Below are 271070 nucleotides of genomic sequence, written 5' to 3'. Positions count from 1 at the left end.
CTGTATAATATACAATTCTACATAAGTGGGCAATGGCCCTTTAGAAAGAATTGTAGACCACCGATATACAAAACTGCCAATGTCGTTGAACCTGCAATACGCATTGGCCTTAGTGCTGATGCACTGGATTGGGCTGCGGTGTCGGGGTTGAGTGCCGGAATGAGTGGTACACCCTGGGCATGTCAAGGTTGTGAATCCTGGAACTTGCGAGATGCTGGTGGCAGTGCCGTGCATCGAATTCTGTGGGCACCTGGGTTGTCCAGGTCAACAAAAAGATGGTTGGCAACACCAGCTCTCATCCCCGCTGCGGTATACTGTACTAGATTTGCTTTTGTCGACCAAGCTCACTCTTGCAAAGGCACCTTGTCACTTGAGTTATTCTCGCTTCCTAGGCGTTTATTGTTAAAGCACGTGCTCGCATCCGATTCACAGGTCTCTAGCAAGTTCAAGTTCAAGTTCATTTATTAGGTATAGCCCTGTGAGCCATTCAGCTCTTGAATCGGGTGCAACCGCAACAAACAAAAAACAAAAACATGAACAAAAAAACATCTTAAAGTGAATATGTGACTAAGTGCAAAGAGAAAATCCAAGAAAAGACAGCAAAAATATTGCAGAAAAAACACCGTACACCAACGCTGTGTGCAAAAATCCCAGTGGGATGCAAGTCAACAACAACAACCACAAGACAACTTAGATTAAGGCCATCAGTCTAACTGTACTACAACAACACAAACATGGCTAAACCAATACACTTTTCGAAATCACCAAAATAAAGCCATGAAGGCAATGAAAAAGCAATCATAGGAACTGACGGAATTTTAACAATAAATGGCATAAACAACATGTACTACCAAAACCCTGCAGCCATAGCTGGCTGCATGAGTCACTCCACAACAGCAGGAGCATCAATCGGAGTATTGTAATTTTTCAATGCACCTTTAAGATCAGCACACTAAATCAAAACACAGGTCATACTTTGTAGCGATCATCCGGAGCGAAACATTTTATTTTAGGTCACTGAATAGCACTGGCAGCTAGGGGTGTACAACTCCTCTAAAGCAGTTTTGAGTGAAGATCTCATAGGTAGTGACTCAAGTTTCAATTTATTTGCAACAGCATTCCAGACCCTGGGGGCATCAATAGCAAAGGCCCTTCCTCCAGTATATGTACGGCAATAGGGAATATTAAGCTGGTAAATGAGTGTAGACCTTAGGTCAAATTTGTTCTTTGAAACAGAGACGAGATCCAGCAGGTAATCTGCAGATTTTTTTGCAAGTACATCATGAATAAATAAGATCTGGTGCACAAGCCGTCGAACATTCAGAGATGTTAAGTTTGACCCAATGTAGAGATCACAGTGGTGAGTCCTATATGGGCAGTTCAATGCAAATCTTAAGGCCGAGTGATACATTGAGTCAAGCTTCTTCAGTACAGTACTTGGGGCTGATTTATACACAATGTCACAGTAATCAAGTAGAGGCAGTACGGTACCTTTAATCAATTCCAAACGGAACATAGGAGGGAAGCAGTGCTTGTGTCGATATAGAAAACCAATTTTAATTTTTGTCTTTTTCCCAATATAATCAATGTGATCTTCAAAATTCAGTTTTGAATCCAGGATGACCCCAAGATACTTATATATCTTGACTTGCTCTATTTGATCATTATTTAAGGTATGTAATTGGGGAAAAATAACTTCCCGCTTTAGTCCTGGTGAGAAACATAGCACCTTGGTTTTGGCAGGATTTAGGACTAGTTTAAGAGCAACTAGCTGATGTTGTAGTTTGTTGAAATCACTCTGGAGCTTAGCAATCACGTCATCCGGAGAGCGGCCAGCAGTAATTAGTACCGTGTCATCTGCAAAAAGATTTACCCTGGAATAATCCAGTTCAGTGCCCAAGTCATTTACATAAAGAGAAAACAAGAGGGGGCCGAGAATGGAACCCTGTGGAACCCCTTTTGTTATCTTAACACTGTTTGACCTCCAACCATCTGTGAATACAGTTTGGGTGCGAGAAAAGAGGTAATTTTTTAACCATTTTACTGTGTTTTCGGAAAAACCGAGGCAACTTATTTTACTAAGCAGGATGTTGTGGTCTACTGTATCAAAAGCTTTGGACAAGTCAAGAAAAAGACAGGCGCAGTACTGCTTATTATCAAGGCTACTGTAAATGTGATTCAGAGAGTCTAATGCAGCAGATGTGGTGCTGTATTTTTTTCGGAACCCAGATTGTTTTAGATGTAATAGATTGTTGGCGGACAGGAAACTGCTAATTTGGTAGGTCAATAATTTTTCAAAAATTTTCATCAACGGGGACAAAATTGAGATAGGTCGGTAGTTATTTGGATCATCTTTAGGGCCCCCTTTGTGAAGTGGACGAACATAGGAATGTTTCCATTCTAGAGGAACTGATGCTTCTTTGATGGACAGGTTGAAAATATGGGCTATAGGTTTGTATATTAGGTGACCAACAGTTAGTAGAGCAAAGACGGGAATACTATCTGCTCCGGTAGAGGAGGACCCTTTGAGGTAGGACAGTTGTTTCAGAACATTATTTTCGTGGATTGGCTGAAAACTAAATTCGCTTAATGTTTGGACAGGAGTGTAGGAATTTGCATGAGCAGGGGTGACTCCCAATACATTATCAAATAGGGTACCAGCTTCAGAAAAATGAAGGTTAAAATTGTCAACTATTTTTTGGGGATCTGAAAAATATTCCCCATTTCGGTTAAGCTGAACGGGCAGATGATCTGTTTTGGATGCCTTTTCGATACATTTGATTGTTTTCCAGAAAATCCTGGCATTTCCATGAGATTCAAGGAGAGTGGAAGAGAAGTAGTTATTTTTTGCATGCCGTATTTTTTTGACGCATCTATTCCTTAAAATCCTGTATTCTAGCCAGTCATTGACCAAATTACTTTTCTGAGCACATGCCCAAGCCTTGTCCCTAGTTTTCATGAGCTTTGTAATCACAGGATCAAACCATGGTGGACGGTTGCCTTTAGTTTTAAATTTAACCAACGGAGCATGTTTGTTAAGAATTTGGAGAAACGTGTACCTGAAGGTCTCCCAAGCCGTAGTCAGGTTTGGAATATCACAGACCTTGTCAATATCCGAGTGAAGCACATCATTAGTAAATGCCTGAGTGCTGAAGTGTCTCATGGAGTGCTTCTCAACCAATTTAGGGGGGGCTTTGGGTCTGGCTGATGATCTCACCCCAAAAATGAAGGAGTGATCACTAAGGTTATTACCTAGAACACCAGTCAGTGCGAAATTGTGAGGGGCATTTGTCAATAGGACGTCAAGCAGAGATGACTGTCCCGGATTTTTTAGGTTGGGTCTTGTGGGGACATTTATTAATTGAAACAGGTTAAATTCATCTGCAAAATTTGTGGCCACGGCCGGCGGGTTTAGCCAATTCCAATTTAGATCACCCACTAAAACTATTTCACCTTTAGGGAGGCCCCCAAGAAGCTCTCTCAGTGCAGATGCAGCTTCAACATCCTTCCCACTAGGCGGTCTATAGCAGCACACTACCAATATGTGTTGATTATTAGGGAGAGTTATTCTGAGAGCCAGACCTTCAAAGCAACATTTTTTAAACAAGGAGTGAGCTGGTGAACATGCAATAGTATTACGAACATAGATGGCAATTCCACCTCCTTTAGATCCTCGGTCAAGCCGAAAAAGATTGTAGTTGTCAATCGTAATCTGCAAGTCATTGACGGCAGGAGTGAGAAATGTTTCTGTTAGGCAAAATATGTCCGGGTCAAGATTTGCTACTTCTAGTTTTAGTTGACTTAATTTAATCAAAAGCCCTCTGATGTTGACATGTAGAACACCAACACCTTTTCTGCCAGAAAAATCTACAGAATTATATGAGTTCTTTACATTTGGTCCAGGATGAAGCTCAATACCACCCAGAAATAAGAAAAGTAGAATTAATAGTTTGCACAGGTATTTTCTGTGAAAGGATGAAGAGCGACGAACCTTGGACGAATAGCAGCAGCTCGCAGATGGTGTTATTTTTAAGAGCAGAATGAAGTTTGGAAGGAGTGCTGGTGAAGTAATGGGACAAAGATAGGGTTTAAAAGGATATAATGATGGAGTGTAGAAGTGTCTATAAGTTGTTTCATTAGCAGGTGTAGTTGCAAATTTAGCAATAAGTATTGACGCGAAGTAACGCGGGTAGCCATTTGTAGAGTTGAGTGTGGCACTAGATATGGCCGGGAGGGACAGTAGTAAGATACACAGCAGGTGAATTGACATCTTTAAAACACTAAATTTAAACACACACACAGCTCACTCACACGCAGCTCACCCTCACCCACTCTCACGCACAGCCCACACCCATGCAGCACAACGCACACGTGGCCGCACACGCCGCCGCCATCTTGCTGCTGTTGTTGCAGCTGCTGTTGTTGCAGCTGCTGTTGTTGCTGCAGCTGCTGCTGCTGTTGTTGTTGCAGCTGCTGCTGTTGCTGCTGCAGCTGCTGCTGTTGTTGCTGCAGCTGCTGTTGTTGCTGCAGCTGCTGCTGTTGTTGCTGCAGCTGCTGCTGTTGTTGCTGCAGCTGCTGCTGTTGTTGCTGCTGCTGTTGTTGCTGCTGCTGTTGCTGCAGCTGTTGCTGCTGTTGCTGCAGCTGCTGCTGTTGCTGCAGCTGCTGTTGTTGCTGCAGCTGCTGTTGTTGCTGCAGCTGCTGTTGTTGCTGCAGCTGCTGCTGTTGCTGCTGCAGCTGCTGCTGTTGTTGCTGCAGCTGCTGCTGTTGCTGCAGCTGCTGCTGTTGCTGTTGTTGCTGCAGCTGCTGCTGCAGCTGCTGCTGTTGCTGCTGCAGCTGCTGCTGTTGTTGCTGCAGCTGCTGTTGTTGCTGCAGCTGCTGTTGCTGCAGCTGCTGCTGTTGTTGCTGCAGCTGCTGTTGTTGCTGCAGCTGCTGCTGTTGCTGCAGCTGCTGCTGTTGCTGCTGCAGCTGCTGCTGTTGTTGCTGCAGCTGCTGCTGCAGCTGCTGCTGTTGTTGCTGCAGCTGCTGCTGTTGTTGCTGCAGCTGCTGCTGTTGCTGCAGCTGCTGCTGTTGCTGCAGCTGCTGCTGTTGTTGCTGCAGCTGCTGCTGTTGTTGCTGCAGCTGCTGCTGTTGTTGCTGCAGCTGCTGCTGTTGTTGCTGCAGCTGCTGCTGTTGTTGCTGCAGCTGCTGCTGCAGCTGCTGTTGCTGCTGCAGCTGCTGCTGTTGTTGCTGCAGCTGCTGTTGTTGCTGCAGCTGCTGCTGTTGTTGCTGCAGCTGCTGCTGTTGCTGCAGCTGCTGCTGCAGCAACAGCAGTGGCACAAAACATGGGCTGACGGAGGAGGTGCGGGCACCCACGTTGATTTTGTCATCGAAGTGGTGTCCTAAGCTTGAGACTTGGGTGCTGCTGCAGCCATGTCAATGAGGAATTTCGCCGTTGGGTACAGAGTTGATACCACTGGGTGAAAAGCAAGGGACTGCCACGCGTGCTCCTCGGTGCAAAGGAGGATGAAGATTTGTGATGGAGCTCCCGGTTGCTTCGGAGCGCCTCACGCGATGAGACGTAAATTAATTAAAGGCGTGATTCTACAACCGGGTCAGAGACGTGAGGTGGAATACAAAACAATCACCCGCCAATGTTTGCTATGCAATGCATCCTATTTGCTTTGGAGACATTACCAGAGGTGTCACTAGCGGAGATACTATGGGCGTCACTGTGTAGAGGCGCCGTTACGTCACGTGTGAGGTTCCCCGCCCCTCGTCCCCCTGCCCCCGTCTCCTCGCACACGTGACCGCGTCGTGTCCAATGGGAGCGCCTCACGTCACCGGCGAGGGAAGGCGGCGGCGCGGGGAGGAGAGCCGAGGGGAGAGGAGACGGAGACGGGAAGGAGGAGACGGCGGAGAGGAAGGAGAGGAGACAGGCGAGCTGTGAGTGCTGGGAAGGACGGGGTGTGGTGTCGGGTTCCGAGGAGCGCGTAGGCGCGCGCCTCAGCTGTGAGGGGATCCACAGTGACGCGTGAGACCACCAACCGCACCATCAACCCCACATCGGACCCTCGCTGTCACTACAAAGACAAATCACCACCACCATCGTCAAAGTGACACATCGCCGTCATCACCCTATCGACGTAGTATCACCACCACCATGATAACCGTGGGGGCGGCGTGCCTGCGGCGGCCCTGCCTGTGGGGAGTTCGCTCAGCGCCGCGCTGCGTTGACCCGCGAGGCGTTGAAGGCGCCACGTCTCATTTTTGTCACAAGGTTGGGTTAGGGGGGGGGGTTATCACCGTTATGGACGAGGCTGAATCGTGCCCTCTGAGGCGCGCTCACCTCTGAACAAATCAACTCGTCTCCGGGGACGCTCGACCACGACCCGCGATGAACCGAGCCGCGACAGCCCACCGCCCAGGTAGCCCCCCGTTCCACCGCCGAGGTAGCCCCCCTCCGCCCAGGTAGCCCCCCATCCACTGCCCAGGTAGCCCCCCCTCTACGCCCAGGTAGCCCCTCCTCCACCGCCCAGGTAGCTTCCCCCCACCGCCCAGGTAGTCCCCCCCCCACCGCCCAGGTCGCCCCCCCTCCTCCGCCCAGGTAGCCCCCCCCCCCCCACCCAGGTAGCCTCCCCCACCGCCCAGGTAGCCCCACCGTCCAGGTAGCTTCCCCCCACCATCCAGGTAGCCTCCCCCAGCGCTCAGGTTGACGTCAGAAATGTTTGCAAGGCTCTCCAATTCCGGGTTGTTTTCCCTAATTCCTCACCATTACAGGAGGCGGTGAATTATTGTAACGTGGATCATTGTATATGTGGGGGCCGGCGTCCACCCCACTGCTTTCGTCGGGCAGGTGGGGCGCGATGTCCACCCCCTCCACTCCCTCCACCACGTCGATCGGCCCCTGCCGGGTTCCTGCCAACCGGGTGTTCGGCCCCCCCGCGTTAGCGCCTCCTCTGAGGGAGATCGCTAAATTGCTGGCTCACCGCCGCACGGGGTTACTCCACACGCACCCGTGTACACCAACGTTAATACTACAGCAGCGGAGAGCACGCGCACGCCCCTGCCGGCGATCAGACTCTAATATGCGTCCGCACAAAGACTAGCATCAAACGGCTGCATGAATACGCGCTCCGGCGAGTGGGTATTCGCTACCCCGCACCCGCGCTAAGACTCGCTTTAAAGCGACTGCGCAAACACGCACACTTGAATCACAAACACTGTGCTGAAGCTCTGTGCTAATGTCTTTATTCGCGGGGCAAAAACTCTGCACTGCCCGGAGGAAATATTCTACGAGCAGAGCCTATCCTATCACTATCCAATTCCCCAGATACTCACGCGCCCTATTACATACCTCGCAGCCATTCTCATGGCGTCGCACGGACGCGGTGGAGGGACGGAGATGGGAGAGAACCTTGCCTATCGCTGTCTCGTGGCGGCACTCGCTGGCGTCTCATGGACGCTGCAAGCGGCTCGAAGAGGCAGGCTGGCAGGGAGTCGCTCCCCTTCTTATGCCCTGTGATTTAAAAAATCCAGGGTTACATTGTGTCATCCTGCGCAGCCAATCATGCGCCTACCTTTTGATTTTCAAACATTTCTCTGCCCTTACCTGGAGCATTACGCTTAGCTATTTTTCGGCCCATTATCTCTGCGCCCGTATTCATTAACCCCTGACTCAGCCGGTTTAATCTGGGAGGCCGCCCGGCTGGCGAATACACACCCGCGAGTGTGCCTTAGGATATCCCCTTGACCTCATCGTCTGCGCTGCTTGCTTAATATTTCACCCTGGCCCCTCCCCGGTGCTGTGAGTGACTGATTGTGGCTGGCCCGGTGAACTTTTGTGCGCCATACAATTTTAAGCCAATTTAGGGGGGGCCGCAATGTGATTTGTCCTGGGGGGGTCGGCCAATCTCCTGGCACCAAGAAACCGCCGGACTTCCCACCTAGGGGCCCTTCGGATGAAAACCCGTGGTGCCAGGCGGCGATCTCCCGCTGGGACACTACGTGTGTGTGTGCGGCGTGTGTGCGTTCAGGGCGGCGGTCTGGGGGGAATCGCGGCGCTTGCGGAGTGGCTCCGCGGTCGTGGCACTACATATTCCTGTGTTGTGTGGTTGACTGCTTCGTGTGTACAGGACTGAAGCACTCTATTTAGCTGGGTAGCTCTTGTCGTGTTGTTGCAGTGGATGAGGACCATCGATGAAGAGCATGGCGAATTCAGCAGCAGCTTCAAGGAGCTATTGGCTCTTCAGTGCCGCCTAGAGATTGGAACATAACTTAATACCATTATGTGCGTTAAGCTGAAATGTACAAACCGTGAACTACTAAGCAATCATATACATTTTTAACATTACTCTTTTAACGAACGGCCGAAGCGTGACATCTAATGCAGATAAACTCGTGCTAAGCGACAGGTGGCGTGTGCCATGGAATGTTTTTTACTCGTCGGCAAAACAGGAAAACGCCCGGTTAATAAGTGCAGGTGAGAACCCTCGATATATATGAAAGTACAAGCTGTTGAGTGATACCAGCTGTCAGTCGAGGAGGTGGCACACCGCCCAGATACTGAATGTCAAAGAGCACGCGCGCCTCCCAGCGTCTCTCTGCAGTGAAGAATTTCCGCCGAGTTTCTTCTACAAGAGCTGAAAGTCATGAAGCTCAAGCAGCGCGTGGCTTTGCTGGCCATCCTGCTGGTGGCCTTTATCCTCACGAAGCTCTTCATACTGGAGAGCTCCGATCCCTCTGCCGACTTCCCCTGGGCCAACCCTCAAGACCTGCAAAGCTTCCGCCGCTTCCTGCAGAGAGGGGCGGCTGTGGACATGCACGCCACCCTGCCCAGCCCGCTGCACTCGCCATGGGAGGTACGACTTTCCCGCGGGCCCGCCGAGTCACGTCCACGAGCGATGGATAAAATGTAACCCGGCTTACTCTTGCAATTGAGACTATATGCTGGCCTCTTTGAGTTCTCACTCGTGTCTGGGACGGCATCTGCCCATGTGTCGGTAGACGTTGGGGTTCTACTCGGTACGATTTGAAAGAGCGCGCTACAATTCTAGGAGCACGTTTACCCCCCACTCGGTCATTATTTGCAAGTGCGTTTTGTGAGAGCTCTTTAAAAATGAAGTTCATATTATTGTGCTCGCTGGAGACTGTTCTCTGAATATAAATATAATTCTCTTGTGCGTATCTGCATTCGAGGTGCATAGTTTCATATGTATAGAACTGTATATCCTGTGCTAGCATTTTGTACTCCGGCACTGCATTTGCCATGAAACTCTAACTTCAACGCTGATCTCCTGGCTGACAAATCTATTTAGATTTGAAGTTCGTCACTGCAGGGATCCATACTCTTTGGTTCTTTCGGTAAAGTCATGTAGGTATAATATAAAATATATTAAATCACGACGTTTCGGGCACAACACAAGCGTCCGTCATCAGGTGGGACAACCACAGCAAGAAACAATTTCTGAAGTGGGCAAAATGCTCCTGTAACAAGAGGCTATATAGGTAAGAGAGGGGGAGGAGCAATGGGGGAGAGATAGAGAGGGGGGGGGAGTGCTGCGAGAACGTTTAGAGGACGAGTAGACAAAATAGGAATTGATCTTGTTTAAAGCCAGCCTATCACTAATCTCAGAGAGAATAAGATTGTTCCGATTTGAACTTGATAATTTAGACAAGACTCTCTTACAATCACACTTAATATTAAGAGATAAAATGTCCACTTCTGATTGGGACCATTTAGATAGCATGACAGTCTCCTCTGCTAATTCAATGTCAACCAAATGTAGAGTTAACTTGATAGCTAAATTCAACCTGTCAAAATAGAAGCCAGATCCACATATTACAAAGTTAGATGTTAACAAGATTGTCATTAATCAGAGTAACATCCCAATTTCCGACAGCCTAAAATCGGTACTAGCTAAATGGTTTAATTTCACAGTCACCCCTAAACATCTCCCAGTGGATGATTTAATCTTCCAGGTCGACGTAGCCCTCAAAGACTTGGGACATCCCGACAGACGTTGCTAGATCTGAAATTGCCACCATCCTTAAAAATGCTAAGAAACCCATTAGTAACATCAGCAAAGACGAGCGCTCTGAACTCGCAAAATTGAAAAAGAGAGATGACAGTCATCCTCTCGGCCGACAAGGGCAGTGCTTCATCTTCTTGGTTCTTTCGGTAAAGTCACGTAGAAGGGAAGTAATAAAATAATAAAAAATAATAAAAATAAAACATAATAAAATTATTCTCACGACGTTTCGGCCACAACGCAAGCAGCCGTCCTCAGCAGCCGTCCTCAGGTGAAAACCAGGTCCGTCGAGGCGACTCTGTCGCCTCGACGGACCTGGTTGCTTGCGTTGTGGCCGAAACGTCGTGAGAATAATTTTATTATGTTTTATTTTTATTATTTTTTATTATTTTATTACTTCCCTTCTACGTGACTTTACCGAAAGAACCAAGAAGATTAATCCCTGCAGTCACGAAAGCTTTAAATCAAAATTTAAGGGCAGTGCTACTGTCATGGATAAAATCACATACAACAAAATCCAGGACCTTCTTAATGATGACAGTTACACCTAAATTAACAAAGATCCTACTAACAGCCTGACTACAAAAAACAACAATATCATTACCAGTTCGACTTATCTAATCGAACCAGTCAAACGACTCTCCCTAAAACCTTCTGCTACTAGACCACCCAAATGCTATGGTCTTCCATATAATCCATAAAGAAGGCACTCCACTTCGGCCCATCGTTTCCCCTATCAACTCACCTACCTACAAACTGGCCCGTTTTCTGTCTGATACCTTGCTTCCATTCAGTGGCAAGACTACCTCGGCAGTACATAACTCAGCTTACTTGGTCTCTCTAATCAAGGGCATTTTACTGTCCCTAGATTATTTTCTCGTCAGCTTTGATGTAGTTTCTCTGTTCACCAAGGTTCCTGTGCCTGACACCTTAGCAATAATTGAAGATTTAGTCCAACAGGGACTGAACCCTGACGTTCCTACTCTGGTTAGACACTGCCTTACCAACACTTACTTCACCTGGAATGGTACTTTCTACAAACAAAATGAAGGTACCCCCATGGGTTCCCCCTTATCACCAGTGATAGCGAATAATTTCATGGAGCAATTTGAAACGGATGCCATCCAGGCATCCACCCTACGTCCTCCCTTGTGGAAGAGATATGGAGATGACACTTTCGTCATTTGGCCACATGACCTGCCAGCATTGAACCAATTTCTACACCCATACATCAAATTCACCATGGAAGTGGAGAAGGATAGTACGCTACCATTCCTGGATGTTTTGTTTCAGAAGAGACCTGATGGCTTGTTGGGACACTGTCTACAGGAAAGCCACCCACACAGATTCCTATCTGAAACCTGGTTCCCACCACCATCCGGCACAGAAGAATTCCCTCATCAAAACACTACACCATAGGACCCACTGTATTTCTGACCAACACCAGCTAGCCAGTGAACTGGAACACGTACACCAGGCCCTCAAGATGAATGGGTACTCGGACCGCATTATTTGCAAAGCTGTTTCTCCAACCATGGAGAAACAACCCTCTGAGACGCCGATCAAAACCATCATGTTACCATACATAGCTGGCGTTCCCAAAAATATTTCCTAAATCTTAAACAAACACAAGATCCAGGTCCGATTTAGTACAGTACACAAAATCCGTGATCTAATCCCATCTGTGAAGGATGTCATTCCTGACATGCAATATCCTGGAGTCTACAAACTAAGTTGCACCTGTGGTGGGTGTTACATTGGGGAAACGAAATGACATATCTCGGACCGTGTTCGCGAGCACAAGTCAGATCTGAAACACGGCAGAACCAATACCTCCGCCGTGGCTGATCATGGCTATAACGCTGTGGGCTCTCATGATAGTGTTGATTTCCGAGACCAAGGTACTCTGCAAACCTTAGGGCTACTATCAAAGGTTTGTTCATGAAGCTATACAGATATATAAACATAGACATAACTTCAACCGAGAAGATGGATACAAAGTGAGCAATCATTGGAAGGATGTTATTAACCAGGTAAAACCTTAACTGCTTTATGGTGTTGCTTTCATTTCAGCATCTCCAGCTTCTTCAGCCTCCCAATCCCAGCCCCGCTCACTCCCCCCCGGGCATTTTGCCGTGCTCGCCCTTTAATCCCTCTTTTGTCTGCTCATCCTCTAAACGTTCTCGCAGCACTCCCCTCCCCCTACCCCACACCCCCCCTCTCTATCTCTCCCCCCTTGCTCCTCCCCCTCTCTTACCTATATAGCCTCTTGTTACAGCAGCCTTTTGCCCACTTCAATTGTTTCTTGCTGTTGTTGTCCCACCTGATGACGGACGCTTGTGTTGCGCCCGAAACGTCGTGATTTAATATATTTTATTTTATACCTACGTAACTTTACCGAAAGAACCAAAGAGTTTGACAAATCTATTCTTTAGTGTTTTTTTATCTAAGTGGCATTTTCTTGTCTTTTGGTACTGCATTTGTGCACTGTTGCATCTTTTGTGCTGTCATACTGTACTCTCTTGGCCTGTATCCTATTTGTCTTGCATCTATTTTTGTCTTTCGCTCGTCCACTCTGTATTAATTCCACATCAGCATCCGTTCTCCGTCCCATAATCCAGTAGTGGTGATGTGTCCTAGGTTTAACAACACACACGTTGTGCAGCATCGCATGTAAAAAAGCTGTCGGCCTTTTCCAGACCACCAGCTCAGAAGAACTGATTGTGTGGCCATGTCATTTAGGCCACCAACTCAAGGATTTGAGATTATGGCCAACCCACTAGGCAGCGGTGAAACAGAGACACAACTGTTAGACGAGGACTCATCAGTACAGCCCATCATTGGTTGCTGCTGCCATGCTCCTTTTGACCCTCATATAAAGGAGAGAACCTTTACCTTCACACTTTGGGCACCCCATTGACACTTTCCTGAAGGCAACACGAATTCTAAGTGTGTTGCAACGATAAGGTTTTTGTGTCACAACTTACAGATTCGAGTTGGTGGTGTGTCCTTGTGTTGCAGGTGGCCTCACAATGGGTGCTTCCCAGGGAAGTCTATCCAGAGCTGGTTCCAGAGCTGGGAGCCGTACTTCGTGCCATGTCGACGCAGCGCATCGTGAAAGCCGACATCGGATATCGGGGAACGCAGCTGAAGGCCTTGTTTTTGCTTGAGGGAGGGCAGAAGGTGGTCTTCAAACCCAAGAGGTAAGCCTGCTTACATGCTGGAAGTTTTAGACTTTTATCAGTCGTGTCAAGAACTTTGTATCGGCCGCTCTGGTTATTTCAGCGGTTGTTTTAACCGTACAAAACGCACCACAGTTGATGTTGAAGATCGTATGGCGCTACTTACAAGAGTAGGATCATTGTGTGCTGGTGTTATTGTCCAAATTTAACGAATTGCCCGTATATTACTCAATTTAGGATCATACATCACCACCTACTGCAAAAACTTGGCACGACCCTCCTGAAAAGGAGACTTGTTTAGGCTTTCCTGGGCAAACAGGCGGAGTGATGAAGCTGCTTTAGGTCATCTGAATTGTTACATTAAACACCTTCTTCCTCGCCACATTAAATGTCCCATGGACCAAAATATCAAGATGTTTTGTGGTGTCCGGCCCATCTACTCACCCACCTGCTCGCCCACTGACCCACTTGCACACATGTTCTTAGTTTCTGGCCCCTCTACTCACCTATCTACTTACTCATCCACCCGCTCACGTTCACGGTTTTCTAGCACATCTACGAAGAACCCACTGCCGGCCACTCTGCAATTAGTCTCGAACTGTAAAGATTACAAAGCGTAAGCAAAGCGCCTTCCGTCGCGAGAGCAATTACGCTATGAGAAGGACTTGAATAACGAATATAATGTTCTCTGTTTATTTTAGGTACAGCCGGAACTATATTGTGGAAGGAGAACCGTATGCAGGCTATGACCGGCACAACGCTGAAGTGGCAGCGTTTCACCTGGACAGGCAAGCACGTTACACATGAAGACACATCAGCACAAATACACATAATTACGCCTACAGTTTACAGACCGCAATCAGCGGTGAAAGTTCCACATTCCTTTGGTGGGCACGAGTCTAAAAATAGGACAACCACTCTTTACTTCCCCATAAAGTGGTGTTTATTTTATTAACCCCAGAGTGATGATGGGCTGAGTCAACTCCCAAACCAGGATTTGAACTCGCAACTTTTCGAATGCAAGCCGCTCGCTCTACCACTGAGCCGACCTGGTCAGTTCTGAGTTTGACCAGATTTTCTCGTAACACATTTTAACATCTTGTAGAGTTTCTGTGCGTACACGACAGAGGTTAAATGTATACACACATTTCGTCAGCGGAGTGGATGGTAAAAGGACACGGGACCCGAGCCAGGGTGAACGCGCCTGGAGGCCGTTGGCTTTGCTAATTTTTTTGCACGCACGCAGGATCCTAGGGTTCCGCCGTGCGCCGCTCGTCGTGGGCCGCCACGTGAACCTGCACTCCGAGCTGAGGGCCGTGGCCACCGAGCAGCTGCTCGCCACCTTCCTGGTGCAAGGTGACCCACGGACGAGCTGGGGGAGGGCCTGCATTCTCGTCGTGACGGGGGAATCGTTTGTGTCGATGATTTAACAGTAAAATAACCTGGGAACAAATAAAAACAAACCCGGTAGAGTTATATGGTATTGCTTGAGGGGCAGTGGTGGAAATGGGCCGGTAGAGGACGCATCTCCGGCATGGCATCTCTCCGGACACCGCACGTGGGCATGATCTGCCCGAGCCGACTTGGTGACAGGGAATTGAAAATTTAACGTTGATGAATCTTTTTTCTATTTCTCCTGTCGCTACGCAGTTGCTTTTGCGCTATTTCTGTTTGTTTCATTTTTGTACTTTATTTATTCCTTATTTTCGTTTTTTTCATGTCAGTGACCCAGGTCACTCTCGCAAACATGTCTATCCAAGTAACTCTTGAATTCCTACCTGGTTAAACAAATAAACTTGACTTGGTCCCTATCCGTATATTACGGTGTTTCCACACGAGGGACACAGCAGTGAACGTGAACTGCAGGGCGAATGGGTTTTTATAGCGGGAAAAGTCCCACATTCACATTGCAATCCAACCTGACCTGACCTGACCTATTCTAGAAGGATGACATTTATTCTCAAGTGCGGCTATCACACCTAAAATTAACATTCTGTCTCGTGCTGCCATTCCAGGAAACAACACGTGCTTTTACGGGAAGTGCTATTACTGCCGCGAGTCGGAGCCGGCGTGTGCCGATGGTGAGCTGATGGAAGGCTCCGTGACATTGTGGCTGCCCGAGTCCTGGCCCCTGCAGAAGCACCGCCACCCGTGGGGGCGCACCTACCGGGAGGGCAAACTGGCCAGGTGACGAAACAATAAGCTTTACCCCTTCTTCTCTTGTATGGCATCAGATAAAAGCCAGCGACCGGCACTACAATTGTATGTTCAATGTTTTAAGACATTTAGCTTTTTCCACCAGAACACACGTGTTGTTATTGGGCAGTCATTGTTTGATGCACGACTGATGGTTTGCACCTCGCCGCATTTGCAGCTGGGTGAATCCTTGATCGCTCAATTTATGCAGGAAATATCCCCACACGTCGTTCCTCTACATGGTGTTGTTGTTAGGATACGGTTGAGAGCGGTCCCCACTGCCGTCGGGAGAGCAGAGAGAGACCCAGGCTGTTCCTTCATTGGGTCTTAATGCGGGTTCTTGTTTGGGACGCCACTCCCCGTGCCCGGCGTTGCTTTGAGTATCGATGAGCCCCGCATGAGGGCTGCTGCCCTGGTGGTCGCTGCTGTCGAACGTTTAGGTGGGAGTACGACAACAACTACTGCGAGGCGGTGAAGAAGACGCCACCGTACGACACGGGCCCGCGGCTCCTGGATGTGGTGGACACCGCCATCTTCGACTTCCTCATGGGGAACGCGGACAGGCACCACTATGAGAGCTTCCAGGATGATGGCGGTGCCAGCATGGTCATCTTACTGGACAATGCCAAGAGGTAGGCTCACTGCACCGGCACACGCCACATGTTTGTTTCTTGTGTCCGCTAAGCATGTATAATTAATATCGCAAAAAACATTAGTTATGAGTAACACATGTTTCTAAATATGGAGGAAAAAACCGGAGGAACCAGAGAAAAATCCACGCGACGCCGGGGAGAGAACATCCAAACTCCAAATATAAAGCAGACATCAGGGTCAGGATTTAATCCACGACCTCCTGTATACCAGGAGAGGTAGTTAACATCTCGCCAATGTGGCGCCCAAGGAACTAAATAAATAAGCAGACATTAAGCCTTATGGAAAGGAAGCATATTGCCTCCACGTATATTGTCATGTGATCTCCACAATGACACTGATGATAATCTGGATTTGAAGCTTTCGTGACTGCAGGAATCTATACTCTTTGGTTATTTCGGTAAAGTCATGTAGGTAGAAAAAAATAATAGATCACGACGTTTCGATGGCAACACAAGCGACCGTCATCAGGTGAGACAATCACAGCCGGGAAACTGCTGAAACAGTTTCACAGCAGCTATCACAGCAAGTTTCCCTGCTGTGATTGTCTCACCTGATGGCGGTCGCTTGTGTTGCGATCGAAACGTCGTGATCTATAATTTTTTTCTACCTACGTGACTTTACCGAAAGAACCAAAGAGTATGGACACTGTTGATAATTTCGTGTTGTGTGTTATACAGTATCGCGTCGAATTAAGAACCATATCTAACAGTGGGTCCTTGCCAATAAACATATGGCAGTTCAACAGCATTGGTTTAAGCCAGCCTGACTACTGATGAGACACGGAATATCAAAACCTATCTGCTGCTGATGAGATGCACTCCGAGAAGGGGGCTGTGTGGAAACCGGCGTGGGAAGCAAGTGGTGTTGCCTGCTTATTCACTTTATTAATTCATATCAGCTCAGTGGATGGCAACTTGATTGTCCCAACATGTGTGTTGAGTACATTGCTGAAGGTATATTTGGCAATCGTTTTTTTTTAGATAACATTTGAACTGAAAATAAAAACTGTCAATTAAAACTTTAAACTGTGAACTAAAATGTCCTGCTTTCTGGTTTTCACATTTACAGTTTTGGAAACCCTGATCTTGATGAAAGAAGTATTCTTGCCCCGCTTTATCAATGTTGCATGTAAGTATGTATCATAATCTTCTTTGGGTCTTTCGGTAAAGCCACGAAGATAGAATAAATAATAAAATCAAAATCACTACGTTTCGATCGCAACACAAGCAATCGTCTTCAGGTCTTTTTGCTTGTGTTGTGATCGATACGTCGTGATCTTTATTTTATTATTTTTTCTATCTACGTGGCTTTACCGAAAGACCCAAAGAATATGAATTTCTGCAGTCACGAAAGCTTTAAGTCAAGATTTATGTATCATAAACTTAACAAAAACTGATATTTGTTTATTTTGTGCAGATATAACATCATTACTATAAGTAGTCCCTCGGTTAACATTGTTAATCCGTTCCACAAAAACTACTTTTAACCAAAATTACTGTTAATCGAATATAGGAATTACATTTCTGCCAAAACAGGAAGCATAATATGAACCTTATGGCGGTATCCCCAGGGTACCATAGTACCCCGGCTCTCACATAATGTCCGCGATGCAGTCATTTTTAGTCTGTTAATGGTCGGCGATGCGGCAATCGACTCATCTCGGCGATGCGTTTCGACATCGTGGAGTAGCACTGATTTCGGATTGATTGGTACCCCAGTCGCGGAGTTAAGTACACCCCTGGAAAAAATAGTATTGCTTGTGTTGCAATCGAAATGTCGTGATATTTTTATTATTTTTTTAATCTACGTGGCTTTACCGAAAGACAAGTTCAAGTTCATTTATGAGGCATAGCCCTGTTAGCCATTCGGCTCTTGAATCGGGTGCAACCGCAACAAACAAAAAACAAAAACATGAACAAGAAAACATCTTAAAGTGAATATGTGACTAAGTGCAAACAGAAAATCCAAGAAAATACAGAAAAATATTGCAGAAAAAACACCGTACACCAACGCTGTGTGCAAAAATCCCAGTGGGATGCAAGTCAAACAACAACAACCACAAGACAACTTAGATTAAGGCCATCGGTCTTACTCCGTACTACAACAAACAAACGTGGCCAAACCAGTAAACTTTTCGAAATCACCAAAATAAAGCAATGAAACAGTGATCATAGGAACTGTGACGGAATTTTCACAATAAACGACAAACAACATGTACTACCAAAACCCTGCAGCCATAGCTGGCTGCATGAGTCACTCCACAACAGTAGGAGCATTAATCGGAGTATGATAATTTTTCAATGCACCTTTAAGATCAGCACACTAAATAAAAACACAGGTCATACTTTGCAGCGATCATCCGGAGCGAAACATTTTATTTTAGGCCACTGAATAGCACTGGCAGCTAGGGGTGTACAACTCCTCTAGAGCAGTTTTGAATGAAGATCTCATAGGTAGTGACTCAAGTTCCAATTTATTGGCAATAGCATTCCAGACCCTGGGGGCATCAATAGCAAAGGCCCTTCCTCCAGTATATGTACGGCAATAGGGAATATGAAGCTGGTAAATGAGTGTAGACCTTAGGTCAAATTTGTTCTTTGAAACAGAGAGGAGATCCAGCAGGTAATCTGCGGATTTTTTTGTAAGTACATCATGAATAAATAAGATCTAGTGCACAAGCCGTCGAACATTCAGAGATGTTAAGTTTGATCCAATGTAGAGATCACAGTGGTGAGTCCTATATGGGCAGTTCAATGCAAATCTTAAGGCTGAGTGATACATTGAGTCAAGCTTCTTCAGTACAGTACTTGGGGCTGATTTATACACGATATCACAGTAATCAGGTAGAGGCAGTATGGTAGCTTCCAAACAGAACATAGGGGGCAAGCAGTGCTTGTGTCGATACAGAAAACCAATTTTAATTTTTGTCTTTTTCCCAATATAATCAATGTGATCTTCAAAATTCAGTTTTGAATCCAGGATGACCCCAAGATACTTATAGATCTTGACTTGCTCTATTTGATCATTATTTAAGGAATGTAATTGGGGGAAAATAACTTCCCGCTTTAGTCCTGGTGAGAAGCATAGCACCTTGGTTTTGGCAGGATTTAGGACTAGTTTAAGAGCATCTAGCTGATGTTGTAGTTTGTTGAAATCACTCTGGAGCTTAGCAATCACGTCATCTGGAGAGCGGCCAGCAGTAATCAGTACCGTGTCATCTGCAAAAAGATTTACCCTGGAATGATCCAGTTCAGTGCCCAAGTCATTTACATAAAGAGAGAACAAGAGGGGGCCGAGAATGGAACCCTGTGGAACCCCTTTTGTTATCTTAACACTGTTTGACCTCCAACCATCTGTGAATACAGTTTGGGTGCAAGAAAAGAGGTAATTTTTTAACCATTTTACTGTGTTTTTGGAAAAACCGAGGCAGCTTATTTTACTAAGCAGGGTGTTGTGGTCTACTGTATCAAAGCTTTGGACAAGTCAAGAAAAAGACAGGCGCAGTACTGCTTATTATCAAGACTACTGTAAATGTGATTCAGAGAGTCTAATGCAGCAGATGTGGTGCTGTATTTTTTTCGGAACCCAGATTGTTTTAGATGTAATAGATTGTTGGCGGACAGGAAACTGCTAATTTGGTAGTTCAATAATTTTTCAAAATTTTTCATTAACGGGGACAAAATTGAGATAGGTCGGTAGTTATTTGGATCATTTTTAGGGCCCCCTTTATGAAGTTGACGAACATAGGAATGTTTCCATTCTAGAGGGACTGATGCTTCTTTGATAGACAGGTTGAAAATATGGGCTATAGGTTTGTATATTAGGTGACCAACAGTTAGTAGAGCAAAGACGGGAATACTATCTGCTCCGGTAGAGGGAGGACCCTTTGAGGTAGGACAGTTGTTTCAGAACATTACTTTCGTGGATTGGCTGAAAACTAAATTCGTTTAATGTTTGGATAGGGGTGTAGGAATTTGCATGAGCAGGGGTGACTCTCAATACATTATCTAATAGGGTACCAGCTTCAGAAAAATGAAGTTTAAAATTGTCAACTATTTTTGGGGATCTGAAAAATATTCCCCATTTCGGTTAAGCTCAACGGGCAGATTATCTGTTTTGGATGCCTTTTCAATACATTTGATTGTTTTCCTAGAAAATCCTGGCATTTCCATGTGATTCCAGGAGAGTGGAAGAAAAGTAGTCATTTTTTGCATGCCGTATTTTTTTTACACAGCTATTCTTTAAAATCCTGTATTTTAGCCAGTCATTGAACAAATTACTTTTCTGAGAACACGCCCAAGCCTTGTCCCTAGTTTTCATGAGCTTTGTAATCAAAGGATCAAACCATGGTGGACAGTTGCCTTTAGTTTTAAATTTAACCAACGGAGCATGTTTGTTAAGAATTTGGAGAAACGTGTACCTGAAAGTCTCCCAAGCCGTAGTCAGGTTTGGGATATCACAGACCTTGTCAATATCCGAGTGAAGCACATCATTAGTAAATGCCTGAGTGCTGAAGTGTCTCATGGAGTGCTTCTCAAACAATTTAGGGGGGGCTTTGGGTCTGGCTGATGATCCCACCCCAAAAATGAAGGAGTGATCACTAAGGTTATTACCCAGAACACCAGTCAGTGCGAAATTGTGAGGGGCATTTGTCAATAGGATGTCAAGCAGAGATGACTGTCCCGGATTTTTTAGGTTGGGTCTTGGGACATTTATTAATTGAAAGAGGTTAAATTCATCTGCAAAATGTGTGGCCACGGCCGGCGGGTTTAGCTAATTCCAATTTAGATCACCCACTAAAACTATTTCACCTTTAGGGAGGCCCCCAAGATGCTCTCTCAGTGCAGATGCAGCTTCAACATCTTTCCCACTAGGCGGTCTATAGCAGCACACTACCACTATCTGTTGATTATTAGGGAGAGTTATTCTGAGAGCCAGACCTTCAAAGCAACATTTTTTTAGACAAGGAGTGAGCTGGAGAACATGCAATAGTATTACGAACATAGATGGCAATTCCACCTCCTTTAGATCCTCAGTCAAGCCGAAAAAGGTTGTAGTTAATCGTAATCTGCAAGTCATTGATGGCAGGAGTGAGAAACGTTTCTGTTAGGCAAAAAATGTCCGGGTCAAGATTTGCCACTTCTAGTTTTTGTTGACTTAATTTAATCACAAGCCCACTGATGTTGACATGTAGAACACCAACACCTTTTCTGCCAGAAAAATCTACAGAATTATACGAGTTCTTTACATTTGGGCCAGGATGAAGCTCAATACCACCCAGAAATAAGAAAAGTAGAATTAATAGTTTGGACAGGTATTTTCTGTGAAAGGATGAAGAGCGACGAACCTTGGACGAATAGCAGCAGCTCGCAGATGGTGTTATTTTTAAGAGCAGAATGAAGTTTGGAAGGAGTGCTGGTGAAGTAATGGGACAAAGATAGGGTTTAAAAGGATCCAATGATGGAGTGTAGAAGTGTCTATAAGCTGTTTCATTAGCAGGTGTAGTGGCAAATTGAGCAACAAATATGGACCCAAAGTAACAAGGGTAGCTGTTTGTAGAGTTGAGTGTGGCACTAGATATGGCCGGGAGGGACAGCAGTAGGATACACAGCGGGAGAATTGCCATCTTTAAAATATCCGGGGTACACACAGTTTAACACACAAGCGGGGAAAAAAAGCAGAAAAAAAAAGACATATACTTGTAGTCCGAGTGCGAGAAAAAAAGTCTTGCCGTACTCGTCACCACATGCATGGCTTCTCGCCCGTGTGCTAGGGTTGAACAGCCCCCCCCCCTCCAGACAGGGACAGCAGATTCTTGGCTGCTGTGGGCTCGGCTGTACCGCTTGCACCACCTCCTTTCCTCGCCGCAGGATGGTGCTCGAGCTAGCCCTCCTTGAGCTCAGCCCACTGGTGGCAAGTTGTTGCTTGGCCTCTCGTGACTCTGTTGCCCGACCAGACGGCCCCACTGAAGCCCACACAGGGGACTCTTCATTCACGACCCTTGGCTATCTTGACGATCTCCGTGAAGTTGTCCAGGATGGAGCGCACATCGTCCTTGAGCCGCTTGTTAAACGACTGCAGCAGCGCCTCCTTGCTCTGGTGCAGCGCCCACGACATCTCATGGCAGCAGCAGTTGAGAGTGCGCCGCTCTCTCCCAGGGCAGCAGTAGACGGAGCACGGTGTCCCCCAGTGGAGCAGCGGTCGGAGCACAACTTTGCCTCAGGGCAGCAGTGGAGAGAGTGCATCAGGCTCCCTCACGGCAGCAGTGGAGATAGCGCAGCTCTCCTTTAAGCCAGCAGTGGAGACTACGGTGCTCCCTCAGGGCAGCAGTGGACGGAGCACGGCTCTGCCCCAGGGCAGCAGCGGAGAGAGCGCGGCTCCCCTCAGGCCAGTAGTGGACAGAGCGCGACTCTGCCTCAGGGCAGTAGTGGAGAGAGCGCAGTTCTCCCCCAGGGCAGCAGTGGAGAGAGCGCGGCCCTGCCCCTGGGCAGCAGTGGACAGAGCACGGCTCCTCTCAGGCCAGCAGTGGAGAGAGCGCGGCTCTGCCTCAGAGCAGCAGTGGAGAGAGCGCAGCTCTCCCCCAGGGCAGCAGTGGACGGAGCACGGCACTCCCTCAAGGCAGCAGTGTACAGAGCACGGCTTTGCCTCAGGGCAGTAGTGGATAGAGCACGGCTTTGCCTCAGGGGCAGTAGTGGATAGAGCGCGGCTCTCCCCCAGGACAGCAGCGGACGGAGCACGGCTCTCCCTCAGGGCGCCATGTGCACGATCCACCAGGCCTCACTCAGGCTGCGCCAGGCGCACGACCAACCAGGCCCCACTCAGGCCCTTCCTCACCTTTCGTGTCCCTCCTCTTGTCACCCGCTGGGATGACAACAAACGCGCCCCCGGGACCTTTCGTGTCCACCCCCCCGCCCCCTTAACGGGGCGAGGTGGTACGTGTTATGAAGAAACGTCGCCTATTATATGAAATGCCGGCCGTACAGATATGGCCAGTACTGTTGAATAAAGAAAACAATAGCCAACAGTTCACGGCGGGTGACGCAGTATCGCTGCTCGGCCGGAGACAATACTCTACTACCATAAGCCACAACGCGCTCCACGCCACCCACAACTTGGGAAAGCACGCCCCCAATCCCCGTGTTGCTCGCGTCCGTGTCGAGCACGAAAGGTAGAGAAAAATGGGGTAACTCAACGGCGGGGCCCCCACCAGGGCGTCACGAAGAGAGTTAAAGGCGGCCTCCTCCTCCGGCCCCCAATGAAATTTCACCCCCTTGGCCATTAAGGCATGTAATGGCTTAGCGATGGAAGCGAACTCCGCGACAAACCGGCGGTAATCTGAAGCAAAACCGATGAAGCTTCTAACCTCCCCCACCGAGGTGGGAGTCGGCCAGGAGCTGACACAACGCGTTTTGGCGGGATCGGTTGAGATACCTGACCGGCCGACGATGTGACCCAAATATCCTACAGATTCGCGTAGCAAATGGCACTTTTGTGGTTTGAATTTCAAATTAGCTGCGCGCATTTTGAGAAAGACGGCCCGAAGCCTATCAAGATGTTCCTCGAACGTCTTACTGAATACGATAACGTCGTCTAGGTAAATCAAACACACCTCCCATTGCAAGCCAGCGAGAACCAATTCCATCAGGCGCTGGAACGTTGCGGGAGCGGAGTGGAGCCCCATAGGTAACCGATTGAATTGGAAGAGGCCGTGCGGCGTTCGGAAAGCCGTTTTGGGCTTCGATTCGTCGTCCAAGGGAAGTTGCCAAAACCCTGAGAGCAAATCCAAGGTGGAGAAGAATCGTGATCCTGCTAGGGCATCCAGAGATTCGTCCATTCGAAGAAGCGGGTAAGCATCGGCCACCGAGATCTTATTTAACCGCCGGAAATCAACGCAGAACCTTAGGGACCCATCGTGCTTTTTAACCAATACTATGGGTGCACCCCAAGGGCTGGTCGAGGGAGAAATAATGTCAGAAGCCAACATGTCATCTACAGCCGATTTGACATGATCCTTTTTGGCGGGACTTAACCGAAAAGGATTTTGGCGGATAGGAGCGTTGTCACCGGTGTCAATATGGTGGCGCAGCAAATTGGTAAATCCGATATCGTATTTGTGCTTACTAAAGACGTCGGAAAAATCTCGCAAAATGGTGCGCAATTTAGCACGTTGTGAGTCGGACAGGTCAGGTGACTCGGCACACAGCGCCTCCAGCCAACCCTCGTCAATGTCTGAGGGCAGTCGCGACTGAGAATCGGTGGCCACCTGGCCAATGATCGGCGTTTCCGCAGGTACCGGAATCGCATGTGCGAACACGGTTCCCTGTGAAACCACCGCCGTCCATGTCCCGACATTGAGGACCGCGATAAACGGGTCCTCATCCCCTTTAACAATAGTCTGGGCCTTCACCAAATCTGGCCCATTCACCCCGGCCCCAGCATAATGCCCCGGTCTGAGACCCCTTTAGCGAACGGTCGACGCAACCGCAGGGGCACAAGCATCTGTGCCCCTGGGGGTACGCGCACCGTTCGAGCAACGAGCGCCTGTACCGTTGCACAGGCAGTACGCAAGGCAGGGGTGGAAGGCAGGAATGTTATACGTCGGCCCGATGGAAGCTCGATGCATCCCTGGTCAATCAAAATTTTGATAGGCAATTTGGCCAAAAAGTCTGTCCCCAACAGGCACGGAATTGCCAGCGAGGAGGAGACCAACACCGGGCCAGATAGTTTAATGTCCCCGATAGAAATTTGCGCTCGAATTTGGCTGATGATACCTAACGAGCCCCCGTTTGCAGCGTAACATGGTATGTCGACGGGGAGCAGCGGGCGACTCTGAACGGGCAGGATATTATAAATCAAATCGGAAATGATAGTCGCCGAAGCTCCCGTGTCGATCAGTACCCGCACCTCCACCCCATCAATGTGCCCCGTGACAACGGACGACCCCGCCGACGCAGCCACAACCCGGTGAGCCAACTCGGACCATTGGCCCGGTTGGAGCGCCCTCCCCATCAAGCCGCGACCCGACGTACCAGCACCCGAACCCCGAGAATCGTGTGTCGGACCATGTGAGAGGGAAGTGGGTGTGCGTGCAGGCCGAACATGTGGGGTGCCACGACTTGCCGGAGGATGTTGTGGAGGCTTTTGAAGAGGGCCGTCCTCAGCCACAGTTCTTGCTCCGCGTTGTCGAGGAGCCCGGCATCCCGAAGCCACGTGGCCCCGGAGGCCACAGTTGTAGCACACGACGAGCGCTCCAGAAGACTTGGGCTGCTCTCGGTGGCTCGGTACGTCCCGAGCCGGTCGACCACCATCCCGCAGAACGGCCCGCAGCGAAGCCCCCCTCAGATTCGGAGGTGGTCGCCGCCACGGTGTGTCCCGCAGCTGCCTTGTTAGCCTTCCTCCGCTGGGAAATCAGATTGGCATGAATGTGCCTTGCAGCCCGTAATGACGACATGTCCGCATCATCCTGTGCCAGGATGACGAAGTTCAAGTCGTCGGCCAGCAGCAAAATTTTCTCGGCCACCATCGCATCGATCCCCTCCTCGTCCATGCGCGGGAAGGCCGCCTTCGCCAACGACAGCAGGGCCGTGCGGTACGCAAGTGGTGACTCCTTGTCGCCCTTCTGCCGCTCGTAGAAAAGCTGGCGACAATCGGAAGGCGGCCCATAAACCGTGGCCAGCACCTGCAGCGCCGACTGAAGCGTGGAGCGTGCCGACTTGGGTGCAGCGGTGAGGGTGCCAAGGGCATCGCCATCCAGCATCGCCGGAAGAGCACACAGCGCCTCGTTGTCCGTCCACCCAGCCATTTCTTGGTGGGCGATGAAACGGCGCTGGAACCCACCCCAATCGCCGCCGCTCGATACGAACACCTGCAGGGCCGGCAGGCGTTGCTGAAATGTCGTCTCCGTCTCCGATAATCTCCCAGCACTCGTACCGTGTCCATGGACAGTATGGGGAGCAATGGCGGACCGTAATGGAGGTCGCGCCGTCGGTGACGCGCTGGTTCCAGCTTGGTCGATGCTGTCGTCCGCTGGTGATGACCTGGCGACCGCTGATAGGCAGCCACTGCGACCCGCCCCCGCCGATGACGTGGCGCTCGCTGGTTGGGCCCCGCCGCCCGCGTGAGGAGCTGGGGCCCCTCCCTCGGCTCCTACTGTACCCGTGGCGGGAATTTCAAGCCTCCGGCCCATCGCAAAGGCGGGAGTTTCTGGCGGGCGCTGTCCGTCTTCCCGCCGCGCCGCTCCCCCCGGCCCCAGGCGAGTTATCTGCTCCAGCATGGCGGCCGCTGCATATAGGAGCTCCGCCAGTCGGGAGTGGGCCAACGCCAACTCATCAGCCGACGTCCCGACCCTCTCCAACTGTCCGCAGGTGTTGGAGCCGGCAGCGGTTGTGCAGGTACGTCGGCGGCGATGTCTTGCACCGCCTCTCCCTCGTCGTCGTCCCCTCTGGGGTCTTGGGCACGAGTCGTCCGTCTCGTATCCATGCTTTGGACCACTCCTGACGCCAGATGTAGTGAGTTGCAGGGAGACGGACGACGGAGTTGAGGCAAACTCTTTTTATTAACTCAGGGACAGACACAATAGTTGAAGGGGTAATGGCCCCTTCACCCGTACTAGCTGGGAAACCACCCTAGTACTAAGTCCCCTGTCCTGTTCCCCAGTCCTCCTCTAATAGGCTACGGGAGGCTGTCTGATCTGGCCCTGGTAAGCACAGATCCCGGCACCAGCTAAGCCGGCCTTGCCCTTACAAGGGCAGAGGTCCGGAAGCTCTTGGGCCACGCCGCTGGCTTACCCAGCTCGGCCCTGACAAGGGCAGCGAGACAGGGGAGTCCCAGGGCCTAGTCTGCCGGTCTTCAGACTTCACTGGTCAGCTTCTTGTAAAACTGGCCCCGAGCTCTCTGGCTCCCCGCCTTTTATAGAGATCCCCTCGGAGGGGCGGGGTTATGGGGGATCACAGAGCCCCCATGGCCCCCCAGTGGTTAACGGATGCGGACATTGGTGTAGACACCCGTGTGTGTGGGTGCAGACACCCCTGTGTTTCCCGTCCGCCTTTTCTCCCGTAATAACCCCTACATATGTCTCATTAAGGCCACTCACGCGCTGTTTTTAACGAGCCGTGCCTGTGCTATCACTGATAATGCAGTATCACCAAATCTGTTGTACAGCTGTAATCTTGCTGCTTGCTGCTGGCCGCCTGGCGTGATTGGCCTTTGGACCCTCTGCGCAACAACAGCGATCTAAAAAAAAATCACGTCTCCCTCTCACACACACGGCCCACTCTCACACACGGCCCACTCTCACACTCACACATGGCCCACTCTCACACTCACACATGGCCCACTCTCACATTCACACACGGCCCACTCTCACACTCACACACGGCCCTCTCTCACACACGGCCCACTCTCACACACGGCCCACTCTCACACACGGCCCACACTCACACACGGCCACTCTCACACACGGCCCACTCTCACACTCACTCACACACGGCCCACTCTCACACACGGCCCACTCTCACACACGGTCCACTCTCACACACACTCACACACGGCAAATTCTCACTCACATTCTCACACAGTTTACACTCATGCAGAGCAACTCACGCTGCCACACACACTGCCGCCATCTTGCCGAAGACCCAAAGAATATGAATTCCTGCAATCACAAAAGCTTTAAGTCAAGATTTAACCGCCTCTACAGGGACGGTTTTCACTCAACAATTAGATCTTTTAACAAACTTCGAGACAAGAAGGCTCATCTGATCGAGTTGCTCACTTTTCTGAAGAGATGCTGCGACACTAAGGTAACACCGATCGCCTTTACACTGACATCTGCTGCTGTCACTTCTCCTAATGCTAAACGGATCTTATTCAGGGCTGGCCTAGCCCTGATCTCAGGGAGAATAAGATTGTTCTGATTTGAACTAGACAATTTAAACAAGACTCTCTTGCAGTCACACCTAACATTGAATGAAAAAATGTCTACATCTGATTGGGAACATGTAGATAACATGACTGCCTCGTCAGCCGCCTCAATGTCAGCTAAATGCAAAGATAACCTGATTTCCAAGTTCAACCTCCTGTCCAAGAAGAAGCCAGATCCACACATTAAAAAGTTAGACGGTGACAATATTGTTATCAAGCGTAACAGCCCAATTTTCGACAGCCTAAAATCGGTTCCAGCTAAAGAATTTAATTTCGCAGTCACCCCTAAACACATCCCTGTTGATGATATCATTGCCCAGGTCAACGTAGACCTTAAGGGTTTGGGACACATTCCTGCAGACGTCGCAAGAAAGGAAATTGCTGCAATCCTCAAAAAGCTAAGACATCTATTAGCAACATCAGTAAGGGTGAGCGCTTTGAGCTTTCTTAACTAAAAAAGAGAGATCACATAGTCATCCTCTCAGCCGACAAGGGCAATGCCACGGTCATCATGGACAAAACCACATACAAAACAAAATTCAGGACCTACTTAATGATGGTAGCTTTCCCAAAATCAGTTAAGATCCCACCAACCGCCTGGTTATGAAAACCAACAATATCACAAATTCGACATCGTTTATCGAACCAACCAAGCAGCTTTCCTTAAAACCCTCTACTGCTAAACAACCCAGATTTTATGGCTTACCAAAAATCCATAAAGAAGGTACACCACTTTGGCCTATCATCTCCACCATTGACTCGCCCACCTACGAACTGGCCAGATTTCTGTCTGAGATCTTACAACCATTAACTGGTAAGACCACCTCAGCTGTACTTAACGCAGCTCACTTGGTATCGTTAATTAAGGACATCTCACTATCTCCAGGTGATTTTCCTGTCAGTTTCGATGTAGTATCTTTGTTCCTGTTCCTGACACCATTGCAATCATTGAAGATTTGGTCCAACAAGGACTGAATGCTGATGTACTGGCCCTTGTTAGACACTGTCTCACCAACACTTCACCTGGAATGGAACATTCTACAAACAAGTTGAAGGTACCCCAATGGGTTCTCCCTTATCTCCAGTTGTAGCCAATGTTTTCATGGGAAAAATTGAGACAGATGCCATCCAGGCATCCACCCTACGTCCTTTTGGAAGAGGTACGCAGATGACATGTTCGTCATCTGGCCACATGGCCTACCAGCTTTGGACCAATTCTTCAACCACATCAATTCCGTATACCCAGCCATCAAATTTACCACAGAGGTGGAAAAAGATGGCAAGTTACCATTCTTGGATGTTTTAATCGAAAAGAGACCAGATGGCTCTATGGGACACTATCTACAGGAAAGCCACCCATACGGATGCCTCCCTAAAACCTGACTCCCACCACCATCCATTCCAGAATAATTCCCTCATCAAAACTCTACACCATAGAGCTCGATGTATTTCTGACCATTACCACCTAGCCAGTGAATTGGAACACGTACACTAAACCCTCAAGATGAATGGATATTCAGACTCCACAATCCGTAAAGCTATCACCCCAACCGTTGGGAAATAACCATCTGAGGAACCAATCAAAACCATCACCTTGCCATACATAGCAGGGGTCACCAAAAATATTTCCAAAATAATGAGCAAACACAAGATCCAGGTTCGATTCAACACAGTCCATAAAATTTGTGATCTGATTCCATCTGTGAAGAATGTGATCCCTGACATGCAATACCCCGGCGTCTACAAACTAAGCTGTGTCTGCGGCAGTAGTTACATTGAGGAAACTAAGCGACATGTCTCTGTCCGTGTTCGTGAACATAAGGCAGATCTGAAACACGGTAGGCCCAATACCTCAGCCATGGCTGCTCATTGTTTTAATGCGGTGGGCACACACAATATATTTTTCCAAAACGAAGATATTCTGCAAACCCACTGGCTATCAGCAAAGATTCGTTCATGAAGCCATCCAGATATATAAACAGACACAATTTGAACCGAGAAGATGGGTACAAACTGAGAAATCATTGGAAGGATGTTATTAGCCAGGTTAAGTCATAACTGCCTGTGATGTTTAGTAGTTATTTTCGATCTCTGGTGTTACATTAACAGGTTAAATGTATAGTAATAGGTTTTTACCCTTTCAACTGGTACAAAAGCTGACATCTTTATACAAGGCATCATGTTTGCAATAACCACAACACAAGCAGTCAAAATGCAAACAAAAAGAAACAACTCTGATGATAATGATATGCACTGTCCTTGAAGTTGATTGGTCCACACCCGAGACAGCTTTTCTTAGAGCCTAGTCTCCATTGGTGTTGGACCAGATGACGCCAAAAGACGTACAACTCTAAGACAGCACACTATCAGAGTATTGAGAGCTCGGGGCAAGCATTTACACTATGAGACCTCCTTTACCAGTGGCAAAATATAGTAATAGGTTTTTACCCTTTCAACTGGTACAAAAACTGACACCTTTATACAAGGCATCATGTTTGCAATAACCACAACACAAGCAGTCAAAATTCAAACAAAAGGTTAAATGTATTTACATTAACAGGTTAAATGTCTCATTAACACAGCCATCGTTGCTTATTTTCCTTGATGTTGCGGTGGCTCTACGATCTTACATTGACATGCTCTCTCACAATATAATGGCCACCTCCGCAGCTTTATCGTCGTGGAGGTAGCTCAGCTCTGCGATCTTACATTTACTTGAAAATTTCATCACTAGCCCCGCCCACTTCGCTTATGACCCTTGGGCTACACCCATCTCAAACCTTTATAACATCCTGCCTCAGCAGCTCTCGCTATTTTTTCACCTGATGATGATTGCTTGTGTTGCGATCAAAACGTCGTGATATTTTTATTCTTTTTTCTATGTACGTGGCCTTACCGAAAGACCCAAAGAATATGAATTTAGAATGTTCCAAAATATATTATTTTAATCAGAACGATTTTAATTTAGACAGCACCTAAATACCATCAGCATCTGTAGGCGCTGTAGTTGGAGTAGTCCCAACATTACTGGTATTTTATTTTATTTGGCTCGGGGCATGTGGTAGTTTCATGCCTAAATTCTCATTGTTAACCCTTGACCATCCGACGTCGATGAGGTTCTGAGCGGTAAAGCCCCCTGCTGTGACTGGTGGCTACAGACGTCCCGTCACTGAACTCAACATCAACGCACCGCGATATTTTAATCGTTTCAACAGAAAAATACGAGAAAATCGTTTGTATTTTTCGTACACTTGATGGAGGAATATCCCCGTGATCTCCTTGGCCGGCAACACGGCCTGGCCATAGCGCATTCGCCGCTGGCTGTTGCACCGATATGCAGTTTGAATCCGGCAGGCCGCCCTGGTAAATAATGTGGGTGTATTAACCGTAAAATATGTGCCATCTGCTTCAAAGTGGACGTTTAAAGACTGTGCAACGTCATTCGAAAAATGTGCAAAGTTACTGACAAATCACTTGATTGGGATTCCACATCGAAATCGCCCCCGACAGTCTGAGGCATGTGCCGAGTGACTTTGTGTTGTACAGGACAACTGCCACCGGCGGTGATATACGGCACTTTGAGTTGCCGAGGCAGCTAAGCGAGGCTATGTAAGAGCCTATTTTTCTAATTATTCTGTTTGTTCGGCGCTCACTAGAGTGCGGCTGTCGACGTGGAACCGGCTGAACCTGCTGAGAAAGGGCCTGCTGGGAACCCTCATGGCGAAGGTGCTGGCCGAGGACCCCATTGCCCCCGTGCTGCACGAGGCCCACCTGCGCGCCATGGATCGCCGGCTGCTGCTGGTGCTGGAGACTGTGCAACAGTGCGTGGACTCGGGGAACTCCGATGCTGTGCTGCTGGAAGACCGCATGTTGTTCTCGCAGTAGCGCCCCACCGCCCGCCTGCTCGCTGCGACATGCATATGTGGTGCGACCACGATCCGGAAGTGACGGCAGACGAGTGATGCGGACTCGCATCTCAACTCGAGTGTAAGGTGTTGGGGCAAACGTCAAACTTGAACGCCACCAGCCAATATCAGGGGACGCTTGTTGAATGATCGCATGTGACAAGATACGTTTATTGATAATTGCGTGTGTTCCAGTGAAAAAAACACGCAGGTGGCTTTGTTGCATCTCCAATAGCTGCTGTAAAAGGGGAGTGGCATTATTGCAAACTCTGCTTTAAGGTTGAAGAGGACCATAGACTGTACTGACGACAATCTTTTTGTGTAACCATTCCCACAACGTTAATAAAATAACGTCGAGATTTATAGCAGAAGTGCATATGTAATGGAGCTATCTGACATCCACCAATTAAATATAAGTTATAGTTCACAAGGTCATAGAATGCTCAGATTTAAATCATGTTTTTAAAAAGTAGACACGAGGTAATAAAACGCAGATATTAATTCCACCTTCGAGGATGCAGGATAATAGCTCGCTGCCAGTATTAAAATCATCATGGGCTGCTCAAGGCAACTTGTCCCGCCCCATGAAAAGGATTACACACATGGGAGCTTTATGTTTAACCAGGAATAAAAATCTTGCAGATATTTAAACACGTCTTTATTTAACAAGAACTCCGTTATAAACTGTGCACGACTGATGTTCCCCCACTTTCGTACACACCCGCATTTAAAAACAGGAAGTAGTTAACCATTTCCTGGATACAAATTCGAATTTATCTGTATTGTGATGTGCCTTCTATGGTAAATACAGTAGCTAAAATTATCAATCGGAATGTGAACAAGTGTGACTATCACACACCACTTACGCCGAGGTATTTGTTCGTATGGCAAGATTGTATCTTGGCACCTTGGAAATATATGATTAACATTGCCCTTGTTTAAGGCTCAGGAAGTTTATTTTATGGCATATGGGAGGAAGCCAAATTACCTGGAGTAAACCCACACATACGAGGGGATAAAACTCAAAGCTTCACACAGATGGATTTAGTCTACTTGATGTACTGCTATCTCCTGGCCACCTCGCAGCCCAATAGCCTTGGCGAGCCTGGCAAATTTTGTGTGATCCACTCCTGCCTCCCCTCCAAAATGCCGGATTTCAAGCTCACACTATCGCATCCAGCTAGTTTGTAATTGATTGTGCTTGTAATAAGAGAGACAGCACCTGTTGCATTCTCTGGTTAAATAATTGAAACCACAAAATCATCACTCCAACGACAAGAAATTTGAGTTGGCCTGTAAAGGGAATGAAGTGCCCTGCTTAATTCCTGTTTGGTAGAAGCGTACATATAATGCTGTATGAATTATGGTTTATTTATAATGCTCTACATATGAAGTACATTAATTTCTCGCCAATTGCGGGGGTTAGGTTCCTAAAAACCACAATGGTTGGAAAAACCGTGGTTGACAAGACTAAAGGCTTATGAAAAATAGAGGGTTACGTTCCGCGGCCGCGGTTAACACTCATCGCAGCCTAACTATGCATCCAATGCATTCAGTCAACGTGAAAAATATATATTGTACTGTATGAACAAAAATAACTTGAATAATAGTGATCAAAAATACGTTTAATTACCTTTAATATTGATATTGTAGTGAAGTCCAGATAACAACGACACTGACGACGATGATGTTAATGGAGGAGGGGGTTATAGGGATGCGGGACTTCCCCTCCTCAGAACTTGTTTATATAAAGACAAACCACTTGCCTTGCCCTCTTCACATTACGCTTCACCTTCACCAGCTCGACACTTAGGGGCCATAATTAAGGGCAAAAATTAGTGGCATTAACAGTAATTATGGTAGACTTTCATGAAGCATAAATGACAGCACTGCTACGCTTGAAGATACTGCTGCACAACATTGAACGAGGCAGACAAGTACTGTACGCGGGCAAGAGTGGTGGGTACACGCGCGCTTTACGCGCCACTGGTGGTGGATTGCTTGAATACGGCTGGAGATTTGAAATTGTGGGTAGCGAAAACCAAACCGTGGTTAAGCAAAACTATACCGTGGTTGGCAAAACAGTATACGGAATATGTGTGGATCCTGGAAATCGCGGTTGGCAAAACCGTTGTCAAGGGATTGCTGTACCTATAACGCTGTACGGTCGTAATTTGTCCATCAAAACATGAGTAGTCTGAGTGCCACAGATTTTGTGCCATAGCTTGTAAATACATGGTGAGGACTTTTTAACAACGTACAAAGTCGACTACGTAATGCACTTTATGCTTTGAAGTGCAGAGTTTATTTTTGCCGATGCTGCAAAATGATTGCAGTGTCACATACAGTACTCGTGTACTTGTTGAAGTGTAGATATCTAGGGAATGCAAATGCATGTTTAAATTCTGTACATATTCCAGCTAGGTTTTGTGCCATTCAGAGTTTTACTCCTTTACAGTGTGGTTCGAGTAAATTTCAGATTTCCGTTGGAACTTTTTGTACGGGAAAACATTTCTCTGTTGATTGGGTATCTTTCAATTGTGCCGGTGGGCAGTGTATTTGGAGCGTTTTTTTCCATGGTGGTATTTTTTAATTGATGGCTGTATATTGCGTTAGACGATTGAAAGCACGTTGCTCGAACAAGGTCAAAACAGCGTATGTGAATATGCAAGAGCTCATGGGAATGCACTGTATTCACATGTAGATGTAAGAATGTATTGGTTTCTGAAACAAAGTTTTATCAATCTTGATTTGAAGCTTTCGTGACTGCAGGAAACCATACTCTTTGGTTGTTTCGGTGAAGTCACGTAGGTAGAAAAATAATAAATCACGACGTTTCGATCGCCACAAGCAACCGTCTTCAGGTGGGAGTGAGCAACAGGCTGCTGAAACAAGTCCTTATATATAGAGCCGGGAGGGGGGGGGTTGCCGCAACGGGCAAGAGGGTGGGGGCTGGAGCTTGTGCTGAGGAGGTGGTCATTGTATTGTGAGAGATTAGCATGTCAATGTGTATTGACGGTATATCACCCACTAGGGGCATAGAGCGCTGAACAGGGTGAAGGAAAGGCAGTGCTGAACAGGGTGAAGGAAAGGGGCGTAGATTGAGAGTCGAGTGTAATGACGGTATATCAGCCACTAGGGGGATAGAGTGCGCATCAGGAAACGCACAGAGACACACACAGAGACAGAGATACACAGGGATACACATAGAGAGAGACACCTAGAGAGACACAGACACTCGCAGAGACACGCAGACACAGAGGGACACACCGAGAGAGAGAGACAGAAAGACACACCCACACACGGAGAGAGACGCACTAAGTGACACACCAAGAGGGAGGCACACATACACACAGACACAAAGAGACACACGGGGAGAGAGACACACAAACCGAGAGACACAGAGAGAGAAACACAAAAACATTACAGCCAGTTATAGTCTGCTAAGAAACGAGAGCCACCGCCAGATCAAGCGAAAGGGGGCTTTGTTAGTGAGACATTTAGTCCGTTAAAGTAAAGAAATTTAACTTGGTAATGTAACTCAAGAGAGTCGGGAAAAACTGCTGACAATGGCAGGTAGGATGGAAACATCAACAAGCAGTTAAGGCTTTACCTGGTTAATAACGTCCTTCCAATGATTGCTCAATGTGTACCCATCTCGGTTGAAGCTATGTCTGTGTTTTTATCTGGATGGCTTCATGGACAAATCTTTGATGGTAGCCCGAAGGTTTGCAGAGTACCTTGGTCTTGGAAAAAACAATGTGTGAGCCCACCGCGTTCAAGCAATGATCAGCCACGGCAGAGGTATTGGTTCTGCCATGTTTCAAATCTGCCTTGTGTTTGCGAACACGGTCCAAGACATGTCGTTTCGTTTCCCCAATGTAACTGCTACCGCAGACACAACTTAGTTTGTAGATACCAGGATATTGCATGTCAGGAATCACATCTTTGACAGTTGGGATCAGGTCACAGATTGTGTACTGTGTAGAATCGAACCTGGATCTTGTGTTCAAGATTTTGGAAATCTTTTTGGTAACCATTGCTATGTATGGCAAGGTGATGGTTTTCATTGGGTCCTCAGATGGTTCTCTACCGCCGATTGGGTGATTGGACCTCCCGAGCTAGCACCCTCTCGGAGAGACATGACTAAAGCGCTGGCTCACTGCCGCATGGGTTTACTCCACACACGCCCACGTACAACACCATTAATGCGAAAGCGGCTGCGCAAACGCGCATGCCCCTACTGGCACTTGTATTCTAATACGCGCCCGCACCACGACTAGCACTATAGCGGCAGCGCGAACGCGAGCGCTTCTGTGGGCAGTTTATATACTAACCCACGCACACACTAACGCTATAGCGGCAGCGCGAACGTGCGCGCTTCTGCTGACGTTTATATTCTAACACGCGCACGTCCCACAGTTAACACTACAGCAGCAGCGCAAACGTGCTCACCTGCAAGCGATTATTTCAACGAGCGCTCGTGATGCAGCTCTGCCCTCACCCTCGCCGCACGTCCGCCCACGCAGCCGCTCCACATAAAGACGTGTTAAATGGCTGCGCGAATACGCGTGCCGGTGGGTGGTTATTCGCTACCCCTCACCTGCGCTAAGACTCACTCTAAATCGGCTGCGCGAACACGCGCACTCGAGTCACAAACACTGCGCCGAAGCTCTGTGCTATCGCCTTGCCTATTGCTGTCTCGTAGCGGCACTCGCTGGCATCTCATGGACGCTGCGAGCGGCTCGAAGAGGCAGGCTGGCTGGCAGGGAGTTGGTCTGGGTCACCAAGTGGCTGGAGATCAGTAGACCCTTCACCGTTTTTGGCTCCCCTTTTTATGCCGTGATTTCGAAAATCCAGGGTTACGTTACATCATCCGACACAGCCAATTGTGTGCCTCCATTTAGATTTTCAAACGTTTTGCTGCCGTTACCGTGAGCATTACGTTACGCTATTTTCCGGCCCATGGTTTCTGCGCCCGCATTCCTTACCCCTGACTCAGCCGGTTTAATCCACGGGTGTGCACTGGGATTTCCCTCTGACCTCATCGTCTGCGCTGTTCACTTAATATTTCACCCTGGCTCCTCCCCGGTGCTGTGACTCATTGTGGCTAGCCCGGTGAGCTTCTGTGCACCCATACAATTTTAAGCCAATTTAGGGGGGCCGCAATGTAATTTGCCCTGGGGGGTCGGCCAATCTGGCAGCGGGAAACCGTGGGACTTCCCACCTAGGGGCTCTTCGGATGAAAACCCGTGGGGTCAGGAGATCCCCCGCCAGGACACTACGTGTGTGTGCACGGCATGTGTGTGTTCAGGGTGGGGGTAGGGGGGGAGTCGCGGCGTTTGCGGAGTGGCTCTGTGGTCGTGGCACCACACAGCCCCCCAAAATAAAAATAAAAAAACATTCTCCGTTGTGGAGAAAAACTACATTTGGATTTGCACTAGTCATCTTTGTAATGGCGACGTTTTATATTTAACGTGTGTGCAAAGTCGGCCGAGGTCAACTTTTCTGTGGATAGACCCTTGAAGGATTTTTTAAAACATATTTCTCTCGTGTCGTTCCTCAGTGTGACGTTTGTTACTTTGTCATTAACCTGTAGGATAATTTGACATTGGTGAAAGAACAAGTCACGGCACAAAATGTTATACTGGACTTAAAATATATTGCAGTCTTGCAAAGGAGAGTGCTTGAACTTAACTTGGCCTGTAATGTGATGACTGAATACACAATTTCCATGTTTTATTTAATGGGTGTTTCAGCTGCCTGTTGAATCATTAATCACCACCGTGCTGCCTTAATTTGAAGTGCACCGAGTTGTTTGGTACATCCCATTATGAGGTTTGTTAAAAATAGTTTGACATCTCAAGGTCATCATGACCAATGCAGCAGGGTTGTGATGGTGCAGTTGTAGTGGTGTTATTTCACGCGGATAACCTTTTTCTCCTGTCACTTTTATTCCAACAGAACTCCTCGCGTTGAACACCACGTAACTCCGTCGCAACTCTCCCGCTTGCGCTGCTCACCTGCTTCACTCCGCTCGCTTCGCTCACTCAGCTTTCTCTCAGAGCCTCTCCGCTGCTAGCCTGCTTTCACTCTCCTAGCCTCTCCACTGCCAGCCTGGTCTCTCTCTCACTCTCCTAGTCTGCTCTCTCTCACTCGCCTAGCCTCTCCACTGCTAGCCTCCTCTCTCTCACTCTCCTAGCCTCTCCACTGCTAGCCTGCTTTCTCACTCTGCTATCCCGCTCTCTCACTCTGCTAGCCTCTCCACTGCTAGCCTGCTCTCTCACTCTGCTAGCTTGTCTGCCACGCTCCGCTCGCTCTTTCACTTCTAGCCTCTTCACTGCTAGCCTATCACTAAACACTCTGGTAGCTTCCCACCGCACACTCTGCTAGCTTCTCCACTATTCCTCTTTCACTATATACTCTGCTAGCTTGTCCACTGCTAGCCTCTCGCTATATACTCTGCTAGCTTAGGATTTCGCTAGCCTCTCTACTGCTAGCCTGTCTACCCTCGCCTCTACAACCTCGCCCTTGCCTCCAGTGGGGGGTCAGCCATCACTGCTGGAGAGGACGAGGTGTGGAGAGCGGGCTCTTGTGTTCACTCTTCTTTTCACTCCAACCAACTCGACCCCCTGCCTCACACGTTGCCGTGTCCTCCCGCACGTGGCTTCCGCTGCTATCGTCTCAATGTGCAGACTCCGAGGCACCTACACCTTATCTGCATTTGCAGCCAGCCAGTCACCGCTATGCATCTTAATTGGTCGTCTCTGGATTACTCTCTCACCGCACCTATTTGCCCTGACGTGACTTCACTGCCCGTGGCTCAAACGTGTGAAGTACCGGTGAGGACGCTTGACACCCAGGTTGAGGCACACGTGTATTTATTTTACAAGTCGTCACGACAGGACAGCACTAGAGGGGGTATCGGCCCCCTCACCCGTATAACTGGGGATACACCCCTAGCTATCCCTGACCTACCCCCGAGTCCTCCACTAACGGGCTAGGGGAGGCTGTCTGGCCCGACACTGGTGAGTCGGGCTACGGTACCCGGAGTCCCAGAGCGCTGACTCTGGTTCACGGGACCACGCCGCTGGCTCGGTCCTGCGCGGCCCTGACAAGGGCGGCGTCTCAGGGGAGTCCAGGGCTCTAGCTACCCGGGTCTTCAGTCTTCCCTTCTTCGTTCTAATACCGAGCCCCGAGCTCTCTCTGTCATCCCCTTTTATACCCCCTCCCGGATCACAACCGCCGGGCAGCCCGATGCGGACGTCGTTGCGGGCACCCCCCCCCCCCCGTTTACTCCCGGAGCTCCGCCCACTGTGTTTGTTCGCCATTTAATCCTATGTACAAACAGCCCTTCCATAACAGCCCTACACGTGCATACACACTATTTGCAAAACCCCGCGCCTGTTACTCCACTACACAGTGGTAACACTCTCGCCTCACAGCAACAATGGCCTGGGTTCACATCCCGACTTGGCGGGGGGGGGGGCTTTTCTGCGTGGGTTTACAGTTTCCTCCCATAGCTATAAAAAAACGTAACTCATATTGGCCAAATATTCCAATGCTGAAATTTTACCTGCACATCACTCAACTGGAATATGACGTGGCAACACCACCCTTCTACTACGAAAACTTGGCAGGATCCTTGAAAAGAGATTGTGAAGCAGCTTTCCTGGGTAACAATAATGATGCTGATGGGGCCTCCACTCCGCTTTATCCGCTAACAGGTATCGCACATTTTCATCCCCCCCCCCTCCTCGGCAACCTCCATCCACCTGGCTTCGTGGTATTTCATTCACCAGATGATAACTCAATATACTGGGGGATCATAGTCACATTTACTTACACGAGCGACCTGAATTATTACAAATAATAGGTTTTACCCTTTAGGGGCCGTCCATAAATGACATCACGCACCTAGGGGGGGGTCAGAAATTTGTGACGATGTGTGACGAGGGGGGGGGGGGGGTTGAGAAATGTGACGTCACATCAAAATGCGCAACTTTAAATAAATATAGACAATACGCACTACAATGACAATAGTTTAAAGCGATCTGAAGCATGTTTTATTTCTTTTGGGGGGGGCAGAGCTTTGTCACATCATATTTGGGGGGGGGGTCTGACTTTTTGTGATGGCGTGTGACGACGACGGGGGGGGGGGGGTGTCAAAAATCGTCCTAAATCGCGTGACGTCATTTATGGACGGCCCCTTATTGCAATTAAACAGTTAAGATATTCAAACACCAAATAGATACCTTTTGCAAGGCATCGAGTATGGATTAACCACACGTACTTGTGGCAAAAAAAAAACACGTAAACAAACATGCTCTTATAATAAAAATGTGTAAGGGATGTCAGGGGAATGATTCCCACCGAAAGGAGGGGGAGTGGGACGGTGACAGGGGAAGGAGGAGGAGCAAGCGAGGAGATATAAGAGAGAGAACGGGCGGGAAGAGGGGAGATTGAGACGGCTGCGGACAAGTGTGGATTGAATGAAGGAATAAAAGACAAACCCCATACAACCTTATGTCGGCTCTTCTTTACATCTGGTGGCATTGGTGGGATCGACAATGGCTACAAGGAAAAACCTCCGTGGAAGAGAACCAACAGAAGAGGAAGCAAAGGCCAGGGCAACAAGGAGGCCTGCTACCAGGAGCAGCAGCAGGGGGCCCGGACCCCATGGAGGACCGCATGGCCTTCGTGGAGAGAGCAATCCAGGAGCTACTGCGGCGGCTCCCTATGGGAGGGCCCGCCGGCATCGGGACCCCCTCTCCCATTGTACTATGGGAGGAGGCGCCACGGGACCCAGAGGCTGACCAGCCAGCCGAGCATGAGCCGCAACCAACCTCGTCATGCCAGCCGCCGCCGCCGCTCCCACCAAAACCGCCAGGGCTAAACACCCAACGGGGGGAGCTGGTGGGAGGACGGGTGCGCCGGCTGGGGCCCATCGAGAAATTCGTGGCTGAGGGAGGTGATTGGGAGGCATTCGTCCGCCGATTCGAGGCTGCCTTCCATGCTCTCGAGTGGTCGAAGAGGCACTACGAGTATTGCCATTCGTTCTAGACGACGATGTGCTCGCCTCTTACACCTCCCTTCCCACGCACAGCAAGACCACGCTACAGGCAGCCTACGAGGCTTTGGGGGAGATTTACTGCCCAGCTGAGGGCGCCTTTAGACGGTTCCAGGACCGCCAGCGGGGGGCTAGAGAGTCCCCTTTAACCTACAGAGGTGCGCTGCTCGCGAGGAGGGCCTTCCCTCACCTAGCTGACGAGGCGCTCGAAAACTTCGTGGTCGAGCACCTTATCGCAGAGGTCGTAATCGGGTACCCGATACCCGTACCCTACCCGATACCTGGTGGGTACGGGTAGGCCGTGAGTCACTGGTGAGTAACCGTTTGTTACTCATTTCCCAACGTCTTGTATCTTCCCACAATTCAAGTTCCTAGAATCAACCCACCCACGCCTGCAGCATGGCTTCATCCCAGAAGTCGCAATCGGGTACCCGATACCCGTACCCTACCCGATACCCGGCTACCCGTACCCGGCCGGGTATCGGGTACGGGTACCCGTTTGCGACCCTGGTGCGGCCGTGTACGGGTACGGGTAAGGAATCAAAACCCGTTTGCGACCTCTGTCTTATCGCCTATGCTTGTCGCACCGGCATTGTAATGCGGGTGGTGACGCCGGAGGAACGTACCTCGCTGTGGGCCACCCGGATCCTCCAAGTCCATGAACAGGTAATGGGCCGGGCGCTACCCATGGGCCAGGTGGCTGGCGTGGCGGGGGGGAGCAACCGGGACCAGCGACGCCAACTGCCGAACCTGCACCGTCGCCGTAGGCTGCCTACGTGGCAGCTGGGAACGGACCTTCAGTGTTTGAGCCGGAGCCATCGCTGCGGGAGGTCTAATTGGCGATCTGGGGGCTGGCGGAGCAGAGAGACCAGGGGCGCGACCAGCCGCCGCGCTGCTGGCAGCTGCCTCTACAACACCGCGCCGAGCCACCCTGATGAAACGCTCCGTGGGTCTGCCACCATTGTGGTCGAGAGGGGAATGTGGTGAAGGGGTGCCGCATGGAGCCGGAGGCAGCCAACTCCACCTGGAACCCGCCGGGACCAAACACCGACAGGAACCAGGCGAGTGACACCGTCCCGCCCGGCCCATCGGCCGGGCTGGAAATCCACACTCCCAACACCACGACCTCACCGGGGGCCTCCTCGGGGTGGGCGCCGTCGGTGTCGGGGCCCGGGCTCCACGGTCCTGGTCGAGGGAAGGGGATCGCGCCAGTGCCGAAGATCAAGCTGGGGCCGGAGACCGTGCCAGGGCCGGGGACCACGCCGGGGCCGGGGACCGCGCCAGGGCCGGGGACCACGCCGGGGCCGGGGACCGCACCTGGGCCGGGGACCGCGCCGGGGCTGGGGACCGCACCAGGGCCGGGGACCCTGCCGGGGATCGCACCGGGGCCGGGGACCGCACCAGGGCCGGGGACCCTGCCGGGGATCGCACCAGGTGTCCGGGGATTGCGCCAAGGCCGGGGATCGCGCCAGGGCCGGGGACCCTGCCGGGGAACGCACTGGTGGGGGCCGAAACTATTGTCCAGGGGAACCAGCATTTGTTCAATCAGGTGCTGAACACCTCGAACAGAGCAGCGATGGTGCCTTTCCGGATTTTGGCTTCCCCTTTTTCCTGGACACAGACGCCAACGATGTGGGCATCGGCAGCGTCTTGTCACAAATCCAGCAGGGTCGGGAGGTGGTTATTGCCTATGGTAGTCGCGTGCTTTCGTCAGCAGAGCAACGCTACTGCATCACACGTAGGGAATTCTTGGTGGTCGTTACCTGTATGGTCGCAAATTTAGGCTCCTCACTGACCACGCAAGGGGACCAGACACGCCAACGCGGACGCATTGTCCCGGCTGGCGCCCCAGGGCCCTTGTGCATGCACCACAGGCGCAGTACGCTGCAAGGAGGCGAGGCCAGAAGGAACGGTCATCGCTCTCATACACACGGCAGAGGGCGCACAGGGTGAGGTCCAGCTGACCGACCACGGCCTGGGGCTGACCTTGGACGATTGAAGATGTCTACAGCTGGAGGAGGCCCCCCTGCGAGCGCTATGTGCCTCAGTGGAGGCAGGGGGGGCAGGAGTACGTCATATGGGAGGATCTCCTCATGCGATGGGACCCGGCAGGACGCCAGCGATGCCTGGTGGTTCTGGAGTCGCTGCGTCGACAATTGGTCATGGACGTGCACTGCCATCAGCTGCTACACCTGACGTGCACCGATGGGTCTGCTACTTGCGTCGAATGCGCGTGGTGGAAGCCACCACCCGGGGTAACCCGGGCGCCCCTGCAGCCCATCATGGTGACCAGGGTCAGCGAATTTCTTGCATTGGACATCCTGGGACCACTGCCGGTCATGCCACGGGGAAATAAATACCTGTTAGTCGAAGTTGAGTACTGCACGAGGTGGCCGATGGCGTGGGTCCTCCCAGACCAAACGGCACAGACCATTGCCGATGCCTTGTTTTTGATAAGGGGGCACCGGAGCGGTTGCTCACGGATTAAGGCAGGAATTTCTCCCCAAAGCTATTGAATGACGTCTGCTCTATCCTGGGCACTAAAAAGGTCCGAACATTTCCGTATCATCCCCAGACCGATGGGATGGTGGAGCGGCTTAACCACACCATAGCGGCCATGCTGTCCCAAGTGGTGAATGAAAACCACTCCGACTGGGACCTCCACATCCCATCGGCGTACAGGGTGATGTACGGACGAGATCCCGTTCAACCTGACGGACATTTCCGTGAGAGCCGACGCGTGGCCAAAGGCACTAAAGGCTTCTCTCATTTATTTGAGGGAGGCCCGCCAAGCAGCTGAGGCCACATCGGCCACTAGCCAAGGGAGCAATGTACGGATACGGGAGAGGACAGTGACAGCCAAGCCCTTTAAAGTCGGGGACCAGGCATGGCTGCACTGTCCTCAGGTGCCGGTCGGCCTCTTACCGAAGCTGCACCGACCCTGGAAAGAACCGGTCAAGGTCGTTAAACCACTCCGACCACAGTGCGTCTAGGTCCAACTGGGTAAGCGACGATGGTTTGTGCACCCCACCCGCCTCAAGCCATACATCTCTCCACCAGCATCTCCACCATCATCACCGCCATCATCACTGCCATTGTCACCGCCATCGTCACTGCTATCGTCACCGCCATCGTCACCGCCATCATCATCACCCCTACCCGGGCCAAGGTCGCCTACCACCACTCGCCAACCGGCAGGGGGTTCGGTGCCCTGTGTTCCCTTGTCGCCTACAGTGCCCCATGTGAGGCCTGATGGAGAGGCAGCACAACCGGGGGTCGCGGGGGCTGGAGAGACAGCAGCACCAGACAAGGCGACACCGGCGCCACCGAACCGGGGACCGCGACGAGAGGGCCTCCGACGGAGGGGGCCTGCCGCAGTCATCTGCAGCCTGTGGATGTCCGGGCTGTTACGGGGCTCTGGCTGGATACCTGGGCAGACCGTTCCATTGATGTTGTTGTGTTTTATTAAATTGTATGGTTGCGGGGGGGTTAAGGGTGGTTGTTACTGTAAGTGGGGTGGGGGGGCTCATGGGGAGAGTTAAATGGTCCATGGGGTAGGCAGAATCGAGGACTTTTTTTTCCGGGGGGGGGGGGGGGGCTGATGTAAGGGATGTCAGGAGAAGGATTCCCACCAAAAGGAGGGGGAGTGGGACGGTGACTGGGGAAGGGGGAGGAGCAAGCGAGGAGATATAAGACAGAGAACGGGCGGGAAGAGGGGAGATCTTGGCAGGACGAGATTGAGATGGCTGGGGACAAGTGTGGACCGAAGGAAGAAATAAAAGACGAACCCCCTGCAACCTTGTGTCGGCTCTTCCGTTTCATATGCATTGTCTTCGAAATTTATTGGACTACACCAGAGGCAAGTCTTCTTTATGGCATTGTCTCTGCACCAACGTTAGACCAGAGAACGCCAAAAGGCGAACAGTGCAAAGACCTGTCTGCTCACCAAATAGCGGAGCATGTCAGCGCTGCAGACAATGTGCACACACACATGGATTGTTGAATCTGTGAACTCTTGAAAACCTTACGTGCATGGCATTCCTCTGGGTACTCAAGTTAATTGCACCCAGAGTAATTGTTTATCTGTAAAGTGAACAGTAATAAAGAGTGCTCGCTACTCAACACCGTCCGTGCCAGTAATTGATCCTCTCCTCGCTGATCCCCACCATGTCCCAGTTTGTCTATGAACGCTCAAGTCTCCTTAGTAATAAGCAACGCGAGCCAATGTATTTTCTTTATCTCCGCAACGTATATCTCAGTCTGCCGACAGACTGGCCTTGCAGACTGAGCTACCCATAAGCCACTGCAGGATACTACACCCCTCTCTCTGGCACTCAGATGCAGCCTTCCAATTCAAATCTGTAAAATGACGAGAACCCCCCCCCCCACCCCACACACACACATCACAACAGAAACGTTAGTACAGGCAGAAACAAATATTTAACAACACATGGCCCTTATCCAGCTGGCCAGCTCTAAAGAACGTAGGTTTGTGGTGCCACAGCCGCGAAGCAAGTCGGCAGCGCCGCGACTCCCCCCTGGCCCCCACGCTGAGCACACACCCTGAGCACCCACACACAGCGCTCACACATAGTGTCCTGGTGGGGGATTGCCTGGCACGACAGGTTTTAATCTGAAGGGTCCCTAGGAGGAAAGTCCCACGGTTTCCCGGTGCCAGGAGATTGGCTGACCCTCGCAGGACAGATGACATTGCGGTGCCCCTGAGTTGGCTTAAAATTGTATGGGCACAAAAAGGTTCACTGGGCCAGCCACAATGAGTCATTCACGATATTGGGAGAGGCTGAGGGTGGAATATTAGGCAAGAAGGGCAGACCAGGAGTTCAGAATTACTGAGCACGGGAGAACAATGGGTGGGTGGAGCAGCAGCACTCCCCGTGGCACAAGGTCCAAGTGAGCGATAACACTGTGGAACAAATTTTTATTTCTTTTTTGTTCCTGGATAGTAAGTGTTATTTCCTAATTGCTTATGCCTCAAAAGTACAGAAAATGGTTATTATTCCCCGCAAACTTAGCTTTTTTGACCAGGACAATGATATTTGGAAATTTACCTATTTTCCAGAACATTCCAGAAAGATTCAGTGCTGAGTAAACTTGGTGTAACTTCTAGAACATTCTAGAACTTTCCAGTAATATAAATAGTAGTAGTATAACTCATGGCTTGGCTTCGCGAACGAAGATCTAGGAAGGACATCCACGTCTTCTGCAGGCACGCCGGTGGCTGACGAGGCCTATGCGGGACAAGCAGGTCCTGCCACAGCTGTTGCAAGTATAGGTCTGATCTGGGATGGGTGCTGAGGAATCATGGTTCTTCCTCTTCCTCCTTTTGTCCTCCATACGGGCCCTGCGGGTATCTTTGAAGAAGGAGGTGGCTTGGTGGACTGTGTGCCGCCAGGAGTTGCGATCAGCTGCTTGTGTTGCCCACTGACGGTGATCGATGCAGCAAGCAGTGAGGGATTTCTTCAGGGAGTCTTTGTATCGCTTTCGTGGTGCCCCTATGTCGCGATAGCCAGAGGACAGTTCCCCATACAGCACAATCTTAGGTAAGCGGTGGTTCTCCATCCTGGCGATGTGCCCTGCTCAACGAAGCTGTGTCTTGAGGACCATGGCCTCGATGCTGATGACCTTCGCTGACTTGAGGACTTCAGTGTTGGCGACGAAGTCACTCCAGTGAATATTGAAGATTGTGCGGAGGCAGCGCTGATGGAAACGCTCGAGGAGACTCAGGTGACAACGGTACGTGACCCAGCACTCAGCGCCATACAGGAGAGTGGTCAGCACAACAGCTTTGTAGACGTTGACCTTTGTGGCTCTTTTAAGGTTGCTGTTGTTCTAGACACGTTTGTATAGTCTGCCAAATGCACTGTTTGCCTTGGCCAGCCTGTTGTCGACTTCGTTGTCGATCTTGGCGTCAGACGAGATCACGCACCCCAAGTAGCTGAACTGGTGGACAGCTTTCAGTTCTGTTTGTTCAATGAAGATGCTTGGTGGATGGTGCTCCTCATGGGGTGTGGACTGATGAAGAACTTCAGTCTTCCTCAGGCTGACTTCAAGGCCGAAGATCTGAGCTGTTTTCGCGAAACAGGACGTAATTCGCTGCATAGCTGCCTCTGTCTGAGCAAGGAGGGCGGCATCATCAGCAAAAAGCAGCTCCCTGATCAGTTGCTCCATGGTCTTTGTGTGGGCCTGCAAACGCCTCAGGTTGAACACGCTCCCGTCGAGACGAAAACGGATGTATACGCCATCAGCGTCGTCGAGGTCCTCTGTGGCCTGCTGGAGCATCATGCTGAACAAAATGGTGAACAGCGTGGGAGCAAGAACACAGCCCTGTTTCACGCCGTTTGCAACTACAGGGGCCTTAAGCCCACCAGTTCAGTTTAGTTCCAGCTGCCTAAGTGGATACATTTCTGTATTTTTCCGAGATCAAGAGGACGCATTTTGCTATGTCTGCAGCCAATTTATCAAGACAAGAGCAAAAAAGTGCTCTGTGGAAGCATCTGCGAAGATGTGTGAGGCCTACAATGCATATTTCGGCATGCCTGTCAGGGATCAAGACAAACCCTGGGCACCTCATTTCAACTGCGAGCAATGAAAAAAACCTCTGGAAGGTAAGATGGACAATTGTTGCTCGGAATTTTATGTTATACAATGTGTTAAAAAATATATATTGTAAAAGTTTAGAATTTAAAAATGCTGAAATAAATGTATTTTTGTAGGATGGTACAGAGGGGGAAAGAGAGCCATGAAGTTAGCTATCCCAAGAATTTGGTGGGAACCCACTGACCACTCAAGCAACTGCTACTTCTGCATGGTGGTTCCTTCCAAAAGTCGGACTGGCAAGAATGCACCTGTTATCAGGTTTCCAGACCTTCCTTCATCCATCGCCCCAATGCCACACTGCCATGAGCTCCTCATACCCACTGCTCCTGAGAGAGAGCAGCCGTCTTTAGAAGAGAGCAGCAAGTCAGAGAGCGAGGAAGACGTAGATCCAGGTGACAATTTCAGAGGTCGAGCTGAGGAGAGAAACCCATACTACTCCAACCAAAAAGACCTCAACGACTTGATCAGAGATCTTGGTCTCACCAAGTCCAATGCCGAGCTTTTGACGTCTAGGCTCAAGCAGTGGAACTTGTTGGATGCAAGTCGCAGATCAGGGGAAGTGTCACCAATCTTTTTGCAGCTCTGCTTCTGCCACAATGTGACCAGTCTGTTCGAGGCAATCGGAATCGCCTGTAACCAGAATGAGTGGCGGCTCTTCATTGACAGCTCATCCAGGAGCCTCAAAGCCGTGCTGCTCACTCGGTGCACCTCAAGACCTTGCTGGACGCCTTGAAGTATGGTGAGTATGGCAGGGAGGTCATCGAAGAGGTCATCGGATACTTCAAAATGGTGGCATTCCTGATGGGTCTCCAAGGCGGTTTTACCAAGTTTCCCTACTAGCTTTGCCTTTGGGACAGCAGGGACATCAAGGCGCACTACCACAGACGGGACTGGCCACAGCGGACCGAGTTCTCTGTGGGGAGGAACAACGTCAAGTGGGAGCCACTGGTGGATCCCCGGACGGTGCTGATGCCGTCACTGCACGTAAAATTGAGCCTTATTAAACAATTTGTCAGAGCTGTAGATAAGGAGTCGGCAGCCTTCAAGTACCTTCAAGACTTCTTTCCTAAGCTGTCTGGCAAAGGTCAAAGCCGGTGTCTTCGTTGGATCACAGATAAAGAAGATTCTAGAGTGCAATGAATTCTCCAAGAAGCTCAATAGTAAGGAGAAAGCGGTTTGGGACAGCATTGTCGCAGTGGTTCGTGGTTTCCTGGGCAATCACAAGGTCGAAAACTATGTGGAGCTGGTTAAGACTTTGGTGAAGAACTACGGCACAATGGGCTGTAGGATGTCCCTCAAAGTCCATATCCTTGATGCTCATCTTGATCAATTCAAGGAGAACATGGGAGCTTACTCGGAGGAACAAGGCGAGCGCTTACACCAGGATATACTGGACTTAGAATGTCACTACCAAGGACAGTATAACGAAAACATGATGGGAGACTACATTTGGGGGCTGATTCGTGAAAATTATTTACAGTATAATCGAAAATCTCGAAAAACGACTCACTTTTAAATATTTTGTAGTCATTTTGTATTACTTTAGTATAAATACATGTACATTTTTATTCATATGTTGTTTTTTTCTGATTTTATGTGAATGAAAAGGTACATTTCAAAATATCACTGTCCTGGTCATAAAAGCAAATTTTGTGGGGAATAATAGGCATTTTTTTATACTTTTGAGGCATAAGCAATTAGGAAATAGCCCTTACTACCCACGAACAAAAATTGTGTTATATAGTGATCAGAGGTAGGCGTGCGATTGGCCTGCGGCACTCCATCTAAGAGAAAATACTAGGGGGCGGTAATCACAGGTAGGCGCCCGATTGGCTGCGTGGTACGACGTCACCCCGGGCCTTTAAAGTTAGAGGAATAAAAAGGGGAGCCTGGGACGACTCTCGCTCTCTTATCTTCAACCTCTGGGCGGCCAAGGCCCACTCCCTGCCGTCCTGCCTCCTCGAACCGCTCGCAGCATCCATGTGATGCCAGCGCGTGCTGCTACGAGGCAGTGGTAGGTAAAGTTTTCTCTCATCCTTCTTCCTCCGACTCTCACAGTGTCCATGCGACACCGTGAGTACAGCTTCGAGCAGTACGAGTACGTCCCTCAGAGAGGGCGCTAGTGTAGGGGGCCCGATCACTCGGTCGGCGGGGGCCCCGTGGAAGTTGACCGATGTGGTGGAGGAGGGAGCGAAGTGGGCGGGCGTCGCGCCCCACCTGCCTGGCAAGGGCGGTGAGGTGGACGTCAGCCCCCACAAATCAATTTATAACATTTTTGACATGCGTTTTTCTGGATTTTGTTGTTGTTATTCTGTCTCTCACTGTTCAAATAACCCTATCATTAAAATCATATAGACTGATCATTTCTTTGTCAGTGGGCAAACGTACAAAATCAGCAGGGGATCAAATACTTTTTTCCCTCACTGTATGCCAAGGACGTGCACTTGCTAATGCAGAGCGCATGCCTGGGGTACGATGCCGAGACCATTGATGACCTCGCCACTGAGAAAATTCAGCAGTATCTGATTAGCAAGGCGTGGTGGCAGCCAGATGCGAACTGCCCATATCCCCCATTTAACACCCTTGTCGAGCGCGCGCGTGTGTGTGAGAGATTTGCTCATGAGCGCAGTGCAATTCCGAGGGATGGGACGGGAGCGCACCATCGCAAGCCTCCTTCCGGAGGAGGAGGATAAGGAGCTCGCCAGGACGGTGAGGAGGGGGAGGAACGAGCCCCTGAGACACAGTGAGGTCACCCTGGGATGGGTGGCAGGGATACAGACCGGCATACGAGATATCACAGGCAATATGACCCATTTACACGGGGAGGTGACCAAGCTGCAGTCCACAGTGGAGATAGTCTAGTCCAAGGTGGGAGGGCAATGCTCCACGGTAGGTGGGCTAACCGGGCGAGTGTCTCAATTAGAGGCAAAGCTCGAACAAATGCGCACTGGGAGGGGAAGGGGGAGGGAGCAAAGGGCCTCTTATGGAGCCACCGCCCTTCCCCGTGCGTGCTATCTATGCGACCAATGGGGGTATCTCATGAGAGACTGTCCCCAGATCGCCCGTGCCAGGGTTAAACACCAATGCGCCCCGAGAGAGGGGACCACCGAGGGGTGCAATCGATGCGGTCCTGCCACAAATAAACGGTAATGATAATCCTGAGCGAGTGACCCCCATGCAGATGCCGACAACACCCAAGAACGTCGCTGGTGGAAGGGCAGGTGAACTGGCAGCATACCCGGATTTTGCTGGACACGGGAGCGGTAGCCTCACTCGTGAGCGCAACACAATGCAGCGTGGATGGGGTTGACGTGGGCCACCTACAGGCCCCGGATCATGCGCTGCACCCTGCAAGTGGAGCTGGGATAGGACTGCTGGGACACCAGATGTGTAACCAGGAGTTCTATATGTCGAGCGTGTTATGCCACAAGTGTGTTGTAGGTACCGACCTCCTGGAAAATTTGTGGCTCAATGTGTGGATTTCCTTCTTGGGATAGGAGCCGGATCGCCGCCGCTTCGAGCCCATGGCCGCTATCTTGGCGTCGGCCGTCACCGTCGGCCCCCCCACCGACCCCTCTCACCGATCATTGGGTTAGGTTATGTTGACTCCTCACCTGGAGTTTGCGGCACGGTACGGGGTTGTAGGGTCGACCACGTTGATGGGGGCCGGCTGTTTCTGCAAGTTTTTAACCCCCACAGTACCCCAGGAACACTGCGACGGCGCACCCCAGTGGCCACCATGTACCTCCTGCAGGCGCGTCACTCTAGCAGCTCGGTGTTTGCCCTCTGGGCTGAGGATCCCTGCCGCCCCGAGGACAACCAAGACCTGGTGTAAGGAGTCGGCCCGACCCCCCGAGCTGAGGTCGTCCTGCTTGACGTGCTACGGGTACCCTGGGCAGATTTAACCGAGGTGGAGGCGGATCAGCTGTGGGGGTTACTACGGGAGTACGCCGACGTGTTTAGTGAGCACCAAATTGACATGGGTGCAGACTTCCCCCCATTGGCTATGGGCCAGGACCGGTAGAGCCAATCATCGTAACAAGGTGTGATCCATCAGCAACCCGGATATATCCTCACATTACATAGGAGAGTAGGTGCCAACGCGCAGAGGAATTAAAACATTAAAACAACCGACATACATTAGGGCGCCCTTGTAGCGCAGTAACACCAGGGCGACAGACCGCAAGGACAACAGTATTAGCGAAATGGGAGAGACTTCAACCGCGTACGCGACGCCGGACCCTCTCCTCCCCTCACGCGTGGTTGCCTCGCCAACTGTTCAGCAGGAGGTGGTTGCAGTGGAGAAGAAGAATAATTTTCGGTTTCCGTTGTGTCTGAGACAGGCCCCGTTGGAGGTGGAACGTCCGGGGTCTCGTCGTTCTTCATAACCTGTGCGTCAGCGGGGGGTAGAACACAGCCCCACTGGGGATCAATCGGCGAGGCAAGTGGCACATTCAGCATGCCAGACCCCGGCAGGTCAACAAGTGGGGATGAAGGGCCAGCACGCGGGTCAACATAGGGCTTGAGCCGTGACGAATTAACATACCAATGACGTTGGCCATACTGGATGCGAACACTCTGGGGATTCCAAATGTCCACCAGCCTCACAGGCCCCCGCCAAGGCATGTGCAGTTTAGGGGACGTACCCACTGGCACCTGAGGGCAATGGAGCCATGCCATATCGCCCACCGACCAAGGCATGTCAGTTCGCGATCGACGCGCACACCTCTCGTTCCTTGCCAGCGTACGGGCCGTCGCACATCTGGCGGTCTCTCGCGCCTCCGTAACCCGTTTAAGCGAGTCCCGCACGTGGTCAGGCAAGGAAGAGGATGGTTGTTTCCCCGCTGCACCAAGTTGCACATCAATCGGGGGTACATTCTCACGGCCATACATCAGGAAAAATGGCGAATATCCTGTGGACGCATGCGGAACCATGCGGTATGCCGCATGGTTCAATCGGTTTGTTTTTCACTCACCGTGTGACAAAGCATGGCCGAAAGGGTGCGGTTAAATCGTTCCACCATGCCATCCGTTTGTGGATGGTAAGGGGAAGTGCGGATTTTCTTTGTACCCAAGGCAGAGCACACGTCTTTGAGCAATTTAGAGGAGAAGTTACGTTCTTGATCCGTGAGCAGCCCTTCAGGTGCTCCCTTATCCATGACGTACCCATTCAAGAAAGCCTCGGTGATGGATGATGCCGTTTGGTCAGGTAGAGGCCAGGCCATAGGCCAGCGAGAAAAGTATTCGACCCCGATCAAAAGGTATTTATTTCCCCTAGCCGATGGAGGGAACAGGCCCAGGATATCCAGAGCAACCAGCTCATTAATACGGGACACCTCGATCGATCGTAGGGGCGGGACATGATTTTGACGTGGCGGTTTCCGCTTCGCACAATCATGGCATGACCGGATAAAGTGACATCCGCTGTCATGCCTGGCCAAAAGAAATCCTGCTGCATCACGGCCAATGTTTTCTGCACGCCAAGGTGCATCAGCTTGTCAGCGTGCAACGCGCGGATCAGATCGTGGCGAAGGGACGTCGGCACAACCAGGCGTCAACGATCCGACAACCCATCCGTACACATCAGTAATCCCGCCTGGCCCCGAAACAACTGCCATTTCCATCCTGCCAAATGAGATCTCGGTTTTCCGACCAATTCCCGCAGTGGAGCCAAAGAAGCATCAGCTTCTTGCTCGCGTAGCCACACCGAGTGCGGCAAATGCAGCGTGTTGTCGGCGCCAACGGGCACATCCTGGCCTTCATCCTTTGACATCGCCCCCATGACCGAACAGGGCGGGGTAGGCAGCGCCGCACAGCGGTGCGTACCCGTCAGACAGGCGCAGGGAGGAGTCGCGGGCAACCTAGAGAGAGCGTCCGCGTTGCCATGGCGAGTACCTTTGCGGTACGTGATATTGAAGGAAAACTCCTGCAGTGATTCTAACCACCGAGCCAATTGACCGGACGGTTGTTCCAATTTCAAAGAATATTGCAAGGCAGCATGGTCAGTGCGCACGAGGAATTTCCTTCCATACAGGTACGGCTGGTACTGGCGAACAAAATGGACGATTGCCAGCAATTCTCCGTCGCGTCACGCAATAGCGCGTCTCGGCAGGAGACAGAACCCTGCTGCCGTATGCCACCACTCGCTCGACCCCGTCTTTTCGTTCCAACAAAACGGCCCCTATGCCGATGTTGCTAGCATCCGTGTCAAGGATGAACGGCTGAGAAAAGTCTGGGTAGTCGAGTGTCGGAGCGGTGGACAGACGATCCCGGAGAGATTGAAAAGAGTGCTCCTCTTCCGGGCCCCATTTAAATCTCAAATTTTTCCCCGTCAGAACATGCAGCGGCTTAGCCAGCATCGCAAAATTCTTAACAAATCGGCGATAGTAGGATGCGAACCCTATAAACCGCCGTACGTCGCCCACTGAAGTGGGCATGGGCCACTCTCGGACACACGACGTTTTCTGAGGGTCCGTGGACACCGTCAGAGCTGACGATGTGTCCCAGGTAGCGGACAGATCTTTGCAAAAAGTGGCACTTCTTTGGTTTAAATTTAAGGTCAGCCAACCGCATCCTCTGAAAGACAGTCTCCAGTCGTTGGAGGTGTTCTTCGAAGGTGCGACTGAATACGATGATATCGTCCAAATATATGAGGCACGTTTCCCACTGCAGCCCCGCTAGCATCAGTTCCATCAGGCGTTGGAACGCTGCCGGTGCAGGAGTGCAAACATGGGTGCGAGTGGATGCATGATGTGTCAAGACCTGCCGGGTGTCCGATATGTGCCGACTTGCCCGAGGGTGCCGTGGATCCGCGTCCGGTGGAGGAGATGGAAGTCGGCCCGACGGGAGCTGAGGAGGTTGAAGTCGGCAGCGGCAATCCCGGGCGAAATGGCCGTCGCCACCCGGCGGTCAGCCACCCTGGTCCCCACTCGTGGACGTCCGGCCCCGTCACGCTAGTCGCGCAGCCAGCGTTTCGAGACCCAGCGAGGAATGGCTGCCATCACCTCGTCGTCGCTGGAGTCGTTGGAGCCGTGGACGACACGAAGTGGGGCCCATCCCAACGGTGGACCATCTATCTCAGGATCTCCCGTCCATGCAGCCATCTGGTCCCAGCGTTTGAGGTTGAACTTGGCGTCCAAACAGCGCGCCGCCCATCGAGATGTTAGCGGTTCGTGGCCGCACACCGGTAATGATATGTTAAGTTCCTGGGACAACTCAATAATTCTAGAAAGGATGAGAGGATCCAGGAGATCGGCTGACGAATCGGGGTAGGCAGCCATGGCAAGCGCCAACAGCGCCCCTCAGTAGGCCAAGGGCGATTCATCCGCTCCTCGACGCCGCTGCATGAATTTCCTGGTAGCCGCCATCGGCGGCTCGTAGAACTCCGCCATTTCCGCGAAAGCGTCACGCAGCATCTTTTTCTTACTCGCCAGGATGGAGTGGAAGACTGCCAAGGAGACATCGTCCAATAGCGTGGGCAGAGCCTCCAGCGCTTCTGCCTCCGTCCATCGCACAGACCGAAAGGCTGACTCGCCACGTGAACGCGCTCCAGTCTCCCCCGGCGACAAATTCTTTAATTTGAGGAAGGCGATGGCCGCGGTGAATATCTGAGGCCTCGGGCATGTCAGATCCTGCTCCCCGCGCAGCACGCGGCTCCATCAAGATGGCGTCCAGCAGCCGCGTGGCAGCAGCCCCGCCCAAGATGGCGTCCGGCGGCCCCGTAGCAGCAGCCCCGCCCAAAATGGAGGCCTCCCCCTCCGCGGCAGAAGTAATGGCGGATGGCGTTTCCCGCTAAAGATCTTGGTCATCGGCCCTTGGGTGAGTTCCACGCGGCCGACCGAGGGCCGCTGATGATGCGACCGCCGTTGCAAGATTTAGCAGGATCGCACGGAGCGACTCTATCTGCTCCGCCACCCGATGCCACCCCTCGTCTGCAGCCGGAGACGTCACCTCGCCGGCCTGTCGTCGATGCGCGGTGTCGGGGAGAGCGGCAGACGGCGATAGAGGACCCGTGGTTCCCAGCAGCTCGTCCTTGTCCGCCTCGACATCTTCATCCGATGGAGGATCCGGTGGGTTTCTTTTCTTGAGGTGCTTGGACATTTTCTAATAATTGTCCAAACGGTCTCAAGAAGCACTTCTGTCACCAATGTAATAAAGGTCGTGGAAGCGACTTCTGGAATCCGGTCTTTATTTGTCTTTCGTTCACAACACTCCTATCTTACTCCTTCACGCTGCTGACAGACAGCGTGAGAGGGAGAGAGAGAGAGAGAGACACGCGCGGCCACGTGGCAGCCTGGACCCCGCTCCAGCGTGGCCTCACCCTCCGTTCGTTCCAGATCTGACCACGTGTTGTCCGTCTCCACCCCTTTTAATACCCGGGTCACGTGGTACCTTTCCACCAATCCTGGTTAACCTCTATGGAATCTTCTAGACTCCATCATACGTTCCCAGGACCGTGCCCCTGACTCGTCCCCCCATTGGCTGTGGCTAAAGCCAGCAGATCCAATCCTCTACTTACAGATGTCACCTTCCCATTACGTCAGGGCCACGCCCCTAGACTTCCCCCCATTGGCTATGGGCCAGGACCGGTTAGAGACAATCATCGTAACGAGGTGTGATCCATCAGCAACACGGATATATCCTCACATTACACAAACAGTAATGAAGGAACCTGTTCCTAAAGCAAGAGTAGTTATCAATTAATTCATTGGAAAGATTATGCAATTAACGAAAACGAATGACTAAAATACTTCTAACAATCGTATTCATGTAACTCGACGGGCAGCAATGCTTTTCACGATCGTTGATATTTAACGCACCACCTTGGAATGGCAACCCTTCTTGAAACACAAAGATAACTCCTTGGAACAATCTTATTAGTCCCGATATGCGTGTTGACTTGGCGACTTACGCGGTATGGCGTTCCTTGTGCTGAAAATACCTCGGGTTCCCAGCAGGGCCATTGGGACGGCGTGTGTGTGTATTAAACACACGGCGCTCTTGCCTGCGCCAACATTCTTCCTCTTGGCGTTGCAGCTCTCTCCACTGCTGGTTGAGTTGGCGCGATGCTCGCCGTCGGCGGTGCGCAATGATTCCGTCATCAGATAGCGCGCGGCTCGTCCGCTGCGCGGGTTCCTCACTCTTCTCTTGGTTCCCAGCTGGTGCTGGTCGATGTGTGTGGGTCGAACCCACGGCGCTCTCGCCGGTGCTCTCCTCTTCCTCACGGGCGGCTGGCCAGGCTCTATCCACTGCTCCGTGCTCTCCCCTTGCTCTCTCCGTGCTCTCGCCCTTGGCGTGCAGCTGCCAGCTTCACAGGGCACCCGCTGGTGCCTCTCCCGCCCTCACTTCAGGGCTGCGCTGGCTCAGGCTCTTTCCACTGCTCCGTTCTCTCTCCTTGCTTTCTCCATGCTCTCTCCTTTATCGTGCAGCTGCCAGCTTCACACGGTCACCCGCTGGTGCCTCTCCCGCCCTCACTTCAGGGCTGCGCTGGCTCAGGCTCTTTCCACTGCTCTCCACCCTTACTTCAGAGCTTCGCCTTGTCGTTGCTCAACTTTCATGCTTATATTAGCACACCTCTTACACAACTCTGATAGTTTAGATTCCAAGAACACAGGATGAGATGTTACTATCCTTTGTGCAAGCACTTCCAAGAGTTCATGAACAGTGAGCCTGGTGAAATTTGGGGAGCGCATCATCAGTAGTGTACCTTTGGTTCCTAGGGTGTTTCGGCCTTTCACACTATACACCCTCCCCAAAGGCAGTCAGCGACAGGGTGATCAATCCTACGCTTGCGTCCCATGCCCAATTAGTCATAGGAGTTGCAATACAACTTTTCGCAATACTCGATTCTGCAAGCGACTCAAAACATCAGGATAAATGTAGAATACAACTTCAGCGATACTCTGTCGGTTCATGCCGAACTCAGCTCTTAACAACACATTGTCCCTTCTCTCTACGAGACACAACACCCATGGTTGATCTCGGCCAGTCTTGCACGGAGCAACTCCGCCGGCGCCGCCATCCCCTCACACCCCTCCACACGAACGCACGCACGCACACCCGCACTAAACACACGCACCCACGTAGGGTCTCGATGGGGGGGGGGGGGTGCTTGGCACCACAGGTTTTCATCCGAAGGGCCCCTAGTAGAGATGTCCCCCAGTTTCTCATTGCGAGGAGATTGGCCGGCCCCCTCCCCCAGGCCGGATTACATGGCGCCCCCCCTAAAAAAAGTCGTAGGGGTGCATAGAGCTTTACAGGCTGGCCGTGATGAAGCATACACAACACGAAACCTAGGGCCTTGAAGGAAAACACTCTACGGGCAGTGCAAACAGTGGGGTGGGGGAAAATCCCTGGGTGCCCTAGGATGAGGGATTTAAGAGAGAGACACAGGAAATTACCGGTGAATCAGAGATGAGGAATGCAGATACGGGGACAATGGAAAGGGGGAGAAGAGGGGCGGAGGATGTCGTGATGCCCCCCGTAACGGCCAGAGCGTTCAAAACTCAGCAGGATGACATCATGTCACCCGGGGGTTTAACGGGCTCTGAGAGGATAAGAGCGATAAGGGAGAGAGCGAATTTGAATCAGAGTTCTCCTCCGACCGTCGAGAATCTAAGCCGCTCGCAGCATCCGCGTGACGCCTGCCGGGTGTAGCTGCGAACCGTCTACCAGACAGAGTATTCGCTGTCCAGCGTCCTCCCCAACTCCCACCGTGCCCGTGTGACGCCGTGAGTGTGTCTGCGAGGTGAGTGATCGTTCAGTTGGTCGATTCAGTCCAGTTCGCTCGTTCGACTTAGCCTGAGATAGTCGCACATCATGAAGGGTGGGAAATAAGAGGCTAGGTGCTACCTGTAGGGTGTTCGCTAGGAGCCATAAACAGGGGTTCACTATTCGCGCCGAGAATAAAACCTTAGTACAGATTGATGGTTGACGCGTTGTACGTGTGTGTGTGAAGAGTGGTGGAACAGCGATTGGCGCACTGCGGTATGTGGGTGATACAAATCGGTGGGCGTGGGTGATATAAATTGGTGTGTGTGGGTGATATAAATCAGTGTGTGTATGATGTGCGCGCATATTAAAATATAAACGATCGCCCACGCCAGCGCGTGTACGTGCGAGAACCGCAGTATTAACGGAGAGACACGCGCGTGTATCGCGCAGAGAAAAATCAGTGGGTGGGTATCGCGTGAGTGCAGATTAATTAATTAATATCCGAACAGCGGCAGAGCCGAGCCTGTGGCTGCCAGCGGGTTAATCAGTCACCACCCGTGGGAGAGCTCGGATACACACACACACGTATATTGCGCAATCAGCGCGGGCAGGTGGAACGCCGCGAGTGCGGACGTGCGTGTTGTGGAGTGAAGAGTGCCCATAGGGGCGCACGCGTAATAATCCCAGGGCGGTGGTGAACCAGCCGTGAGACATGTCTCTCCAAGAGGTTGCTGGCGCGGGGGGGGGGGGGGCGTTCACCCGATCGGCGGTGGCCCGGCGAGAAGCTCTCGCGGGGAGGGGGGAGGGGGGAGGTGGGCGTCAGCCCCCACACCTGCTTAAATCATCGTAACTATCCATGGGCAGATTTCGTCATTTGTTTCCACTTTCCTCACTGTCTTGGAGTGACAATATCATATATGTCAACTCATACGGTTTACCAATGTTCTTGTACAGGGAAATTTAGTTTTCAGGTCCATACGGCATACAACCGTTTCAATACGGCAACATTTTTTGTCTATATGTGTTTCTCTCTTGTGATTGGACTTTGTAGGATGAACTTTGAGATTTATAAGGGAACCTGGTGAACAATAACGTCTGAATTGGTTTGTTCTAAGGAAGTCACTGATAAGGCGTTGACAGGTATGCAATATACTCAACTTTCAACGTAAACTCGTATTGGCCAAATATTGCTGATTGTATTCTCCACAACGACGTGGAACAATTATCTCTAGTTGCGTACTACAGATAGAGTGAGAAAGCTGGTGGTCTAAACAACATGGATGGCGCACGCATGTGTAATGCCGCCGCCGCGAAGCCGCTCGGCGGGCGCCCCATCTACGACCTCGCCACCACTAAGCGACGGGGTCGACCCCGCTTCCCCCTCACCACCCCCCACATAAACACACCCTCACACATTTCCCCTCCATAGAGCTCCGAGGGGAGGTCTGTGATGCCGCCGCCGCGAAGCCGCTCGGCGGGGGCCCCATCTACGACCTCGCCACCACCAAGCGACGGGGCCGACCCTGCTTTCCCCTCACCGCCACCCACATAAACACACCCTCACACATTTCCCCCCCATAGAGCTCCGAGGGGAGGTCACCTGGCCGACAGGTTTTCACCTGAAAGCCCTCATAGGGATAATCTTCACGGTTTCCTGCGGCCAGGGAATTGGGCGATCTCCCCCGATGCTAATTCGCACCGCGGCGCTGTGACCTGGGTTGAGATTACATGGTCACGGCGGGGGCTATCCAGCCACCACGGTTAAAATGCACCCCCACACACGAATCGGCAGGCAGGCAGGGGGACGCAGCCACGAACGAAGAGAGAAAGCAGGGTGGGCGGCTGATTAGCATAGCAAATGTGCTCGTGGACCGCCGCCCGCGCCGCAACCAGTGGCGGGCCCTTTGTTATGGAAACCGGGCGGCGGACGGCGATGTAGAGCGCGAGTAACGGCTGAGCAAGCACAGCGATCTGATTGGCCGAGAAGACCCTCAGCGGCAGCTTTCTTTGATGTGGGTTAGCCATAAAAGGGGGGCGCAGAAAGGTAGAAAGGGTCATGCTCCTGAGGTCAGCGCCCGGGACGGTCCCCAGTTCGGCCACTCGAACGTCCGTGCGACGCATCGAAGTGTGCAGAGAGGACGAGACCACCGGAGCGCCGTACGCATCGAAACTGTGAGTAAGAAAAAAGAGAGTATTAGGATTGAGGCTAGAGAAACCAAAACCGCTCAAAGCCTATACAGACCCTCGGGCGATAGTGTAGGCCTGTCTTGCCGATCCCTACTGACCCAACAGTGAATCACAGTCGGCCGGTAATAAATCATTAATAACTAATCGCAGCCTCGTGTGGTTTCGACGAGCGTGTGAAAGCGCGTGGTGCTGTGTGTACGTACGCTCGTAACGTGGGTGGTCGGTGTTTTCGCGGGTGCCCGCTCCGTTCTGTCGCTGTGGAGCCTCGTGCTGCGTGAGGGCTCACACCCACCGTAAACACCTGTTCCACGGTCTCTTTAAACGAGCGTTATCACCCGCTCACGGCAGCCGCGCGTGTGCGAGCAACGCCACTGCCCTCTGACCTCCGACTCCCAGCTGCCATGCCGTTTTTAGAGCGTGCACGGAGTTGAACAGTAGCGTGCGGGTAGTTATTACCAATGTTTGAGGGAAGGCATGCGGAGGGTGTTTGAATGAACAAGGTGACCAAGGTGCCAGCTGAGAGTTATGTCTCACAGAGAGGAATCGGGGGGCAGTAGCCCCCACACATGCACACAGACACTTTTAGTTCTGCTGAAGCTGGTGGTGTGGACAAGGCTGTCGGTTTACGCGGTTTGTGCTTGAGTCCTTCCCACTCGAATCGATTCCTGAGAGCCCCCGTTTAAGGCGAGTTTCGAAATTGATTCTCGTGTTGGCCTGAATCGAGCAGAATCCAGCCACGTCATTGATTCCAAACCTTGAATTATAAAAGAGAATCGTTTTTTTATTCATAAAGTAAACTCATTTTAATGAACGGTGATAGGTATGAATTGTGATTATTCATGGGTTGGAATTTATAAATTAGATTTTTATTGTGATTATTTATAGGTTATTTTCATATTTTTGCTGTTATTTTTTAGTATGCAGTACAGTATTTATATGTATCTGAATGGTTTAACATTCAGGTATTACGAAAGTATTCAGATCCGTCATTTACATGTTTATTCTTCTGTACATGGGTTCGTTTTCATCGCGTAGTCGTTCGTGCATTGTTCGTGCTGTATTAATACAACAATTAAAACGATAATAAAATATTCTACAATGCAGAAGTTAGTTTGTTTCGGTGGGGTAGATTGGGAATCTATTCCATAATTTCCTAGATGAGTAATCAATTCTGACTCCCCTCAATCATTGGAATCATCACGAGCAATCGTTGCGCGAGTGAATCGGGAATCGATTCTGGCGCTTCGAACCGGCCATCAGCTGTTTTCGACACGTGTGCCGGAGCGGTGACGTCACGGGTCAGGGGTCGCAGGGCCACGTCACCCGCAGGCCGTACTCTCTCCTCGCGTCTCTCCCCGCGAGAGTCCCGCCTGCGTCTCCTCCGCAGCCATGGTGGCGATGACGATGATAGCGCGGGTGGCGGACGGGCTTCCGCTGGCGGCCTCCATGCAGGAGAACCAGCAGAACGAGCAGGTGAGAACGGGAAGTGGCGCCACGCTAACAATTGTCACGCAGCGAGTCCGCGCTCCTTCACCAGCCCATGCTTCATCAACCCGCACTCATCCACCAGCCCACGCTCCACCACCAGCCCACGCTTCATCAAACCGCACTCATCCACCAGCCCACGCTCATCCACCAGCCCACGCTCCACCACCAGCCCGCGCTCCACCACCAGCCCGCGCTCCACCACCAGCCCGCGCTCCCATCAACCCGCGCTCCACCATCAGCCCACGCTCCACCATCAGCCCACGCTCCACCGCCAGCCCACGCTCCACCGCCAGCCCACGCTCCTGCCCGCCAGTCCTCCACGCCATCTGTACAGCGTGCCACTATGTATGTATGTGCACGCACACCAACAGCCGCGAATATCCACCAAGTGGTGGTGACGTCAGCACGGTGCTTGTGCCAGACTAGGTGTACCTTGAGGCCATGTGAAGTAAGGAAAGCTCACTGGCAGGAGGTCACGCGACAGACTCAGGTACTTTGGGTTGGTCGAGATGACTGGCAAATGCACCAGCTGTGCCCCGCACTGCGCCAACTTGCGCTTTAGCCACCCGGTGCTTCGTTTGTTGTTGTGAGCGTCCCTTTTCTGCCCTCCTTTATTGAAAGGCGACTTCCTAAAACTGCCCAGTAATGTCCTTAATGAGCCTCCACAGAAGCCGATCTTGACACCGCTGGTGTCAGTCATCGACAATTCAAATCAGCTGCACATTCTCGTGTACCACACCTGATCCATCTTTTCTCCAGCCCGTGCCGCGCACCCATTTAGCCACCCCCCCTATCCATCCAAACAGAAGCTGCTTGGGTATACGGTGGTTGGGTTATGCGCGTGGTCACTTTAAGATTTGCACATAGTCTCTTTAAGATGTTTTTTTGTTCATGTTTTTGTTTTTTGTTTGTTGCGGTTGCACCCGATTCAAGAGCCGAATGGCTCACAGGGCTATACCAAATACGATCTTACATTTGGAGCTTTCGTGACTGCAGGAATTACTCTTTGGTTCTTTCGGTAAAGTCACGTATAAAGATAAAATAATAAATTAAATAATTGCATACGACGTTTCGATTGCAACACAAGCAATCATCATCAGGTATAAATGAAATAGCAACAAAAATCTAACCAGAAAACTATAGACAGACATATAAGCAGACAGATATCACCAAGATACATAGAGAGAGAGTAACACATAGGCACAGAGAGGGAGATCGTCTCTGTGGCGAGGCCTTAAATAGACAGAGGGGGGCGGGGGCGGAGAGAGGGAGGGGTTAGAGAAAAAATTTACATGTCAATGAGTACGGCGACGCGTGGTCAAGTACGCAAGCTTGAACATTAGGAAAGAGGGAGAAAGAACACACTAAATTAAATAACCTAGCAAAATATCGAAATGTTATGTAATACATGATGATTGCGTGTGTTGCAATCGAAACGTTGTATGCTATTATTTAATTTATTATTTTATCTTTATACGTGACTTTACTGAAAGAACCAAAGAGTAATTCCTGCAGTCACGAAAGCTCCAAATTTAAGATCGAACCACTTCTACGGGGAAGTTTCAAGTTTATCTTTTTCTCTCTCTCTGGGTTTTTTGTTTTCTCTCTCTGCCTGTGTATTTAGTGTACTTTTTCTGTCTACACTCGTTTTTTGTCGTTCTTATGTTCTGCTCTGTCTGTCTCCGTTCCTCTTGTTTTATGTTTTGTCTCTCTTTGGAATTTTCACACTTAAATTCTAACTTAGCAATCTTTGAAATACGTAATCGACCAGGCTATGCGTTGTGTGTTGACCGACTCTCTGTGTTGTATTACATAACATTTCGATATTTTGCTAAGTTATTTAATTTAGTATGTTCTTTCTCCCTCTTTCCTAATGTTCAAGCTTGCGTACTTGACCACGCGTCGCCGTACTCATTGACATGTTAATTTTTTCTCTAACCCCTCCCTCTCTCCGCCCCCGCCCCCCTCTGTCTATTTAAGGCCTCGCCACAGAGACGATCTCCCTCTCTGTGCCTATGTGTTACTCTCTCTCTGTATCTTGGTGATATCTGTCTGCTTATATGTCTGTCTATAGTTTTCTGGTTAGATTTTTGTTGCTATTTCATTTATACCTGATGATAATTTATTATTTTATCTTTATACGTGACTTTACCAAAAGAACCAAAGAGCTATACCAAATACATGAAGCTGAAACTGAAGCAGGTTACCTGACCCAGCCAATGTAGCCTAGCCTGCCGGAGCAGTTTACTGATGGCACTGTCTCCAGATCTTTAAAGGATTTGTGAGCTCTTAACACAATCCAGCCTGGTTTAACCCAGGATGGATCGTAGGCACGGCCAGCCTGAATGTTAAATACCGGCACAGATATTATTTCGAGTATAGAGAAGGGAAAATATAATTGTGGCTGAGAAGACCCAAAGCTTGGTATGGAGTGATATGCCAGGTAGCTTTCATACAGCATTACGCAGTCGATGAAAAGATAATACCGCTCAGGTATGCTGGGCAAGTAGGGTGCGATGTCCGCCCCCTCCACTCCTCCGCTTCCTCCTCCACCGCGTCGATCGGCCCCCGCCGGGCCCCCGCCGGGCCCCCGCCGACCGGGTGCTAGGCCCCCCCGTGTTAGCGCCCCCTCTGAGGGACATCGCTAAATTGCTGGCTCGCCGCCACACGGGGTTACTCCGCACACACACACACCGACGCTAATGCTACAGCACCTGCGAATGCTCGCGCTCCTGCGGGCAATTATACTGCAACGCACACACGCCCCCACAGCTAACACTACAGCGACTGCGCGAACACGCGCGCGTTGGCAGGAGGTTGTGCGCTGCCCCGCACCCGCACTAAGACGCGCTCTAAAACGGCTGCGCGAACACGCGCGCGTCGGCTGACGTTTGTATTCTAACACACGCACACCCCACGGTTAGCACTACAGCAGCGGCAAAAACACGCGCGCACCTGCAGGCGATTAATTTAACGAGCGCTCGTGCTGCAGGTCTTCCCTCGCTGCTCGTCCGCCCACGCAGCTGTTCCACACACACAAATCACACTGCACCGATACTCTGTGGCGATGGGCAAGCAAGCGGAGTCTGAGATTGAAAGGAATTCCACCCCCGGACGCAAGCACGTCAGTTGTGTTAATGGGGGAGATTAGGGGGAGAGGGATTAGGGATGGAGATTAGCATGAATGAGCTTCCGTTGCCGCATCACAGTATCATGCCCGCATGTGCGCACAACAGCATTGTTAATGAGAGATTAGCACCATGAGAGTGCAATCCAAAGGACGTGAACTTGAGAGTGCAATCCAAAGGGCATGTGAGCATGAGAGGTGCAATCCAAAGGACATGTGAGCATGAGAGTGCAATCCAAAGGACACGTGAGCATGATAGTGCAATCCAAAGGGCATGTGAGCATGAGAGTGCAATCCAAAGGACATGTGAGCATGAGAGTACAATCCAAAGGGCATGTGAGCATGAGAGTGCAATCCAAAGGACACGTGAGCATGAGAGTACAATCCAAAGGACATGTGAGAGATCTCAAAGACAGGCATAGAGAGAGAGAGAGAGACAGAGAGTCAGAAATAACAGCTGACATAGGCAGGTAGGACGGAACCATCACAGTCAGTTAAGACTTTAGCTGGTTAATAACGTCCTTCCAATGATTGCTCAGTTTGTACCCATCTTCTCGGTTGAAGTTGTGTTTGTGTTTATATATCTGGATGGCTTGATGAATAAATGTCTAAGGTAGCCGGTAGATTTGCAGAGTACCTCCGTCTTGGAAAAATCAATTTCGTGTGAGCCCACAGCGTTAAAACGATGATCAGCAATGGCAGAGGTATTGGTCCTACCGTGTTTCAGATCTGCCTTGTGTTCAAGAACGCGGTCCGAGACATGTCGTTTCGTTTCCCCAATGTAACTGCTGCCACAACCACAACTCGGTTTGTAGACACCAGGGTATTGCATGTCAGGAATCACATCCTTTACACATGGCATTAAATCACGGATTTTGTGTACTGTGCTGAAACGAACCTGGATCCTGTGCGCACCGCGTATTTCACCACACTACATCATCCCCCCCCCCCCACGAATAAAAACGCAGCCGTCCTGGCTGTAATATACATCCCTCGTGCGCACGCAACATGACAACACCTAACACAACTCTATAGTGACCAGTGACCGACCCCTAACTACAATACAATCATAAGCAGTGACTATGAACAATAACAATTTCGATTTAAAGCTTTCGTGACTGCAGGGATTCATCTTCTTGGTTCTTTCGGCAAAGTCGCGTAGAAGGGAAATAATAAAAGAATAAAAATAAAACCTAATAAAATACAATTCTCACGACGTTTCGACCACAACGCAAGCAGCCGTCCTCAGGTGAAGAACAGGTCTGTCTCAAGGCTAATGGTTACTCCGACTACACAATCCGTAAAGCCATCACTCCAACCATCAAGAAGGATCCTGTTGAGGAGCCATTCAAAACCATCACCTTACCCTACATTACGGGGGTCACAAAAAAGATCTCCAAAATCCTGAATAAACACAAGATCCAGGTCCGATTCAACATGGTACATAAAGTCCGTGATCTGGTCCCGTCTGTAAAAGATGTGGTTCCAGACATACAGTACCCTGGCGTCTACAAACTAAGTTGCCTCTGTGGTAGCAGTTACATTGGAGAAACCAAACGACATGTCTCAGACCGCATCCGTGAACATAAAGCAGACCTGAAACACGGGAGGACAAACACCTCAGCCGTGGCAGATCACTGTTACAATTCAGTGGGCTCACATGACATTGACTTCTCCAAGACAGATGTTCTCTGCAAGCCCTCTGGCTACCATGAGAGATTTGTTCATGAGGCGATCCACATATACAAACACAGACAATTTCAACCGAGAAGATGGATTCTGGCTCGGCAATCATTGAAAGGACGTAATAAACCATTTCGGATCTTAACTGATTGTGTTCACGTTTACGGTGACTTTCAGACCGCAGTCCACTCACTGGCATTGACTATATATCTTTTGTATTCTCCGCAGGGAATGGAGTCTTTGCTCTGCTGCAAGTCTCCTGATACCACTCTCCCATTGACATATTCGTTGCTTCCTCTTAGTACCTTTCACGCGACGGTCAATGGTATAGTGTATAGCAGATTGTATAATAATAAATAGTATAAAAGTGTAATGTTTAATATAATGTACTAGCTGTACTACCCGGCTTCGCCCGGGACTTGTATCCACCACGGCTGGCCGCCTTTGTCTCCCCAGTGGCGATGTTAATACGCCACACCAGTTACTCGTTTTGCGGCTGAGTCCCTCCCTCACCACTCTCCCTCCCTCACCACTGTCCCTCCCCACTCTCCCTCCCTCACCACTCTCCCTCCCTCACCACTCTCCCTCCTCACCACTCACGCACGGCCGCCTTTGTCTCCCCAGTGGCGATGTTAATACGCCACACCAGTTACTCGTTTGAGGCTGAGTCGACCTAGGGGAGGTTCAAATAATCGTCACCGGTGGTGGCCGTGAGCGGGAATGGAACTCGGTTCGCCGGGTTTGTAGCGCAGCGTAGCGTTAACCACTACACCCACCGCTCCTCACACACCACACACGCACAGACACACACACAGACACACACACAGACACACGCAGACACACACAGACAGACACACACACACAGACACACAGACAGCACGCTAACCACTACACTACCGCTCCCCACACACCACACACGCACACACACAGACACACACACAGACACACACACACAGACACACACACACAGACACACACACACAGACAGCACGCTAAGCACTACACTACCGTTCCCCCTACACATAGGTACACATACACGCGCTTGCTGCAGACACACACGACTGTCAGGGTGCGTACAGCAGTAAACGACTGAAAAAAGAAAGCGGCAATGCTGCGCGAGGAACGCCTTAGACCTGCAACACATTTGTGTAATGCGAGCGTAAACACACAAACACATACAAACACATACACACACATACATACACACACATACACACAAACACATACACACACATACACACACATACATACACACAGACATACACATACACACAAACACACACATACATACATACAAAAACATAGACAATACACACACACATACATGCAGACACACAGACAGACACATAACACACATACATACACACACATACATACACATAAACACATCCACAGACGTACATACACACATACATACAGACACGCAGACATACACATAAACACATACAAAAAAACCCACATACATACACACACACATACACACAAACACATACACACACATACATACACACATGCATACAGACACACAGACATACACAAACATATACACACATACACATGACCCGGCTTCGCCCGGGACTTGGATCCACCACGCCCGGCCACCTTTGTCTCCCCAGTGCCGATGTTAATACGCCACACCAGTTACTCGTTTGAGGCTTAGTCGACCTAGGGGAGGTTCAAATAATCGTCACCGGTGGTGGCCGTGAGCGGGAATCGAACTCGGTTTGCCGGGTTGGTAGCGCAGCGTAGCGTTAAGCACTACACCCACCGCTCCTCACACACCACACACGCACAGACACACACACAGACACACACACAGACACACGCAGACACACACAGACAGACACAGACAGACACACACACACAGACACACAGACAGCACGCTAAGCACTACACTACTGCTCCCCACACACCACACACAGACACACACACAGACACACACACAGACACACACACACAGACACAGACAGCACGCTAAGCACTACACTACCGTTCCCCCTACACAACACACGCGTGCGCGTCCATAGGTACACATACACGCGCTTGCTGCAGACACACACGACTTTCAGGGTGCGCACGGCAGTAAACGACTGCAATAATAAAGCGGCAATGCTGCGCGAGGAACGCCTTAGACCTGCAAGACATTTGTGTAATGCGAGCGTAAACACACAAACACATACAAACACATACACACACATACACACACATACACACAAACACATACACACATACACACACATACATACACACAGACATACACATACACACAAACACACACATACATACACACAAACACATACACAATACACACAGACATACATGCAGACACACAGAGACACACATAACACACATACATACACACACATACATACACAGAAACACATACACACACACATACATACACACACATACATACACACAAACACATACACACACGTACATACACACATACATACAGACACACAGACATAGACATAAACACATAAAAAAAACCCACATACATACACACACAGACATACACACATACATACACAGAGACAAACACATACACACAAACACACACATACATACACAATACACACACACATACATGCAGACACACAGACACACATATAACACACATACGTACACACGCATACATACACAGAAACACATACACACACATACATACACACACATACATGCACACAAACACATGCACACACGTACATACACACATACATAGAGACACACAGACATACACATAAACACATACACACATACACATGACCCGGCTTCGCCCGGGACTTGGATCCACGATGGCCGGCCGCCTTTGTCTCCCCAGTGACGATGTTCACACACGACAGCAGTTACGCGTTTGAGGCTGAGTCGACCTAGGGGAGGCCCAGGTCCGTTTCAAATAATCGTCAGCGGTGGTGGGCGTGAGTTGGAATGGAACTGGGGTCGCTCAACCAGCTTAATGACTATTTGTACAAAGAACATATAAAGAATCGATTATAATAACCAGGCTACAGTCCACATTATAGACTGGCAGTACACGCACTCAGCTTCATAAGCAGGCTAGAGTGTACATGATAGAGTGGCAGTACGCTCACCGAGTTTAATAAGCAGGCTACAGTCTACATGATAGACTGGCAGTACGCTGACCCAGCTTAATGACTATTTGTACAGTGAACATTTAAGTAATCGATTGTTGGCGCGTTGGGTTTAAAAGTAATATAAATTGCACACATTGTGGTGGGGGTGGAGTGAATAGTAGGAAAAACTTTGATGAATTTACCTCAGAGTGGCGTGGTGGGTGTCGAGGCCTAGTAGCATGCAGAGCCTGCGGCCTCGCCAAAATTGTCCAGCCGGCAAAGGCAGGGTACGGGTGGCGTGCCTTCCCCCCCCCCCTCAGCGCTCGAACAATACTGTGTAATTGCTATTATTTAATTATTTACGGAGCATATGAAAGTGGCGAAGGCGTGGCTAGCCGTTGGCAGGGGCAACCGCCGTCCAATGAAACTGCAGCCCTTGGCGAAGGCGTCGCTAGCCGTTGCCAGGTCCAATGAAAGCGGCGAAGGCGTCGCTAGCCGTTGCCAGGGGCAACCGCCGTCCAATGAAAGTGCGTATGGTCCGAAATCCACACACACACAGACAGACAGACATGCACGATTTTATATATATAGATAAGGTAATATATAGTATTGTAATTGTATAGTGAATATACAGCGGTGTGGTATACAGTCGGGTGGGTAGAATAATACATAGTGTAACATGTTCCTTCAGAGTGGGCAGGTAGGAACTTGGTTGGACAGCGCATTCGTGCGATCCGTGTTGGATACCGTAGTCGGGTTGGAGGTTGTAGCTGTTACTATGGCATCTGATGATGATTGTTGATTTATTGCTGTAGGTCTTTAAGTTCATGCAGCTGCTGCAGCAGGTCGCGCCTGTGCTGTGACGCCGCCTCCTGTGTGTACCACGCGCGCCAATCCACCTGACCTGGTCCTTGAACGGCCACGATGTTGAGCAGGGCGTAGATGCCGCAGTCGTAGCCGTTCGGTTGCTGCGGCACAAGCACCGTGATGATTGCCACGGTGGTGATCGCCACCGGCGTGTTTATCGATTCGGCGCGCACGACCCGGGCCACCACTGTGCTGGCGAAGGCCGCGATTCTCTTGGCGTTGCGCGACTGCCCCCACGCAGCCATTGAGTCTAACAAGCATGGCAGTCGACCTTGGTTGGCACGTGGCGTTGACGATGACCAAGATCTGCCAGTGCGACTGCTCGTGGATCGGTATGATCCACACCGGCCTGGAAGACACGCCATCGAAGACGCAATTCAAGTCGTCGAGATGGCCCGCCAAGAACTTGGTGTACAGGAATGTGTTGAACAGGTGGACGTATGCCGCTCGCGGCAGGCAGTAGAACTGCCCGAACAGGTTGATGATGGTGTCGTTCAACCACTGGCCAGGTTGTAAGCAGCGGAAGTCGTTCGGGAACAGCCTTCCGCACCCCAGAACGAAGACGACGTGTTCGACCGAGACAGGGGGCGGACAACGTGGAGTGACGCCGTGCGGAGGCGGGCTTGGTCGCCGATTCACCGCCACAGCAGACTCTTGTGGCGTCGGAGCTGGCTCCTCTGGCCGCGACCGTTTCTTGCGCAGGACGAGCGGATCGGGCAGAGGCAGGCTTGGTTTGGACCTCCGCCGCTTCACCGCCACAGCAGACTCTTGCGGTGTCAGAGCTGGCTCCTCCGGCCGCGACCGTTTCCCGCGTGGGATGAGTGGCTTGCGAGCCTGTGGTCCCGCGCATGGTTGCCACATGCCGTTTTTGCCAATGTCTATTTGCCATTTCGTCGAATGTATATTCGACCGCAATGTCTTGAGATGCGCCACACGCGGCTGAACATCACGTACAGCAACTCGAATGACAGATTCGGGCTGCCGCGACTTGGCTTCAGCAGGGCGATGATGTACGCGAACGTTCCGCCCTGGCATTTCCATGTGGTGATTGCGAACGACAGGTCGACCGCGTGCATCTCGTAGGCGACCGTGACCTTGCCGATCCGGATCGTCTTCGGCTTGCGTTGGATCAGTCCGATCGGGATGTGGACCGCGTCAACACCACCGTCAGCATCGCGCGGGGCGACGTTGAGATGACGCGGCCATGCGGCCACATCGACCCCATGCACGGAGACGATGATATGGTCAGGCGGCATCGGCACGTCAATGACACGGCGGACGCCGTCGTCGCCGCTGTCGCTTTGAGCACGTATGGCGGCGATGGTGGCACGGCGTTCGTCCGCATTGTCCCACGCGACGGATACCAGCGTGCAGGGCATGCCATTCGCGACATTGTAGACGACGTTGCCGTTGCCATTGTCGAGGATCTGGGCAGGGCAGCCAGCGACGAAGTACCCGAACAGCTCGGGATTGTCCTCCTGGTAGAGCAGTGACTGCAGCGAGACGGGAACGTCGCGCTTCAGGCGCCGACGCCACCGCAGAACGTGTCGACCCGTGGCGACGGCGACGTGTACAGCACGTGCAGCATTGATGACGGCCCGATCGCGATTGCTTGTCGTCAGGCACGTGGATTCCGTGAGCCAGGCCGGATCTGCGGCGATCTCGGTCTTGGTAATCGGTGCCGTCAGGCCATCGATTATGTCGTCGGTGATGGGGCGGAAGGCGCAGTCGGCATCCGTCCAGCGGGTCCCCGTCGGGTAGCGCCGCGGTAGCGCCCGCATCCCCTGGAGGCGCCGGCAATGATTCGGACAGCCAGCGGCCCGGAGCTGCTCAGTCATCTCAAATACATGGAATCGCTCGAATAGGGAGCGCGCCATCAGGTCTTCCGACGACACGGCGCCGTACATGACGCGATATAAATCGCGCCCGCATGTGACCGGCAGCTGTATGAAGTCGCCCACCAGGAGGATGGAGATGCCCCTGAAAACCACGCGTGGATTGTACATTGAGCGCAGGCGCTGGTCCAACAGCACGAGGAAGGCAGCCGGCAGCATGCTGACCTCGTCGATGATGACGAGGCGCAAACTGTCGCCACCGATGATGTTGAAAATCAAGTCCACCAACTGGCCGGCGTTCAGGTCCTTAACGAACGACTTCCACATGGCGGAAAAAGTCTGCCCCTGGGGCAGCGGGCAGGCGTCGCGGGTCCGTTAGGCCCACGCATGCTCTCATCGTTGAAGACAAAGGCGTCGGGATGGTTTGCGCACAGGTGGAAGTACAGCAGCGCCAGATGCAGATCCTTCGCAAAATTTTGCGACTTCGCCAGGAACCTGACAGTCTCCTCATAAGGGTCCTGCTCAGCGAGAGCGGTCTCGGCGAGAGACGCCAGCATGGCGTCCTCAGTATCGACGCTGACGCGTCGCTTCTCGGCCTTCGCGACGCGCGCGAGCTCCAGTTGGGCAGCACACTCTTCGGGCGTCTGGGACGCGGCACGTCGGACAGCCAACGCGACGCGCGCGCGCTCCAGTCGGGCACCACGCTCTTCGGGCGTCTCGTCCTTTATTGGGCACCCGCCGCTGTACTGTGGCCAGACGTCACCGATGGTTGCGAACATCCCCACTATCTCCACACTGCCAATGGTTGCACTAAACATCGGCGATCGCGCCAGAAAACTTTTGCAGTCAGGCAAACTCCAATATGCCAAGACAGTCACTGAACTGCGCAGAGTGCACGACAGACAAATATGCACGACAGACAGACAGACAAATAATCCCTGATGGGCAGTGTGGAACCTGTTGTTCCTACCTGTATAATATTCAAATACTGTCAATTATCATAATTTTGGAGCTTTCGTGACTGCAGGAATTATTCTTTGGTTCTTTCGGTAAAGTCAAGTATAAAGATAAAATAATAAATTAAATAATAGCATACGATGTTTCGATTGCAACACAAGCAATCATCATCAGGTATAATGAAATAGCAACATAAAATCTAACCAGAAAACTATAGACAGACATATAAGCAGACAGATATCACCAAGATACATAGAGAGAGCAACACAGGTACAGAGAGGGGGGATCGTCTCTGTGGGGTGGCCTTAAATAGACAGAGGGGGGCGGAGGCAGAGAGAGGGAGGTAGGCCGCTGTACATGAGCTGTATCGTTCAGTTTCGTTCCGACAAACGGGGCACTACTTTTTCTTTTGCTCAATATGTTCAACGTTAATAAAAGGTATCCAAGCAAAAAGTTCTCCACGCATTATCCTGCAGTTAATGAGAAAAGTGTCATTTATTGGCGCACTATATTGACTGCGTATTGAGACATATAAAACTGTTGAGCTAGATTTTCAACCAATCAGCATCGAAAATGTAAGTAGGTCAGAGCCAAAATCAAGCCAATATCACTACGCACATGTAAACATGGAGGAGGACGTAAGCAGCGCAGCTTCATCTGATAGCGGCGATCAAGCTCGATTAACACAGGTATGTTTACTCACTTGAATTGAATGTTATGCAAGCTAATATATTGCCAACTGGGTTTATAATTTATTCTTCATATCTTTAATATAGGACTTCTTCGTGAGGCAGCTCAAATGAAATCAGATGAGAGCATTCTGACACACATTTGTGGGAAAGACTGCATTGCAATCGAGGTCCGATACCACAAATCCTGCTATCGAGATTACACAAGATTTCTCAGCAAAACTGAAAAAACATATATGTAGGTACAAAAAAATGTTTGTTCACAAATCTGTGGGATTACTCCAATTACATTTACATATTGCGTGTGAATGCAATGTAATTCCATAATCAAATTATTTATCTATAGAAGGTAGGGCTTTAAATATACATGTCCTATCTAATGCTCTGACTGGAGCCTTCACTTAGCAACAGTGAGACGTATGCTGACATGGTATTTTGCATATGACCGCCAAAATTATGCAAGGTACCTATCAGCATATTGGGTCGAGATGATCAATCTTCCAAAGACTCATCCACACTGCTATGAAGAAGTTACTGCAAAAGGAAACTGGACAGTACAGCGTAAGGATGCTAACAGGTTCTCATCCATAGCTTGTGACCAAGCAATAGAACAAACCTGCAACCGTGATTCAAAGACCAAAGGCGGCATAACTGGGATAACATTGAACAGAGGTGCCGTCCAGCGATGGATACTGTCTCATCCTGAACGTTCTGCAATCACAAGGCAGTGTGAAATGATGGCTGGAATGCAACATGAAGAGAGGGGTCATAAAGAGTTGGGTGCAACAAGAATTGCAAAAGACAATGCTGCTGTTATATCTTTGGTTTCAGCAGTTGAGTCTATGATCAATCCCTTGCTGCCTCGTGAAGATCTTGTATGTATTAGCTCTGGTGTTGTTGCTACAAAGACTGTCAGAGATGACATACAACGTGCTTGTGATAAAGGTGAAACAGCGCTGAAAATTTTCATCCAAGATCGAGTCCAGTCATCAAAAACAGACTTCGTCTCTCCAATAAAGTCCTTGAAGCTCACTACGTTTGGGGATCAAATGAAGAAATCATCCAAGACCAAAGATGGAAATCAAGTCATTCTAAAAAATGACAGGAGACTCTTTGCACGACTGTTAGTGATAAGTCAATCCCTGTCTGTAAACTTGAAAGAGATTCTGACATATTCACTTGGCAATATCTCATCCCCGCTAGCAAGCACTGATGGTTCATTAGCCAAAACAAACAAGGCTGCTTTTCTAGCTTGTTTAGAATCAAAGAACAAGGACTGTCATGTGAACAAGACTGTTGGTGATAATGGTGCCCTACTGATAGATGGCATGGCATTGATCAGGAGTCTCAAGAATATACCAGACACATTCGGTGAACTTGCAGATGATCTTCTTCAACTTATGATTAAGATGGGTAGAAAGTTCAGTTGTCCAAGGGTCGATTTTGTCATTGATCGCTACCCGGCAATGAGCATCAAAAATGCTGAACGATCAAGACGTGCTGTTGCTGGACAACAATTACTGCAAATATACAGCATCAAGCAGAATACTCCAAGTCAGTGGACCATGTTTCTAGCCAGTAGTGAAAATAAAAAAGCCTTGACAGACTTTCTCTTTGAGACATGGAGAACTGTGCCTTTACAAGCAGCTGGAAAAGACATAGCTATCTTTGTGGCACACAGAAATGTATGTCATCAACTCACTTTTAAAGATGGCATTATGTCTGTCAAAGAGGTAGAATCTTTGACTTGTGACCATGAAGAAGCTGACACGAGGCTCCTGCTTCATGCAAAACATGCCTGGAGTGAACTTTATAATAAGATAATCATCCAGAGTCCTGACACTGATGTTGCTATCATTTCACTTTCAATAATGGCTAGGCTTCCCTCAGCAAAGATGTACTTCTGACAGGAACAAAAGACAGGCAAAGAATGTTAGATCTCCACGCTATTGGTTCTGCTTTGGGTCCTTCACTAACAGAGGCACTGATAGGACTACACACATTCACTGGCTGTGACTCAACTAGTTCCTTTTATGGGAAAGGAAAAGAGAAACCACTAAATATAGTGTCTGGAAATGCAGAGTACATCAGTGCATTTGTTGCTCTTGGGAGGCAATTTGAAATGGACAGCACCACATTTGTGACCATAGAACGTTTTGTGTGTGAGCTGTATGGAGAAAAGGTATCAGATGTTAATTTGGACAGATACAATAGGTTCTGTGTCCAGGCCTCTTCCGAACAGGCATTACCTCCAACAAAAGATGCACTTACAGAGCACTTCAAGCGTGCTAACTACCAAGCCGCAATCCACAGGAGAGCATTGGATCCTTTTATAAATGCTCCCAGTCCAGACGGCTTTGGATGGATTGTCAAGGATGGTGATCTCATCATATCATGGATGACTAAAGATCCAGCTCTTCAACAGATTTTAGGGTCACTCCACTGTGGGTGTAAGTCTGGTACTTGTACAGGTGGAAGGTGCTCATGCCACAAGGCTGGCCTGGCCTGCACTGACCTATGTAAATGTGTTCATTGTGACAATGTGAGATTAACTGAGGATATTGTTTCATGTGAATCTGATAGTGAGGACAGTGATCTTGATATTTAGTGATGTGTATATGATAATAAAATTAATATAGGACATATATTTAATATAAATCAATCAAAATTAAATCTTATTTACAATAATCATTCCTGTGAATATGTACATGTAGTGCAGTTACTGCTCGTGCATGCGAATTGACAATTCACCATTAAATGTGTTATTTTGAAAAGTGTTTTTTATATATTATATTTTGGCTTAATTCTATTTGTTATTCAGATTTTACCTCAAATATTACTTTTGAATTGGAACAACATAATGAGAAGTAATTGGGATGTTAATGCTACAGTAGAAGTGTTCTTGATAATCTTATCATGTTTACTGTGCATAGATAGCAACTTCAGGTATATCACACATTTCAAACTGGTTTATCTTGTACATCAAGTGGTAATTCTGCATTTTTGGGTTTATATGATAAACAGGTTTGAAAGTGCAAAATTCCCTATGGTTTCCCTTTTTTTCAAAATGGGCACCTTTAGCATCATTTTTCTCAAAAACTGCAAGGTTGTGTGCGGATAACTTTTTCCTAAGTAATCTCTATATATTTCTGATGTTAAATATAAAAAAGTAGGTAGTGCCCCACTTGGTGGAACGAAACCCTATTTCTAGGCCTCTTTTAGGCTACCGACAGCGGCCTAAGGGTTTAGAGAAAAAATGTACATGTCAATTAGTACGAAGAGACGCGTAGTAAAGTAAGCAGGATTGAACATTAGGAGAGAGGGAGAAAGAACACTAAATTAAATAACCTAGCAAAATATCGAAATGTTACGTAATATGACACAGAGAGTCGGTCAACACACAACGCATAGCCTGGTCGATTACGTATTTCAAAGATTGCCAAGTTAGAATTTAAGTGTGAAAATTCTAAAGAAAGACAAAACATAAAAAGAAGAGGAACGGAGACACAGACAGAGCAGAACATAAAAACGACAAAAAACGAGTGTAGACAGAAAAAAGTACACTAAATATACAGGCAGAGAGAGAGAGAACAAAAAACCCAGAGAGAGAGAAAAAGGTAAACTTAGAACTTCCCCGTAGAAGTGGTTCAATCTTAATTTTGGAGCTTTTGTGACTGCAGGAATTATTCTTTGGTTATTTTGGTAAAGTCACGTATAAAGATAAAATAATAAATTAAATAATGTATCATGTCAGAATTATTTATAATTAATAAATGCCAAACAGAATTTTTCAAATTAATAAATGGCAACCTTGTGTCTTACCTACAAATCTAGCAACTACCCAAAGTGTTGAGTAGGCACGTAAAATATATTCATTAACTGAAATTTATTATGCTGACAAATAAACAATGCACGTGAGATTAGATTATTTACGATGCATGTACATTACATGCCAATGTTCATCATCATCATCAGCCATGCTCAATCGACTGCTGGGAGAAAAGGTTCCCCAATATTTTCCCCAATATTGTCACCATTCCTCATGATCCTGCGATCCACCCAGCTCATGCGCATGAGATGATCTCATTGCTTCATCTCTGTGGTGGTTATTTTCTCAGACGTGTTTTATCCTTCGGTTGACATTCCATCTCAAGCTCTGTCCACTTGCTATTATCCCTTTTAGCCACGACGACGTGTCTTGCCCAAGCCTAATTAAAACTCAATTTGCATTTTCGCAATGTTGCATTGAGGATAAAGTAAAGTAACCAAAAAATAACTGTGAATTAAAATAGAGATGGTCAAAATGAAATAAAAATAATGAAATAATGACTTAAATCAATCACAATTAATTGAATAACTGGAAAGTGCTGGGAGTGGGGGGGGGGGACTCCAGTTGAATCGTAAACATGGCTACAGGCAGCCATTGCCACCATGCACACATGCCCAGTTAGGGATGTTCATTGAATTTTTAAGGGTTTTACGATAATTGCATGCACAAACGCCTATTAAAAAAACCACAACCAATCTTCACCACACCCACAATGACCGGAGTGAAGTATGGTCAAAACAAGCTCAATGACTGACATGGCGTGGTTAGGCCTTCATCTAGCAGTGGCTTGACCAAGGGGTGTACGTCTGTAGGGGTGTTACGGAGGGGGTGTTATACAGTTGTGTCGGACGGTAAACAAACACACTGGGCGTGGCTATGTCTGTGCGCGGGGAGGTGTTCACAGCGACGTCCGCACCGTTCAGCCTGGGGGGCTGACACGGAGCTGGGATCCCCCACGGCCCCACCCCTCAGCGGGGGAGTTGATATATAAGGGGGTGAGCCGGAGGGCTCGGGGCAGTATGTATTAAGCTTAAACCAGTGAAGAAGGAAGATCTACTAGATAGAGCCCTGGGACTCCCCTGGATCGCTGCCCTTCTCAGGGCCGACCAGGACCGAGCCAGTGGCGTGGCCCCGAGAGCCAGAGCCGATGCTCTTGTCAGAGCCGGTCTGGGGACTCCGGGCGCCGTAATCCCAGCTTAACCAGGGCTGGGTTAGCTAGCCTCCCCTAGCCTGATAGTGGAGGACCTAGAGGAAGGCTAGGTGTAGCCTAGAGCGTGACTTCCCAGTTAGACGGGTGAAGGGGCCGACACCCCTTCCAGTGCTGTACGTCCCGGTCTGTGTTATACCTTGTACTGAATAAATAAGTGTGCCTCCAACCCCGGCGTCCAAGTCCTCCTGAACATTATTACATCTGGCGTCAGAAGTGGTCTTCTACGAAGATGGACACGAGACGGACGGCTCGTACCAGGGAACCGGGGGCGGAGGAAACCACGGCCGACTTTGAGCCCGAGATGGCTGAAGGCGACACCGAGCAGCCAGGGCCAAGTCCATCCACACCGCAACCTGAACATTATTACACGTCTATTATATTGTTTATATTGTATCTATAATGATCAGAACAATGACATTACAACATGTGTCTGTAAAAATGCGTCCCATGCGCCAAGAAGTTTGATCAAGCACTCAAAAAGAAGATTATAGATTCCATGACTTAGGAATAAATACAATATTCCATAAGCAAATGGTAGAAATCGATAATAAAAGTGCAGGAGATACAAAACACTGAGTACGCTTCGCCAGTACCCTAACTTACAATACGATATTATATGTGCATAGGCAGCTTACTCTGCGTCAAGAGATACGAGAGAAAAGCTGATCAATATACTCATGGTGCTTTCAGTGATAAAGCAAATGTCTGTGGAGTCACGTACCGCCTTGAAGACTCTTAATAGAAGACTCTTAATATTTACGTTGAAGCCTATTCAACATTGCTTGAAGCAGCATCGGCGGGGGAGGGAGAGAGCACAGAGCTGGTGGGGTGGGAAAGGACTGGCACCAAGATGCCCTCGAGTGGCATGGGAAAGTTAACGCAGCGAATAATAAGCACGACAGACAGACAGATAAATAATCCCTGGTGGGCAGTGTGGAACCTGTTGTTCCTACCTATATAAAAAATAACTTGACTTTAGGTAGCCCCCTTAACTATCGCCTCTCCCCTCCCTTAGGCCCCTCCCCTGACCCCCCTTCCCTTAGGCCCCTCCCCTGACCACCCCCCATATCCTTAGGTCCCTCCCCTGACCCCCCTTCCCTTAGGCCCCTCCCCTGACCCTCCCTTAGGCCCCTCCCCTGACCCCCCCCTCCCTCAGGCCCCTCCGCTGACCCCCCCCCCCAGGCCCCTCTCCTGACTCCCCCCTTCCTTAGGCCCCTCCCCTGACCCTCCTCCCTTAAGCACCTCCCCTCTCCGTACCCGGCAGTAGGTCTCCACCAATCAAAGAGCTGTTTATGTTATATATTTATTTATGCACGACAGACAGACAGACAGTCAGACAGACAGACAAAAAATCCCTGGTGGGCAGTGTGGAACATTGTTCCTACCTGTAAGAAAAAGTTTAGCTGCAGGCATATTATATTTTTTGTGACTTAGAATTGTAATGTATGACTTACTGTTAGTAGCTCAGCTTATTGGAGAGTATATTTAGTATATTGATGATATTGATGTAGTTTATATTTTAGTTTTTACCTGGTGGTTTGGCTGCTGCAGCTCCTTACTATTAAAATTCCTTCCCTTTATTACTGCTAACCTTACTTCCTCCCTTTATTACTTCTAATCCTACATAATACACGAGCATAATATGACTTTGAGACCCCCCCACCTCCTACACATTCCACAAGTAGTGACTAATCCCATATCTGCAATTTCCATAAATATGCTAAATTCATCTGTTGATATGCAAATTCCTTTGTCAAGGCGCTCTTCCTCCTCTAACCCAGATTCAATATACGCTGCCAAGCTTGGTGGTGTTCATTCAGACGCTGTCTTTCCGACAGACCTGTTCTTCACCTGAGGACGGCTGCTTGCGTTGTGGCCGAAACGTCGTGAGAATTGTATTTTATTATGTTTTATTTTTATTATTTCCTTTCTACGTGACTTTACCGAAAGAACCAAGAAGAACAATAACAAGGGAATGGGGAATTAACTAAAAACGACGCGTCGCGAACGAGTGTGTGCAGCAGGCCCGTCTCCGCGGGTAGAGACCGTTCCGCTTGAGTGTGATGAGTGGTCCAATGCGGGAGTCCGCAATGCTCCGCCCGTGGTCCTTAGGTCCTGCAGGCAGTACAGAACATTCCTCCTCATGGCCTGTTACTTTAGGCGTGGCAGTCTGAGTACCGGACGCATCAGACACCGGCCGACAGGGATGTGGGGATGAATCGACCAGACCGGACGGAATGTATGTTTTTAAACGCGAAGGATGCACAAACTAGCACTGCCGGCCCAATCGGATACGCACACACTGTGGCTGTCAAACCTCAATGACCTCGACGGATCCGTTCCAGGGGCAGTACAGTTTTAGGGACAAGCCCACAGGCACCTAGGGACAATGTAGCCAAACCTTGTCCCCCACTTGCCATGGTATTCCTGGCCCTTCAGGACCCTTCAGCCACTCGTTATAGGCCTGTCTGCGGGCCGAGTTGACCCTAGCGGCTTCACGGGCCAACCGCAGCTGCTCCAGTGCTTTCAACATGTGGTCAGGCACTGCCGAACCTTTCCGCGGGGGGCTCAGTCCCAACTGAACTTGTACAGGGAGTTCGGGCTCCCTCCCATACATGAAATAAAACGGTAAGAACCCCGTCGAGGCATGGGGAACAAGTCTATAAGCCGCAAGGACCCGGGATGTGCAGATCCCAATCCGACTGTGCCTCGGTCACATGCTGGCATAGCATAGCGGTGAGGGTTCTATGCAACCGCTCAACCATCCCGTCAGTCTGCGGATGATACGGTGAGGTGCGTATTTTAGTCGTGCCCAAGGACTCGCACACCTCCTGGAGCAATTTGGAGGAGAAATTCCGAGCTTCATTCGTGAGCAGTTGCTCCGGGGCTCCCTTATCCAGAACATAGCCGTTCACAAAGGCGTCGGCTATAGACGCAGCTGACTGGTCAACCAAGGGCCAGGCCATAGGCCAAAGAGTCAGATAATCAACCGACCACGAGGGGGTACTTGTGCCCTCTCCAGGAGACTGGGAAGGGACTCAATGTCCAGGGCAAGCAATTAATTCACCCGCGACACAACTGTAGTGACAGAACGGTCACTACTGTGTTGGCCCGTACGAGGGCTGGGGGCCCCAAGAGGGTGCCTGGGGGGTCACGTGCTGGAGGGATCCGGACCTTCCCAGAGGTGGGGGAAGTGAGGCGTGGCCTGGGAAGTGAGGCGTGGCCTGGGAAGGGAGGCGTGGCCTGGGCGGAGCCGGCCACGCCAGAGAGACGAGATATAAGGGTGGTGTGAAGGCAGAGCAGGGCTGTTCCTGAGAAGAATGAAGACACCTCGTGAAGATGCCAGAAGAGAAGACCTACAGTGAGCGGACTGCCAGCAGCCACCTGGCTGGGTCACGCTGGAGAGAGACTAAAATACAATTGTGTGTTAGCTAGTGTAGGTCGGTGGTCACCACCCTATGTGTAGAGTAAGAGTAACTGTTGAGTAAACGTTGTGTTAATTAATAAATGAGTGTTGCCTCCCAAGAAGTGTGTGCGCCTAAATTGAACCCATTACATTTGGCGTCAGTTGTGGAAAAATAAATATTGCTAGGTGTTATCCTAGGGAAGTAAAATGGGCACACGAAAAACAAATACAAAACTCATCTGGACGTCTTCGTACGACGGGGATGGTGTGACGACCGTCCTTCGGACAGCCCCGGGGATGGCAGCCCCGGTGACAGAGAGAGAGAGATGGCGCTGCACGCGGAGCGGTGGGACTTGCATCGCACTGCTGCTTCGCCGCCATCGGGAACGAAGCGATGGAGCCGCGGTGAGAGGACACCATCGTCGCTGCGGGGGCTGGCGGGGGAGGCCCGGGCATGCAGGCCACGCGGTGGGCCCGCCATTTCGGCGGCTGGTCGGGGCGCTGTTCCCGCCAAAACACCGTTCCCGCCATTTCGGCGGCTGGTCGGGGCGCTGTTCCCGCCAAAACACCGTTCCCAGCCATTTCGGCGGCTGGTCGGGGCGCTGTTCCCGCCAAAACGCCGTTCCCGCCATTTCGGCGGCGGGTCGGTGCGCTGTTCCCACCAAAACGCCGCTCCTGCTGCCGAAATGCCGCTCCCGCCGACATCAACGCCTGCAGAGGGGGAGTTCGTTCGCAAGAGCAGGCCGTGTTCACCATGGAAGATTCTTCGGGCCGTCCCAGTGCTCCACCTTGCCGCCCTCTGCTATGCACAGTTTTCAAGGCGAGTCATGACATGACAAGCACCCGGCCCCAAGAAAAATAATAATAATTTTCACCCATCTTGCGTGTGCCGGGTTGCGATCGTGTGTTTTTTTTACTCGCTGGGTTGCGGAGCGTGTTCGTCCGGTTGTGTGCGTGAGAAATTGACGCGGCGACCAGTGTTTGTTGTTAATTACGGCGTCGAGATCGGTATCTTCTGCGTGTAGTTAATGATTAATTCGTTGTTGGTGTCCCGAGTTCCGTGGATATCCTGTATGTTGCCGTGTTAATGACTCGTGTTGGTACATCGTTGTGTTGCGAAATCACCATTGTTATTGTGTATACTGTATGGAGTTTCGCTCGTGATTGTCACTTGCAACTGTCAGAAACTTTGATCGTCATTGTTAACAGTGTATGGAATGTTGGGTACTTGCTTGTGATTATTTACTATGTACGGATTGTCTGGAGTATTGATTGTGTGTGTTGCCATGTGGGGACTGGATGGTGCATTGTGCCAAATGATTGACTGTACGAACTTCGTATACTGCATATACTGTATTAATCAATTCGGCGATTCTTGGGGTTTGTGTACAGTTTTTTTCTCTCAAAATTCGAATGCCCTGAGTCCCATGGTTAATGTTGAAGGGGATTTTGAAGTGACAGGTTCGGTTTGTTTCAAACTCACTGGTTGGTTCCTGTCCGTTGTTGCACAGATGATGTCTTTTGTGCGGGAATGCTCCTTGTGTTCTACATGGATCGGGGGTGCGTTTCCGTTAATTGCCGTCAAATTGCATTGCTCTCTCCACTCGGTTGGTACAGCTGCATTGCTGCAATGCGAGTCTCGGAGATGATGTGTACGGATACGGGATGTGAGGTGTATTGTTGTGACCATTGAATATTCGGGATCGTCAAAAAAAAAAAATTGTGCGTACCTGTTCGGCATTGGATTAGTTCTGTGGGGGATCATAATTCAAATTGTATGTGTTGTGATGGTGTTAAATTGCGATGGTGACATGCTGCCAGGGATTTGGAATTGTGCTGCTGGCTGTCACTATCTTGGGGCGCAGGTCCTGACCAGGATGGCCCAGTGAGTGTTGCGTGTCTAACATGAACGTTGTGGTCCCGTCATGCTATGGCTGACGGCTTGACCTGACAGCCCGGAGATTGAAACACTCCGTGGTATGTCTAGCCTAGTGGGCTGTGCGCTCACATGGCTCGGAGAGTGTGGTCCCGTCATGCTATGGCTGACGGCTTGACCTGACAGCCCGGAGCTTGAAACACTCCGTGGCATGTCTAGCCTAGTGGGCTGTGCGCTCACATGGCTCGGAGAGTGTGGTCCCGTCATGCAATGGCTGACGGCTTGACCTGACAGCCCGGAGAGCGAAACACTCCGTGGTATGTCTAGCCTAGTGGGCTGTGTGCTCACATGGCTCGGAGTGTGTGGTCCCGTCATGCAATGGCTGACGGCTTGACCTGACAGCCCGGAGAGCGAGACACTCTGTGGCTTGTCTAGCCTTGTGGGCTGTGCGCTCACATGGCTCAGGGAGGGTGGTCCCGTCATGCTATGGCTGACAGCTTGACCTGACGGCTCGGAGGTTGAGACCCTCTGAGGCGCGTTGAAACAGTGGGCTGGAGATTCGTAAGGTTCGGGTGGAGTTGGCCTGTTACGTTGAGACTGTTTCCCTCAGTTGTTAGGGTGCATGTTGTGCAGTGAGTGAACGATGGGTCGTCTCAGCTCGGTCGGTACAGCTATATGCTGCGATGCGAGTCTGGGAGAGAGACTGGGTCATCTCAGCTCGGTCGGTACAGCTATATGCTGCGATGCGAGTCTTGGAGAGAGACTGGGTTAAAATCCCACCGATATGGCCGACGTGTGCTACTGGTTGTGACGCCGCGTCGGAAAGGCGGTGGGGAGGTAACATGGAAATCCCCCCCCGATATGGCCGACGCGTGCTACTGGTTGTGACGCCACGTCGGAAAGGCGGTGGGGTGGTAACATGGAAATTCCCCCCCCGATATGGCCGACGCGTGCTACTGGTTTGACGCCACGTCGGAAAGGCGGGGGGGTGCTAACGGGTGACTGTCATTGCATGCGTGATTCTAACGGTGGGGGGGCTGTGCTGTAGCAAAAGTGGGTTAGCCAGTTTTCATGTATATTTGTTGTTAATTCCCCGTTTTCTATGCGGTTCCCTTTTACCCTCGTCGATTCTGTATATATTACGTGATTGTATTTCTTATCGGTCGCCGGTCATTTATTGATGTTGCTGGTTCGGAGGCACACCTTTTCGATGTTCACAGTTGTGTTACAGCCGGGGACGGCTGTGTGTTTATACAGGAGGGGGTGATGTAGTGACAGAACGGTCACTACTGTGTTGGCCCGTACGAGGGCTGGGGGCCCCAAGAGGGTGCCTGGGGGGTCACGTGCTGGAGGGATCCGGACCTTCCCAGAGGTGGGGGAAGTGAGGCGTGGCCTGGGAAGTGAGGCGTGGCCTGGGAAGGGAGGCGTGGCCTGGGCGGAGCCGGCCACGCCAGAGAGACGAGATATAAGGGTGGTGTGAAGGCAGAGCAGGGCTGTTCCTGAGAAGAATGAAGACACCTCGTGAAGATGCCAGAAGAGAAGACCTACAGTGAGCGGACTGCCAGCAGCCACCTGGCTGGGTCACGCTGGAGAGAGACTAAAATACAATTGTGTGTTAGCTAGTGTAGGTCGGTGGTCACCACCCTATGTGTAGAGTAAGAGTAACTGTTGAGTAAACGTTGTGTTAATTAATAAATGAGTGTTGCCTCCCAAGAAGTGTGTGTGCCTAAATTGAACCCATTACACAACAATAGACTGTAGCAGAATCTGCGGTCGCATGGCAGGAGATTTCGGACGTGCACAATCGACACAACTTTTAATCGCCTGGGCCAGTAAAAGTCCTTTTTCAACGTCGCCAACGTTTTATGCACAACCAAATGCATTAACTTTTTGTGTACGGCCTTTGTAAGTTTGTCCCTAAGGACCCTGGGTATGATCACAGCATATCGCTGGGACTCCCCCTCCCACCGCATGAGGAGTCCCTCCCGCAGCACGATGGAAGGGCGACCCACAGGACCCGGGCCCCGAGAAGCACGCCGGCGCAACGTCAACCGCAAAGCATCATCAAACTGTTGCTTAGCCCACGTCTCGTGGTCGAGATTTAGAATAGAATCACATGGTGACTGAGCACCCGCATCCCATGTTGTCCCTGCTGCCGCGAGCACCATGGGCGCCTCCCCTTGCGGGGGCTTACATCTTGACGTGCCTGAAGCACACGTGCATACGGCATGGGGCAGCAGCCGGGACAAGGTGTCAGCATTGACGTGCCAGGTGCCCTTCCTGTTTACCACCCTGAACGAGACAACTGGCCAGGTGGTTGGTCAATGCGCAGGGAATACTGGAGGGCCGCATGGTTCGTGTGGACTACAAAGTCCCGTCCATACAAATAAGGATGATAGAGCTGAATAAAGTGGACCATGGCCAGTAGCTCCCTGCACGTGACGCAAAAGCGCTGCTCAGCAGGAGACAGGACTCGACTGCCATTAAGCAACCACTCTCTCCGTTCCCTTGATAAGCTGGAAAGGACCGCCCCGATGCCTGTGTTGCTGGCGTCGGTGTCCAAAACGAAGGGTTTAGTGAAATCGGGGTATGCGAGTGGGGAGACATCGACAAGGGCAGCGCAGGGGGCAAGGAAGGAACCTCTTCAGCCTTATCCGACCAAAATCTCTGGCCCTTGGCCTTAAGGGTGTGGAGTGGTCAAGCAATGGTGGAAAAATCTTGAATGAACCGTCGGTAGTAAGAAGCGAATCCAATGAAACTGCGGATGTCTGCTACCGATTTAGGCACCTGCAACGTGCGCACGCACAAAGTTTTTTCTGGATCTGTTGCGACACCGGCCGCACCTAACTACATGCCCCAAGTACTTAGCCGACGTCTGAAGCAAATGGCATTTCTGTGGCTTGAATTTCAATTTGGCCGCACGCACTCTCTCGTAGACCGAGCGCAATCGCTGCAAATGTTCGTCAAAGGTTTTGCTAAAGACAATGACCTCATCCAAATATGAGACAAGAATGCCATTGCAACTCTGCTAGGACCAACTCCATTAACTGATTAAAGGTGGCCGGCGCTGAATTCAATCCCATTGGAAGACAATTAAAGTTATAAAGGCCTTGGGGCGTACGAAAAGCGTTCTTTGGTTTCTACTCATCGTCGAGGGGCAATTGCCAAAATCCAGACAAATTGACTGTCGAAAATAATTGCGCGCACAATAATGCATCAAGCGAGTAGTCCATATGTGGCAGAGGGTACGCATCTGCCACCGATATTTTATTTTATTTGCAAAAGTCAATGCATAATCTCAAATTTTCATTACGCTTCTTCACTAGAACAATGGGCGCTCTCCACGGGCTGATCAACGGAGAAATAATGTCTGCTGATAGCATCTCATCAACAGCCAGGCGCACCTGTTTCTTCTCTGTGGGGTGAACCTATGGGAATTCATCCGAATTGGGAGTGCATCCGTATTAATGGGATGAAGGAGGGAAGTGTGCCCAATATCAAATTTGTCAGTATTAAAAATGTCAAAAATCGTTCAAAAGCCGGCGTAGTTGAGCTCTCTGCACTACCGTAAGTGCAGGGTTCTCAGAGCACAGGGATTCCAACCACGCGGAATCCGGCTCCTCAGCATTACCGACATTTCCCACAACCAATCGAGCCGGCCCTGCATCATCAAGACAATGGGCTGCTGAAGCGTGTGCCAGAACCGTACCCGCCTGAATCACAACCGGCACGTGTCCCGCATTCAACACTTGCAGAAACGGTGTCTGCACGGCGGACGCAACCGTCACAGCCCCCACTAACGAATGTTAGATGGGGTAAACAGGATCCCCTCCGGCCCTGGAAAAGGCAACTCTCTGCGCAAACGCAGAGGCACGAGCATTTGAGAACCCACAGGTATTTTAACAGTTTAGCTAGTCATCGTGTGAACGACAGCGTTCTGCGACGGCTGTCGACCCGGGGAATGTAGGAACTGCAACCGCTGCCCCGACGGTAATTCAATGCATCCCTGGTCGATTAGGATTTTCAAGGGCATCCTGCTCAATTTGGTGCCCAACAAACAGGGCATGGCCAACGTTCGTGACACCAAAATTTGACCCTCCAAAAGGATCTCCCCGATTTGAACAGTGGCCGACATTTGCCCCAGATTACCCAGGCTTCCCCCGTTAGCCGCAACACAAGTGTTCTCCATGGGGGCAAGTGGATCAGATGACAAAGGCAACGTGTGGAACATGGCCTCGGAAACCATAGTCGCAACGGCTCCCGTGTCAACAACAACCAAACTTGAATCCCCTGAATCAGCCCCTCAATTGTTGAAGAACCAGCCGCGGTGGCCACAACACAATGAGCTAGCACGTCCCACTGATCGGCGCCGCGTGGCCAACACATGAACGAACGCGCACCCCGTTTACAACTCGCGACGGGATGAGATGTTACAGACTGATGCCGCACGCAACTTATACTAGATGGATGATGGGACAAGGACGGCCCTGTGTCTGATGCAACCGGACTCACCTGTACGTTGCGGGAAGAGGAGTCGTCGAAGCCGTAGGATGGATGCGGCGGGAACCCTCTGGCCCCGCGGGGGCAGTCGATAGCGATGTGTCCTGCACAGCCGCATTTGTAGCAGGTACGGTAGGGGCGACTGGTCGGTTGGCGTAGCCTGGGGCGCCATTTCCGCACTTGCTGGCGCTGTGCGGTACCCCTTTCCTCCAACCCACGGTCGAAGGAGGCACCCCCGAGCGCGTCCGCGTCCGGCCCCAATGTGCTGGCCGCCACCGCCGGCCGGTCATTTAGGTCGAGGTGTGTCTGGATGCCGCGGGCCACTTGCAGGGAGGTGATGTTATCGTCCTCCGTCACCGCGAGGGTGACCCCCAACTCCCGAGTCTTGGAGAGAAGTCGCTCCAAGGTGTCCAGCGCTTGGCTGTCCATTTTCAGAAAAGCCGTGTGCCCCAGAGTGAGGAGAGCACTGCGAAACGCCAATGGCGTCTCGTTTGCGCCCCGTCGTCGCAGGCGGAATCTTCGATGCACATTCCACGGGAGGTCGTTGATAGCGGCCATCTCGGTGTAGGTAAGTGTGTGAGGGTCACCCTATACGCCTCAGGGATGGCGAAGAAGGCGGCAAGCGAGTGGTCTTCGAGGGCCGTGGGAAGAGCTCCGGAGCACTTCGCCGGGCGTCCATCCCACCAAGATGTAGGCAGCCTTGAACCGACGATGGAAGGTTGTGCAATCGCCGTCCGCAGCTACGAACTGGCGCGCACTGGTGGCAGTTGTCGAAGCCTGGAGGCGTCCAGCTTGGGAGACGGCAGCTGCTGCTGTGGCGTGGGCCGCTCGTTCAAAATAGCGGACACGCGGAGCCCCGCTGCAGCCTCCAAAATGGCGGATGGGTCCGGCGCTCCCAACGCCTCGGGCCCAACAGCGGTGGAAAGCACGCGCTAGAGACTGGTGGTTGCCGCGGCCGTCATTCGCTCGAACAGTTTAGCGGCGGCCGACAACAGCCTCCCCAAATAACTGGCGATGTCCAGCCAGCTCTGCGGAGGAGGCGGCAGGGCTGGACTCACCACGGTCTCCTGCGCCGACTGCAGAACGTCGTCGGAGCAACCGCTTAAAGCCCCGGCAACTGGAGCCGTTGGAGGGACGACGTCCGGCTCCGCTTCATCATCTGACCACGCAGCAGGTGGGTTTCTTCGTTTCGATGCCGACTTGGACATGACGACACAGGTTCGTTGGCCCTTCTAACACCAAATGTAGTGTTGTGTAGAATCACTCAGTCGGACACGTTGTTCCAAGTCACCTGCTTACACTTTATTACTCTACTCTTGCACCAGTTGTAGGCATCCCTATCTCTGTCTATACGGTCACTTTGTTAACCAACTTCCCCTATCTACTTTACACCTCGCTGACCTGCCTGCGGCAGCTCTTCATCACAGCAGCTTCGCCCTCACAGCTCTGCACACAGACAGCAGCTCACACAGAGCTTGCACACAGTCGTGCTCACACAGAGCTTGCACACAGCAGCGCTCACACAGTGGCTTCGCTCACACAGAGGATTTGCTCACACAGAGCTTGCACACAGCTGCTCTCCTTCTGTGCCGCTGCCCTCACCTACGTTCCCTCAGACCCACTCACTCGTCCGATCTGGGCAGGAGGATCAACCATCACCCCCCCCTATCGACTTGTGAGGGTTGAGGTCCATCCTTGGCTTGAGCGGCAGCGGCGAGATGTCTTCACCTTGGTCCCAGAACCCGAACTCTCACTCCGCTCTCACACACCCCCTTATATCCTCCTCCCAATTATCCAGCTCCTCCCTTGTGTCTCTTTAGGGCCCGACAGGCCGGCGCCTGTCGGGCCATCAATCACTCCTTATCGCACGTCTCCAAGGCGACACTTCCAGTGCCAGCGTACGACCCCGGACCGACCCCGTCTGCAACCGAATCTCCTGCTAAAGAGGTGGCGGTTTGCACGTGCAACCTTACATTGCACACGCGCACCTGCCTGCCCTCGTTTGCCCTCGGGCAGCAGTGCACACCGCGTATTTTACCACACTACACAAACAAAGAGAAAGACAAAGATCCCCTGTATAGCCTGAACAGACTGTTGGGGCAAGTGCTATTAGCAAGCACATATGAAGGCCGGCACTGCACACGAGGGGGTGGGTGGCCAACACCACACCCGGCTGCCTTTGTCTCCCCAGGGGTTATGTTTACACACCGCAGCAGGTCTTCATTTGAGGCTGATGTTGGCCGTGAGTGGGAATTGAACTCGGGTCACCGGCTTCCTAGTGCAGCGTGCTGACCACTACACTACCGCTTCCCACTACATACGCACAATAATGGTATGAAATAAAGAGCTGCGGTTTACCAGTGGCACCGGCGTGGTGTGAAGGACAGAGGGGATAGGTTATGATGAGGTATTGCAAGAGACCCGGTGGCTGCTGAGGAGAAAGGTGCCGTTTGTTGCACTCTACATGCTTCCGCACACTTGGGATATTGAGAATAGGTTTTCCCCTTTTTTCTGGCAACAAAACAGGTGTTAAGATGTTACAACACCAAACTGAAACCTTTTACAAGGAATCATGTCTGCATTAACCACAATATTTGTGGTCAGAATGCAAAAAAAAAACACTGATAATATATGCATTATCTTTGAAACTGATTGGTCCACACCAGAGACAGCTTTCTTTGGAGCCTTGTCTCAAATGGTGTTAGACCAGAGGATGCCAAAAACATCTTAACACCTGTTTTGTTGCCAGAAAAAAGGGGAACACCTATTCTCATATTTTGGTACTGGTGTAATAAACCACTTGCGACGACAATATGGAACTTGTGTCTTTATTTATTCATTCCTTCACAGCTGGACAGCTCCGCACTCTTCACTCTGACACGGCTGCACTGCTGTTCCCGCGTGGTTAGATGTTGTCGTTCGCGCCAGCTAGCTCACACCCTCTCCCGCTCCCGCGCGCCGCTGACAGGTGGCTCGCAAGGAGGAAGCCTCCGGCCCGCCACGTGGCCGCTGGCGTTCCGGAGGCGCGAGACGTGGTCCCGCTCTCTGACTCCACACACTGACCACGAGCTCTTTCCCGCTTTCCCTTATATCCCCTGACCTATGTCACCAAGCCCCGCCTACAGCCACGCCCCCTCACTACCCTTCTAGATGGGTATTCCCCAGAGCCTTTAAGCTCCGCACTTAACTTCGGCTTATCCCTCTGATTGGTTGATGGCCCAGGCGGCGGAGCCTATCCCACTGATCGGTGATCGGCGGTGAACTCTCGTATTACACTGGCAAAGGAGGTCCCATGACTTGGGATATTGTATGCAGATCAGATCTGAGAGAGGAGGTTGTGATAGGAGAGACACGTGGTGCGAATGGTGGAGGAGGATGAGGATAAGGTAAGCAAACTTGGAGGTTGGGAATACAGGAGGAGGTTATGATGGGTGGGATACGTGTGCAGGGTGGAGGAGGGCAGGATACCAAGACGGGCATTGAAGTGGCAAAGGGCGGTGACCAACAAGATGAGATACCTGGAGCCAGATGCTGGGATGCTGTGGTAGGGGTCGTTATAAGGATGTGCTGAGTGTGTGGCCAGGGTAAGACCTGGAGCTAGATGCTGGGATCCTGTGAGGTGGGGCGGGGAGGTTGGGAGTCGACTGTTGCAGGACCTCACGGGAGGCGCAGTGGAGTGAGGATTGGAGTCATCGGTGGTAATGGCTGACATTGCCTGTTAACCTTATACGTCCCAAATTACCGGTTGCTATTTATAAAAATGTTGCGATGGCATTTACAAGCAACTGAACAGATTCATGAATATGAGATGGTAAAGGTTCCACTGACGCAAGAGAAATTTGTACGTTTAAATCTTAAGTTTGCTTAAAAAAGAATTTGCCTCTTGTACTCATATAAAAAACACATTAATCCATGAGAAAACGTAGGAAAATTTAATGTATCGTGTTTGTTCGGAACGTTTAACTGTGTCTTCCATTGGCGTGCGTTACTGAGCGGCAGTTGTTGTCCCGATGTTCTGCGTGACGCTGCAGTTCGGCAGGAACCTGACGGAGTACCAGACGAAAGCCAAGCAGCTCTTCCGCAAACTCAACGAGCAGTCCCCGTCGCGCTGCACGCTGGAGGCCGGACCCATGGTATTCCAGTGAGTACAGTCCAACTCCTCGTGTATTAGAGTGTGGTGGGGTTGGAGAGATGCACGAGCTATGAAGCTGATATTGTGCTCTTTGCTATTCAGTGGTGGTGATGTCACCACGGTGCTTGTGCCAGGTTAGAAATGAGGAGGGCTTGCTGGCAGAAGTTTATAGGAGAGATCCAAGTGTAATGGGTTGCCTGACTGAGATGACTGACATGCATTGCCACTCATTTGTTGTGAGCATAAGCTCCTCTGTCAACCGTTGTTGAAGGGCAACTGACCAGTAGCATCCTTCACGAACCTCCTCCACATAGGCTGACATTCACCTACCGCCAGCACCTCAAACAAGCCAAAAGGAGAAAAAAAACACGAGTCAACATTTTTCAAAAACATGCGGGAACAAGGTGGAGAAATTACACCAGAACGTTGAAGACATTGACGCAAAGCCCTCGTCCCACTCCGCAGTGGAGTAACTGTGTGCCCCAGCATGGGGTGTCAGCTCACTCACAATCCTCGGCGATGCCAAAATCAACGCCGCACTGTGTCATCAGCAGAACCACCCCTGAAGTCCACTCCACTTCCGTGGTTTCCTGTGTGCTGGCGCACATCGCCCCAGCTGAGATGCCGCGAAAATGCTGAAGTACCACAATATTATGGACAACGCTGGTCTGCCGCTCCATCAAGACCTAAACATTAAAACACGCGCCATCACCTGAAATCCAGGAAAACTTTCTGGATGCGCGTCTCCGGTTTAGCAGTCAAATTAAAACCTCGGCACTTGCTGGATGGAATTGTGGGTGGCTATGGATGTGGCAAACAATCATGAACCTCATTGAGGAGCCGACTGGAAGCATGGGGCTCCTCTCTTTCACGATGACCACGGATCTCGCGACACCGCGCTGGAATACAGCGTGGGAGATGCGCGACCACCTTCCACAAATAAACGATCACAGGATTGCCAAACTGCAACTGGTGAGGTCCAAACCATCAATCGCATCACTGATGAACACGCCATTGATGCACATCCTGGCAGTAATACTCCAATCCATACACCATCTAAAACCTTCTTGTATTTGTGAAGCAAACTTGGCATTCAATTATCATACGTAAAAAATTGTTGCTTTTCCTTCCTGCCATAAGAATGAAGAAGATAGGCCGATCTTGACACTGCTGGTACCAGTCATCAGCAAGTCCAATCAGCTCCATGTCTTTCTGTACTACATGATCCCATCTCTTCTCCAGCCCATGCAGCACCCATTTAGCCCCCTCTATTTGGCCAAACAGAAGCTGCTTGAGCATGCAAGCTATATGACCCAGCTAAAGCATTTTTGCCTGAAGGAGGAGCTCCACTGATGTGGAGCAATAGGCCAGGTTTCTTCCACACAGTGTTACACAGCTGAAGAAAAGATAATGCCGCTTGACTGATTCAGAATGAGACCTTAGCTGCCAAATTGGAGCTGGTCATAAGCAAGCTCCCCGGCTACAGAAACTTATCCACTCTTTCCACAACCACCCCACCACTCTTGGGGAGTTGAAGGGGTGGAGTATTTGATGATACACTCCAGGTTGAGCAGTAGAGTCTTCAATTCCTCAGATTGAGCAGCAATTGCCATATCAGCATACATAACATGGTTGACCAATACCGAGTCATTCCTTGACCGCACTTAGTCATTGATCAACCTCCCATTCCATTTGTACTAGATGGAAATTCTTCTGGTACAGCCATGGAAAGCTTATCTAACTACGTTGTCAAAGAAGATGTTAAATAGTGTGGGGGCCAGAGGACATCCTTGTCACACCCCAAGGTGAACAGGAATGAGTCTGACTCCTGGCGACGCAGATTTATTCCGGGCCTGCCCATCATCATAAAAGTCCTTAAAGATTGTGAGCAGAGAGTCAGGGACCCTAAAAGCATGAAGAGTAACCCAAAACCCTGGCCTATTGATGGTATCATAGGTCATGACCAGCTCAATAAAGCAGAGATGTAGTTCCTGTTTAAATTTGCTACACCTCTGCTGTGACAGACGGACAGAGGACATCGTATCTGTGAGTGAATCTCCCCTTTGTGAAACTACATTGAGGCCCTATAAGCCATCAGCATGCCTGGCAACTAGATGTTGAAGAATCCTTACCAGGACCTTTCCCGACATTGAGGAGGTAGATGCCCCCTGGTAGTTGTTTCAATCAGCGTTGTCCCCTTTCTTAAAGGCGGTACATAAATGCATCCTTCCAATCCTGCGGGACCCAGCCTGGAGACAAGACGGGAAATTTGTGAATGTGTGTCTGTTCGAAATGTTTAGCATACTTCCCGACATGCAACAAATTTTAAATTTGGCATGTGGGTGGGTAGCTTCGAAACTGTACAGATTGCAAAAGTATAAAAATAGATTTTTGTATTTTGGGGGGGGGGCGCAATAATGGATGTCACATCTGTGATGTCACCCGCATGCGGAAGCGTTACGCAGTGTGCCTGCTGAGGTCACGCACCCCCCCCCCCAACCCTCCACGTAGGCCGTGTATTAATCCAAGACAAGAATCCAAGTCTCGGGCGAAGTCGGGTACTAAAGCTAGTGATGTAATATAGGGCAGCCAGCACACAGATGCCACGCTCCCTCAATAGTTCGCTTGAGAGGTCATCTCTGCCTGGCATTTTACCTGGTCTCAGGCTCTAGTGCAGCAGAAGATGGGGCCGCAAGAAATTCAGGAGTAAAATACAGTACAAATCGTCTCATGCTCACAAATTAAAGTTTTGGTCATATAAAGCAAAATGACATCGTAGAGGGAGATGCCTCAGTCTGCTTTCGGTTGTTAGACCAAAACATCTCCACCCATCAGAAATCTGTAAAGTTATTTTATTCAGATCATACAGCTATCTGATTGGTGGAGATGATTGAGCTTTGAGAATTACAGTTTGTTCTGTCTTAGTGAGAAGCGCCTCCACGTGTGCACGTGCACCGTACGTATGTACAGGGAAAGGACAACGTATGAAACACAAATAACGAGCTTGTCGATTCTTCCATAATGGAGCGAAACTTGAAACTGTCCACCTCTAGGAGTGAATTCACCGACTCGTTGAAACGAGAAAATAAACTCAAAGAGACGTGTTTTGAAAATTCGACACGAGATATTTCTTGAAGTGTGGCTTCACAAGTCTGTTCGAGAAGAACTAAGAAAATCAAAAATGCCTTTTGTTTCGCTGTGCCGTCGAACGAGAGCGCGAAAACAAATAAAAGGGAAACGGCGCTTAGAAACTGAAGCCCAGATAGTTCTTTCAATGCAGAAAACGGGAGCTGTCGTGTCAGCCGGTGCCTTTTAAAATGGCGCCGGCTGTCTCTGAGCATCCTTCGAGGTGAGCTGCCCAGATTGCTCAGGCTAAGAAAGAAGCCACATACAATTGTGGAAAATATGGTTTTAACCACTGCAATTGATACTTTTAAAAGTACAGGGACTTGTCTATTTACGATCATTCGACTTACGAACTTTCAAAGATACGAACAAGCCTTTAATTCTAGATTTGAAGCTTTCGTGACTGCAAGGATTCATACTCTTAGTTCTTTCGGTAAAGTCACATAGGTAAAAAATGAAATTAAAATGAATAAAAATAAAAGAATAAAATCACAACGTTTTGGAGGCAACACAAGTCTCCGTCATCAGGTGGGACCGTCACAGCCAGATTTGCTGCATCAAGCCTGCTATGTATGGTAACGTGACAGTTTTGATCGGAGTTTCAAGTGGCCATAGGGGTACCCTCATTCTGTTTGTAGAAGGTGCCATTCCAGGTAAAATAAGTGTTGGTGAGGCAATGCCTAACCAGCGCAGGTACATCCGAATTCAATCCATGTTGGACCAAGTCCTCAATTATTGTTAGAGACTAACCAATTAGCCTTTATGGTCAAGGACATGGTACTATCTCCTGATGATATCCTCGTCAGTTTTGATGTCACGTTACCATACATAGCAGGCGTGACCAAAAAGATCTCCAAAATTCGAAACAAACATAAGATCCAAGTCCGATTCAGTACAGTACATAAAATCCATGATCTAATTCCATCTGTGAAGGATGTCATCCCTGACTTGCAATACCCTGGAGTCTATAAACTGAGTTGCAGCTGTGGTGACTGTTACATTGGGGAAACGAAACGTCATGTCTCTGATCGTGTCCGCGAGCACAAGTCAGATTTGAAACACGGCAAAATTGAGTCTTCCGCCGTTGCCGATCATTGCTACAACGTGGTGGGCCCTCATGATATTGTTTTTTCCGAGACTAAGGTGCTCTGCAAACCCTCTGGCTACCATCAAAGGTTTGTACACGAATCCATTCAGATATACAAACACAGACATAATTTCAACCGTGATGATGGGTACAAACTTAGTAATCATTGGAAAGATGTTATCAACCATGCAAAAAAGATTTAACTACACATTTTTGGACCATCTTATCTGACAGGCGCTATTTTACTTTATCGAGTGTTAACATCCCTAGCGTTTAACAGTACTCTCTTTATTGTCAGCCAACACTGGTATAAACATGGGCATTTTCGTTTCTTTTCTATCATGTGCATCCACAGTGACTTGCGCACAAACACGTCCACGCCCACGCCCACGAGTAACCCGTGCCCTCTTTTAGCCCCGCCCCCCCCCCTCCCGATACGTTCCATTCATTGGCTACCACATTCTGATAAGCTCCTCCCCCCCTCTCCTCCCCCCTTAACTGGTATTTAAGAGCTTGCATCTTGAATCCCTCCCTCACTTGATGCAGCAAATCTGGCTGTGACGGTCCCACCTGATGACGGAGACTTGTGTTGCCTCCGAAACATCGTGATTTTATTGTTTTATTTTTATTAATTTTAATTTCATTTTTTACCTACGTGACTTTACCGAAAGAACTAAGAGTACGAACAAGCCTGTCCGTATGTCCAGTTGCCTGTTTGGACCAAGAGTTGTAAGTTCAACCGCAGGGCAATAGATGGCAGGTGGTGGTATCTACATCTGCAGAACATGAAGAACTAGTGGCATCTATATCTATAGGAGATTATACAACTTTTAAAGCCATTCCTCATGTTTTGTACATGCCGTATAAAATGTTTGGAATCAACAAGAGTAAAGTTGGACTCATGACCAAATCGACTTAAGAACAGACCTCTGGAATCTAACTGATTCGTAAATGTTTGGAATCAACAAGAGTAAAGTTGGACTTATGACCAAATCGACTTAAGAACAGACCTCTGGAATCTAACTGATTCGTAAGTAGAGGAGTCCCTGTAATGGGTGGGCAAGTGGAGGTAAATAAACTGAAATATATGCCGCCGTCAAAACAACGCCGTAAAACTGAAGAATGGAATCTATAGCAGGCGATCAGGAATAAACACAAAGTTGAATGCCTGAAATTCACTGTTGTTTACGCTCTTCAAACTGATGTGAGCACCGACGGCTGTGGTGCACGCACATCGGGTTTTGCGCGCTACATTTCAGATGATTCTATACTTGAGGACATTCTGTTCTCTGACACTTCCCTGCACACGAAAGCGCTCAGGGGAGTGTTCTGTGTGCTGTTGGCTAAATAGAGGGGGAAAATATGCCTTGGGATTGCATGGTGGGCTTGTGTACAGGACTTGTGGGCATCTCAGTGAACAGTATTGCTCGGTTCGCTGTTTTGATGCACTGCATGGTTCATCGAAAACAACTGGGAGCGAAAGAACTGAGCGGAGAACTTGGTGAGGTAATGCAGCAATTCACATCAATTCTGAACTACTGTGAACCTCATCCATTCTGTGGGCGTCTGCGTGCAAAATTTTGTGAAGACATGGGGTCTCTCGATCATCGTGATGTTCATGGCTTTGTTGTTTCACACCGAGGCTCGCTGGTTGTCGACAGGAAGGGTGTTGTAGAGATTGCTTGAATTGCAGAATGAGTTGCTCGCATTGGCGATGGATGTCATTGGTCAGCAGAAGATTTGTCTCCTTGCTTATCTAACTCAAATATTTCGGAAACTTAAACGAACTGAATGCCAGTATGAGTGATCGAATCGCAGCATTCATTAAAAAAAGACCTCTGTGGAAGATGAGTCTGTCGAAGTTGAGCTGCTGGCTCCTACAATCAACTTTCAAAATGTATCTTTGACAACGAAATTGACCCGTGCCTCACTCGGGTGAAGACTGACAACCTCAGCACACTTCGCAACCAATTTCCCTGATCTGGACGTGAAATATTGTGACTGGGTACAAAATCCATTTCAATGCCAGCCTAAAACAATGCATCTGACCGCAGCTGAAATCGAACAGATCATTGAAATGTCACGTGATTGGCTTTGGCACGGAACATATTCGCGAGCTCCTCTTCCAGGATTGTAGTTGACGGTGAAGAAAGAACCTCCTCAACGCGTGCCTTGAAACCGATGGTGCCCTTTGCAAGCACGTACTGTACACGTGAGTGAAGCCGGATTGAGCGCACTTGTTTGCATCGAATCTTAATATCACAGCTGAGGTAGGATGTGTAATATCAACCATACCACAATATTTTTTAGAAGCTGTGTCGCATGCCTCATTTGTTCTTCAGCACCAAAACTTAACACCGTGCAACATTACATTACTTACTTGGCATTATTTTAAATTCCGGTCGTTGTTGGGGGTCGTAAAAAAATGATTGACATTAATTGGGGGGCTGTTGGAGAACAGTTTTGGAAGCGCTGCTCTGGTGCCTTTGGTATTTGCGCCACTCTTAGCTCAAGGCTCTCCGTGCAGGAAGGCGCTGCTGCGTTTTATAGTGAATTTGCAGACATTTTTCACAAGGGGGCGATGTTGCTACACTGCGATGCTTGTTTACCCAGGTAGCAGAGCTGCATGTCAAATATCTTGAAGGAGGCTCCTTACAAATTTGTTTTGCAGCAGAGGGTTATGTTGCTTTCTTAAATGAGTAATTTTGCAACATTGGGATGTATTGGCAGTACCAGTTACATTGTGTGTGTGTTTTTTTTAGCAATAGGAGGAAACCAGAGAACCCAGAGGAAACCCATGCAGAACAGGGAGAGAACAAATTATTCAAACTCATTGAAACTCACTCATAGTTACTCTCTCACACACACAAGCATGCTTACACTTCTCACACACATACACAAAGACAAATATCCCCCGTATAGCCTTAACAGACTGTTGGGGAAAGTGCTCTTAGCGAGCACCTATGAAGGCCTGCACGACACACGAGGGGGTGGGTGGCCAGCACCACGCCCGGCCGCCTTTGTCTCCCTAATGGCGATGTTTACACAACGCACCAGGTGCTCATTTTAGGCTGAGTCGGCCTAGGGGAGGCCCAGGACTGGTTTTAGATAATCGTATCTGGTATTGGCGGTGAGCCGGAATCAAATTTGGGTCGCCGGGTTTGTAGCGCAGCGTGCTAACCGCTACACTTATGCTCCCCGCACGCAGACACACACAAACACTTTCTCTCACACACTCTCACTCTGCAGAAAGGGGGATAAAATACAAATCCACGCAGAAAGGCGTCCCAGGATTGGGAGTCGAACCCGGCGACTTGTTGTTGCTGGAGGCCCGTGTGGACGCTGTGTTTCCAGCTACCTGATCGAGAAGGGCGTGTGTTACCTGGTGCTGTGCGAGGCGGCCTTTCCGAAGAAGCTGGCCTTCTCCTACCTGGACGACCTGCACACCGAGTTCCACGAGCTCTACCACAAGAAGGTGGCCACCGTGTCGCGGCCCTACTCCTTCATCGAGTTTGGTGAGCGCCGCTCGCGGTCGCCGCCGCCGTAGACTCCTGTCACTTGCAGGCTGCGTGACTCGCGCCGCAACGTGTCGCAAAGACAATTATCCCCCTTGTAGCCTATGACAGGCTGTTGAGGCAAGTGCTGTTCGTGAGCACCTGCGAAGGTCGGCACAGCACACGAGGGGGTACTGTGGCCAACATCACACCAGGCTGCCTTTGTTTCCCCAGAGCTAATGTTTTTCACACCGCACCAGGTACTCCGTTAAAGCTGAGTTGACCTAGGTTTCATGTTCGCCACTGTTATTGGTCACGAGCCGGAATTGAACTCGGGTAGTGGGGTTCGTAGCACGGTGCGCTCAGCAGTGCTCCACCGCTCCCATCACACACACCATAGCATCACAACCAGCGTCCTCAAGGAGAATATAAATACAATAGAGGTACCACAACCACTAAGCAAGCAATCCGCTCCTTCACACGTAAAAAATATATTGTTTTACACATCCCATCTCCCATATGGCCTTCTGAAGTGCATAATTTAATCAGCATTGTATGTATGTTGAACTTCTTCCGCACCGTACATAGCCAACCATGCTAATCAGAGGTGCGGGGGATGGACAAAAAACTAAACACAAAAAAGCAGTTTTAAAGAAATGAGTTTTCAATCTAGATTTAAAAGTGCATAGCTCCAGTGGCTTCCTAATATCAGAAGAAAGAGCGTTCCAGACGGCTGCAATAAGCACTTGTTTAACACAAGCAAAACTCTGGCCCAGTTTTGACATTGATTGTCTCATCAGCAAAGTCAGGCTCTCTTAAACCCATGTTGTTGAACTGCCAAACGTAGTAGATATGGGTCCTAATTCAATGCAAAACTCTATAACACAGAATAATCATCAACATCGTTGTGGAGAATACAAATAACAAAAATAAACAGAGGCCCACAGACGTGCAGACTCGCACAGAGACCCGCAGACTCGACTCTCACACAGAAACCCGCAGACTTGCAGATTTCCATATATGTGCACTGACAGTCTACTACCATGTGGTCGGAGGTATTCCTTTTGCCCTGCATCTCCTCCATGCCTCAACAGACACGTTCATACAGAAAACGAAGAAGTCGTATGTGGACTCGCGTGCAAGGAGGAACCTGACTTCCATCAACTCAGAGCTGCAGGACGTGCAGAGGATCATGGTGACGAACATCGAGGAGGTGCTGCAGCGCGGAGAGGCCCTCTCAGGTTGGGACCCGTGGCTCGGACATGCACACACGCATGCACACACGCATGCACACACGCATGCACACACGCATGCACACACGCATGCACACACGCATGCACACACGCACACACATACACATAGACAAAGATACCCCGTATAGCTTTAACAGACGGTTGGGGTAAGTTCTGTTAGCAAGCACCTATGAAGGCTGGTACGGCACACCCACCCATCCACTCACCCACCCACCGCACCCAATCCACCCACCCACCGCACCCAATCCACCCACCCACCCAATCACCCATCCAACCATCAACTCACCCATCCAACCACCAACTCGCCCATCCACCCACCCACTCACTAAATCACCCACTCACTCATGCACTTGAGATGTTAAATACTTCGCTTGGTATGGAGGAGGTTGTGGGTTCAATCCCGACCCTGATCCCTGTATATTTGGATTTTGCATGTTCTCCCCGTGGTCGCGTGGATTTTACTCCGGGTCCTCTAGTTTTTCCATCCAAATTTAGACTCAACATGCATTTAGAGTATTTGGCTGCAATAAATTTCCACTTGATAAGCCACTTCGTTGAGCTATTATTTGTGGCCAGGTTGCTTCTGAAAAAGAGCTATATAGCTTAGTGGAGCCTTAGTTGGTAAAATTAAAATCGTTTAGTTTACTCCACTCACCCACCCACTCAATCACCCACACATCTCACCCCACCCAGCCAGCAGCTTGGGGAGGCCTTCCTCCTGCAGTGCTTGAATAAAGAGCTGTCCATGTTAATTACCCTCGAGTGGAAGCGTGCCCCGTTGTTGCGCTGTCGGCTAATGAGCTCTGGTGAACGTGAACCACGTGCTGTTTTTCCTCTTTGCAGCTCTTGACACAAAGGCAAGCAACTTGTCAAGTTTGTCCAAAAAGTATCGGCAAGACGCCAAATACCTGAACATGCGCTCGACCTACGCCAAGGTGGCGGCCGTGGCCGTCTTCTCCATCATGTTCATCCTCTACGTTCGCTTCTGGTGGCTCTGAGTGTCCCGTGGCCACGTCCTATTCGCTGATCCCCACAGTCACTTCCTCCCACGTGCCTCCTTACCCATCTCTTATCCTGTCTTTCTACATTGCCCTCTTCCACAACACACATCACCACACAACACGTACACAATGCACACAACACCACACACGCACAGCACACGCACAGCACATGCACAGCACGCACATAACATGCACAGCACGCACATAACATGCACATAACACGCACACAGCGCACTGTGGTGCCTCCAGGCGCATTTTGTGACCGGCCGTTGTTCCTCCCCCTTACTGTGTCAGTTTAACCTAAACCCCGTTTCCTGTATGCCTTTGTTTCCCATTAGTACAGCGGAGATGAGAATTGTTTGTTTGGAGCGACTTTGAAATTGAAAGACTTTGTTTGGTTGAAACTGCGGCACTTAAAAACACCCAACAATAGCCAGGACAGATGTGTACAGCGGCGACACGAGGTCTTGAGATACATGGATGGACACGTTGAGAAATGTGCTTTGCAAACATAAATTATACCTAACTCTAGGTGCCAGTCAGTTCCCCCTGCATTTGTTAACGCTGCTGCAGCGGAAGAAGTCGCGTTGTTGATCCGCGTTCGTCTCCCGAGAGCCGATTGGCTGAAATACATTCGTAAACATTTTCTCGTGTGATTTTTTTACATGATTTAAGGATTTCAAAGTAGAATGGAGTGAGGAACGCGCAGTCAAGTGATGGGTCGGCGTCCAGCTCGCCCCCACCCCCGGGGCTAGTGGCAGGTAACAACGCGCCCCCGGGACGCTTGCAGCCGGACAGTTCATGGGGATCCTGGGGGCGGGCGATGTCCACCCCCGGAGAGTTGCTAGTCCGGGACTGTGGTGACCGAAGAGTTGGCCATCGATTCAGGTGGAGCCATCCGAACCGCACCGGCGCTTGCCTCTCCCATTGGGTCGGCGGCATCTTCAGGCACCAGCGGCGGGCTCAGGTAGCCGCGGCGTGGTTCACTTACAAGGTCAAGGCGGAGCCCTGCGATTGCTCGTTCTGCCCACTGCTGGTGCGAGGGGCCTCCACTAGGGGGAGCGCTACAGGATCGTTGAACTTCCACACTGACCAGACATCGTAAAGGGTTGCAAGTACCCACATTTTACCCTACCACACAATCTGCAAATGGTTCACTTGTACTACTGGATTGAGGCAGGTGTGGTTTAAGATACTTTCCCCATTTTTTCAACTGCCGTCTCGAGAGATCAAATAGAACTGGCGACCTCTGGATTGAAAGTCCAGCGCACAAAGCTGGCTTCCCTTTCGTGTCTCAGTTAAAAACATAAAAATGTTACTTATTTACGGCTCTAGACAAATTATTTGTGTGCAGAAAACTGGAAATCGGTTTTGTTATTCTATTTGTGCGATTACCACGAATGCAAAAACTGCATTGGCAATTTAACACCTAGGCTTTCCCGACCAATATCCATAAGAGGTTTTTGGGTTAGATCGCGTAAATATGTAAATGTGTCGTTAAAACCCGCCACCACCCGACACAGGCAACTATAGTAAGGGTTGTCATGTAAACAGAACATGCCAATTCGTCACTAGTACAGGACACCGGTGTGTTGGAGAGCCAAGCCACAACATTAACAAACTGAGTACGACATTTCGCCAGTAATTACAACTAGCTTCATCAGGCGACAGCCAGATATGTGGAGAAGTCTTACTGTTTCATTCCTAAAATAGAGGCGTAGATGTGTTGACCACCCTTCTGCGCTCTTGCACACTGTGGGGAGGGGGGGATTACTGAGGCAACGTACATTTGTGCATGAGCCCTTTGAACTTGTCCTTCCTGTCTATTGTGTTTATCAAAATAGCCCTACCAACGGTAATCCCTATTGAAGTACGCTGCCTTTTGTAGGAATGCATTTAAATAATGTATTATTTGATGATTCGCTTCCACGCAGCACTAAGACGGTAGCTATCCGAATTGTTAAAGTTATTTTGATTTGGGAGGGGCTATGCACGACAGACAAATAATCCCTGGTGGGCAGTGTATGAGCGTCTTGATAAGAGCAGATTTCTGCGTGGGGTGATGGTTTGACTGCATTCAGATAGGTGTCAGTATGTGTTTTCTTTCGGTAAACACTGTTATTTTACCATTTCGGTAAAACCACCTAGATAGAAAAATAATAAAAATATCACGACATTTCGATTGGAACAAGCAATTGTCATCAGTTGAAAAAAACAGTTCGCCGTAAGACGCAAAGGGGATGGTGAGTGGGCTCTCGCCTACCGAAGTGCGCTCTTGGCGCTGGCGAAGGCCGCGTTCCCAAAAATGGACCACAACGGCCTTGACGCCTACGTCCTCGAGAAGATGTTGGGACTCGCTAAAGACCTTTATACTGTGCTCCCCGCCGAGGACGGTGAGGTGTCTTCACTCAAGATCGCCAGGTGTATATAGGCGCAGCAGATAGGTCGCCTGCTAGAACTACGGCCTGCCGGGGCACGCCCAATCGGGCTGCCAGGTTCCTCGATGGCGGCCACCGGGACGTCCGCCCTCCTACTAAGGCGAGTCGCGGCGCACCCCACACTCGGCCTCGGGGTTCACTTCACCCATCGGGGGGGGTCCGATTTGCGTCGGGGTCGCGCGGGTTCGGGGGGGAGTCGGTGCATGTTCGCGACGCGCGACCGCTCTGACCGGATCAGTGGTCGGAGTTGGCACATCGAGTGGTTGCGGCGGCCGCAGGGTCGTCGGCTGTGCTTGGGTTCATTGAGGGAGTTGAAATTCACATGCTATTTCCGAACTCATTTACAATATTTTACCCCCCCGGTGTTGGGTTTTGGAGCCGGTAGATGCTCCGTGTTTCGCCGTCAACGGTGCATCGTTGGGGATAATCGGTCGGATAACTGTTGAGTTGCGCATTGCCGATGTCACATTGTCGGGCCATGTTTTGGTTTCTATGGCCCTGGCTGTTCCGTGCTTACTGGGGACTGATTTCCTCGGCAAAATGCCCCTGAAGATTTGTATCGACCAGGGCTGTTTGGAATTGCCGTCGGGACGGCATATGGCATTTCTCCCGTCTCCGATCCGCATGTGTTCTGCTAACGCCACGGTGCAAGCGCTTGCGTGCCGAACGGTGCGGATTCCGCCTGGCGTGCAAATGTTGGAGCAGTTTTATCGGCTTTGCTATTTACTATCGCCAATTTGTCGTGGGTTTCGCATCTATTGCTAAACCTCTCCACGCATTGACAGCTAAGGGCCAAAAATGTCATTGGGGGGAGGAGGAGGAAGCTGCGTTCCGCTCTATTCGTGATGTGCTGGTTAACGTCCCTCCCTTGCGTTATCCCGACTTTTCGTTGCCATTCGTGTTGGACACGGACGCTAGTAATAAAGGCATTGGTGCGGTGTTATCCCAGGTTGTCAATGGCATGGAGCACGTGGTCGCGTATGGTAGCAGGGTGCTGTCTCCTGCCGAGCAGCGGTACTGCGTAATGCGCCAGGAACTATTGGCCAGTGGTTTTTGTGCAACAATATCGGCCCTACTTGTACGGGAGACATTTCGAGGTGCGTTCCGATCACGCGGCGCTCCAATACGCGCTGCGTGTGGATCAGCCCTCAGGTCAATTGCCACGCTGGCTTGAAATCCTACAAGGTTTTTCGTTCCAAGTTACGTATCGTAAAGGTTCTCGCCATACGAACGCCGACGCCCTGTCACGATTGCCCGTGGGCGAGGAGTGTGCTTGTTTTTCGGGTTCCGGTCGTTGTTGACTGGCCGAGTCGACCTCCCCTCTCGTTGCGTCCGCCACGGACACGATGGGCAGGACGGGCGACGTCCCTGCCGCACGGGATGCGGTTATCGGGTTCGACTACGAGGTGTGGGGATGCCTGCAGGCGGAGGACGCCTCTCTCCTTAAGTTGCGCCAGCGTGCCAGGGACACCGCCGGTGGCACGTCTCTGCGAGGTGTCGCCTCGTTTGTCCTGCGGGGTGGGCTGCTCATGTGTATTGGGACGGGGGATTGCGCCGTTATACTACTGTCGTCCCTACCGCCCTGCGTGGCGAGGTTGTATGGGCTGTGCATAAACGATTGTTGCATCTCGAAGTGCAAAAGACGCTGGCAACTCTTAAATTGGATTTTTATTAGCCGGCCATGTCCTCCGACGTCCAAGATCTGCTTAAGGGCTGCGTGTAATGTGCCCGGCGGAAGCCGCCAGCGAGATCCTGTTACCCTCCACTGCAATACATCCAGGTGTCGCGTATTAACATAGTTCTTGCCCTCGATATTCTCGGGCCGTTTCCTAGTTCCGCTCGTGAAAATAGGTACTTGCTCGTGGGCGTTGAGTATTTCTCACGCTGGCCTATGGCCTGGCCGCTACCGAATCAATCGGCTGTGACTTTTACCGAGGCATTCCTCAATGGCTACGTTCTGGATAAGGGTGCCCCCGAGCGCCTCTTGACGGATGAAGGTAAAAAAAAATCGTCCTAGCTGCTGCGTGAGGTTTGCAATTTGCTGGGGACAAAAAAGGTACGCACGTCACCGTACCACCTGCAAACGCCTACACCGGACTCTGACCTCCATGTTGAGTCACTTGGTCAGTGAGTCACAGGTCGATTGGGACTTGCATATTCCTGCGGTTCTCGCCGCTTATAGGACGACCCCTCACACATCCACCAGCTACTCTCCCTTTTTGATGTATGGGAGGGAGTATGATCCTCCCATCGCTGTGCAGTTACAAGCCGCGCCCGCTGTGAAAGTGTCCAAAATTTCTGATTCGGTTCGTTTCACTCGTGCCAAACTTTCTGAGGCACGGGAAGCTGCCAGTGTTAACTCCCGGGCCAGACAGTTGGCCAATGAGCGGCTCAAAGGAGCCCGTGCTTCCCTGTGCGATTGGTCGCCTGGTTGCATTGTCCGCAGGTGCCGGTGGGCACATCTCCCAAATTGCTGCAACCATGGAGAGGGCCGGTTGATGTGGTTCAGGTCGTGCGGTCGTAATGTGTCCAGATTTGGTTTGGTAAGTGGAGTTGGTTTGTACACCCCTTTCGTCTTAAGCCGTTTATCGTGCCGTGTGAGTTTGTTTCATCTCCATATTGCAGGGGCCGAGTGTCGGGTGTGCCCGACGAGCTGGGGCATGCGTCTGCCGACGTGGGTCTTCAGGAGAGTGTTTCTGTTCCGGCCCCAGGCGCTGCGCGATTAATGCCTCGCACGCGGCCGCTCGTGTCGGCCTCGCGTGCTCTGGACGTGAAGAACCCGACAGATGGGATCAGATCACGAATTTTATGTACTGTGTTGAATCGAACCTGGATCTTGTGTTTGCTCATGATTTTGATCCCTAACATGCAATACCCCGGTATCTACAAACTAAGCTATGTCTGCGGCAGTAGTTACATTTGGGAAAGTAAGCGACATGTCTCGGACCGTGTTCGTGAACATAAGGCAGATCTGAAACACGGTAGGATAAATACCTCAGCCGGGGCCGATCATTATTTTAACGCTGTGGGCACACATGAAATATATTTTTCCAAGACGAAGGTACTCTGCAAACTCACTGTCAATCAACAAAGATTCGTTCATGAAGCCATCCAGATATATAAACACAGACAATTTCAACCGAGAAGATGGGTACAAACTGAGCAGTCATTGGAAGGACATTATTAACCAATTTAAGTCATAACTGGCTGTGATGTTTCATCCTACCTGCCGATGTTAGAAGTTATTTCCGACTCTCTGAGTTACATACACGCTAAATGTCTACCTAACACCGCCAACTCGAGGACAAGGAGCAACGTTGGCTGTGTCCCTCGTTTTTTTAACGAGCTGGGATGTCTCACTAGCACAGCCACCGTTGCAGTGGTCCACTTACATTGACAAGCTAATCTCTCACAATACAATGGCCACCTCCGCAGCTGCTTCGTCGTGGAGGTATATCAGCTCTCTGATCTTACATTTACATGCAAATTCCATCTCTAGCCCCACCCACTTACCCTTGGGCTAAACCCATCTCAAACCGATATAACATCCTGCTTCAGCAGCTTTCCCGCTATATTTTTTTTAACCTGATGACGATTGCTTGTGTTGCGATCGAAACGTCGTGATATTTTTTATTATTTTTCTCTCTACGTGGATTTACCGAAAGACCCAAAGAATATGAATTCCTGCAGTCACGAAAGAAAACGCATACTGACGCCTATTTGAATGCAGTCACACCATCACCACGCACAGAAATCTGCTCTTATCAAGACGCTCATTCATCGAGCTAAGAAAGTGTCAAATGGTGACAGTCTGAGAAGTGAAATTCAACATGTTAAAGAAGCGCTGCAAATGAACGGTTACAATGATGCATATATCAACAGGGCATTGAATACCAAAACTAAATCAAATAACAAGAGCATTGAAATTGCCCAAGTAATTAAAACGATAAAAAAATACCGTACATTGCGGGAGTAACTGATAAACTAGCCAGATGTTTGGAAAAAAAAATTAGTCAGTTTGGCACGGTACATAAAATACAGAATTTAATATCTGGTACAAAATATGTATTACCAAAGCTATCAACAGAAGGTGTGTACAGGATTAACTGCACGTGTGGTAAATGTGATGTTGGGCAAACAGGACGAATGATCAGCACGAGACTAAAAGAACATCAGAGAAATATTAAATTCTCCCAAATACAACTGTCAGCAGTAGCAGAACAAGGACACTCAATTGATTTTTATAATGTTGAAGTTTTGTGCAAAACTAGTTACTACTGACCAAGACTAATTAGATAATCTATCGAAATTAAAAGAAATCAAAATAACTTTACCCGTTCGGATAGCTACCGTCTTAGTGCTGCGTGTTGGTAGGGCGATTTTAATAAACACAATAGACAGGAAGGACAAGTTCCAAGGGCTCGCATAATGCACATGTATAATGTACGTTGCCTCAGTACCCCCCCCCCCCCACAGTGTGCAAGAGCGCAGAAGGGTGGTCAACACATCTATGCTTACTCTTTGGTTTTCTTAGCATTTTAAAGGATGGTGGCAATTTCAGATCTTTCCACATCTTTCGGGATGTGTCCCAAGCCTTTGAGGGCTACATCTACAGTGAGGGGGAAAAAGTATTTGATCCCCTGCTGATTTTGTACGTTTGCCCACTGACAAAGAAATGATCAGTCTATAATTTTAATGGTAGGTTTATTTCAACAGTGAGAGACAGAATAACAACAACAATCCAGAAAAACGCATGTCAAAAATGTTATAAATTGATTTGCATTTTAATGAGGGAAATAAGTATTTGACCCCCTCTCAATCTGAAATATTTCTGGCTCCCAGGTGTCTTTTATACAGGTGACGAGCTGAGATTAGAAGCACACTCTTAAAGGGAGTGCTCCTAATCTCAGCTTGTTACCTGTTTAAAAGACACCTGTTCACAGAAGCAATCAATCAATCAGATTCCAAACTCTCCACCATGGCCAAGACCAAAGAGCTCTCCAAGGATGTCAGGGACAAGATTGTAGACCTACACAAAGCTGGAATGGGCTTCAAGACCATCGCCAAGCAGCTTAGTGAGAAGGTGACAACAGTTGGTGTGATTATTCGCAAATGGAAGAAACACAAGAACTGTCAATCTCCCTCGGCCTGGGGCTCCATGCAAGATCTCAACTCGTGGAGTTGCAATGATCATGAGAACGGTGAGGAATCAGCCCAGAACTACACGGGAGGATGTTGTCAATGATCTCAAGGCAGCTGAGACCATAGTCACCAAGAAAACAGTTGGTAACACACTACGCCGTGAAGGACTGAAATCCTGTAGTGCCCGCAAGGTCCCCCTGCTCAAGAAAGCACATATACATGCCCGTATGAAGTTTGCCAATGAACATCTGAATGATTCAGAGGACAACTGGGTGAAAGTGTTGTGGTCAGATGAGACCAAAATGGAGCTCTTTAGCATCAACTCAACTCGCCGTGTTTGGAGGAGGAGGAATGCTGCCTGTCCCCAAGAACACCATCCCCACCGTCAAACATGGAGGTGGAAACATTATGCTTTGGGGGTGTTTTTCTGCTAAGGGGACAGGACAACTTCACCGCATCAAATGGATGATGGACGGGGCCATGTACCATCAAATATTGGGTGAGAACCTCCTTCCATCAGCCAGGACATTGAAAATGGGTCGTGGATGGGTATTCCAGCATGACAATGACCCAAAACACACGGCCAAAGCAACAAAGGAGTGGCTCAAGAAGAAGCACATTAAGGTCCTGGACTGGCCTAGCCAGTCTCCAGACCTTAATCCCATAGAAAATCTGTGGAGGGAGCTGAAGGTTCGAGTTTCCAAACGTGAGCCTCGAAACCTTAATGACTTGGAGAAGATCTGCAAAGAGGAGTGGGACAAAATCCCTCCTGAGATGTGTGCAAAGCTGGCGGCCAACTACAATAAACGTCTGACCTCTGTGATTGCCAAGAAGGGTTTTGCCACCAAGTACTAAGTCACGTTTTGCAGAGGGGTCATTAAAATGCAAATCAATTCATAACATTTTTGAGATGTGTTTTTCTGGAGTTTTGTTGTTATTCTGTCTCTCAATGTTCAAATAATCCTACCATTAAAATTATAGACTGATCATTTCTTTGTCAGTGGGAAAACGTACAAAATCAGCAGGGGATCAAATACTTTTTTCCCTCACTATGTTTTGCAGAGGGGTCAAATACTTATTTCCCTCATTAAAATGCAAATCAATTTATAACATTTTTGACATGCGTTTTACTGGATTTTGTTGTTATTCTGTCTCTCACTTCAAATAAACCTACCATTAAAATTATAGACTGATCATTTCTTTGTCAGTGGGCAAACGTACAAAATCAGCAAGGGATCAAATACTTTTTTCCCTCACTGTATCTGGGCAATTAAATAAAGAAGCCAATCAAAAACCATCATGTTACCATACATAGCAGGTCTTACCAAAAAGATTCCCAAAATCTTAAATACATACAAGATCCAGGTCCGATTCAATACATTACACAAAATCCGTGATCTTATCCCATCTGTGAAGGATGTCATTCCTGACATACAATATCCTGGAGTTTACAAACAGAGTTGTACCTACGGTCACAGTTACATTGAGGAAACGAAACGACATGTCTCGGACCGTGTCCGCGAACACAAGGCAGATCTGAAACACGACAGAACCAAATACCTCTGCCGTGGCTGACCATTGTTATAACGCTGTGGGCTTGCATGATATTGTTTTTTCCGAGACCAAGGGTACTCTGCAAACCTTCTGGCTACTATCAAAGGTTTGTTCATGAAGCCATCCAGATATATATACATAGACATAACTTCAACCGAGAAGATGGATACAAATTGAGCAATCATTGGAAGGATGTTATTAACCAGGTAAAACCGTAACTGCTTTATGGTTGTGTCTATACTAGTCTATTTTTTCGAGTTAATTTCCCCCCGCATCCCCAGCCTTCTCAGCCTCCCACTTCCAGCACCGCCCACTTCCCCCCCCCCCAGCTTCACGTCCCCTCTCCTCGTGCTCACGCAGCGCCCCCCCCCCCATCACCCCCCTTGCCCCTCCCCCTTAACTATAACACATTCCTGCGGAGGGAGCTGGTAGTATTGTTGGGTTGCTCGGTCAATGGCCAGGGTCAACGGCGGCGTGGTGTATTCCGCAAATATGCCCGACTGTGAAGGCGGGCATAAGCCGGCGTGAAGTAGGTTAAACGTTGAGTTTTATAAGGGCACCACGGGGTGACCAGCCCCTCCCCACCCCTCCCCCTCCCCACCCAGCCCCTCCCTCCCCACCCAGCCCCTCCCCTCCCATTTTAGGATGCATGACGGACGGACACAATAATCCCCTGTGGGCTGGTGTAACCAGAAGGTTCCTACCATTATAACCTCTTGCCACTGCAGCTCTCTCCCTCTTCAGCAAAAAAAATTCTTGCTGTGGTTTTCCCACCTGATGATTGCTTGTGTTGCAATTGAAACGTCGTGATTTGTTGTATTTTTTTTATTTATGTCTAACTATGTGACTTTACCGAAAGAACCAAAACGTATGGATTCCTGCAGTCACGAAAGCAACACATCTATGCCTCTATTTTAGGAACGAAACAGTAAGACTTCTCCACAAATATGGCTATCGCCTCATGAAGCTAGTTGTAATTACTGGCAAAATGTCGTACTCAGTTTGTAAATGTTGTGGCTTGGCTCTCCAACACACTGATGTGCTGTACTCGTGTAGGACTTGAAATATCACGCGCCACGCGTTGTTGCTATGCAAGCGAGCAGCGTACAGTGGGGGCAACTGAGGATACAGTTATTGTTGTCATGGCATTCAGGGGGAGGTCGTTAAGAGACGCCACAGGTGTTAGGGGTAATGAGGACGCAGGCCGGTGATTGGTCAGGAGGGTGAGTGGCTGATGACTGGCGCCGGGCTGACGGCGATAACATGGTCACGTGAGGCTGGGGGCCTGGGGGTGAGTAGCGAAGCGGGGGATGAGATAATTAATTGGGGCTGATTGGTTCGGGTATAAAGGCACAGCGTAACGGAGAGACGGGGGTCTTGGTTGGTGTTGGAGTGGATGGTGCCCGGGACAGAGACGGAGCAGCAGGGAGCAGGATTAGATACGATAAGGGTAGACAGAGAGAATCCAAATAGGGTAGCAGTGGATAGAGAGAATACAGCGTACGGTAGCAGTGGATAGAGAGAATACAGATAGGGTAGCGGTGGACGGAGCGAGTACAAAGTAGAGTAGCAGCGGAGTAACGGACCTTGGGGGAGAGAGAGAGAGAGAGCGAGCGAAGTCGCGGAGCGGAGCGAGCGAACAGAGAGACATGGAGTGATGATGATGGCGGGTTGTGCATTGTAGCGAACGGAGAGGCATGGAGTGATGATGAGGAGGAGGTGTGAACTATATGCGTGAATAAAAGAGACGAGAAAGACAAGAAGCTGTCGCATCAGTACGAGTCCTACACTCGTGATAAATTGGCAAGTCTGTTTACATGACAACCCTTACTATAGATGGCTGTGTCGGGTGGTGGCGGGTTTTAACGACATTTACGCGATCTAACCCAAAAACCTCTTATGGATGCATTTGGCAACAGTAAAAAGACTGCCTACTTTTTTATATTCGGCCTCAACGAGTCTTACTTTTTTAGGAACTTCGTGCCAAGTTTTTCACAGTGAGGGGGCGATGTTTACGTGCGCAATCCCAATTGGGTAGCCTGCACAGGTAATTATTCAGCATTAGGACGTTTTGGCCAGTTACACTGTGTGTTTAGCTCAGGGAGGAAACCCATGTAGAACAGGGGGAGAACATAAAACTCTGCACAGGTGCCCGTGTCGAGAATCAAACCCACGCAAATTCTTGCTTTTTTTCAACGGTTTTATTTATTGATGTCAGCATTAGCCCCAATTAATCTTGGGCGCCTGATGGGGCCACTGCTACAGCTGCATCCAAGCATGCTAATACGGTCGCAGTGCCAAGGGGTGGGTGGCTCAATGCCACACTCCTCATTGCGCTGCTCACTCGCGCTTTTTACAAGACGCCAGCGACCTTGTGACTTTCTCCAGTGGAACAGTTGAGACTCGTACTCTCAACGGTGAAATGAGAGCAAATTCAATAGACGGACCAAAGCAGGGGGAACCATGTGGAGGCGCCGGCGAATCATTCAAGCCCAGGCACCATCCGCCTTGCAGAGATCAGCAACTGCAGGTCATTTTGGAACGGTGACTTTAACAATTGATGCCTGGGTTTCTAAACCGTGCGACGGCTCTCATCTGTGTGTCTGCCGCGTCAATGTTCCTGATGGGCCAAGCAGTAGATGAGCAATTTCACTGGGAGGTGGCATGGCCCAGCAGGTGGCACTTTCTCCCTGTTGCGGTGGAGATTGTTTAAATTTATGCGGCCAGGCGCATTCGCCGTGTAAACGCGCGCCATCCGCGTCACTGGGCTTCAAAGACCCCACGGACATCACTATGAGAAGTCCACTTTTCATGATCCATATTTACCAAATTCCAAACACTTCCTGGAAATCAATTGAGATTCCATCAATTATCACCCCCCCGACTGAGACCACTGCTGAGTCACCAAGTGCCTGCACAGGGATAGCTGCCACTAGGGATCCCCCCCTCGAATGCTTCAGATGTAGACTTAAGGCACTTTCAGCTGCAGAGGAATTTACACGAAGCCATGCAAATACAAAAGTGGTTATTGAATTCCATCGCACTTCCATGAATTCCCCGCGGCTAATTGTGTGAGAAATCCCCCGCTGGCAGCGCGCTTGACACTGGCATGCTGAGAGCCGCGCGCTGAGAGCCACACGAGTCTCAAGATCCCAGACAGGATCCCAGACGTTCCAAAGCAAACCCGCCACGGTCGCACTCCAGTATCACAGAGCCGGAGCCAACTGATAGGCACTTTTATTACCACGTCGGTGCTTACAATTCAAAATACATATTTTAATACCATTTCTACAGGGTTTAGTAATAAAAAAATATTTTAAGAGTAAAAAAAAGTCTAAACAGTAAAATAATCTCTTATTCACAAACTACCGTCAAACACCAACACGTGCTCCACGTCAACAGCGCTGGATACTAAAATAAGTAGGAGTTATTTTCTTTTTGTAAGAAAAAAGTTACCAAATATAAAAACATGAAACAAATTACTTATGTACACTGAAGCATCTGTTGAGTGTCATATACAGTGAGTACCGGTATTCAGCATTGTGATTTGGTGTATGTTGAGGGAGGGGGACTGAGAAACGTTTGGTGGCGACACGATTGTCCTTGGAAAGCTCGACTGGCCACACTGCGAGCAGCAACGAACGGAGTTGCTCCCTCCTGCTCCTCGCTCGGAACTCCCCCCGCGCCTGCAGCACGACTGGCAGCCGACCAGCAGCACATCTGTTCACAATTAAACGCATGCCACAGTACCGTGGGAAAGCAAGCGGGCGCGCGCGGCGCTGGTACCACAGGGACTCGGTACCAAACCAAGTTAAATCGAGAATGTGCATCGAGCCCGACTCTTTACGGCCACACCGTTCTCCATCTCCCCGCGGTATTTTGCTCGGAGCGACAACGGAGAGGCAAGACATGCACGGTTCCCGTAGGCTATAGACGCCGGCCAATAAAAGCGCTTCTAAGAGTACCGTTCATACCAGATGCACGATGGGAACAAGTTATGGAGAGAAAAGAAAACGCACGCATTCTAGCAGCCCGTGAGATTAACGAATAGCACTGCACGGTTTGCGAGAAGAGCACCGCGCAGACCAGACGCGGGTTGCGTGGTTGCGGGACATTCGTCCCACCTGTGAGTGAGCAGGGCACAGGAGGATTCAATCGAACCCACGGGAGGGTGACTCCCTACAGGCTACACCCGCAGCCTGAGACGTTGACGCTCACACCAGGCCGACAACCTACTGCAAACACGGGACCAATGTAACGTGCACTCGCGACAAGTATACCTGTCCCAAGCATTTTTTTTTAATGTAGAATATAACAATATCATAATTTACACATGGTTACATAAGCTAGCTTAGAAACAAAATGTTTGTAAAAATGCCATTATTGTGATGCATAAACCACACTTACTGATAAGGCAAACACGTGTAAATAAGCTCCGATCATAAGACATTGTTTTGCTTTCAAGATATATTCCCTATTTAAGACAAATCCATTCAAGTTAAACAATTTTGAGACGTGACCCTTCTGCCGGTACAACACACGATGCAGCATGCACTGGAGACCAGGCCCAGGAAGCACTGCACACACCCGGTGCGTGTGTGTTAATGTAACCACGCACAAACCCCGCGCGCGCACGAACGCACGCGTGTGTGTGTGTGGCCACGCGTGATTTCTCCTGGCAGACTTGGGCCCGTTACCTTGGCCACAGCCCAGCTCAGGCGTAAGCCGCTCAATTGCATCAAACAGACGCACAAGCGACTCAGCCATGGCTCACGTACATCCTGTGCGTGGCTAGGAACCGTTCTCTGAGCCGGCTCAAGTTGAGCGTCGCTTTGAAGTGGCTCGCCTGGGCGAGAGCCGAGCCGCGACTTGGGCCACGGGCCGTGCCGCCGCCGGCATCCCCTGTCCAAAACCAATGCGTTTTGGCGAAATGGAGGTGGCTGAAAATCGAAATAAAGGACCACAGAGCTTGGACAACTGGTGGCACCAGCTCCGGCTGCCTTCTCGCTTTGTCTGTGGTTTTTAATGCATCTCTGCGCGAAATACTACGGCGCGCCACAGACTCTACAGCAGCGTCTTGAGAGGCGATTTGCATGAACGAGCTTCATTAAAAAACACAATTATTATCATAGCTTAAAACAATATTCATCCGAGTTGGAAATTATTTGTTTGCAGAGCAGTTTGAGTTTTTTTGATGCACGTGTGCTCATCGCGATGACCGACCGACCGTCCGCGTACTGTGGGAAACAACTCGACCGGGATACGGCACGCGGCAGGGTGCAGCTGCAGCAGCAGCTGCAAAAGCAGCAGCAGCAGAAGATCGACCACTCTCCCATCGCGAGACAGCAGGCGGGCCTCTCCACTCCCACGCCTTGATCCATTTCAAATTAACAACAACAGAAATGCTTGTGCATGCTCTGATAAGACACATCTACGCCGGTACCACAGCTAAACAGAAAAATCGTAAACCATGACGGAAATAAATTCAAAACGCCTGCATTGTGTCGCATAAATTACGAGCACGGGATGCTGTGATTGGCCGTACCACTTGCTGCGTCCGATCGCCCTCAGGATTTGTGCAAAAATTAACTAAGTGAAACTTTTTTTTAACTAACTGAATACGTAACATGTTTGCCTCCGTGTAATCTCGTGTTCGCTATGCACGTGTCAAAACGGCAGCCGGGACCCCCTTGCAAACGAGATGTTCCATCTTGAGCCATTTTTGTTGTCCTTCCCCCGCACCTACGATTGGCTACGTACAATGCGAAAGAAGTCCAACGTACATACATTCCCGGGTGAAATATTTTAACTGAACGTGCAAGTTTAACCTTGCCCCCACGCAAGCTCTTAAAACAGCAGCAGCGGTAGCAACGCGACCCCCTACAGCAGCAATCACAGCTACCGACTCGACGCTCGCTCACAAGGTGGGAGACGGTCAGATTCTGCCGGCATCGGAAGCAGATATTCCATCTTTGGAGGATGCAGGCAGAATGAGCGCGCGGGGATTTTGGTGTGAACGACAAACCACAACCGCCACCGGTCCGAAATAAACAAACCCGTGGCTCCGCGACCCTCCGCCACGCCATCTCCCGCCGCATCACCGCCGTTGCTACGGCGACGCAGGGGGTAGCCACACGTCACGGGACCGGCGGCACATGCCGTTTGGGAGAGAAGGAGCGAAGTGGGCGAGAGAAGAGGGCGCGAGGCCGGGTTACATGAGCGCCTGCAGGTTGTGCAGCTGCTGCTGAGGGTCGGCGGGCCGGCGCTGTGCCCGTGCGGCTAAGCCGGGCGGACTGGAGACGCCGTCGGACCAATCCGACGCCCCCGAGCGGGGCGAGCATGTGGACCAGCGCTCAGGGGTCTCGGGGGAAGGGGTAAGGTAGGGGTGCTCGCCAGGGGTGCCGGGCGGGGGCGCGTGCCCGGGGCTGCCCTCGCCACGGCTGTGCTGGGACGGCGGCGTGGGGAACTGCTCTGCGGGGGCCGCCCCCTCGTGCTTGGCGAGCTGGCTCGACTGCGCCGAGGGATTTGCCTCCTGGGGAGGCAGCACGGTCTGCGTTAGCACGCAGCTGGTCTGCGAGCGGGACATCTCGTTGGGCTTGTAGTCATTGGCAGTAAAGCTTTCTCCAAATTCGCTCCCTACAAAACTCTGCATGGGCACTGCGATTCCCTGATGCTGCTGATGCTGCTGTTGAAGAGAAGGAAACATATTGCCTTGGCTAATGGATGCTAGGAGTTGCGACTGTTGGGATGCGGCCTGCAGGTTGCTTTGTGGCTGCATCATTGGCATCTTGGACTGAAAAAAAGCCCCGCCACGGGCCTGCTCCGGGTGATGCTGTGGAGCCTCCATGAGGGGTTTATTTCTCGGTGAATACAAGTTCTGCTGAAAGGCCAGCATCTGGTGATGTTGGCTATTGATCATGGCCGGGTGCAGGGGTGACATCATGGCCCTGTGGTTAGACTGAGGGTGCGATGACGTCAGGCCGAGCGAGTGGCCTTGATGAGCGAACTGCGACAGAGGCACATTCTGCATGGGGTTTATCCATCCGGACGCCACCGCTATGGCTCCGTTCCTGAAAGCCATCGGGTGGCCGACGCGAGGGGGGCCGCAGCCGACGGCCTCCATGGAGGCGTAGAGGGAATGCGCTGCGTGCGGAGATGTCAGCAAGGATGGGGAGGTCGCATCCGACTGCGACGACTCGGAGTTGACGGGAGATAGCGACGCCGATCCGTCCAATCCTAGCAGCGGCGCTCCATCGCCACCGCCACCGCTCGCGATGCCGCCGTTCACTTTCTTCTGAGCCTTCTTGCACTTGGCGGCATCGTGCGCCACGCCCGACTTGTTGCCGGGCCGCCGCACCCCTTTCTTTCCAGCCTTGGCGCCGTGGGCGTAGGCGCCGTTGGCTTGCGGCGGGGAGACGAGGCCGTTGGGCCCCGAGGGGTTGCGCACGACGTTGTACTCGTCCAGGAGGCGGACAATGTCGTGGTGCAGCCGCTCCTGCGCGATGTCCCTTGGCAGGCGATCCACGTGGTCCGTGATGTCGCGGCTGGCAAAGTGATCCAGTAGCAGCTTGGCTGTCTCATAGCTGCCCTCGCGGGCTGCCAAGAACAGCGGCGTCTCCTCCTGCAGAGAAGCCAAACGCGGGTGGGCGGGCAAGCACGTCGGGTCGCGGCAAAAAAAGATTTTCGTAAAGTAGCCAGAAACTGTTCGCCGGTGCAGCATTGACGTACAAAGGGAATGCCCGGCTGCGCGGCACAAGGTGCCAGCTTGTGCGTGCGCTCACCTTGTTGTCCTGCATGTCCTTGTTGGCTCCGTTCTTGAGCAGCACGAGGGTGGCCTCTACGTTGTTCACAGCTGCCGCCCAGTGCAGCGCTGATTTCCCTGCGAGGCGACAATCGTGTCTTGAGTTGACGACACGGACACGCGCCCACTGCCGAAACGGAGCGGATACTACAAAGCGATTGACGACGAGAACTCAAGAACTGGCACGCCATCAGCCAGCCACCATCTAGACACACCTGATGGAGTCGTCCCCAAGCCGTCGCCATTCCCTCCATCAAGCTCCCACAAAAAATACAATATCATCGTTCCGTCTCCTCCTCGGGTGCGTTCTCTAAAAAAAAATGCCACCCTTGCTCTCGCCTCTTCTCTTCACGGTGGGTGCTTCCTCGTTGCGGAATCGCTGTCGCGTTAGATTTGGGAATTCAATTGTTTGCCAGCCGTGAGAAACCTTCACATTTTCTGTTCCTGACGACTCGCGAATAATCTCTACGCGCAAGCGGCCAGGGACGCCTGCTCATTGGCGCTTTGAATGGAAGAATTCTTGATGGTGTTATCATTCCCCGATCGAGTTATATACCGACAACCGATTCCGCTTCTCTGACGACGTCCACAGTTTTAACATCTGGCCCTCAGGAGCTTTCCCTCTTTTCACACCACGAAGGGCAGCGTTTTGTTATTCGTGGGTGACATTCGGAGCATGTGTGCGCCATCTTGCATGTAGCCAAAACCGTCGCTCTGCAAATGTTCGCTATCGCGGTTGCTAATTGGAGCACGGGGTGTGCCCGCTGGGAGGCTGCTCGTGATACAATCTGCGATGGGGGACCGATCGATGGCCACCACGTGGCCGACAACGACCCCACCGCGTGTTTGTGCAATGCCGATGCGGGGCACCCGAACGGTCGAACGTCTCGCGCGATCAGAGCAGCAAGCAGCAAGCAGCAGCAGCAAGCAGCAGCAGCAAGCAGCAGCAAGCAGCAGCAGCAGCAAACAGCAGCAGCAAGTAGCAGCAAGCAGCAGCAGCAAGCAGCAGCAAGCAGCAGCAAGCAGCAGCAGCAAGCAGCAAGCAGCAGCAGCAAGCAGCAAGCAGCAGCAGCAAGCAAGCAGCAAGCAGCAAGCAGCAGCAGCAAGCAAGCAGCAGCAAGCAGCAGCAAGCAGCAGCAGCAAGCAAGCAGCAGCAAGCAGCAGCAAGCAAGCAGCAGCAAGCAGCAGCAAGCAGCAGCAGCAAGCAGCAGCAGCAAGCAGCAGCAGCAAGCAGCAGCAGCAGCAGCAGCAAGCAGCAGCAGCAAGCAGCAGCAGCAAGCAGCAGCAGCAAGCAGCAGCAGGCAGCAGCAAGCAGCAGCAGGCAGCAGCAAGCAGCAGCAGGCAGCAGCAAGCAGCAGCAGGCAGCAGCAGGCAGCAGCAAGCAGCAGCAGGCAGCAGCAAGCAGCAGCAGGCAGCAGCAAGCAAGCAGCAGCAGCAGCAGGCAGCAGCAGCAAGCGGCAGCAGCAAGCAGCAGCAAGCAGCAGCAGCAAGCAGCAGCAGCAAGCAGCAGCAGCAAGCAGCAGCAAGCAGCAGCAGCAGAAAGCAGCAGCAAGCAGCAGCAAGCAGCAGCAGCAGCAAGCAGCAGCGCCGCTACGGGTGGGGTGGCAGCACGGCTTTCCTCTCGAGCATGCGGGCACTGTGTGGGCGCTGTGTGCCTGGCAGCATGGTCGTACCGAGGTCGTCCACTTTGTTGACGTCAGCGTGGCAGTTGATGAGCTCCTCCGCCATGCCCTCGACGGCGAGCCGCGCGGCCAGGATGAGCGGCGTCGTGCCGTCGTGCATGCGCGCGTCCACGTCCGTGGCACGGTTGCGGATGAGGATCTGACAGAAGAACGCACGCGCATGGGTCACGCACACGGCTCACGCACAGCGACGGGGGCAGTGACACGTCGCGCTATGGGGTGCACCGGCTCACATCTCAACTCTCAACGTACAGCGCGTTGCGGAGACGAGCAACCGCGTTCCGGAACGGCGACAGCTGTTACGGCTTGTTGTGTGGCAGCGCTGGCTGTGAGGAGGCACTGGTTGCTCCGGCGGCCCTGCCGGTTATTCAGGTGGCCCTGCCTGCCGAGGGCCGTGGAGGGTGGGCAGTACCGTGCCGCGTGCTCCGTCGTCAGCTTGGCGCTCACAGGCAGTAGCCGTCTATGCCCCTCCCCGCCCCCCCTGCGCCACTGATCATTTTGCCATTCGAGCACTCGACTCGTACGCAACGGTGCGACCACGCCCTCATCCTCCTCCGCTCTAATTTCCGCACGCAGAGCCCTGGTAGGGCACTCACCTGGAACACGCCCTGCGCGTCGGCCGACACGGCGGCGTGAAGCGGCGAGCGGCCCATGTTGTCGGGAAGGTTGGCATCGGCGCCGGCATCCAGCAGCCGCTTGGCGGCGTCGGAGCGCGCGTAGCGAGCTGCCAGGTGTAGCGCCGTCTCACCAGTGCGGTCCGTCTGTGCGTGCAGCGCGGCGCCCTGGCAGATGAGGTCGGTGATGACGTTGGCCGAACCGTCATCGGCGCCGTCCTCGAAAAGGCCGTCGCTACTCTCCTCCTCATCGCAGAGGCTCGAGTCAAGGCCCCCGCCGTGGAATGATGCCACCATGAGCGGCGTGAAGCCGTCTGGGATCACGGGGAATAGGAGGCGGCGGGGAACATTTCAGCCACAGACAACCGTGCGGGTAACTGCGAGCGGGTCATGACCATGCGGGTAACTGCGTGTGCATCACGGCGTGCGGGTCACAACCGTGCGGGAGGGGAGCGGCGACTCACTGGGCCCCCGAACGTTCACGTCCATGCCATCGTCAGCCTCGCCCTGTGGTGGGGTGAGCGCCAGCGCGAGTGCAGGTGCCGTGCGGATGTCGGCTGCCTCCAGATGCTGCTGCGTCCACGGGCGGTGGTCCACCGGCTCTTCGGCCTCAGGCAACATCCCCTGCTCCTCCAGCTGAGCGCACGCGTCGCCTCGTCACTCAAGCCGCAAGCCTATCGCCTCTCCCTTTGTAAGCGCGGCTTGCTACGATTGCTCCTTTGCACGTGTGCACCCAGGACTTGGGGTGGCGGCGCAGTCATGACACTCGCGCCTCACAATGGGAAGGGAAGGGCCTCGGTTTGATTCCTCACCAGGGTGCCTCTGTGTGAATTTTGTATGCTCTCCCCGTATGTATGGGTTTCCCCCCTCCAGGTTCCCCCGTTTCCTCCCATAGCTAAAATCGATTACATGTAACTGGAATCGGCCTAACATCACCACTCCAAAAAACAAAAAACCTGTAAATTATTTGTTTTAGATTGCACAGAAGCGACATCGTCCCCAGAATGCAAAAAACCTGGCAGGACCCTCCTGAAAAAGAGTTGAGACTCAGCGAGGCTTCCCTGGGTCAACGAACAGAGTAAGAGCATTGGATCGTAATCATTTGTTGAAGTGAAGACCCATTCACGGTTCTGGTTCACACTAAACTTGGCTGGGAGCCAGATGGCTCAGCGCTGGAGCACGCGGCTCCCAATCGACACGTCGCGAGTTCAAATCCCGGTCGGAGGTTTGGCTCGCCAATCGCTGGCTCTGCTGCAGGCCATGCATGTAGCCGAGTGATCATACAGCTTGGATGCGGGGAGCCGCAGCGCAGTGGTTAGCGCACTGCACTACGAACCCAGACTATCAGAGTTCAATTCCCGTTCATTGCAAACCATCAGTGATAGCGATTATCTGGACTAGTCTTGGGCCTCCCCTAGGTCACATGAGCTTTAAGCGAGTACCATGTGTGGTGTGTAAACATCGGCATTTGCGGAGACAAAGGCAGCCGGTGTTCGTGCTGGCCACACCACCCTTTCACGTGCTGTACCGGTCTTCTGAGGTGCTCGCTAACAGCACTTGCCCTAACATACTCGTAGGCTTTTTGGGTAAAGTCACGTAGGTAAAAAATAAAAATAATAGAAGTAATAATAGATATAAAATAATAAATCACGACGTTTCGGAGGCAACACAAGCTTCCGTCTTCAGGTGGAACCGTCACAGCACAATTGCTGTATCAAGTACAGCAATTGCTGTATCAAGTACAGCAATTGTGCTGTGACGGTTCCACCTGAAGACGGAAGCTTGTGTTGCCTCCGAAACGTCGTGATTTATTATTTTATTTCTATTATTACTTCTATTAATTTTATTTTTTACCTCCGTGACTTTACCAAAAAAGCCTAAGAGTATGAATTCTTGCAGTCACGAAAGCTTCAAATCTAGAACTTGCCCTAACAGTCCGTGAAGGCTATGCGGGGAACCTTTTGCGTGTCTGTGTGTACACACCTTCCTACGCTTGGTGCTGGGCACGCTGCCATCCAGCCACGCCTCGTTCTGGTTTCCATCGATAAGACTGTCCTCCACGGAGCTCTGAGACAAGGTCCTGGTAGCACAACACCATGCACAGAAAGAGACAGAGAGACGGAGAAAGACAGAAGGTGCCACACACAGCACAGAACGCCAGCGCGTTAGTTCTCAGACGAGTGTTGTTCAACGTCTCAAGAACTTCACAGGGCCAGCACCGAGCATCACACAAAACTCAAATACAACCATGTGCTCAGAAACATGAACGGACGGAACTGGCGCACAAATAACTTGAAGCCTGAGCTGAAAAGCATTAAGGGGCTTGCTCCCTCAGCCTCCACATGCCAGCCCAGGTATATCAACACTGCTAGGTAAACTTTCATGAAGTCCGACACAGATACCGATTCCGGAGAGCTGTCCGGGTCATACACGGATGGGTGTGGCGTTTCTAGGATCCGATCTGCGCGTTTCCCTCCCTGCATCGCGGCACGATTCCCGGCACACGCCCCCGCTGGCACCGACGCCACGCCGCAGTGCCGCGTACTTCATTCCCACGTCGTCCTGTCCCACGGGCTCCCGGCGCTTCTTCTTGTCAGAGGGGGGGCCCAGGATGAAGCCTTCGGGGAACCAGAGGGTGCCCTGCTCGCGCCGCCGCTTGCGCCCGACCAGCACGCCGAGCAGCACAACCACCATGAGCACGAGCAGCACGAGGCCCAGCAGCACGTAGACTTGGACACGCGGCGCCGTCACGTCAGGCACCTCGCCTGCACGCACAGCGAGACACCGGATCAACAACACTCAAACTAAGACTTTATATTTCAGCTGGTAAAGCCCCACTGCGCAAAGCAGCTCTGTTATAAGGACGGCAGTGTAGGTGGGAATGTGCCAACTCATGAGTAAAAATAGCAACAAATTATTTACAAAAAACCAACACCAGAACTCACTGTAGGCAGAATAAACAGTCCTTACAAACAAATAAAAAAATGCGTCGAAAATCCTGTCACAGACGTGAGGAGATAAACCGTGTACACACCTCAGAAACAGCGGTTTAGCCACCGCATTCATAGCAATCGTGGCAGAGGTGATCCTGTATGTACGTATGTTGAACTTTCGCACCTTATGTAGCCAACTGTGCTAATCGGAGGAGTGGGGGAAAGACAACCAACTAACACACAAAAAGTGCTTCTAAAGAAATTAGTTTTCAATCTATATCCTACAACATGGCCCTAACACACGCAAGGCCAGAGAATATGAATGTGGAATACTGAGATTGGTTAGGAGGACACCGCTACACTCAACGCAGCTACACTCTACAAACACACACAGTGTGAGGGTGCGTGAGGGTGTGCGAGCGAGTGTCTGTGCGAGTGTCAGTGAACGTAGGGCATAGAGGATGCAGGTAGGCTTCATACTAGGCCTTCTTCCACATTTACATTTTGCCCACTGTGAAGGGAGGTGAGGGAGGGTGGTGAGGGTGGTGAGGGTGGTGAGGGTGGTGTCGTACTGGAGACACCCAGGAGGGGCAGGGGGAGGCTGCCATGTGTCGCCTGCGCGGCGAGGAACGCCGCCGCATCGGCGGCACTCGAGAAGCAGCGGTCCGAGGTCTGGTAGCAGTGGCGGTTGTCGATCTCCACATAAACCTTGGAGCTGCCACCCACGCACACACACACAGAAAGACAAAGATCCCCCTTATAGCCTTAACAGACTGTTGGGGCAAGTGCTATTAGCGAGTAGGACCTATGAAGGCTGGCACTGTGGCACACGAGGGGGTGGGGTAGCCAGCACTACGCCCGGCCGCCTTTGTCTCTCCAGCGGAAATGATTACACACCGCACCAGGTACTCGTTTGAGGCTGAGTCGACCTAGGGGAGAGTTCAGGACCGGTTCGGATAATCGTCACTGGTGTTGGCCGTGAGCGGGAATCGGGTCACCGGGTTCGTAGCACAGCAGCACGCTAACCACTACACGACCATGTGCGTGTGTGCATGTGCGTGTGTGCATGTGCGCATGTGCATGTGCACATGGAAAGTTTCAAAACGGCGTTTCACACCTGTTTAAAAATGCAGCGTTCAAATTGACACGTGGCTCGACGACGAGGGGCTCCATTTTGTTTCAAGTGAACGGCCTCAAAGACATGGCTTGCCAAGCGGCCAGCGAACCAACGTAGCGTGGTCGAACGCAGGGTGGATCGCACGAGTCACGTTCGCTTGACGGTGCGCTAGCGAGCATCTCACCCGATCAGTGGCCGCTCCATCTCCCGGACGAATCGCGGAAGCGAGCGGGACGCGCGCTCCAGGCGCGGCCCGACACCCCCCCTCGCCTCGTCCCCGTAGTAGGGGAAGATCATGTCCTGGCCATTGGTGTCTTTCTTGAAGCGCGCGGTGGCATGCAGCAGGCTGCCCAGCTGGCGCAGGAAGTTGGCGGAGTCGTTGTGCACGCGCGCAGGCGGCAGCAGCACGATGAGCACCAGCACGCCGTCCGCCAGCCGCTCGGGCACCTCGCCCGCGCAGTCGCCCCCATCCCAGCCGCACTCGTCGCTATTGCAGCCCTGGTCGCAGTGCTGGTCGGCATAGTGTGCCGTGCAGTAGGCGTTATACAGCGGGCTGCGGAGCACAAGGGAGGGGCGAGATTTACTTGCGGCACTTGGAGCACGATCGCCGGAACGACCAGAACCGCAATCGCGTTAGGTTCGATCGGCAGCGCGCGGTGTTCGTGGGGGCGAGAGGCAAGGGGACATCACTCGACGGTGGTGTGATCGCATCAGCCCCGCCGGTTCCACAATCACGCGCGGTGCACGCAGACTCAAAACGTAGGAGCTTGCCCAACCCGATAACGGGCGACGAGCGCGCCCAGTCACGTTACACATACCATACAGGGGATCCTGCTGCCTAATTACTCTAGGAGTTTACACGTGACGCGTGCTTCAGGACAGCCCGATGGAGAATCCACGCGACGGTGGCGACGCCGCCACACCCCCCCCTCCCCCGCCAACTCACTTGCAGTTCTTCATGCCGAGCTGGCAGTCGAACCCGTCAAAAAGGCAGCCCAGGGAGTTGCACTGCTCGTCGCACTCGCCGTTGCGGAAGCGGAGCCAGCACTGCAGCCGAATGGAGCAGTTGCGCCAGGGCGAGGGGAAGTGCAGGGAACAGTCGCCCCCGTCCCACGCACACGCGTGGTTGTTGCAGTCCCGGTCGCATAGTCCGTCGCCCGCGTGGCTCTCGCACTCGGCGACAGGGCAGCTCTCTTCCAGCACGGGGGGCGGCACAGGCAGAGCGCGGCCCGAGCTGGCGTCGCCGGGCACCTTTGGGCCCAGCACCCGGCATCGCGGCCCTTCACACAGCAAGCGGACGTTCACACAAACCCTCACTCGCCATCCTTGATGCGGTGCATCGCAGGGACGAGCAATCGCGGGGACGAGCAATCGCGGGGACGAGCAACTGCGTCCCCGTGACGCGGTTGCGCGGGATTGGTGTCACACGGGATTGGTGTCCGGGTTCTCTGGCTATTGGCCGGAGCTACGAGGGCGAGAGTTGAGTGCGAGGGTAAGCAAGAGTTGGGCGCACGTGGGTAAGCGAGCATGCGATTGGGTGAGATGAAATGGGTCAGCGTCGGGTTGACGTAAGTCCTCAACTCGGGTGTGGAGGAATCAATGAGTAGAAAGTCACGGAAATGGTAACCACACAAGTGGTAGGAGCAATGAGAAGTGTGACGCGAAAGCGACCTACCGCCAGCGAGGCGCTCACCTGTGAAGAGGGGTGGGCATACGCAGCGGTAGAATGGTGGGCGCACCTCCTCGTAGCACGCAGCGCCATTCTCGCACGGTGAGCTGGCACATGCGCTGCTTCCTCCGCCACCGCCGCTATGGTACTGGCACTCGGGGCCGCGCCACGCACGCGGGCACACGCACAGCGGGCCCGCGGCACGGTCCAGCAGGCACGTGCCGCCATTGCGGCAGCTCAGGTTGCCACACGTGTACGCGTTGTCCTCGCACGCATGGCCCGCGTAGCCCTGTGGGCGACACGGCACGGTCAGTCACGCACAACGCAACCGCTTGCGCACATTTAATTGCTCGTTCGTTTTCACAATCTTTGTCCACGAATGTTCGCCGCTACCTTGTGCCTCTGGAAGCCCCATACATGGAGAGGGCCGTGAGCTCCGCCCGATGCGGAACCCATCGGCGCCTGCCCGAAGGCAACAACTGCAACCGGTCTGTGTTCCGGCCCGCAGGAACGTTCCTGCAGGCCCTCCGCCTTGTCTACGGTGCGCGCCGCGTGGGGCTCGTGCGACGGGACTTACCGGGGCGCACAGGCAGGTGAATCCCAGCGGCGTGTTGACGGTGATCATGCACGTGCCGCTGTTGCGGCACGGCTCCAGCCGGCACGTATTGATCACCACCTCGCAGTTGTGACCTGCGTGGCGCCATGCAACACAAACCCGCGTCACACAACGACGGCAACCACTGTCGGCCTACTGATGGAAGCATTTGCGATTAACGTAGGCGAGAAAAAAAACAATGAAGCCACTCAAAACGGCTGTTTGGCCAAAACAATAAATTACGGCCTCGGCGTGGAGATCGCGCCGAGAAAGTTGACCCCCGAGTATGCGCCTCTAGCGCGGCGCTTTGGAGTGCACGGGTTGGGTGACCTCACGGAGAAGATTCGTGAAAAATTCTAAACCCAACATCGTGCACGCAAAGCACTCGTAAACCCAGTGATGACGCGGCGAGGATGCCACGGCGCTGCGGAGAATGAACCTGTGAACCCGGGCCGGCACTGGCACTTGTAGTCGTTGACGAGCTGGATGCAGTCGAGGGAGCCCCTGGGGTCGCAGGGGTTGGACAAACACTCGTTGACGTCGCCCTCACAGCGCTCGCCCACGAAGCCTGGCGGGCACGAGCACGTGAAGCTGCCCACGCCGTCCACGCATGAGCCCCCATTGAAGCACCGGGGCCCGGGCATCGGTGCGTCGGGGCCCGGGTTGCAGTCGTCAGTGTTGATCTCACACAGGATTCCTACACAGCCGCACGCACGCACATATGCAGGTGCACGCAGGTGCATACACGCTCGCACGCACACTCGCATACAGGAGCACGCACACACCTACGCACGTGCAGCACACGTACGCGCATGCGCTTCTTGCTGTGAGGCGTGACCGCCGCCACCCTGCGGCTTGTGGTTTCCTCTCAACGCATACTCGATGTGCATGCGCGAAACCCATCCATCGAGCGGCAGCCCCACGGCGCGTTGTGGTTTCCCCCTCCACAGAGACATCACGGTGAATGGTGATCGTGGCGATGGCAGTGCGTGGTGATTGCGGTGCATGACGATCGCGGTGCATGCCGCGCATCTGCGGCGCTCACCCTGGGTGCCGGGCGGGCACACGCAGTTGAAGCGATTCACCAGGTCGATGCACTTTCCGCCGTTCTGGCACGGCTGCGAGAGGCACTCGTTGATTTCATAGTCGCAGTTCAAGCCATGGTAGCCCACGGGGCACTGTAGGGAGAGAGGAGATGGCAAGCGCCAAGGTGAGCGATGTGCACGGAGGTAACAACAACAAGGGCAGCACCATCATTTGCGCGCATCTGCGGCATTCGTGCAAATTGCCGATCAAAGCGCCGTACAATTTTTAAGGTACAGTGCGTTTTTTTTTATTTTCAGGCGCAAGCTCTATTGGCCCTATATTGGGACGTTTGGGAAATTCTACCAATCGGCATTAATCACACTCTGTAGAATCACTCTGCAAAATGCGTGCGCTTCTCCTGCGGTCGGGGCCCAACTACAAACCTCGCACTTGTAGCTCCCGAGGAAGTTCCGGCAGGTGGCCCCGTTGTGGCAGGGGTTGGAGGTGCACTCGTCCACCTCCTTCTCGCAGTAGCTGCCCTCGAAGCCACGCGAGCACTGGCAGTGGTGTGTGTTGCCCGCGTCAATGCAGCGACCCCCGTGCCGACAGAGGTGGCTGACCGACAGGCCTGCAAAACATCCGTCGCATTCACTCATCCTTATTGCTTTTTTTTATATTATTGTTGTTCTGCTCGTTTACCCAGGAGAGCCACACAGACTCGCCACAGTAGCGAGATGTTAACTAACTCGAATGGTATACAGAAGGTCGTGGTTTCGAACCTGACCCTGATGCCTGCTGTATATTTAGATTTTGCGTGTTCTATCTCCCCGTCATCGCGTGGATTTCCTCCAGGTCTTACAGTTTTTCCCTCAATATTTAGAATCAACATGCATTTAGAGTATTTGGCTGCTAAAATGTCCACGTGATAAGCCACTTCCATTGAGCTTTCATTTGTGATGGCCAGGTCGCTTCTGAAAAGGAGCTACACAGCTCAGTGGGGCCTTACATGTGTAATGCGGGCGCGAGCGACCTCCCGGATATGACGTCACGGAGAGGTGGAGTTATGTGACGTGGGAGCAAGGTTCGGGTCCTTAAGGGATGAAACCGGAAGGAGACGGGAGAGAGTGGGAGACTGAGCAAGGGTAAGGCCACGCAGGGCGAAGCCAGGGGAGAGTGGCACCGTCGGCCAGCAGTGACCAACTAAGGGAGCAGCCAGCGGAGCTGCGGGAGGAGACAGCAGTGGGGCTGCTGGAGAGAGAGAGCGGTTGAGGAGCTGCAGCGAGTACAGCCGGGGAGGCTGTGTATGGGAGACAGCAGCACGGCTGCTAGGAGCTACGGGAGCGACAGGGGAACAGCCGCGAGGCTGTCCGAGGCTACGGGAGCGACACGAGGGGAAGCTGCAGCGAGTACAGCCAGGGGGGCTGCGTGAGGGTAACAGCAGCGAAGCTGCTAAGAGGCTACGGGAACGACGGAGACCAACAGCGGAGCTGTTAGCGGTGACGGGTGTAACAACAGCGTCGGCACCGTGTGGAAAGTCTCAAAGGAGGACAGCCGTGTGGGAGACAGCAAACGAACCCAATAAAGGACACCAAGCCAGACATCATGGTCGAGTCTTTTATTACATTGGTGTCGGAAGTGCAACGGCATGTCGAAGCAAGTAAGAAAGAAAATTATTCCGGCGCCAGCATCGGCTTCTTCGTCCGACGACGACGACTTCCCTCCAACCCTGGGGTGGTGGAGGAGAGCCCTGCTGAAACGAGCGCGGGGACTGGAGTTGAAGATGTCGCCGCGGTGTCGGGCCCGCCAACAACATCGGACGCTGATCCGCGATGGCAGCAGATGGCGGAGCAACTGGAGACTCTCAAGGACGTCCTGGCGCAGTTGAGTCATCTCGTCACGCCAAGGACGGCGACGGTGAGAGCTGAGAGTGCTCCACAGGCCGCCACATTATCTTCGCTTCCGACGCCATCGGCAACGCGGCAGGAGGCCGCCATCTTGCGCGTTCCGCGGCGGGAAACCGCCATCTTGGCCACGCCGCGGTTCGACGCCATTTTGAATTTACCACCGGAGGAGCCATCGGTGGAGGGCGGAGTAAAGAGAAGTCGGAGTCGCCATCTTACCACAGTCAAGGAATTCGCCATCGGCGGCGATTGGAGCGCTTTCGCCTGCAGATTCTTGGCGGCGGTCCGTTCGGCGAGGTGGACCGATGCTGAGGCCTTAGAAGTGTTGCCGACTCTTCTGGACGACGAATCAGTTAGATTTTTTCGTTCCATAAAGGCCGAAAAGAAGAAGACATTATATGGAGTTTTTGAAGAAATGGCCGACGCCTACGAGCCACCTGACGATGCGCATCGGCGATTTGCTCAACGACAACGAGCGCCCGAGGAATCGCCCATTGCATACAGGGGTGCGGTGCTTGATTTGGCCATGGCCGCATATCCAGAGACAACACCTGACCTGCTCGAGCCTCTCATCTTGGGCAAGATGCTCGAGCTGTCTCGGGATCTTGGGATTCCCATGCCTGTGTGTGGGCATGAGAAGCTCACTTCCCGGGCGGCGGCAAAATGTCTCGATGCACAATTCAACCTCCGACGGTGGAAACAAGTCGCGGCGTGGACGGGGGGGCCCGTCGCAGAGGGTGGCGCTCTGGGTTGGGACCCTACGAAGGCGGTCTACGTGCCGGATGGGGGGGGCCCTCAGGAGCTGACGGCCGCCTCCGGTCCATGGTCGGGACGCGGCGGGCCGGGCCCGCGCGCTGCACCACCGGTACGGGGCCGGCGGGATGCAAGGCCTGCGCTTCGGCGCAACGACGCCGAATGCTTCCGCTGCGGGCGGAAGGGCCACTACGCAAAGGACTGCTGGGCCCGCATCCCGGGTCCGCCGCAACAGGAGGCCTCATTAACGGACAAGCCGACCAAGGAACCTCCGAAACAGGCAAGTCGGCACGCACCAGACACCCGGCAAGGCTTTGCACCTCACCCATCACCTTCGTTGCGCGATTCAAATGTTGTTGTTGAGGAGAGGCCATCGACGGGGCCTTGTCGCTCGGTGACGCAGTGGCGCAAGTTGGCACGGAGGGTTGTCGCGGCCGCTACGGGTTCGTCCACTGTACCAGGATCTATACAAGGGGTGGACGTGCGCATTTTGGTCGATTCCGGGGCGTCCGCGACTATTATTTCGGATGTCATTTTCCATCTGTTGGGCATCCCACCCGGGGCCGTGCGTCCGGTTTACGGGTCGTGCGTCGCTGCGAACGGGGGTAGCATGGGCATCGTGGGCCAGGTGGACGCTAAAATATCTATTGGGGAGGTGTCGGCCTCGGGCATTGTGTTGATTTCAAGATCCTTGGCAGTTCCTTGTTTATTGGGCACTGATTTCCTGGCTAAGATGCCTATTTTGATCAAAATTAATGCGAATTGTATTGAATTGCCGGGTGGCCGTCAAATCTCGTTTCTGCCGTCGCCCTGGGGGCGACCTGCTTCAGCCACACAAGTGCAGGCGCTGTCCGTGGCATCTGTTGACATCCCACCTGGCTCACAGATGCTTATTCCCTTGCGGTATCGGAAGCCCCTGCCTGATCGGCTAGGAGCGGTTGGGGTTTTGTTGTCTCCGTCAGCCTCGATTACGGCCGGATTGGCGCTGGTTGGGGCACAGACCATCGTCCGGCCGGATCAATTACCGTTCTTACAGGTGCTCAATGCGGGTGCGGAAAACGTCTGCGTCCCGGCTGGTACGGTTGTGGCACATGCCACGACGGCATTTACGGCTCAGGATTGTTCGCATAGCCAGGGGGTGGTTGCTGGTGTTTCTGAGCCTGTGGCTTCAGATGATCGCTGGATTGCTAACTTATGTGACGGAAATTCTTCCCTGTCCGTGGATCAACGTGGTGCGCTTCACAAATTGTTATTGACGTATTCGGATGTGTTCAGCTCCAATGATTTGGATTTGGGACGCACCTCGTTGCTTTCCCATCATATTGATACAGGCGACGCTGCCCCTATTCGGTTGAATTCGCACCGAATGAGTCCCGCCGAGCGGGAACACGTTCGGGGGGCAGTGGAAGACATGTTGGCTGCGGACATTATATCGCCATCTAACAGCCCATGGGGCGCGCCTGTGGTTTTGGTTAAGAAAAAGGATGGCACATTGCGATTTTGTGTTGATTTTCGCAAATTGAATAAGATATCGGTGGCAGATGCGTATCCCCTGCCGCGTATGGACGACTCCCTCGATGCATTATCGGGGGCGAAGTTCTTTTCTACACTGGACCTCTCTTCGGGATTTTGGCAGCTTCCCCTTGACGAGCCCTCACGGGAGAAAACCGCATTCCGTTCGCCGCAGGGGTTGTTTCAATTCAACTGCCTTCCGATGGGGCTGAATGCGGCCCCTGCCACATTTCAAAGGCTGATGGAGCTCGTGTTGACGGGGTTGCAGTGGGAGACATGTCTCATATATTTGGACGATATTATTGTCTTCAGCCGCACATTTGATGAACATTTAAGGCGGCTGGAGACGGTGTTCACGAGGATGCGCTCCGCGAATTTTAAATTCAAACCAAAGAAATGTCACCTACTGCAACGCTCCGTCCGTTATTTGGGGCACATCCTGAGTGCTGAGGAGGTGTCCACGGACCCGGAAAAAACGGCGTGCGTCCGGGATTGGCCAACTCCGGCCACCGTGGGGGATGTACGTCGGTTTTTGGAATTTGCCTCGTATTATCGAGGATTTGTGCCGAATTTTGCGACGATCGCGAGGCCCTTGCACCTCCTTACGGGTAAGGGACGTAAGTTTGCGTGGGGACCGCCGGAAGAGGCGGCCTTTCAGAGTCTGCGCGATCTGTTGGCTACGGCCCCAACATTGGATTATCCCGATTTCGATCGCCCATTCATTCTTGATACGGACGCGAGTGACACAGGTATTGGCGCGGTATTATCCCAGTCTAAAGGGGGCGTAGAGCGCTTCGTGGCGTATGGTAGCCGGGTCTTGTCTCCCGCGGAAACCCGCTACTGTGTCACTCGCAGGGAACTCCTAGCCGTTGTTTTTTTCCTACGTCAGTTTCGACCGTACCTTTACGGTCGTTCCTTTGTCGTGCGTACGGATCATGCGGCCTTGCAATATGCGCTTAAAATGGATCAGCCATCCGGCCAGTTGGCGCGTTGGTTGGACACGCTGCAGGAATTTTCCTTCCAAATTCACCATCGGAAGGGGGTGCGCCATGCGAATGCAGACGCACTTTCCAGATTGCCGCAGCGCTCCCCTTGCAAATGTGCGTCGGGGACGCATAGATGTACGCCCAGTCTATCCCCCCCCTCAGCCGCTGGCGTTAGCTGTCGAGAAGTCGGATGCTCCTATGGAACCGGGGCCGACTGACGGGGTTTTGAATCTGCCGCGGTCTGTTTGGATTCGGGAGCAGATGATGGATGAGTCGTTATTGTCCTTGCGGAAGCGATCTAAAGTGGAGAATGAGAGTCCGGGTACGGATGGGGTACCGGAAACCGCGCTCCGAGATGGTCTGCTCATGTGGAGGGAAGGTCTCCAGGAGCGCTGGCGTCTGGTTGTGCCAGCGTCCCTGCGATACGAGTTGATTAGAACTCTCCATTGTGACACACTATTACATCTGGGTGTGCAGAAGACCTTATTGACGTTGCAACGTCATTACTTTTGGCACGGCATGGCGACAGATGTCGTGGGGCACGTCCGCGCGTGCCCTGATTGTGCCCGACGTAAGCCACCTAAACATCCTTATGTGCCGCCTATACAGTCAATTCAGGTGTCTCGGGTTAATGAATTGGTGGCACTGGACATTTTGGGACCTTTCCCACCATCGGCGAGGGGTAATAAATATTTGCTGGTTGGGGTTGAGTACCTCTCCCGTTGGCCGATGGCCTGGCCGTTGCCCGACCAATCGGCCGCGACCATTACCGACGCCTTTTTGTTCGGGTACGTTATGGACAAGGGTGCGCCTGAGAGACTCCTCACGGACCAGGGCCGAAATTTCTCTTCTAAATTATTGGCGGAAGTGTGCGCGGGCCTTGGGACTAAGAAAGTACGGACGTCCCCATACCATCCGCAAACGGATGGTATGGTTGAGCGGCTAAACCGGACATTGTCTGCCATGCTGTGCCATATGGTGAGTGAACAACAATCGGATTGGGACCTGCACATCCCGGGGGTGCTTTCGGCGTACCGGATGACTCCTCATGCGGCTACAGGTTATTCGCCGTTTTACCTTATGTATGGTCGGGAAAACGTGCCGCCGATGGATGTGCAGTTGGGAACCGGTGTGAGGGGACCTCGTAAACCACTCCCTGATTACATTCGGGACACTGTTCGCCGGGTCTCGGAGGCGCGGGAGAGTGCCCGCGCGGCTACGGCCAAAGCCCAGGCCCGGAACGAGAGGTATGCTCGACGTTCCAAGGGGGAGTGCCCCTGGAAGGTTGGGGACCTGGCCTGGCTCCATTGCCCGCAGGTGCGGCCGGGTACCTCTCCTAAATTTCACAAACCTTGGCAAGGGCCCGTCCGCCTCATTGAGGTTCCCAACCCTCAGTCGGCGCGTGTCCATATTGGATCTCGCCGCTGGTTTGTTCACACGTCGCGCTTGAAACCATATGTTGCTCCCCTACATGATACGTCATCTCCTAATGTTGCCTTGCCGGGGTCTGTTGCTGCCGACTCTCCCCTGCCTGCGTCTATTGATCTTGCGAGAGCGCCTGTCGTGCCTGTTCCAGACAGACCGGCCGTGACGCCGCAGGTGACGAAGAGCCCTGCTCGGAGGGTGCCTGCCAGGACTGCGGGAACTCCGGGCCCTGCGGCCCTTCCGACCCCGTTGCAGGCACAGTCGCGGGACACGTCCGGGGCTAATTCTTCAGGGACACGGGACGTTGGTGGACCTCCAACATCGACAGGAGGATTACGCCCTGTCACTCCTCAACCTCTGTCACGTTCCCGCTCTGCGGGTGGGCCGCCGACCGTCCGGGACGGGCCGGCGACCCGCACACGTTCTAAATCCCTTGTGTTTCGTTGATTGTTATGTTGCATTGTTGTTCTTACTGTTATATTTATTGCCTGCTTCTTGTACGTTCGTTGATTGTTATGTTGTGTTGATTGTTCTTACTGTTATATTGCATGCTTGGTGTCCTTTGGTGTGTCAAGGTCGGTTTCGCCCGCATTACTGTTGGTATTGTTCAGCCGAGGTCGGCTGGGTTTTTCTCTACGGGGGAGGGTGGTGTAATGCGGGCGCGAGCGACCTCCCGGATATGACGTCACGGAGAGGTGGAGTTATGTGACGTGGGAGCAAGGTTCGGGTCCTTAAGGGATGAAACCGGAAGGAGACGGGAGAGAGTGGGAGACTGAGCAAGGGTAAGGCCACGCAGGGCGAAGCCAGGGGAGAGTGGCACCGTCGGCCAGCGGTGACCAACTAAGGGAGCAGCCAGCGGAGCTGCGGGAGGAGACAGCAGTGGGGCTGCTGGAGAGAGAGAGCGGTTGAGGAGCTGCAGCGAGTACAGCCGGGGAGGCTGTGTATGGGAGACAGCAGCACGGCTGCTAGGAGCTACGGGAGCGACAGGGGAACAGCCGCGAGGCTGTCCGAGGCTACGGGAGCGACACGAGGGGAAGCTGCAGCGAGTACAGCCAGGGGGGCTGCGTGAGGGTAACAGCAGCGAAGCTGCTAAGAGGCTACGGGAACGACGGAGACCAACAGCGGAGCTGTTAGCGGTGACGGGTGTAACAACAGCGTCGGCACCGTGTGGAAAGTCTCAAAGGAGGACAGCCGTGTGGGAGACAGCAAACGAACCGAATAAAGGACACCAAGCCAGACATCGTGGTCGAGTCTTTTATTACACATGGTAAAAAAAAAATGCTTACATAGTTTAGTTTAGATTATTTTTCAGGAGGATTCCTGCCAAGTTTGTCACAGCCCGGGAGCAATGTTGCTCCGTATAATCCCAATTGAGTAATTTGCAGGGAATCTTTCAGCAATGGGATGTTTGGCCAGCATCTGATACATTGAGTTTTATTAGTTATGGGAGTGTAATGCGAGCAAGGATTGAGGGGGGCGGAGTCTGGGTCACGTGGGGAGTGGGTGGAGTTAGGGTCACGTGGGTGAGAGGATTTAGGGAGAGAACCGGAAGGGGGAGTTGAGACGGAGTGAAACACGAGGAGGCCACGCTGGGCAAAACGGAGAGAGTGGTGCGGTCGCCACGCGGTGGGAGACGTCAACACCGTCAGCCATCGGTGTCAGACGGAGACGCGGGCCTGAGCGAGACGCCGTGGTATCGAGATTCTACGAACCCAATAAAGGACAACGGAGATCGACATCTGAGAGAGAGTCCTTTATTACATTGGTGTCAGAAGTGAAACGGCATGTAAAAACAGCTCAGGAGGAAGACCATCCCTGCACCATCTTCGGCAACATCTTCCGACGACGACCTCCCTCCAGCGGTGGCGCTACCCACGATGGAGGAGGAAAGCGGAGCGGGGACGAGCGGGGTTCCAGCCGTGCAGGACGTGGCCGCCTCGGTGGGCCCATCCGCGCGACTGGACGCTGAGGACGGATGGCGACAGGCGGCGCAACTGGAGGCGCTGAAGACAGTGTTGGCGCAATTGTGCGTCCTTGTGACTCCGGCGACGACTTCGGGGAGGCCCGGCGGGGAACAACGGGCCGGGGCCTTGCCGTCGCCATCAGCCCTCTCGACCACGCGGCACTAAGACGCCATCTTGGGCGTGGCCGAGGAGGAACGGCGGGAAGCCGCCATCTTGCACCCTCCGCCGCGGGAAGCCGCCATCTTGCACACGTTGCGGAGCGACGCCATTTTGTCGTTGCCGCGCGTGTCACCATCGGAGGAGGACGGAGGAGCAAGAACCCGCAGCCGTCATTTAACAACGGTCAAAGAATTCTCAATCGGCGGCGATTGGAGCGCATTCGCCTGCCGTTTTCAAGCGGCCGTACGCTCCGCCAAATGGACGGACGCGGAGGCCCCGGAAGTCTTACCAACACTTCTCGACGACAAGTCCGTCCGGTTCTTCCGCTCCATCAAGGCCGACAAGAAGAAGACGCTGCAGGGTGTCTTCGAGGAGATGGCGGATGCGTACGAGCCTCCGGACGACGCCCATTGGAGATTTGTTCAGCGCCAACGGGCGCCTGATGAATCACCGGTGGCCTTCAGAGGTGCAGTTCTGGAACTGGCGATGGCGGCATACCCCGAGACGGAGCCCGATTTGTTGGAGCCCCTCGTGTTGGGCAAGATGCTCGAATTATCTAGAGACCTGGGGATCCCCATGCCGGTGTGCAGCCATGATAAATTGACGTCCCGTGCTGTGGCTAAGTGCTTGGACGCTCAATTTAATCTCCGACGCTGGAAGCAGGTGTCAGCTTGGACGGGGGGGCCCATCGTTGAAGGCGGTGCTACGGGGTGGGATCCTACGAAGGCGATCTACGTTCCTGACGACAAGGGTCCGCAGGAGTTGACGGCCGCCTCCGCCCAGTGGCCTGCTTGGGGGGGGACGGGGCCGAGGTCCGGGCCGCCAGCGCGGGAGCGTCGGGACAGGGGGGGTGCCGCGCGTCGGAACGACGTGGAGTGTTTCCGCTGCGGCCGTAAGGGCCACTTCGCCAGGGACTGTTGGGCTCGCATCCCGGGGCCGCCCCAGCAGGAGGCCTCGACCACGGACGTCGCGCGAAAAGACCCACCAAGACAGGCAAGTCGGTGCGCACCAGACACCCGGCAAGGCAAGTCACCTCATGCATCACCATCGCCGCGCGGTCCGTGTGTCGTTAACAACAAGGTGCCTCCGATTGACCCGTGTCGCTCGCTGACGCAATGGCGCCGACTGGCATGGAGGGTAGTAGGGGTCGTCCACGGTACCGGGTTCTATTCAGGGGGTCGAGGTGCGTATTTTGGTGGACTCCGGTGCGTCCGCGACCATTATTTCGGATGTCATTTTCCATCTTTTAGGCATTCCGCCAGGGAGAGTGCGAGCGGTTTATGATTCATGCATAGCGGCGAACGGGGGAAGTATGGGCATTGTGGGCCAGGTGGACGCCAACATATCCATTGGGGGGGTGTCAGCTTCAGGGACCGTGTTGATCTCTAGGTCCCTCGCGGTACCCTGTTTGTTGGGGACTGATTTCCTGGCAAAAATGCCAATTCAAATAAGGATTGATCAAAACTACATTGAATTACCAGGGGGGCGGAAAATTTCGTTCCTACCGTCGCCATGGGGCCGGCCTGCCCCTGTTTGCCAGGTGCAGGCGCTGTCCGAGGTATCTGTTGACATTCCACCTGGTTCGCAGATGCTTATCCCGTTGAGAAATCGGAAGCCAGTACCTGGCGTTGAGGGAGCGGCGGGGGTTCTGTTATCGCCGTCCACAGCTATAACGGGCGGCTCGGCGCTGGTTGGGGCACAAACAATTGTCCGGCCGGGCCAGCCCCCGTTCTTACAGGTGCTAAATGGGAGTGCAGAGAATGTCAGTGTCCCGGCCGGAACGGTTGTGGCTCACGCCACGACCGCGTTCACGACCCATGACAACCGGGTCCGCCGGGACATGGTAGGGGGGGTTTCGGGGCCAACGGGGCAGGATGACCGTTGGGTTGCCGAGTTATGCGGGGAGAATTCATCCCTGACAGAGCAACGGTCCGCGCTTCGCGCGCTGTTGCTAAGTTATTCCGACGTGTTCAGCTCGGATGATTTTGACTTGGGACGCACCTCCCTGCTTTCCCACCACAGTGATACGGGGGATGCCGCTCCGATTCGGTTTGGCAGCTTCCCCTTGACGAGTCCTCGAGGGAAAAGACGGCTTTTCGTACGCCGCAGGGAATGTTTCAGTTTAATTGCCTTCCGATGGGCTTGAATGCAGCTCCCGCCACTTTTCAGCGGTTGATGGAGCTGGTGTTAACGGGTCTGCAGTGGGAGACATGTTTGATTTATTTAGACGATGTCATTGTCTTTAGCCGCACATTTGACGAACATTTGCAGAGATTGGAGACGGTTTTTGCTAGGATGCGCTCCGCAAATTAAAAATTCAAACCGAAAAAGTGTCACCTACTGCAACGATCCGTGCGTTATTTGGGACACAGTCAGTGCGGACGGGGTGGCCACGGACCCGGAGAAGACGGCGTGCGTCCGCAACTGGCCAACCCCGGCCTCGGTTGGGGACGTACGTCGCTTCCTGGGGTTCACCTCATACTATCGCAGGTTCGTCCCGAACTTTGCTATGATCGCTAGGCCCTTGCACCTCCTTACGGGTAAGGGTCGGAGGTTCAGTTGGGGTCCGCCGGAGGAAGCGGCGTTTCAGGGCCTACGCGATCGGTTGGCGACAGCGCCGACATTGGACCATCCGGATTTTGATCGACCTTTTATTCTGGATACGGACGCTAGTGACACTGGGATTGGGGCCGTTCTGTCACAGTCCAAGGGCGGCGTAGAACGCGTGGTAGCCTACGGTAGCCGTGTACTGTCCCCGGCAGAAACCCGCTACTGCGTTACTCGCCGCAAATTATTGGCTATTGTCTATTTTCTCCGCTAATATCGGCCGTATCTTTACGGCCGGTCATTTATTGTGCGCACGGACCATGCGGCTCTGCAATATTCCCTGAGGGTTGACCAACCATCTGGCCAACTGGTTGGAGACCCTGCAGGAATTTTCCTTCGACATACAATATCGGAAGGGGTCGCGTCACGCGAATGCGGACGCACTCTCCAGATTACCGCAGGGGTCCCCTTGCGTTTGCGCGTCGGATAAGAATAGGTGTACGCCAGTTCAGCTACCCCCTCGGCCTGTCGTGTCAGCTGTCGAGGTGTCTGGGGCTCCGGTGTGCCCAGGACCGGCCGATGGGGTTCTGAACCTGCCGCGCTCAGTATGGATTCGCGAACAATTGCTTGACGACTCGTTGGGGGCTTTACGGAGTTGGGCTGCGAAAGGAGCGGGGAGATTGCTGTCCGGTGGGATGCTGGGGGCCGCTCTCCGGGATGGTTTGCTCATGTGGAGAGAGGGACTGCATGACCGCTGGCGTCTGGTAGTACCGTCGTCGCTACGGTACGAATTGATTCGGACTACGCACGGCGACACTTTATTACATCTCGGGGTGCAGAAGACTTTGTTAACATTGCAGCGAGACTACTTCTGGCACGGCATGACGACGGATGTCGTCGAACACATTCGGGCGTGTCCCGAGTGTGCCCGGCGGAAGCCGCCTAAAAACCCTTACGTGCCGCCGGTGCAGTCTATACAAGTGTCTCGAATCAACGAGTTGGTGGCGCTGGATATTTTGGGACCTTTCCCGCCATCCGCTAGGGGTAATAAATATTTGCTGGTCGGGGTGGAATATCTTTCCCGCTGGCCGATGGCTTGGCCTTTACCCGACCAGTCGGCGGCATCTATCACAGACGCCTTCCTATTTGGATATGTGATAGACAAGGGGGCGCCGGAGAGGCTGCTCATGGATCAGGGGCGGAATTTTTCTTCCAAATTGTTGGCGGAGGTGTGCGCTGCGTTGGGAACCAAGAAGGTCTGTACGTCTCCCTACCACCCGCAGACGGATGGCATGGTGGAACGCCTTAATCGGACGCTGTCGGCCATGCTGTGTCACACGGTTGACGAAAAACAAGCTGATTGGGACTTGCATATACCTGGAGTACTCTCCGCGTATCGGATGACGCCTCATGCGTCCACTGGGTATTCTCCATTTTTTCTAATGTACGGCCGCGAGAATGTGCCGCCGGTGGAAGTACAGCTGGATACGGGGGCGAAGGGTCCTGTTAAACCTCTCCCCGAATATATTCAGGACACTGTTCGACGCGTCGCCGAAGCACGGGAGGGGGCCCGATTGGCTACTGCCAAGACGCAGGCGCGAAACGAGCGTTGCGCCCGGCGCTCGACCGGTACATGCCCCTGGCGAGTAGGGGACATGGCATGGCTGCACTGCCCGCAAGTGCGGCCGGGAACCTCCCCTAAGCTTCACAAACCATGGCAGGGGCCGGTTAAGCTTATTGAAGTCCCTAACCCGCAATCCGCACGGGTTCGGTTCGGATCGCGGCACTGGTACGTTCATACGTCTTGATTGAAGCCCTACGTGGCCCCGCGGACGGATGCGTCATCCCCTGATGTTGCCTTGCCGGTGTGTGTTGCGCCCGATGCACCTCTGCCCTTACCTGTTGACTCTGCAAGCGCGCCTGTCGTGCCTTCTACAGACGAACCAGCCGTGACGCAGGTGGATGTGGCGAATCCTGCTCTGGGTGGACCTACCACGGTAACGGGGCCACTTGACCCCGCTGCCCCTCCAACCCCACCACAGACACGGTTGCCAGAGACCCCGGACTTGGTCTCCCTGGGGAACGGGACCTTGCTGTTGACGGGCCTCCAACAGCGGCGGGCGGTTCTACTCCCGTCGATCTTAAGACCCCGTCGCGTTCTCGGTCTGTGGGGGGACCGCCGCCCGTTCGGGACGGGCCGGCGACCCGCACGCGTTCCAAATCCCTTTCCTTTCGTTGATTGTTATTGTTCTTGTTGTTCTTGTTATCATTCTTATATTCTCCGTTGTCCAGTGATGCCAGATGGTTCCAATATTGCTCGCATTATTTTATTGTAATTATTGCAGCCGAGGATGGCTGGGTTTTCATTAGGGGGGGGGGTCGTGTAATGCGAGCAAGGATTGAGGGGGGGCGGAGTCTGGGTCACGTGGGGAGTGGGTGGAGTTAGGGTCACGTGGGTGAGAAGATTTAGGGAGAGAACCGGAAGGGGAAGGGGGAGTTGAGACGGAGTGAAACATGAGGAGGCCACGCTGGGCAAGACGGAGAGAGTGGCACGGTCGCCACGCGGTGGGAGACGTCGACACCATCAGCCATCGGTGTCAGACGGAGACGCGGGCCTGAGCGAGACGCCGTGGTATCGAGATTCTACGAACCCAATAAAGGACATCGGAGATCGACATCTGAGAGAGAGTCCTTTATTACAGGAGTAAAGCAAAGAACCTGGAAGAAAACCCTTACAGAACGGTGAGAGAACAGACAAACTCCACACAGAAAGGCACCCGGAGTCAGGAATCGAACCCAGACATTCCTGGTGTGAGGCACAAGAGTGTCACCCACGGGTACCACCCTGCTGCGTAAATTATATTTCTGTTTGTTGTGTTAAAAGTGAATGTTAACAATTTTCTTCGATTCGACGTGATGCGGCACAGCACTGCTTCTGCTGCTGTTGCAGCTAGTACCTTTGTTTCTGGCAGCCGTATCGCAGCTCATATTGGGGATGTCGCAGTAGAGGCCAGTCCAGCCACTGTGGCAATCGCAGCGGTATGACGTGCGCGACTGCACACAGGACCCACTGTTCTTGCAGGGTGACGAGGAGCACCAGTCCACGAGCGCCTGTGAGCAGCGGAGCGACAGCCACAAGCACAGCTCCAGCTATTGCCAACAAACCGATCATCATAGTAAGCCTGCACCAACCCACCCAGCCACCCACTAACCCAGCGAAAGAAGTTCAACATACATACATAAAACAAAGAGAAAAATCCCCTGTATAGCCTTAACAGACTGTTGGGGCAAGTGCTGTTAGCGAGCACCTATGAAGGCCGGCACGGCACACGAGGGGGTGGGTGACCAGCACCATTCCCAGCAGCCTTTGTCTCTCGAGTGGCGATGTTTACACATCATACCAGATACTCATTTGAGGCTGAGTCAACCTAGAGAAGGCCCAAAACCGGCTCAGATAATCGTCACTGGTGTTGGCCATGAGTGGGAATCGAACTCGGGTCACTGGGTTCGTAGCACAGCGTGCATACCGCTACACTACTGCACCCTAGACATACATACCCACTCAACTCACCCACTCACCACACTGCAGGTCACAACGCTTCCCTTTCCGTTTCTTCCCTTGCACTGTCGCACTTTGAAAATTCCCTCCCAACACCGTCTTTACCCCCTCCCCCCCCCCCCCCCCAAGTTTTTACACTAAAAATAACCTCGCTCAATTCAAGAAATGTGTTAACTCTTGAGGTGATACAACAGTCACAGTGCTGTTTGTTGCCGGTCGCTTGACGTATTGGGCCTTTGGGCCTGGGCTTAATGCTGCGATGACTCTGATAGGACTGTGTATTGGTGTGTTGCTGGCATGTGATGTATATTGGGCTATTTAGGCCTCTGCTCAGCAACTGTATTAAATTATAAATCTCCATGATGAAAGAAGCACCATCCCCAGAGCGCAGGGGGTTACAGGCCTGCCTACACCACCTTTTCCACAGACAACGAAAGCAACAGCGATGTAGACGCAATCCAATGCACGCCGCCATGTTGAGCATTTTATCGGTGCGTTTTAAATTCAAGAAGAGACGGTCTTGCTGTAAATTCAAAACGAGGCCTGCGCGCTCAGGAACCGTGACAGAAATTGAACAGGCGGCGAGGGTGGCGCGATCGAACCACGCAGGCCGCGCCGGCGCACCAACGGTACCTGGCAGTTCCCTCCAGTGTACCCGCGCGGGCACGTGCACTTGTAGGTGCCCAGGCCGTCCAGGCAGGTGCCTCCGTGCTGGCAGGGCTGGGACTCGCACTCGTCGATGTCGAACTGGCAGTAGCTTCCCGTGAAGCCGCCGCGGCACAGGCACGTGTACGCGTTGATGCCGTCCACGCACGAGCCGCCGTTTAGGCACGAGCTACATACAGACACAACGCCGATCACCCTCCCCCTCCGCAGCGCATGCGTACGAGCCAACACGCCGGTGCATCGCACGCCATCACGCTAGTAAGGAACTGCTGCACGGCACGAGCGTTACCACTGCACCACACTGTTAGTTAAGAGGGCTGGTGTGCGGTTCACCTGTCGGTGCACTCGGTGATGTCGTGCTCGCAATGGATGCCGTTGAAGCCGGGCCGGCAGCGGCACGTATAGCTGTTGACATAGTCGGCGCACGAGCCTCCGTTGCGGCAGGGGTTGCTGGCACACTCGTTCACCTCCGTCTCGCAGCGCGACCCACGGAATCCGGGGCGGCACTTGCAGCTGAAGGCGCCGATGCTGTCAGTGCATGAGCCCCCATTCTGGCACGGATCTGCGGGGGACGAGATGGAAGTTCACGGCTCCGTCCCCCTCACGGGGCACCAACCACCGCCCCACGCTAGTTCAAGAAACAACGCCAGCGGCACTCGAACACTTTGTGTTAAATAAGCGGAATGTTATTATGGCCTCCTTCACATATCGGTCTACTCGCGCAACTCACTCGGGCTGCAGTCGTCGATGTCCGTCTGGCACGTGGGGCCTGTGTAGCCGGGGCGGCAGGAGCACCGGAATCCACCCTGCGTGTTCATGCAAGCCCCCCCGTGCTGGCACGGCACGCCGGCGCACTCGTCGATGTCCAGCGAGCAGGTGGCACCTGCACGCGGCCGGTGTCAGAGCCGTCACAAACGTCAGTTTCACTCGGAGCAGAGCGGCCTCCTCCACGTGGGGTCGCTCCTCTGTCGTGCGCAGCGCCAGCTGGCGCGACGCTGGCCTTCACGCTCCGCGTAGCCCGCGAAGCGAGAAGCCCCACAGTGGAAAGACCGAGCTATATGGCGGGCAGCTTGGGGGACTGGCAGAGTTGTGAAAACCCAACCATCATCTCCAGTCTGTGGGTCTCGGTGCGAGTCGGTGCGTCTCTGTGCGAGTGGGTGTAAATTTGTGTCTGCTGTGAGCATTTCTCAAGGGCACGGGTGGTAGAGATCATCGCTGTGCTCTAGATTTACAACCTAGATGCTGGTTAACAGCTTCGTCTCAATGCCCAACCAAGCAGAGAGACGGAGCCATTGTCAGGCATCCCGCGCGGCGTCTGGCAGCGACACGTTCCAAGCTGAACCATCAACAGGGTTCAGCTTTTCTTTCCCCTGCACCTCCGATTAGCATGGTTGGCTACGTACGATGCGAAAGTTCAACACACACACATACACGCTGGCACACGTACATGCTCATACATGTACACGCTTGCACACACACGTACATGCTCGCCCACATACACACAACAGGAGGAGCACGCGAGCCTGAGTCTCGCCAAGCGCCCCAGATGGGGTGCTCGCAGAGGTCGACCAGGATCCACGTTTTGAGAACTGCAGGTGGGGTGGGAGTTGTGGAGGTTGTGGAGGTCGTGGTGTCTGTGGAGGTCAGTGGAGGTCAAGTAGGTCGTTGTGTCTGTGGTGGTCATGGAGGATGTGGAGGTTATGGAGGATGTGGAGCTGATGGTGTCTGTGGAAATCATGAAGGTCGTGATGTCTGTGGAGGTCATGGAGGATGTGGAGGTTATGGAGGATGTGGAGGTTGTGGTGTCCGTGGGGACCATGGATGGTGCATCTTACCACGCCAGCCCGGAGGACATGCGCAGGAGAAGGAGGACAAGTTCACCGACTCCTTGCAGGTGGCCGCGTTGTGGCACGGCTGGGAGGCGCACGGGGCCATCACCGCCTCACAGTTACGGCCTGGGGCACACAGCATCAGCCACATGGTCAACATGGTGCTCGTTCGCCCAGAGCAGCCTCGCCGAGTCTCAAGGCTCCCTTTCACGAGGGTCCTGCCACGTTTTCACAGTAGGGGGGGCGGCAATGTTGCCGCTGTGTGCAAATCCCAGTTGAGTAATTTGCAGTGTAAAATTTTCACTATTGGGATGTTTGGGCCAATGCCGGTTACATGGCGTGGCTTTTATTTTGTTAAGCGATGGCAGGAAACCGCAGAAAATGGGGGAGAACATAAAACTCCATGTAAAAATGAGGCTGAGTCAGGAATGGAACCCAAGTTTTTCTTTCTGCGAAGCACAAGTGTTACCAATGCGCTGTCGCCCTATCGCCTAATAAAAACCAAACAAAGCTAAACACCCCCGTACAGCCTGAACAGACTGTTGGGGAAAATGCTGTTAGCGAGCACGTATGAAGGCTGGCATGGCACATAAGGAGGTGGGTGGCCAACACCACGCCCAGCTGCCTTTTGTCCCCCAGTGGTGTTGTTTACACACCACATCAGATACTCATTTGAGCTTGAGTCAACCTAGGGGAGGCCCATGACTGGTTCAAATAATCGTCACTACTGTTGACTGCGAGCGGGAATTGAACTCGGGTGACCGAGTTCATAGCGCAGCGCGCTAAGCACTACACTACCGCTCACCTACTGCCTGATATATATGTACACACACGTACAATGCAACACACACAAACATCAGCACATGTGTAACATGGCTCACTAACACAAGCGGATGCTGGAATGGCCCTTAATTCACAGCAAAAGTCACGACAAAGTGTTTGTCTCCAGGCGTCTGAGCTACCAAATCATCCTTAGGGTCTGCAGTCAAACAGCCATTAGAGCTCCCTGCTCAGAGCGACAAATATGATCAACAATCTGGTGGACTGCAGGCGGCACAGACACTCACGCTGCGTGACACGACGACACTTGGTTATTTACAGCTATGTTTCCTACAACGTCCAATTAATACTGCGTCAGACGGCAAACCACTACAACATTAGGGGAGTACGCATCTTTGATTACTGACTATTCTGGGTTTTTGTTGACATGACTCGAGCCATTCCGGAGAACAAACATAGCATCCACAACCAAGCGAGAATAACCGTTGCCCTGCAGTCAAACCCTGGGTCATGACTGGGAACTCATTCCTAGTGAGCGTGGCTCCATCTCCCTCACTTCCGTGGAGCAGCCAGACCGCACAGCGAACCCTGCGAGGGAGCACAACAGACGCGAGCGTTGCCCCTGCAAGGCACGGGCACCACACCATGGCATGGCCTCCGAGTCGTCCGGGTGTAAAAACGCCCTCTCACGCACAATTTACTATTATTATCATCGTAATGAAGGATAACAACAATGTTCGTGTGATCCACCAACCCTCGTTGCCGCCAAAAGTGCCAGCTCAGAGGCGTGCATAGCCATCACTACAATCCAGCTGGGGGAATGTTTTGATAAGGGAATGGCAGCAGTAAGCAGGCCGCGCAGTGCACTGTGGGTGCTTGCACGTGATTGGCCGACATCAGGGGATCACAAGCAGCCCTACTCCCCCCCCCCCAGGGAGGGAGACCGTCACTATTGGAGGCCATGGTTCATGGGAAAACAAACGAGCCCCACACCCCCACCACCGTGACCGGGTTACATCACTGGGTAACATCACCGGGTAACATCACCGGGTAACATCACCAGGTAAAATCAGCCATTCAGCTCCGAATGGGAACGCGGTTCGAGGATCTGCACATTATAGCCACGGACGAGGCGCTCTCAGCCGACAGGCGGTGGAGGCGCTGGCCCCAGCGGGTCGAGCGGGGGCGGCACGCCTGGTTACTTGCCGGTGAACGGCAGCGTGCAGAGGCATGTGTAGCCGGCCACCCCGTCCACGCATGTGCCCCGGTTCAGGCACGGGTTGGAGACGCACTCGTTCACATTCTTCTGGCAGGTAGGGCCTGCGCACCAGCAAGGGAAGGGGATGGTTTCCGGTGTCAGTTCACGCTCAGGGCGAGTGTTCCCGCACACACACAGCCCCCTGGGGGGGGCGGGGGACACTGCTCACGCGAGCACAGTCCACATTCACAGGCGACTCGGGGGCATCGGCGTGCCCAGGTATGAAGTCTCCGCAGAGGGGAAACGGTAGTGAGCATGAGCTTCCGCATGACCAATAGCGGCACTTCCCCAGTGGCACTTTCATGTTCCCATGTCAATCTCTGTGAATACCCTAACAGCACGATTCACTTTTATAATTAGTGTCAATTTAGACGATGACCAGTGACCCTCGAGGAAACAATACACCTCATTCCCTGCGTCTGTCTAGCTGCAAAAAAAAACCCATAAGACTATTTCTCACATAACCCATCGGCCTGCTGGGAAGGCATGACTTCAGCAGGAAAAAGGGAATTAACGTGCTCACGAATTACCGGGACAGCGCCACGGACGCACGCTCACGCGTCCACTCGCAAACGCGCCGAAGCCGTGCGATTGCCGGGCACCAATCGCCAAATGCCGAGAGGCGCAGCCCGGCGGGCGCATACCTTTGAAGCCGTCGCGGCACCGGCACGTGTAGCCGTCGAGGTGCTCCTGGCAGGCGCCTCCGTTCTGGCACGGTGACGACTCGCACTCGTCGATGTCCACCTCGCAGAGCGGCCCTGTCCAGCCCGCTTCGCAGGCGCACCGATAGCTGTGGCAAGACACGGAGCATGCTGGCCGTGAGTGACGCCGACAAAGCGCCGCTCCCCTCTCCCCCACCCCAGTCACTGCATCATCGCGCGGCGCTTTTCAAATGTGCTTCTGCGGCCGTCTGAAATGCTCTTCCTTTCTGATATTAGGAAGCCACTGGGAGCTACGAACTTTTAAATCATCATCTAGATTTACGAACTAATTTCTTTAGAACTGCTTGTTGTTGTGTATAGTTTGTTGTCCTTCCCCCACACCTCTGACTAGTGCAGTCGGCTACGTACGGTGCAAAAGAAGTTCAACATACGTGCGAACATGTGGTAACGGCTCTTGACTGGAAAATGTCTCCGAGATTGACACATGCATAGCAAATGCGTAATGCCACGTAAATCCCGACGCAGATCAGCCGATACGTGTTAGAGAATAGGCATGACGTCGCCCGTAAGGGCGTGTCTCATACCATACATGGTCTTGTGGATCCTGAATCGAGGTGTCTATTGTATCGATTTTGCTCACAGTCGATCCGACAGCCATGTAAGAGTATTGATTCATCGAGGGTTAATCACTGTATCAATTCATTGACGATTCATGGATAGAGTAATCCCATTGGTTAGTAAGGCATCCCGCGGAATGTGTGTTTATGGCAAACGGTGGTTAATCTTAGGCAAGCTCCAACCGAATGCACTGGCGAGTACATAACTTATTGTATTTTGTCATTATCATTGAAATGTATAATTCTGTTTATAAATTGCTTTAATACGTTTATTATGTGTACAGTATCATTATTAAGGCCATTACCAATAACCCAATGAAGCCCTCATATATTGCTCATAGGTAAAAAAAATAGCACTGTTGGTAATGCATCTCCATTGGAACCACGTTATAGTGACCTCCTATCGCGCTGTTTCTTATAGCGCTGTCGGTAACGCATCTCCATTGGAATATACAAAAACAACGATCCCTCGTATAGCTTTTATAGACTATTGGGGCAAGTGTGTGGTGCTGGCCACCCACTCCATTGTGTTCCTCCATTGGTGCTCGCTACAGCACTTTCCCAACAGCCTGTGAAAAGCTAGACCGGGGGATCTTTGCGTGTGATGGCCAGTGCGTGGGTGTGCATGCGTGGGTGCGTGGGTGCGTGCGTGCGTACGATTCCCCATGGTCGAGGCAGGTTCCATGCAGACAGGGGCTGGCATAGCAGGCATCAGTCTCTGAGTAGCACAGCGGCCCGTGGAACCCCGGCAGGCACACGCACTCAAACGCGTCGACGAGGTCCTTGCACGAGCCGTCGTTGTGGCACGGAGACGACTCGCACTCGTTCAGCTCGACGTCACATTGCAGGCCTGTGGAATGCCACAGCCTTTGTCACGGGCTCACACACGAGCGCGCGTCACGGCCTCGCGAGCGCGCGTCACCCTACTGCCAAAACCTGGCAGGACCCTCATATGGTCGTGAGACTCGGCGAGCCTTTCCCTGGGCATACTCAGCATCACGGTGAGGGCAACAGAGAACACGGCGCGCACTCGCACACTGTAACGCCACTTGCCAGGCTTACCAGTGTAGCCAGCGTCGCAAAGGCACCGGTACTCGTTGACGCCATCCACGCACTTCCCACGCTGGCACGGATCTCCTGCGCAGTCGTCAAAGTTCGTCTCACAGTTCACACCTGCCGGGGCAATGGGTGGACAAAAAAATAAAAACTCAACTTGCAACTGGTTGGAAACTGAGATTCCATGCCGCGATCTGTTAAACGGGCACACACTATCTCGTGACGGAAAAAATCCAAGATGCGACATCCGTATGAATTACGTTCGTCAATCAACTCGTACGCACTCTGCATGACACCTCAACGTGCGTCTGTTTTAGAGGGAGGATACATTTAGCGCATTATCGAGAGTGGACTTTTGTTGTTCTTGTTGTTGCCATTGGTCGAAATGTAGGCAGCAGCAGTGGTGGCGTGACCCAAGTCGGCCTGCAGCAGCCCACGTTCACTGCCGGCAGTACACTTGCTCCGTCGTATAACCGGCCCGTTCCAGGCACTTTGGGTACTGCACAGCCAGTCCGATATACCCCCAGGCTCCCCCCCCATCCACATCACAGCCTACCCAAGTGCCGGGCTAGAGTGGTACTGGTCTGCTAAAACACGTGACGTCGCGAGCCAAGTGGTGTGAAGGTGGGAGGAGAGATAGTTTACCTTCAGTGCCCTCGGGGCACTGGCAGTGGTAGCGGTTCACCAGATCCACGCACTTGCCCCCGTTCTGGCAGGGGCTGCTCTGGCATTCATTGAGCTGGGAGTCGCATAGGAAGCCGGTGTAGCCGGGGCTGCACACGCAGTAGAAGCTGGCGATGCCATCCACGCACTTGCCGTGGTGGCACGGGTCAGGCTGGCACTCGTTAACGTTCAGCTCGCATACCAGCCCTGCAAAGCCTGCATCACCCACGAGCACACACACACGGAGTAAACACTGACGGCCGGAGATTCAATCAATGCCCAGCATTGCGCTTTCACTACTACATTTACATTCACTTTGGTGACCGCAGGGGTACGGGGCGGTGATGGGGCCCAGCATAGGTAGCTCACTCCTCACCTGTTGCAGATGTTCACGGTTTGCATTCAGCAGCCGCCCTGGTTATCGCTGCAGGTGTCATAACCACAGAAATACTTCACTCCGTCTGTTTCACAGTGGATATTAACGATCCACGTGGCAAGATGGTAACTCCCCCACCTGGTATGCAGTAGGTCCGTGGGTTCAATTCAGACCCTGACGATGCCTGTACATTTTTAAGTTTGTGCGTTCTCCCTGGGGTCGTGTGGATTTTTCTCTGGCTTCTCCAGGTTTTCCCTCCAAATATTTAGAAACATGCGTTTACAGCATTTGGTTGCTGTCAATTTCCATATAAGCCACTTCGTTGAGCTTTCATTTGTGGCCAGGTTGCTTCTGAAGATGCGGGGCCTTACCTGCTGAAATAAATAAAAATGTTTTTTCATTTGATAATTTACAAGAGTAGGACACTGTCCCAGCATCATGGTCCACATCTGCCACAGTTGAAAAATGGGCCCACAAAATTACTCAATTTTGAATGATACAAAGCAATCATTGCCCCCCACCTTGCCCCACTGCAAATACTTGGCAGGACCCTCCTGAAAAAATAGCCACGAGACTCGTTGAGGATTTCCTGAGTAAAAGTCAACATAAATAATAAGATCCAAAATAATTGTATTTCCTATTTTGCTAAATATCGACGTATTGTGATGATCATGACTCATAAATATATACACGTATTTCCTGGAACAATAGTTATTAAACAAAAATATCTCGATAATGAACAGCATTTACCCCCATTACACTTGCGGGGGTCACATGACCTCATCGTTTTCATCAGTGTTCGAAGTTGTAAGGCTGTGACGAGCTACAGTTGGAAAGCCAGGCGTAGATGGTATCTCAAACTCATTTTCCGATTGGTCGGAAATATTTTGGGTTCCTTGGGTCAATGGCCGGCCTCCACAATGTCGGTTTTCTATGAATAAGTCACGTCCTCGCGAGACAGGAGGCAAACAACCGGGTGTGCAGTGAAACAAACAAGGCATTATTCCCACAAGCGACATATGCGATTTAATTTCTGCGTAAAAGGATAATCAGCAATGAGGGCAGAGAGAACACCCCATGGCTGAGTTTACACCCAGGACGAGGAGGTATTTTTTTTATAGGCCGACAAAACACCGCCAGTGCCGAGTGGTGGTCCAGCAAGTGGTGACATGTTCCTGCTGCTGGACTGTACGGCACAAAGATCCCATGAGGGCCACCACCACCTTTTCCCACTCTAGACCAAACCAGCATGACACAGCCTTGCTGTTAGCCCAGGTCAATCAACACTGTGCAGTAAACTCTGATACAAGTTCAACACAACACCCGGCACCAGACCTCGGTACAAATCAACTGCTGCCACCTGAACACAAATTCCAATACCTGGACTGTCCGGGTTGAGCCCGGACGGGTTGGGGACCCTCATTTCAAAATAATTACCACAGTGCGCTGCACTGTACAAGCAGGCCTGCAATTACCTTCCACATTCCAGACGATCAAACGGCTGCCTTTCCAATCCCACTATTGACGCTCCACTCCTTGTGTTGAGGCTCACTTGCCTAACGACTCACCATCTCCCTTGTATGCATCTGTCTAGGAACCCCAGTCACTTGCTCACCGGTGGTCAGTCGCCTCCTTATCACTCTTCTATCACTAGGACTACTACGATGGTTACTGCTCCCATGAACTTCACTCATTGTTTACTCCTGCCATGTCGAGGACTGACTGTTTTGTCTCAACCACACTGTGTTCAACCACCACACTGCAGGTAACCACTCTCCCACTCAGCACACTGCAGGTCACAACAACTCACCCACTCACCACACTGCAGGTCACAACAACTCACCCACTCACCACACTGCAGGTCACAACAACTCACCCACTCACCACGCTGTAGGTCACAACTCACCCACTCAACCACCCACCACTCTGCTTTCTTCCCTTTCTGCTCACACTGCTCTCCGTTCCACCCCCTGACTTCTCCTCCCCCCAGCTCTTAACAACGTTGCTCAATTGAAAAAAACGTGTTCACTCTATATTCTATTACAACTTTGATAGTGCTGTTTGTCACTGGCCGCTTGAAGCTTTGGGCCTTTGTGCTCAGCAACTGCGTTAAGGAATCCCCCATCCCCACCCCAACCCAACCCAGTACAGAGCACGCAGGGGACGGCAACAGCCAGAGCCAAAGCAGAGGCTGTGCCGTCCTGGGAGAGGACTCCAGGATCCGTGTGTGGACGCTCCGCGTCTGGGTTTTGCGGCGGCGCACCACGCCAAATCTGCACTTGCGTGTGAGTGAGAGCTTCACGGATGGTTAATCCGCACCACAGATTAGCAGCACCGGGACACACGGGGGAAGGAGGGGGGGGTCCACTGCGACTAATCAGGTATCCGGACTGATCCGCATAGTAGAGCCTTGGATAGCTAAGTAGCGAGAAGGGAGGAGGAGATGCAAATAGAGAGGAAGAGAGATGTGGTGAGATTACAAACGATAGACAGAGGCACGCAGGGGGCAGTGAGACACGAGACGTGTCAGAGAGAGACACGAAGGCGAAAGTGAATATAGACACCGTCAACTGAGACGCAAGAGATGATAGGAGAGATGCGTCCATATGAGAGAAAGGAGACGTGACAGGGGAGAGGAGTATTCAGGGGAGACACGAGGCAGAGAATGGGGAGACGTATCGCTGTGAAACACAACGATGGGAGAGGGGCGTGTTCGGATGAGAGAGAAAGCGGAGATGATATGAACGACGCATTCCGATGCGAGCGAAGGGACAGGGAGAGACGTAGTCAAGTAGGGATAGAAAAGACAGACGCATTCATGCGCCGATAGAGACGGCAACCCGAGACGCGTGGAGATGAGAGCTCGCGAGCGCTGCACCCCGCCCATCGCCCGCTCCTCCGCCCGCTCCTCCATGCCGCACGGCCACAGCAGCTGCCGCGACACCACGGAAGTTAATTCAATCGCTTCAAGCGGTAGCAAACAATAATTACGTTGCCACGTTCAATGAGAGCACCGAAATAAAGCAGGGGCCCAGTTCACTGGGCGACCGGACCCAAATGGGTAAACGCGAGCCTCAAGCAACCCCCCTGTGCTGTGGTTCATAGCTTTATACAGCCCTGAATGTCACCACGTTTCACAGCAGGGGGAAAAACGCACCATGGGGGGGCCGGAGAACCAAATAACAAACTCAGCGCCCGGCTGGGGGGGTGGCTCACAGGAGTTGGTAAAGACGTGAAGTGCAGCTCTCAGGATGGGCCCAGTGGCAGAAGTGACTCAGTGAGATGTCCCACCAGAGCCTAGGGGAGGAGAGACGGAGGCTCCCGTGAGCCTGGACAGCCCCCCCCCCCCCCCCTTGCGCAGCGACGTCGTGGGGCCCAAACGCAGCTCAGCTACCCCAAACTATAATTTCACTGAATGAATGTAAATAAATAAAAACTCCAGCAGCCTCTGCTGTTTCCCATTTCTAATGTGTGTGTTTTGCAAAGCAACGGCATGGAACGCAACTCGTCACACTGCGGAAACTTAATAACAATAATGATAATAAAACAACACAACTTTCCAGAACCAACTAAACGCTTGTTAAGAATTAGTAAATATTTAAATGCCGCTCTATCTTGTCACTGTCTGGGTATTTGTGGTGAGCGACAGGTGAGGGACAGGTGAGTGAACCGACAGGTGAGGAGGGATAGGTGAGGAGCTACAGGTAAGCGAGCGACAGGCGAGCAGCGACACGGTGAGGAGCGACAGATGAGGAGAGAAAGTGACGGGCGTGCGGACTCTGCCGGCTTGCTGCCATCGAGTGCTGCAGGGACCCGGGGGCTCGAGCTGGCGGCGGCATCCACGCAGCCGCCCCTCGCAGCGTCAATGGCGGCGTCCTCCCGGTGGGATCCCAATGCCTTCATGGCAAGGCCGCAAGTGGCACGTGGCACGGCACAGTGGACTCTAATGCTCTGACGGGCAGACCCACGCGGCCAGGCGACGCGCGGAGCCGAGTTGGCGCGCGCCAACTCGAGAGCGTGGCATCATGGCGGCCCCAGGTGTGTGCGTTGGTGGGGGGCATCTGTGATGCACCACCTCTCAGACAGAGGCATTGAAACGGCTGCATCACTTTGTAAGCAACGTCCAAATAAGCTGCTCCACAGAGGCCAAAACGAATGGGCAGGAACTGCAAGAGACGATGTGGATTTGAAGCGTGCTGGCCTAAAGTAGTGTTACCAGAAGCTGTACAGTAGAAGAGACAGGCTTAAACGGGGGAGGGGTGGGTTGAGTGGGGAATAAGAGTGGGGAGGGGAAGGGGGGAGGTGAGAGGTGGGGAGGCGGTCGGGACTCCTTCAACAGGAGTTGAGACGTCTGGGTGTGTTTCGAAATCTCCGAAGTAAGAATACCAACACAAAGTACAGGCGCAGCCCTGCAATCGCTCGCTCATGCCACTGTTCAGGGGGAGGGCTCTAGAGATCTCCTCGACGAGGGGTATTTGGCCTACTCTTCAATGCTACCTACAGATTTGACTGCGATGGACCCAGTTACACTGCTGGGCGGACAGAGGCGGCGGTCACAGGGGAAAGTGATTTAAGGAACTCGCCCCATTGTTTTAACTGCCACGCCCGGAGATAGAACCGGTGACCTCTGAATTTTCAGCGTGCGAACAGTCAAACTGTGGAAGCAGCCTCCCCTCTATCGTAACTCAGAGATAACTTTATTTCAATACCACGCGGGCGCAAGCATTCACTGAACGCGACTTAACACTGAAACCTGCAGTAAACGCGACCATCGGCTCAGGCTAGGGGGCTCCGCCCTCTAACACTTGCAGACGCTCGCCGACGCGGGCAGGCAGCGAGATTCGCTCGCCTGCCTGCACGGGCCCGGAAGGCCAACACCGCAACCTGGACGGCCGGCGGGGCAGCCTCGGCACGCCATGCCTCCAGCTGCAACTTTCCCGCCATTTCCGTGAGAACGAGCCGCTTCTGTGCAGCGGCTTCCAGGCGGGCGCTCATTATAATTTCTATTCACGCGGGTCGCCCAACCCCCCCCCCCAACTCATTAGAATTTCTATCACGCTGCTGCCCCCTTCTCAGCCCCCGGGGCCCCGCCGCTCATTATAATTCTCGGCAATTCTTCCCAGGAGCCGGTTGACCTGGTGCCAACAAAGGCCGGGTGAAAGGTGAGAGCCCTCCGAGGCTATAATAAAGGAGTTCTGTTATTTCTTCTCCGGAGAGGATTTCACGAGCGAGCGTCCTCCCCGGGGCCAATCGGGAGTCGCCGTTGTGAAATGTCGGCTCACACTCGCAACTCGAAGCCGCACGAGCGCTGCGACGTCACGCGCCAGGCACAACCTTGATCATCGCTAAACAAGTCACCACACGTTTTACACCATTACCAAACTTTTTAAAGATCGGACTTTAAATTGTGCTTCTATCGCCGCTGCCACGGCAAACTGTTCCTGTGAACTTCGCTCCAAAAGCAGAGAAGGGGCGTAGGGCACCGCGGTGGTGAGATGTTAACTACCTGGCCTGGTATGCAGGAGGCCATGGGTTCAATCCTGACCCCTGACGCCTCCTGCATATTTGGAGTTTGTGCGTCTTTCTCCCCGTGGTCACGTGGATTTTTCTCCGGGTCCTCCGGTTTTCTCCTCCACATTATAATATACATTTAGAGTATTTGGCTGCTATAAATGTACACATAAGCCACTTTGGTCGGCTATCATTTGTGGCCAGGTCGCTTCTGAAAAAGAGCTATAATATCACTCCGTGGGCCTTATCTGGTAAAATAAAAACATATTTTTTAATAGTTATATCGGTTCTCATAATCGGAATATTTCAGAATCAGCATCTGTATTTAGAGTGGATGAGTCCGCTGAGCTGTGAAGTTATTTTTCCACAGAGGTTCTCACCGCTACGCTGGGGCCTGTGGGGCCCGGTAGTGCGGAGGGTGCCATTTCACAATACCTTCTGTGCACTCGCACAAGTAGGCATTGGGCTGGTCCACGCACTTGGCCCCGTTGAGACACGGCGTGCTGGCGCACTCGTCCATGTCGATCTGACACATGGGCCCCGTGAAGCCTGGCGGGGGAGAAACGCGCGGGGGGTCAGTGTCAGACACGGCGCCAGGACGAGCGGTACAAGACAGCAAGAGTTGTGTTGTACGCATCCCATCGGCAAGACAGCCCTCCGAACAGGATTTGATATGCAGTGTCTCATCAGCAGATCAGGTCCAGAGTTTGCTCATGTTGAACCAATTCTGATGGAATGACGCATTCCCAGTAGGCTGGCCGCGTGGCTGATGAAATGTGTAAAAACATAATTTAGTATTTTATGTGTGAAGGGACAGACATGGGAGGGGAGCGTGTTAATTTTGTTACTTGTATTTTCTACCGTGACTCACAGTGAATTGCATATCAGGGGGATATTTACATTCATGTCTCCACACACACACACGAGGCTGTGCTGCACCGTAGGGCGAGCAGACGCTGGCATCACCCACGAGAGCAAGAGACAGCCCTGTCATGGACCCCCAGCCAGCACTTGCAGGTGGTACTACTATGGGCATGTCGGTCGCAGACGAGGCCACCGGGCTCCCCTTGGTCAACAAAGAGAGTCCGGATCTTAGCGTAAATCGTGTAATTATATATTTATTACCGTTTCGCTTATTTGCCCGGGGAAAGCCTCAGGATTCTTTTTCAGGAGGGTCTTGTCAAGCTTTTTTGCAATGGGGGGCGATGTTGCTGCTGCCGTGTGTGATCCCAATTGAGGGATTTGCAGGAAATATTTAAGCACCGGGGATGTTTGGCCAATGAGAGTTAAACCGGCCAATCTTCACTCTCACAATTGGCAGGGAAGAGCAGATTGGCCAGGAGGGTTGTTTACTGCTAAATGCTGGGTGCCGACACGCCGCTCTCACGAGTTAAAGCGCAAAAGCCTGAAGCACTGAGCCAGTGTGAGCACGACACCAACCAGGCACGTCATGCCAGGAAAGACAAGGTCCACTTGGCATCCCGCACCCCCCCCACCCCCGACAAGCTCAAGCGCCGGCACAGCCCCCTTCGTCACTCATTCTGAAACCAATGCGACATCAGGAAGATACCAGCGTGGTACCAACATGGTACAAACGTGGTAATAACTTAGTATTAATGTGGTCCCAGTGTGATTCCAACATGGTACCAATGTGGTTCCAAACGTGATACCAACTTGTTACTAACGTGGTCCCAATGTGGAACCAATGTCACTCTCAAATGGAACTCCAGATGGACCGAGAAACGAGAGTGGAGAAAACTGAGGTGCAGAAGTGAAACTGCGAGGACAACGTTGAGAAAAATAAACATCACTGCACATCAGTTTCGAATTGGTGTGTGTCTCCCGACGTATGCTGATGATAATGAAACTGCACAAGTCACTGCTTATTAAATCCCTCCACTGCGGTGTCATATTTTGTTCCCATTTTGCTTGGCAGCCAAGACGATGGTGAAGCCACAGCCGATGCCGACCACGGATTAAAGCCCCCGGAAAGGCAATGGGGCAACCAGCTGAGACGAGCTGCGCTAATGCATCACTACAACACACACAAGATATTCAATTACTGCCGGTACAATCTTAAACAGAACAAGCCAGAATAATCCTGCCGTCAAACTGGTTCAAACTACCTTCCAGCCCATAAACGAAATTACTCCAACATCTACAAAGAGCTTACGCAACAGCCAAAGCCACACTAATTCAATCTGGTGAAGGCGAAAATGTCTCCGGGTTAAAATCGAAGCCAAAAAAATGCGAACAACAAATGACACACTTTAAAAAACAAATCGGAGTGATCCGCGGCGTTTATGTTCCCTTCGCCGTGGAGCGTTCGACAAACGCATGCACACAGGGCCCGGCCAGCAGCCGCACCAAACCAATGAACCCTCCTTCTCGACTAATCTGCATGTACAGCTCGGCGGTTTTTAGCGGCAAGCATCGGCGGGAGAGGGAGTTGCTAAACATTTGCACTTGAAAGCAGAGGCTCATGAGCATTGTGCAGCACGGGGGCAGCGCCGTGAGAGGCGCGCAGAACTCGATCCCAGTGCGAGCCTCACAATGGCCTCCTCTGTGCTCCGTACACAAAGCCAGCACCGCCGCCGCCGCCACCACGCTCGCAGTGGCCAGACGGTCTTTATGCAGCGGCCACCACTCCTGAGCGGGAACGGCCCCTGGAAAAGCACACCGGGCCTCCTCGAGTGGGGCCCCACTGGCTCGCAGGGCCCCCCCGCTCGCAGGGCCCCCACTCGCTCACAGGGTCCCACTTTCCACATTTAAACTACGTAGTTAGAACTTTAAAATGACCTGAAGGAGTGTCGGGAACCCATCGTCACGGGCACAGGTGGCATTCACAAAGTAAAGAGTGTAAACAAGGACAGGTGAAGGCGACTCCGGTTGATTAAAAAACGCACAGGGGCATGCAGCATCGCATGTACAAACGCTCTCAGCCTTGTCCAGACCATCCAGCTCACAAAAACCCAATGTGCGGCCACATTGTCGCTCGGGCCACCGAATTGCGGCTTTGAAAAGGTGTGCCCGTCCCAACAATGGGCGACAGTGAGACAAAGACACCGCACGACAAGAGCTGAGCAAACAACATGAGTGGGAGCTCCAAGGAGATCGGCTCGCGGTCGGGGCTGAGAAGGCATTCCGCAAAGCCCGGCTGTGGCTCCGCCGAGCACAATGCAGCGTTTGCGCGCAAGAGGCTGGTCGGTGCCGCCACATGCACCACATGCCCTGCCGAACCCAAGCGGTCATTCTAAGTGTTAGAATTTAGCATAAATACCAGTTTGCTCTTAATGTACAAAACCAACAACAGGCTTCTCTGGCAGCACTATGCATAGCAGCCAAACATGCACCACCCCCGCCTCGGTGTCTCGTTTTCCATAAAAATTAAGTGAAAAAAAAAGTTTCCACCAATGCGTGAATGGGAACCCGAGTGAATGATGAATCGCACCGATTTGCAATGGGCAGTGCGTTAAAATAAAACCTTACAACATTGGTCCATAAGGCGACGTTGCGTTAGCATGCGACTCACCGGGTGGGCAGCGGCATAAGAAGCCATTCACATGGTCCGTGCAGTTTCCGTCATTGAGGCAAGGTCCGCTCTGGCACTCGTTGATGTCAATCTCGCAGTGCCGTCCTTCGAAACCTGCGAGCGACACCGCGGCCCCGCGCCCGCGTTAATCGCATGTCAACAGGAGCCATACGGACACTGGGATTGCTCGCTTGTTAATTAAGAGCGTCATAAAACAACTCAAGAAGCTGATACCACAAGCGACTACCTCTCATACGCGGTCCAAGCCCGCTCCCAGGTCACTCGTGTAAATGAGACCATCCTGGTGTCCTGAATGCTCACCTGTTAAGACAAACTACATTAACTCGCTCCGCTCTGGTTCACCAGGCGAGCGACGGGTGAACCCCAAAAGTGGAATTGCACACCAACAATAACCGTCATTTGCCACTAAGTAGCGGTGACATCACCAAGGTGCTTATGCCAGGCTATGTGCACTTTAAGACCAGTTGAAGAGTTGAACGCCCGCTGGCAGAAGGCCCCAGAAAGACACAGGTGCCATGGGTTGACTGACTGAGATGACTGGCCGATGCACCACCTGTGCCCCCTACTATGCACAATAAGGTGGCACACACGCACTGTGTCGGCGAAAAACTCTCACCGTCGTACACAGCAGAGGAGCACGGCAGCGGCAGACATTGATGACTGAACTGTACCGGTGCATGCTCGTGCCTTTGCTTTTGTCGCCACTTACAGATTGAGGTTCTTACGCGGAAGCCGGCAAAATATCTCCCAGCATACCTGGCATGCAGATGCAGGTGAATTCTCCGATCTTGTCGAGGCAGGTAGCGTCGTTGAGACAGGGCATTGAGTTACACTCGTTGATGTCCGTTTCACAGCGCGGGCCCGTGAAACCTGCCGTGCACTGGCAGCGGAAAGAGCCCTGGGTGTTGATGCAGCGCCCTCCGTGCTCGCAGGGGTTTGCTCCTGAAACAGAGCAATGGCCGCGCAGGATCAAACGACGGCGAAAGCCAAGGGGAGCACTCTACAGACATTGCTCGCCACTGACGTTGTCGAAAGGGCGGCTCACTGTGCCGTGCGCGCTAAGGGGGGGCGCGCCTCACCGATGGAGCATTCGTCCACGTCCTGGTTGCAGGCGCCGCCGGTGAATCCGGCACGACAGGTGCAGATGGCCTTGCCGTTGATGGGGTTCGTGTCGCAGATGGCCCCCTCGTGGCACGGGTCGCTCACACACGCGTCGTCCAAGTGGCACAGCAAACCTGCGCACACACGGGTGCGGTAAAAAGACGTCACCATGGCCGACCGCGTCACAACCGGCGACGTCCATAGTGATACCAACTCTCTCACGGCACCGCCCACAGTGCCATCGCTCAAGAAAACCGCCATTCACTGTTACTCATATTCCCCACAAATATGCTGATTATCCTGCATCGTGTGTTGTACAGTTTAACAGGAACCACATCTCATGGAAAGCGTCCCCTTGCCTATAAATATATCCGGCAGTTCACCAGCGGTGGTTCAAGCGAGCCCGACCTTTCTGACAAAACACCAAATGTCGATTTCGAGGGGGAAACCCGATTGCCAGCGTTCGCCCTCACCGGTCTTGCCGAGTGGGCACTGGCAGAAGAAGGAGGCGACGCGGTCGTGGCACGTGGCGCCGTTGAAGCAGGCAGCGATGGCGCAGTCATCGATGTTCTCGCTGCAGTCCTCGCCGGTCCAGCCGTTGACGCACACGCAGTTGTATCCGCCGTGCGTGTTGTGGCACGTGCCCCCGTTAAGGCACGCGTTGGGCTGAAGCTGGCACTCGTCCACGTCCTCCGTGCAGTACTGGCCTGCAATGCAGCAGCAGCGTGCGCCGCAACATGCAGGCGTCTTCCACAGCTTACGCCAACATTCACACCGCCGAGTAACGTGAGTGAACCTGCCAGTACAGTGTAACGTGGGTGAACCTGCCAGTACAGTGTAACGTGGGTGAACTTGCCAGTACAGTGTGACGTGAGTGAACCTGCCAGTACAGTGTGACGTGAGTGAACCTGCCAGTACAGTGTGACGTGAGTGAACCTGCCAGTACAGTGTGACGTGAGTGAAACTGCCAGTACAGTGTGACGTGAGTGAAACTGCCAGTACAGTGTGACGTGAGTGAAACTGCCAGTACAGTGTGACGTGAGTGAAACTGCCAGTACAGTGTGACGTGAGTGAACCTGCCAGTACAGTGTGACGTGAGTGAACCTGCCAGTACAGTGTGACGTGAGTGAAACTGCCAGTACAGTGTGACGTGGGTGAACCTGCCAGTACAGTGTAACGTGGGTGAACCTGCCAGTACAGTGTGACGTGAGTGAACCTGCCAGTACAGTGTGACGTGAGTGAACCTGCCAGTACAGTGTAACGTGGGTGAACCTGCCAGTACAGTGTGACGTGAGTGAACCTGCCAGTACAGTGTAACGTGGGTGAACCTGCCAGTACAGTGTAACGTGGGTGAACCTGCCAGTACAGTGTAACGTGGGTGAACCTGCCAGTACAGTGTGACGTGAGTGAACCTGCCAGTACAGTGTGACGTGAGTGAACCTGCCAGTACAGTGTGACGTGAGTCAAACTGCCAGTACAGTGTAACGTGAGAGAACCTGCCAGTACAGTGTAACGTGGGTGAACCTGCCAGTACAGTGTGACGTGAGTGAAACTGCCAGTACAGTGTAACGTGAGTGAACCTGCCAGTACAGTGTGACGTGGGTGAACCTGCCAGTACAGTGTGACGTGGGTGAAACTGCCAGTACAGTGTGGCGTGGGAACCTGCCTGTACAGTGTGACGTGAGTGAACCTGCCAGTACAGTGTAACGTGAGTGAACCTGCCAGTACAGTGTGACGTGAGTGAACCTGCCAGTACAGTGTGACGTGAGTGAACCTGCCAGTAGTGTGACGTGAGTGAACCTGCCAGTACAGTGTGACGTGAGTGAAACTGCCAGTACAGTGTGACGTGAGTGAACCTGCCAGTACAGTGTGACGTGAGTGAACCTGCCAGTACAGTGTGACGTGGGTGAAACTGCCAGTACGTGTGACGTGAGTGAAACTGCCAGTACAGTGTGACGTGAGTGAAACTGCCAGTACAGTGTGACGTGAGTGAAACTTCCAGTACAGTGTGACGTGAGTGAAACTGCCAGTACAGTGTAACATGGGAACCTGCCTGTACAGTGTGACGCGAGTGAAACTGCCAGTACAGTGTAACGTGAGTGAACCTGCCTGTACAGTGTGACGTGAGTGAAACTGCCAGTACAGTGTGACGTGGGTGAACCTGCCAGTACAGTGTAACGTGGGTGAAACTGCCAGTACAGTGTGACGTGAGTGAACCTGCCAGTACAGTGTAACGTGGGTGAACCTGCCAGTACAGTGTGACGTGAGTGAACCTGCCAGTACAGTGTAACGTGGGTGAACCTGCCAGTACAGTATAACGTGGGTGAACCTGCCAGTACAGTGTAACGTGGGTGAACCTGCCAGTACAGTGTGACGTGAGTGAACCTGCCAGTACAGTGTGACGTAAGTGAACCTGCCAGTACAGTGTGACGTGAGTGAAACTGCCAGTACAGTGTAACGTGAGAGAACCTGCCAGTACAGTGTAACGTAAGTGAACCTGCCAGTACAGTGTGACGTAAGTGAACCTGCCAGTACAGTGTGACGTGAGTGAAACTGCCAGTACAGTGTAACGTGAGTGAACCTGCCAGTACAGTGTAACGTAAGTGAACCTGCCAGTACAGTGTGACGTGGGTGAACCTGCCAGTACAGTGTGACGTGGGTGAAACTGCCAGTACAGTGTGACGTGGGAACCTGCCTGTACAGTGTGACGTGAGTGAACCTGCCAGTACAGTGTAACGTGAGTGAACCTGCCAGTACAGTGTGACGTGAGTGAACCTGCCAGTACAGTGTGACGTGAGTGAACCTGCCAGTACAGTGTGACGTGAGTGAACCTGCCAGTAGTGTGACGTGAGTGAACCTGCCAGTACAGTGTGACGTGAGTGAAACTGCCAGTACAGTGTGACGTGAGTGAACCTGCCAGTACAGTGTGACGTGAGTGAACCTGCCAGTACAGTGTAACGTGGGTGAACCTGCCAGTACAGTGTGACGTGAGTGAAACTGCCAGTACAGTGTAACGTGAGTGAACCTGCCAGTACAGTGTGACGTGGGTGAACCTGCCAGTAGTGTGACGTGGGTGAAACTGCCAGTACAGTGTGACGTGGGAACCTGCCTGTACAGTGTGACGTGAGTGAACCTGCCAGTACAGTGTAACGTGAGTGAACCTGCCAGTACAGTGTGACGTGAGTGAACCTGCCAGTACAGTGTGACGTGAGTGAACCTGCCAGTAGTGTGACGTGAGTGAACCTGCCAGTACAGTGTGACGTGAGTGAAACTGCCAGTACAGTGTGACGTGAGTGAACCTGCCAGTACAGTGTGACGTGAGTGAACCTGCCAGTACAGTGTGACGTGGGTGAAACTGCCAGTACGTGTGACGTGAGTGAAACTGCCAGTACAGTGTGACGTGAGTGAAACTGCCAGTACAGTGTGACGTGAGTGAAACTTCCAGTACAGTGTGACGTGAGTGAAACTGCCAGTACAGTGTAACATGGGAACCTGCCTGTACAGTGTGACGCGAGTGAAACTGCCAGTACAGTGTAACGTGAGTGAACCTGCCTGTACAGTGTGACGTGAGTGAAACTGCCAGTACAGTGTGACGTGGGTGAACCTGCCAGTACAGTGTAACGTGGGTGAAACTGCCAGTACAGTGTGACGTGAGTGAACCTGCCAGTACAGTGTAACGTGGGTGAACCTGCCAGTACAGTGTGACGTGAGTGAACCTGCCAGTACAGTGTAACGTGGGTGAACCTGCCAGTACAGTATAACGTGGGTGAACCTGCCAGTACAGTGTAACGTGGGTGAACCTGCCAGTACAGTGTGACGTGAGTGAACCTGCCAGTACAGTGTGACGTAAGTGAACCTGCCAGTACAGTGTGACGTGAGTGAAACTGCCAGTACAGTGTAACGTGAGAGAACCTGCCAGTACAGTGTAACGTAAGTGAACCTGCCAGTACAGTGTGACGTAAGTGAACCTGCCAGTACAGTGTGACGTGAGTGAAACTGCCAGTACAGTGTAACGTGAGTGAACCTGCCAGTACAGTGTAACGTAAGTGAACCTGCCAGTACAGTGTGACGTGGGTGAACCTGCCAGTACAGTGTGACGTGGGTGAAACTGCCAGTACAGTGTGACGTGGGAACCTGCCTGTACAGTGTGACGTGAGTGAACCTGCCAGTACAGTGTAACGTGAGTGAACCTGCCAGTACAGTGTGACGTGAGTGAACCTGCCAGTACAGTGTGACGTGAGTGAACCTGCCAGTACAGTGTGACGTGAGTGAACCTGCCAGTAGTGTGACGTGAGTGAACCTGCCAGTAGTGTGACGTGAGTGAAACTGCCAGTACAGTGTGACGTGAGTGAACCTGCCAGTACAGTGTGACGTGAGTGAACCTGCCAGTACAGTGTGACGTGGGTGAAACTGCCAGTACGTGTGACGTGAGTGAAACTGCCAGTACAGTGTGACGTGAGTGAAACTGCCAGTACAGTGTGACGTGAGTGAAACTTCCAGTACAGTGTGACGTGAGTGAAACTGCCAGTACAGTGTAACATGGGAACCTGCCTGTACAGTGTGACGCGAGTGAAACTGCCAGTACAGTGTAACGTGAGTGAACCTGCCTGTACAGTGTGACTTGAGTGAAACTGCCAGTACAGTGTGACGTGGGTGAACCTGCCAGTACAGTGTAACGTGGGTGAAACTGCCAGTACAGTGTGACGTGAGTGAACCTGCCAGTACAGTGTAACGTGGGTGAACCTGCCAGTACAGTGTGACGTGAGTGAACCTGCCAGTACAGTGTAACGTGGGTGAACCTGCCAGTACAGTATAACGTGGGTGAACCTGCCAGTACAGTGTAACGTGGGTGAACCTGCCAGTACAGTGTGACGTGAGTGAACCTGCCAGTACAGTGTGACGTAAGTGAACCTGCCAGTACAGTGTGACGTGAGTGAAACTGCCAGTACAGTGTAACGTGAGAGAACCTGCCAGTACAGTGTAACGTGGGTGAACCTGCCAGTACAGTGTGACGTAAGTGAACCTGCCAGTACAGTGTGACGTGAGTGAAACTGCCAGTACAGTGTAACGTGAGTGAACCTGCCAGTACAGTGTAACGTAAGTGAACCTGCCAGTACAGTGTGACGTGGGTGAACCTGCCAGTACAGTGTGACGTGGGTGAAACTGCCAGTACAGTGTGACGTGGGTGAACCTGCCAGTACAGTGTGACGTGAGTGAACCTGCCAGTACAGTGTGACGTGAGTGAACCTGCCAGTACAGTGTGACGTGGGTGAAACTGCCAGTACAGTGTGACGTGGGTGAACCTGCCTGTACAGTGTGACGTGAGTGAAACTGCCAGTACAGTGTGACGTGAGTGAACCTGCCAGTACAGTGTGACGTGGGTGAACCTGCCAGTACAGTGTGACGTGAGTGAAACTGCCAGTACAGTGTGACGTGAGTGAACCTGCCAGTACAGTGTCACGTGAGTGAAACTGCCAGTACAGTGTGGCGTGAGTGAACCTGCCAGTACAGTGTGACGTGAGTGAACCTGCCAGTACAGTGTGACGTGAGTGAAACTGCCAGTACAGTGTAACGTGAGTGAAACTGCCAGTACAGTGTAACGTGAGTGAAACTGCCAGTACAGTGTGACGTGAGTGAACCTGCCAGTACAGTGTAACGTGGGTGAAACTGCCAGTACAGTGTGACGTGAGTGAACCTGCCAGTACAGTGTGACGTGAGTGAACCTGCCAGTACAGTGTAACGTGAGTGAAACTGCCAGTACAGTGTGACGTGAGTGAAACTGCCAGTACAGTGTAACGTGAGTGAACCTGCCAGTACAGTGTGACGTGGGTGAAACTGCCAGTACAGTGTGACGTGAGTGAAACTGCCAGTACAGTGTAACATGGGAACCTGCCTGTACAGTGTGACGCGAGTGAAACTGCCAGTACAATGTAACGTGAGTGAACCTGCCTGTACAGTGTGATGTGAATGAAACTGCCAGTACAGTGTAACATGGGAACCTGCCTGTACAGTGTGACGCGAGTGAAACTGCCAGTACAGTGTAACGTAAGTGAACCTGCCTGTACAGTGTGACGTGAGTGAAACTGCCAGTACAGTGTGACGTGAGTGAACCTGTCTGTACAGTGTGACGTGAATGAAACTGCCAGTACAGTGTGACGTGAGTGAAACTGCCAGTACAGTGTGACGTGGGTGAACCTGCCAGTACAGTGTGACGTGAGTGAACCTGCCTGTACAGTGTGACGTGAGTGAACCTGCCAGTACAGTGTGACGTGAGTGAACCTGCCTGTACAGTGTGACGTGGGTGAACCTGCCAGTACAGTGTGACGTGAGTGAAACTGCCAGTACAGTGTGACGTGGGTGAACCTGCCTGTACAGTGTGACGTGAGTGAGCCTGCCTGTACAGTGTGACGTGAGTGAACCTGCCAGTACAGTGTGACGTGAGTGAACCTGCCTGTAGTGTGACGTGGGTGAACCTGCCAGTACAGTGTGACGTGGGTGAACCTGCCTGTACAGTGTGACGTGGGTGAACCTGCCAGTACAGTGTGACGTGAGTGAAACTGCCTGTACAGTGTGACGTGGGTGAACCTGCCAGTACAGTGTGACGTGAGTGAAACTGCCAGTACAGTGTGACGTGAGTGAACCTGCCTGTACAGTGTGACGTGGGTGAACCTGCCAGTACAGTGTGACGTGAGTGAACCTGCCTGTACAGTGTGACGTGGGTGAACCTGCCAGTACAGTGTGACGTGAGTGAAACTGCCAGTACAGTGTGACGTGGGTGAACCTGCCAGTACAGTGTGACGTGAGTGAACCTGCCTGTACAGTGTGACGTGAGTGAACCTGCCAGTACAGTGTGACGTGAGTGAACCTGCCTGTACAGTGTGACGTGGGTGAACCTGCCAGTACAGTGTGACGTGAGTGAAACTGCCAGTACAGTGTGACGTGGGTGAACCTGCCAGTACAGTGTGACGTGAGTGAACCTGCCAGTACAGTGTGACGTGAGTGAACCTGCCAGTACAGTGTGACGTGAGTGAACCTGCCAGTACCGTGTGACGTGAGTGAAACTGCCAGTACAGTGTGACGTGAGTGAAACTTCCAGTACAGTGTGACGTGAGTGAAACTGCCAGTACAGTGTAACATGGGAACCTGCCTGTACAGTGTGACGCGAGTGAAACTGCCAGTACAGTGTAACGTGAGTGAACCTGCCTGTACAGTGTGACGTGAGTGAAACTGCCAGTACAGTGTGACGTGGGTGAACCTGCCAGTACAGTGTAACGTGGGTGAACCTGCCAGTACAGTGTGACGTGAGTGAACCTGCCAGTACAGTGTGACGTGAGTGAACCTGCCAGTACAGTGTAACGTGGGTGAACCTGCCAGTACACTGTGACGTGAGTGAACCTGCCAGTACAGTGTAACGTGGGTGAACCTGCCAGTACAGTATAACGTGGGTGAACCTGCCAGTACAGTGTAACGTGGGTGAACCTGCCAGTACAGTGTGACGTGAGTGAACCTGCCAGTACAGTGTGACGTGAGTGAACCTGCCTGTACAGTGTGACGTGGGTGAACCTGCCAGTACAGTGTGACGTGAGTGAAACTGCCAGTACAGTGTGACGTGAGTGAACCTGCCTGTACAGTGTGACGTGGGTGAACCTGCCAGTACAGTGTGACGTGAGTGAACCTGCCAGTACAGTGTGACGTGAGTGAAACTGCCAGTACAGTGTGACGTGAGTGAAACTGCCAGTACAGTGTGACGTGGGTGAACCTGCCAGTACAGTGTGACGTGAGTGAAACTGCCAGTACAGTGTGACGTGGGTGAACCTGCCAGTACAGTGTGACGTGAGTGAACCTGCCTGTACAGTGTGACGTGAGTGAACCTGCCAGTAGTGTGACGTGAGTGAACCTGCCTGTACAGTGTGACGTGGGTGAACCTGCCAGTAGTGTGACGTGAGTGAAACTGCCAGTACAGTGTGACGTGGGTGAACCTGCCAGTACAGTGTGACGTGAGTGAAACTGCCAGTACAGTGTGACGTGAGTGAACCTGCCAGTACAGTGTGACGTGAGTGAACCTGCCAGTACCGTGTGACGTGAGTGAAACTGCCAGTACAGTGTGACGTGAGTGAAACTGCCAGTACAGTGTGACGTGAGTGAAACTTCCAGTACAGTGTGACGTGAATGAAACTTCCAGTACAGTGTGACGTGAGTGAAACTGCCAGTAGAGTGTAACATGGGAACCTGCCTGTACAGTGTGACGCGAGTGAAACTGCCAGTACAGTGTAACGTGAGTGAACCTGCCTGTACAGTGTAACGTGAGTGAAACTGCCAGTACAGTGTGACGTGGGTGAACCTGCCAGTACAGTGTAACGTGGGTGAACCTGCCAGTACAGTGTGACGTGAGTGAACCTGCCAGTACAGTGTGACGTGAGTGAACCTGCCAGTACAGTGTAACGTGGGTGAACCTGCCAGTACAGTGTAACGTGGGTGAACCTGCCAGTACACTGTGACGTGAGTGAACCTGCCAGTACAGTGTAACGTGGGTGAACCTGCCAGTACAGTATAACGTGGGTGAACCTGCCAGTACAGTGTAACGTGGGTGAACCTGCCAGTACAGTGTGACGTGAGTGAACCTGCCAGTACAGTGTGACGTGAGTGAACCTGCCAGTACAGTGTGACGTGAGTGAAACTGCCAGTACAGTGTAACGTGAGAGAACCTGCCAGTATAGTGTAACGTGGGTGAACCTGCCAGTACAGTGTGACGTGAGTGAAACTGCCAGTACAGTGTAACGTGAGTGAACCTGCCAGTACAGCGTGACGTGGGTGAACCTGCCAGTACAGTGTGACGTGGGTGAAACTGCCAGTACAGTGTGACGTGAGTGAAACTGCCAGTACAGTGTGACGTGGGTGAAACTGCCAGTACAGTGTGACGTGGGTGAACCTTCCAGTACAGTGTGACGTGAGTGAAACTGCCAGTACAGTGTAACATGGGAACCTGCCTGTACAGTGTGACGCGAGTGAAACTGCCAGTACAGTGTAACGTGAGTGAACCTGCCTGTACAGTGTGACGTGAGTGAAACTGCCAGTACAGTGTGACGTGGGTGAACCTGCCAGTACAGTGTAACGTGGGTGAACCTGCCAGTACAGTGTGACGTGAGTGAACCTGCCAGTACAGTGTAACGTGGGTGAACCTGCCAGTACACTGTGACGTGAGTGAACCTGCCAGTACAGTGTAACGTGGGTGAACCTGCCAGTACAGTATAACGTGGGTGAACCTGCCAGTACAGTGTAACGTGGGTGAACCTGCCAGTACAGTGTGACGTGAGTGAACCTGCCAGTACAGTGTGACGTGAGTGAACCTGCCTGTACAGTGTGACGTGGGTGAACCTGCCAGTACAGTGTGACGTGAGTGAAACTGCCAGTACAGTGTGACGTGAGTGAACCTGCCTGTACAGTGTGACGTGGGTGAACCTGCCAGTACAGTGTGACGTGAGTGAACCTGCCTGTACAGTGTGACGTGAGTGAAACTGCCAGTACAGTGTGACGTGAGTGAAACTGCCAGTACAGTGTGACGTGGGTGAACCTGCCAGTACAGTGTGACGTGAGTGAAACTGCCAGTACAGTGTGACGTGGGTGAACCTGCCAGTACAGTGTGACGTGAGTGAACCTGCCAGTACAGTGTGACGTGAGTGAACCTGCCAGTACAGTGTAACGTGGGTGAACCTGCCAGTACACTGTGACGTGAGTGAACCTGCCAGTACAGTGTAACGTGGGTGAACCTGCCAGTACAGTATAACGTGGGTGAACCTGCCAGTACAGTGTAACGTGGGTGAACCTGCCAGTACAGTGTGACGTGAGTGAACCTGCCAGTACAGTGTGACGTGAGTGAACCTGCCTGTACAGTGTGACGTGGGTGAACCTGCCAGTACAGTGTGACGTGAGTGAAACTGCCAGTACAGTGTGACGTGAGTGAACCTGCCTGTACAGTGTGACGTGGGTGAACCTGCCAGTACAGTGTGACGTGAGTGAACCTGCCAGTACAGTGTGACGTGAGTGAAACTGCCAGTACAGTGTGACGTGAGTGAAACTGCCAGTACAGTGTGACGTGGGTGAACCTGCCAGTACAGTGTGACGTGAGTGAAACTGCCAGTACAGTGTGACGTGGGTGAACCTGCCAGTACAGTGTGACGTGAGTGAACCTGCCTGTACAGTGTGACGTGAGTGAACCTGCCAGTAGTGTGACGTGAGTGAACCTGCCTGTACAGTGTGACGTGGGTGAACCTGCCAGTAGTGTGACGTGAGTGAAACTGCCAGTACAGTGTGACGTGGGTGAACCTGCCAGTACAGTGTGACGTGAGTGAAACTGCCAGTACAGTGTGACGTGAGTGAACCTGCCAGTACAGTGTGACGTGAGTGAACCTGCCAGTACCGTGTGACGTGAGTGAAACTGCCAGTACAGTGTGACGTGAGTGAAACTGCCAGTACAGTGTGACGTGAGTGAAACTTCCAGTACAGTGTGACGTGAATGAAACTTCCAGTACAGTGTGACGTGAGTGAAACTGCCAGTAGAGTGTAACATGGGAACCTGCCTGTACAGTGTGACGCGAGTGAAACTGCCAGTACAGTGTAACGTGAGTGAACCTGCCTGTACAGTGTAACGTGAGTGAAACTTCCAGTACAGTGTGACGTGGGTGAACCTGCCAGTACAGTGTAACGTGGGTGAACCTGCCAGTACAGTGTGACGTGAGTGAACCTGCCAGTACAGTGTGACGTGAGTGAACCTGCCAGTACAGTGTAACGTGGGTGAACCTGCCAGTACAGTGTAACGTGGGTGAACCTGCCAGTACACTGTGACGTGAGTGAACCTGCCAGTACAGTGTAACGTGGGTGAACCTGCCAGTACAGTATAACGTGGGTGAACCTGCCAGTACAGTGTAACGTGGGTGAACCTGCCAGTACAGTGTGACGTGAGTGAACCTGCCAGTACAGTGTGACGTGAGTGAACCTGCCAGTACAGTGTGACGTGAGTGAAACTGCCAGTACAGTGTAACGTGAGAGAACCTGCCAGTATAGTGTAACGTGGGTGAACCTGCCAGTACAGTGTGACGTGAGTGAAACTGCCAGTACAGTGTAACGTGAGTGAACCTGCCAGTACAGCGTGACGTGGGTGAACCTGCCAGTACAGTGTGACGTGGGTGAAACTGCCAGTACAGTGTGACGTGAGTGAAACTGCCAGTACAGTGTGACGTGGGTGAAACTGCCAGTACAGTGTGACGTGGGTGAACCTTCCAGTACAGTGTGACGTGAGTGAAACTTCCAGTACAGTGTGACGTGAGTGAAACTGCCAGTACAGTGTAACATGGGAACCTGCCTGTACAGTGTGACGCGAGTGAAACTGCCAGTACAGTGTAACGTGAGTGAACCTGCCTGTACAGTGTGACGTGAGTGAAACTGCCAGTACAGTGTGACGTGGGTGAACCTGCCAGTACAGTGTAACGTGGGTGAACCTGCCAGTACAGTGTGACGTGAGTGAACCTGCCAGTACAGTGTAACGTGGGTGAACCTGCCAGTACACTGTGACGTGAGTGAACCTGCCAGTACAGTGTAACGTGGGTGAACCTGCCAGTACAGTATAACGTGGGTGAACCTGCCAGTACAGTGTAACGTGGGTGAACCTGCCAGTACAGTGTGACGTGAGTGAACCTGCCAGTACAGTGTGACGTGAGTGAACCTGCCTGTACAGTGTGACGTGGGTGAACCTGCCAGTACAGTGTGACGTGAGTGAAACTGCCAGTACAGTGTGACGTGAGTGAACCTGCCTGTACAGTGTGACGTGGGTGAACCTGCCAGTACAGTGTGACGTGAGTGAACCTGCCTGTACAGTGTGACGTGAGTGAAACTGCCAGTACAGTGTGACGTGAGTGAAACTGCCAGTACAGTGTGACGTGGGTGAACCTGCCAGTACAGTGTGACGTGAGTGAAACTGCCAGTACAGTGTGACGTGTGTGAACCTGCCAGTACAGTGTGACGTGAGTGAACCTGCCTGTACAGTGTGACGTGAGTGAACCTGCCAGTAGTGTGACGTGAGTGAACCTGCCTGTACAGTGTGACGTGAGTGAACCTGCCAGTACAGTGTGACGTGAGTGAACCTGCCAGTACCGTGTGACGTGAGTGAAACTGCCAGTACAGTGTGACGTGAGTGAAACTGCCAGTACAGTGTGACGTGAGTGAAACTTCCAGTACAGTGTGACGTGAGTGAAACTGCCAGTAGAGTGTAACATGGGAACCTGCCTGTACAGTGTGACGCGAGTGAAACTGCCAGTACAGTGTAACGTGAGTGAACCTGCCTGTACAGTGTAACGTGAGTGAAACTGCCAGTACAGTGTGACGTGGGTGAACCTGCCAGTACAGTGTAACGTGGGTGAACCTGCCAGTACAGTGTGACGTGAGTGAACCTGCCAGTACAGTGTGACGTGAGTGAACCTGCCAGTACAGTGTAACGTGGGTGAACCTGCCAGTACAGTGTAACGTGGGTGAACCTGCCAGTACACTGTGACGTGAGTGAACCTGCCAGTACAGTGTAACGTGGGTGAACCTGCCAGTACAGTATAACGTGGGTGAACCTGCCAGTACAGTGTAACGTGGGTGAACCTGCCAGTACAGTGTGACGTGAGTGAACCTGCCAGTACAGTGTGACGTGAGTGAACCTGCCAGTACAGTGTGACGTGAGTGAAACTGCCAGTACAGTGTAACGTGAGAGAACCTGCCAGTATAGTGTAACGTGGGTGAACCTGCCAGTACAGTGTGACGTGAGTGAAACTGCCAGTACAGTGTAACGTGAGTGAACCTGCCAGTACAGCGTGACGTGGGTGAACCTGCCAGTACAGTGTGACGTGGGTGAAACTGCCAGTACAGTGTGACGTGAGTGAAACTGCCAGTACAGTGTGACGTGGGTGAAACTGCCAGTACAGTGTGACGTGGGTGAACCTGCCAGTACAGTGTGACGTGAGTGAAACTGCCAGTACAGTGTAACATGGGAACCTGCCTGTACAGTGTGACGTGAGTGAACCTGTCAGTACAGTGTGACGTGGGTGAACCTGCCAGTACAGTGTGACGTGAGTGAACCTGCCAGTACAGTGTGACGTGAGTGAACCTGCCAGTACAGTGTGACGTGAGTGAACCTGCCAGTACAGTGTGACGTGGGTGAAACTGCCAGTACAGTGTGACGTGGGTGAACCTGCCAGTACAGTGTGACGTGAGTGAAACTGCCAGTACAGTGTAACATGGGAACCTGCCTGTACAGTGTGACGTGAGTGAACCTGCCAGTACAGTGTAACGTGAGTGAAACTGCCAGTACAGTGTGACGTGAGTGAACCTGCCAGTACAGTGTGACGTGAGTGAACCTGCCAGTACAGTGTGAAGTGAGTGAAACTGCCAGTACAGTGTAACGTGAGTGAAACTGCCAGTACAGTGTAACGTGGGTGAACCTGCCAGTACAGTGTGACGTGAGTGAAACTGCCAGTACAGTGTAACATGGGAACCTGCCTGTACAGTGTGACGTGAGTGAACCTGCCAGTACAGTGTAACGTGAGTGAAACTGCCAGTACAGTGTGACGTGAGTGAACCTGCCAGTACAGTGTGACGTGAGTGAACCTGCCAGTACAGTGTGAAGTGAGTGAAACTGCCAGTACAGTGTAACGTGAGTGAAACTGCCAGTACAGTGTAACGTGGGTGAAACTGCCAGTACAGTGTAACGTGAGTGAAACTGCCAGTACAGTGTGACGTGAGTGAAACTGCCAGTACAGTATAACGTGAGTGAACCTGCCAGTACAGTGTGACGTGGGTGAACCTGCCAGTACAGTGTGACGTGAGTGAACCTGCCAGTACAGTGTGACGTGGGTGAAACTGCCTGTACAGTGTGACGTGAGTGAAACTGCCAGTACAGTGTAACGTGAGTGAACCTGCCAGTACAGTGTGACGTGGGTGAACCTGCCAGTACAGTGTGACGTGGGTGAAACTGCCAGTAGAGTGTGACGTGGGTGAAACTGCCAATACAGTGTGACGTGAGTGAAACTGCCAGTACAGTGTGACGTGAGTGAAACTGCCAGTACAGTGTGACGTGGGTGAAACTGCCAGTACAGTGTGACGTGAGTGAAACTGCCAGTACAGTGTAACATGGGAACCTGCCTGTACAGTGTGACGTGAGTGAACCTGCCAGTACAGTGTGACGTGGGTGAACCTGCCAGTACAGTGTGACGTGGGTGAACCTGCCAGTACAGTGTGACGTGAGTGAACCTGCCAGTACAGTGTGACGTGAGTGAACCTGCCAGTACAGTGTGACGTGGGTGAAACTGCCAGTACAGTGTGACGTGGGTGAACCTGCCAGTACAGTGTGACGTGAGTGAAACTGCCAGTACAGTGTAACATGGGAACCTGCCTGTACAGTGTGACGTGAGTGAACCTGCCAGTACAGTGTAACGTGAGTGAAACTGCCAGTACAGTGTGACGTGAGTGAACCTGCCAGTACAGTGTAACGTGAGTGAAACTGCCAGTACAGTGTGACGTGAGTGAACCTGCCAGTACAGTGTAACGTGAGTGAAACTGCCAGTACAGTGTGACGTGGGAACCTGCCTGTACAGTGTGACGTGAGTGAACCTGCCAGTACAGTGTAACGTGAGTGAAACTGCCAGTACAGTGTAACATGGGAACCTGCCTGTACAGTGTGACGTGAGTGAACCTGCCAGTACAGTGTAACGTGAGTGAAACTGCCAGTACAGTGTGACGTGAGTGAACCTGCCAGTACAGTGTAACGTGAGTGAAACTGCCAGTACAGTGTGACGTGAGTGAACCTGCCAGTACAGTGTAACGTGAGTGAAACTGCCAGTACAGTGTAACGTGAGTGAACCTGCCAGTACAGTGTGACGTGGGTGAAACTGCCAGTACAGTGTAACGTGAGTGAAACTGCCAGTACAGTGTAACATGGGAACCTGCCTGTACAGTGTGACGCGAGTGAAACTGCCAGTACAGTGTGACGTGAGTGAACCTGCCAGTACAGTGTGACGTGAGTGAACCTGCCAGTACAGTGTGACGTGGGTGAACCTGCCAGTACAGTGTGACGTGAGTGAACCTGCCAGTACAGTGTGACGTGGGTGAAACTGCCTGTACAGTGTAACGTGAGTGAAACTGCCAGTACAGTGTGACGTGAGTGAACCTGCCTGTACAGTGTAACGTGAGTGAAACTGCCAGTACAGTGTGACGTGAGTGAACCTGCCAGTACAGTGTGACGTGAGTGAACCTGCCAGTACAGTGTGACGTGGGTGAACCTGCCAGTACAGTGTGACGTGAGTGAAACTGCCAGTACAGTGTGACGTGAGTGAACCTGCCAGTACAGTGTGACGTGAGTGAACCTGCCAGTACAGTGTGACGTGGGTGAACCTGCCAGTACAGTGTGACGTGAGTGAACCTGCCAGTACAGTGTGACGTGAGTGAACCTGCCTGTACAGTGTGACGTGGGTGAACCTGCCAGTACAGTGTGACGTGAGTGAAACTGCCAGTACAGTGTGACGTGAGTGAACCTGCCTGTACAGTGTGACGTGGGTGAACCTGCCAGTACAGTGTGACGTGAGTGAACCTGCCAGTACAGTGTGACGTGAGTGAACCTGCCTGTACAGTGTGACGTGGGTGAACCTGCCAGTACAGTGTGACGTGAGTGAAACTGCCAGTACAGTGTGACGTGAGTGAACCTGCCTGTACAGTGTGACGTGGGTGAACCTGCCAGTACAGTGTGACGTGAGTGAAACTGCCAGTACAGTGTGACGTGAGTGAACCTGCCTGTACAGTGTGACGTGGGTGAACCTGCCAGTACAGTGTGACGTGCGTGAACCTGCCTGTACAGTGTGACGTGGGTGAACCTGCCAGTACAGTGTGACGTGAGTGAACCTGCCTGTACAGTGTGACGTGGGTGAACCTGCCAGTACAGTGTGACGCGAGTGAAACTGCCAGTACAGTGTGACGTGGGTGAACCTGCCAGTACAGTGTGACGTGAGTGAACCTGCCTGTACAGTGTGACGTGGGTGAACCTGCCAGTACAGTGTGACGTGAGTGAAACTGCCAGTACAGTGTGACGCGAGTGAAACTGCCAGTACAGTGTGACGTGGGTGAACCTGCCAGTACAGTGTGACGTGAGTGAACCTGCCTGTACAGTGTGACGTGGGTGAACCTGCCAGTACAGTGTGACGTGAGTGAAACTGCCAGTACAGTGTGACGCGAGTGAAACTGCCACTACAGTGTAACATGGGAACCTGCCTGTACAGTGTAACGTGTGAACCTTACACTGTATAGGCATGTAGTAAGCGATCCTACAACTGTCACAAAGCACCTTGCGATCTTAAAACAAGGAGCACCAAAACTCCGATTATCTGTGAATATTGTTGTTGTTACCGTATCAATCTTCTATGGTGTCTCGTTAACAATATTGCCTTATTTGCCGTTTTGATATGTTCATTATAACCCAATTCTTCCCATGAATAATAGACTCCCGGTCTCAATAGGTTGTTACCTGGGTCAAGTCATTTTTAACTGCGTGACAGGACACAATGTTAAAAGTATCTTATCCGAGAGGGGCCAGGTCAGTCAGCAAACACGGTGATTCCAGAGTGAACAGCATAACTCCACACGTGCTTGCCATAAAATATGTATAGGTAGCAACAGCAAAACCACAAAATAACAAAAGAAACATTTTACAAATCAAAAAAATATTATGTTACACGTGGATGCAAGCTATGAAGCAGGTTTGAACACGAATTAAAAAAAACCCGACTTGGAGCAATACCAAGAACGAAGCAGGGCACGGATGAATAACAATCACAAGCGCTCACAAGCTCATTTCCCACCGAGGAAACGCGACAGCTCAGCAGAATCTGATTTCCACGGAACAGCGTTCAACGCATAAACGACGTGTAAATGATGCACACTGCCTTGCTCAACGGAGAGCGCCTCGTCGGCGGGCGCTGAAACGACAAACTTAGGATCCGCGCCGGTCTCTGTACCGATAGCGGCTTGCGGCCAAGCGTTAGAGGAGCAAATCGTGATGAGTATCAGAATTGTGGAAAATTAAGATCGGGCACAGGGCCACAAGGAAAGCAGGCCAACCCTACCTGAGGCCGTGTGCGAGGTATTTAACGCAAGCCTCTGTAACCATGAGGGTGAGCCGAGTGGAAGCAATAGAGTTAGTGGGGAGTGGTTCGTAAGAAGCAGGAGCGATTTCTGTAGAGGAAGCCGATCTTGATCTTTAGTTTCTCTCAGTGGGATTTTAAATTGAGAGGCCAACAAACTATGAAGGTAATTATGGGAGGTTAACGTCTTCTCAGAGGCACACCAAGTGTTTAATGATGTTGCAAATGGAAATGTTTTGAGGAGAATTTGGGGCTCACAGATGATAACAAATGTAATCTTTACTCTAACTTACAAGGAATGTTAATGACGAGGCCCTGCCGAGCTTTCTGTCCACGAACCGTGGCAGGGAATCGAGCCAAGGGTTGAAAACGCCAGCGTGCCAATCCAGCACCTCCGCTCAACCCAAATTCAACTGAATTAGGATGTATTGCTTAACCAAAAAGGGGCCCACATGGATTAGAGAACACACACAGGTCCGTGACACCACCCAAACCGTGAAGAACAGCAGGGCTTGGGGGCAAAATCCATCACGGCTTGAAGAGATGATGGCCGATGATTGAGAATAATGACGAAGTGGCAGCTGATGAATGTAACGCATCCAAAAGAGCGTCCACCGAGGAGATAAAACGATGATATCAGTCAATGTGCAGGCGCCTGACGGACAATGTATTACAGAGCCATGAGAGGTAGCGGTGGCTTTGTGGGGTCTTCATTCATCACGCAGTCAGCGAAGGAGCGTTGCGCCAAACGTGTGACCTCTTGCGATAGCATTCGCATGAACTGCTCTTGCTGCTGTGCTCCGGTGTATCGAGTTATTTGTTTGATCCATGGATCATGGGGGAGGCGACCACGGGGGCGGCGCCATTCCTTTGAGGGTCGCAGTTCCACTTCGAACGTCTACCGCCAACTGAAATGCGCAGCAGTGGATTGTCCGTGGCCAATGAAAAAAAGTAGCTTTGTGTGAACCAAGTGCTTCTTTGGAGAGTAAAACTCTTCCCCACCCCCGACTCTGATGCCACGATTGCATGTGGAACCGTTTACCAACAGAAGTTACACGGCAACGAGTGAGCGGCGACCAACGGAGGCAACGCTAGGCTCCCACGCAGACGTGGGCCGTGCTGGCAGTGAGCGAGCGGCTGCTACAGCGGCCAAGCTGCATGCTCCGGGGCTCGGCTGCACAATCCGCCAACGATGTCTAACGAGGAAGCGGAACATCTGGCTTCTGGTGGTGGTCATTCCGTCCAATACCACACGCGCAAACTTCCTGTCTGAGCAATTCCTTTATTTTATGCAAATAGTCGGTCACCATTGCACAACATCCAGAGCGAGATTAGCGTAGCAACCATGGACAAGTGCCTTTTAAAACCCTGCCTTCAATCTCATTAAATCTTTATTGTTCCGAGAGGATTATTATGCCGATGTGTTGCTCTTGTAGCAGATGGTTATGTTACTCCTGCAGGAAGACGCTGACTACGTTTCACGTCCTCTCTTGGCAGAGACAAAAGCATCACAGAAGCATTGCTTCTTGTCTAATTCACAGAAGCGTTGCTTCTTGTCGAATTTACAGAAGCGTGGTTTTGCGTTACATTTACAGAAGCTCTGCCTTGAGTTGAATTTATAAGCGCTGTCTTGTATTTGCAGTGACTGGGAATGTCACTGTGTGGTGTCGGGCCTGCGAGGCCACGGCGGATGTATACTGTTGTGTGTACACCCTGGACACGGGGTGTAGTACCAGCCCTAGTGGGGGCTTGGGTGAGCGTTGGTTAAGCACGGTGGCACCACGCACAGCGTGCGGTGCGGGCTCCCGTTGAGAGAGCGAGAGAGTGTCAGCCAGCTAGGGATACGTTGGGGGCATGATATCTTGGCTGACCTGGGGACATGTGACCGGATGATAGTGGAGGGGGCCACCGGTGGAAGGGGCCAATGGGTGGTCACATGGTCCTGGAAGAACTATCGAGAGCCTTCAGGCAAGGGCGAGAGAGATCGAGAAGGTGGGCGGGGCGAGAGGTGGGGCGAGAGGCGGAGCCAGCCCCAGCCCGACTCAATATAAGGGGGGGGCCACTGTTGGAGAGGCAGCAGATGCACGTCAAGCTTGAAGAAGCATCCAGCCACGTGGTCCGGGACCCAGCTTGTGGTCCGGACCGAGATAGTGGAACCGTGTCTAGTTCTGCCGTAGCGTGGTTAGTTGGGTGGTCACCACCCAAGAGTATGTTGTGTTAATAGCCTGAAGTGTGTTGTGTTAATAGCCTGAAGTGTGTTGTGTTAATAGCCTGGAGTATGTTGTGCTAATAGTTGGACTCACTACATATTGAATTTAAAACACACTGACTTTACCGAACGAACCAAAGAGTATTAATACACACTGGTCAAATGCTCAACATGGCGCCGTGGATTGCGTCTGCATCACCGTTGCTATCATTGTTATTCTCAAGAGAACTTCAAGTCTGTGGAAGAGGTGGAGCAGGCAGGTCTGTAACCCTCACGCTTTCGGGGGGCGGGTGCTTCATTAATCTCGGAGATTTATCATTTAACACAGTTGCTGAGCATCGGCCCAAAGGCCCAATGTACCCAATGTACATCACATGGCCAGCAACACACCAACACAGTCTTATTAGAGTCATCGCAGCATTAACGAGCACAGCCCCAAAGGCCCAACACGTCGAGCTGCCAGCAACAAACAGCACAGTGATTGTGTGTAATAGATTAGAGTGAACAAGTTTTTAACCAAGCAAGGTTATGACTGTAAGAGGTTGGGGGGGGGGAGGAAAGAGAAAATGGCAGGGAATTCTCAAGTGGAGCAGCGCAAGGGAAGACGCAGGAAGAGAAGTGTTGTGACCTGCAGTGTGGTGAGTGTGTGAGTGAGTGTGAGATTTAGAGAGTGAGTGTGTGTGTGTGAATGGGTAAATGAGTTGCTGTGACCTGCAGTGTGGTGAATGAGTGTGTGAGTGAAAGACAGAGTGGGTGGAGGAATGGGTAGTGAGTGGTTGTGTTCTGCAGTGTGGTAGTCGACCAACATAGATGAGACGAAATAGACAGTCGCTGGTATAGACCGGGTCTTTAATACGAGTGGAGCAATCAAGGAAATGATTTACAGAAATAGTAACCGTGGAAGTAGCTATATAAGACTGAAAAAGGAGACGACTGACCACCTGCGTGCGAGTGACTCGAGTGACTCGAGTGAACGACTGAGTGCTCTGTGCAACTCCCAGCCCTGCAGTACAGCAAGTGGATTGCCGAGCGTCTCCCCTGCGAAACTAAGGGGTTCTCTACTGGCGCTGCGATTTCTTCAATGTGCGCAGACCCAACCCTACACAACCTGGCTAAATGTGATAAGAACTTAACAATGTAGGCTGCCAAACGGACTGAAGATACATGAGAAAACAGGACACGTGCAGAAGCGAGGTGACGAGATCGCAGGCAGCCTGGGATCACATCGAGATGGAATTGATGAAGTTGAAGACGTGACGGAGGAGCTGGCAGCAGTACTTTTGCAAAACTGAACTCGAACCCGAAAAGAAACGACGTGTCGGAGGTCTATGATTATCTCGTTATTAAATTGTATTTGGAGTAACACTCCTCAACTTCCTGAAGAATATTGAATGAGTAAAACGTGCAAAATACTGAGCAAAACCTTTTGAGGGACATGACCTCATGCACACGGCTTCCCAGAAGGTTTGGTTGTGAGTTTAAACACCAAACAGGATTCGACTCACAGCCAATCAACCCATTGGGGTTGACTGAATAAAAAAAATGTGGGGAATCAGCATAAGTGGTGATCCTATGAACATACAAACCCCCTAACCCCTCCTCACCCTCCCCCACCGTTGCAGGGGAGAGAAGAACACATTAACCATGGAACAACATAAACAAGCAGGCAAGATGCCTTCTCAACAGATATGACCCTGCACATAAGCAAAGAAAGTAGTTTTGCACATCCCATCATTCACACGGCCTTCTGGGAAGTGCATAATATTCAGCAGCATTGGTTCAACACAAGCTAACTCTGAAGCACGGATGGGACGCCTCCCCCCCCCCCCCCCCGATTCACTGACAGAATGCCCCTGCACGGGATTGGCTACGGCCGGAAAGACTGACAGATCACCGAGGATGGAAATAATCAAAAACCTCCTTGACAAATAGGACGCGACGGGAAAACACGCCGGTCCCGGCCTGGGCACAGATCCATCACCGTCGCAGTTTCACCGAACCGTCACATGCCGAGGGAGCACGCAAAGGTCTTGCGCAATGAGAACCAAGAGTTTCGCACGGGAAGAGGGGAGAGAGTTGAACGGTGGGGGTGGGCACAGAGCCAGGGGCACGTGGGAGGTTTCAGCGCTGCCCCAAACCCGGAGCGTTATTAATAACTATCACGAGTCATGGATAGAACTGGCTCACAAAATAATCGCGGGGGGTGTGTCAACGAGCTGGCGAGACTCTCGTGAAAAAGTGGCGACAATGGGCTGAGAAAAATGACGCCACTTGTAAAGCTGCCCGGGCTAAACACCTACACAGCTCATGGCAAAAAAACACAGCACTCGTCCCCCCTCCCCGTGTAAAATAAATTGATAAAGACGTAATGCGTGGCTTTGGCTCTTGAAGAGTGGTTTATAGTCTTGTGTCTTCAGGGCTTAACCCATGGGAAGGAGAGAGAGCATGGGAACACGGCTCGACTTATAAAGTGGTCACACGACATAATGAAATACATTTTAAATGGTAACCCGAGTAGCAGTGGGCACAAATATGAAACCAGTTTGTCCACTTAGAGGAAATGTACAGTCACCGCACATGCAAACTAACTACATGATTTTGCCTCTCACGTGGGTAGCAATGAGTCCTCGCCTTGTTCATCAGTGGGTGAACTGGGCCAGATAACGGATGGAAGCAGAGAATGGCCACCCACGTTGCTCGGCGCTCCAACTCACGTGGTTACAACTGGCATCGTGTGGGCACGCAAAGGTGCGGGAAAACGCGTGTCTCGTGGAAATAAAACGTTCACAATAATAAGCGCATTTATTTGTCCAGCGTTTTATTTTTGAGACAATGTCAGGAGGCCGAGGCATGCGGCGATGCTCTCGTGCAGAGGCCCTGTCAAATGTAGGTGTGCGAGATAATTCCGATGGGCGTCGTCACATCTGTGGTTTACGGATCGTACGCGAACCGGGTCGGTAAAGAGCTGCAGCCGCATAGGTGGCAAGGGAGGGCTCCAGGTCCCAGCAGCTCGCAAGCTCCCATCTGGACCACGTGAGAGGTGGCGTGCGTGCACATCACAGGTAACCGATACGTTCCCTTGTGTGTCTTTCCAAACTCAACTATTTTTATTTTAACAGGGAAGGCCCCACTGAGCTTTAACTCTTTTTCAGAAGTGACCTGGCCACAAATTATAGCTCAAAAAGTGGCTTATGTGGACATTTATAGCAGCCAAATACTTTAAACGCATATACATTCTAAACGTGGAGGAGAAAACCAGAGAAAAATCCACGTGATCACGGGGAGAGAAACATGCAAACTCCAAATATACACCAGGCATCATGGTCGGGATCGAACTCACGACCTCCTGTATACCAGGCAAGGTAGTTAACATCTCGCCCACCGCGGCACCCTTTCCTGTTGACCTCGCCAAGATTATTTGGAAGGTAAGTCTGAGCTCTCTAGCATTCTGAGACACAGCGACCAAGTTAATTTGTTGAACTTGGTGAGAATTGAAGAGAGACCGGCAGTCTCACTTGCGAGAGCGATGCACCTCGTTATAAAACTCGTTTCCTGGGTCACAGGGTCACGGGGTAACAGGCTGAACCAGCCAATGGGTGGACCTCGGAATCGGCAGGGCAACTCAGCACAGGAGCACAAAGTAGACTTAACTTCATGAAACCTCGCCAGCAAGAGAGACGGCACACGAGAGATGAAAAGCCTGAAGACACGAAGGCCTGACGGCTATCTCTCACATTGGGCCAATCGTCTGTACACCTGAGAGGCAGGACTCTCCTTCATGACAGTCTTGAGCCTCAGTGAGGCTTTCCTCGGTAAACAAGAATAATAAATAATCATAAAATAATGGGTGCACGATGACTTAAGTTACTCGTCAGCTTTTTATGGCACACCAAGTTAAATGGGAGTAATTTTTCAGGTCGTATTCATGTTATATTAATATTGTACAAACATGTCATAATCATAAACAATTTTGCTTTGACAGTTTCCCAGAGCATCTCAGCGAACATCCTTGGCTTCTGGGACAGAAACGCCCAGCAGCAGAGCCAGGGGCGAGGGGCGGCTTGCGCTGCCGAGTGGCAACGCTGACGCAAGGCCTCGTTTGCTAAACGTCGCGCCTGCTCATAACGAACATTCTGCTCGTGCCCGTCTGGCCGCCGGCACCTTTCTACGAGGCGGCAGGCAACTCTCGTGTGAAAAACTAAACAAACCATTTCACCGTTGCAACAATGGGCAGCGGCGGAATGATCTTCGGGCAAAATTATCTTGGCTGGTTACTACTGGGTGTGAGAGCGCAGCGTGACAAGCGTGGCTTCGCAGGGCGGTGTTGCCGGAGCACACGGAGATCATCGCGTGCGTGTTCGTGCGTGCGAGACACTTCCCAAATATGCAGTGCTACTTGGCAGAGCAGCAAGTAGGTTGTCCACACACTTTTGCACGTATATTGTTGCTTACGTTTGTCACACTCTAAAGCCTCCAACCTGATAACACCAATGGACACTACAGCACATTTTTGCCAGTATCCAAAATTAAAAAAATAAGAATAGGTTTTACCCTTTCTGGCAAAAAAACAGGAGATGTTCAGATGTTAAGATATTCAAACACCGAATAGGTATCTATTTGGTGTCTGAACATCTTAACACCTCCTGTTTTATTGCCAGAAGGGGTAAAACCTATTCTTATAATTCACCAATGGACACGTTTTTACCATTTGATGTTGCACAGTGACAGGAATCATTCTACAGTCAAATAGAAACTACCGGTGGGCCGGCAGGGAACCGCAACAGAGTGCAGACTCTCATTCACACACACACACAAGCACACACACTCAATTACGGACACAAAGCTTCCACCCCCCCCCCCCCCCTCCTGTATAGCCTTCACAGGCTTTGGGGCAAGTGCTGTTAGCGAGGGGGTGGGTGGCCAGTACCACCCCTGGCCGCCATACCAGGTACTCGTTTAAAGCTGAGTCAACCTAGGGGAGGTCCAGGAACAGTTCAGATAAGCCTTACTGGTGTGGATGGCCACGAGTGGGAATCGAATTCGGGTCGCTGGGTTCATAGCACAGCACGCCAACCACTACTCTTCCGCTCTCAAACGACAGACGCACTCATATACACACGAATACACACAAACACACACAGTGCCCCCTCCCTGCTCCCCACTGCCTGACCGGTCCCTCCCCCTCCCACGGGATCCTTCCCATGGATCTCACCCCCTCCCCCGCGGGTTCCTCCCTACCCCGTCCCCTGCCCGCGCCTGCATGACCACACAGAGAACTGGCTCTACGGCAGGAGGCTCCGGGTCCCTGTGCCCGCACTGCCACCCGCTCTACGTGCCAAGTGGAATCTTGGCACCGAGCCCCGGTGATTGTCTCATTACAGACTCTTCCTATTATTGTTTATGTTATTGTGTATTACAGAGTTTTGCGTCGAGCTAGGGCCCACGTCTAAGAGAGAGAGGGCCCTTAGCCTATAAATGTCTAGAAGTTCATCGACCTGGCTGCTTATTAACATCTGACTCTACCATCAGCATTGGTTTAAACAGCCTAGCTCAAAACCGGTCTAGAATTTGTTTGTGTTGAAGCAATGTTGTTGAAATTTTTGCAAGGTGTGAATTTTTTGTTTTTTGTTTTTGGAGGGGACAGATGAGAGTGAGGACATGTGCTTAGTTGAAGCTAAGTAGTCAATAACATGCAAATCGCTGGGAGAACGTTGGATATACATCGATGCTCGACAGATCCCAATTCCTCCACACAAAACGGCCGAGAGACAGTCCAGAATAAACCTTGCCCGCGACGCCTCCACCCAGCCCTGGAGGCGAGGTGAAACTCGCGCACCCAGACGGGTGCCCGCCGCTTACCGGTCCACTGCGGGGAGCACTGGCAGTTGTATGTGTTGACCCCGTCCACGCACGTGGCCCCGTTGTCGCAGCGGTTGCCCGGGCAGTCGTCCACGTTCACGTCACAATCCCTTCCTTCGAAGCCTGCGCCGCCGCCGCAGCAGCCAAATCACACAGCATCGAACGTAAACTCACGGAACGCGATTCGACGCGGGTACGATCAGTTTGCCCATTCCGGTCCATTCTAAGAATGCTACACGCGGTGGCTTAATTTCTCTCCGGTGCACTTACGGGTTGAACCGCGTGTAATATTTGGCGCAGTATCTGACGTTTTACTCCACTTGCTGGGAGCTTTTTATTAGGAACCGAATTCAGGGGTGCGACTTGAGGATGCAGCGGAGGGCTCAGCAGCAAAACCGCGAGAAGCACGGGGCGGGCAGCAGCAGCAGCGAAACCTCGCTTCGCACCGGCGCGTCTGCCGCAGCGACGGCGCGTCCCGCTTCCTGACAGTGGACACCTCTGTTGATTTAAGTTTAAGTTGTTCGGGGCGACGTTAACAAATTGGACCATTTAACGCCGTAATTACATTATACCATGTGGGTCGATCGCGCCACGACAAGCCACGGCCCCGACAACAGGAAGCCCGCGTGGGTCCCTTTACGAGCGGCCGCCCTCAATGCGGATCCAGGGGGAAGCTCGCCACATGACACTCACAGGCGGCTAATTAGAGGCATGCATACCAGCAGTGCGGGCACTCAACACAAGCTGCCACCACCGCCACTGCTTTATATGGGAAGTGCCGACGCGCAGAGAGCCGATACCTCCAGTGGAAAAACGCATTAGGGCAGCCACCCCCAGCGCCGCTCTGCCCCCAGAGCCAGATTGGGCTTGGAGGGGGGGGTCCAGGGAACGGAGCGGGGGAGGTGGCGGCGTGCAGCTCGGCCGGCACCGCAGCACGGAGGGGCTTACCTGCTGCCAAATGTCGGCTCGGCACGGCCCTGCTGAGCGTCCCCATTAGAATAAATCCGTGCGCAGGCAAAGGTCGAGAAAGGAAAACAATTCTACATTAAAAGTGCAAACGATTCAAAATAATGTCACGCTCGGAAGTTGTGTGTGCATGTATTTGTAACGATGAATTCTAGAATGCGACGATTAATTGAAATCTCAGTTTAACACGTCGGCTTTCGCGACCAATATCATCCATAAGAGGTTTTTTGGGTTAGATTGCGTAAATATATACATGTGTTATTAAAACCTGCCACCACACGACACAGCCAACTAGTAAGGGTTGTCACGTAAACAGAACATGCCAATTCGTCACTAGTACAGCACACCGGTGTGTTGGAGAGTCAAGCCACACTATTTACAATCTGAGTACGACGTTTCGCCAGTAATTAAAACTAGCTTCATCAACGACAGCCAGATTTGTGAAGTCTAACTCTGTTCTGCTACTGTCAGAACACGCGTGCCAACAAGGAAACTCAATTGATTTTGATAATATTGAAGTTCTGTGCAAAACTAGCTACTACTGGCCAAGACTAATGAGAGAATCTACCGAAATTGAAATAATAAAATAAAAATAAATCCGTTCGGATAGCTACCGCCTTTGTGCTGCGTGGAAGCGATACATAATTTAAATGCATGCTTACGTCAATAGGGATTACCGTTGGTATGGATATTTTAATACACACAATAGACAGGAAGGACAAGATCGCATAATGTATATGCATAATGTACGATAACTCAATAATCCCCCCCCTCACGTGGCACAAGAGCGCAGAAGCGTGATATACCACATCTACGCCTCTATATAAGGAATGAAACAGACACCTCCACAAATCTAGCTGTCGCCTGATGAAGCTAGTTATAATTACTGGCGAAACGTCGTACTCAGATTGTAAATAGTGTGGCTTGGCTCTCCAACACACCAGTGTGCTGTACTCGTGACGAATTGGCATTTTCTGTTAACATGACAACTCTTACTAGAAAACTAATAAATCACGATGTTTCGATCGCAACACAAGTGACCGTCTTCAGGTGAGAGAGAAAGCTACTCAGGCCTACATAAGACCTTGTTTCAGTAGCTTTCTCTCTCTCACCTGAAGACGGTCGCTTGTGTTGCGATCGAAACATCATGATCTATTAATTTTCTATCTACGTGACTTTACCGAAAGAACCAAAGAGTATGGATTCCTGCAGTCACGGAAGCTTCAAATCAAGATTGAACCCTTACTAGTTGGCTGTGTCGGGTGGTGGTGGGTTTTAACGACACGTTTATATATTTTTAGTGACATTGCTGGATGGCACCATGCTGTAAGTGCAGTGCCGGCCCTAGAGAGCACGGTGTGTGTACCGACCTAAGGGGAAGGTCGGGTAAGGCCATGACACTTTGGTTGACCTGGGAGGACACGTAACCGGTTTGAATGGCAGGGGGGCCCCCAAGAGGGGGCTAGGAGGGTCACGTGATTCAAACCCAGGTTCTTCCTAACGGTTCTGGAAGGGGGGCGTGGCCAAGGGCGGAGCCAGCCACGCCGGAGAGGAATCTTGGTTGTCCGTCCCAGGGTCGGCTGGCCACTCCGACTGGGTCAGTAGTCAGTTGGCTCATAGGGTAGTTGCCGCGGCTGCGGGTTCGTCCGCTGTTATTGGTATGATACAGGAAATATAAAAATTAGGATGCTCGTCGATACCAGTGCGTCTGCGACCATCATTTCTGAATTTATTTATAACATCTTGCCCCGAAAGTGTCGTATCCTGTGTCCCGTCGGGGTTCCGTGCTTTGCCGCAAATGGCGGCTCATTGGGCATTATTGGACAAATAACGGCAGAAGTGTGCATTGGAGAGATCAAATTGACGGGACCAGTTCTTGTTTCGACGTCCCTTGCCATTCCCTGCTTGCTTGGGATTTCCTGGGGAAGATGCCCCTGAAAATTGTAATAGATCAGGGATGTGTCGAGTTGCCATTGGGCCGCAGGTTGGCCTTTTTACCTTCGCCCACTGGATTGCATACGGCCTACGCTACGGTACAAGTGCTTGCGAGCAAAACCGTAACAATTCCTCTCGGGGCGCAAATGCTAGTGCCCTTGCGGTTTCGGAAGCCACTTGACCAGGAGGCAACTGCGGGATGAATCCTTCTAGGGCCCTCAAACAAAGCCGTTCGTGGGTTGATGTTGGTTGGGGCCCAGACTCTGGTGTTCAATGACCAGGAACCATTCATTCTGGTCCTCAATGCGGGGTTGGACACGTCAGTTATACAGCAGGGTACCGTGCTAGCCCACGCGTCGCCCGCTTTGGTTACGGAGCCGCAGCAGCACTCCTATGAGAAGTGGATGGATGCACTCTGCTCCGCAAACCCAGAATTGTCCGAGACTCAAAGGAAGGAGTTGCGGGCGCCTTTGCAGGAATTCTCCGATGTGATTAGCAATACCCTTTTGAGTCACCACATCGATACGGGCAATGCCGCCCCATCCGGCAGAATCCCTACCGGCTGAGCCCCAAAGAGAAGGACTACGTAAGGCTGGCGGTTGATAAGATGTTGGCCGCTGATATTATCTCGCCATCCATTAGTCCATGGGAGGCCCCGATCGTTCTTGTTAAGAAGCAGGACGGTAGTTTGCGCTTCTGCGTCGACTTCCGCAAACTTACTCAAATGTATGTGGCTGATGCATACCCCTCCCACAAATGGATGATTCCCTGGATGCTCTGGCAGGGGCACATTATTTTTCAATGCTTGACCTCCTATCGGGATTTTGGAAATTCCCTCTGGATGAGTCTTCCAAGCCGAAGACCGCATTTCGCACACCACAAGGCTTATTTGAATTGAATCGACTTCCGATGGGTCTTCACTCCGCTCCAGCTTCGTTCCAGTGGCTAATGGAACTGGTTCTAGCTGGCATCCAGTTGGATTCGTGTCTAATATATATTGATGATCTTATTGTTTTTAGCCGCACGTTTAAGGAACATCTGGAACGATTACACGCTGTCTTTCTTAAAATGTGTGCGGCGAACCTCAAATTTAAACCACAGAAGTGTCATCCATTTCAAACATCAGTTCGGTACCTTGGCCACAAAGTAAGTCAAGGATAGCGACGGACCTGGACAAAACTGCGTGCGTGCGTTCTTGACCGACCCCCAAGTCCATGGGTGAGGTGCGGAGTTTTATAGGATTTGTGTCCTACTACTGCCGTTTTGTCGCCGGGTTCGCCACTATCGCCAAGCCTCTCCACGGCCTGACGGCAAAGGGTCAGAAATTTCATTGGGGGGAAGAGGAGGCCGCATTTGTTGCGCTCCGGGATGGCCTGGTGAACGCCCCTCCCCTCAGATACCCCGATTTATCCTTCCCGTTCGTCCTTGATACGGACGCTAGTAAAACCGGAATTGGCGCCGTTCTGTCTGAAGTCGTGGATGGCGTGGAGAGCATTGTGGCATAATGCAGCAGAGTACTGTCTCTGGCCGAGCAGCGATACTATGTGAAACGCCGAAACTTTTGGCTATAGTTTTTTTTGTGCAGCAGTATTGCCCCTACCTTTATGGCAGGCACTTTGAGGTGCGCTCTGACCATGCAGCACTACAGTACGCGCTGCGCATTGAACAGCCGTCTGGTCAGCTTTCATGTTGGTTGGAAGTCCTGCAAGACTATTCTTTTACTATATTGATATATCAGCTCTCCAATCTTACAGTCAAACCTCGGAGACCGAACACACCAGAACCCGAACAAATCGGTGTTCGAACGATATTTCCGAACATTTTTTGCCCCGGAAACCGAACGAAATTCGGAGGTCGAATGGGCAATCGCGACTTGAAAGAACCTGTACGGCTGAGACACATATGGCCAGCGTGCATGACGCTTGCCCACACAAAGGGGACTCCCCTTCAAAACAATAACATCACCACCTCCTCTTCCTCCTCACGACCTTCCACTCAAGCCATCAACTCTCCTTACTACAGGTGTAGAGGTGTTACGGGAGGGCGAAAAACACACCAGGGGTGGTTATGCCCGCACGCGGAAGGATGCTTACATCCACGTCCGCACCGTTTAGCCTGGGGGGCTAAAACGGCGCTGTGATCCCCCACGGCCCCACCCCTCGGTGGGGGAGTTGCTATATAAGGCGGTCAGCTGGTGGGCTCGGGGTTCAGTGTTTAGCTTAAACCAGCGAAGAAAGAAGACCCGCTAGATAGGCCCTGGGATTCCCCTGGATTGCCTTCCTTCTAATGACCGACCAGGGCAAGCCAGTGGCGTGGCCCCGAGAGCCCAGAGCCGATGTTCTTATAAGAGCCGGTCTGGGGACTCAGGGTGCCGTGATCCCAGCTGTAGTGGAGGACCTGGGAGTAGGCTAGCCGGGATAGAGATTGTGGGATCTCCCTGTTAGGCGGGTGAAGGGGCCGATACCACTTCGAGTGTTGTATATCTTGGCCTGTATATAGTGGAACGTTCAATAAATAAGTGTGCCTCCAACTACGTCGTCCAAGCCTCCTTGAACCTACTACAACTGGAGTCAGAAGTGGTCTTCTAAAGATGGATACAAGACGGACGGCCCGTACCAAGGAACCGGGGGAGGAGGACACCTCGGCCGACTCACCCGAGATCGCCGAAGGCGAATCCGAGCAACCGGAGCCGAGTCCACCCACACCGCAGCGGCCGGACGGGTGGGGACCGTCCGCTGACGGAGTGCGGCTGGCTCACTCCCGCCTGGCGGAGCTACTCTACGCGGCAGCCGCCACGTTGGAGGAAATCACTCGCCTGGGGGTTGGAGGAGCAGCACGGGGCGACGTCGGACGACACGCAACGCCAGTTCCCGCCATTTCAACGGGGCTGGAAGTTGGATTTGCCGCCATCAGTACAGTGGGTGCTGAGGGCGGGGCCGGGCTACATCAGGTGACCGACAGTCGCCAACCAGAAGCCGCCACGTCATCAACAGCAGCCGGCGACGGCGAACGCCAATCAGCGGCCAGCGCGTCACCAGCAGTGCGACCGCTGATGGCGCCCGCCGTTCCCGCCGATACTGTACGAATTGGCGGGAACGACGGTTGGCGATCTACGGCTGCGGAGGCCTCGTTCCAGCAGCAATTGCCGGAGCTCAAAGAGTTTGTGGGGAAAGACGGCGACTGGGGAGCCTTCCAAAGACGTTTCCTCGCTCACCAAAAAATGTCGTGATGGACGGACGACGAAGCACTACGCGCGCTACCGGCGATGCTTGACAGTGACGCCCTCGCTACCCTCACCTCGGCGCCAAGATCGGCGCGCGCCACGCTGAAGATGGTGCTTCGACTCCTGTCTGCAGTCTACGGACCACCTTCTGACTGCAGACAGCTGTTTTACGATCGTCAGCGGGGCACCAAGGAATCGCCCCTGGCATACCGCACAGCTCTCCTGGCCCTGGCGAAGACGGCTTTCCCGCGGATGGACGAGGAAGGGGTGAACGCTATGGTGGCTGAGAAGATATTGCTGTTGGCGGACGATTTGAACATCGTCGTCTTGGCGCAAGACGACAAGGAGATGTGTTCCCTGCGGGCCGCACGGCACATCCACGCAAACTTGCTGTCCCAACGTCGCAAGGCCAGCAAGGCGGCGGCCAGGCATACCGTGGCTGCAGCCACCCTCCCATCGGAAGAGGTCTGCGCTGTGGGTCGCCCGACAAAATGGAGATCCGGGGGCCGGCCAGCTCAGGACGGGCCGAGTCACCAGGATCAACCCAAGCCGTCTGGGGCGCTCACGCGGTGCTACAACTGTGGCATCCGGGGCCATGTGGCTTCGGGATGCCAGGCTCCTCGACAGCGCGGTGCGACGCCTCGGCCGGACGACAGCGCCTCTACCCAAGGCTCACCAACAAACTCCGGCAAGTCGTGGCACCCCACATGTTTGGCCTACGCACACACCTGTGACACACTCACGCACTGCAACGAACGGGGGTCAGAAATCGCCTGTCGTTGCGTCGAAAGGTGCCACGATGGAGAGGGCGTTCCAACCGAGCCAGTGGTCTGAGTTGACCCATCGCGTTGTTGCCGCGTCGGCGGGGTCGTCGGACGTTGTGGGGCATATTGATGGGGTTGAGGTGCGGGTCTTAGTTGATACGGGAGCATCGGCGACCATTGTGTACGATTTAATTTATAACATTCTTCCCGTTCAAAGCCATCCTTTGCTCCCCGTTGATGTTCCGTGCTATGCTGCCAACGGGGGCTCGCTGGGCATTATCGGACAGATCCGCGCGTAAATTTGTATTGGGGACATCAAATTATCCGGGCCGGTATTGGTCTCCTCCTCGCTGGCAGTTCCGTGCCTGTTGGGGACGGACTTCTTGGCCAAAATGCCAATTCGAATCTTGATCGACCAAGGCTGCATCGAACTCCCGTCGGGCCGACGTATGATGTTCTTTTCCTCCCCCGCTACTGTTCGTACGGCATTTTCGACGGTACAGGCGCTTGTTGCGAGGACGGTACGCGTATCGCCGGGAGCTCAGATGCTCGTGCCTCTTAGGCTGCGTCGACCATTCGCTAAGGAGATTGGGGATCGGAGTGTTCTGTTGGGACCGTCTAGGGCTGGGGTCAACGGACCTGATTTGATAGCGGCCTAGACCATTGTGAAAGGGGACGGGGACCCCTTCATCGCAGTCCTCAATGTTGGGTTGCGAACGGCTGTGGTTCCTCAAGGGACCGTGCTTGCGCCCGCAACGCCAGTACCCTGTGAGGAACCGGTCATTGGAGAGATGAGCACCGCTCCTCCGTCGCAACCGCATTCGGACCGTGATGAGGGGTGGCTGGATGCGCTTTGCGCGGGATCATCGGACCTGTCCGACTCACAGCGTGATAAGCTACAAACCCTTCTGCGCGAGTTTTCCGACGTTTTTAGTCGACACAAATACAATATTGGCTGTACTAAACTGCTGCGACACCATATTGACACGGGTGACAGTGCGCCAATCCGCAAAAATCTTTTTCGGTTGAGACTCGCTTGGCGGGAGGGAATGGGATATGGGTTGACTGGCAGATGCACCGACATGTGCTGCCCACTGTGTGAACGGTGGTACATAGCCACGCATGCACACTGCTGTTACACACATGTGCCTTTGGCACGCAAGGTGTTTTTTTATGCTCGGTGACATTCACGATCTACAGTGATATCCACCTCAAATGAGCATCTAGGCGGTGCTCATCTCCTGTTTACCACCCTGAGCCTGTGGTTGAAACTACAAATTCCTATGGCGGGGGTGAGTATACCCTTAGGACAAGCACTTGATTTTTGACACAAAGCAGTGCTCATTTCTTTCCACCCCAGAGGGATAATGGGCCGAGTCAAACCCCCCCCACCCCAGAGCAGGAATTGAACTAACCCTGACTCTCCCCCGTGCATCTCCGTCTCCGTGTTCGTAACGCAGGCAAAACGTGCGAGAAGGCCGACCCGTGTGCCTCCAACCCCTCCGCGCACGGCGGTGCCTGTCGCGCCGTGGGCTCACGCTACGCCTGCGCCTGCCGGCTCCTTGCGGTTTTGTGTTGATTTTCGTCGGCTAAACAAGATCTCAGGGAGCTTATGCCCACCTCGCCTGGGGGCCCGGCTACAAGGACTCGTTCCAAGACTCTCCGGTTCGCGTGACCCCCACACACACACACTCCCACGCCGTCGGTTGGTTGTCGCACTCGTCAGTCGTATTGGTCATTGGCTGCACCTGGCCTTTATTGTGCTCACGGGTCTTGTTACACATTGAGGGTGGGTGATGCTGGTGCTGGGAGGGGTTCCCGAGATTGTGTGTTAGTACGTTTTTTTTTCTTTCTCCCTCTTCTATTGTGTTATTGCCCTATTGTTGTGTTCTGTCCCTCTGTTCCCTTCCCCCGTTCGTCACTGTATATAGTGTGCATATTGTACATACCAGTTGTTGATATGTATTTGTTGAGGCGTGCTAGAGGGCTTCGTTCTGTTTTTAGGGGGGAGTTGACAGCCGAGACCGCTGGGTTTTACGAAGGAGGGGGGGAGGGGTGATGTAGAAACATCGCTGGATGTCACCATGTTCTGGGTGCAGTACCAGCCCTAGAGGGGCACGGTGTGCGTGGAGTGACATCGCTGGATGGCAACATGCTGTCAGTGCAGTGCCGGCCCTAGAGGGCACGGTGTGTGTGTGTGCCAATATAAGGGGAAGGTCGGGTAAGGCCATGACACTGGTTGATCGAGGAAGACACGTGACCGGTTTGAATGACAGGGGGACCCCCAAGAGGGGGCTAGGAGGGTCACGTGATTCAAACCCAGGCTCTTCGTGACGGTTCTGGAAGGGGGGCGTGGCCAAGGTCAGAGCCGGCCACGCTGGAAAGGGATCTTGGTTGTCCGTCCCAGGGACGAAACCCTTCGTCTACGATCTCCGGTCTGCGAGTCTTCCAGCACGTGGACCCGGGCAGTATGTTGTTGATCCCGGGTCCGGAGTTAATAGTTACTCAGTAACCAGTGTAGTTAGCCAGGGTGGTCACCACCCTAGGTCGTTGTCTTGTTAAAGGGTGAAGTCACCCTGTTGTGTTGGAACTAAATAAATGCACTGCCTCCAAGTCTAAGAGTGCGACTACATATTTACGCGATCTAACCCAAAAAACCTCTTATGAATTGAAATCTCCCATGCACAATGAAAATTAAAATATTCTTCACAACCTCTGCATTTCTACAATTGCTTCTAGTTTTGTGTTTCTCGAACTGGAATATTAATCCAGCTCCAGGATGATTTACCCCATAGCTGCTCGCGCTACAAGGCTGACGCGCCACTTCAAGTATCAGGGCTGCAAATACTCACCGTGTCGCGACGCATTTAATTAACTGGGCTGGTAACTTTAAATATCACAAGAAATGCTGAGCGCGGATATTGCAAAATAGCTATTCTTAAGAAAACTTTCTCATGTTAGGAAATTTTAGGAGACCGAAACTTGGAACGAGCCCAAGAGGTGACGTCACCGGGGGGCGAAGTCACGGCGGTGGGGCCTGGCAGTACGCACCCCACCGTAACACAAAATAGTCATTGGCGTCGTCGCATGGAAGACACGCGAATGCGTTCATACCGCTCGTATTTATAACGCTCGTCCACACGACCCGTTCGGGAGTGGCACCGATGCGGCTTTCAATGGGACGCAGCAGCAGCAGCCAGCCGCGAGAAGCTGTTCCTCCACAGCTCGAGGGCGCACCCTGCGCCAAGTACGCACTTTTGGCTGACACGACCTCGCAACCTCGCGTGCGCCAAGAGCAGGTGAGGTTTGGAAAAGCGTGTCCGCTGGTGAGCACAGCCAGCAAGGAATGGAGGATCGAGGCGATTACGGGGGATGCCAATCCACCATCCAGACGCGCGCGACGCCACGGCCTCATGGCTCCCTGTGCGTGCGTGCGGCTACGATGCTCAGCTGCGCGTGTTGTAGCTATGGTGCAGGAAATGATTGGTTTATCCAGTTCAGAGTGAGTGACTGCAGACTGCAATATTAAATTCATAGAATATCCACATAGTGGTTTTAGCGCACTGGGCTCGCAATCCAGAGGTCACCAGTTCAACCTCCTGGAGTGGCACTTGAAACAATGGGGAAACGTTTATTCAATCTCCCACCTCTGTCCACTCAGCAGGATAAATGATACCACCACGGTTAGTCAATCGGCCAGGCCGCGTGTGGTGGGGTAAAGTGTGGTTACGACCACCTCTTCCAAGATGTCTGGCAGGGTGGAAGACAAAGACAAAAATACCCACCAGAGGAGCTCTCTCTGGGGGGTATTTTTAGCCCCACAGTAGACATGAGTGGTCGTTATGAGGCTACACAGCTGAATAACTTTAAGTCACCAACTGACAGCACATACCAGAATATGTGCCAGACAAAGTTCAAATAACCAGTCTCAATCCCTGGTAAGGTTCAATGGCAGAAAGGCACGTGCCACAGCAAGGGTGAGTTGCCTGACTGACGCGTCACGACTGGCGCGTCCCGACTGGCAGCTCCTGACAGGAACTTCCTAACTGACGCGTCCTGACTGGCAGGTCCGGTAGCACACGACAGCAATACCGCTCCCCCCCTTACTGCGCAAACTCAGCAGGACCCTCCTGAAAAACGAGCGGAGACTCGGCGAGACGGCCCTGGGAAAGCGCGCCGTCGTAACGGCAACCCCGAGTGCGACGCCGCGGCACGTGGTAGCCGTCACCTGGCAGGCAGGAGCAGTCGTAGGCCGTGTCGCCCGTCTGCCGGCAGGTGCCCCCGTTGAGGCAGGGCGACGGGGCGCAGGGCACGTACGCCGTCTCGCAGTGGCGGCCAGTGTAGGCAGCGGGGCATGCGCACGCGTACGAGCCCGGCACGTTGGCGCAAGAGCCCCCGTTGTGGCAGGGCCTGGCGGCGCACTCGTCCACGTCGGCGCGGCACATGGGCCCCGAGAAGCCGGGCCGGCAGGCGCAGGCGTAGCGTGAGCCCACGGCGCGACAGGCACCGCCGTGCGCGCAGGGGTTGGAGGCACACGGGTCGGCCTTCTCGCACGTTTTGCCTGCGTCACGAACACGGAGACGCACGGGGGAGAGTCAGGGTTAGTTCAATTCCTGCTCTGGGGTGGGGGGGGTTTGACTCGGCCCATCATCCCTCTGGGGTGGAAAGAAATGAGCACTGCTTTGTGTCAAAAATCAAGTGCTTGTCCTAAGGGTATACTCACCCCCGCCATAGGAATTTGTAGTTTCAACCACAGGCTCAGGGTGGTAAACAGGAGATGAGCACCGCCTAGATGCTCATTTGAGGTGGATATCACTGTGGATCGTGAATGTCACCGAGCATAAAAAAACACCTTGCGTGCCAAAGGCACATGTGTGTAACAGCAGTGTGCATGCGTGGCTATGTACCACCGTTCACACAGTGGGCAGCACATGTCGGTGCATCTGCCAGTCAACCCATATCTCATTCCCTCCCGCCAAGCGAGTCTCGTACCGCCTCACGCGATCGCCCTGCGGTACTACCCAGGCTGGCGTGTGGAACGTACCACTCCACCCGAGGAGGCAGTGGCACTCGAATCTGTGGAGGGAGAGCAGGCGGCATGTGCCGCCGTTGTGGCACGGCACACCGAGGCAGGCGTTGTCGGCGGGGGTGAGGCACACGGGGTCCATGAAGCCCAACGGGCACTCGCAAGCATAGTCCGGCACACCACCCCGCACCACGGTGCTGCACGTGCCGCCGTTCTGGCACGGCGAGCTGGCGCACCGGTTATCCAGCTGGCAGTAGATGCCCACAAAGTTGCGCTGGCACCTGCGCATCACACAAACCACAAAAGATATCAGGGTTAGGGTGACGCACAAACAGCAGGGTCAGGGTGATGCACAGACACCAGGGTCATGGTGACGCAGAATGATAAACAGAAGGCAATTTAAATTCGATCGATCGCCGCTTTCGGCAGCTCACAGGAGAGGTTGGTTTAATTTCCTGTTGAGGAGCTGGCGTTGGGCAGCAGGGAGCGGTGCCACTCCTCCCGTGTCCTTCTCTGCAGTCATTCGCCAGTTAAAGGGCAGCAGAGTGGGTGGTGGCCCAGTGGTAACACTCTCGCTTCACAACAACAAGGGCCTTGGTTTGGTTCCTGACTCAGGCTCCCTTCTGTGTGGAGTTTGCGTGCTCTCTCCCTGTTCTGCATGGGTTTCGTCCAGGTTCTCCGGTTTATTTCCATAGGTAAAGAAATAAAAAAAACAATGCATCTGCCATTGGTCTAACATATCAATGCTGAAAAATTACCCAAGAAAGTCATGAAAAAGTGTCGATGCCTAAGACCCATCGAGACTCCTTGCCTTAACAAACAATAAAATAATAATGACTACGTCATAAAAACACTTCAACTACAGCATGAGCGATAGAAAGCGAGCACCGGGTTAGGCCACAACGCAGGGCCACATTAAAAACACCCAGAGCGCCCCACAACGCCACGACCGTATTTTCGGTGCACAGAGGAGGAGAAGGAATCCAGGGGTAAACGTAGATTGGTGAGTATTGCGAGGCCCCAGGGTGCGTGTCCCTGTCACTACCCCCTGACTTATGCTGCAACGGCAACTCGCTCCTAACTAATGCAAATCTCAAAAAGCTGCTTTCCTTAAAAACCAAAACTTTCATCAGGACGCGTCCGAAACAAAACACACATGGAATGCACAACAACAACAAAACACATCGAAGTTTCTCCTGGGCTGTGTCGGGCGGAGGAGGGTGCATGACACACACACAACCATCGGTGAGGAATCTAGCCGCCACCGCCGGTGGCAGTCGCCTGCGCATCGGCTTCTGTGGCAGGTTACGCGACACGCCAGGACGCACAGCGAGCGAAGTGTTCTCATCATTGCACCGCGTGCGAACAATGGAAGGTTTGGCCTTTCCCAGCCATTGAGCCGATTACAAAACGACACCGAGGAGACTCCAGGGCTTCGCCGTCATCCAAACCACCCCAACGGCAGCCAACGTCCTCTTTCAAACCCCACGCGCTGTCACCCACTGCAGCACCAACGACACAACCAATCATACTAAGTCTTCATCTTACCCCCCGACCCTCTTCCTCCTCCCCCACAGCCTGGTCTCACCAAGACCACACGAAGAAAGTAAAAAACACCAAGACGTACGAGAGCCAGCAATGCCTCACAGGAGAACCCCCAACACAGAACTACCCGGGGTGGCTCGGAGCATGGGCGCTCGCGAGCTTTGCGCTCACCCAGCGAGCCTCGCGCTCAGCCAGCGAAACTCGCACTCAGCCAGCGAACCTCGCGCTCAGCCAGCGAACCTCGCCAAGGCAGTACGTCGTGGCCACCGGTTTCCGAGCGGAGCGAAGCAATGGAGGCAGCCACCACAACAGCCGATGGCGTGGCTGTCTCCACAGTGCTCGCTCCCTCCTACGGCTCGGTATTCCGTTAGTGGGTTCGTCCATAAGCCATTATCCCTTTCTTGGCCAAACATCCCAACATCGGACCACAGAACTTGGACAATTTTGTTGGCCCCGGTTTTGGTTGCCTTTGCCCGCGCTTGTCTGAGGCTTCCCGTGCCTTTGAATCCTTCTCTCTCTCCCTCTGAGAGTCAACAACTGTGCACATTAGAATTTCTACGCAATTACGTCATTGTCATTATGATTATTACCATGTGTTCTGCCGAAGCCTACTGATGACTGTTCTGACAGTCTGTAAATGTTGTGGCTTGGCTCTCCAACACACCAGTGTGCTGTACGAGTGACGAATTGGCATGTTCTGTTAACGTGACAACCCTTACTAGTTGGCTGTCGGGTGGTGGCGGGTTTTAACGACACATTTATATATTTACGCGATATAACCCAAAAACCTCTTATGGAGTCTATAGATGTCTTATTTGTTACTGCTCTCCAATGCAAGCGTCCCTCTCTGCGTGTAATTTAAGCGCGCGTCCTCTGCGCGCTTCTTTTGCGCACATGTCAGCTTTTGTTCCCTTCTCTTTGTGGGCACCGGCTATGCGATGTTCCTCTCCAGCCTCTTTTCATCACCAAGTTCCACATGGTCAGAGACCCGGCTCGCGCCCTCCCGCCCGCACCCTCGCCCGCGCCCTCGCCCTCCCGCCCGTGCCCTCGCCCTCCCGTCCGCCCACGTTCTCGCCCGCGCCACCCTCCCACCCACCCGCGCCCTCGCTCTCCCGCCCACCCTCACTCTCCCACGTTCTCGCTCTCCCGCCCGCGCCCTCCCGCCCACGCCCTCGCTTTCCTGCCCGCCCGCCCTCACCCTCTCCCGCCCGCCCTCGCCCTCTTGTCCGCCCTCGCCCTCCCTCCCGCTCTCCCGCCCGCCCTCGTCCGCCCTCGCCCTCCCGTCCGCCCTCGCCCTAGCAATCCCGCCCGCCCTAGCCCTCGCCCTCCCGCCTGCAGCCAGTCTGCTGCAGCAGCAGAATGGCTGCATCAGCACAGCAGCATAGCTGGCTTCAGCAGCAGCAGGTCTGGAGCAGGCCTCGAGAGCAATGAAGCCCACTCCTCTGCCACAAACACACGTTCCTTCGGAGTGGGCAGGTAGGAACTTGGTTGGACAGCGCTTTCGTGCGATCCGTGTCACGCGGCGAAAGCTGCGTGGGACGGCGCGTCACGTGGTGCTGAGCCCGCCCGAAGCGCTCTATGAAATACAAATCGAGGGCATGGCTATGCACGACAGAGACAAATAACCCCTGGTGGGCAGTGTGGAACCTGTTGTTCCTACCTGTAACATCCCCTTAGGAAATGCAGCCCAACGAACGACTGCAGTTTGTCCAAACAACATCTCGGGGAACGAGTTATTGGGAAATCTGATTTTCACGTTTAAAATTCAGCAAATGCAATTTTTCTAAGCTTCGATAATAAATATTGTTTATACTGGTAGGAACGAAGTGGACCAGCCTACAATAGATTATTTCGTCCGTCCGTCCGTCCGATGTCCGATTACGTGTAGCAACATCGCCCCCTACTGAAAACACTTGGCATGACCCTACAAAAACCTTTAGACTCTGTGAGGCTTTCCTGGCTAAACAAGTGTAACATTCCCTTATAATTCCCTCAGATAGCTTTTAATTAAAACATTTAAATTAATGAGGCTTTCCTGGCTAAACACGTGTAACATTCCCTTATAATTCCCTGAGATAGCTTTTAATTAAAACTTTGAAATTAAATAAAAAACTCACAGCGCCCTAAAGCCTAGAACTAGGCCTCACAGTCTCCCTTCGTATCGTACCGCCGCGTGTGTGAAAGGGAGTTAATGTTTAACAATGTTACATTCCCTGATGTTTTAAAATAGAAACATTTACATTTAAAGCTTTTACATTAATAATTAAAACATTAAAATGATACATTAATAATTAAAACATTTAAATTAAAAATTAGGTCACAGCGCCCTAAAGCCTACAGCTAGGCCTAAAGCCTAGAACTAGGCCTCAAAATCTCCCTTCGGATCGTCCGATTAGGTGTAGCAACATCGCCCCCTACTGCAAACACTTGGCAGGACCCTACAAAAACCTTTAGACTCAGTGGGGCTTTCCTGGCTAAACAAGTGTAATAATACATTATGTTTATATTCTTTGGTTATTCGTTCCTACCAGCCCACCCCGCAGGGTCCTGTTTCTCCCTGCAGTGCTTTAAAAAAAATTACAACTCAATATTTTATTCATAGGCTAATAAACTGCCCCAGGGTTGTTAAAACGCATGGGTTGTTATTTAACGTAGAATCTCATTTATAATAAGAGCAAAACATCGATCTAAGCGAGCCGAGTGGGTTCATCGCAGCAGCCCGCACGTCTGGGAAGCAGGGCTGGAGGAGTGGTGGCGGCCGCCAGTCCAGTTCACTCCGGTGGAGGAAGCCATGCGGGGAAGCCACGTGGAGGGGGATTCTTGTGTTTCCCAAGTGGCAAGAGAATGTCATTATTTGATCACTGAACTCGTTTGCCCGGGAGAGCCTCATTTTTTCTCAAAACTCTTTTTCAGCAGGTTCCTTGCAAAGTTTTTTGTTGCAATACGGCAGGCAATATTTCTGCTGTGTGTTAATCCCAATTGAGTTATTTGCAGGTTTATTTTTTTATCATTGGGATGTTTGACCAATACCGGTGACATTGTGTTGCATGTGTGTCTTTAGCTAGGGCGCAGCGGTAGTGTATCGCATAGCACGCTGTGCTACGAACCCGGTGACCCGCGTTCGATTTCCGCTCACGGCACAACACCAGTGACAATAATCTGAACTGGTCGTGGGCCCTCCCCTAGGTCGACTCAGCCTCAAACGAGTACCTGGTGCAGTGTGTTAACATCACCACTGGGGAGACAAAGGCGGTCGGGTGTGGTGCTGCCCACCCACCCCCTCGTGTGCAGTTCCGCCCTTCATAAGGTGCCTGCTAACAGCACCTGCCCCAACAGTCTGTTAGGCCTAACGGGGTATCTTTGTCTTTTGTTTAGCTATGGTAGGAAAGCGGAGATGCCGGAGGAAACCCATGAAAAACGGAGGAGGGAAGAGCACACAAACTTCATGCAGAAAAGTGCCCTAGTTGGGAATCAAACCCAGGCACTTCTTGCTGTTTGGGGCACAAGCGTCACCACTGCGCCACCCTGCCACCAAATTGTGCCAACCTGCGGTTCTACAAGCAGCAGTCACCGTACACGGGCGTGGAGGGTCCACCGGGCCGTCCCTCATGCTCTGCCGCTTTTTTTCACCGGCACGGTGTATCGGCTCGTTTCCACCGGCGACCGAGGGCACGCGTCCTGCCGTGCGCGGGTAAAACACGACGCGCGGGCGCGCTCGACGGCACGTGCCGGCATGACGGTGGGTGCCGTCGTGGAACCGGTGCGGCGGGTGACGTGGCGACCCCGATGGGAACCCCACATGTGCCCTCTCGTCCTTCAGTCGCCGCTTCTCACACGTATCGCGTTACGCGCCGGCTGCGCCCCTGCTGCTCGCTCAGGGCTCATCCAAACAAATGGTTTATCAATCACTCGAGGCAGCGTGGAGAGTCTTCAAATTAACACCACATGGGGTTAATTTACCACCCTCAATATAAACTCAGCCGCTCCCTCTCTCGCTCCCAACGTGTAGCACTAAACTATCCCGAATAAAAACTCCATCTTCCAAAAAGAATAGAAATTCCTCCCATGGGCCACTTTGCAGCACCTGTGTCTGTCTGTAGGCACACATTCCAAAATACAGCCAGCACACGCGTGTCAAGATACCCGCGCATTCCCTTCGCGTGGACACACAAGGCACGTGTGTCTATGGCAAGCACATGGCTTGCCTACACGCTGCGCCCGTGGCTGAAACGCAAGTGGCATAAGCTCTTACGTAAGTGTTCCTTAATGCATGTAAGCAAGATAACACATCCGGGGTGGAGCACCCAATTTCCACTTCACTGCACCCGATAAAATTCAGAGAAGAGCAACAGTCAGGGTTGCTGATCCAGCACTCACCGATTCACTCCGGTCACTCGCTCACCAGCGGTCAGTCGCCTCCTTGTCACCATTCTATCACTATCACTACTACCGTGGTTACCACCCTAATTGAGGAATCGGTCTCCCAGCGACCGACTGTTTTGTCTCAATCACACGGTGTTCAACCAGGTCACAACTCACCCACTCACCACACTGCAGGTTACAACAATTCACTAACTCACCCATTCACCCAATCAATCACTCTCACAAACTCACCACACTGCAGGTCACAACACTTCTCTTCCTGCGTCTTCCCTCGCACTGCTCAATTCCCTGCCATTGTCTCTTCCCCCCTCCTAACCTCTTACAATCATAACCTTGTTAAAAACGTGTTCACTCTAATCTATTACACACAATCACAGTGCTGTTTGTTGCTGGCAAGCTCGACGTGTTGGGCCAGAAACTTGTGCTCTGCAAGTGTGTAAAAACAAAAAAACTTCACTCATTACACTAAGTTAAATCGATTATTCGGTGGTGGTGATGCTGCTGCTGCATCAGCAACGGTGCACAAAAGCACAAACATCACAAACTCGCCACCTTCGTCAAAGAAATGTCGACAAATGAGAGTCTTTTCAGCCAATTGCCATTCTTCAGAGCACATCCAGGACGGCGACGGCTGAAAGCCTCGCCCATTGTAGATGTATCTGTTCCCTCCTGTGAAGGCCACGGTGATATTGCAGCTACGTCTCGACACCTGGCCAAAGCACTTGAAATGCCACGTATGAGATCTCTCATTCCACACGCACGCGGGCAGCTCGCGCTCAACGCCGAGTCAACCGGAACAACAAACCCCATCCGTTCCACCAGCAGCGTTCCCGCACGGATAAAGCGCCAGGGTTTGGGATGAAACCCTCGGAAGGATTTGCTATTCTATGCCAGGAAGTTACCCCTGACGTAAAGGCAGAGGCTGCGAATGTGACTTACCAACACGGTGACTCGTGCCCATCGCGTTACGCCGATCATTCTTTCCTGCACGGCGCAATTGGGCACGAACACACCGTGGTGCGATCCTCGTGCTCAAAAGTCCGTCGGGTGAAGCTGTGTCCTACACTGTTGTGCAAGCTCACTTAGTATAAACGTGCTCTTTGAACAATTGTCACTGTATTGCACTAATTATGTGGGGCTGCTGCTGCCATGCGGAAAGTGGTGCACAACCACAAACTACAACACACCCGGACATTCGTCAACAACAACGGTGTGGGCCTTCAAAAGAAACAAGATAATGGGCGACCAGTCTCCATAGCACACGTGCGATGAAGATGGGCCCCCATTGGCCAAAACGTCACCTATTACAGACACAGCATTTCCTTTTCAGGCCCGTGTTATTGACGGATGTAGTGCGCGGTTGGCTATGAACGGTGCAAAAGAAGTTCAACGTATTGTGTTGAGTTTATGTAATGGTGTTAGGCATACACATCAATGCCAGGCAGTCATCTTCTGGATTCATCCACGCAGTGTGAACGAGTCCCAGTGCGAGGGATCCAGTGTGTGGGTTCTGCCAAACACTGGCTGCAAATTCAATACGAAGCATACGTTTAAAAATCCACACGGTAGCTCACATGATCTCCATTGATTTCTATGCCTTTTTTTTCTCTAATACAATTGGTGTCAAATGTATCTTAATGTTGAGAATAGCCCTGAGATCGAAATAAGATCAGTAAAAACATTCAGATAATTAAGCTTAAACCGCAACAATAGACAAATAGATTTTTTGTGTCAGGCCTCATCATGATCTGACCAAATGTGTCATGAAACCCTCCACCACCCAACGCAGCCAACAAATTAAACTGTCACAAGTACAAGTGTTTAAGAACGCCGATTATTATTATTGTATCAGCTCACCAGCTGGATAATTACGTGGCCCGAACCCAAACATTTCTCACGCCTCATAACATCAGCTAACGAAAAAAACTACGGGCGATGTAGAGACAGCGGCGCTGATATATTTATTGGTGGCAACACGCTTGTTTTTAATTCTTCCTTAAACGGCAGCTTTAAGGGTTTAAAGGAAGCCAGGCCCCGCAGTTTGCAGGCCGCCGCCGCGCGTCGCCCCGGAGGAGCGTGCCACCCCGCTCCGTGAGGGGCCTCCGCGGAATGCCGCAGCTGTCGCGTGCGGGGGAAACCAGATCACGAGCCGCCCCCCCGGGATACTCGCCCGCACGCACGCCGCCCGCCCCTGCGCGTGTTTGCCCACCGAGCGGGCCGCCCACCCGCCACTCCGATGCCTCACAGCTAGAGAGCGGCAGCCGCCGCCGCTGGATTAGGCGGCAGTCTCCAGAGATTACTCAGCTCTTACGATACTAATTATCTACAACTCGGGCCTCTATATATACACACACACATCGGGGTATTTGGGTAGAGCCATGTCTTTGGACGAACGCGAGCAACCGTGTGACTGAGAGACGGCTGCCGCGCGCGTGCCCACATGCCCGCTCGGTTCCCCCGTCAGTCTCCTCTGAGGGGCAGAGAACGTGAAGCCCAGGGGTCTGCCGACTCCGTTTGTCACTTTGTGTTCACGGCTTGAGCTCTCATGAAAATTAGCGGTGGCAATGTTAGGACTGGAAATGAAGCACCAGCGGGGTTTTGGAGAATCCAAATAGGCAGCAGTCCTGAGTGAAGCCCTTTGCTAATCTGTGCTCAAGGGGACCTCTTTCCCTTCTCACTCATCCATAAAACTTGCTGTAGGGAGGGCACGGGTGGCTGGATGTTTTACACACTGTGAAAGGCCCCCGTTCATGGCACGCAGATGACACATTTACTTTGTGGCCTTCATAACAAATGGCGTTTTTCACAAAGTGTTTGGTGCTTCAGTGCAGCTTCTCAAAACCACCACCGATTATGCAGTGGTAACGTAACCACGAGTGTCCTTGCGCGGAACGTAAGCAACAACAAAAAAGGGCAGACCGCCGTTCGCATTACGCACTCCCAGAAGGCCGTCGGGACGATGCCTTGTGCAAGAAATACTTTTGTTTGTTTACGTGGAGGGACGGACGTGCAAAGGAGGCGCGTTGTTTACGTATATTTATTTCGCTATTTATATTCTCCACAACGGCGGCTACGGTTTGTGAGATACAGTGGTACCTCGGTATACGTCGTTAATTCGTTCCAGAAGGTAGGACTTATACCGAAAATGACGTATACCACACGAATTTTTCCCATAAGAAATAAAGGGAAAGGAAATAATCTGTTCCAGAGTATAAGAATGGCATATTATACATTAATGGGGTTGTATAAAATAATTGAGACACTACTTATTACTAAAATGCATGCATAAATTTAAATAAATGCATAAATAAATTAAAATAAATTGAAATTAAATGTAACATCACTTTACCTTGCTGAGTGGAGTTGATAGCCTACGAGGATGGTGGTGAGGAAGGGGAGGAGATGTTATTTTTTGGAAGGAGAGTCCCCTTCCATTATAATTTCAGGAAACTAAAATTCTGGGGTTTTTTTCTTTCTCTTTTCTGTTTTTTTTCTTGACTTGGACCTGGTTGAGGCTCACCAGGTTTGAGTTTTACTAAAAACCTGTCCATTGAAGTTTGTTTTTGCCTTCTTCTAAGAATGTTCCTGAAGTGTGACATTGTCTGGTCATTCCACACAATACTGTTGCGGCTTGTTAGAGCCGTAACAGTATTGTGTACGCGGGTACTGTACGCGGTGACTCATCCCGACCCATACAAGTTCGAGCAAGCGCGTCGTATCCCATGCAAGACGTCGTATCCCAAGACATTTTTTTTCTCGTCAAAACACGACATATACCAAATTCGAGGTATGACTATTGCACCGGTGAGTGTGCGTGTTCGGTTTCAGGATAATCTTGGAGTAGCGTTATTTCACGGGGGGTTCAAAGCCTTTCGCATTGGGTTGATACGGAGGAGTCGAGGGCCCCAACAGCAGCATTGGGCCGCACGAAGCGAGCGCGGCGATCGGGACTGCACAGCGGCGTCCCCTCCCGCTCCGCCGTGGGAGTGACTGTGGCAAAGCCGGAGGCGGCGGCGGCGTGGCGAGGGTGGGGCAGGATGGAAGGAGCTGGTGCCACGCTCCGCCTGGCTTTCCGCTTCTGTGAACGGGGAGCTGAAGTGCCGTATCGAGCCTCCAGTGATGCTTGCGCTCCCGGTCCTGTGCCGAGCGTGCTGCAAGCTTGATCAGGCCGAGTGGGGTGTGGGCGCTCACCGCCCCCCTCCCCCAGACCGGTATTTCCTCAATGTGTACACAGCTGCAGGAGTGTTGTGCGTAGCAGTGAGGAGAATAAATTAGCGACGTTTCCAAATTTATGTTTCTTCGTCTGGAATACCTCGACCGATTAGACAAGGCAACCAGGCACTGCAGCAGCAGGAGTGGCTGCTAAATAATACACGTGAGACATCCTTAGCTCAGAGCAGAGCAAGCGGCTCACAATCGGAAAGTTGCAAGTTCAAATCCTGGTCACGGGATCAATAAAATGCATACCACTTAACGTATAAGTCAACAGCAATTGTTTGATACAGAGACAATCTCTACGCCGCACGAATATGAAATTCACACCAACGGTTTGGGTGCTGTAAACAAGAGATGAGCCGACAGTGGCTCGATGCTCCAATGAGCAGGGAATAACTCTGTTGAAGTTTTATAAACGTTCACTATGAGGCAGAAGCAAATGCACGATCGGCAACAAGGAGCGCCTGTGGCAGTCTGCACCGCCCACGTTCACACCACCGTGACCCTGATCGTCCGTGCCCCACCAATGCGATGCCGCCTTATCGCTTTGCCACGCGCACGCGTGTACAGTGCTCGTTTCGAGATACGCGAGCGGACGAGAGAACTCCACCGTTCCCAACCCCACGCGTGTTGCACAAGTTCCATACCCACTTCCTGTGAGCGCGCGGACCGAGCCGAGCACGCGACTCGGTGCGTCACCGCCACAGCTCCGGAAGCATCGGGGGGCCGAGCGGGAGGATGCGACCACCGTTCCGCTCGCCCGCAGCACGGCCACGGGGTCCGAGATGGACGCCGTGCGCCAACCGGTGGCTGCGGCGGCCCAGTCACTCCCGAGAACGCCGGTCGAGAGTAAGAATACCGTCACACCGAGAGCACGAGGCAATACCGGAAAATTGGATGGCATTTCCCAGTTGACATTTCCCAGTTGACATTGCATAATATGCGTAGCATATACACGTGTGTAGCATGTCAGTCGGCCATGTGTTCAATTGCAACTGTTGTGCATCGAGCCATCATATTTCACAGCGCCACGCAGATATCTGGAGTGAGCACTTTCCCCGCCAGAGTGAATGGGGACTGGACAAACTGGACAAACCGGGCACAGTCAGGTTCAACTACGCTCACAATAGAAATGTTGGACTCCAGCCTGATGGCATTTTATGCTAATGAGTCTGTACTCTTCTCATCTGCAACAATCGGCAGTCCAGTGTCTGGCCACACCGCAAAGATACACTGAACGCATTTCTAAATCATCTCAACTCGCAAAACCCATCCCTCCAGTTCACCATGGAAGTGGAAGCTGACAGAACTCTACCATTTCTGGATATTCTGCTCGGATGGGGTCTAAATGGTAAAATAACACAGTGCTTACCGAAAGAAAACGCATACTGACGCCTATCTGAATGCAGAGTCGCACCATCATCCCGCACAGAAATCTGCTCTTATCAAGACGCTCATTCATCAAGCTAAGAAAGTGTCAGATGGTGACAGTCTGAGAAGGGAAATTCAACATATTAAAGAAGCACTGCAAATGAACGGTTACAATGATGCACAAATCAATAGGGCATTGAATGTGAAAACCAAATCAAATAACACGAGCATTGAAACTGCCCAAGTAATTAAAACAATCAAAATACATACATTGCGGGAGTAACTGATAAACTAGCCAGATGTTTGGAAAAACAAAACATCCGAGTCAGATGTGGCACGGTACATAAAATACAGAATTGAATATCTGGTACAAAAGCTATCAACAGAAGGTGTGTACAGGATTAACTGCACGTGTGGTAAATATTATGTTTGGCAAACAGGACGAATGATCAGCATGAGACTAAAAGAACATCAGAGAAATATTAAATTCTCCCAAATACAACTGTCACCAGTAGCAGAACACGCGTGCCAACAAGGACACTCAATTGATTTTGATGTTGAAGTTCTGTGCAAAACTATCTACTACTGGCCAAGACTCATTAGATAATCTATCGAAATTCAAATAAATAATAAATAAATTTAACTGTTCGGATAGCTACCGCCTTAGTGCTGCGTGGAAGCGAATCATCAAATAATACATTATTTAAATGCATGCCCACAAAGGGCCGCATACTTCAAGAGAGATTACCGTTGGTACGGCTATTTTAATACACACAATAGACAGGAAGGACAAGTTCAAAGGGCTCGCATAATGCATAATGTACGTTGCCTCAGTAATCCCCCCCCCCCCCCCACGTGGCGCAAGAGCACAGAATCGTGGTCACCACATCTACGCCTCTATATAAGGAACGAAATAGACTTCTCCACAAATCTGTCTGTCGCCTGATGAAGCTAGTTGTAATTACTGGCGAAACGTCGTACTCAGATTGTACATGTTGTGGCTTGGCTCTACAACACACCGGTTAGTGCTGTACTAGTGACGAATGTTCTGTTTACGTGACAACCTTTACTAGTTGGCTGTGTCGCGATCTAACCCAAAAAACCTCTATTATGCAGTGTCATACAGTCTGTTCTCCTATAACGTGGTATTTGTTGCTTTCCTGAAGAACACCGCATCATGGAAAAATCGCGTTACGATGAATAAAATATAATATAGGGTAAAGGACAGTCCGCGATAACACGTGAGATGTGTATGCAGGCTGAATAAAAACTGAGGCGCGTGGGTAGCATCTCGAAGCATCCAGCAGCATCCAGCAGCATCCCAATGCCTTGTGTGATGCTACGCCGAGGCAGCCGTACAACCGCTTATTCCTACTCGTGTGACGTAGTTCTGTTCTCTCAATCGCGTTATATCCAATTCGCGTCCGCATTATGAAAAAAATGTGTTCCCTAATACATTCATCGCATTATATCCAATTTGTGTTATAAGAGAACAGACTGTAGATACACCATATTAATAATAGTATTCATATTAGTTTGATGATATACACGATGTGTGAGTGATCAGTGGCAGAGCAGCATCTGCTATTGAGCGCCCTTGCCCATTGGGCTGTCAGCCTCTCACCCGTGGCGTGTCGCATCGCTGCACAGGGCAGCGTGCAGGAGGGTGCAGACTCAGGGGCCCGCGACGGGAGTATAATGCAGCCACGACCAACAACAACAACAACGTTTACAATTCCTTTTTGGGTTGGATATAGTACAAACCATTAATGTGCAATGGTCTCGTATACCCTCCTCCACCTTACACGGACAAACACATCAGGTTGTTATTCATGAAACGCATAGTCAGTGAAGGAGCGTTGCGCCAAACGTGTGACATCTTACGACAGCATCAGGTTGTCAAACGAACAAAAGTAAACGCGGCAATTGCATCTTGGAAGGCAATTCACACCAAAAATGTTGTCACGACGCGTCACCGGAGGTTACACCCAGCATCTTCAGGCAACCATCAGGACAGGACTCAGGAAGTGAGCGCATCCCGAATTGGCAGCAGATCACACTGGTTGCATGATCATCCTCGCAACAAGGAATTTGCGTCCGAAGAGCTTTGTGTCTGGGTAAAGACGACTGCGTTAAGAGATATTGCATTCGTCTCCACGGTGTCTCGTCCAGGCACCCAACAAAGTGCATAACTTACAGACCTCTCTACGCTTATTGAGATATTTTGGGGTTTTCCATTTTACGAATGCGTGTTTTTACGATATCAAATTGTATTTGCATGACAACGTATACGACTGGAACACAATTGGCTTTCGAGCAGTGCATGAATGCAGTTGCGTCTCAAGATGCCCAAGAGGTTCCAAGCCGGTGATGTACAATGAACATTGAATAATCATTGTGGGCGAAACCAGAATAACAACTTGCGCAACAAATGCAAAATCTGACTGGGGGGTGGGGGGGGTCACCGTCCTGACGCCGAGCAACACCAAGCGGAGCCCTTAGAGCACCCTGCTGTGGTTTCATCGGCTCATGCTCGCATGCACCACCGAGCCCCATCGCTAGCGCGCGCACTGCCTCGCTCCATCAGTTGCCGCGGGATGAGTGCCGCAATCGGCCGCCATGTTCAGCATAGGTCAAGCCACAGCAAAAATACGTGACCTCCAAGCAAGAGGCACATCGCCAGCAACTAAGCGGGTACAGCACAAACCCTTTGACATCCCTGTCCAACCACACCAAAAGGTTACACATTCCTTCAGACACACGAGGAGCCTTCCCCTTCTGGGAGCGCGACATTCCAGCGGCATCGGTTCGACGCGACCGAACTCAGGGCCGGTTTCAGCGGAGTCGGGCCTTGCGAGTTCACAAAGGTGGGAGTGCGATTTAGCAGGCGCCGTCACGTGTACCGATCTGGAGCCCCCCTCACCCCCCCCCCCCCCCCCACCGGCCAACACGCTCTTGGCACACAATGTGGGCCATTGTTACGCGTTCAGCTGGCCTCAATGGGCACGAATAAAAGAGTGCAGGCCAGCCAATCCGAGGCCTCTCATCCCTGAATGCCGACACATCGCCCACTTTGAAGCTCCTGCTCGGGGCCGCTGACAGCACCGGCGGTGAAAAACTCAAATCTGCATAAATCGCTTTTTTTACTGTAATGGGGCAATGGCGGTAGAGTTTTCAGGCAAGTTTTTATTTGCCTTACTCCGCACTGTGGAACAGACGTGGAGCTGCTGCCTCTGCCACCGCGGCTCTGCCACCGCGGCTCTGCCACCGCGGCTCTGCCACCGCGGCTCTGCCACCGCGGCTCTGCCACCGCGGCTCTGCCACCGCGGCTCTGCCACCGCGGCTCTGCCACCGCGGCTCTGCCACCGCGGCTCTGCCACCGCGGCTCTGCCACCGCGGCTCTGCCACCGCGGCTCTGCCACCGCGGCTCTGCCACCGCGGCTCTGCCAACGCGGCTCTGCCAACGCGGCTCTGCCAACGCGGCTCTGCCAACGCGGCTCTGCCAACGCGGCTCTGCCACCGCGGCTCTGCCACCGCGGCTCTGCCACCGCGGCTCTGCCACCGCGGCTCTGCCACCGCGGCTCTGCCACCGCGGCTCTGCCACCGCGGCTCTGCCACGCGGCTCTGCCACGCGGCTCTGCCAACGCGGCTCTGCCACCGCGGCTCTGCCAACGCGGCTCTGCCAACGCGGCTCTGCCAACGCGGCTCTGCCAACGCGGCTCTGCCACCGCGGCTCTGCCAACGCGGCTCTGCCACCGCGGCTCTGCCAACGCGGCTCTGCCAACGCGGCTCTGCCAACGCGTGCGGTGCAACCAAGCGAGAGGCGGATCCAGCGCCAACTCCACGGAAAGCTGCGCGATGGAACCGTTTATCCGATACTGCTCACAGAATCGCACCTGATCAACAGGAACGCTTCAGCGTACATTATTCGGTTATTTACATTGGCCTCAAAGGTGTTTTGTTAGGGTGCTTTTGATCACTAGTTCACTGTTAAATCCCACGTGATTAATGGTGACTTGCTGCTGGTCATCGTAAGTCCCCTTGCAAATGATTTTTCACACGAGTGCAGTGCTTCCCAAACCGCGGCTCTCTGAACTCAATGCAGTCTAGAGTTCCAGTTTTGCCACTTATCATGCGTATGCACTGAATAACAGCATCATTTGCATCTGAATGGGCGAGACTGACGGATAAAAAAAGCCCGCGTCTCAGCACAAGGAGTGGAATTTGAGAGAGCCTGGAATAGGCTGCATGTGGTCCATTACGCCCCCCTTGAAATCAAGAGCAGTACAAGCAGCAGCAGCGGGCACAAGCAGCGCCAGCTGCATACTTACCAACTGCACCTTCAACTATACCTGGGCCTCACCGCAGGCTGCTTGCGGACTACATCACAGGCTGAGAAAGAACCATAAAGGAGCCACGCAGGAGCCACTCGCAGGCTAGGCAGGAGTAGGCCATTGTGTACCAGCGTCAGGGTCCAAATTTGGCAATTTAGAAAACTTACTGGCAAAATAACTCAAACATTGAATACACAGCGATCAGCTGTGTATTCAGACAAACAAATTAGAATCAAACGGAATAATCCTCATAACAGAACAATGGCAAGGAAATTTTGGACAAATTTCATGAATACGGACCAATGGTGGCAGCGCTCAAAAAGAGTTTGGGGTGGACACCAAATAGTCAACTGCTTTTTTTGTGTTTGGTTTGTTGTCCTTCCCCGCACCTCTGATTAGTACGATTGGCTACGTACAGTGCGAAAGCAGTTCAACATACGTACGTGCATAATCATCTTGCATGTGCTCGTGTATCTGTGTGTGTCTCATCCACCGCCGGTGAACGCTCAGACATTCCATCGTCGTGCCAAGCAGCTGAATTGTTTCTAATCATGAGGGGTGACAAGGCGAACAGACTTGGCACACGAGACTCGCACTCCAGAGGTCGCCATTCTAAACGCTTTAGTTCCATTTAATCACGAAGTTACCACCTGGGGACAGATCATGTGTATGGAGGGATGATTTGTACACCACAGGTAGATATCAAGCATACATCCACACGAAGGCAGGTGGTGGGAGCTAGCAGTAGACTTCCTCGTGTAAAACTGTCTCTCTCTCTCACAGAGCTCCGTGTAAAACAGCCTCGCTCTCTCTCACAGAGCTCCGTGTAAAACAATCCCCCTCTCTCTCTCTCTCACAGAGCTTCGTGTAAAACAGTTCACTCACAAAGATCCGTGTAAAATAGCCTCTCTGACAGAGCTCGTTGTCTCCACACCGACTGAGGCAAGGCAAGAGGTCCACTGGTCTCGATAGCCGTGTGGGCCTCTCCGGCCTGACGCTGAGCTACCCTGTGGCTGTGGGCAGCGCCGTGTCTCCTCTACCCAGCTGAGCGTGTCGGTGCTGACCTTCCTCCCTGGGGTTCTGTGAGTAACAAACGAGAAAACCACGCTCACGCCAGGGCCCTGCGATCCGCCCACAAAACGCGAAAGTTGGCTGCCACCCAATATGACCCCGTCACTAGGGTAACTGTTGAGCGGGGCCGCAGGAGCGGTCGGCGAGAGCGGAGGAAGTGAACGTGAGGGCAGGGGAGCCGGAGGGAGACGCACCGGCGATCAGCCCTGGCGCAACGCATTATCGCCATCGAGCACCCTCCTTACGCCGGGGGTGTCTCTGAACCATTTATATGGCATCTCATCATGTCATCACTACACACTTCACACACGGGGCACCCCCATGGCAGCTGTCCCTAGGAGGCGACGATTACTGTTGTACGTGTGATATCAATTGAGTAATTTTCAGTAGAAGGACCCAAATTTTGACCCCGACGCCAGCGCACATTGGCCCTCCCATTGCCGCCAAGGGAGCTTCAACAGCCACTGTAAAATGAAGCAAGTGGCACGTAGCATTTTTATGGTTATTTCACGGGCATTATTATAGCGCTGCTACCCCTGCGGCGATCCCAAACATTGGTGGCCGATCAGCAGATCACATGTGGTGGGGTGAAGTGCGGCTGGCGTGGAAGTGAAAGCCAAATATCCACTAGAGGGACTCTCTGGGGCTCTCTCGAGTGGAGGTCCTTCAGCCAGCAGTGGCATGAGCAGGCAGTTGCAGGGCTGTGCCTCGACCCGTCCTCTACACCTCGGCCCGTCAAGCGCAACACGACAGGAACCGACCCGACCGCTTGTTTAAAGTTCAAGAGGTGCCTACCATCCAACACTCCTAAGAGGGCGGTAGCCATGACGCCATGGTAACCCCCTCGCACCTCAAAGCAAGAAGCACCTCGGTTCGATTCCCGACTCAGGCGACTTTCTGCGCGGATTCTGTGTGTTCTCCCTCCCCCTGTTCTACATGGGTTTCCTCCGGGTTCCCCCGTTTTTCTCCCTTAGCTTAAAAAAATTAAACTACACAACGGAACTCACACCGGCCAAATCAAACCAATGCTTAAAAAATGTACCTGAAAATTACTCAATTGGGATCACACTGAGCAGCAACATCACCCTCCTACTGTGAAAACGTCAGAGGACCCTCCTGAAAAAGTATTTCCTGGATAATGATGACAACGACTTCGGCGCGTCACACACACAGCCACGACTCTCGGAGAAACACGGGAGGGAGAGTGAACCACTGCGTCGACGGGCTCTGGTGGCCAAAGCACAACCACAAAGCACAAAACAAGCCTTGGCGGCGTCGCAGAGAACACGACGGACAAAAACACGACGGACAAAAACATGCCTTCCATTGTGTGTGTGCAAAGTGTCAGACGTGGCGAGGCGGCGACCTCTGCATATTTAGTTTGTTGCCAAAATTCTTGATGCCGATGATGATGATCATGATAACGATAATGTTGAGGCGTCCCACTTACTTGCAGATGCCCGTGCCGTTGGAAAATGTCTCGCACGTGCCGCCGTTGATGCACGGTTGGTTAGAGTCCTGGCACTGCAGCCCTGCAAACAGAAGAAAAAGTGTCAGCCTCGCACAATGCCATAAAAACATGGGCGGCACGGCAACCCGTACGGAACGTGGCAGATCAATCTCCGTCCATTTCCATGTGTACGGGGGATCGAGTGTTACTCCCTCGCATGCACGGGTTATCTCCAGGAACTCTGGTTTTCTCCCACCTGTATAAATACTCATTAAATGGAGCTGGAAAAACATCGCAAAATAGGACTCTGGAGCTTGGGCAATTGTTGGTGCAGGTTTTGGCCCCCTCCCCAAACACCTGTCTGTGGCTTTCCGCAGCAGTGTGCCGTCACGCGCTTTTGTATTTACTTTGTTCATTTTAACAATGGAAAGCAGCCAATGCAGACGGGTCTTGCAGGGGCAACAACGAAGAGAAGACTCATCAAAATAAGCAAGCACGTGTGGGAAACGCAGCGTCCACCATCAAGCGCACGTGCCTGGCCACTCGTCGCCGTCGCTGACGGAGGTGGTGGGGGGGGAATTTCTCTTTGGGATTTGTTCAGAACAAACACAAAAGATCGCACGACAATGTATTCCTCCGCCGCCCAGCGTTAAGAACCCACAACACCATCAACCAAAGACCACAAATAATTAGATGTCACGTCTGTAATAAAAGCTGTGGAACACAGTTGCACCATAGCAACTGCACCAAGTCTGCAGTTTGAAAATTGTAATGAGCCGAAAGGTTAATGTCATGATGTAATACACTCACGAAAGATAAATGTGATATTCATATAAAAGAGGTGGGGGGGAGTGAGCACAGCTTCTGGTCTATCTTCTTGGTTCTTTCGTCTTCAGACGGCTGCTTGCGTTGTAGCCGAAACGTCGTGAGAATTATTTTAATTTATTATGTTTTATTTTTATTATTTTATTACTTCCCTTCTACGTGACTTTACCGAAAGAACCAAGAAGATGGATCCCTGCAGTCACGAAAGCTTTAAATCGAAGCTTCTGGTCTATTTCTTAACTGTGCTCCAAGAGCGCTATCGGCAAGCATCGCGACACGAGATGAGGTGGCCATTGAGAAACTCTCGCAGACCAGCGCAAGGGTACAGCACACCAACAGCCCCAAGAAGCTGCCCCAGGGTCAGCGACGGTGATATAACTACGGTGGCAGGGGGGGCGGCAGTGCAACGTTGACGGCTCACGCCTCACTAAAAAAGTCTTCAGACTCAAAACTTTCATAGGTAAACGTTCACGTTAACATCTCACCACGATGGCGAGATGTTTACTCCCTCGCCTAGTATACAGGTGGTCGTGGGTATGATGCTGACTCAGGCAGCTGTATATTTGGGAGTTTGGATGTCGCTCTCGCCGTGTTAATGTGGATTAATGTGGATTTTTTTCCAGGTCCTCCAGTTTTTTCCCCTCCACATTTAGAAACATGCATTTCGAGTATTTGGCTGCTATAAATTTCCACAAGATAAGCCACTTCGTTGAGCTATCATTTGTGGCCAGGTCGCTTATGAAAAAGAGCTACGTAAATAAGTGGGCCTTACCTGGCAAATTATATCTGAGCTCCCTTCAAGTGACCGTTTTATCTACTCACGAGCGCACATACTTTCCTTAGAAACGTTCGTCGCATGGCAGTTTAGCACGATTCTCAAGAGCTGGAAATTTACCAAACTAAAGCGACAAAAGCGACTGGAACACGTTGGGAATTGAGTGCAGTCATTGGTGACAAGGCCAAAGCCACACTCCGAGAAGCTTGTTTTACCCGCAGGCGAACGAGACCCCGGTTTGAACCCCGCTTCTCAAGAGTGCCAACTCAGTACCCCAACCGCTGAACCAAGAAGGCCAGCTCAGAGGGAGTTTTGTGAATTCAGTTCACATGGGACTCTGCTGCATGACATCAATTTCCCCGCAGGTGAGTTAATCATATAAGTCATTAAAAGTCAGGCTTCACGTGGTAACAAACTTCACTTTACAGTGACTTACAATGTCTGGCTGCAAAATGAAAAAACTTTATTTCTCTTGAGTTGTATAATATTGTTTTTCATGTGATCTGCAAAACTTACATCCATATTTAAAGGCAGGTCATGATTGTACCACGCTATCAACACAATTAAACTTTCAAGGAATTAAACCCATTGTATGGCAGGCCTGAGAGTTGTTTATCCATGGTGCACTTCCCCCACAAGCCCTGTGAGATCTGTAAACAATGAGAAGACTCACCGACCCCTTGACCTCCAAAGACACCACCACCACCCACAAGGAACAACAGAACCCATGTGGTTCTCAATCACTAAGCCAGCAATCCGCCTCCTTCCTTCGCACACCTGTCCCTCCACTTTAAAAAAATAAAAAAAATGTTCACACATCTCATCAGCCACGCCACATTCTGGGAGTGAACATTTTCAGAAGCAATTGGTTCAATGCAAACCTTGGACTGGTTTTAAGATTCAGTGTCTCATCAGCAGAGCCAGGCTGTTCAAACCGCTGCTGGTGGTAGAGTCAGATTTTGATGAGCAGGAACCTTTTCCTGATAGATATGGGCCCGACTCAGCGAGGTTAACAGGCAGGAGCTAACGGCCTTTATTGCACGGATACACGGGGGAGTGGGGCTCACGTCAGCTGGGCTCCCTCGGCTCAGTTCTGGCACCATCGACTCTGCGCAGCAGTGCCAAGTGCTCCTAGCCTCTACATCACGGGCGCCAGGCAGTGGTTGGTGGCGACGGCGGCGGCGGCGGCGCAGTGGCGAAATTCGTGCCTTATAGCAAGAAGTGCCTGGGTTCGATTTCTGCCTCGGGTGTCTTCTCTGCGTGGAGTTTGTATGTTACCCTGTTATTCTGCTTGGGTTTCCTACCTTAGCTAAACACACGCAATGTAACTGGTATTGACCAAACATCTGACTGCTTAAAAATTACCTGCACATTTACTCTAATGGGATTACAGAGCAACATCATCACCGGCATACTGCAAAAAACATGGCAGGACCCTCCTTAAAAAAGGAGTTTTGAGACTGGGCACGGCTCATCCTAGGTAAACGAGCTTACACATGATGTAAACTGCAGCAGACAGCCACAGCTTTACAAGTGGGGTTGGTGGCGCACACAGAGATCAGCTGCTTTGCTGTTGCACACCCATAGCCAGCCGGCTGGCCTGCCCGGTGGCCTAGGGACAGCAGTACAGCAAATAGGTTTGTCACCCCATCCGCGCGGACTGCGGAGCGTTAACTCCTAGTGCGAGCGAACTTTGCCCAGGTTACCAACCCTCGGCTTCCTTGCCTCTGTAAACACCCCCCATTGCAAAGCAGTAATATAACAATAACGGAGTAAATGTTGTCTTCACGCCATTCTTACGGGCGCCAGGTTCCCACGACGGCGCTGGCTGGGTTCCCCAGTCTGCAGTCGTTGTCACAGTTAAGGGGTCGATGGTAAAACTAAAAAGTAAACCATAAAAACACTTTTTTTTATTTTACCAGGGAAGGTCCACTGAGCTACGTAGCTCTTTTTCAGAAGCGACCTGGCCATAAATGGCAGCCCAATGAAGTGGCTTATCATGTGGAAATTTATATCAGCTACATACTTTAAACACGTGTTTCTAAATGTGAAGGGGAAAACCGGAGGACCTGGAGAAAATGCCATGCGACCACGAGGAAAGAGACACGCAAACTCCAAATATACAGGCGTCAGGGTCGGGATTGAGCCCACGACCTCCTTCATACTAGGCGAGGTAGTTAACATCTCGCCACCGCGGCGCTATATGTAATCCTAATTGAATAATTTGCGGTTTAATTTTACTTATTTGGCAAGTTTATACCGCAATGGCCTACTCGCTTCGAATGACCTCAGGGGATCGGTAACATCTCCTGCGAAGCAGTCGGCGCGTAATAATAGGTAACACGCGGCAGTATTAATCAGGGCGGCCGCTGGGTTAGAACCACGAAATTCCATAACTGGCGAACGAATACGCTACCGCTGAGCCGTGCCACCACGCAACCAAACTCCTCTACCTTCGTCTCATCCACCTCCACCACCACCTTCACTCCACCTTTCAGCCCGCAGCGCATGACTCCAGTCCCAGGACTCCGACTCAGAGCGACTCGCCGCGACACACGTGTGAGTGTACTGCACACGTGGTATTATCTAACGTGTACACAAACACACGTTAGATATATACCACGAGCATGTGCAGCTGTAGGCCACACCACCCCCTCGTGTGCCGTGCCGACCTTCAGAGGTGCTGCTCGCGAGCATCACTTGCCCCAACAGAATGTTAAGAGGCTATACGGGGGCTTTGGCACGTGTGTACTGCACGTGTGTGCTGTATCTGTGTACTGCATGTGGGTGTGTGTTGGAGGCTCTCCCGTCCGTGCCCACGTATCGCCCCGTCTCTCCTCGTCGCCTTCTCCCCTTATCCATCCCCGCCTCGACTCGCCTCCCCCGTCTCTCCCTCCTCGTCGTGTCGCCATCCCTTGTTCCCACCTCTCTCCCTCCCGTCTCTCCTTGGCTCTCTCCCCGTCTCTCCTCTTGACTCTCCCTCCCCGCTTCTCCTCGGCTCTCCCAACCCTTCCTCGCCTCTCCGTCTCACATTCCTCGACTCTCGAGTTTTCTCCCACTCGTCTCTCCCGTCCCTCGTCGTCTCTCGCTTCCTTCAACTCGAATAGTTTCCTCTCCCCGCCTGTCCTCTCACAGTCTCTCCTCTCCCCGTCTCTCACCTCGGCTGAGCCGGGCGCCGAGCGCGAGTAGAAGTAGAAGAAGCGGCAGCAGCGCGCGGGGCTCCATGGCACCGCTCTCCTCCTCCTCCTGCTGCTCCTCCTGCTGCTGCCGCTCCTGCTCCTCCTGCTGCTCCTCCTGCTGCTGCCGCTCCTGCTGCTGCTGCCGCCGCTGCTCCTCTCGAGGCGACTGCCTCCGCGAGCTCTCCGCCCCCCCCCGTCTCGCCCACTCACCCCACGCCCCGCCCCCTCCACCGCCCATCCCCCTACCCCCGTACCCCGCCCTTCTATCCCCCGCCCCTCCTCGTGAGACATCAACTTCCCCTCCCCCTTCCTTCGACTGCCGTGCCCCGCCCCTCCCCTATGCCCCGCCCCTCTCGTGAGACTTGACTCCCCCTCCTCCTTCTCCACGCGCTGTATCCCTCCGCTACGTCACCGTTCTCCGCTCCCTCCAGCACAGTGGAGCGCTCCGCCAGCCGACAGGAAACGTAGTGCGCGACTGGCTCAATCAGCGCCGACAAAGCAGCAGAGTGGAGTAGAGTGGGGTGATCATAAACCACTCGGCGCAGTCGTCAACGTCTACGTGTGGCTTTAATGCCTGACGGTTCGGGCTAACGTGTTGTGAAGGAGTGCAATTGCCCGAAACGTTGCCTATTATACAGGGTCGCACAAAAGACCGGACTCATAGGGTTATATTTATTTTAAACAAATCACAAATAGTTATTTAATTTCTTTTTACAAATGTTAACGTTAATGCGTGCATAAATTAACTTTAGAAATTAATGTAAGGCTGTTTTAAGATGGCACGTAATCTGAACATTCATCAACTCTACTCTTAGGTTTTTTCGGTAAAGTCACGTAGTTAAAAAATAATATACATAAAATACTAATAAATAAAAATAAATCAATTAAATCACGACGTTTCGGAGGCAACACAAGTCTCCGTCTTCAAGTGGGACCGTCACAGCTAAATTTACTCTATCAAGTGAGGAAAAATCCAAGAGACAAGCTCTTAAATACAAGTTAAGGGGAAGGGTGGAGGGGCTTATCTGAATGTGGTAGTCAGGGAATGGAACGGTGGGGGGGGGGGGCGGGGCTAGCAGGGAGGGTGCAGTTGGTGCACCTCGCTCGGGGTTACGGCCGATGTTGGCTGCCTCCGAAACGTCGTGATTTAATTGATTTATTTTCATTTATTATTATTTTATTTCTATTATTTTCTACCTACGTGACTTTACCGAAAAAACCTAAGAGTATGAATCCTTGCAGTCACGAAAGTTTCAAAACTAGAATTTATCAACTCTGTTTAATCTCAATTAATGCAGGGGTCTTAGTTAAACGACAGATTTGAGGTGACCCCACAGGAAAACAATAATAAGAGACTAAAGATAAACTTAAGGGTATAAACAATTAAAATGTGTTCATGTCAGTGTTACAATACATTAAATAACCCTGTGTCCTGACTTTTGGGCCACCCTGTCTGTGTACGCTTCCCTTCAAGGACACACACAAGGCGTTGGCGAATCTGTGTTGGTTGTCTTTCTGTACGATACGAGTCGGCACGATATAATGACCAGGATATGTTTCGGTATCACACTTCACCATATCGCGATAATCGCGATATCAGGTCAACGTCGCTGAATGTTGACCTTGGATTCAGGAAAGAGATCAAAGTTAAGCCACTCAACAACTGCCACCGCGAGATCTTCAATCACACACGACCCACAAAATAGACCGGCAGACAATGTCCCCTTCACATGTAATCCGCCCTCCACGTGAAGTATTTTTTTACACATCCCATCAGCCGCACGGCCTCCTGCTGGGAGTTCAGCATTGTTTCAGTGCAACCAAAACCTTGGACGAGTTTTTCAACATTCAGTATCTCATCAGCGGTGATGCTTGCCTGCACTAATTCTGGGCTAACTGCAAGGAGCATCTCCGTAACTTTACATAATACACAACAGAATAATCATTATCGTTGTTATGGAGAATGTTTGTTATTTATATGGCGATAATATATTTTTCTATTCCTCACAACGACGCTAATGATTGAGTTGAGTCTCGCTCACTGCGATGCGTGATGTGCGTGGTTAGCATGCTGCGCTACTAACCCGGCTACCCGAGTTCGATTCTGGCTCACGGCCAACACCAGTGACGATTGTCTGAAACGGTCTTGGGCCTCTCCTAGGTCGACTCAGCCTCAAATGAATATCAGGCGTTATGTACCTCGCAGCTGTTCTCACGGCGTTGCACGGACGCGGAGAGAGGCGGAGGGACGGAGATAGGTGAGAACCTTGCCTATCACTGTCTCAGTGGGACCGTGGGAATGGCCCTTGTAGGTCCACCCCAACCAACAGGTTCGCCCAGGTGACGCGGAACGGCCTCAGGGGCACCTGATACCGTGCCGGCTTCTGCGCGACAGCCTTGTACCCAGGCGGCCAGTTTGGGCCAAAGATATTGGCGACGCAGGGTCTCCCGAGTACGCCGTTCCCCATCATGGACCTCGAACGGGTGGTCATGCACCGAACATAGCAGCTGGGGTCGCACCTGGGTGGGAACACAGATGCACCCCGGCTGTCCGGCTTCGGTTAGTTCCCGCACCACCCCATCTTTCACACACAACCGGAGGTACAAACCATTCCAGGGTTCCTGTACGGCGACCTCCTCCCGCAGGGCCGCCTCCACCGCCACCAGATCCGGGTCCCGCTGTTGGGCCTGTCGCAGCTGTTCATTGTCCAGGCCAGGGAACGCACAGCCGATGTCCTCTTGGATCCAATCGGGCGGGGCAGAGTGTCCCTTCGGGCCCCTGGGTGTGGGCTCTGTGCCCGCCGGGTGGCCCCCCGGGCCCCCGGCTCATTCCGCAGGGACCTTTGTGGCACACATGGCACTCTCTCTCAACTGAGGGGGGTTAGTCTCAGAGAATTCCAGGGGGGGGGGTGCTGCCTATTGGCAGCGGTCCCCCCATGAAGCATGGGCATGCCTCCTCAGCCCGTGTCTTGGAGCACACCGCAGGTCGCCTTGAAAATGCGTCCGCGTTTGCGTGCGTCCGTCCGGCCCTGTACTCAATTTGCAGGTCAGGAGGCCGCAGTGCGTGTGGATCCAGGTCGGTCGCAGGCGTTGGTATGTGCACCCGTCAAGGTGGGAAACCCTATTTCCCACTTGCGAGGTCGTTTCATCCCCACTACCTGAAGGCCAGGTGTCTGATGTGTCCGCTGAGCCCGGGACATACGGTCACGGAGATTGCGTCTCAGTAAGACTTTATTCTTCGACCTCCAGGATACCAGCGCCTGACACCCGTGGAACCACCAGCGACGCCGTCCACAGGCGGGCCAGGGAGGACGGAACGACCGCCACCCGCTTCTTCTCCCCCTACATCTTTTTCCCGGGAGGGGCCGCGCCCATTAGGCCAGTTACAAGACGTCCCCGGGGTTCCTAGGAAACCCATTCTTGCCCCGCTTTGGGGCCTGGCGATGAGGACTCGTTCCAAAACTTTTCGGTTCAAATAACCCGCCCCTTCCCGTTGTCCTATTTATTCCAACACCGTCTGGCGGGTAGTCGCAAACACAAGCCGGGCTGTGGCTATCAGTTGAACTGAGGTCCTTCCTGTGCTCGTGGGCTGAGGCATGCTGAAGGTCGTTGGGTGTTGTATATTCTTGGGGGCCGGGTTTATTGCTGTGCGTTCGCGATTTTTTTTATTGTTCCAGTTATTTATTGTTCTCGTTAATTCAACTCGCAGAATGGGATGACGGTTATTATTGTTGTGTTTGTTGTCCTGCTACGCGAGGTATGGAGGTCAGAGGGGATGGCTGTTTTTTTTCACAGGGGGGGGGTGATGTACTGACATTGAATGTGTCACTGTGGTGCATAGCGCTGGTTGCTGGCACAGAAGGGGATCGAGGGTGTAGTAGCCCTGTCTGCCTGCAGGATGTGATGAGCCAGAGGGAGGGATGTGAGGCAATGGGGATAGAGGGAGTATGTGTGGTAAAGCCCAGGAACCTTTTGATGGTTCGAGAAGGGGGCATGGCTGAAGGCGGAGCGAGGTCACGCTGGGTGTATAAAGGAAAGACCCCGAGTGCGGGTTCGGGGCTGTTGTTGGTGTGGAACCGTCATGCGGCGTGAGTCTTCGTCACCGTCTTCACCTTCCCGGCGTTGTAAGTCAGGCAGCTTGTTAGCTATCCTGACCTTAATGTAGTTAACCCTTGTGCCTGTGAAGGCTGAAATAAATAAAGTGCCTCCTACGATTATTGTCTCCGAGTGACTCACTCTACCTCTACTAATATGCATTTAACTTTTGGTATCTCTAGCCAGTCTATTTTCGGGTAAAACAAATAATGTAGGTTCTTTCCAGGGGCTTTAGTGATGGCGTCCCCTAGTCTGTAAATACCTGAAGAAATGTGACTGGGGGATGTTGTATCTTGCTTGCAACTGATCGAAGGGCAACACGTTGCCTTCCTTCTACAAGAGGTCACCAACTATCTCCAGCGAATCCTCCTTATCTCTTTGCCCTCCATTTTCAACGAGGTGTTGCCCCAAAGTGAGGATCTTTGATGAAATGGCGCTGGATGGGGGGATGCGTCTATCCCTACATATCCCCAGCATCGAGGAAACTGTCCACACCTGACTTAATGCCCCAGGGTCTATCTTTGACCGAGGAGAAAAAAAGCCGAGCAAGGGACCACGAGCTCACAGATTTCACCCCCACCGTTTACCGATCCCTCACTTTGTAGGGTCAAACCAGCTTTTCATGTTCTGGAGGGCGACTGCCTTATGACATTTAAGTAGATCTGGGACAGCCAAGCCTCCTTCCTTCACAGGGCGAGTAACGGAGTGATTATCTACCCGTGTGAGTTTATAGTTCCTGATAAAAGACGATACTTGGGAGTGAAGTCATTTAGAAAAAGGGCCTTGGGATCTGGGAGGGGGCCATTTGTAAATAGTATAAACGTTTAGGGAGGACCATCATCTTAATAAAATGTTATGGAGGCATAGGGGGACATCTGCCCATGCCACTAGTAAAGATGTAATTTCCTGGAGCAGGGGAGGAAAGTTCTTCTGGAAAAGCGATGCTAAGGAAGAAGGGATTGTCACATCCATGTTTTATATGGGTTGGGCATACAGGGGATAGGGGCATCAGTTCCGACTTAGAAACATTCAACTTGTATCCCGATGCTCCACCGTATTCCCTTACTGAGGCCAAAATAGCGGAGATCGAAGTTTCCAGGTCCGTGAACGTGATTAGAGCATCGTTGTCATGCAGGTTAATTTTACTTGATACCGTTCCACACCTTACTCCTGAGATCTATTGACTACTCCAGACACACTCAGCAAATGACTCCATGGCCAAAGTAAACCATGGCGGAGTGAGAGGCCAACCCTCCCTTGTGAACAGTAGCGGAGAGAGAGAGAAACCCTGCCTTGTGCCTCTACTTGAAGATACCAAGCAATTTATAACCACCGAGCCGATGTGTTAGCATATAGGAATCTACATTTGAACCTTATGGCGGGACCTCGTGGTCCCAAATAAACGGAAGTAAAAAAAAAACCCGCAATTAATTAATTTATTTTTGGCGACTCCATCCCACCGCGCACATAAACGCCGCAACCCATCTGGCATGGATCATTCTGTTGTCATGTCGTCCAAGTGCAACGAGGACGAATGCGTAGAAGAGCTGAACAAGTGAATGCACTCCATGCTCGGGTATGGGCAGGATCGTAAGTCGTATGCATAATACAGTGAAACTGCTCTCTTATCTTCATTATTATTTGTGACCTACCAATGTCTGCAGCCAGGATCAATCGATAACAATCCTATTACCTGCAGATATTTAACAGATGAGATGCGTTGCACCGTTAATTCATCCTGTTTGATAATACTTCTCTTGTCCGTATGCATCTGTGCAGATAGGTTTTTGTTGTGGTTAAGCCATAGCTCGTATCAATGCGGATAAGAGGAGCGGCGACCCACTACTCTGTAGAGTAACATTGGTATAAACGCTTGTTACAATATGAACAGCACATTGAAAATGCGTACTATTTCGTGTACTGTTTACAAAGTGTAATCACAAATACACACTGAGAAACACGATGATTAACAGAGGGGTGTGAATAATTTTTTCGATAGTGGATTTAAATACATGTACTGCAGGTAAGTAGTTTTCAGTTTTAAAGGCATAGTTTAACAAGACAACACTTGCCACCATCCTTCAAACGAATTGATGAAAAAGAGCAAAGTTTTTGTTTACATTATGATATAATGTTTATGCGAGAGCCAGGAGCATGTGGGACCCCGGGTCCCGCCATAAGGTTCATTTGTCAATAAATGGGGGAGGAATGCCAAATTTATCCATCACCCGGAATAGGAAGGCCCACTCCACCCTGTTAAATGCCTTTCCCCATCCAGAATAAGGGCATAGGTGACCAAGCTGTCCTTCGTGGCTATCTCCACTATAGTAATAGGTTTTTACCCTTTCAACTGGTACAAAAACTGACACTTTTATACAAGGCATCAGGACAGTGCATATCATTATCATCATCAGAGTTGTTTTTTTTGTTTGCATTTTGACTGCTTGTGTTGTGGTTATTGCAAACATGATGCCTTGTATAAAGGTGTCAGTTTCTGTACCAGTTGAAAGGGTAAAAACCTATTACTATATTTTACCACTGGTAAATGAGGTCTCATAGTATATCCACTGTATTAACCAGAGTCCTCACATTATCTGCCGAGTCCCTATTCTTAACAAGTCTGTGCTTCTCCAATGATCGTCGGAATAATTTCATCCTGTCTGTTTGCAAGGATCTGTGCGAAGAGTTTATAGTCTGCATCCAAGAGGGAGATAGATTTATAGTTACCTAAAATTTCCACTGGGGTACCCGGTTTATGTAAAACCGAGATCCTGGCTTCAATCATGGAGAGCAGGAATGTAAGGTCGCATTGAGGTTAACCATTAGTTGGGAAGTAAAGGGGGGCTCCAACTTTCTTGTAAAGCTCCGCTGGGATACCATCTGGACCAGCCGCTTTCCCTACAGATGACAAGGCCATAGCTTCCATAAAATTTGGAGAGGAATAGGCCTGACCAGCTCTCCACTCTGGTGGGGATCCAGATTAGGAAGTGTAATCTTTGCTAAGAAGGTGTATATCTCCTCACCGGTTGGGATTCAGAAGTGTACAGGGACTCAGAATTCCCTAAAGTGAGTGTTAATATCTTTGGTTTTAAGTTTGACGAGGGTCCTTCCCGCGCCAGATGTAAGCAATAAACGAGCGGTGTCGCTGGGACTTGACCATTCTGGCTAACAGTCTGGCCACTGCCAGGGGAGGGGTCATGGAAGTGCAGCCTGGTTCTCCTATATAACAAGCTAGCTTGGTTGTTGACAACCTTTTCTAGTTAGATTTTTGTTGCGTTAATTTATCATATGATTCCTGACTGTTGCGTGGATTTAAACTTATTCATATGCTTTGGGTCTTTCGATAAAGTCACGTAGATAGGTTCAAATAAAATAACAAAAAACTACGACGTTTCGATCACAACACAAGCGGTCGTCATCAGGAACTTTGCATACAAAGCAGTGACACCCTCCTTCAGCTCCAATTGCCTTTATTCATCTTTTTAACTCTGCGAGCACCCTTTTCCATTAATGAGCCCCTTATGAAGGCTTTAAGAGAATCCCAGATTAGCTGGGTAGAAGAAGGGGATTCGGAGCCGAATGAATCTGTATAAACTCACCTATCTCCTTCCTCAGCTCCTCCATCATGTTTTCTTCATCCAAGAGCTGCCTGTCCTGGGACAAGAAATTAAAAACTACTTCGTCTGGGTTTAAAATTAGTTGGATCAATATCGGGACGTGGTCAAAAAGTTGCATGTCCAGGATTTTGGCTTTCGTGAGTTGTGGTAAGAGCGGCTTAGAGACCAGGAAGTAGTAAATTCTGGACAGTTTACTGTGTGCTTTAGAGATATGGGTAAAATCATTTTCTGTCAGGTTAAGTGCTCTCCAGAGATCGACTAAGTTGTGTTGGAAATTTTTTCGGTGAGGAGAATTTTTGCAGCATTTTGGTCCGATGCAGTAACATGGGATTTGTCGAGGGTAGGGTCCAGTACCAGATTCCAGTCCCTCCCACAACAATCTTGCCCATTCTCTTCTCAATCAACACAGGAATCGATGTTAACATTTTGGAATTAATGGGGAGGTGGGTTGTAGACATTTAGTAAGGTGATTTCCCTATCTCATAACTTGCCAGAGAGAAGGAGATACTTGCCTTGAGGATCGAAAACTAGCAACTCAGGAGAGATATTGATATTTTTAAATCCTTCATATTAAGTTCGCGTGCTTGCTTGCTTGCTTGCGTGCTTGCTTGCTTGCTTAGGACCGTGCAAATCTTTCGGTCGTTTTTTAACCCACTTCCCGTGATCCAATCGAGCTGACATTTTCCACACAGACTCGTTGTGCCAGACAATTATTGTTCGTGAAAAAAAATTCCCAACATTTTACACTTTTTAGGCAAAAAAAATTATTTTACATATATTCAAATAGAACGCATTCATGGCTTTGGCTGAACGTCAGAGTGTAAGAGCCCAGAGCGTAACCCCTCCACAGGCCGTGGCGGAGTAGCGCAGTTGGTAGCGCCCTTGCTTCCCATGCCAAAGGTCGCGGGATTGATCCCCGCGTCCTCCACAGGCGAATATATTTTTAAATCCTTTATATTAAGTTCGCTTGCTTGCTTAGGACCGTGCAAATCTTTCGCTCGTTTTTTAACCCACTTCCCGTGATCCAATCGAGCTGACATTTTCCACACAGACTCGTTGTGTGTGACAATTAATTTTCGTGAAAAAAAATCCAAAATTTTACACTGTTAGGGAAAACAAATTAAATATTTAATTACCAATTGCTTAATGGTGGCAGACAATCATCTGACCCATAGGAGGCAGCCATCTCAAGCCAGAGGACGAGAGGACTCTAGCCGCCACGCATATAAAGGATTTATAGTGAAAAACTTTGTTTTTACGGGTTTACTTGTTAAATCCTTTATTAAATCCTTTATATTAAGTTCGCGTGCTTGCTTGCTTGCTTAGGACCGTGCAAATCTTTTGGTCGTTTTTTAACCCACTTCCCGTGATCCAATCGAGCTGACATTTTGCACACAGACTCGTTGTGCGAGACAATTAATGTTCGTGAAAAAAAATTTCCTAAATTTTACACTGTTTAGGGAAAACAAATTACATATTTAATTACCAATTGTTTAATACTGCAATCATCTGACCCATAGGTGGCAGCCATCTCAAGCCAGAGGACGAGAGGACTCTAGCCGCCACGCATATAAAGGATTTAGAGTGAAAAACTTTGTTTTTACGGGTTATACTTATTTATTGACTAAGATGGCCACCCCCTACTGCCCGAGGTGTATATGGCATGATGCACATGACCAACCTAGCCTCTCCTTAGTTTACTGGCTTCTTAGTTGAGTTCGGTCCATTTGCTGTATGAAAGCTATATCCGCCTTATGTTCATTTATAAATTTTAGGACACGTTTTTTTACGAAGTGATTCGGGCCGTTCACGTTTAAAAAAACGATATTCAGTTTAACCACTGCCGGGAGATCTGTTGCTAATAACGGGGGTCGGGCGAGGGGACCCGTGCCAGGCATTCTTCCCGGGGATGGACGAGGGCCATGAGACATTTCCATACTGCACTGAACTGGGACATGATAACTAATGCGCAAAGGGAAAGGCAGGGGAAGGGGTGGAGGTGGGGGTGAGCAAAGCGGCAGGAGAGATGGAGGGGAGAGAGGGGAACTCTGCTTGCAACAACAGTCCTCCCCATAACCCCCCAACGCGCGCTACTGGGGAGAAGCGAGCGGAGAATGATAGAGGAACCGGGGAAGGAGGAGGAGAATCACAACACAACTCAGCCAGATTCCAAGTTCAACGACGGTGGAAGATGGCAAAAGAGAGATGGGGAGAGGGGAGAGGGCTGGAGGTCAGAATCTCCCATGGGGAGACAGACTCCATCCGTTGACCAAGGCCTCATGCTGCAGCTTGTGCAAAATTCTCTGACATGTGTCGTGACGGGTACTGCAAGATCCGACCATGTCTGTGTAGAGGTGGTACGTACCGGGGTGTAGCAAGCCATTACGTTGCGGTGTCTACATCACGGTCCGTGCATGGGGTGGCTACATCGACGTCCGCATACAGCCCCGCCCCTCGGGGGGAAGTTTGGGTATATAGGGCGGTGCGCGAGAGAGCTCGAGGAGTCGTTGGAGCAGAAGAGCCAGTGAAGAAGGAAGACAGGGCAAGCTCGGTAGGACCCTGGGACCCCTAGCCCTGCCGCCCTTATCAGGGCTCAGTGGTGAGACCCTGGGAACCCCCGGCCCGACGTCCTTATCAGGGCTGGGTCCGATGGGCCAGTGGTTGGGACCCTTACCCTGGCTAGGTCGGGTCAGATAGGCTCCTCTAGGAAATACATAGCCGGAGGACCTGAGAGCGTAGCCGGTGTCAGGCACGCTAGCCGTAGGCTGTGTTCCTAGGCTGTATAGCTGACTGTTACTGTAGTGTGTTATAAATAAATACGTGTTGCCTTCGTAAACCGTCTCCTGCACTATTTACACCGTTACATCTGTGCTGTGCTCGCCGAGTTGCGTTAACTTCCGGTTGCCGAATTAATACGTTATAAGGTCATACTCATTACACAGAAATTGCTTGCTACAAATGAACCACAATACCTGTGTTACATCACTCAAACTCCAGTCATCCTCGCAGCAGGTTTTGGCTAGCCATCGAACAAAGATAGTTACCACATCACACGGTTTGAGATGCATAGGAGTTATACATCTAGATTGAAAACTCATTTCTTTAGAACTGATTTTTTGTGCTTAGAAAGTTCTTCCCCGCATCTCCAATTAGCATGGTTGCCTATGTTTGGTGTGAAAGAAGTTCAACATAATATGTGGAGTGACCAGGAGGGATAATTACGGGTATGGGTGCGTATATGATAGCCAACCATAAGGGGGGGTGTAACTTCGCTAAAGGTCAGAGGCGGGAATCAGTCAGGAAGCTCCGGAAACCTGCTCGAAGGTTCTAGAAGGGGGCGTGGCCGGAGGCAGGGCTTGGCTACGCCGAGGAGTATATAAGGGGGATGTAATCAGAGGTTCGGGACTGTTGTGGGGGTTCGGGTCCTGGCTGCCAGTCACTGTCTTCACTGTCATCTCTTCTAAATCGCCCGAGCGCATGGCCGATCCGCTGTATGGCTCCCATAGCCGTCGTCGCTGTATTAGTCAGCCAGCTATATAGTTAGAAGCCAGCGATGTGGTTGTGCGAGTGGGTCAGCCATGCATAGCCCAATATATATGTTGCTCAGTGATTGTGCCTGTAAAGTGTGAGAAATAAACAACGAGCCCTCTAAACGTCATGTCTCGGAAGTCGCTCACTACACATTCATACAAGTGTAGTGGATTCAATTGAGTCGCAGACGTACTTCTTGGAGGCAACACATATTTATTAATACCAACACATAACACAAAGGGGTTACTGCCCCTTTACCAGATAACCTATGGTGGTGGACCACCAGGCTAACTACACTAGTTACTGGGAGTAGCTACAACGGACAGGGCCCTAGCTGGAGTCCTCGTCCACGTGTTGGTGACTTCTTGGACGTAGAACGTAGATCGTAGATCTTCAGATGATGGCAGCAATGCTGAACCCCGGTCCCCTGTGCAGACCCGATTTATATGCTGCTGGGTCGTGGCTGGCCCCGCCCTTGGCCACGACCACCTTCGAGAAACCTCGGGTCATCTCTCGACCCTTCCCGTATGATCTTACCCTGACACGTGACCACCCCCAAGCCCCCTCCTGGGGCCCTTGTGTAGATCTTATTGGTCATGTGCCTTCCAGGGTCAACCAGAGTGCCATGGCCAAGGATAACCTGTGACATACACGATGTTGCTACATACATGATGAACGCGATGTGAATACATCGCATGCCGTGCCCCGCGATGTCACTACATCACCCCCCCCCCCCCCCCCCCCCCCTCTGTAGCACTCAGCCGACCCGGCTGTTAACTCCCCCTTAAAATGATCTAAGTGAGTAAGGTGATAAAAGTGAGAAAAGAAAGTGATTAACGCTATGTGTGCCTCAACAATTAACAATAACACTTACCAATTAAATACCCAAACCCACCTATACAATATTTACACCACCTACAAATGTACATTACAACAGGGAAAAGGGTGTGAGTACAGAACAACACGAGAGGAAAAAAAAACAGTGCAGTGAACCGCGAACGCTCAGAATCCCCTTCATCGCCAACACCTCCCACCTCACCGTGTAACAACACCCACAAGCACAATAAGGGTTAGGTTCAGCCAATAACCGATACGGCTTAACGAGTGCAATAACCAACTGAGGGAGTGGGAGTGTGTGTGCGTGGGGATCACGAAACCCGAAGAGATTTAGAATGAGTTCTCGTGGCCGGGCATCCAGGGGAGGTGGACTTGCTCTCTTTGGAGGTCCCTGGTGGAATATGCAATTGTCCCGTCGAGCCCGGCTCCTCACGAAGAGCAGTAGGCCAGGTCGACGGGTTCTCCTCTCCTGAATCCTGTGGAGATGGCGCAGGTGGCAGTGCTGGGGACGTCAAATGCGCGGCACCTGGGGACAGGATCGCACGACTCCCCTGAGGACCACCCTCAGCGGGCACACACCCAAGCTCGCCGGGCACATCTGACACTCGGCCCCTACGGTGTGGAGATGGAACGAACTCACGCGGCGCAATAAAAGGCTTGAGGCGCGAGGGATTCACAAACCAACTTCGCTGCCCCAAGCGGATCTGGACACACTGTGGCCGAACGACCCGAATCACATCAAACGGCCCTCTCCAAGGTTTGAACAATTTGGGCGACGTACCTACCGATACCTGTGGACAGTGCAACCGGCTCTGTCCACAGGCGCCCACTCATGTGTAGAAACACGAGAACCCCTCAGCCGCTCATTGGCCAATTGGCGCAAATCAGAATTAACCCTAGAGGCTTCCCGCTCTTCGGAAAGCTTCTGAAGGGTGAAACGCACAGAGTCAGAAATGTTGTATTTAGCTTTGTTGGTCGCGACCACCACTCGATGGGCCAGCTCCGACCACTGACCCTGTCGGAGCGTCCGGCCGGCCCGATCAACATCAGGATCCTTCCTCCCCGACACGCGACCGGAACGAACCCCGAACGCACGAGATGGGTGAGGTGGATTTAGCGGCCAAGTGTGGAATGTGTTGCGACTTGCCTTAGGGTGCAGTGGAGCGAAGGACAGTCAGGCGAATGATGGCCGTGGTCCGGGGAGATGCCGTCGTGGTAGGTGAGAGCCCGACGAGATGTGTCCCAGCAGGCCGCAGCTGTAGCACACGACAGGGCTGCTCCCGGGATGAGGAGATGTCTTCCGCCATCGCTGGTCGTCCGCCTGCCGCACCATGCCGTCCCCTAGCCCGCCTCCACTCTGGGTCGATGTGCAGGCTGTGACGGGCTCCACGTTGTCAGGTGTATCCGGCCCTTTGTGGGACGCGGAACACGCCACTAACCCATTGTGCTGTGATGCCGCCGCCACGAAGCCGCTCGGCGGGCGCCCCATCCCCGACCTCGCCGACCACCAAGTGACGGAGCCGACCCCCGCGTCCCCCCACCTCACCTCACATGAACACACCCGCACGCATTCCCCCCCCCCCCCCCCATAGAGCTCCGAGGGGAAGTCACCTGGCCGACCGGTTTTAATCCGAGAAAGCCTTATCGGGATAACTTTCACGGTTTCCGGTGACCAGGGAATTGGTCGACCTCCCCCGATGCTACTTCGCGGCGCTGCGGCCAGCATTAAGATTGTAAGGTCGCGGCGAGGGGCCACTTGGCCACCGCGGGTGAAACGCACCCCACAACACCCCACACACGCAAGTATTGACGGAGCAGGCAGAGGGGCATAAGCATTGTGATGGAGGAGCATAATTAGAATAAGCGCCGCGCATACGCATTGTTATGGAGGAGCATAATTAGAAAACACGCAGCGCATCTGATTTGCATAACCAAGGCACCCTGCATAAGAAAGCGATTGAATAGCACATGCCCCAAACATGGCAGGAGAGGGAGCGAAGAATACGTGGGAAGGGGGGGGGGGCCTGAGTCCGGGAATTATGATAAAAGGGAGCGTAGCGAGGTAGAGCGATCTCACTTCACTTCAAAAGGCCCGCGTTCAAGTCAGCTCCCAGCTCTGCCCTCCGGACGTCCGCGTGACGTGTCCAGACGAGCATCGAGGAAAAGCCACAGGACGCCGAATACTTCGAACCGTGAGTAGCAAGGTGAAAGGGTATCGTAAGCTGATAAATAGGGAATAGGTCAAGGAGTAGTAGGATAGGCCAGCCTCGTCGATACGTACTGATTTAACAACAGGTCCCAGGTAGCAGAAAATAAATCATTAATAGCTGATCGTGGCCTCGTGTGATCTCGTTGAGAAGTGTGAATGCGTGTGGTGCTGTGTATACAGCGGCTCGCCTCGTGGGAGTGCTGCGCAGAGCGGCGCGAGAGTGGGTGTCGCGTGTGGAGCTGCGTGTGTGCACGTGCGTTCACTCCGTGTATGATACAGGTGCGCAATCATAACTTGAGTAGTCAGTGTTGAGTTGGAGTGCACGGAGCTGCGTGTGTGTGTGTGGGTGTGCGTACGTTCGCTCCGTGTATGATACAGGTGCGCGATTGGTAACGTGGTTATTCGACGTGGAGACGAGTGCTGCACAGGGCGGTAGACGGGCACACGCGCGCAGCGTGCGAGAGCTGTACGTAACGGTGTATGGCGTTTGATTGATGATGCTGTGCGTACGTATGCTCGCAGCGTGGGAGCGCTGCGCGAGGCTGTAACAGTAGGGGCGTCGCGTTCGAATGCCGGCGAAACCCTAGCGGGTAATAGGGCGGTGCGGCAACGCAACCGGAATAGGGGATGCGTGAGGGAGAGACCCCGGGGGCCAACGGCCCCCACATATTGGTGTCAGAAACGGGACGATCCCCCGCGCCCCCAAGGGAGAGAGGCCCCCCAACCCAAGTTAAACTAAAAGGCACATTTACGGGCAAAGGGATTCCATCATGGAAATCGTTTGCCCGCAGCATCAAGGGGGCTAAAAAGGTTAATGGGTGGTCAGATGAGGAGGCGTTGCAGCAGTTAGAGCTACATTTAGATGGGCGGGCAGCTGACTTTGTGGAAGCTTTGCCCGCAAGCGCACAAACTCAGTGGAAAGAATTATTGTGCCAACTCGAACGGCGCTTCGGCGCCTATGACGAGGAGGAGGCGCAGGCGGCCTTAGAGGCACGCCGCCGCCAACCCGGCGAGGATCTGCGAGATTACGCCGAAGATGTACGCACGCTGACCCAGCTCGCGTACCCGAAGTACGAGGCAAAAATAATTGAGGGCCTCGCCGCCGGTAAAGTCCAGCGATATTTGGCACGCACCCCGTGGTGGCAGCCAAATGTAGACGGTGCACGCCTCTCCTTTAACACCCTCGTCGAGCGCGCGCGCAAATGCGAGAAACTCTCGGGTGAGCGCGCGCAGCCTCGAGGTAGGGAACGAGAGTGCGCCGTAGCGAGCCTACTCTCCGACGAGGAGGAAGAGCTCGCCATCGCAGTAAGGGGACGGGCAAGGGAGCCCCAGAGACCCAGCGAGACAACCCCAGGGTGGGTAGCCGGGCTACAGACCGGCATAGGAGATATACGCGAGGAAGCGAATATAAATATGACCAAGCTGCAATCCACCGTTGAGGCCATCCAGACTGAGATGGGGGAACTAGACTCCACGGTAGGAGGGCTAACTGGAAGGATAACCCGACTAGAGGCAGAGTATGAGCAATAGCGCACTGGGAGAGAAGGGAGTGGGCAGAGAGCTCGCCACAGAGCCGCCACCCTTCCCCCTACATGCCATATATGCGACCAACGGGGACACCGAATGAGGGACTGTCCTCAGGTCGCTCGAGCTAGACAAGAGCTAAGGTCAAACACCAAGGCCCCCCTAGAGAGGGGACCACCGGGGGGTGAAATCGACGTAGCCCCGACACAAACAAGCTGTAGTGATAATGGCGAGCGAGTGATCTCCACATAGGTTCCAGCAACAACGCCCACGGAAACGGTGACTCCTGGCGACTGGCTACGGGAGCTGGTGGCGGGGATCACGGGGGCCACATCGCTGGTGGAAGGGGAGGTAAACGGAATGCGTACCCGAATCCTGCTGGACACGGGGGCGGTGGCCTCACTCGTGAGCGCAGTGCACTGCAGCGCGATCGGGGTCGACGTGCGTCACCTGCAGGCCCCGGACCGCGCGCTGCACACGGTGAGCGGAGCCGGAATGGGGTTGCTGGGGAGAGCCACCCTAGAGGTCCGCATAGGCAGCCAGGTGTGCACCCAGGAGTTCTACGTGTCGAGTGCGTTGTGTCACGAGTGTATTGCAGGTACCGACCTCCTAGAACAGCTGGGACTCAACGTGCAACCCCGCCAGCGATGCGCCACCATGGAGAACAACGGCGAGCGGATTCCGTTCCTGGGACGAGAGCTGACGCGTCCCCGCTTCGCACCTGTGCTCGCTATCCTGGCGACGGCAGTCACCATCGGGCCGCTCACCGAGATGCTGGTGCCGGTGGCAACATCCCCCACCGACCCAGCGCTCCGACCATCAGGGGAGGTAATGCTAACTCCTCACCCGGAGTTGGCAAAACGCCATTTTGAGGTGAGTGCGGGAACACGTATAGGAGGTGTGAAGATTGACGGAACTGCAAGAGGCTGCTCCTGAGCTGGAATGGAAGGCTCGCACAAGATTCCTCCAGAGGGAGCGGATGGAGGCCGAGACGCCCTACGCCTTCTGGACAGCGCTGCTGGCGCTGGGACGGGAGGCATACCCACTTCTGGGTGAGAAGGCGCTCGACCTTCGGGTGGCGGAAAGGCTGCGGGAGCTCGCAAGAAAGCTGAGGGTTGCTTTGCCCTCTGCCGTCGGCACAGAAATTTTATCCTCAATGGTGGCCCGGAAGATACAAGTCTTCGAAGAACACCAGCAACGGGTAAAATGGGAGGCTGTGGCATGGAGCATGGACGACATGATGGCAGCGGTGGGTGGCCGGGGAACGCAAGCAAAAGGATCCCCACGGGGGGACCCACGGCAGGGGAAGTTCCCTCCGCCCTGGGAACGCACGCCCAGGTGCTTCATGTGTGGCTGGTCGGGCCACATTCCTGTGGAGTGTCGGGGTGACAGAGGACCACCAGCAGAGTCACCCACACCCTTTAACCCATCAGCAAAGTCGACCCAAGCCCCGACGGACCCGGGTCTCTGAGGCCTACCGCCGAGTACGAGGTCTCGGGGACCGGATACGAACGGGTGCTGCCGAGCAGTGAGGGGCCATGCCCTGGAAGCCGAGGTGCAAGACGCTCCTGAGATGGGGGTGACCGGTTCTATGGACCAGATCACGCGACCCGGTTTGGGGGGACACTTCCTTGCATTGGGAGGGGATCCGAAGGAGAGGAGGTGTTGGAGCTAAGGGCTTGGGTGAAGAGGTAATTAAAGATGTGCCGATTGCGGGGGGGGGGGGGGGGCTGCGCTGTGTAAAATGTTGCTGATTCACGGATGGGGGGCGCCGTGCTGTGTAAAATGTTGCCTATTCACGGAAGAAGGCGCCGTGCTGAGTAGAGTGTTGCAGATTGCAGAGGGGGGCGCCGCGCTGTGAGGGAGGTTGCCAATTCGCGACATCGGGGGCGTCGCGTTGGTTCGCGGAGGGCACCGGGGTGGTAGCGAAGTTTTCTGTTGATTCGCGGGAGCACCGTGGTTGTAACAGGATTGTGGGGAAAAAAATTTTCTTCGTTTTTTTAGTTCAGTTCGTTGGTGTTAGGGGTGTTCCTCGAGAGTAGGGGGTTGCTCTGCCTGTCCACCGTTTGCGGCTGCTGTATTGGCAGCCGGGATGACTGTTTTTTTTACGGAGGGGGGGGGGGGGGTGATGTAGTAACACAGTGCCGACTGCTGTCCAGCAGCAGCAACTGCGGTGGACAGTTAGCGCACACGCCGTTGAGCATATACACGGGTGTACCGGCAGGGCAGAGAAACTGGGGCAAGGGTCACGGTAGACCCCTGGAACTCTCTGGTGGGTTTGAGAAGGGAGGTGCGGCTAGGGCAGAACCAAAACACGCCGAGTAGAATATAAGCAGCGAAGAGCGAAAGCTCCGGGCTGCAAGTTCGGGGAGTGGACTCGTCTCGTCGTCGCTGTCGTTGCCGCCGCCTTCGTCGCTGCCGCCTTCACCCGATCATTGCGCGGCCAAACAGTAGTTGGCTGTCACGATCGACGCCGCCGGTGCAACGCGGACAGGATTGTGTCTGGGCCGGGCTGTACAGCAGCGTGGTCGTGAGAGAGGAGGCTGGAGTTGGTGGTGTGAACAAGATAGAGGAATAAAGAGAGAGATGGTGCCTTCTGCAACTACCTCGTCTCCGACTGAGTGTGTTCGCCACACACCACATGCACACACACGCCGGGAGGATGAAGGACACTACACTAGTACAGCACACCGGGGTGTTGGAGAGCAAACCACAACATTTATAATATAATCTGAGGATTGTAAATGTTGTGGATTTGCTTTCCAACTCACCGGTGTGTTGTACTAGTAACGAATTGGCATGTTCTGTTTACGTGACACACCTTACTAAATGGCTGGTCAAGTGGTGGCTGGTTTAACGACGCATTTATATTTACGCGATGGTCAATAGTATCAAAGGCTTTTGACAACTCAAGGAATACCGTACAGCAATAGTGGCTTTTAACCAGGTTACTGAAGAGAAAATGTAACACATCTATCATTTGCTATGGTAGTGCAGTAATCCTGTCGAAAACTAGACTGTTTACTGTGAAGGCGATTGTGCCTTTTTATGTAGGAGTTTATTTGTAATTTGAGTATTTTTCGAATACTGTAGTCACTGGTGAAAGAATAGAGATTGGTCTGTAATTATTAGGATTTTATATGGAGCCATTTTATATACTGGACAAATAAGAGTGGATTTACACTCTTGTGAAAATGTACCTTCGGTAACTGAGAGGTTTAAAATACATCCAGTTGAGATATGGGACTAAACGAGAAGTATGGACGATGACTTTCACGAACATTTTGAGGGTTGGTGGATGAAGAGGAAGACATGAATGATGTAAACAGTGGCGTACAGTATTAGGATACATTTTACTCTGATGTGTTTTTGTCGAATATATGCTTTCCTCATCCAAAATAATAATTGAATCCATTCACAATGTCTTGGTTTTTTTTTTACAGTTCCATTGCCATCCAATAAGAGTTTATTTGAAGTAATATTTAGCTTTCCTTTGTTTTCAACTGAGTTGAATTTTTGCCAGAAAAGTATTGGATTTTTTTCTGAATAGTTCTTTAGTGGTAGTAAGATAATTTAGTGTTTCTTACTTGTGGAGTACGTCTACGTTTTATTATTCTGTAGTTAATCTAATCATGGAGGTTATTTGATGTTTTTTTTTTTTAAATAACACCAGGCTATATAGTTTTCATTTATTCAGAGATGTTCGGATCAAACCAAGGTGGACTATCACCCTTTATTCTGAACTTTTTAAGGGGACATGTTTGTCAATAACTTTAGGAACTGTTTAACACATAGGATTTCGTGACCAATATCATCCATAATAAAGGTTTTTTTTGGGGTTAGATCGCGTAAATACATTTAAGACCCAGGAACTGGTTCTTAAAATATGTCTAAGCACTTTCAAAAACTGGGATTTTGCTCACCGTATCCAAGTCAGAATGGAGAGTGTCATGTATACATGCTTGAAGGGTCAATCTTTTTGCAAACCGTTTCATAATGAATTTATGAGGTGTTTTAGTAATTTTGTATGACAAATGGCATGGTCACTGGGATGGTTACCTAAGACTCCCACTTTTTAAAATTTACTGGGTGAATTTGTTAGTAGGATATCAAGTATGGACGAACGATCGGAGTTTTTTTATATTTGGTCTAGTAGTTGAAGTTATCAATTGATTTATATGGTACTGGTTTCTAAAGTCGAATGCATCATGTGGTAGGTTTAACCAATTCCAATTTAGTTCCCCTATGATCAAGAGGTCACCTATGAGAATGGTTGACAATTTTGTCGAGGGATTAATTTCATATTTTATTATTTGGTAGTCTATATCAACGCATCAGAGTCAAATGTTGGTTATCTCTAAAAGAATGATGAGTGTGATACGTTCAAAAGAGTCCGGGTAGGACACAATAGTAAGTTGAATGTAAGGTAGGTCGTTTTTTACATGTATTGCCACACCTCCTCTTGATTGTCTGGCAAATCGGAATATATTATACCATTCAATTTCTACGAGGCGAGGAGTTATATGTGGGTAAGCCATTTCTCAGACGGACAGAAGATGTCCGAGCAAATATTATTGAATTAAAATTTGAATTGTTAAAATAAGGCCTCGAATGTTGACATGGACAATGCCAAGACGATGTTTTTGAAATCTATTGAGTTAAAGATGAGTGATGGAGAAAATGTGGCAGTAATGGGACCAGGATTGGTTTCAACACCTGATCTAATCAAGAATATAAATATTGATAGCTTCTCGACGTGTTTTGTAATCTTTCTTATGAAACGAGCAATATTATGATTTTGTAGAATATTATAAAATGAACAGAATATGGGATGTTCCATTGTTTGAGAAGGTATATCGGAGTGTGTTGTGTGTGATGGATGGGGTGGCGGTGAGTTTGATGGTTTGAGTGACAATGCGGCAAAAACACAGACCAGAGTTATTGGGTTTATCCAAGATCGGTATCTGTATTTATAAATTGTACGAAATTTCGCGACATCGTGTGTATGTACATATCGTACGATATATGACCAGGAGGCGGTTAATTACATATCGTACGATATATCGCCATATCGTAGTTATGTTCATATTGTACGATATATCGCCATATCGCGGAAAACCAGCCAATGGGGTTTCACTTGCGCGGTCACGTGGCGCGGTGGGCGATCCGAGCGGGCAGGAAGAGAGACGCGTCACGTGTGTTCGTGTTAGAGCGTGAGACACGTGTGTTCGTGTGAGAGAGACACGTGTGTTCGTGTGAGAGAGACACGTGTGTTCGTGTGAGAGAGACACGTGTGTTCGTGTGAGAGAGACACGTGTGTTCGTGTGAGAGAGACACGTGTGTTCGTGTGAGAGAGACACGTGTGTTCGTGTGAGAGAGACACGTGTGTTCGTGTGTGTGAGAGAGAGCGTGAGACACGTGTGTGTGCTTGAGTGTTTATTTCCACCGCCGCCATGGTTCGCAAGCTTCGCTTTCACGAGCAGAAGCTGCTCAAGAAAGTCGACTTCATCTCGTGGGAGGCGGACGCGGACCGCAAGGAGCTGCGAGCGCTACGCCGCTTCCACATCCAGCGCCGCGACGACTACACCAAGTGCGGGCGGGCGGGCAGGCAACATGGGGGGGCACGGGGAGGCTTAGGCCGGACACACGTGGCGGACGGCATAGGATTGTGGTGTTGTGTGTGTGTGATGGAGGTGGTGGGTGGTGATGGGGGTGGCGTGTGTGTGATGGAGGTGGTGGGTGGTGATGGGGGTGGCGTGTGTGTGATGGAGGTGGTGGGTGGTGATGGAGGTGGCGTGTGTGTGATGGAGGTGGTGGGTGGTAATGGGGGTGGCGTGTGTGTGATGGAGGTGGCGTGTGTGTGATGGAGGTGGTGATGGAGGTGGTGGGTGGTGATGGGGGTGGCGTGTGTGTGATGGAGGTGGTGATGGAGGTGGTGGGTGGTGATGGAGGTGGCGTGTGTGTGATGGAGGTGGTGGGTGGTGATGGGGGTGGCGTGTGTGTGATGGGGGTGGCGTGTGTGTGATGGAGGTGGTGGGTGGTGATGGGGGTGGCGTGTGTGTGATGGAGGTGGTGATGGAGGTGGTGGGTGGTGATGGAGGTGGCGTGATGGATGTGTGATGGAGGTGGTGGGTGGTGATGGGGGTGGCGTGTGTGTGATGGGGGTGGCGTGTGTGTGATGGAGGTGGTGGGTGGTGATGGGGGTGGCGTGTGTGTGATGGAGGTGGCGTGTGTGTGATGGGGGTGGTGGGTGGTGATGGGGGTGGCGTGTGTGTGATGGGGGTGGCGTGTGTGTGATGGGGGTGGTGGGTGGCGATGGGGGTGGCGTGTGTGTGATGGGAGGTGGTGGGTGGTGATGGGGGTGGCGTGTGTGTGATAGGGGTGGTGGGTGGAGTGATGGGAGCGGTGGTGCAGTGGTTAGCGCGCTGCGCTATGAACCCGGCGACCCGAGTTCAATTCTCGCTCACGGCCACCACCGGTGACTATTATTTTAACCGATCCTGGGCCTCGCCTAGGTCGACTCAGTGTCAAATGAGTACCTGGCTTGGGCCGGACACACGTGGCGGACGGCATGGGATTGTGGCGTTGTGTGTGATGGGGGTGGCGTGTGTGTGGTGGGTGGTGTGATGGGGGTGGCGTGTGTGTGATGGAGGTGGTGGGTGGTGATGGGGGTGGCGTGTGTGTGATGAGAGGTGGTGGGTGGTGATGGAGGTGGTGGGTGGTGATGGGGGTGGCGTGTGTGTGATGGGAGGTGGTGGGTGGTGATGGGGGTGGCGTGTGTGTGATGGAGGTGGTGGGTGGTGATGGGGGTGGTGGGTGGTGATGGAGGTGGTGGGTGGTGATGGGGGTGGCGTGTGTGTGATGGAGGTGGTGGGTGGTGATGGGGGTGGTGGGAGGTGGTGGGTGGTGATGGGGGTGGCGTGTGTGTGATGGAGGTGGTAGGTGGTGATGGGGGTGGCGTGTGTGTGATAGGGGTGGTGGGTGGTGTGATGGGAGCAGTGGTGCAGTGGTTAGCACGCTGCGCTATGAACCCGGCGACCCGAGTTCGATTCTTGCTCACGGCCACCACCGGTGACTATTATTTTAACCGATCATGGGCCTCGCCTAGGTCGACTCAGTGTCAAATGAGTACCTGGTGTGGTGTGTAGTAAACATCGTCACTAGGGAAACAAAGGCGGTCGGGCGTGGTGCAAGCCACCCACCTAATCGTGTAACGTTTCGGTCTTAATAGGTGCTCGCTAACAGCACTTCCCCCAACAGTCTATTAAGGCCACACCACAGGAGATCTTTGGCTGTGCAGGTACCGTGGTTTCTGCCCGTGCCGTGAGCGCTGGCGAGCTGTGCGATGTTGTGCTGCTGCTGTGCAGGTACAACAAGCTGAGCCGCGAGGTGCGCACGCTGGCCGGCAAGCTCAAGGAGCTGGACCCGGCCGATCCGTTCCGCAGTGAAGGCACGAACCGCCTCCTCGACAAGCTGTAAGTGCTGCTACTGCGCAACGCATTCCTCTACCACCACCATCATCGTCATTGTTAGCGTCGTGTGGAGAATAACAATTCCTTGCCAACTGCGGGGTTTAGATACTTGGAAAAGGCTGCGGTAGGCAAATCCGCAGTTGAAGTACAGGGGGGGCCTATGGGAACTACGGGGTTATTCAGAACGACAGCCACGGTCAGGCTCGTCACAATTCAACCCAGTTGCCTGTTTATTAAATAATAAACACCAAATAAAATGCAGCACATTACTCAATGACAATAACATACACATTATATTAACTGTATATTCCATTTATATAACGCAAGCAGCCGTCCCTATGGACGGCTGCTTGCGTTGTGGCCGAAACACACATTATTATGTTTTATTTTTATTATTTTATTACTTCCCTTCTACGTGACTTTACCGAAAGAACCAAGAACATGAATCCCTGCAGTCACGAAAGCTTTAAATCGAAATTTAGACGGACAGCAGCACCACGGAGGGGGGGGGGGGGCGCACGGGTGGTGTGGCAGCACAGAGGAGAACCATGTAACTGTGTATTGCGGACCCCCCCCCCCCCCCGTGTGTGTTATAGATGCATAGAACGACGTCAGCAGACAATGACGTCACGCAATACAATGACGTTAATACACGTCACGTAACTTCCTTAACACCATGCTCACCCGTAGATACTCATATTTCCAGGCCGAGGTTGATACATTGGTATACAGATAATAAACCGTGTGTGTACATGAATCCCGCGGTTGGCAAGTCCACGCTTGGCGAGGGATTGCTGCCCAGGTACCAAATAAATGGACAGCACGCCTCATTCACATGTCTGTCCTTCCACGTAAAAACCGACGGTATTGTTTTCTGCACAACCCATCATTCACACGGACTTCTGGGAGTGCACCGTTTGAAGACTCGGTTCAACTATCAGTGTCTCTAAATCAGCAGTCGGGGCTTGGTTGAATCGTTGAGTGTTCCTTTGTGGTGACGCAGCCTTGCGGAAGCACATTCACTGCTTGTTGCAGGGGATCACGGTTTGAATCCGGCGTTACAGATCCACATGACTTCATTCGCAAGAGTAGTCATTGTGTGCCGGAATCGTGGTCCAAATTTTCAATAATAAACCCTCAAATTATTCAATTCGAATTACGTGTAGAAATCATATTCGAGAGGTTTTTTTGTGTTTGATTACGTAAATATAAAAAGTGTCTTTTAGACCACCACCACCTGACAGCCAATGGGTAAGGTTTGTCACGTGAACAAAACATGGCAATTAGTTACTACTTAAGCAGACCGGTGTGTTAGAGAGTAAACCCACAACGTTTACAATTCAAGTACCGTGACGTTTCGCCGTTAATTACAACCAGCATTATCAGGCGGCAGCGAAATTTGTGGAGAAATCCTGTTTCGGTCTTAAATAGATGGATACGTGATGTCATCACTTGGGAACCAATCAGGTGTGAAGGCCAGTGGAGGGGTTCATGTTTTCATTTAAAGTACAATGGATATATATTACTGGATGAGTTATTCATAGGGTAATCAACATACATAATGTGCATGCACAATGCGTATGCATGTGTGATCCACATACATTATGCATGCACATCCTGCCCTTTTTGAGTACAAGAAATCCCAATACCTGTTATTGGTTGCTCACAGTTAGTCACCATCGACGTATGGTGGCCTGTATAGGCATGCAGTTAAACAGTGTAGTAGCATCACTTGATAATACGCTTACAAGCAGCACATCTGTGAGACTTCGTGAGACTATACTGGGGGGTAAACGAGCGTTTGAAGTGTGACTTGCCCCTGACTCTGTGTGGCTGTCACCGCGTGTGGCTGGTTCTCTGTGTGTCTGGTTCTCTGTGTGGCTTGCTCTCCGTGTGATTTGTGGCTCCTGGTGGGAGTAGTGGGGGGGGGGGGTGTGAGAGAGGACGGCAGGAAGAGAGGGAGGGGAGAAGCAGGCGGGCGAGGTTGAGTGAGCTGCAACTTGGACAGCAGCAGCAGGCGGCGTCTAGTTTCTCGCCCATGTGCTGAGCAGCTCTTCGCTCCGGCTCTGATGAGAATAAAAGCTGCCGTGGGGGCGTGGGAAATGCCCGAGTGACCATTAGCAGCGGTTGATTTAAACGGGCCCTGAAACGCTCCCACTGTTTACTTTAAGCCGAATGTCCGTTCGTACGACCCTGGGACAAAAGTGAGGAGGAGGCCGCAGGGAGGCGCGCAGAGCGTGAACGTTGTTAATCTTGAAGGAAACTTAAAAAGGTTCTTGTTTTTTGTCAAAATTCCGCATTGATGAAGTAGTGTTTGAAAATGGGAAAACTCCTCGGTGCTCACGTGCACTCCGAGGAGCTACATAACCGGACACGCTCTTGGCCCACCTCTCACACTCTACCGCACACGCACGCTATCCGCGCTCTCGGAGGTTGAGATAATTTTCGTCACCGGCCATCGTCGCTTCTGGCGATGAGCCCTGCGCCCAAACGCACTCCGTTTTGTTCCGGGGTCGACGCGATGCCTCTCGGTCGTGGTCGTTCTCCAATCCACGCCTTCCTCTTGCTGTCTCTGAAACAATTACAATTATTGTGAAATAACATCGCATTGCACTTCACCTGCGATCATTTACTGAATGCACACCGGGGTCATGATGATTCACCGAGGAGGTGAGTGAAAAGAAGTGGGGCTGTTTTTTTAAGAATTGAGGTTGATGGTGAGACGTAGCTAAATAATTGCCTGCTAGAGGAAAGTTTTAAATCGGTGCACGTGCAATAAAAGACAGTGCCGCAGTAGGGACAGCTGGGTGCAAGCACCAGCTGTCCACCAGAATCATCCACAGCCATCACAACTTGCCCTGCTCCACCACTCGCGTCCACCACTTGGCTCTCACCCTGCTCCATCATTAGCGATCTCTGATGCCTGCTGTATATTTGGAGTTTGCGTCTCTCGTGTGGATTTTTCTCCGGGTCCTCCGGTTTTTCCCTCCACATTTAGAAACTTGCGTTTAGAGTATTTGGCTGCTATATATATTCACATGATAAGGCACTTCTTTGAGCTATCATTTGTGACCAGGTCACTTGTAAAAAAGAGCTAAATAGCTCAATGAGGCTTACCTGGTAAAATTAAAAGTTTAAATAGTTTTAGTCCTCCACTTGGCTCTTACACTCCCCCTTCTGGCTATGGCTAGATTCTCTGGTAGCAGCACACACTCACCCAGCAAACACACTCACCCAGCAAACACAACTCACTCACTATGCGCTGTGTGCTAGATGCTGTGTGCTACGTGCTGTTAGATGCTGTGTACTACGTGCTGTGTGTTAGATGCTGTGTGCTACGTGCTGTGTGTTAGATGCTGTATGTTAGATGCTGTGTGCTACGTGCGGTGTGCTACGTGCTGTGTGCTATGTGCTGTGTGTTAGATGCGGTGTGCTACGTGCTGTGTGCTACGTGCTGTGTGTTAGATGCGGTGTGCTGTGTGCTACGTGCTGTGTGCTACGTGCTATGTGTGGTGTGGTGAGTCGCACATTCCGCGTGCCGAGTGCTGAGTGCCGCGTGCCAAGTTCCCAGTGTCGAGTGCTGATGCCGCGCGTCCCACAGCACAGCCCCGGGTCTCGCGCTCACCGGGTATTTATACCGCGCCCGCCTTTATTTAGCCTCCACTCCTGCTCAGGGACGTGCATTCGTGATGGACTGCACATTAGAGTGCGCAATAACAAATGTTTTTGCTTACATCGCTCGCATCTTCCTCCGTGACTCGCCCCTGCCGGGGAAGGGCCGGCGTTGGCCGAACGCAGCTCACATACTGCCAGTGTAAATGTGTGTGGGGCCAGTGTACATTCGTACAAGACACTGATTCATGACAATCTCTTGGGTCCAAAATCTGCACCACCTGCTTCCTAACTCATTGCCGCCACCACGTCGCCGTCTTGCGTGTTTACGTTTTTTTAGCGAATGCCGTTCTGCTTGTTTGTTGGGTCATTCAGGTATGCCATGGGCATCATCCCCACCAGGCAGGGCCTGCAGCTGTGCGACAACGTGTCGGCGAGCTCCTTCTGCCGGTACGAGGACCGCACCGTCCCCGCACCGTCCCCGCACCGCCACCGCACCGCCACCGCACCGCCACCGCACCGCCACCACACCACCACGCCGGTTTCATCGTGACCGCTTAGTCCGCGAGGCTGCTCATTGCGCCGATCCAGAGGTTTGTGCCGTGAAGATGCCGCGAGGCCGGCACGACGCTGAAATCATTATGCAGAAACCTTACTACTACACCTCTTCTTTTTGTATTCTGTCCCTTCATATAAAAAAAGGAACGTCATTTTTAAAATAACCCATCAGCCGCATGGATTATTATTTGAAGTTGGGGAGAGCGGTCGTTTCCTATGCTGGAACCCAAGGTGGGTTCCTCCTCCACGAGTGGAGGGCTCCGTTGTGGGGCTCAAGAGGTCAGGACCGAAGGGGGGCGGATCGTGGCGATAGCCGCTCGGGAACCCGGCTGACATGGAGCTCCGGCGACCCCTCGCCACCACGGGAAGCACCGTGCCACCACGGGAAGCACCGTGCCACCACGGGAAGCACCGTGCCACCACGGGAAGCACCGTGCCTCCACGGGAAGCACCGTGCCACCACAGGAAGCACCGTGCCACCACAGGAAGCACCGTGCCACCACGGGAAGCACCGTGCCACCACGGGAAGCACCGTGCCTCCACGGGAAGCACCGTGCCTCCACGGGAAGCACCGTGCCTCCACGGGAAGCACCGTGCCTCCACGGGAAGCACTGCGCTTCAACAGCACGCTCAGTTGGTGCAGGCCGCGCGTTTTGTAGAGCCATGCGGTGTTAGAGATGAATAGATTTGTCTTGTTATCATGCTGCTTGTATATCCAGGAAAGCCTCACCCACAAGTCCCTTTTCTGGGAGGGTCCTGCCCCTTAGTAAAGGTCTCCGCTCAATCCCCTCGTTTTTTCCGAGCGTAGGCGGCGGTTGCCAACGATCATCATCAAGCTGAGGATGGCCCAGAATCTCAAGATGGCCGTCACCTTCATTGAGCAGGGACGTATCCTCTGTCGCGAGCGCTCGTGGCGGTGCGCCACACCGCGTGTCACTGGAGACGGGCATGTGATGGCGCCGCCCTCCCATACGCCGGGCGTTTCCCAGCGATTTGCACCGCATCTCGTCTCCGACGTTTAAAGGGCACCCCCAATGGGGGAGCTATCCTTGTGGCACAAGGAGACTCGGCACCTGGCTTTCGTCTGCCAGTAGGGGGCGACGATTACTGCTGTGTGTGCGAGGTCCCATTTGAGTCAATTTGCTGGTATTTATTTTTTCATTTTGTAAAATTTAGACTGTGATGCCGACATGCAAATGGCCTCATTTCAAATGAGGTCAGCGTATCTTTGACGTTCGTCGTGAATCATATGGGCAGCAGCAGTGATTACCGCGGCGTTAGCCACGGTAATCACTGCGAGCGGCCCACGGTGCTGTCTGTCGACGCCGCGATCCTCCGCGAGACGACGTCAGGGTGGGGCATTCTTAGGTTTTTTTCGGTAAAGTCACGTAGGTAAAACATTAAAATTAATAAAAGTAAAATAAAATAAAAATCACGACGTTTCGGAGGCAACACAAGCTTCCGTCTTCAGGTGGAACCGTCACAGCCACGACAGCTGTATCAAGTAAATGTTTTACCTACGTGACTTTACCGAAAAAACCTAAGACTATGAATCCTTGCAGTCACGAAAGCTTCAAATCTAGAGTCCGGGTGGGGGTTCTCAACTGTCCCTGTGATCCACGAGACTTTTGTGCGCGTCTGTGTGGAGTGGTCGTCGCTGCAGCGAACGCTCTCGGGACACATTTGCCGTGAGATGTTTCCCTTAAAGGAACGATCAGACGTTCGAGTTGGGACGGAAGTGGTGATGGACCCGGCTTTCCTCGTGACCAGGTGAGCGCACAACTGCAGGTGGGCCGGCCCCACTCCTGCCACCACATCAGTCCTGGATCGAGGATCCAATTCTCACTTCCTCACCAGCGGTCACTCACCTGTCACCACTTCCGTGGTTACATTTTTTTTACCAAGGCCCACTGAGCTATATAGCTCATTTTCAGATGATCGTTCAATGAAGTGGCTTATCACGTTGAAATTTAAAGCAGCCAAATATTCGGAACGCATGACCATTGGTCGCTTCACCCACGTTGAGAGTACCGAACACCGACTGTTTTGTCTCATCATGGGACCTCCTTTGCAAGTAACAAAATATGATAATAGGTTTTTCCCCTTTTTTCTGGCAGCAAAACAGGTGTTAAGATGAAAGGTGTTTCCACTTTTTTTTTTTAAACACCAAACGTAAACCTTTTACAAGGAATCATGTCTGCATTAACCACAATGCTTGTGGTCAGAATGCAAACAAAAAAACATACTCTGATCATATATGCATTGTCCTTGAAACTGATTGGTCTACACCAGAGACAGCTTTCTTTTGAGCCTCGTCTCAAAATGTGTTAGACCAGAGGACGCCAAAAGGCGTACAGCCCAAAGACAATGCATTATCAGAGTAATGAGAGCTCGGGGTGAGCATCTACATCATGGGACCTCCTTTGCCAGTATCAAACTCGTCCACTTTCCCCCTTTTTTCTGGCAACAAAACAGGTGTTAAGATGCTGCCAGAATAAAGAAGAAAAACCTATTATATTTTGGTACTGGATAAGGAGGTCCCATGATGTAGGTACTTGCCACGAGCTCTCATTACTCTGATAGTGCATTGTCTTTGGGCTGTATGCCTTTTGGCGTCCTCTGGTGTAACACCGTTTGAGACGAGGCTCAAAAGAAAGCGGTCTCTGGTGTGGACCAATCAGTTTCAAGGACAATGCATATATTATCAGAGTGTTTTTTGTTTGCATTCTGACCACAAGCATTGTGGTTGATGCAGACATGAATCCTTGTAAAAGTTTTCAGTTTGGTATTTTAAAATCTTAACACCTGTTTTGTTGCCAAAAAAAGGGTAAAAACCTATTATGATGTTTTGTCTCAACCACGAAGCTGGTCACCAACCCATTCACCCAACGACTCACCCAGGTCGCCTCACCCCTCTTTCATAATAGGTAAAAACCTATTATGATGTTTTGTCTCAACCACGAAGCTGGTCACCAACCCATTCACCCAACGACTCACCCAGGTCGCCTCACCCCTCTTTCTGCTTCTTCCCTTGCACCACTCTACTTCGGAATTCCCTCTCCCATCGTCTGTCGCCAAGCTCTTGCAACAACCTCGCTCTGATTTCAATGACAACTGCGATTATGCCATTTGCTCCTGGCCGCTTGGCGTTTTGGGTCGTCGGGCCGTGGCTTGGCAGCTGTGTGGAAGTGAGCTGGTGTGTATCTGCGTGTGCACCGCATCCCAGGAGCATGGAGGACTTCGTCACGTGGGTGGACTCGTCCAAGATCCGGCGCCATCTCATGGACTACAACGAAGAGGTACGGCCTCCCACACTTCTCCTGCACTACCGCCCCCACTACAGCCAACACTACCCCCACTGCAGCCTGAACTACGCCCCACACTCGCCAAAGCCATGGCCACAGCCCATGACCTCACGGCCTACGCTCACCAAAGATATGGCCTCACAGCCCACGCTCACCAGAGCCATGGCCTGCAGCAACAGCCATCCACATTCTCTCTCAAGATGCTCACCGCCTGCGCTGTGATGTTTTCAATGTGTAAAGTAGTAACTCGGCGGGAGACGACTTCACGGGTAGCACACTCTTTTATTTCACCAACTTATAGTTACACGGGTGACTAACACCCACTTAGTTACACGGGTGGCTAACACCAGCCTAACCCACACAGTTCTCCTGGCTACACCGACACGGGCTCTTACGCCCCGTAGCCTCTCGGAACACACCCGGCCAGGGTGTCCGTCTCGACTCTGGGTCCCACCGTCCCGACCCACACGGGCGTCGGACCACGGGTCCCACAGTCTCGGCTCCGAGCCTCACAGGGCCCCGGTCCTGACAAGGACGGCGGGACTAGGGGTCTCGGGCCACTACCTCCTCCACTCCGTCTTCGATCTTCAACTGGTTAACAACAACCCCGAGTGCTCTCGCGCGTCCCCCTTTAAGCACCTCCTGCGGACGTCGCTGAGAGCACCCATCCCATTTGACCAATCACTGGGCGCTGGCTACGATCCTCTTTTCGCACCTCGTGTCAGCGCGCCTCACCACCGGCGCGCGCGTCCAAACCACGCCCACATCGCGTGCCCAACCCCGCGCCCCGTGCCGCCCCGTGATCCATCACTGTCGGCGCACGTCAACACCACCACTACAAATGCGTACAGTCATAGATTTTAAAGAGTGGATGGTCGTGCCCATTGTTAAAGATCGACGTTAGTCAAAGGAAAATCGATGGTCACTCATACGTATTGACATTCAAACTCCCAGTCATGCACAGCGTGACCCCAGGGTGTTAGCTAAATAACTAAGCATGTAACACGTCTCCTTCACATATCTGTCCCTCCGTAACATACTATCAGCCACATGGCCTTCTGGGTGTGCAGAATTTCAGCAGCATTGGTTCAACGCAAGCAAACTGGGCCAGTTTTTGACATTGTCTCATCAGCAGTCGCGCTTACTTTAACCAATGCTGGTGAACTACCAGGTGTTTATAGGCGAGGATTCTCTGTTCAACATGGGTCTCATAGAACACGTAATAACATAATCACGAGTGTCGTAGTGGAGAATACAAGCGTGCCGCTCAATAGCTCTGGTGTGGTGGCTGTTGAGCGATTGGTGTCAGCCGCGTCATGGCCGTGCTATGCTTTTGTTTCGCCGCAGAGAGACGACTTTGACCTGGTCGGGTGAAGCGGGGGGCCGCCGTCACCACGCGATTCCTGGCCCTGCGAGCGATGTGGAGACATCTGAAGCTCGTGCCGGAGCTGCTGTCCACAAAATACAAGGGCACGAGGAGACGCTGGACAAGGTCTGCTCTGGCCCAGACTTTCGGCCGTTACAGATCTCTGTTACTGGACAGTGCTCGGCCACCCATTTTATTTGGCACTGCTTTGGCCACCTGGTTGGCCACCTTAACTCTTCCATTACAAAAGCAGGAGGCTGGCCAAGATACTGTCGTGGATTCGTTCATAATTACACCACCGTGTTCATAAAACCTGACATGGTAGACTGAATTAAATATTTTCTATAACTTTGTTTTGCGGTTTTAAATGGTTAATAAATGTGTGAAAACCGTCATGGATTTTTGTTGTGCAACAGATTCAGTATCACCAATCTGGTCTTCTTGGTATGGCTGGTGTTGATGAAGAGCAACAGCTATACTTTTACATTGAGGTGGTGGAGCCAAACAACTGCGTTTGAAGCAGCCGAGTGTAGCGCTGCGATGCCCCCTTCGTGTTAGTGAATTGCAGCCGTTAGATGTTCCATGGTTTAGTTCTCGGCGATCGCAGTCACCTTACACCGAGCCAAAACTTTTTAATTTTCCATTTGTGCTTCAAGTGTCTGCATCTGTTTTCATGGTTTTTGTTTGTGCATGTGGTTTTGGGGTTATGGCCTTATTCACTGGCAGAGCCAGTGGGGGGGGGGGGGGGGGGGATGGCACGTGCCCCCCCAATGATCCGATTGAAATCCCTAATTTCGATCAGATCATTGGGGTTTATTAGTAATAAATCGGGTTTTTGCGACCACCACTGCCAGTGTAGCATATTATTGTGCCAGGGACTCGATGAGATGATAGGACAATAGGGTGAGTCCATAATCGGCAATAAGTAACTCACAAAATTGTGCGCAGTTGCGTATACATTACACGACTTATCTGAAGGCATACCTTCAGCAAGAGCGATGTCGATCACACACGGTTCGAATTCCAAGTCTCGCAAGCATAAAAGTCTTAAACTATTAGGGCAAGTATCGCTAGTACCACGCCTGGCTGCCTTTGTCTTGCCAGTGGTGATTGTTACACATCACACCAGGGTACTCATTTATGGCTGACTTAACCTAGGGGATGCCCTACAACCGGTTCAGATAGTGGCTGGTGTTGGCCGTGAGTGGGCAGTGAACTCTGGTAACTATTTGGCATTTTGTTTACGTGACAAATCCCTTACTAATTACTCTTTGGTTCTTTTGGTAAAGTCATGTATAAAGATAAAATAATAAATTAAATAATAGCATACTACGACGTTTCGATTGCAACACAAGCAATCATCAGGTATAAAAGAAATGGCAACAAAAATCTAACCAGAAAACTATAGACAGTCATATAAGCAGACAGATATCACAAAGATACACAGAGAGAGAACACGTATCGGCACAAAGAGAGATCGTCTCTGTGACGGGGCCTTAAATAGAGAGAGGGGGGCGGGGGCGGAGAGAGGGAGGGGGCAAAGAAAAAATTAGCATGTCAATGAGTACGACGACGTGTGGTACGGTACGCAAGCTTGAAAATTACGAAGACGACGTGTGGTACAGTACGCAAGTTTGAAAATTAGGTGAACGGGAGAGACACACTAAAATTAAATAACCTAGCAAAATATCGAAATGTAATGTAATGCAACACAGAGTCGGTCAACACACAATTAACGCATAGCCTGGTTGATTACGTATTTCAAAGATTGCTAAGTTAGAATTTAAGTGTGAAAATTCCAAAGAGAGGACACAGGCAGAGAGAGAAAACAAAAAACCCAGAGAGAGAGAAAAAAGATAAGCTTAAAACTTCCCCGTAGAAGTGGTTCAATCTTAATTTGGAGCTTTCGTGACTGCAGGGATTACTCTTTACCGAAAAAAAACCTTTATTATGAATATTGGTCGTGAAAGCCGACGTGTTAAACTGAACTCGGGTCACTGGGTTCATAACATGGCTTGCTAACTGCCGCACGCACAACGTTGAAGAGAGACTCCTCTACGTGGTCACATGACTCAAACTCGTCCACCGATTGGTAGTTTTATTGCAATTATGCCCCAACTGCAAAAATTGAGAACTGGGCTCAAACGCGTAAAGAGAGACGGCACGGTGCCAACTTAGCAACGTAACCACGTATGTGTCGGTGGGGATGCCATGGACAGCGCAAAACACCATCGCATACCATAAATCGTGCTCAAATTGCATCATTGTACCCAGGCCTTAATAATAATGATGACATTTCTAACACGCCAGATTGTGTACAAGTCAAGAACTCAGAGGCGCGGAGCCAAGCTTAGGGCTGCCTGATGTTGCGGATATGCATAGGGATATAGAGTTCCACACTGAGGGGGCGACAGCAAAGAACCGACTTGAGGCTGGAACAATAGTGTCGTGTATAGTAGTTATGTATAGTGTCATGTATTGCAATATGAGGCTGTAACAAACAGTTTGAGACCTTTAGTGTCCGAAGCAGATTTTAAGTGATGCTGCGTAGGGTTCTACCATGAGCTTAAGAACATAGAAAATACAATTAGCTGTGTACTTTAACAAGTGTTTGATTTCAAAAAGTCTCTGTCCGAGCACATAAAATAACCATCTCACCACTACCGATGCAATCCCTTCCACATTGAGTCCAGGCAGACCACGAAAAAACAAGGGGGGGGGGTACATCCCTGGAATATTCCGTGTTGGGCAAAACCATCTTCAACAAATATATAATAGACCTTATGGTGAAAAATAGAGTAGCGTTCCTGGGTATGAAATCACCCGCCCCCTCCGTTGTTGAACTAATTCTACAAGATTTCCAACCTTGGTATTGTACTAAGGGATGGTGATTTGCTCTTTATTTCTGCAGTGCATACACTTTATTTTTCAATTTAACCTCGACACAAAACCCCCGGCTCGATTCCTTTTCACGCACAGCGAGCGGCACTTAACGCCCAATGCTCGCCACTGACACCGATACTTGAATGTTAACGATTCGCCATCTAGGCCTGCACCTGACAGTCCTCAACGACCGAGCGGCTGGATCATGCGACAATGTCAACATTTTAAACTAAACCATTTTTTTTATTTTACCAGGTAAAGCCCACTGAGCTGTGTAGCTCTTTTCAGAAGCAACCTGGCCACAAATGATAGCTCAACGAAGTGGCTTATCACGTGGAAATTTATAGCAGCAAAATACTCTTAAACGCACGTTTATAAACGTGGAGGGAAAAACTGGAGGACCTGGAGAAAAATCCATGTGACCACAGGGAAAACATGTCAACTCCGAATATACAGGCGTTGGTCGGGATCGCGATTGAACCCACGATCTGGAAACCAGGCGAGGCAGTTAACATCTCGCCACCGCGGCACCCTATTTGTGTTGTGCCATTGTGAATGTTGAGTGCGTTACATTATCACACAAACACATGACAAATACTGTAAATCGTTCTCAGTCGATTAATTCACACCGTAGCAGCATAAACCCCCCCCCCCCCGTGTTCCAGACATGTGCAAGGTTTTCCCGTATTTGTGTATGTTATATGTTTAATTTACAGCCGTAGGGCCTTGTCAAATGTTATATTGTGCTTGGGAGTCCAGCCACGTGGCTCGGCGCACAAGCGAGCGGGGGTTGAGAATTCAAATCCCGGTTGGGGATGATTCAGCCCATCGTAAAAACATGTACCACTTTGTAGGGAATTCAACAGGGGTTGTCCCGTGGAGAGACTCACCCCCCACCATAGTAACATGGAATTTCCACCACCGGCTCGGGGTCGTAAACGGGAGACGAGCACCGCCTATGCTCATTCGTGCCGGACATCGCCGTAGTTTGACGCGTGGGGTGGGGTCGGCCGTGACGTCGAGGGCAGCGTCATCTCACAGCACAGAGGCGGCGTGCGCCATCGTGGTGAGGGCGTCGCGCGCCGGAGACGGAGGCAGCGCCGCCAGCGCCGCCAGCGCCCGCTCTCCGTGCAGGTGGCAGAGCTGGGACGTGGCGAGCACAGACTGGCGCACATCCGGGGAGGAGGCCAGCTGCATGCAACACAACGCGAGTGTTGTGCACGCAGCATCGGAGCGTCACGTACAGCACACACGTACAGCACACACGTAGAGCATACACAAACGGCACACGCCAAATGCGTCATGCACGTGGCACAGTTGCTGGTCGCTTGACATTTTGGGCGTCTGCGCCTTGTGCTCATCAACTGTGTTTAAATATCAATGCGTGTGTGTAGCTATATATTGCACGTGAAGAGATTCCCACCTTTCCAAAGTCAATGCGTCCCGAGGCATCTGTGGCCTGGAAGAGAATGGCAGAAGTCCCATGAGTGGGCGACGGCGTGCATTCCCCACGCACGTTGCCACAAGCCCCCCATGATGAACGTTGCACATCTCAACATTGCCAGAGGCATCTTTAGCTGGGCAAGATCCGACCAAGGTAAACACCTCTCTCCCTCAAAAGTATACCGGGACAATATCAGATATGACAGACGCAGACGGATGACAGAGCAATCTAAAATCAAAACAATCCATAAAATGACAAGCGTGGCTTTACTGATTAGACACTGAATGTTGAAACCGGTCCAGAGTTTGCAAGTAATGAGCCAACGCTACTGAAATGACACACTTCCAGAAGGCCGTGAGGTTGACGGGATATACATATGTATGTTGAACTTCTTTTGCACCATACATAGCCAACCGTGCTAATTGGAGATGTGAGGGAAGGACAACAAACTTAACATAGAAAGCAGTTCTAAAAGTAAACCTACTTTGATACTTTTTGTGAAGGAACGGATGAGTGGGGGACGTGTATTGCCCGCTTGTTCACAATGTTACGAATATTCTACACCGCGAGACTAATCTTTTTTTTTGCATTTTACAGCAGAAACACCACTCGCTGTGCTGTGCGGCTAGCTCCTTATATGTTGCAATTAATATTTTGTTATCACTCGCACGTGTGCCGGCGTTCTACGCATGCTTGCATACCTTCTTGACGGCGCTCTGCCAGGCTCTTGTTCCCACTCGCTCTTGGTGCAGGATCGCCGGCGCGGAGTGAAAGCTGAAGTGCACCGCATCATTGTCCACCCCAATAAACGGCTGCATGTCCAGATTCAGCTGCGTAAACAAACGGACACAGATTCCCTGTGTAGCCTACACAGACTGTCGGGGAAAGTGCTGTTACCATGTAGCACCTATGAAGCCAACATGGCACCAGGCACTCATTTAACACTGGGTCGACCCAGGGGATGCCCATGAACAATTCAGATAATCGTCACTGGTGTTGGCGGTGAGTGGGAAATTAACTCGGGTCGCCGTGTTCATAGCGTAGCGCACTAACCGCTACACTACTGCTTCCAATGCACACGCATACAAAAAAGACAAATATCCGCCATATAACCTGAACAGACTGTTGGGGCAAGTGCTGTTGGCAAGTACGGGAAGGAGGTGGGTGGTAAGCACCACGCTCGACCACCTTTATCTCGCGAGTGGTGATGTTTACTAGGTACTTATTTGAGGCTGAGTTAACCTAGGGGAGGCCCAGGACCGGTTCAGATAATTGTCACTGGCGTTGGCCGTGAACGGAAATCTAACTCGGGTCACTTGGTTTGTAGTGCAACGCGCTAACTGCTGCAGTCCACATACACACGCACATCAGAATATTTATACTGGAGAAATCCGATGAGCTATACACACGCGCACAAACACATGTGCACACACATGTAAATTAGGGCTACTAAGCGGTAAAGTGGAAACCATTTCCAGCGGAATGCCGGTACCGATTGTCGCGCGCGATGTTCATGGCAAGAGACATCGTTCATTGCCTCCAGCAAACCCAGGGGGCAACGGTTCACCTTTGCTTTTCAAGCCGGTTACCGGAGACGGGAAAACCCGATGTTCCCAGCCACACGACTGCTAACTCACCGTGCGAGACAGTGACAAGGTGATCCATTTATAGATACTCTACCAACATAAAACTATATTTGATTTCACAGCCTTTACGTGCAGCCTCCTACCAATCTCAACACACGTGCTACATCTCTAACCCTCCCCTGTGTAAGCTACTGAGCCGTCACGTTCACAATATTTACTCGGCTGTTGAGAAAAGAGAGGGTTCGTAAAAAAAATCAGTGGGGTATCTATGAATATATCACCTTGTGTATTTCATTGACACACCCCCTGTGCGGTCATGCGTACTGTTAGGAGTTTAGTTCATCCCACAGAGTGCTTCAGAATCTCGTCTCACGCGATGAATGGCACTTGGTTACATGGTTTGTACGTGCATGCCGCGTGCTTGTTATGAGAGTATACGAAGGGTACGTGACCATTTCCGTATGTACAAGGTGTGCTGCGCGACCATAACGAGTGAACCCAAAAGCCAAGCGGTCTCCAAATCTGGATGCTCAAGCGAGAGTGGCCCATACTCATCCCTGGTGGTGGTGGTGGCGATGTGGGATCCATCTCTCCATAATCACGACCGCTGCTGACTTCCCACAAAATGATACAAACTCATTTTATCGCCCACAAGGGATGAAAGGTAGGCGGCCGTGTGAGGTGCGTGACACGTCTGCGCTGCTCGCACCTGGTGCGCCGCCGCCATGTCCCTGCCGTAGCTGAACGCGGACCGCTGCAGCTCAGCGCTCTGATTGGCCAGCACGAGCGTCGCTTGGCAGCTCTTGGCAAGCAAGGCACCGTGGGAGAGGAAGGTCCGGTCCAGATAATCACAGACACTGGCATTCTCTGGAACCTGAAACACACGTTTAACATTATTCTACGTGCGCTCTGGTTTCCTCCCACATGTAACACACATTCAATGTCTGATACCACCTTCATATATAGAGGACCGCAGAGCTTGGGGCGGGGGGTGGAATTTATCCATGGCCGATCGCCTGGCTGCCTTAATCCCCCTTTGGTTCCTCCTCGCGCCTCCCTCTCCGAGAGCGAATGAACTCTGCTGCGGTGGCAAGTTACAAATAATTATTATTACACTTTAAAAAGGAAAGCCTAACTCTCAGGAGGGTCCTTCCAAGTTTTCGCAGTTGGAGGTGATGCTGCTGTGTGTAATCCGAATTGAGCGATTTGCAGGTAATTTTTCAGCACTAGGATGGTACATTGCAACATCCCACAGTACCCAGATAAGCCCATGCACAACAGGGGGAGGGGGCATAGAAACTCCATGCAGAAAGGCGCATGAGGTGGGAATTGAACCCGGGCCCTTGTTGCTGTGAGGCGTGAGTGTGAGCACGGGGCCACACTGCCGCCCTGTGTGTCCCACTCACCCCTTCGCTTCCACTTCCTTCATAGAACAACCCCTGCACGAGGTCTCCAATCGCGCTGGACATTAACTCCACAACCTGCACACGTCACAGCATCGTCTTCACCATCCTAACTGCAGACCTTGTCTCGTCATGGCGCACATCTTTTAAAGCAACAAAATAAATAACCACGATAACATGCCTCTGCCACACAGCCTTCTGGGAGTGCATAATTTCAGCAGCATTAGTACAACGCCAGAAAAACTTGGGACCTGTTTTGAAATTCAGTGTCTCATCAACAACTTACACTTGATTCTAGATTTGAGCTTTCGTGACTGCAAGGATTCATACTATTAGGTTTTTTTCGGTAAAGTCACGTAGGTAGAAATAAAAATAAAATAATAAATGAAAATAAATTAAATCACGACGTTTCAGAGGCAACACAAGCTTTCTTCATCAGGTGTAAAAAGGCACAGCAAAATAACTGTAGATGTTAATAGACAACTAGGACCCTCCGCTAGATACGGGTCTTAGTTCGACGCAAAACTACACAAAACGAAACTTGAAAGCGATGCGACACCCGGAGCGACAGGGCGAGCGCCACGCGCTCACGTGCGTGTTGTTGAGGCGCGCCAGCCCCGTGGACGCGTTCGCAAGCAGGAGGTCACCGCTAAGCACCTGCCATCTTGTTCCCAAAATCCATGTCGTCGCGGCAGTCGTCGCTGAGTACCATGGCGGCGACATCCACGATGCCGCGGTGCACGGCAAACGCAGTGTGGATGAGCTCGGCAATCTCCGCCAAGCTGCGCTGGCTGTGCATGGAAAACATTAAGCGTTTAGAACAACGACGACGTGGAATGTGTTGAACTTCTTTCGCACTGTACATAAGTTCAACATAGATACATACACAGAGACCCATAGTTGTCCTTCCCCGTACCCACGATTATCACGGTTGGCTACGTACGGTGCAAAAGAAGTTCAACAGACACACGCATACGTACGGTGCACACATAGATATGTACGGTACGAAAAAAACTATGGGTCTCTATTTGAGTCTGTGTGTGCACGTATGTTGAACTTCTTTCGCACCGTACGTAACCAACTGCTAATCGGAGGTATGAGGGAAGGACAACAAACTAAATACAAAAAAGCAGTTCTAAAGAAATTAGTTTTCAATCTAGCTTCAAAAGTGCACAGCTCCAATAAGGTATTCCCTTCACCAGCAATGAGTCCAAAGCAAGCCTGACTGCTGAAGAGACAACGAATGTCGAAACCGGTTGAGAGTTTTGCTTGTGTTGAACCAATGCTCCTGAATTTGTGCGCTTCCCAAAGGCTGTGCAGCTGATGCGATGTGTAAAAAATATATTTTATTCATATGAAGTGACAGATATGGGAGGGTGGTGCACTATTTATTTATTTCAAGGAAGTTACACACAAATATTACAAGTCAAATCATACAACAAGGTGTTTTTGCATCGTGGCAGTCAATAATAAAATATAATTTGCATTTGATAAGCATGGGATGTTATGTACTGTGTATATGAACCACAGCAGCCTCTTCAATTAACGGTTCAATTAGTTGGCATGGTTATTCTTCTTTAGCGATCAAGTCACAGCTCATAACTCAATGGTTATGATGACCGAACCAGACAGGCAATTCTCCCTCGTGATGTCAAACAATCTTAAACGGTTCCTTGAAAGGATGTACACATTAGAGGCTGACCGAAACTAAATTTCTGGTTTCGGCCAAAACTGAAGCCGAAACTGAAAGTTTAACTTCACTTTCGGCCAAAACCAAAGCTGAAACCGAAAGTTTAACTTCACTTTAAAGCTTTTGTGACTGCAGGGATTCATAATTTTGGTTCTTTCAGTAAAGTCACGTAGAAGGGAAATAATAAAATAAAAAAAATTCAACATAATAAAATACAATTCTCACGACGTTTCGGCCACAACGCAAGCAGCCGTCCTCATGTGAAGAACAGGTCTGTCGGAAAGACAGCGTCTGAAACGTCGTGAGAATTGTATTTTATTATGTTTTATTTTTATTATTTTATTATTTCCCTCCCACGTGACTTTACCGAAAGAACCAAGAAGATTTAACTTCACTTTCGACCGAGACCGAAACAGAAAGGTATATAACCGAAGTTACCGAACACAAGTTTTATTAAATATGTCATGATGCAATGCTACTTTAATTTAAAATAAATCTAGAACTAATCATTCAGAGCCTGCAGTAAGAGTAGCTAAATATAAAATCTTTAGGTGTTACTAACCTAGATAATTATATCCAAACAAACGAATGTTGTAGTTAAGAAACAACAGTTTTTCCGCATTCTCGCCCAGCAGGTTGCTGCGCCTTGCTTGCACCAGAATCGACTTTAGTGAAGTAATCCCACACCGCGTGTTTCGATATTCTTGACGATGATTAACTGCTCCGTTTATTAACTTTAATTTTCTACTTCACTCAAGATTCGTAATGTCGTTATCACTAATTCGCTACAGAACTATAAACTAACTGAATATCAATATTGTCAGACTTCGAATCTCGGTATCAACACGCGTGTAGACTGAAGCGAACGCAATACACATAAGCCAAGGCGGGCAGGCGGCTGGGAACAGACAACAGAGGCACTTTGTTGTCGTCCCGCCAAAGAGACTCCACCCACGGATGGAAATGCAGGCTGCCGTCTGTTGAGCGGTTTAGCAGACCGTGGTTGCGGCTGTAACCTCGCTCCCAAGCTGCTGCTGCTGACGTGTGTGTTTTCAGCCTATCGCATAGGATTGCCTAGCGCCGACTGACCGGCCGATAGGCAGAGTGATAGACGTAGCACTAGCATTATATTCTAAAAATAGATCTTCGGTTAACGACCGAAAGTCAATATCAGTTTCGGCCGAAACCGAAACCAGACCGAAAGTTAAAAATTGACTTTCGGCCGAAACCGCAAGTATGTCGAAAGAGGCCATTTGCCAACTTTCAGGCGCCGAAACCGAAACCGAATTTCAATTACCAATTACTATTCTCACGGAAATTCTGCCGACCAACAAATACATTCATACCGCAACAAATACATTCAACACGCATTGTGCACACACGTAGAGATGTTGCCTATCCAGGCGTTACCTTGGGTAGATGCCGTCTACCATCACCTCGGGATCGGAGGAGATCTTGCCGTCGGGCTGCTTGCTGGGTTTGGGTCCGGCCGCTTTGGACATGAGAAGCACGACAAGGCCTCGCATCTGAACCATCTGGCTGCTGTCACAAACCAAGCCCCTGTGGGTGCACACCACAGCAGACACACCAGTCACACAGCACCCCACACCAACACAGCACCCCACATTCACAGCACATACTCACACCACCCCAGTCCCCACACCTCCGGTTAGCACATACGGTGTGAAAAAGGTTCCACATACTTAGCACGGCAGTCACAGCCCACAGCCACACATCACCCAACAGTCACACCCTACAGCACAGTTACACACCACGGCAGTCACAGCCCACAGCCACACATCACCCAACAGTCACACACCACGGCAGTCACAGCCCACAGTCACACCCTACAGCACAGTTACACACCACAGCCACACATCACCCAACAGTCACACCCTACAGCACAGTTACACACCACAGCCACACATCACCCAACAGTCACACCCTACAGCACAGTCACACACCACAGCCACACATCACCCAACAGTCACACCCTACAGCACAGTCACACACCACAGCCACACATCACCCAACAGTCACACCCTACAGCACAGTTACACACCACAGCCACACATCACCCAACAGTCACACCCTACAGCACAGTCACACACCACAGCCACACATCACCCAACAGTCACACCCTACAGCACAGTTACACACCACAGCCACACATCACCCAACAGTCTCACCCTACAGCACAGTTACACACCACAGCTACACATCACCCAACAGTCACACCCTACAGCACAGTCACAGCCCACAGCCACACATCACCCAACAGTCACACCCTACAGCACAGTCACACACCACAGCCACACATCACCCAACAGTCACACCCTACAGCACAGTTACACACCACAGCCACACATCACCCAACAGTCACACCCTACAGCACAGTTACACACCACAGCTACACATCACCCAACAGTCACACCCTACAGCACAGTTACACACCACAGCCACACATCACCCAACAGTCACACCCTACAGCACAGTTACACACCACAGCCACACATCACCCAACAGTCACACCCTACAGCACAGTCACACACCACAGCCACACATCACCCAACAGTCACACCCTACAGCACAGTTACACACCACAGCCACACATCACCCAACAGTCTCACCCTACAGCACAGTTACACACCACAGCTACACATCACCCAACAGTCACACCCTACAGCACAGTCACAGCCCACAGCCACACATCACCCAACAGTCACACCCTACAGCACAGTCACACACCACAGCCACACATCACCCAACAGTCACACCCTACAGCACAGTTACACACCACAGCCACACATCACCCAACAGTCACACCCTACAGCACAGTTACACACCACAGCTACACATCACCCAACAGTCACACCCTACAGCACAGTTACACACCACAGCCACACATCACCCAACAGTCACACCCTACAGCACAGTCACACACCACAGCCACACATCACCCAACAGTCACACCCTACAGCACAGTTACACACCACAGCCACACATCACCCAACAGTCACACCCTACAGCACAGTTACACACCACAGCTACACATCACCCAACAGTCACACCCTACAGCACAGTCACAGCCCACAGCCACACATCACCCAACAGTCACACCCTACAGCACAGTCACACACCACAGCCACACATCACCCAACAGTCACACCCTACAGCACAGTTACACACCACAGCCACACATCACCCAACAGTCACTCCCTACAGCACAGTTACACACCACAGCCACACATCACCCAACAGTCACACCCTACAGCACAGTCACACACCACAGCCACACATCACCCAACAGTCACACCCTACAGCACAGTTACACACCACAGCTACACATCACCCAACAGTCACACCCTACAGCACAGTTACACACCACAGCTACACATCACCCAACAGTCACACCCTACAGCACAGTCACAGCCCACAGCCACACATCACCCAACAGTCACACCCTACAGCACAGTCACACACCACAGCCACACATCACCCAACAGTCACACCCTACAGCACAGTTACACACCACAGCCACACATCACCCAACAGTCACTCCCTAGAGCACAGTTACACACCACAGCCACACATCACCCAACAGTCACACCCTACAGCACAGTCACACACCACAGCCACACATCACCCAACAGTCACACCCTACAGCACAGTCACACACCACAGCCACACATCACCCAACAGTCACACCCTACAGCACAGTTACACACCACAGCTACACATCACCCAACAGTCACACCCTACAGCACAGTTACACACCACAGCTACACATCACCCAACAGTCACACCCTACAGCACAGTCACACACCACAGCCACACATCACCCAACAGTCACACCCTACAGCACAGTTACACACCACAGCTACACATCACCCAACAGTCACACCCTACAGCACAGTTACAGCCCACAGCCACACATCACCCAACAGTCACACCCTACAGCACAGTCACACACCACAGCTACACATCACCCAACAGTCACACCCTACAGCACAGTCACACACCACAGCCACACATCACCCAACAGTCACACCCTACAGCACAGTTACACACCACAGCTACACATCACCCAACAGTCACACCCTACAGCACAGTTACACACCACAGCTACACATCACCCAACAGTCACACCCTACAGCACAGTCACACACCACAGCCACACATCACCCAACAGTCACACCCTACAGCACAGTTACACACCACAGCTACACATCACCCAACAGTCACACCCTACAGCACAGTTACAGCCCACAGCCACACATCACCCAACAGTCACACCCTACAGCACAGTTACACACCACAGCTACACATCACGCCAGTCACACACTACAGCAGTCACACACTACAGCAGTCACACACCACAGCACAACCACACTACAGCACAACCACACAGCAGTCACACACCACAGCAGTCACACACTACAGCAGTCACACACTACAGCACAACCACACTACAGCACAAACACACAGCAGTCACACACCACAGCACAACCACACAGCAGTCACACACCACAGCACAAACACACAGCAGTCATACTGTAAGACAATGAGACGCCGCACTCGCAGAAGCCATCTTCCCAAAACCAGAGGCTGTAAATCAGGGCCTCGAATGTGAGCACAGACACTTGAAACTTATGGCGGTACCCCAGGGTACCATAGTACCCCGGCTCTCGCACAATGTCTGTGATGCAGTCATGTTTAGTCTGTTGATGGTCGGCGATGCGGCAATCGACTCATCTCGACGAGCTGGACACGATGCACCACCGTGGTGCGTGCGAGCGTCCAGGGTTTCAGCGCAATCGTCCTCGCTCGTTTCGACATCGCGGAGTGGCACTGAGTTAAGTACACCCCTGGAAAAAGTGTCCCATTTAGTATTATTTGGTACCCCCCCCCCCCCCCGGGGTACCGCCATAAGGATCACTTGTTGCGCCCGGCTCCACGGCTCGGCTCAGTGTGCAGCGCCTCAGAGACAGGGGCCAGTGGTGGTGGTGGTGGTGGACACCCCACACATGGCGACGTGCCCTGAAGGCCGACGCGAGGGCTGGCTACCTCGGGGACACGGCGCATGGAGGAGGCCACAGCAAAACAAACATTTCTTCTTCCAGTGCCTTCCTGCATCGCTGAGAATATCCACGATGTGTCTGTGGACAGCTTTGACCGGCAGCCACCCAGCATCGCGACCCGAGCTGCTGCCGCCACCGTGACGATCACCCGTGACCCAGCAAAGGGTCAGGGACCCCAACAGCATCTGAGTGCAACGCCACCCAAACGTGTGTTGTTGTGTCCGTGTGTTGTGTCCGTGTGTTGCCTATGCTGCGCTATCCTCACGTGGCCATGTTGAGGAGAGGGTGTTGGTGTTAGGAGTGTTACTTTGTGTGATGTTGGGGAGCGGTGCAGTGGTTCGCGCACACGGCGTCACACAAAGTCAGACCCCCCTCATATGACGTCACAAAGCTCTACCCCCTCCCCCAAATCATATTTCCATTTTGAAAATAAAACATGCTTCAAATCGTTTTAAACTATTGTCATAGTAGTGCGTATTTAATGTGGCGCTGCACTCTGATGTTGTAGGAGAAATGTTTTATGAAAAAGGTATATTTAACTATTCATTTAAAGTTGCGCATAAAGTTGCGCATTTTGATGTGACGTCGCATTTCTCAACCCCCCCCCCCCCTCGTCACACATCTTCACAAATGTCTGACACCCCCCCCCCCCTAGGTGCGTGACGTCATTTATGGACGGCCCCCAACCCGGCGACACGAGTTCGATTCCTGCTCCCGATCAATACCAGTGACCATTGTCTAAATGGGTCCTGGACCTCCGCTAGGTCGACTCGGCCTCAAGTAAGTCCCTTGTACGGTGTGTAAACACCACCCACCCCCTCGTGTGCCGCGTCGGCCTTCACAGGTGCTACTCGCAGGAGGTCGTTGTGTGTTGGTGCGGTACCGACGTGGCCGTGCTGAGCAGCGGGTGCCCCGCGCGCCGCAGCCTCCCCGCCCTCCCGGCCGCGTGGCTGGCGCCGTCCCCCAGCAGCGCGCGGAGCCCGAGCACCGACCCCGGGTAGCCGACCTCGCGCCGGGCCGCGTGCACCGCGCTCTGCCACGCGCCGGGGGGCCCCGCGGCGGGGGGCCCCGCGACGAACCCCCCCCCCGGGGGGGCTCCTCCCCCCGAGTGCGCTCGCGCCCCCAGGGCCCGCAGCGCGACGACCCCGAACCGCGGCCTCGCGAGCAGCGCCAGCGGCGGCGGCAGCGGCATGGTCCGAGTGAAGGGGGCTTCCGCGACGGCGCCCGCAGCCAATCAGAGCGCGGCGCGAGGCGGGGCTTCGCCGCTGTGGTGGGCAGGGGTCGTGGGTATGGCGGGCGGGGCTGGTGGGCGTGATGGGCGGGGCTATTCCAAAAGGGCGTCACGAAATAATTGGCAGCAACGGGGGTCAAAATTCAGAGGTCAGCAGCGCCGCGTGCGCTGTGTCAGGCTGTAGAATCCGGGATAGATTTATTTATACACTAGCGGAAGTACCCGGCTTTGCCCGGGTGAAAAATATATTTCTTAAAAACCTTACATATATATACACAGATACTAAGGTATTGTCAAAGCCCGGTGAGCTGTTTGTACATTTCTCCACCAACAAATATATAAGAGGCTTTCACAAGTCCAAAAAGTTGTAGAAAGTGTGGGGTAAATAGTTGATGTCAAAAGGTTTCCGAAAAATGCGGTCTCCCCCCCCCCCCTCAAAAATATCTTTACCCCTCGTAGGTATATATACTAACAACACCTTACATAAAACAGAGGAAGTGGTATCTATTGACTCTGTAGTAGTATCTACTGACTGTACCGTAGTATCTACTGAGCCAGTAGTAGCTACTGACTGTGTAGTAGTATTTAGTGACTGTAATAACTACTGACCATAGTAGTATTTACTGGGCCTACAGTAGAATCTACCGACTATATACTCGTAACGACTAACTGTATAGTATCTGCTGACTCTATAGTTGTATCCACTGACTATAGTAGTAACTACAAAATCTATAGCAGTATCTACTCACTCTATAATAGTATCTACTGACTCTAGTAGCTACTCACCGTGGTAG

General features: G+C 51.7%; 5 protein-coding genes across 7 annotated transcripts; 3 read left to right on the top strand and 2 right to left on the bottom strand.

Annotated features, from left to right (window-relative positions):
- Positions 1–5816: 5816 nt before the first annotated feature.
- Positions 5817–37613, top strand: FAM20B (FAM20B glycosaminoglycan xylosylkinase). Of its 3 annotated transcripts, none has more exons than XM_061550769.1 (9): positions 5817–5922; positions 8573–8837; positions 13029–13210; positions 13891–13977; positions 14436–14545; positions 15205–15376; positions 15826–16017; positions 17108–17167; positions 31618–37613. In XM_061550769.1, the coding sequence occupies exons 2-9, from the start codon at positions 8628–8630 to the stop codon at positions 31844–31846; spliced, it is 1242 nt and encodes a 413-aa protein (XP_061406753.1). In that variant the 5' UTR covers positions 5817–5922; positions 8573–8627; the 3' UTR covers positions 31847–37613. The 3 variants fall into 3 exon arrangements, with proteins under 3 accessions (XP_061406753.1, XP_061406751.1, XP_061406752.1); XM_061550767.1 differs by having other exon boundaries at positions 5827–5922; positions 8160–8837; XM_061550768.1 differs by having other exon boundaries at positions 5854–5922; positions 8140–8837.
- A 24120-nt stretch (positions 37614–61733) lies between these two features.
- SEC22B (SEC22 homolog B, vesicle trafficking protein) lies at positions 61734–103737 on the top strand. The gene is made up of 5 exons (XM_061550766.1): positions 61734–61927; positions 93030–93139; positions 100698–100858; positions 101932–102078; positions 102934–103737. Exons 1-5 carry the CDS (start codon positions 61844–61846, stop codon positions 103086–103088), a joined length of 657 nt encoding a protein of 218 aa, XP_061406750.1. The 5' UTR covers positions 61734–61843; the 3' UTR covers positions 103089–103737.
- An 11708-nt stretch (positions 103738–115445) lies between these two features.
- On the bottom strand, positions 115446–222988 carry LOC133341926 (neurogenic locus notch homolog protein 1-like). Its single transcript, XM_061550765.1, has 35 exons — positions 222812–222988; positions 218054–218135; positions 199703–199965; positions 198887–199219; positions 187771–187893; positions 163014–163247; positions 162519–162674; positions 162196–162381; positions 161419–161532; positions 158322–158435; positions 151982–152215; positions 151343–151453; positions 150938–151130; positions 149646–149791; positions 148950–149063; positions 146970–147089; positions 145865–146017; positions 145468–145696; positions 145102–145303; positions 143867–144020; positions 130106–130290; positions 129682–129814; positions 129076–129333; positions 128619–128731; positions 128066–128330; positions 127319–127652; positions 126557–126925; positions 125828–125970; positions 124868–125087; positions 124306–124402; positions 122787–122958; positions 122305–122636; positions 121700–121847; positions 120007–120104; positions 115446–119846 (listed from the first exon to the last, which is right to left on the bottom strand). The coding sequence occupies exons 1-35, from the start codon at positions 222876–222878 to the stop codon at positions 118437–118439; spliced, it is 7605 nt and encodes a 2534-aa protein (XP_061406749.1). The 5' UTR covers positions 222879–222988; the 3' UTR covers positions 115446–118436.
- Positions 222989–243808: 20820 nt separating this feature from the next.
- On the top strand, positions 243809–255353 carry IMP3 (IMP U3 small nucleolar ribonucleoprotein 3). Its single transcript, XM_061550764.1, has 7 exons — positions 243809–244235; positions 246013–246120; positions 250105–250179; positions 251096–251175; positions 252006–252057; positions 253514–253586; positions 254940–255353. Exons 1-7 carry the CDS (start codon positions 244099–244101, stop codon positions 254964–254966), a joined length of 552 nt encoding a protein of 183 aa, XP_061406748.1. The 5' UTR covers positions 243809–244098; the 3' UTR covers positions 254967–255353.
- On the bottom strand, positions 253855–270253 carry PDSS2 (decaprenyl diphosphate synthase subunit 2). The gene is given in 9 exon segments (XM_061550763.1): positions 253855–259032; positions 259265–259300; positions 259987–260115; positions 261581–261745; positions 262278–262352; positions 262866–262931; positions 262933–263065; positions 265375–265524; positions 269933–270253. Coding segments are annotated over 9 exon segments (1215 nt in total). The 5' UTR covers positions 270238–270253; the 3' UTR covers positions 253855–258876.
- Positions 270254–271070: the final 817 nt, after the last annotated feature.

This window comes from Lethenteron reissneri, chromosome 12, assembly GCF_015708825.2.
Source record: "Lethenteron reissneri isolate LAM-NWPU_2019-01 chromosome 12, ASM1570882v1, whole genome shotgun sequence".
Classification (NCBI taxonomy): domain Eukaryota; kingdom Metazoa; phylum Chordata; class Hyperoartia; order Petromyzontiformes; family Petromyzontidae; genus Lethenteron; species Lethenteron reissneri.
Note: the sequence above shows the minus strand (reverse complement) of the source record. Positions and strands in the feature narration are given on the sequence as shown.

Excerpts from the sequence above, each read along its gene's own strand:
- SEC22B (XM_061550766.1), top strand. The coding sequence starts at position 61,844 with ATGGTGGCGATGACGATGATAGCGCGGGTGGCGGACGGGCTTCCGCTG. Across the intron at positions 61,928-93,029 it reads AGAACCAGCAGAACGAGCAG|TTCGGCAGGAACCTGACGGA; the intron begins GTGAGAACGGGA and ends GTGACGCTGCAG. Across the intron at positions 93,140-100,697 it reads GCCGGACCCATGGTATTCCA|CTACCTGATCGAGAAGGGCG; the intron begins GTGAGTACAGTC and ends CTGTGTTTCCAG.
- FAM20B (XM_061550769.1), top strand. The coding sequence starts at position 8,628 with ATGAAGCTCAAGCAGCGCGTGGCTTTGCTGGCCATCCTGCTGGTGGCC. Across the intron at positions 13,211-13,890 it reads GTGGTCTTCAAACCCAAGAG|GTACAGCCGGAACTATATTG; the intron begins GTAAGCCTGCTT and ends TGTTTATTTTAG. Across the intron at positions 13,978-14,435 it reads GCAGCGTTTCACCTGGACAG|GATCCTAGGGTTCCGCCGTG; the intron begins GCAAGCACGTTA and ends GCACGCACGCAG.
- IMP3 (XM_061550764.1), top strand. The coding sequence starts at position 244,099 with ATGGTTCGCAAGCTTCGCTTTCACGAGCAGAAGCTGCTCAAGAAAGTC. Across the intron at positions 250,180-251,095 it reads TCGGCGAGCTCCTTCTGCCG|GCGGCGGTTGCCAACGATCA; the intron begins GTACGAGGACCG and ends TTCCGAGCGTAG. Across the intron at positions 252,058-253,513 it reads CCGGCTTTCCTCGTGACCAG|GAGCATGGAGGACTTCGTCA; the intron begins GTGAGCGCACAA and ends ACCGCATCCCAG.
- LOC133341926 (XM_061550765.1), bottom strand. The coding sequence starts at position 222,878 with ATGGAGCCCCGCGCGCTGCTGCCGCTTCTTCTACTTCTACTCGCGCTC. Across the intron at positions 128,331-128,618 it reads TCACCTGCCTGTGCGCCCCG|GGCTACGCGGGCCATGCGTG; the intron begins GTAAGTCCCGTC and ends TGTCGCCCACAG. Across the intron at positions 122,637-122,786 it reads CGTGAACGTTCGGGGGCCCA|ACGGCTTCACGCCGCTCATG; the intron begins GTGAGTCGCCGC and ends CCGTGATCCCAG.